The sequence below is a fragment of the Lepisma saccharinum genome, chromosome 1 (genome assembly GCF_977018435.1).
Source record: "Lepisma saccharinum chromosome 1, izLepSacc3.1, whole genome shotgun sequence".
NCBI classification, from domain to species: Eukaryota; Metazoa; Arthropoda; class Insecta; order Zygentoma; family Lepismatidae; genus Lepisma; species Lepisma saccharinum.
The window spans coordinates 98,297,445-98,562,159 of NC_139229.1; the positions used below are offsets into that span (position 1 = coordinate 98,297,445).

The 264,715-nt window shown below is 38.5% G+C and overlaps 2 protein-coding genes and 1 long non-coding RNA gene across 3 annotated transcripts in view; all 3 read right to left on the minus strand.

Moving 5' to 3' along the window:
* LOC145984499 (ionotropic receptor 25a-like) overlaps nt 1-6,338 on the minus strand; it is a 148,762-nt gene extending 142,424 nt beyond the window's left edge. Inside the window, exon 1 of the mRNA XM_083118157.1 lies at nt 6,138-6,338. Coding sequence (XP_082974283.1) covers nt 6,138-6,171 — 34 coding nt within the window. The 5' untranslated portion in view covers nt 6,172-6,338. The remainder of the gene's footprint in view (nt 1-6,137) is intronic.
* Nucleotides 6,339-24,744: 18,406 nt separating this feature from the next.
* LOC145998506 (ionotropic receptor 25a-like) lies at nt 24,745-236,298 on the minus strand. Its single transcript, XM_083134932.1, has 18 exons — nt 236,183-236,298; nt 209,204-209,305; nt 207,610-207,765; nt 206,307-206,466; nt 202,918-203,060; nt 201,412-201,632; nt 198,408-198,592; nt 193,842-193,959; nt 137,706-137,936; nt 81,463-81,651; nt 78,845-79,044; nt 77,661-77,799; nt 66,105-66,355; nt 59,910-60,109; nt 36,267-36,399; nt 33,159-33,286; nt 29,364-29,556; nt 24,745-27,447 (listed from the first exon to the last, which is right to left on the minus strand). The coding sequence occupies exons 2-18, from the start codon at nt 209,280-209,282 to the stop codon at nt 27,405-27,407; spliced, it is 2,769 nt and encodes a 922-aa protein (XP_082991058.1). The 5' UTR covers nt 209,283-209,305; nt 236,183-236,298; the 3' UTR covers nt 24,745-27,404.
* Nucleotides 94,788-99,195, minus strand: LOC145998558 (uncharacterized). The gene is made up of 3 exons (XR_014443328.1): nt 99,134-99,195; nt 97,878-97,923; nt 94,788-95,454 (listed from the first exon to the last, which is right to left on the minus strand). It is a non-coding gene; the product is annotated as an uncharacterized LOC145998558 (long non-coding RNA).
* Nucleotides 236,299-264,715: the final 28,417 nt, after the last annotated feature.

The following is a 264,715-nucleotide window of genomic DNA, read 5'->3' on the forward strand; positions in this document are numbered from 1 at the left end:
TTATATTGAGCAGAATATCATTGCTAGGCATTTAGTACAGCGCCAAAAAATATGACTCCCTTTAATGTTCTTGCAGAAAGATTTTTCCTTAAATAATGATGATATTGTAACGTATACAAATGATTCTCGATATTCTTTGGACAGTTCGTAAGTCTAGACCGCATAATATCATAAACATTAGCTGCGATTGGGTGCCAAAACTGGGGGGAGGACCAGGACAGTTTACCTTTTCTTGGTAAACAAGACTTAGCCTTAAGAAGCCATATTGGAGGGCCTCCCTCTAATAGCCGGGTCTAGGACATTTTGGTTCCTGGATACTTTTCTCGTTATTTTTTCTTCCACTTATGTATAAGAAAAATAAAGATGAACAGACTGTTTGATAATCGATTTATTTGTGTTCTCTCACGTTATTGTATACCAATCTTCGCTTTTTGTTTCAAATACTCATCTGTGCAACAAGTTGAACATATTATTTGTGTTGAAAATCGTTGGTTAACCAGTTAATACAGGATGGTAGGTACTGTTAAGCCAACCTTATCACAGTGGGGCATTTATTTTAAAATATTATATTACTAGTAATATTACCCTCCTGTTACCTGTTCAATGAAGAGCTGAATAATGTATACTCTAAAAGGGCAGACGCCTGTTGTGCTCAGCATAATAAATAAATAAAATTCTTCGCAAGGCGTCAGGAGAAATGCATCGAAGCCACGAAATATCATGACAAGCTTTTCATTATGCAGATGCATTCTCTTATGCACAATCGCCGTCCCCCGTGGCGGAGTGGTTAGCACATCGCGCTACGACGCTAGGGGTTCCGGGTTCGAATCCCGGCCTGGGCATAGATATTTGTGAGTGTCCATTCATCAATTTCATCATGTCATCACTCATCCCCATCTTCGCAAATTAGGCAAAAGTGGCACAAAAAGCAATGCAAAATAAAGCAAATCAATCATTCTTATGCACAATCAGCAGTGAACGCACTTACATGTAACAAAAGAGTCTTAGATATGGAATTAAATATGGACTTACAATTGTGAAAAATGGCAATTTTCATCAAGAAAACTGCTCGCCTAAATAACATGCATTTGGCTTACATGATACTAATTGTAATACAAAATGTGTTTTTTTTTTGTTACCAAAATAATGCATTACCAAACTTTGTTTTAAGTGCTAATACGTGAGTGCCCTCCCCTTGTCCCTAAACACAGATTTATGACTGAGAATTACGTTGAATATCGCATTAAGTAATGGGAGTATACATAAAATAAATATTCAATGGATTTCACCGCAAAAGCTTAAGCTTCCATTCTCTAGTGTTGACAAAAATATTAGAGTAACAGATGCATTGTCTGTTGTGAAGTTTTAAAATAAACAGAAAGTACAAAACGAACGAAATACATATAAACGGGAAACCTTTTGAACACAAGAAGGATACATGTGGTAATACCTGCATGTCGAAAAAGATTTGAAATGATGAAAATTATATGTAAAAATAACCAAAAAATATGTTAAAGGATAAAAATATGGATAATAAAAATAGCATTACCTCGATTCGAAAAGATGGGGGAAAAATTGATTTTAGCATCCCATGAAGATCTGTATTTACATATAAGGCCGTTCCCTGATAATCAGTTTTATCTCCGAAATATCAACCAATGCTGTGCTACGCCTAATACCAACGAAACTCCTATTACATTTTGCATACGCGTAAATTTAACATGTCCAGGTTGTGGTCCGATTGTCAATGGTTGTGACGACAATACATTTCTCACATGCGCCTGGTTTGACAGCAGGTATTATGTTCAGTACTTATTCAATGGTTACGTCATCTCCGGCATATGCACCAGTAGTGTCTCGATTACCCGACATTCCGGAAATTCGTGGGTGGTCGCACGAGAGAAAATGGACTTGATATCAACTTACAAACACATTTTACCATTCATGTATTATGATCACAATATTTAGAAACAAATACGTTCAGCTCATCCTGCTCCTTTCATTCTTCTCTTGTAGGCAGCTTTATTTTTATCATCCATCTGAATCTTACCCGGATCAGTTTTCTGAAGGAAATGCCTATTTGCGGCGACTGGAGCATACCATATAGCGAGGGATAGGTTTCGGGGGGAAGGGGGGGAATTCTGAAACACTGCACAGAGTGCGCCATTCGAAGCTTTGCTTTTTTAAACCGCAAACTCAGAATATGTGACAGAGATATTACACTTGGCAGGAGTACTATATGGTAACACTGCTGGAATTTTCTGTTTCCCGAAGTACTAGTAATAGTATTTTTTAAATATGTTCTTCAGACACTAACACATATCTGAAATATTCTTCAATATGCTAAACGTTTTTGAAATTAGAGATTCAAACTTCGAATCTTTAAATATAACCTATACTCGTATTATTTGTAATAAGTTTTTCTTTGCTTCCTCATTTCACAATTTGTAGGATTAAAATATCACAAACCATGGTACTCGTATAAGAAGAAAATATCTGAAGTAGTAAGAGTTCTTTTTTTTAGTACGTATAAACATGCCGAAAGAAGGAGTTTCAAATTTGAAATTGTAATCATGTGCAATCATGATCTGTAAGGAATGTAATTTTTCTTTCATTTATATTGATTGAGTCGGTGTTTTAAGTCCACTTTATGCACAGTAAGGCTAATTGGTACTGGACCTACAGTTTAAAGTGGGACCCGAACCACTATGTGCCTACACCGGGAATCGAACCAGGGAGCCCTTGATTACAAAGCGACGACGATACCACTGCGCCATCGGGGAGGCTCTTTCATTTATAAAACTGTAGTGTAAACAAGAGTGTGTAGAAGAATTCAGAACTGCAAAATTTAAATTTATTACATGCTAAATCGTGTGATCTGAAAAAAAGAATAAATGTCTGCTTACATCTAGAGTTTTTGCAGTAACTGAAAGAAACTAAAGTTCATATTTATTTGCATATTTTGCATCTTTTTAGTGCATAATTTAATTTGTTTTATTTTACTTCGCGGATTGTGCCTCTTGGCTAATTTGCAAAGATGGGGATGAGTGATGAAATGATGAAATTGATGAATGGACATTTACAAGCAACCGTGTCCGAGCGGGATTCGAATCCGGTACCACTGGCGTCGCAGCGCGATGTTTTAACCAGTCAGCCACGGGGTCCGGGAAATATATACGTATGAACCCGGGAATTTAACCCAGTCAAGTCAACCACTTAACGCCCTCGGCCACTGAGCCGGAGTGTAACCAATCAAAATAAATTGTTATTCGTGTTATTAGAAGATAGGATTTTTTCTACATAAAATCGAACTTAATTCTTTTAGAATCTTATATATATTTACTATTTTGATGCTGTACCTTCCTTTATTACATTCCTCCATTTTCCTGCTTCTTGTCCAAACATTTTTCGTTTTGTCTCTTTCCAGACATCTATTTCCATCCTTCCTTTAACTCCTGTCTCATTTCCTTTTTTTCTTATTTCGTTTTACTTCATTCCTTTCCCCCACTGTTCCTTTTCTTCGGTCTTTAATTTTTACTATTTGGCATACATATTTGAGAACTAGAGCGTCTAAAACGTAATGGGGCAGTAAGAGCTACCATCATTCCAAAATGGCCACTGCAGATACTTCTCCTTTTATATGAGGTGATTTTAGCACCAAAGAATTTAAACAAAGATTAATGTTACATTAAAACGCAGTTAGCTTTCTGACCTGCAACGAGGAACCCTCGTGTTATCAGTGTAGCCACAACATGCTCGATAAGACCACCAAATATTCACATGCCAGGGTCCTATATCGTAGGAATTCCAGTTTTCTCTGTTATTTTTTTTTCTTTCTTTTCGAAACAGGTTGGGCTATCAACGAGTTTCATATTTGCACATTCGTAGATAATATATCTTGAGTTTACCTGCAGCTATCTACTTAGTTCTTACACTTCTAGCATCTTAATTGTGAACGACACATGCTCGCTTGATACAAGTGCCAACTGTTACCAGAAATATATTGTTGTGAAATTTTGATCGTTCTATCTTACAACTTCTTTCCTTTGTGGGAGTGAAATTCAATACCTTTCTTCTGAGATAGCGACAAGAGGTTCTACGGAGGTAGTTAGCCTACGTACGCAAGTGTTAAGAAATCTTCATTTCTAGAGTTCAAGGGCTGTCGAAAAAAAAGTGACAAGACTATTTTTCTGCAGCGGAAGCAGTTAGCGGAGTGTCTTCCCAAACTTTAAGGAAATGATTTTTTTTTCATCGTTAGCAGAAATCATTTTAAGTGTGGATACTTCACTGTTAAAACTATCACTATGACATTTCTGCACAATAAAACTAAATGCAACCCAGCTCACCGTTCGTATGCACTAGAGGTAGCGTCGTCGCCTTGTAATCAATTGGTCCTAGGTTCGATACCCAGTGGAAGCACATAGTGATTCGGATTCCACTTTAAACTGTAGATCCAGTCCTGATTAGCTTTTCTGTGCATAAAGTGGACTTAAAACAAAACAACACTTCAATCAATCAATCGTATGCACATAGCACAGTTTACTTTTTCTACCTGAACACATACCTTTCGCAAATACTGTATTTATGCAATGTTGTAATTAGAAGAAAATGACAAATTAGATTTATTTAATCGAGAGAGTATCAAACCTATAGTGAAGCCAATATTAGAATCTGACTATATTTTATAAAATATACATAAATTTGTTCCTTTGTATTCTTAGTAGTCTTTGAATAACCAATAGACGTATTATTATTATTATTTCGACTGTTGAATCTAAAACATTTACAAAGTGTGATTATTCTGCTAACGAGATCGTACGACCTTCAAAGTTATACAACTCAGTAGATTTACTTGTTTCTAAATAAGAAATCGAAAGTTAGAAATACCAATTGTTAAGTTTTTGAACTTCTACATATAGACGGATCGATACGTGTTATCGATTTGCGTTGAACTTATGATCATTTCCCTAAATATGTTTACAAGTTCGTCAATTCTTGCCATACAGTCTCATCTAAATTATTGTCGGATAAGGAAGATCTGTATCTAAGATTATAACATGATTACTTATTAATTCTTTCAGAATTCCTTAGATGCAGGGTCAGATCCACAAGCAGACAGAGAACATGGTAAGTTTCTCCTCTTCTCTTGATTTGATTCATACTCTGATATTGTCACATTGCACAATGTAAGGTCTATATTAACTGTGCTACACATAACATTACTTATTGAGATTATAGGGAAAAATCTCAGCCAGGGATGTATTTCTTAATAGAGAGTAGACAAGACTTTGAAAGAGTGAAAAATGTTTACAGGCTAGAGCAAATACGTTGCTTAAATCAAGCTTTATTTTTTATGTACTTACATCAATTTTGGAAATAAGTAATTGTTTCATATGTCTCATTTTCTTTTTCATTATTTAACGTTGCTTTTACTAAATCTTTAGGCAAATTGACGACGAAGATGAATTAGACGAAAGAACAATCAATGAAATCTCATCATCATCCCGGGGCTCCAATCCAGAGCTTTCTAATGTAAGATCATGAAACACTCACTTCGCCACCGAGAAGTTATTAACAAATGAACGATTAAGAGGGGAATTAGACAAAGCAGACTTAAGAGTTATGTATCTTAATTCAAAGGAGTCTGGCGGTATTATTAAAATTACTTCAGAATAGGGTTGTTGAAGTCTAGGAACCCATAAATTTTAATTTGGGTTCTATTTTGGTTTTAGAAACGCTTTTTCCTCGCACTATTTAAATATGGTCTCATTTAGAACGCAAATTCATGTCGCACCAGCTACAGAAGAAAATCAATTCGCAACCCGTGTAAAACCAGACCAGGATAATTTTTCCGGTACCGAAACTGGACAGTTTTTAAATTATCCTGGTCTGGTTTTACACGGGTTGCGAATTGATTTTCTTCTGTAGCTGGTGCGACATGAATTTGCGTTCTAAATAGGTCCGAGAGTACTTTTTGTATGGGAATTGCACACACCGCGGTTTTACAAAGACGTAATGCAGGGAAGCAATGGCAACGCTGTTGTTCTCTCATGAGCAAGAAGGCTAGAGAGTTGAGCCACCCTTGGTGAGGTGTTAACGCACTGACCAATGTTGAAATGTGCAAAATGGGTGCTTACCTGAAGTACAGAATGGCAGCCACGAAGTAAGCATTTCCTCTTGCTGAAGTCTTACTCAAAATAATTCCGTACGAAATCCAAAGGTCTTAGACTTCGTTTCGCCGCTGGTTCCCGTCTTGTTGGAGCGAGTTTATAGACGAAGCAGGATCAGCGATGAGAGGAGAAATGGGGCAGCTAATACGGCATGCCCGAGTAAGGCGAACTTCCACTGGCAGTGGATAACCTTTATCTACTCACGCACGCATCCATCAATCCCTGCGCGGGTTGCCAACTCCGGTCTCAGAAACTAGAAAAGAGCAGCGAAGGAACTAGAAGCGTTGTCCACGCTTCACCCAGTGAAAAGCTGCTTGGCAATGCCTCTAAAGTCATGGAGTTGGTTTAATTTTAGTGTTGCCAACTGTCGTATTATTCGTGGTTGAAGGCAAGTCTCCGCGAAATCTTCAGTAACTCAGTGGTCGAACAATTCTGTGCCACCAAACGGCTGTTCGTATACAGTGAGTAAGTTCGGATTCAAATAACGGTTGACTAGAGTTAACATTTTTAAAAAAATATTTTAACGATTGCTCACACGTCGCTGTTTTATAATATCAATTTCAAGTCAGGTTAGGGCCTGTGTCTCTTCAGCAAGCCGTTGGACATGATGTTTGTGAGTGTCTATTCATGAATTTCAGAGTATCATCGCTCATCCTCATCTTCGAAAACTAGCCAAAAGTGGCAAAAAAAGCGAAGTAAAAATAAAGCAAATCAGCAAGCAGTTGGATCAGAGGTGGCAACTTCATATAAATATTCGGGAGGGAGGGGCACTAGACTCATCTCACCCAACAGGTCGGTAGGTGCCGAGCTTGCCCGAGTTGATACCTTCCTGGAATTGAAGCCTGCTCGGAAGGGTTGTACTGTATAAGGGCAATATGGACAACAATAATTTTCTTTATGTATAATGCATATATTTCTTCATGAATTTGGGGGGGGGCAGAAAGTTTCTTGCCCCCTAAAGTCGACGCCTATAAGCTGGATTAATCTCTAATGCTCACGAATATTTTTTTCAGGCCCGTAATGATATTCAATATGTGGTGAACTCAAAATGTCCAAATCAAGCTTTTCATGAGACGAGGCTACCACAGCCTTCGAATGGACTGGACCGGAATTGATTTTTTTACATGCATCGCAACAATATCTCTTTCCAATATTATGGTACAGCAGAGAATCAACACCGCTTTAGAATATTCTTAAGAAGCCATGCATTCAAAACTAAACACCTTAAATGTAAATGATACTTAATAATGTTATAATGCCACCATACACTGAAATAGAAATATAATTTTATAAAAGTGCTGCTTTCTGGGTTTCAAGCAGCCTTGTGGCATTTCAAATACAAACAAAAAGTTATAGCTTTTTCTCATAGCCACAGTACTGAATGGTACTTAGTAAATTTTTGTTCAGTGGTGATATTATGCTTCTAAAATTTCAGCATTTTTTCCCTCGCAGAAATCGGTTTTGCAGGCTGCCACTGGGTGACGATCACAGCAGCGCCGCCACGAGTCTTGACGGTGAGAGTAGGAAGCAGCGTAGAGTTAGAGTGCCAAGGAAGCGGGAGTCCACCGCCAAGCATCACGTGGCTACGCGATGGAGGAGTTCTCGAACTGGTACGTCACAAATTAGAATTCAATCTGCGGAAGATAAGGGTGAATATCGTCTCGTGAGAACCAGAGGGTTATAACTCCAATTTATGAAATTTACAGGAGAGAGGAAAGAACGTATTCTTAGCAAAGACCAGGGCCGGCGCTAGTCATTTTGCCGTTCTGGGCGGTGGCGGCAGATGCAGCCATTTTTCGAACGCCCCCCCCCCGCCCCCTCTCATTACGCAGCAACAGGAAATTGAAAATCAATATATTCCTAAGTAAAACATCAAACTTTAAAATAAATAATGAGAATTGTTACGCTATTTCAATACTATGAAACACAAAAGGATATCTCGCTACACCACAGTTAAACTTTAAAAAATGCGACTCTAATCAGTGGCGTACGCAAGGGGGGGTTACGGGGTTTAAACCCCCCCCCTTGAGCTTGTGAAATATTATGAAAAATGCTGTGGAAAAAAAATTAAATGGCCAATTTACCACAGTCAAAGATCTGGGACAATACTATTACTATTACTACATCTACTACTACTACTACTACTACCACTAATAATAATAATAATAATTTGAATTATTATTTCCATGTAGCATGAAGAAAAGCACAGCATTCCAAGCACACGCGTCTTTCAGAGTGATGCCTTGAAAATAAGCACAAGTTCTTGAAAGTGAAATATGAGGGTAACTATGATTTAAAAGAGAAATAAAATGTTTTGTATTTCAATACTCTGGCGTACGCAGTTTGGGGGGGGGGGAGAGGGGCCGGAATAGTAAATGTGGATAACACATGGTTTCGTTTTGGAGGGCAGGATGCATAATAAAATATTTCGTATTTTTGGAGCTTTTCAGTCTATTAAAATTGTATTCAAAGACAAAAATGGTAATCGGGACTCACTTTAAAAGAGGTTTCGTATTTACACATTTTGATTTTTTAAAGTTCTTAACGGATTTTTATTTGAAAATTCTGATTTTCTCAAAATTTTGGTAGGGGCTGTAGCATCATCGGTAGAGGCATGTATATTTCGTTTTTGACAAAAAGAAAACGAAATTTGAAATAACACATTGCAATGTTAATTTTTAAGGTTTCTGAAAGGTGTGAGGTGCATTTTTCTACCCTGTTTTGTCACGAAATGATGCGAAATGAACTGCAAAATGCGAAATAGACTCTTAAACACGAAATTTACCGTTTATATACCGACGCGACACTTTCTGAAGTCTGAAGTATCCTGTGTGTTATGCAATTCACGGAAAATTGATTAATTTTGCTGTAAATATTTGAAAAGCAAAAATGGACTCCTCTATACAGGAATAAACTTAATATTCTGGTAATGATTTAATGTGCTATTAGAAGGGATATGTTTATTTTGTGTAATAGTGCAGTTTTCAAATCAATTGGGATTATTTTCACATTTTTAAAACCAAAATGTAATTTTATATACAGCTTTTTCATCGCTATAACAGCTTTTGAACCCGAAATTGACTCTGTTTTTATACTGATATTTTGCTTTTTTATTTACCAAAAGTATGTGCCTCTAACCATCGGCCATGCGCCAGTGTTCAACGAACATGTATTTTTTTGTGTGAACAATGAGAATTAACTAAAGAAAGTTCTTGGTTCGTTGTTAGATTCTAATGTATAGACAAAGGCTAGGCGGACAAGAATACAGTCACCAGTCTGCCTTCCCATTGTATTATTTACCGCAGCACGTTTGAATGTCTCTCTTTAAAATGTCTCACCTTGTTGACTAGACAATTATTCAAACGACAATAAGCTTAACTATTGGAAAATGTTTTGTTGGTAAGAACAGTGAGACAATCCAGATGTGAATTATCGGGGACATTTATGCGGGGAAGAAGCCGGAAAAATTCCAACCAATTTCGGGAATCGAATCCGGATCTCCCGCGTGATTGTCAGATTCTCTACCGACCAGACCACCGCAGCTTCTTGGATGAGTTCCATACTTTAATTATTTCAATTTATTTTAATATATTTTCTTGTTTTATGGATTTTCTTCACCCTTAAAATGTCTCACCTCGTTGACCAGACAAAAAACAAAAACAAAACCAAAAAAATGCTCCCAGGATTTGATAAAAATTGAATGATTAGAAAGTAATTTCTTTCTATTGTTTTCGTAAATGGTATATTTATGTAGATCTCTACTACATAATAGTAGTAGTGGTATTAGTAGTATTATTAGTAGTAATTCAGCTAATTAATTAATTATAAGTATTATTAATTAATTGTGATCATTATTATTTAATTAAAGTATAATAAATCAAAGGTAATGTGAATTTGGAGAAAGTTTTAGAAATAACCCCCCCTTGACGAAATCCTGCGTACGCTACTGACTCTAATTTTATATTATTATTATACTTTATGAAAACTCTCTCTCTCTCTTAAACGTATCTTAAATGTAACAAGTATTAGGAAAGAAAATAAGGCTTGACTTCATAAGTATACCGTTGTAGGTCTGTGATATATGATTGAATTTTTAAAATGTGTGTGATCTAAGGTCTGAATTCTTTCCTGCCTTATTCCTGAATAAAGCGGCTCTGGGGTTCACCCAGCCTCAAATTAATGGGTACCGGGGGCAACCCTGGTAGGTAAAGGCGGCCGGAGAGTGGTGCTGATCACATCACCTCTAAATTGGCCCGAGATCGAGAATATGTGTGGCCCTACCCCCACATTCCCTAAATGAACCTTCATGATATGGTGCTATATGCACAGGGAACTTTACCTTTACCTTTGCATGTAATATTCTTTTTAGTATAATGCTATCTTGCATAAAACGGAAACAAGAGTGTTGAATGTAATATCTTTATGCTTACTAATATCATAAAAGAAATTGAAAATTCACTATGATGTTTTAGGTGCTCAAATCTTCCTCTTAGAGCTAAAATAATCGTCTAGGACCTGGTAATAAAAATCAACTTTGTACCGCCTTAGTGAATCTTCACAAGTTTCGTCAAACTGAAACTGCTCTTTCTCTCGATTTCGGCCCTGTACAATGTTGCCTATCTTTGGATCATCGTGTATCTAAATTTGAAGCAAATTCTTCCTCATCAAACGGGACTTACAGGTCGCCGCCCCCCGACGCCTCAAAGAGTGGAGGAAAGGAGGTCCTGTCAGACTGCAAAGTGGCGTCTAAGAAACTATGAAATTTTTCATCACTCCTGCTTTTTTCAAAGCGCTGATATGTTAGCAAGAAATATAACAGAATCTAACACATCGTAGATTAATGTTTTGAAGACATTTCCTCATCACATTACGTGGAGTAAAAAGTCATACCAGATAACTAGTGAGCAAAGAAATGTAAAGCCACGCAACTGGTTTACAATACACTGATCCTCATGCGCGACCATTTGGACAGTTTTATTGTCGCCAATTATTTGAAGGAGCTCATCATAGACCTCTCCCATTTGATATCTCAACGGAGTTAAGACATCGAATCCGCTTTCCCTTGTGGCACTCAGTGGTTTTAAAGTGAGACCACTGATATGTTCCTTCAAAACGGTGGGTTGGCATATATTAACTTCCAAGTTATATAATATAATTTTATAACTTTCAAGTTTTCAATAGGCTTATTTGTTTTCTTCTCTTCAAATTTTGCCGCCCTGAAAATTTGCCGCTCTGGGCGGTGGCACGGTTCGCCCCCACCCTTTCCGCCGGCCCTCGCAACGACGTACTTAGGGAGAGGAACCAGGGGGTCCGGACCCCCGCCAAAAGACTTACCAAGTACTATAATTAAATTATGAAATTATACTTATTTAGTATTTGTTACATAATAATCAATGGATTATATTTCCGCTAAACTTGTTGGAAGCCAAGGATATTTGAGATTAATTTCCTTGAAAGGACAGTTGTTTTCATATAAATTTTGGTGATCTTCACTACACATAAGCTACATAATGAATATCTGCTGTCGTATTTCGATACTTACACCGTATATTTAACTATTTATATAATAATAACAATAAAATATTAATATATACATATATTTGAATTCATATTATTTTAATTTAATTTACAATATAATTATTGTTCCCTTCCTCAGAAATACATTTCTAGATACGCCCCTGATTCTTAGGAATACGTCTGACTCTTAAAGAGAGTGAGTAAATTGGCGATAGGTGGCTCCACCTTACTGTAAGGATTAGAAATGAAGATATGTCGATCTGACTTCAAAATTTGTTCTTCAGAGGAGATTATTACAGAAAAGAACCGAATTTTTAGAGTTAGGTTCCTCTGGTTCTCATACGACGAAATTATCACCTTAAAGAAAAATTCTGACATATTCGTTTTGCTTCTCCGACTACTTCTTTTGATGCAAGCAGCTGTTTATCATGTAATCCTCCTGCTCTTGCGTTGCCAAATTATGCAACGTTCTTCAACACATCGTGCCAAGTATTTTATCATCATGAAGGGAAAAATCGCACACGGTGAAATTAGAGACATAATATTTAACGTTCATATTTTTGACAGCGAAGCGAAGGGAGGAAGTTATGCATTTATCAATACGAGGAAACTCGGGCACAAGCGAAGGGGAAAGAAAACAATTGACAATCTATCGACTTAAGTTTGCGAGTTTTCCGGGTTCATCTTCGTTGATCTGTATACACGTGTATATCCCTGTCTTGAGATTGATTGATAGATTCATAGGCGTAACTTGGCGGTTATGATTGATTGATTTTGTTAATTTACTTCACTTTTCTGCCACTTTTGGCCAACCGCGAATATGGGGATGAGTGATGATATGATGAAATTGATGGAAAGAACACCGACAAACGCTCAAGCGCCGAGATTCGAACCCGAGACCCCTGCGTCGTAGCGCGCTGTGCTACCCATTTCGCCATGGAACCACCACTCCTTTCTCTAGAGGCGTAGCAGCTTCTCTTCATCCCTACATTCTTGTGAGGGGGAAGACTATCTGTGAAACTTTGAAGTTTCATGGAACCCCGAAAACATCGAGTGATCCACAAATTCCAACGGACGCATTGATAACAGGTGAATGGTAGGAATCTATTAGTTAATGTTAGTAACAAACGTTAATGACTTTCTGCTGAAGCGAAAAAGAATTTCTTCAATATGGCATTAAAATTATTAGGAAAAGTTTAATGTGTTACTTTCTGAAGAATTTCGAGAGGTTACTTTCGTTTTATACACAATATTATCACCAAGAACTAAAGAGTTAAGTTTTTAAGTCAACTTTATGCACATACAGGTTAATTGAGACTGCATCTACAGTTTACAGTGGAGCTCGAACTATTTTGCAATGTGCCTCCACTGTGTATCGAGGCCTCCCCGATGGGGCAGTGCGTCGTCGACTTGTAATCACTGTGTCCCGGGTTCGATACTCGGTGGAGGCACATAGTGGTTCGTATCCCACTTTAAATTGTATGTCCAGTCCCGATTAGCCTTTCTGTGCCTAAAGTGCACTTAAAACAACAACAAATCAATCAATCAATCAAATCCACCGTGTATCGAATCCGGGGCTCCTTCATTACAAGACGGCGACGTTACCACTACTCCATCGGGGAGGCGCCAGGAAGCGAAGAAGATAGGGTGGAATAATTTCACAAATTACATTCTTCTGCTCCATTTTATTAATGTGCTCTGTATGTCTTTCAGAAAAGTGGTTCAAGTCCGAACCTGAACAGGATAGACGATGTGATAAGGACGAATGGACTTGCCCACACTGTTTCTAGAATGTTTCCATGTTCGACCAGTTAATCTAAATAGTAAATAGTTCCATGAAAGTGTATCTCATATTTCGGAAGAATTTCATTTCAAAGGACGTGATAACACCAGACAAGAAAAGGAGTTGGACTTGGTAGACAGAAAGGAAAGGGGGTTCTGGGGTAGTCACATTCATATGCTATACAAAATTACAGTAAGGGAGGTGAACTAGTGGACCTGGAAGAAGTGGGGGGCGTCTTTACATAACATAAAATTTGAAACTGAAACATCTCTGTTGAGATGAGTATAGTTATAACGAAATATGAGATAATTGCTCGAAATCTGAAAATAATATAAGATATTCATTGTCTGGTGAATCTATTTGAAGGATCTCTTCAAGAATACAATGCGGTGTAATAACGATAGTTTTTAGTTTATATCACTAATTATTACTATTATGAATGATTATATTAATATTGTATCGAAGATCTAACCCCATCTACAAAAATCTATGGCGAAGGTTAACTCTCTAGGTCCATTGCAATATTACTCTTATGTTATAGGGATAATCTGAGTAGTCAGCGTGGGTGCTTCGAAGCCAGGTGTCCTAGTTAGAATCTTGGGTAAGACGTGAACGTTTTGGTATGTGCGTTTCCTCATATATTTCATCAATTAATCATTGATCCTAGAGGGAAGAAAAACCTCGTATGAATAAAAATAGTAGAATCGAATAGTTCTAGTCTTATTGGGGTTATTGGGGAGCGAACACCCTTTCAACCCTTCTCTGAAACTACTAATCGACAGGAATTACTGAAGGGTTCATTTAATTCCAAGTGACTTGAACTTCGGAACAATGTTTTCAACTTGCTCCCCAAAGAAGATGCGGGGAGTCCCCGCCGTGGTGACGCAGTGGACGAAGACCTACCTCGACCTCATGGGCAACAACGCTGTGCTCACCTGTAGGTCAAGTGGCGAACCCTAACCATTGACACTTTGGCTTGATCCTGAGAATAACGTAGTAACTACAGACCGTAAACACAAGGTAAGAAAAAAATCACGATCCCCTATCTCTCCCTTTGGTCTCTAACTTGAGCCATACACATCCAAAAGTGACCAAAATTACATTTTTGCCTAAATAAAACACTCATTTTGGTGCTGTACATAATACAAATATAAGTTAGAACCTTTAAATTAATTATACTACGGATCTAAACACTCATATGCTCTACAAAGATACACATTTTAGTAAAATCTAGATCCTAAAATACTCGCTTCCCTGTAAGGCGTTATATGTGTTTCCTAACTCTACGGCGTTGGATTTTATAGTAAATTTCCAGTGGCAACTTCTACCCCCGCCGTATAGTTAGGCAACACACGCAACGCCTTACAGGGAAGCGAGTATTTTAGGATCTAGATTTCCCGCTTTTATTGCTGCTGGGCGTCTTATAGGTGTCCTATTAAAGTTAGTGGCGTGCCCAGGATTTTCGAGAAACGAGGGGTACACATCCTTTTTTTAGTAGTCAGCCTTCATTTTGAAAGAAATAGTCAGTTATCACACCAGGTTTTCTAGGTTCGAACTCCTGCCTGGGTATGGGTGCTGTTCTTCTTGAGTGTCCCTTCATCAATTTCATCATATCATCACTCAACGTCATGATTAGCCAAAAGTGGAAGACACTACGATAGTCTAAATTTTGAAAAATTACATCTGCGTAGAATTCCTTCTGGAGCATTCAATTGGGTATTCGTGTGGTTTGCTTTCGATGTTTTCTAAGTTTACGTGCCACGAAATTCTCACAAATATCTAGTTAACTAACTCTCTAGAATTCTTAAACCCGAAGGTTTATGGCTGCAGCAACACAAGCCTTCCATCTGTCCCTATCCTGGGCAAGATCAATCTAATCTTTTCCCGATTTCCTTTAGGTCCATCTCAACGTTATCCCTCCATCTTCGTCTTGGCCTTCCTACAGGGCTTTTACCATCAGGTTTCCCAAAAAGAATCCCGTAAACTCACCTTTCCTCTCTCATTCGTGCCGCATGGCCTGCTCACCTAAGTCTTCTTGACCCAGACAACAATGAAGGCAAACCACACAAACATTCACTTGAATGCTCTCGAAGGATTTCTAAAAGGTAATTTTTCAGATTTGGGAATGCGGAAGCGATTTTTCGAAAGGATGGAAATTTCCTAAAAGAACCTTTGTTGAGACAATCCTAAGGTCCAACATATGCTGAACCTCTTCTGCTGAATAAAGATATTGTTATTGTTGTTATTAACGAAACTTTGGAAAACAGACTTCGCGGGTAGTTGATGCGCAGAAGACATATTTTGAATCTTAATCTTACAAAGTTATGTATTCCTATTCTTGTATTTTGATTATAATCATTGTTCACCCTGCATTGTAGGTGCTAAGCAACGGGGATCTGCTTATTACATCGTTGTCATGGAGCGACATGGGAGGCTACACATGCATCGCTGAAAATGCTTTCGGTCGAGACTCCGCCTCAACGTTCGTCTATCCGGTGAAGGTAAGTTCCTCTTCCTTGCTTCCTCTAACATATGTAAATTACTTTTCTAGTCCTAGGCTCAGTAGTAAGATATGGTGTCAGATCAGAACGGTAGTAGCCTACGTACTTCCCTTTCGCAGTGCACAGAAATGTTACAATTTCACAAAAGTGAGAGTTGTGTGTTCCTTCCCTTTTTTGGTTGTTAGGCTACATTTTATCATCTTTTTGTTTTTTAAGAGAGTTGGTCTAAGGGAGAGCATAACCTCCACAATCCCTCCAGAGACATCGCACATGCTAATATATTCTTTAACAATTACAAGTTCAATTCAGGGTGTTCGGGAAAAGGTACAATTTCCTGTTGCCTTCATTTAAGTCACGCTGAATCAATTAAATTAAATATTAAAAGTATAATTTTATATTGGCTATGTGTGAAGATTGAAACAGTGATGATCCAATATGTATATCATGTTTGTAATGTTTGCTATTAAAATAATATACATATATAACTGTCTGATGTAAAATTGCATTTTTTGACTTAAGTACTTTCTCCCGAACACCCTAGAAATGGTATCTCTTTTATGGGCCAGTTTGCATTGAAACAGGGTTGTTCAAGGTCCATAATTTTAAATAAATTCAATTCCAGTCCAGGAGAGAAAATCAGCAAGCGTAAATGGGTTCTGGACCGTAAAGAACTTTTAACCTGTAAAGTATTTCAGTTCAGTTCAGGAACATTCTTTCTGGCTCAATTTAAATACTATCCAGGAATCTTATGTTTCAATGAAACAAAACGCAATTTGGTTCTAATTTAAATTGTGCGAGAAAAAATGGTTTACGGAACCAAATAGAACCCACTAGAATGTATGGATTTCTGGATCCTTAATAATTCCAGGGTTGTTAATTTCCAGGATTTATAAATAAATTCAATATCCGTCCGGGAGAGAAAATCAGCAAGTGTAAATGGATTCTAGGCCGTAAAGAACCTTTTTATGTATAAACTATTCCAATACGATCCAAAAACCTTTTTTTCAAGATGAATTTAAATACGGTACAAGAACCCTTTTTCCGGATGGATTTAAATAATGTCCAGGAACCTTTCTTCCGGCTCAATTTAAATACGGTCCGGGAACATTTTTCTGGATCAATTTAAATTCGGTCCAGGAACCCTTTTGCAGCAAAACAATACGCAACTTGGACCGAATTTAAATTGTGCGAGAAAAAAGGTTCCAGTCCTGCAACGGAACTCAATAGAACCCATTAGAATTTATTGATCATCTCAAATATAATAGCAAATGCAATATATTGTAACGTGCCCACCGTTACATGGTGGTATGGTAAAGTGTGGTATGGTTTGGTAAAGTGATATATATATATATATTGAAAAACATTCTGCCGGCACACTTTCTATGGCTCACATTTTAGTTTTGTAAGAAAGACACTATTGATTTATGTTATTTCTCTTTCGGTCAAAGAATGTGTTCTTCCAATTGTTGTTGGTTTGTAACTGATAAAGAATTGTCTATTTTCTTCTGTATAGAATCGGTACAATGCAATGTTCTTTTTAAGTTACTTTTATGTTAGGGATTTTTACCGAGTAGGATTGAGAGAATTTTGAACGTACGGTTTGTATCTCTGTTTAAAGTGAGTTGGCAACGCGTACTCATAGTTAGGATTTTCGCCGCCCATGCGCCACTCCCAAACGTTATAAAAGCAGCGCAGACGGGCCGAGAGCTCAGTTGACTGCCAGATGCCAACTGCGGAAGGATCGGAATATCTGGTCCCCAAGACTTCGGTCTAGGATAAGTCCCCGGCCAGATCTTCCCTAACTGATGTTTCCCCCTTACTGATCCGGTTCCAGGTTCAAACCTCGGACAAGCCCCCGACCGGGTCTTTTCTTCAACAGTACCTTGGTTCCCAGGTGCAAACCCCGGGAAGGTCCCCGACCAAGGAACTGAAATGGATGAGTCCCTCACGAACCGGTTCCTAGGTGCAAACCCTGGACAGCCCCCGACCGGTTCTCCCCGTAGATCCTGGTTCCAGGTTCAAACCTCGGACGAGTCCCCGACCAGGTTCTCGCACACCGTCCGTCCTGATTCGTTGGGAGGTACCGACGCTTGTCACCTGGCTCACGCCCAAAAGGAGGTACCCGCGAACCCTGTGCATCCTGTTTCTCTAACTTCTATTTCTCTCCCCACCCCCCCAGTTGGCAATTTTGATAGAGGGCGTTTCTTTTGGTCACGTGTGGTTTTCTTTTATGTAATCACGTGAGACCCTTTTTACTGTTAATTGGTTTTTGTTAATTAGTCACGTGGCCCCGGATAATTATTAGTACATTACGGAACTCGCGTATTTGTATCAAGTGGGAAACCCTAACTGGGATAAAGTAGAGTAGTGTGTTGTTCCCATGTGGGCTAAGGTTTGTATTATTATTATTATTGGTGCCTAAGTTGAATAAAATTGTCACGTGGCATGAAAACAGGAGGTCCCTAACTGAAATAAACTTTGGCTATTTGGATCCAACTGGTACGGTAATTAACTGAAATCTATCAGGGATAAAATTGTATGCACCACCAGAGTAAATGTAAGGTAAATTATTTTGTCATGTAATAAGTTTGTTAACGGGTCAATGCTTTACCCGGGGGTCAAACCGATTATCTTTTAACACAATATTTTGTTGTAAAGATCTTGTATTCACTGCTTTGGGTAATATATAAATGATCATTGCTCACACTCAAATGTGATATTCATGTTTTTCATTTCGAGCTTCACTGTTATTCAAGTTACACCCAGCAAGCCCTGAGATATCAAGAATCTGTGTTCTCCGACTGGAAAGAAGTTAGCATTTATGGGTATACTTTTGCCTCGCCCCCCCTGCTTGTAAGGTACTGTGTAGCTCCTTGTGTAGGACTCTGCGTAGCCCCTGTGTGTAGTTTCTGCGCGGAGGGGGCAGTCTGTTGCAATATTTTTACAAACAGCATGTACAGTCGATACTCTCTGCATCAGTTTTCTAACCAAAAAATACCTACCTTTAGTTTAGTAGATGCAACGAAGAAAATAGTTTATTGGTATCCTGTTCTTAAACTCGAGCCTGTGCTCAAGGCCAATAGTGTATCAAGTAATATAATCTATTACACACACTTCTATTCCGATCCCATATGTTTCTAATATAAAATACATCTAAACGAAGTTATTCCGTTCATACGTTGTTCGCTTAGTAGCTTGTTGTTGACTTTGTTGAAACGTTAATGATCACTCGTTTACTCTTTGCAGTGAGAAGACAGCTAAGCTTGATAGCCAAGATGGATGAAACTGAAAGTTACGACTGCCAGCCGAATTTTTAATATAGGTACGTATTACCCTAATTATTACGTTAACTCCTTCTACAATTGTTAATCTTTACGTACGTCACGTCATGTCTGTTCTACTAAGACATAACTACTATTGTAACTAACTGTGAAGTTTATAGGACTAGTGTTTCTATTATAGTGCAGTTAGTTTTTCTTTTAAGTGTTAAAAGCAATGCTGCATATAAAGTTATCATCTTGCTCAATTATTTATTCATTAGTACTAATTTTATTGTGACAAGGGTTTGTTGTGTGGTTCTAATGAAGACTGACAATCTGTTTTCGCAAGGGTGATTACAGGGTGTATAGTTCCAGACAATCTTAATGTCCCTTCGTTGTTGTCAGTTCTTTTAAGGACACCCACGCCTTAATTTTCAAAAATGTCAAACTTTGAGTAGAATAAGATAAGGCCTGACACTTCTTAAGTTTGTCCGAAACTATAGACTCAAATCCTGTGTGAGGCATGTACATTTCATTGTGTTTGTTACTTAACGCATTCCATCAATTCACTCCTCACCCTCATCGTCGCGGAGAGGCAGAAAAGCTTTACTTTACCTCTTTTTCCCTTTTGTGCTGTTAGGCGTCGGGGTCCTTCAGTCATCTTCTAAACATTTTCCTATCTTCGGCCATTATCTTAACTTCCAATATGATCTTCCCACTATTATTTAACCATCTCTGACAGATCTTGTTACTATTCTATTCCAGGTCTTCCTCTTCGTCTTCTGCCTTCTGGTCTTGCTTCCAGTATTTGCTTTGATTTTTCCTGTTCTTCCATCCTAGTAACATGAGCATACCAATCTAATGTCTTTCTATTACCACTTCAGTTGTTTTTATTTGAAGCTGTTTCCTAATTTTATTATTTCTGACTCTATTTCGTCTAATTTATCCTATCACTCTTCTGAAGTAGTTCATCTCTGTTGCTGTTAATCTGTTTTTATCTTTATGTGAGTGATGGAGTCTTAGCTTTCTATCCCATAAATCAATATTGGTGTAAAGTTTTGTAAATCCTTAATTTGATGTTCTCCTGTATCTCCTTTCTTTCTACTATTACGTTGTATATTTGGTTTGCTTCTACAACTCTGTTATTTATTTCTTCTTATACTTTTAATACTCTCCATCTTCTACTACAAATCAATATATTTTATCTTCCAGCTCGTCCACTGTGTGCGAAGAAACACCTGAGATGCTTACAAGACTGCAAATGTGATACGCTTCGATACAAAGAAGAGGATGATAATTTTAAAAGAACTTCATGTTCCACTCACATCCGTTACTTTTTACTTAACATCCAGAATTCGTTAACTTGCACAGTGGACCATGGCTTCACTTTACAAAGTAGCTTTAATTGTATAGATTAGTGCGTGTACATAGTTCGTGAACAACACAACTTCAACAATAGTTCAACTTCTGTTCTCTATACATCAAGAATGTTTATGCACTACAAAGATAGGATAGATTGTATCTGTTTCGAAGCATATGTTGAACGTACAAAGGAAACTATTTCTATTTTGAATTTTGGTTTGATATTTGAGGAAACATCCAGTCAAACAAGTCAAAATTAAAGTAAGGTTAATAGGTTGAAAACTCAATGTATACCACAAAAAAGTTTTTATACACACGACTTTCATATTCTGGTACTTTCGTTGCGTTTTGGTCATAAAGAGTCGTTTTCGACTTTCATTAATACTGAATGCAAACTAAAAATGTTATTCTTGTACTAATCTAACAAATGGAATTCTCTAAATTGAAATTACTTCATGAAATATTATGCGTTGCATACAGTGAAGTGTGATGTTGCTAGTAGATTTCTGGTAGATGTGTCATATAGTTTCAATTTACCAGAAAAAAACTATAGTATGAAATTTGATATTCCATTTATACTCATATTCATAGTATAAGTTGTATATCTCAAATTCAATCTCATTCCACCTTATATTAAATATTTCTTATGAGTAACATGTATATTTCCATCTCTCATTTTTAAATAAAAACTATGAAATTCTTTTAACTGAAATAATAAACGTCTTTGATGAAATAAAAATAAAATTACGTACGTCATAAAATTTAGTTTCCTTCAAAAATGAAAACAGAGTACTAAAACAAAATTCCAGTAATAGAAACATGTCGAAATAATAATATCTATTAATTTCATCTGTAATTTTTAGTAATATCAGATAATATATATGTACAATGTGTGGAGATGATACAGTACAATGGGTTACAATTAAACGATTGTTAATAGTTCTCTCTGGAAATTAACGAGGACAACGAACGATTCATATTTTTACTATAGTAACACTTCGTTACCTTAGAAGTATTTCTGCCATTTTTAAAGTTAACTGGAATGAAAGGTAAAGAGCATAAGGAAATACAAACTAGATCAAATATATACAGTATTAACTAAAATGGTATAATGTTAATTATTGCCTTAATTATGTACTTAATATCAGTTTTTAAGTTAAACTATATCGCTTTCCTTCATACTATCAACAGAAGTGGAAAAAATAATTTTAAAGATACAAAGTGAAATTTTGATTCGTTAAAACTGGTTTTACATTATTTTTTTTTTTTTAAACTCTCCAAGTCTAATCGTTGTTGTGCATGTATATTAGTTGCTTAAAAATAGTTAACAAATCGACTAATTTATGATTTATATTAAGAAATTTGTGAATGATTGTAAAACTGGATGTACATATTAAAATATAGTATTCATCATAGTGTCGTTTCATTTCTCTTCCTGGTTGAAAAATGTATATATACTACGTATTACGGAATGTGTTAAGTTAATGTGAATGAAAAATGATAAATTCTGTGCTATACCAATTTACCAATTGACCTATTATGTACTCTAATTGTCAGTTTGTTCAAGTTCAAGATTCACTAACGAATGTTATATTGATTGGACATGTAGCCCTTGCACAGTCAAAGCAGCCCAACTTGTTCTTATCAGTGATCTTCTCGTAAGGTTTTGTTTTTTTCAAAGCAGTCCCAACTTGTTCTTATCAGTGATCTTCTCGTAAGGTTTTGTTTTCGTGCATACAAGATATAATGGGGGCTTGGGCATGGTGCCACGGACGGCGACAGGGGTGGGCACGGGTGGGCAAGCGCCCACCCAAAAATTCCTGTGCCCACCCGATTGCCCACCCAATCAAATTCAATAAGTACATATACTTGGAGACAGCTATATGAATGTTTCGATATTTTACTTGTGAATATTATCTATGCTAGAAATGTTCACATATTGTCAACCCATAAAAAGCCAATTTTGTCATTAGAAAATGAAAGCAACTACTAGAGCTATTGAAACAAAAACTGTGATCAAACGAATACTTCCATGATTAAAAGCAGCTAGTAGGCTTAGGAGGCTCAAACTTATGCAGGGTAAGATCAAGATTAGATCAGAATTTAGGTTGAACTTGAGGACTGCAGCTCCAGGCCTCCACATACGTATATAAATCCCAGCCTGGGTATGGTTAAAATAATCTCCAAGTAAACAAATAAAAACATCATCTTAGCGATACTTCCTCCGGCAACACTATTGTTTATTTCGACTTTTTAAATTATTATTATTAGAATAATTTAATCACGAAGACTTAGATTGGCAGGCCATGTGGCACGAATGGCAGAGGAAAGAATAGTTTACAGGATTCTTGTTGAGAAACCTGATGGTATGAGACCAGTGGGAAGGCCAAGACAAGGATGGAGAGATAACGTTGAGATGGACCTAAAAGAAATCGGCAAGGATGGGAAAGATTGGATTGATCTCGCCCCGAATAGGGACAGATTGAAGGCTTGTGTTGCTGCAGCCGTAAACCTTTGGGTTTAAGTATGCTAGAGAGTATAATATAGTTTTAATTAGCTCTGCATTGAAATTCCAGAAGTGTCCCTTTTCTTATTTTATTACAATTTTTATATACCTGTTATCTTCAAATATCAATATGCTATGGAAAATATCAACTTCATATTCATTCTACTAATAAGAAGGAATCACAATAATCACTACAATACTGAAGTGAATAAATTTTAATAAACCAGTTATGTATGGAAAAAGCTACAGAATTATTCAATTATCTACTAATGAGTGGCTTATCCTATTTAGAAATCCTCGCCCCACACATAAATTCGGCCACATTAATCAGCCGAAAATATCAACAGAATCTGTACACGCAGCTGAAGTAAAGAAAAAAAGTTATGTCACGAAGTATCCAGAAGACGATTTTGTTAGTTTGTTTTAAAGCCCACTTTTATGCTCAGATAGGCTAATCGGGACTAAACCTACAGTTTACCGTGTAGTCCGAACCAGTGTGCATTGTGCTTCCACCAGAGGAGGGGGGGGGGGGAGTCGAACACAGGACTTCTTCATTATAACGCGAGAGCGTTATGCCATTGGGGAAAAGTATATAGAAAGAACTCGCACCAAACGTGGCATTTTATCACCACAGAAGATGCGTCCATTATAAGAGGGTGTTTGCCTGAGACAAATATTTGAGACTTTCGGAAAACAACGTCATTGTTCACGAAATTAGCTGCCACTAATGAAACGCTGTGCAATTGAAACTACCACCTCAACTTTCTAAGAGCTATGGGCTAATGAAACTCCATTTTTGGAAGAGTAAGCTGTGGTTGATTTGTTTTATTTAAAGTCATTTTTCTGCTAATTTTGATAATGACGACGATAAGGTTCAATGGTGATTAGATGAAAGTAACGAAGGGGCGAAAACAAACACATGCTGACACTCAAAATACAAACCCTCATAAATTATTACTTTGACAGTGGTTCCAAGTGCTAGGGAATAAAAGAAGTTTCCAGGGTATGCTGCACAGGATAGAGGTTGACATTCTAGTGTGTTCGAAATGGTTACACCATACAACCCAAGTCATCTATGAAAAATAGATGAATTATTACTGATACGGTGATTAACTTCGATGAATTCCTTGTGTCCTAAATAATTTTGTCACCTCAAAAAATATGTTCATGTAACCATACGTGTATTGCTTCTCCCGCATTAGTAACATGACAGTTGATAAAACGAATAGCAACTTAGCTAATAATCTCTTCAATTCTGAACAAATTTTTCAATCTTACTTGTTTATTACTTATGAGTGATATTTTATCAAAATAGCCTTTCATTAGGCTAGGAATACTTCATAAGCAATGAACAAAGGAGGAGATCGCCGCTACTACAAACATTCAGATAGATTTGTCAGTTGTACAAACCTTGTAAGCTAAGAAAAGTGACCCCCAAGGAGTAAGAAAACTCTTTCAGTCAAAAACTCATACGATGAAAATACTATGCTCAGCAACATGCATTTAAATTACGAGAAACTTCACGATTGTCTACCATCGCACTTTCTATCTTTGTCGCCGAATACATAAAATCAAGTATGTGCCTTGTATTTGCAACACAAGCTTAAAATTAATTCACATTTATTTCACTGTATTAACATGCATGAAAGAATGTGACTGATTAGAATGTATGGCTGCGCATGGGTAAACACTTCCTTGAAATAATTGTGTCCATCAGAGACAAAGCGAAAGGAAATGGAATAAGATGCGACAATAGATTAGAAAAGATAAAGAGAAAAACAAGAAAAGGAAAGGGAAAATAAGTAAGAGGAAAATCGGGAGTGTAAGAGAGAGGGGGATACATACGTCTTACATACACATATACTATATATGGTCAAACATTTATACTGCCCACTCTAATCTATCAATAAGGAGCTTCTGCCCACCCGGTCGAAAATTTCTGGCGCCGCCCCTGCATGGTGCATACAGTATGGGTTCAGTGAGAGAAAAAACTTCATAGATTACAAAGAGGTTTCAACACAGAAAGAATAGCAGACAATTCGTCTTGTTTATTGCCGCTCTGTCTCTTTCAAACGGTTTGACTGTCCTCGTTTGTAGATTCTTAATTTCATTCCAAGAAAAGGACCTCGCTCACGCTTAGACAGAATGAAATAATCTGTACTGTTGTGTACGAACAAACATTTCGAAAACATGAATTCAGACGGCTGGTGGAATTACTGTGGATCAGTAGCGATGATTTAGTGCCACAACTAAGGGGCACGCTTTGTATAGTACAATTAATGCTATAAGTTTTACATCTAATACAATCTTTCTTTAATTTAACACTTTATTAAACTCTTCATCATGCAACATGAAGTACAGAAAAATATTTAAGTCTTACAGTATGTAACAATTGACATTTATAACTTATGCAGCTAATCTGTTCTTAAACATTTAAAAAAAATAGTAATTGATAAACTAAGAGAACAATAAATAATAAAACAATCACAAAAAACCTCTGGTTTGACTGACACTTGATTTTGTAATGTGAAAAATGAAACAAATTGCTTTACTATATTAACAATTAATCACATTTATATCTATATCATTTTCAACCATTTTAAAATTAGAGAATATTTAATCCTGACGTGCTATTTTAATGACTTGAAATTATGAAAATATTACTATTGTAAAATTTTAATTCAAATATGTTATTATTTTAGGAAAAAATCAATATTGTGATTCAAGATGAACTTGCATAATATTCCAAGTTATATCATTTAAACCTAAATTTCAAATAAATTAATGGCCTATGCCTATTTTGTTTTAATTAAATTATTAACTTGAATTTTTAGCAGATTCAGCTCGAAGAAACTCATGATGATATCTTTATACTACTTTTTTATAATCAGCAAACTAAAAGTAAATATAATGAGAAAGTAGTACAAAATCGCTAATGAGTGTTACAGTTACAGAACTTACAGCAAGAATTATTCCAAAATCACAGAAGAAACAGAATATAATTTCAGATAAGAGTGCAAAATGAAAATAATCCAGATATCCAGCAATCAAAAACATTTGTGTGGATGATCTGCAACAAATCCATTTTCGAGTACAATATCTACATCTTTGAACAGAATAACTCAACAACGAATCGTCAAAGTTGAATTCCTAAACTAATTACAGATTTCCCATTCGACAGGGAAAAATAATTGTAAACTTCCTTTATCAAATGAAATAAGGTTTTTGGTCTAAAAGTTTTAGACGAAATGTACAGTTTAAAAGTATATTACTTGAGATTTGTTGTAAAAGGAATATTCATCCAAGCACGTCATTTAACTTTATAATAAAATGTATAATATCACTCTTCGTTGTTTATTTTAACATAAAGGGTGACACAAAACACATACAATACTGGTGATGTTTCATGGACGTTTCATTGGTCTCCTGAGATCGAATGGGTTGAAAATAGTCTGCAAACAAATCACACTATACCATATTCGAGATGGCGGAGTGTAGATGTAGTGTTGTCACATCAGGTTTATAAAGGAGTCGAATGGGGTTAGCAAAAAAGGAGCTACATTGCTTTCAATAGAAAAATAGAAAAGCAATCTCAGTGCTTTAGTGCTGATCACAGCACTCTCCAAATTGACTATTGTTTGAATATTATGTGTGACCACATAGATGTCTGAGCAACAAACCAATATTTTCTAATAACCCTCACACTGTGACTGAGATATTCTCTTTAGTTCCTCACTTAAATACATGTGTTAGTGAAGGATCGGATAGTCATTCGACGAATATATGGTCTTTCTAAAGCATGGATGCTTTTGTCAATGATTTTTCATGAGATTTATGATTACGTACATTCAAAGTCGGTGCTTCAATTAACTTAAGTTGAAATACGATTTGCATTGAATTGACAGATTCCCCCCCCCCTTATTCTTATCACTTCAATAGATGTCCGAGAAAAGTCACCAAATTATCAACGTGTTTTATAGTGTGTCTGTTAATAATAATAACAATGTCTTGTCTTCCATTAGAAAGGACAGTACTTATCCTGAATGTACTCTTACAAAAATCGAAATATTACAATGCAAGTAACAAAAACTCACAGGTGCAATTTCTCGTGCAGTAACAAATGTACAAACAAATCAGGTACCTACTGGATAAAACTAATCATGTAACCTTATGTATTTAAAGCACTAGAAGGGCAAAAATTTATCACAATCAAGAACACCGCTCTTAACCTTTGTTGCAACCCTTTACTAAATGTGAATGCTGAAGCATGTAGGGCGCAGGCTTATTTTCCTCATATTCACATCACTACCATGGATTTGTCACACCAGCCATGTTTAGTCCCTGAGGCCTTTAAAGAAACACGTAGAAAAACAAGGTTAGATTTTTTGGGGGTGATGAAGTTTAGTTTAAGTAGTTTAGAAATACATGCAGACTTACAGTCAATTGTACGCACAATACTTGCGATAGACTTTGTGTTAATGTTGAATGATTTATTTTTGTTGCATTAATATATTGTGTGCAAATGAACAATTTAACGAAAAAGAAGTAAATAACAGTGTTGTATTTTCCGCTTTTATTTTAATGTGGGAAATATATTTTATAAGTAATTGAACGTAAATGCTTATATAAAAAGGGGTTTTGTATGTTTCTACTTTATACTGTGTTACGCAAAAACATTCCATAGTTAAAATTTAAGGTTTTAAAACGTTTTACACTATTTCTAAATTCAAATAATTCTCAAAAGTATCTGATAGATATTACTATAAACAGGACGTCTTTTTTAACTAAGCAAGTGAATTTTTCTTTTAACAATAATAAAACAGCAACAAGTATGTGAAAGTATATACAATATATAACATTGTTAATCGTACACATAGAATTCCCGAGGAAAGAATGTCATATCTAGTAGTAAATATAATCATTTTCATATATACCTGGAAATTAATGTTAATGAAGGTTTCACCAACAAATGTCAATAAAAATGTATGTTCAAAGTATATAAACAGAGCATATAATTTGTGTGAAAAGAGAAAAACACGCTGTTTCATGCAACATTGTTATTCGTACAGGCAAGAGTTTCAATCTTCCTCGCATACAGCGCCACCGCTATTCGGGCGATTTCGTGCAGTTTAAAACTTCGTAACAAGTTTGAACATGCAGCCGCGCTCCCCGTCAAGCGGAATGCTGGCGTACGTATTGGTGTAAGTCTACCGTCTATCTATCAGCGTGTTCGAAATGGGCAAGGTGAAGGAACTTAGTTCCGATCTGAAGGATGTTATTATAAATTTTGGCCTTAGAGATTATTCGTTAAGAAAAATTGGACAAACAGTCAATAAATCACTCCACAGTTCAATACATAGTAAACAAATTTAGAGACCAGCTCAAACTCCAGACAAATCCCATTGAGCATTTATGGGCAATTTTGAAGAGGCGAGTCCATAAAGCAGCCCTCAAGTCCAAACAAGAGTTGGAAACTGTTGTGCAAGCCGAGTGGAATAAAAAAAACTCTGAAACATGTCGGAAACTGGTTAAATCTATGAAGAACAGGTGTCAAGTTGTAATTAAAGCCAGAGGATAGGCATCAAAGTATTAGAACTGGCAGTCAATTTGCTCTGAATATACTTTTTTTCTTTTATATTATTAAGTGTACGAATAGAAAAGTTGTACAAAAAATGGCATGTTTCTCTTTCAGTTTAATTTATTATTGTCATTGGTTATACCGAATTTGGGTAAGATTTTATGTTCCTAATGATATTTGTTATTGAATTGTAAAGAAACAATTTCAAAAGAGTGTATTTTCCTTTCAGATATTAAAGCATTTTCTTTGACTAGTTTGAAAATTAAATTCACATGCGTATCGAATGTGAACTATCTCTACCAATATGCATATTTTTTATATAAAATGTTTATTGGTTGTGGACAATATCCATGCACCAGTTAACGATTTATCAATTGATATTATATACCTGTCTGCACATGATATTTCACACAAATATTCCATTTGTAATAAATAATTACACAATTTTATTACACATTTACAGCATTATAGACTCATTGAAATATTTGTAAGAATATTGATTACCGAGGATGAAGGAGAAGTCAGTAAACAAGGAAGTGTCAGTGGCGCTTGATGTCCACTCTTGTACGTACATAAAGCAATGCTTGTCGTATTGTGAGAGCTTCTGTAATGTAAATAGACAGATACGAAGGCAAATGAAAATTTTGAATTCTACAGAATTATCACAGTTATACCAATATGCTTACCTGAAGTCAGATTGGTAATTGTATCTAGGGTTGAATTGTAGCGTGTCCTTGTTCCCGGCCATCTGCTCTCTCACGTGAACAACAGTGGTATCTAGGACACGTGGATTCTTCTTGTACTTATACCACCAGTACTCAAAGGCCAGTGTGATGCAAGCCAATCCAATACCAACGAAGATCACGATGAACACACCACCTGAAACGAGAGGAAATTTAAAGATCATCAGTGCTCAAATTAAACATATTGCTTTCGGGGGGGGGGGGGGATCAAGGAATCCGCTCTACTTTTGGACTAGATAAGTGTACATTATTATTATTTGTAACGTACTGGTAAATTGTTACAAGAACCAGTGTATAAGATTCATTGTTGACCACAAGCGTTATTTCTATTTTCTTATTTTATGACTAAATTAATTGATTAATTAAATGGGGTTATTTTACTTTACTTTTCTGCCACTTGTGTCTAGTCGCGACCACATATGTGTATGATTGTCTAATCAATTTAATCTTGTCACCATTCATCCTCATATTCGTGTTCAGCCAAAAGAGACAGAAAAGGGAAGAAAAATAATACAAATCTCCTCCTCTTTCACTTTTCCACTTTCCTCTGCGTCCCCTCCCCTCCCTCACTAACAAACTCTCTAGCCTTCTTGAAACCGAAGGTTTGTGGCTGCAGCAACACAAGTCCATCTGTTCCTATCCTGGGCAAGATCAGTCTAATCCTTTCCATCCTTACCGATTTCCTTTAGATCCATCTGAACGTTATCCAGGGACGTCGTTAGGGGGGCACGCGGGGGCACTGGCACCGGCAAACGTCCACGTGGCCCCGGGAAACTGTTCTGTATTTTGCTGGAAATTTTACTTTCATGACAAATATTGCAAAATAATTCTTCAGTAAATTTTGCTTGCAGTTTGAAACACTTCTTCAATTTTCAGTAGCACGAACCCAAACAAGGCATTTCTTTCTTATTTCACTGTTTCTTGCTTGTTGAACACAAACAGATGTATTGGGAGGGGATGCAGTTAATGGTTTTGTCGTCCGCCCCGGTCATGGAAGTCTGAGACCTATTGAAAAGGCACTTTTCCTCCCTGCTGCACACCAGATCCAGGATCCCGCCAAAACCCGCACTTTCTCTTCTTCTGGCCCTGCACTGGCTCAATGGGCGCCGAAAGGACGACACAAACAGGAAGATTTAGCTACGGGTGGCTAGAACTTTTTGGGTTAATTATTTTATGGTTCAGAAAAGATATCCCCATGCGTTTCAAATTCCAAGAACAGAATTATATTGCTTGTCCCTTTTTCAGCGAGGGAATGGATGACATTGCGGTTCTTCTCACATGAACTCAACCCTCCTACTAATGACCTGCCCTGCAAAGAAGGGGAAAGGCCACTTTCTGAAAATTCGGAGAAACATCGAAGCAGTCGGTTCATCTGTTGATTTGGTGGACAGTTGATATCTGTCAGATAGTTTGAAGTAGGATTTGTGGTTTGAGCGGTGGTAAACTTTTGTAAACGCGAGAAGATAGCATCACGAAGTGTTTGTGATCTTGTTTTCCTACATCGCGAGTAAAATGTCGAATGAGAAGCTGCCAGATTGTCTTCCTCTGGAAACAATGGATCAGGATCGACTGATCGACCAAATATCCAACATATTGGCATTCTAAAAGAGAGTCTGACTACCACACAAGATCCTGGGTTCGACTCCAAGGGTGGTTGATCTCATGTATAATGAAGCATAAACCACGTTTCAATTAAGGAAGGAAACTAGGTATGTAGCAATTGTTTTTGCGGCCGTCTGCATACTCTATATGTATTATGTTACAAAATTTGTATATATTTCTGACTTTCTGTGATTTTTCTTCATTTAGCCTCCACCTGCAAATGCGGAAGCTGCTCCTGCTTAGGTTGGCTAGACATACAAATATAATTAATCCCTAGTCATACAGAGAATAATACTTATAATATAATCGTGAGTTATGGAGAAGCAAATAACTTATCAAGCATTTTCTGTTTCTATTTGTTGTGCAGTGATTAACAAGGTGGATTACGATGCCAGGGGTATTGGGTTCGAATCCCGTACAGGCCGTGTGTTTTCCTTATGATGGTCCTCTCATCAATTTCACATCACTCATTTTCATCTTCATCTTGACGATTAGCCAAAAAATGTCAGAAAAGCGAAGTACAGTAAAATGAACGAAATCAATCATTTATATATTTCTATATTACGCCGCTTTTCTACCTCTTGGATTAAATGCGACGATGAGGATGAATGATGAGCCGAAGAAATGGCGATGGGACAGACATGATACAACCATACTTGTAAAATATCCGAACCTTGGACCTCTGGTTTCGTATCGTGTTATACTCAGTGGAATTCTTAGGAAGAAAAACTGTAAAAGTAAGGTGAAAAGAAGCAAAGTTGTATGATGCATAAAAAGCTATGTTTAGTTCTTCTAAAACCTTCCAATTATCGAGTTCGTGTTTTAAGTCCACTGTATGCACAGTAAGGCTAATCGGGGATCCGAACCACTATGTGCCTCCACCGGGTATCGAACCCGGGATCCCTTGATTACAATGAGGCGACGCTACCACTGCGTCATCGAGGAGGAGGAGAAAAACTTACAATTAGTCAGTAAAATTAATATTGAGGGACAAGGCCTGCGAAGAGTTCTTTCATTCAGTTGCGCGTGGTCATCTCATCGAGTCCCATAGTTTCGAGAGCAGAATTTGCTTCCATATTGCTTTCAAGTACTTCCCAAATTGTCCTCACGATGTTGGAACAGCACAGAAATTTTGGAACTAATACAAGCAGGCACATTCCTAGGGAAGGGGCTCGGGAGTTGCAGTCCTTTCCCGAAATCTTACAAATATCTGATTTCAATAATGTATAGTAGTAATTCAATTTACTTCATTAATAGGATTAAACGTCTTGTATATGGTAAATTGCAATATACCAAGAAATTCATCTTCAGCGCATTTACTCCTTCCCCCAACCTTTTCGTCTTTAGATGGCGGCTGCCGATAAGGGATAAGCCCCTTCCGAAATCAAAATCTGGCTACCGGCCTGACCACCAGGGATAGAACCTTGAACCTTTCGATTGATTCATTAATTGAACTGGTGTATTAAGTCCACTTTATGCACAGAAAGGCTAATCGGGACTGGGCCTACAGTTTAAAGTGAGATCCGAACAACTATGTGCCTCCATCGGGAATCGATCCCGGGCAGGTTGTTGAACCTGCCGAACCAAAGACGGGAGCGTAATCATTTGAGCGTGTGGGAACTTTGTTTTATACAGTGACATCATATATTCAGTTCTCCACACACAAATAAGATTAATTTTAAGTAATTAGACGTGCCCATATAATTTCTTATCGTCATCATTTCCCAAGTGAACAATCAGATGCCATAGAAGACTCGGGCCCGCCCTACATATATAATGTATGTATACAGTATAGGCCTATATGGTGTATAAATAATTTGTTAATTTATAATACTTTGATAGAAAAAAAAAATTGCCCCCCCCCCAAACTGTTCAACCTAGCTCCCTGACGTTATCCCTCCATCTTCGTCTTGGCCTTCCTACAGGTCTCTTACCATCAGGTTTCCCAATAAGTATCCTGTAAACTCTTCTTTCCTCTTCCATTCGTGCCACATGGCCTGGCCACCTCCTAAGTCGTCTTCATTTAATTATTCTAATTATATCTGGACACGAATACAAATTGTGCACTTCTAAACTACGTCACCTCCCTCAAATTACTACCCCCTCCATCACAGACAGAGGCAAACATTTACTTACCGATGTTCTGGATACTAATTCCGTCAGACTGGTCATCCTCCTTCTCACATTTCTTCTTGTAGGGATTCTGGTTCCACCAATTCTCCTTCAGCTTCTCAAGCTTTCTCTTGTTCAACAGCTGCAGAATTCTGAAACAACAACAACGATACTTCTTGTTAATACTAATATTTATTCATTACTATATACTGAATATTATAATTTGTTAGAGAAACGTGTCTCTTGGAAAGAAGAAATATTAACGATTATAATTACATTTAGAAATTAATTAATGGAAAACTTGATGTACCATATTTATTATCTAAAATTACTCTAAAGACACGTCATTATGTATTCCGAGACAACTGCTCTGCAATTTCTGTCACTTCCTATTTTAGACATAATAGGTATTTTAATTTTCTTATATCCCAATACGGTCATAATCCAGTGGAGCCTAGTAACCATTTATTATGTTGATAACATGTTTAATTTTACTTTTAATGTGTCGTTTAACATATGTGATTATATTGCACTTTTTAAATTGTTTTTTTTCTTTATTTTAACGAAATTGATCTTCTCACTATATTTTTTCTTGTAGTACACATTTTTTTCTTTCTAATTGCAATATTGTGTACATGTCATATGCCATCAAAAACTGCTGTATTAGGTATGCTGTTTTTCAGCAGTAAAATCAAATCAAATAAATAAATTATTCATTACACGTATATAATACTCCATTCTTCTCCGATGGTACAGTGGTAGCGTCTTCGCCTTGAAATCAATTGGTCCTGGGTTCGATACCCGGTGGAGTGATTCGGATCCCACTTTAAACTGTAGGTCCAGTCCCCATTAGCTTTACTGTGCATAAAGTGGACTTAAATCACCAAGTCAACCAACGTATATACTTCATAATAAAATCGCGTACATCACAGACTAAAGCGAGAACTTATTCCAGAAACAAATAGACAGCCTGGAAGGTCCAAGACTGACGTTTGAAGATTGTTGGGTACCGTGCTGAGCTGTCATCAGTGAGATGTGGATTCGATCCAAAGGACGGATGGGAGTGTACACCCAAATGTCAATCTCACAACTTACACCTTGGACTGCATGTTGCAGACTAACAAGGATCTGGCGTCTGAACCTATGGCCAGTATAATCCTCTATGAGACTTCGTTGAGGGTTGTTCGTATCTGTTTTTGATTCTCATAATCTCTTTCATCTTACCACCACCACTGATTCTCATCTTAGCGATTAGCCAAAATTGGCAGAAAAGCGAAGTAAAATTAACTAAAACAATTAATCAATCACACTTAAGGACGGGCAAAAATTGTACTTCTTTCCTATTAGTGAAGTAGTAATGTCTAATATTGATTTCCAGGTGATTTTTATGAGGGGAAAGCACATCCATTTTGACCTTTTAACTTGTCCTATTCGTTTTCTTCCATCTCAGAAGATGATATACAGAATATAATCTAGAGTAGGGAAGAACATCTTCTCGATAGGTCACATGACTACGATTTTACCCTCCGCTGTCGGTTTTATTTTCTTTGTCTGTTCAAAACACCCGACGAAACATCATACAGAAATCTTAATTCTGAAATTAGCTGAAACACGGAATAAGAAAAAGGTAATAGTGAAGTTCCAGGATCGAATTCTGGCCTTTTGCGTAGAAGTTTATTTTGTGTATCCGTACATCAGCTTTATTTAAACATCATTCATCTTCACTGTCGCAATTAGGAGGTGCTACATGGGTACGTGGGTGAATCAAATATAAACGGGAATTTATTTCTTAATTGCAGGGAAAGTGTGGTGAAGTCCTGTGGCCTTGAGGTGATGATAGTGGGTGTATCTGGTGTCTGTTCCTTCCCTGGAGTCCTTGTCAACTTTTAACATCAGTCAGTAGCACGATGAGTGAGCAGGAGGTACACCCATCATTATCAAATTTCTTACAAACGAAGGGGTAAAACCAAGTGAAATTTTGACCGGACTTCGAGCAAAGTTTGGTGAATCCACCCTTTCAAAGACCCGTGTGTATGAATGGCACAACATGTTTTTGGGAGGACGGGAAACTGTGGAAAATGAAAGACATCAACGGCGGCCAATTAAAAGCATTACTCAAGAAAACATTCAGGCCGTGACTTGATTGAAGGTGACCGTCGCTTGGCAGTCAGTGAAATTTCATCTGCAGTTGGCATAAGTTATGGTAGTGCTCACACGATCATTCATGAGAACTTGGGCTACAGAAAAATCGGTTCGAGGTGGGTCCCAGGCCTCCTCACTGAGGAGCAGAAAAAGGTTCGACTGGAAATCTCTCAAAGGCTCCTGGTTCGTTATGAGAGAGAAGGGGATGAATTTTTGTACAATCTTGTCACCTGTGATGAAACTTGGGTCCACAACTACACACCAGAGTCAAAACAGGCCAGCAAGGAGTGGCGGAAAAAAGAAGAGGCTGGGCCAGTCAAGGCCAAAAGCCACGCATCAGCTGGGAAGATTCTTGCCACACTTTTTTTGGATTTCAGAGGTGTCATTTTTATTGATTATCTTCATGAAAGAAGAACAGTAAATGCTGCTTACTATTGTCAACTCCTGGAAAGTGTTAAGGCTGTTGATCGGACCAAACGACATGGTACACCCATCAGAAGTGTTCCGCTGCTTCATGACAACGCCAGACCTCACACAGCTGGTGCAACACGTGACAAACTGCACGAAATTCATTGGACACCACTTGAACATCCTTCATACAGTCCAGACTTATCCCCTTGTGATTATCACTTGTTTGGACGCCTGAAAGAAGCACTCGGAGGTAAGCGTTTTCAGGATGACGCAGAAGTGGAAGAGTTCGTGTGCAATTGGCTGCGCACACGACCGAGAACTTTCTGGGACAAAGGGATTGCCAAACTCCCTATCCGCTGGCAAAAGTGCATTTCAGTTCAAGGGAGCTATGTAGAAAAGTAATTACTTTGTTTTGTATTTGTATTTTGTTTCAATAAATTATGAAAAATAAATTCCCGTTTATATTTGATTCACCCTAGTATATCTGTATGATGTGATTATAGGCGCAGCTCTCTTCGTTCAAAACAAATTATCAATGTAATCAATTTGTTTTGAATTTAATAACAATATTCTACATACGCATTGTTGAACTGATCCTTGAGGGGAGATCCCTGCTGGACGGCAATTGCGTAGGGTTTCCTGGAGAACTCCTCTCCCACCATCTGGAGATCGCAATTGGTCAACACCTGGTACCGAATGTCTGTAGCGTCACCTGCAACGAAGATGGTAGAAATAATGAGCATCATCACCATCATAATATTGGCTTATTGGTCTTCCAGGTTTACACTTCGCTGGTTTTGAGGTACTGTTATGATTAAAATCCTGTACATGTGAAAAAGGATGAAATAATATATTCTACATTGAGAACCGATATAACTATCAAAATTTTCAATAACTATTTTTTCAAAATGTTTTGAAAACGACAAGTACAGGAATTACACGTCCGAAGTTGGTAATATGTGAAATATCTTCAGAAAAGCTACTTTATAACCTGCGAAAAAGGGCTTAAACCTTCGTATAAGAAATTTTACAGTCTACAGTAAGTTTGTTTTTGAACTTTTGTACGTCAGTTGCAGGCTTGGCAACTGAGTTATATACAGGGTGTCTCATAAGTAATAGTGCAAACTGAAACAGTTGAAAGTACACGATAATAGAAGCGAAAAAGTCTCAGTAAACATGGGTCTGCAAAAGAGCCGTTTTCGAGATAATTGCGAATGTGTGGTTACAAGCCGCCACTGATTTCATTCTTTGTAAACGTCGTCCTAGTTGGTAAAATGCTAATAATATGTGAGAATGTGCGGTTAGAAGCAGTCACTGATTGCATTTTGTAAGCACAGAGTGCTTTACTTCTTGCGCGTTCCGAGGTTTGCCCTTTCTTTACAAAACAGAACATTTCCGAGAGGTTGCGTTGTAATCAAACAGGATGGATACAGACAGTACAGATAATTGTACATGCTTGTGACCAATTCCGAAATGAACCGGGGGTGTTCGAAAGCTTTTTACCAACTAAGACGACGTTTAGAAACAATGAAGTCAGTGGAGGCTTGTAATCACACATTCGCGATTCTCTCGAAAACGGCCCATTTGCAGACCCATGTTTACTGAGGCTTTTTTTTTTTGCTTCTATTATCGTGTACTTTCACTTACTTTTGAGACACCCTGTATATATCGCTGTTGGGGGTGGGGGGGAGTGGTTAACCCGGTCAATAGAATGAAGATTTTCGGATTCGTTATTATGCGGTGAATGGTCACCTGAGAGGTACCTCGAAAATTTCAAATGGCAAAAGAGGAGGGGCCAAATGACATCCAGATGAGGAACAGCATGTGTTCAAAATATCACATATCGAATTGACCTATATGTCTATGTATAACTTTGTTATTCATTTCTAAAATGTTAACCTGCCTCGAAATTACATACTCGACCTGTATATTGGTGAACTACGTATAAAGAAATTACGATGTTAAATTAAAATAACAAAAATACAAATGCGACGAATTGATACTGATTATCTTCTCCATTTAGCCACATTCAACTATTTTTATATTGTATTGAACATTTCTAATGCAATTATTTATGCACACACCCCAACACACCCCGTAACGGGATCATGGTAATATTTTATATCTTACCCTTCACTCATAAAAGCTCGTATTATACCTTTTATTAATATTATTATAATATTATTATTGTTATTGATTTACAAATCACAAAATGGAAATTGAATTGAAAATACCGTGCAGTTGTATATAAGCCTAAAGTGTACTATTTAAATAGAAACTAAATTCGACTTGATTCCTTTCCAGAAATACGTATCACTTTGTTGAACAGACACAAACAAATAATTCACACCACCATATATTGTAAAATAATCAAAATGGAAAAAAATAAAGAATGCCTGAAAAACGGGGGAACCACAATTCCGAGGATACAGATGCCCTGGTTTTGATTTTAAAAGGCACCAACCAGGGCGTTAAGCAAATACCCCTGAATGTAGTATGTGGGTGGAGGTTGGACATCTTTTAGGTGTTCCCCTCTTTTTTGTTGATGAACAGTATTTTTTTCTTTCTCTCGATGCACACATCAGAGACCACTCAAGGAAAACTTAGCTAGTGAGCCTTTGCAATAAACCATAAAATAACAATTATTATACGCTTACTAAGCCGGCGATGTTCAGCACAATGCATAACGATGTTTATTTTGCGTCGCTTTTCTTCTAATTTCGGGTAATCGTGAAATGGACAAATTAAGCTGCTAAAAAGGATCGATTCTTTTTTTGAACAAAATTAGTGCATTCAGTTTTTAAGTTGCGTCATCAATATGTTCTCTTGTGGCTATTTGAGATACTAATCCCCTTTGTGAGTTGGTATAATTTGAAAATTAAAGCAAATATTCATTTTTGGCACAAAAACTATAATCTTCGCTTATTATGCGATTTCTTCCATGCATCCGATTAATTCAAATATCTGCGTGTCAAATTTTTATATTTATGTTCCTAACTCTATCTGTGGAGTAAAGCAGTAAGTTTTTGTTCATGTACGCTTTCTGCTAAAATTTAAATGATTTTCCTCTTTCAGTTCAATGGTATCTGTGCTACTAGCTCTGTCTTAGTAATAGTTTTCACATACTTGCTATGTCGGTAAAACCGATATGCAGATATGTGGGGAAAGACAGCAATAACATTTCTCTTCGTAATGTCTTTTCTCGACGGACAAGAGAAGGAGCACAGATTCAATGTTCCTTCCCTTGTTCATTGCGATAGGGAAGAGGGCCAGGACGGAAATAGTGGATGGAAAACCAAAAAAGGACAAGAAATTGAGATCGAGGAGTCTCAACCGACGCCGATCAGAACATGGCCTGATCAGCGGGGCAAAGTGATCAACGTTCAAATCTTAGAAAAGGTTAGGAAGAAGGATCGTGGGAAGAAGCTGAAGACTAACATGACCATGGAGGAATACGCCAGAAGCGAAATGATGAGGGAAGGCTACGAGAGTAGCAAAGACAGCAACATCACGGCAGAAATCAACAACAGTGGGTTGTCAGGGGTTCAGATGTGGTTCCAGACCTGATAAAGAGGAGGAAGGCGGTTCATAAAGAGAACGCTCAACCGTGTGACTATGGGAAGATTGCCAAGACTAAGGATGGCAGGGCGAATCAGGGAGTCGTAACGTAACGAAATGGAACGGTATTTTCAATTACGGTTTCCGTTACGTTACAACCAGAAACAGAATAACTTTTTTCGTGAACAGAAACGTTACCTCAGGTATATGAACATTACGTTACAGGTGTGCATAACGGTACCGAACCATAACTGATCTCTAAAGGAGTAGGTCTTCACGTGACACTTTAACGTTACATCCATTGCCGGCAACCAGTAACGTTACAGGGTAAGAAAGAGGTTCGTCACGTATTGACTAGTAACTTTAGTGTGTGTGGAAAGTGATAGTAACGTTACAATTAACCAGTAACTTAATTGAGGTCACGGCTGTAAAATTGTGCTCGTTACCCCCACACCCCCTATACGCCTTCATGGCGTGGTGCTATGCACAGGGGAACACTTTACCTTTTTACGGCTGTAAAAACGTTACACTCCTTTTTTCAAAGCAACAACGTTATTTATAGCTGGTATGATACAGACGTTCCGATGTGCAATACCGTGTCCGATGCCGTGTTCCGGAGAGAATAACATAGGTCTCTCGTATAATTGTGCTCGTTACTTTTGTAACGTTACAATTCTTTTCCTCCACAAAAGTCTGTTTCGAAAAAGTGATACACATATCCGTTACGAATAGCAAATACCGTTATCGAAGGCGTTTTCGAAGAAGCCTCATAATTATGATCGGCAGCATACTAACATTACAGTACTTTGACCCCTTGAAAGTCACTAAGTTATAATACGTATTTTCGTTTTGGATGTCAGTGAAAAAATTAAATTGTAAAACAAAACGTTTGAAAACATCCGTTAACAAGATTCGGCGTGACAAAAGTTCTGGTTATTGGAATTTACATATTAACTATGTATTTATCACAAATAGGTATATTTATTTTCTGCATACTTAATCGCTTTATGTGAATTTGTTCTAATTTGATTATTTATGCTAGATGAATTTTAACATGTACGTTCACTTGATACGATAGCAAAGCAAACGTTTGTTGAGGGAAAACGTTTATATCTATCTATCTATCTCTCTCTCTCTCTCTATGTTTACATGTATTACATCATTTTTTTTAAAAAAATACAGTTGTTTGGCGATGAGAATGATTCGTGCTTAGATTAAGTTGCTGAAGGACGAAACATAAAGGACCAACCATGGTCGAGCCAAAAAATCATCCGTGCCACGCGTTCGTCCACCTAAGCGAGAGGCAAGCTTTCTCCTATCGGAAGACGAAAAATAATTGCTTGTTGCGCGACCTTGAGAAGGCGAACCGAACTGATAGCAGCAGCACCATGCAAAATCTGAAAATCTTAATCCTGAAACTTTGTACACGTGACCTTCGATCACGAAGCATCCGAGTAGACAACGCCTTGGGGCTATATGAAAGGCACTTTTGGCAAGTAGAAAATGCGTAGAAACGAAATGTTAGATGGAATTGTTGTACGAAACAAACGAAACCGCGTTTGTGCAACTGGTCTGTAGCTAGACAGGGCCATTGGACTCTCAAGAAGGCAAGAATTGTATGGAAAGTGATTCTCAAAACTAAGCGAATAAAAGGACAGTATATTTTATCATTTACAAGGGCCCTCATCCGCTTACAATTTTGAAAATTACTTTCAGTCTTCTTGGACAGGAGGTGCATTAAACTTTTTGGTGTAGAAACAGACAGAACACCCGCCTACCTACCACGTTTGAAAGAAGGGCATAGACAGACAAGAAAGTAATTTTCAAGAACGCAAGAACAGCAGTCGACATGGACATTGAGCAACATGTGATTGAGAAATACAATCGGAACAAAGGACAAGATTATTCAAGAAACAGTAATTTTATAAAACTTCCTATCATTAACTCAAACTCAGTTCATCCTTTTATCCTCTTTTGTTTGTTATACTTTTGTATTATTCATGTTTTATATTGCTTTTCTGCCACTTGTAGATAATCGCGACGATGAAGATGAATGATGATCATATTAAATCTATGAAGGGATGTTTACAAAAAAAACAGCCATGCCCAGATGTCTACTCGAACTTGAAATGTTTGGTACCGAGTGTTTGAGTGGATCACTAAACGACTTCGGCCTTCGAGGCTACGGTTTCAGTTGCAACATGCAGTATAATTACGTTTCTACTACTCTGAATTGACCAAAACATGTGGTATGTATCCTTCATTTTACTTAAAAAGCCCCCTTGATACATGAGATACTACAAATAATTTCAGGCATACCCTCGAATTCTGATTGCCTGGTACTTTTTTTTAACTAAGTAATGAAGTGACGTTTATATTCATATTAGGCCTACGACTAGCTCGAACTAAAAACTCTTGTGAAATACTGTGTATATGTTATCCTCGTGAAGTGAGGAACTTCATATTTTGCTAAGAAAATATGTATGAAAAATTATATTTGTAGCTACTACTTGAAGAATTCAAATTATTATTATGATGGAATTTCAACTTACGTATACTCTGCATATAATGTGTTATCGGAGAGGAGTTTTTGTCTCGCAGTCAATTTATTTTTAGTTGAGGAACTCGAGAGTAAGTTGGAAATATATAATGACCCACGTTGCGGTGTGCTGTTCGATTAATCAGAATTGGAGTGAGAGAAATCTGTAGTTAACTTCATTCAACACGTCAATTTGTAACTGTGAATGCAAGTTTTCTTTGATTTAGCAGGAAATCAGTCTGCTATTGTTGTAAGTAATAAATGGAAATATATATATATTTTCTGCTCGAGTAGGAATCCGCAGCCGTTATCCAATCAATCAGTTTCTGTGTGTGAAACTTCTGTCTAGGAAAGCTACATACAATTTGCTTTTAATAACAGCAGCTTCAAAATAACCTATCCATTCTTGTCATGCCAAGTAATGTTTGATTTTGATTTGTTATATTTAACTTTGGTTTTATGCCACTTTTGGCTAATCGCGAAGACGAGGATGGGTGATGAAATGACAAAATTGATGAAAGGACATCACAAAGAAAATAATGCACAGGCTGTGATCCGAACTCGGAACCTGTGGCGTCGTATTGCACTGTGCTAACCACTCCGCCACGGAGCTCTGCAAAGTAATGTTTGACCATACATTGTTCATGAAATAAAAACATAACATATACAGTGACTCACATTAGTAATCAATACGTAGCATCTTGCGGCATTTCTTCACAATATTTGAAAATTAACAACATGTACATAAATATAAACGATGGTGAAATATTTATACGCATTTCTTAAAGTTATATGTAACTTTTTTTTTTTTTAATTTTGGGTGCGTCATCACTTAGGCTATTTTGCACCCGCCACGTTATACGGGGTGCAGCCCCTTACCATAACAAATAACATAACTGTAATGTCGCATAACTGAAATATTAAAATATTCTGACAGGTTAAAAGCTGAGGCTGTAAAGAGGCACTCATCGAATATGACAGAAAGCAGGAGAACACACAGAATTATACTGGCCATAGGGCCAGTCGTCAGAGTCTCGTTAGTCAGCAAAGAGCAGTCCAGGGTGTACTACGTGGAATGAAGTTGAGGATTGGATGTAATACGTGGAAGGTCACCCCTTACACCCCTGTTACGTTTTCAAATCTGAAAATAGTTATTTATGTTTGGGTGTGAAAAAGGATATCACTTTAATATTCAGACAAATCGTGAAAGCCTTCTGTTTCTGTTAAGCTACGTTTCCATTCTGACAAGTTCCAGACCCATGACGCGCAACATGTGCCGGCGCATGTTGCGCGTCATTCAGTGCACTGTTTCCAATTCAAAAAATACTTCTGCAAAATACGCCCGCAACAGCACCGGAGTGCAGGACTTGAGTGTAGCGTTGTTCCATTGTGCTTTAGAGTAGTCAGTGTTTCTTCTCTTGTATTGTAATAATTTGGTAGTGATTTAACTTGTGTAAAGATGAACAATACAACTATGGCGGGTTTTGTGGTTATGGCAGGCGCGTACCATGAACTTGTAAAAATAAGAGGCGAAAACGACCTAGATGGTGGATTAGAAGTTTTCTAGCGAAAATAAATTCGGAAGGAGCATATAACTCGTTGATGAGAGACTTACGTCTTCAAAGTGGATACGAAAACTTTGTAAGAATGACTGTAAGTGATTCTGCATTGTTATTAAATCTTGTTGGACCACAGATTGTAGTCGCGTCGTCTGTTTCTACTCTAGTGTGCATGCCCCAGGAACTTGCTGCAGGCTGTTTCCATTGTCCGCGGCGCATGTTGTGCGTCTTAATTGTTGGGGCAATTTTGTCCCCGGCACTTGCGCCGCGGCATGTTGCAGACAGTTTCCATTTCAACAAATGCTTGGCACATGCAGCGTCGCATGCCGCGCGTCATGTTGCACGGCAAATTTGTGGTAATAGAAACGAGGCTTTACATAGTTTTTTTACTAGTCAACTACAGTGCGGGGAAGGAACAATTGATGCTACTTCCTGACTACATTTGTTACCAGTAGCTGCATTGCTCCCTGACTGAAGTACGAGAAAAATGTTTAACAAAAACAAAAATACAACATTTGACGAATGGCAGCTATTTATTTTTACCGTACCTAACCAAAGGGTACAGGGAAATTAAAAATGTTAAGTAGTACATGTAAGCGTACCGTGGGTGATGCAATAAAACGTAATGAAAAGCAAAATGAGGTAGATTCCGTATCTCAGAAAATTCAACCAAGAGAAATAGGAGAACGAAATGAACGAGCTTCAGTATGAAAAATCAAGACCCTTTCCTCACCCCCACACCCTTTCCAAACCAAGGGCTCCGAAAGCAGCTGTGCAACTTGGAGCAGGCATTGGGACTGCTGTACGGTTCAGTAGCGTTTCGTCCGAAAGCGAAATTTCTAGAAAAATGCTACAGTTCGTCTGCGACGGTTTAATGAGTTGCGTTTCGTTCGAGCCTGGCTGATGATGAGTCACACCTTGACTAACCACTGGCAGCGATGGAATTGGTGACTAGTATACCTCAGTTTACAACTTTTAAAACTACATTGCATAGATAGCGAAGTGCAGACTCAAGACAAATTGTCGAGAGAGAGGTCCCGGGTTCGATACCCGGTGGACGCACAAGTGGTTCGGATCCCACTTTAAACTGTAGGTCCAATGCCTATTAGCCTTAATGTGCATAAAATGGACTTAAAACAACAAATCAAATCAAAACAAATCGTCGAGAGGAAGTGAACTTGGATCTAGAAACTTTAGTCATGGCAGATGGCAACACTTTCTTACTATCTGACAACTACGAAGGTGAGATTTGCAATTTCCAGAGGGAAAGAAATATTAAAACAAAAAAATATTTTCTTCGATGGAGCATTTAAGAGTGTTAGCAAGAGTTTGCTTCATTAAACACTATTAGGATGGTAGCCCTCGGACGAAACGCTACTTGGTCAGGTAACCGCAAGTTGCCTGTTCCTGGAATTCGGACGAGAAACGCTACGCCACGTGCTGTACACCTGGCGGTTCAGAAAGCGAAGATGAGCATGAGCGACGAATGCTGAAACAGATGAAGGGACACTCACAGAGAACACTCATGTGCAGGTCGGGATTCGAAACCGGGGACCTCTGGCGTCGTAGTGCGCTGTGCTAACCACTCTGCCACGTAATATTTTTTATTTACTCATTGTTAGCTACTTCCTTTTAAACTAACTAACTCTCTAGCTTTCTTAAACCCGAAGATTCATGGCTGCAGCAACACAGGCCTTCCATCTGTCCCTATATTGAGCAAGATCTATATAATCTTTTCCATCCCTACCGATTTCTTTTAGGTCCATCTCAACGTTGTCCCTCCATCTTGGTCTTGGCCTTCCTATAGGTCTCTTACCATCAGGTTTCCCAACAAGAATCCTATAAACTCCTCTTTCCTCTCCCATTCGTGCCATATGGCCTGCCCACCTAAGTCTTCTTGATTTAATTATTCTAATAATATCTGGACATGAATACAAATTATGTAACCTTCTCCACTCACCTGTCTCCTCATCCCTTTTAGGTCCAAAGATTTTCCTAAGAACCTTATTTTCAAATACTCTCAATTTATGTTCCTCTTTCCATGTAAGGGACCAAGTTTCACACCCATATAATACGAGCAGTACAGACAAAATTACTGTTTTGTATATTTTAACTTTTAGTTTCTTAGTTATTAAACTAGAAGACAAAAGTTTATGAAGAGAGAAGTAACATGCATTCCCTGAATTAAGCCTACTTTTTATTTCCTCTTTAATATAATTTTCATTGGTTAATATTACTGCTAAGTATTTGAATTTGGAAACTGGTTCAAACGAGTTGTTGTCAATAATTAGATTTTGATTATTACCTAACCCTTGGTTTCGGCCTGTAAGCATATATTTAGTTTTCTCTTTGTTAACTTCCAAACCTATGTCTTTAGCAGTTTTGAAAAGTATTTTAGCATTATTCTTAATTGTATTTATATCATCCCCTAATAAGTCTACATCATCTGCATATGCTAACAACTGAGTCACACCATTTAATTGTCCTTCGTTAGTTTCTGTTACCTTCCTAACAGCATATTCTAAGGCAAAATTAAAGAGCAATGGATATAATGCATCTCCATGTTTTAACCCATCATGAATTGTAAATTTGTCAGACACATAAATACCCACACGAATTTTACTTTTCCTTTCACTGGTGCATACTTTTATCATATTAACAAGCTTCTTAGGTATTCCAAATTCGACTAAAATATTATATAATTTATCTCTTTTGACCGAATCATATGCTTTTTTGAAATCAATGAATACCTAATGGACATTTTGATTATATTCCCACTTTATTCAAGTGAATTCCTTTTACCTACGCTAAAAAAAGAAATTTAAAAAATGAATATTAGTCTTTTTTTCAACATGTCCATTGAGAATGTAAATGATCTGTCCATTTTTTATTTTGTCAGGAAACCTTTAAAGTTTGACATTATAGTTATTGGACCTTTGTCGCCATTGCACTGAAAGTTTACATCATTGCAAAGGTTGATATATCTATCTACCAGATAGAAAACTGGAATTGAATGAGATTAGGTAGTTGTTCTGTAATGGAGATAACACAATTCCATTATAACTTTGTCATTCGGTAAAATAATCGATTACTTTGATTTCACTATTATTCAAAATGTATCTATCTGTTAAAAGCAAAAGTAAGAACCGAAGTCCACCATGCCAGCAACACTACTACTTCTAAGCAGCTCCCACAATTGACTGAGGTTAGAATGAAAGTTTGTCTTGTTTTAAGTTCACTTGTATGCACAGATAGGCTAATTGGGAGTGGATCTACAGTTTAAAGTGGGAAATGAACCACTGTGCCTCCACCAGGAATCGAACCCGGTTAGAATGCAAGTGGTTTCTCATACTCAGATGGCAATTGTAGTTGATTGAGGGAAATTGTAGGCTGCAATTGTTTCATCTCTTATCGTCTGATGTCTACATACAAGCAATTTGGTATATTGAGTGTGTTTTTCGTTCATCTACGCAATATGGCAGCAGCCACGAGAATGCAAACTCAAGACAGGCACACAAATTTGGAAGTAGTAAATACTGTATAGATGAATGACAGGGCAAAATTTAAATTAACACACAAGTATTGCTTTCGAAAATCTTAGCATGCTGTGGAGCAAATTGTGGTATTGCATTAAAGGGAAGACACGCGAATACCACTACTCACTCGTGCATGCAGTGATCAAAGTGGTAGTTTGTAGCTAGGGTGAAACGAGCCTTGGAAATCGGTCGGGAAGTTGTTTGTAGGTAGTCACACGTAGTCTAAGAAACAGAAAAGTCACACATACAAGAACCTTGCTTGCTACGGATAATAATCCTGGGGAAGTGGCGCTACCAGCTCCTATTTTCCAAAATTTGGCACGTTAGGTATTACACCAGATGTGTCATTTGGGTATGATACATTTTTATTATATTCCTGTGGAGATTCGAACAGTGTTCTCGGCTTGCGAGCCAACTTAAATCGGCGTTAGCGTCCAATGTTTCGAGCGCATACATTGCTCCCATCCTGCTTAGAGCAATGTATGCACTCCATTAGTTTGAGAAAATCTAAAATAAGAGGAATTCCTATCCCTGTTCTCGTGTTGATATTTCCTGGCAAATAAGAGGCTGTCGCGGTCTATTGCCGTGCTATACATTGAAGAAACAATGCTTTCTAACGACCGCCATGTTGGGCAGATTTCAGTTGTATATTGGCATTTATCTTATTCGTATATTTTCAAGTTAAGAACTTGGATTAAATTATTTATAGTTACTTGTTTTTATAATTCATGTATATATTACGTTTCTTTATATTTTATAATATTATTCACGTATTTTTTTACTTCCTTTTTCGCGTATTTTTGCAACATTTATTCAGAATTTATAGGATCCCAAATAATAAATGCAACGTTTTCATTGTTTTTGAAGCACAAGTTAAATACATTTCTTAATATCGATTTTTGTTCAACAATGTACAAGATTGAAGTAATTTGTCTTCCTTATAAACTAAATCTTTATTTAATCATTTTTTTATGTACAAGGGCAAATATGATTTATTTGATAAAATCAGTTTAGTTATTTCTATATAGTTTAATATTGTAATATTATAGCAAAGTATTTCTCCCTCGTTTTCAATAAAATATCGTATTCCTATTGGCTGTTTATGTTAGGAGTAGGGGAACCACGCTTCGTGTTCTTGGCGATGTAAAAACTTCCACGTTGGCATTTTTAATTGTTGCCGACCTTAACTTTAGCTTACTATCGCTAATTAACATTGATGTGTTATATAAATTATCAGTTTTTCTTGTGTTATTTTATGTTATGAGTTTGTATTGTAAGTTAGAACAATCTGTTATGCTGCGCCTCGCGCTTGAGGTAGCAGTTGAGGTCTTGCTATTAACTGTGAAGGCGGTGCGCGGACTCTCGTGTTAAATAAATTGCTTATGACTGCCTGCGATCGTGCATGACCCAATAAATTATAACTTTTAACTTGTGCAAATCAGTATGTACGCGCGCGATTCGTGATTAAAGATTTTGGACATTTTAATTATAAAATATTTGGAATTTTATTTACTGTCACGTGTCGCAATTCGGTGGTTTCCTTCCTGGAGGAATGTGGATCGTCTTAATCCCGATCCCTGAGTGAGAACTGGTGCTCCCAACTGACCAGCCGGAGCAAGGAGCGGTGTGTTGCCAATTCGGCATACCCTGGAGTTACGAGTGGTGGCACGTTGCAGCTTTATACTCCGAAGTCGATACCAAAAGTTCATGGACGTCTGCAGGATTTTTTTTTTCCAGGGAGGGGCAATCAAGGTAGTTTTTTTTCCAGGGGGGGGGGGCAAACAAGGTGCATGTTCCCCCATAACAGTGTTGTCTCCTCAAAAACCATTGCTTTAATTTGAAGTTATCATCTCATGCAATAATTAACATATATTATTATAGCTAAAATGCAATTGCGCGATATATATAATTTTTGGTTGACTTTCCTTTTCCAGGTGGGTCGTGCCCTTGCCTCTTTTTCGGACATTCATGCAAAGGTTCTATTTTTATTTCGCGTCTACCACTTTCGGTTAATCGCGATGATAAACTATGTGATAGGTGATGGAAGTGGTATAAAGACAAATGACCCATCCATATTTTCTAATCCGACATTAGACTTCGCAGTGTATTACGCTAACTAATTTGCCACGGGATCGGCTTCTTCGTGTTTGTCTGCTCATCAAATGATTGATTAGTTATTCAAATTATATAGGTAGCAAAGCTATATAAAATAACGAAACAGAAAAAAAATCCACTTGACGTCTTGTAGTACTATCATCAACCTACAATTTCATGCTCTCAAATCCACACAGAAAACTTCTTGTGGCATTAGTTTTACGGAATGGCCTTCGGGAATAAAGATCGCCCATTTCCTGGTTCAGCTCGAAACAATTCAGGTGCCTTATCGAAGCTGCTCTTGAGCACGCAGGGTTTCTAACCTACTTCGCCGTAATTCAGTTGTTGTAGCTTGTTTAATATGATGTATTGTAGAGCCAATCGCAGATTAAATAGGAGGAAAAAGAATTTTTCCGACGGAAAATAAGTTGGCAATGCTGCGAACACCGAGGCATTCTTGATAAGACGCTTGAGGAGGGTCGAGAAAACTTTCCTGAAAAAGCGCAACCCCAGTATCGAAGGTCATGCTACACGTGGATTGGCAACTTTCGGGAGCATGCTGTCTGTCTACACAATTCTACCAAAATACCTGTTTGAAAATGAATCTTCTGCTCGCATTTTATTTTTCAAATGTAGTTCTGAGATTCTAGTCATTTTGCAATTATTTTTATTTGTTCTTATTTTGCTTTGCTTTTATGTCACTTTTATAATTAATCGAAACTATGAAGATGGATGATAAATAGATGAAATTGATGAAAAGACACCTAAAAAAGATATTTACAGACCAGGACTCGAACCCGAAACCTAAAGCGGATAGGTTGGGGGGATCACGAACTGGCTTATAATTTTTGTAATTTCTCAGGAGTATTTTTTGTTCTGTTCATGAATAATGCCTGCTTTCGGAAACTTAATTTATAAGTGACACACTTCGTTCGGTGGGGACAAGCCACGAATTGTTTGAGAGGAGGGACAAATCTCGTTCATATACTAGATACAATCATGGACTATACTTGAAATGGCCTCCCCGATGGCGCAGTGGTTGCGTCGTCGCCTAGTAATCAAGGGGTCCCGGGTTCGATATCCGGTGGAGGCACAAGTGGTTCGGATTCCACTTCAAACTGAAGGTCCAGTCCCGATTAGCCTTACTGTGCATAAAGTGGACTCAAACACCAAATCAATCAATCATATACTTGAAATGTGACGTGCTAAAGACTACTTTCGGAGATCAGATGGACATGGCAATTTTGATATACAAGTTGCACTTTTTCTACTTAGATTATTTATGTCCAAATTTTATCCTAATAGATAATCTCGCAACAACGCAAAATGTTTAAATTGGCTCGAATTCACAATGGCTCATATACATATACATGAACGGTGCGGCTTCAAAAAATTTATTTTTTTACAAACAACCATATTTTTCACGGCTATTTCACATTAATCCCATACGATATACTGAGTTATTTTTCGCAATGTTTCAATGAAAGGTAAGAGATTTTGGCTATTCCTTTTTCTTCCTTGATGTTAAATAGATTATATTCGTCACGCGCCTATAACGTTACTAGCTAACATTTGTGAATTGTTCTTTCCTTGTAACGTTAACATCTACCACAATGAATTTATTTACGTTCCTTATGCAGATGGTATGTACCCAACTGCATTTTGTTCCGTTCCGCTACAGTGGTTTACATTTTGCTACATTCCTATGTAACGTTAGTTAACCATATTGCCTTTCACTTCATTCCGTTACGGAGGATTGCATTCATTAATTTCCTATGTACCGTTATTTACTACCATGTTGCATTTCGTTACGTTTTTGTAGCGCTAGTATATACCATATTGCATTTCGTTACTACGTTCCTTGTAACGGTAGTATATACCATATTGCATATTACGTTATGTTCCAACGTGCTCATTTCGTTACGTTCCTTTATAACGTTAATATCTACCATAATACATTTTGTTACGTTCCTTGTAACGTCAATCTATAAGATATTGCATTTCGTTACGTTACATGGGTACCAGCAGTTGAACCATACTCTTCCTCCTACAAAATGGAACGTACCGTGTAACGCAAATTGGGTACGTTACGACTCCCTGGGGCGAATATCTTCTTCAGAAACTCTGTTAGTCAACAACGATGTCCGAAGGAACCCCGTCTGAACAACAAGAAGAGAAGAACTCTGAGGATGGACTCAGAAGTTGGAATGAGGAGAGAGCAGTGTAAAGATAAGTTCCAGAAACTCGAGATGAGTACTCATACATCCAAAGAGAAAGATGCACGTGCTTTAAGAGAAGTAAATGAAGGTGATGAAATAAGCAAGTGTAAAGATCAAGATCAAGGACTGAGCAACAATAAAGCAGCTCGTGGGAAGGGTATCAGCAAGAAATCCGTGTAATTGTCAAGGCATCAAGAAGAAGAGATAAGCCTGAAGACATAGCAGCCTACGTAGATCGACAGAATCTAAAAAGAAAGAAGATGAAACTCTTGTTGAATCTTCACTAATTAACGTGAAAGGAATCCGCGTTCACAAACACCCAGGACGATTGACATCTGCAATGAAGGGAGGAACAAGAAGAAAACCGAAAGTAATGAAACAAAAGAAGCACAAGCATGAGCGAAATAACAACGCAACAGGAAAACCGGAAGAAAGAAGTAAATGACAAGTGACCCCGGAAAACCAAGATTTGGTGAGAAAAGCTATGAGAGACCAGGACCATGCAAAAAGAAACAACAGGAATGACTTATAACAGTCTCAACTGGCACTTTAAAGCCAACTAAGTGGCCAGTTGGTTGTAACCTTTTAAGATCACACCAAAAAACCTGAGAAGATAGAAGAGTGGGAACAATCTGCACCTCCTTAAGGAAACCTAGGGCAGGGTTTAAGGTTTCGAGTAACGTGCAGAGACGAAAGACAGGTCGTGAATCGTATACGCACCACAAAACAGGGAGAAGGCTAGTGGAGAACTAAAGGGAAGAAGATAGCTGAATGATGAAAACGATAATGTGATCAGTCCTGTAGCAGAATGTCTTGAAAGGCAAGTAGTTGTAACCTAAACAAAAATAAAATGTTCTCTGATTAATGGAAATCAGAATAATTGTTGGGAGTTGTTCGTGCCTTGATCACTTTTCACCTTGTCTATTTTCATGGAAGCAGTAGCGGCTTCTGCCTATTCCCACATTCGCACGTGCACACCCAAATAAATCTGTAATGCAAATCATTATTATTATACTTATTTATTGAACTCTATCTCCTTCGAAACATCAAGTGTTTCCACGCCGATTCACCAAGAGAGATGGTGGAAAGCCTGCGATCAGTGATAACAACCCGCATAGACCGAGCCGTGCTCGGGGCTTGAACACAATCTTAGTTTCGCTCCCTATGACGCTGTTGCAGCAGTCGCGTAGAGGACGCTGATTGGGTGTTTTGGCTTGAGCGCCGTGTGAGGGGAGGTTGCATCATTTAGGAAAGTCGTGAATGCAGCGATCGGTGTGCTAGCAAATGTAGTGTTGCAAACCCACTCCATTAGAGGACGTGTGACAGAGTTGGGGCAACCCATATGAAGGGCCAGGGGGAAAAACGATGAATGTCGATTTTTCGCCCATTTTGAGATCGCAACGCCATCTGATAGTTCAGAAGCTGTACTATAAGAATGAGAACGGCCTTGGTTGGGAAACGATGAGAAGTGCCTGAAAAACGCATTATTATTTTGGCATATATTAACGTTCTTATGGAAAGAAATACTTTGTTTTCATTTCCTGGCAAATTGTCTCGAATGAACATTCATCGTTTTTCCCCCTGGCCCTTCATATATCATTGCAAATTGAGGGATTTTCTTTTTAGAAAAGGGAAATTTCGATAGTATATTGTCCCTCCGATTCTGTCCCGAACATGACAGGGGAAGAATAGGGGGAAGGTGTGGAGGACAATTGAAAGCGAGACGGGTGTTTTAAACATGCCTGATATTGCCCTTGCTTAGTGTATCTTGGCCAAAATAAACGGTCTCTGTGGCGCAGTAGCCGAATTATCAAATTGTTTAGCACTCTCCTGTTCAGTGCAAACTGTTTGATTTCATGGTGAATAGGGAAACTGTACATAGCGAAAGCAGTTGTTGAAATTTTGGAGGGAAGTTAGCTACAAAACCTGTAGCTACTGCAGCAATATATGGATACGGCGGAAGGGAAGGAAAAATTCTGAAGTACGAAGCAGGGCATTGTGGACTTAGTGAGTACTGTAATTTTCTTTAACATTTATTATTCTCTTGATTTCGATTCATTTGCTTGGTTCGATCAGTCTGTCATTAGAAATAAACAACGGCTAGATAGATTACAATTGATTTCCTTCATGTCGTAGTTGGATCGACTTCTTTGGTGTTCGCCAATGTTATTATTCTCCTTGTTCATTAATATCAGCGGAGCGAAGGAGGACGTTTTTATGAAATATTTTGCAAATCGACAATAGTATTGATATTGAAGATCAGAATTTTTATGTCTTGAGTGATTTTGTCAGATTATCGATGCTGAATTACATGTTGCACAATAACATCGCTCTTCTCGTGATTGGCTGGATAATTTACGAAATATTTGAAATTTGTAAAAATTCAGTGTTAAAAGAATCATGAAATATAACTCTGTCATAGCCTAATTTTCAGTGAAAGGTGATCAAAACTTGGGTTCCAAATATATTAAGCATCATTATGTACGCAAAAACGGGTGAAAGAGCCAGACCACGAGCCACCACTGCATGGGAGAGACGCCTTATTCTCTGGGGAACATTGCTGATCTTTGCTGAAAATCCTTAGGGATTTCCTTCATTACTTAAAGTATAATCTCTTCCATTCGGACTCTTCCCCGGACAATTAGCAGAAGAATCATCGGGTCTAGCTTTTCAATCAATTTCGTGCAAGTGCATAGCAAACCATTCGTCAACTTCTTTACAAACAACATTTACATTTGTAACGGCTAACAGTTGACAAAATTGAAACTCAATAAAAAATAAAACACCTTTGTCTTCTTTTGATCAACGTGTAAATATAAAAATTGAAAAGGATATTTGTGGAGATGATGTGAGAAGCACCACGCTCCGGCCGCCTTTGCCCCCAGGTATCCGTTTATCTAAGGCTGAGCGAATCAACGAGCAGTTCCATGCAGAGCCATTAATTGAAAAATTCCCACATCAAATCACACCCTACGGGAATCGAACCCGAGTCTTCCGCCTGGCAGTCAGACGCCTTGCAGACTTTTTAGAAAAGTATTTTCACATATTATTCATGGTCTTATCTATCATATTCTCAATATTCATCATGTCAGACAAATATAAACATCCATGTCTCATCCGGGATTCGAATCCGGAATCCTTGGCATCGTAGCAAAGTGCACAAACTACTCTGTCAAAGAGGTTGGCAAACACTGCACCTCTATGCAATATTACCAATGAATAATATCAAACTTGACAGTGAAGAGAGCTCAAATATGCATGATCCCTTTGTCGCACATAGACACAAGACCAAACGTGACACTTTTAAGTGACAGTATCTACGCTGTTATGTTTTCCTAGTTCTTGCTGGGTTGCTTTTCTGCACCTTTACGTTAATCGAGACAATGAAGATGCTTGACTATCACATGATATTGATAAACTGAGACACGTGACCAGGCCAGGACTCGAACCCGAAACTTACAATGTCTAAATCGTGAGTCGACCCTCAAGTCGGTTTACCACCAAGGCGACGAAGTAATGTTTCCGCATGTATAATATTGGCCATATATGAAGTGTTTAATGTATCATTGATAAATTCTAAGAACTACAACAATAATTGTTTACTATTATTATATTGAAAAATAATATTATTATCAAAGATAATGAATGAATATGAAAGCACAACAACAATAGTATACCCTTACTTATTTTTTTTTAAAAAAAATCTGTTATTTGTTGATTTCAATAAACACTCCGTCACAAATTACTAACTATAACAAATATATAATATTTTTTTAATTCGAATTTTTATTACTCCATATAAACCATATACATTAGTATTTGGAGGGTTCAGTACAGTTCAGATAAAAAAAATATAATTATGAAATGTCTATAATTGACAATCTATATCTTCACTAACGCTATTCCTGATTAACTAATAGTTTCTATAATTTGTTTTTGAAACTTTTCATACTTTCTGCTTTTATATCATTTGGTAAATGGTTGAATATTTTAATTGCCATGTGTTCAGGTCCTTGTTGAACTAATGTTAGTCTGGTGAAGAATGGCTTTAGGAGCTGTTTATTTCGGGTGTTATATGGATGTTCTATTGAACTACGTAGCGTAATATATTTTTTCTCGCATATACGCGTATGCCATTTCATATACCGTATGTAAGTTTACAGTGAAGGGAAGGTTAATACTTTTTATTTCTTAAACAACGTCTTGCACAATTCCCTAGTTTTTATTCCTGCCATAATCCTAACGCCTTGCTTTTGTTTTCCAAATGCTTCTAAACTTGCCGGTGAGTTCCCCCAAAATTCTATTGCATAATTTATTAGTGAATGAAACATTGCAGAATACGTATACCTGAATTAGTGAATTTGTTTTAAGTGTTTGTTTTAATATTCTCAAGTGCAAATAATAAGAACACAACAAATTATCGGGTGGACTGGTGCCCCACGGTCCCATATAAGTTGGCGTCACTGAACGAAAATAATATTCATGCAAATATCCTTGCCAGCCTAGCTGAGAAACCACAGTTTTAGATATTTCTCATTCGAAATATATTGTCAGATTAATAGTTCACGACAGGGCTCTAGTACCTGCTGTTGTTGTTTCAAGTAATTTCAACGAAGTTAACAACGTGGTGATCAATATTTCCAGACAATAAAGCGGGAGAGTATACATACAGATAAACAGAAAAAGAAGTGACATCTCAGGAGATTTACGCATCCCACCATTCCATTCCCATTGTATTAATTAATATCATTCGACAATTTCGTCTGGCATACATCATGTGTTTACATTATTCGCAATTTGATTAAATTGTTGTGTGAAATTTGCTTTGATAAACAGAGAAAAAATGAATTATGTTTCTTGCCGGTTCTCGTATACTTCACAATTGTGTACATACAATGTTCCATTGAATTAGCAGTCCCTGCGATAATTTAATGTTATGTTTTAGCAAGTGTGGGAGGATACGATCCCAAATGTAAAACCGCAAAGTGGAGTGGGTTTACAGCAAGTGACAGCAAGGCTTATCGAAAATCAGACTTGACAGGGATACTTTTTTTCCTGTTTAATCTACAAGAAAATGAGCAAGATAGAATGTAATATAGGAATTAGAAGGTAAAGTTCTCCGTGCATATAGCACCGTGCCATGTAAGCACACTTAGGGGATGTGAAGTGAAAGTAAGGCCTCACACATTGTCGATCTCTGCTAATTTGGAGGTGACGTGATCAGCACCACTCTCCGGCCACCTTTACCCCACAGAGTTGCCCCAGGTACCCATTGATTTGTTGCTAGGTGAGCCCCAGAGCCGCTTTATGCAGGGACAAGGACCTTAGATCACCCACCCTGGGAATCGAACCCGGATCACCCGGATCACCCGCGTCAGACGCCCTGCCGACTAGACCACCGCGACTCTTGATAGTAAGATAATATATTCAAAATTATACTTACGAAATGAACCTAATAATAGATAGACCGTCTAATAACACAGGGCCGCAAATTAAATTCAATATAATGTTGTTTTTTTGTTTAATAGGTGAACTTAATTATTTGTGCCATGCTGATCACGAATATGAAATTCGTTTTTCTCTATCATTCAAGGTTTTCTTACAAATCAAATTTCAAAATTTGGGCTTTGTCCAATATTGCATATTGTTTTATTATAATTTTTCTTTTCTTCAATCTGAATAACTAGCTTATCACACTAAACGCATCAACATGTTTATTTTAAAATGAATATAGACAGACACAAAGGACCCATATAATATAGAAAACGATATATAGCAGTATATAATATACACACAAGAAAATCATTACACAATACATATTTTTCAGTTCTGTTTAGCACGCTTTCTTCTGTAAGCTTTCCTAACTTTCATGTGATTTTCGTCTGGCGTTTCTCTGTACAATGCCCAACAGTAGTCAGCGATCATGCTAACACTCCAATGTCCTTGATACCTTTTCTCCATATCCCTCATGTCCTGATGGAACCGTTCGCCTTGTTCCTCACTTAATTCACTGAGATTTTGTGGTGTGAATGCCAAAAATGTAATTTGAGATTCATGTTACAACCCAGCTCTTGAAATTTAAGTAACATATTCTAAACAACTTCTCTGTAATCAGGACTTTTGTGGTTCCCCAAGAAGTTCAACACTACACTTTTAAATGCTATCCAAACATCTCTTTCAGCTACAGTAATTGTTTCTTCGAAGTCTTTATAATTCATTAATTTCCTAATGTATAGTCCAACAAAACACCTTCTTTCACTTTGCTGTACGACAGGGATGGAAATTTGTTGCATATGAACTGGAAACATTGTCCTTCCTTGTTAAGTGCCTTCACAAATTGTTTAATCAGCCCTAATTTGATATGAAGAGGGGGAAGTACAACTTTCTCAGGACTGACTAAATGTTGTTGTACGATGTTCTTTGAACCCGGGTTCAACGTTTTCCGTATTGGCCATTCTTTTCTTTCCCAGTGGTAATTTCGTGCCCTACTATCCCACTCACCGATGTAACATGCCATTTTCGTATATCCACATTGTAGTCTAAGTAAAATGCTCAAAACTTTAAGATCACCACACACCAACCAACCATGTTCCTCATATTTAATTTTATTAAGAACAAGTTGCATATTACTATAGGTTTCTTTTAGTGACACAGAATGAGCAATAGGAACTGAGGGGAACTTATTTCCATTATGTAACAGAATACATTTTAAACTTGTTTTATTCGAGTCAATGAATAGCCTCCAATCAGTTGAAAGACAAGGAAAATTTAACTTAGTCAGCAAACCGGACACATCACAACAAAACACGAGAGAATCTTGTTTCGAGAAATAAGGCACAAAATCTTTTTCTCGGTGTCTGTACCAAGAAAATGATGTTCCACAAGCCAGTAAGTTCTTTTCGTTAAGTCTGGAACCAAGAAGCTCAGCTGATCCTTTAGATAAATGTAGGTCTCTAACTAAATTATTGAGTTCGCTTTGAGTGAACAATTTAGGATCACGAGATCCGTGAGGGGGTTCATAAATGCCATCTTCCATTTCACTTCCTTCCACTGAATCACTTAGTGAACCAGGATCACTTACACACTCAAGACTTGATGGAGGTGTCGGTACAGGCAAGTCTGGACCGTGCAACACAGGTCTCATTGCAGAGGGAATATTGGGATACACTATCCTCTTCTTGTTTCTAATATTTCGACCTACAATTTCAAAGGAACAGAAGTAACAATCATTGCTGTGATCCTGATGCTCCCTCCACACCATGGGTATTGCAAAATAGATGGCTGCTTTCCCGTGCTCCAGTTTCGTAAAGATTCCACACATGATCTACATACCTTGTGTGAGGCCCACGATTTATCTTGATCTCCTAGTTTCATTTTAAAGTATGCGTAATATGCTCTTCTTACAAAATCTGTAATTTCCTGTCTCTGTACCCGGGGAACAAATTCACCGCAGATGTAGCAAAACACATCTGGGCTATTCAGACAACCACGAGATGCCATGGCCACACCACAGTAATGTACCACAGTGAACAACCAAATGTTAATGTGGAGATCAACGTACCTTGGAAGCAAATTAGGACTTTTGACAGTTACATATAAAATCAATTTCAAATGATATATCAATGTTTTACATAGTATTATTTTCATCATTTAGGCAAGAAACATATTAATTAATTTAAATAAAACAAAACTTCTCTGTATTTAAAGCTTGTTCATCTTTATTACTTGTTGAATAATTTTGAAACGTACCAATGACATCTAGTGACAATCACTTCAATTGCACTGAAACGTGCATACCACAACCCACATATATAAATCGTGAATTGTAAAAAATTCTTGCGTGATGTGAGAAAACTAATGCCAGTTTCAGCATCAGCAAGTTCAAATACATGTAAAAACACCCAGAATTATAAAAACAACAGAACCCATGCAGCCCTGTGTAATCATCTAATTACATACAGAGAGAGAGAGAGAGAGAGAGAGAGAGCGAGATTGATTGAGTTGGTGTTTTAAGTCCACTTTATGCACAGTAAGGCTAATCGGGACTGGACCTAAAGCTTACAGTTGGATCCAAACCACTACGTGCCTCCACCGGGTATCGAAAGATAGAGACGGGGAGAGTATAGCATCATGCCATGAAGCAGTAGTTCCCAAAGTGTGCGCAGTGACTGACTTACAGGAGAGCAGCGTAATGTTCCAATATTTTCACTGAAATTCAATCAATTATATGATTGTTCCAAACATGTGCTTATTTAGTACTTTTTACATATAAAATGTTACTGAATTTAAAACATATGATTATTTTCTAACTTAAGTAAACCACTCACCTAACAGAGTTGCAAGTTTTAGATAGGTCTATATCCTGACTTGAGCGCTTGAAACACTAAGGGCACCATGAAACGAAAACGTTTTGGAACCCCTGCCATAAAGACACAGAATCACTGAAAGTATGACCCCACAGATTCTCTATCTGTAAAATAATTGATGTGAAGTAACCAGCACCACTCTCCGGTCACCTTTACCTCCCCCTCCATCCCGAAACTTGTCACCAAACACGAATTGAATAGAAGCTTGATCTAGACATATATCACGTGAGATTTATGGACCACCTTTCATTTAAAGGAAATCTTTGTGTGTTCTCGGACACAACAAGTAACAGTAATGAATTCGCAAACAGAACCAGTTTGTGGACATTGCAAAAGCTTAACCGTACTCACCTAGAAAAGCGAATCCTTCGCTTGAAGTCCTCGATTCCCTGACTCTCTTCAGAGCGGCTTCGAAGTTCTCGGGTAGGTTAGCCTCCTTCATGGCCTGCCATATCTTGGTGTACTTGTCGCTCACGGGGTAGTCCCACACGGCCAGTTTCGCCCTCTCCACATCACTCAGACTGTCGTTCAGACTCATGTCCTTCCATATCCTAAGGAAAGAGAACGAACAGATCATGTCCCTTATCAAGTGTTATGCTTCTAGAAGAGTCAGCAATGACGCAATCTGTAATGTAATCATTAGTGAAAGGATTTTAAGGTGCAAAATTATGGTCGGGAGAAGTAAAAAGAAAAGGTTATGAAAATGTTTAAAAGAAAGGTGCCAAAAAAGGTGCTGATAAAATGCCTTTATTCAATGCTCTGCGCCATCTGTATATAATGCGCGCGGACCGCACAGAAAACTGCGATTCTGCCGATTAGGTTTTGGTGAAGTTTGTGTTTTCTCTCGCGGGTTTTGCTACATTATCTTGGGAATTATTGGGGCTGAAATGATTATATTATACCATTTTATAGCTCTCGTTCTGCTCTAGAAAATGTGACTATATGATTTTATGTAGCTGCTCAAGAAGAGTGAAAATAGTTTATTTTTACGTCCATTTTTTTCTAACAAAACATAAAACAACAGGAAGGAAAAAGGTGTTGAAGCATCAAATGGGGGTGGGAGTAAAGAGAGGATAAATGTGCTAATCTCATGAAAAGATGCAAAAAGATGCAACAAAGTGTGTTCGTTTTACTTGATTCCATGTCCTAAAATACATATATCAAAAGATCGGTATGAAAACAGCTAACTCTTTAAAAAGGTGTTACACCTTAAAATCAGTTTCCTAGTAATTATAATAATATATTGAACGGACAAGGTTCCTCATATGATCTCAAAGTCAACCCTTTTCAGGATAAAATTATGCATATTTACGTGAACACTGTTATATTTTAGTGGACGTTAAGTTATGAAGCCATGGGCTGAAACAGCCATATATTTCACATAATATATATAGTGTTGTTATGGTTACTTGTTGATTTTATATACATATGTTATGGAGTTTATATAAAAATTTTCGAACCCAAGTGTTTCACTGAATATTATCCAAATTGTGTTACTAACACACAATAGTAATATATTTAAAATGCTAACGATACATGTCGAATCAAAACATGATAAGTGGCGACGACGGATTGGATACATTTGTAAGTTTAACAATTAATAAGTTTTGTAGTTGAATAGAAGATTGAAATCTTAGAAGTTCGAAAATGAATGCATTGCCATTCATCGAGTCCTATGAGGTAGGAAGTACAGTAGAGCGTCGATTATCCGAAGTAATTGGGGGACATGGGTGTTCGGAAAACTGGTTTGTTCGGATAATCGAACTGTACATGTTTATTTGCCAAAAAGAAGTACTGTACAGTAAATTTATTCATAAAAACAGGCATCTCTTTAAGTATGTATTACAAAGTAACGTACAAAGGCAACTTTAGTAGGAATATATAGTATGTGGTACAGTTTATTAAACAAAAATATGTACATATTACATACGCATGCCTACACGCTTACGAGCAGCTAAGTCACGTACTTTTTTCATTACAGATATCTGAAAGTGAGCGAGTACACAGTTCGGTTAAGCGGTCGTTCGGTTGACCGACGTTCGGATAATCGACGCTCTACTGTAATATTAAATATGTACGAAGATTTGATTCATTTCTAAAAGCACAAGAAGTTAAAGAAGATAAAAAGGTTCATTTATTGTTATCAGTGATTGGAAATAATGCGTATGAGGCATTGTATATTAAATTAGCTCCTAATGATCCTAGTAGTTTTCCTGTCGAGGTTTTGCTGACGGAACTCGTTGATATTTACGAACCTAAAACAAAAAAGTTTGCTAGAGGTATATAAATTTAAAAATGCTAAACTAAGAGCATGGCGAATCAATGCATGATTATATATCACGAATTAAAAAGTTGTCATTAACATGTGGGTTTAAGCCAGAAGATTTTGATGAAGGATTAAAGCAGCAAACCATTTTTGGAATTGAGGAAGGTACATTAAAAAGGAAGTTAATTATGAAGACTCCAAAGACGTACAAAGATGTTTGTGACTACATTAGGAATCATGAAGTACTAGACAGATTTGGTAGCCATATTCAGCAAGATTCAAACATCCACAAAGTTAACACGTACACTCCAAGAAATATGTACAACTGGATTTGCTATAGATGTGGTTCGAAAAAAACACGGAGCTGAAGGTTGTCCAGCTATGGGGAAACCTTGCAGATTTTGTGGCAACTTAAATCATTTTTCTAATGTTTGTAGATACAAGAACGAAATAAAGGATGTAGATAAAAGATCATCTGGGAAGAAGGTAGATTTCATGCATCAAAGACAACCTAACTACACCTCAACGGCTGTGCAATATTTAAATAAGACTACATCAAATGTAAGATCTTCTTCTACAACCTCTGAGGAGGAAGATGAGATAAGCAAAACCAGAAAACCAGAGGCAAAAAAATTGATTACTGTGGAGGTCAGCACAATATATTTAGTATCTATAAATGTTATAAATACTCAGCATAAAAGTGAAGAAAGTAGCAAGGATGTTGAGAAGTTATGCAATGAGACTCAACCCTTACATGTTCAGCTATGAATCTGCAATGAACCAGTTAAATTCATAGTGGATACAGGAAGTTATGCTAACATTCTACATAAAAGTAGTGTATGGAAAAGCAGCGACGTTTCACGATTGAATACACTCAAAAATGGGTATGGTACTATATCACAGGAGAAAAGTTGAAGTTTGAGGGTCAAATTTCCTTACCTGTAAAGTATAACTTACTGAGTTATGAAATGCCGTTTATAGTAGGAGATTTAAATGATTTAAAACCTATACTTGGTCGAGCAGGAGTGCGTATTCTCTTTGGCGATTGGAGAAGAAGTTTGGTAATTGATACCAATCTTTTTCTTCTATTTGCCCTTGTAACTGTACAAGGGCAAATAGAAGAAAAATATTGGAATGGCATTACAAGGAGCTTGTACACAGACACATCAAATGAGGAATCAGCGAAGTTGAAATCAGATATTTTAGTAACATTTAAAATTTTGTTCAATAATGACATTACAGAACCCATAAGAAATATTAATGTTAGAATTCCCTTGAAGCCTGGATTTGTACCTGTGAAAAAGAAATGTTACAATCTACCTTACTTTATGTAATATTTGTAACAGAGCAGAGAGAGACGGATATGCATGTCGTCAGAAGTGCAAAATGCGTTAAAATGTAACTTTCACAGCAAATTTTATCTACGTTTTAAAAAAAAATGGAGGAAACAGGATAATAAACAGAACTACAGGGTGTCCGTAATGGGACTGACGGTTTTTAAAAGTGTGTGGTTTTAATATGGGCAGAGATAGGGAATAAAGAAAACATACATTTTGAAGGAAAACTCAAAAAGTTTTGTTCAGCAAATTTTCATAGTTGTACGACTACCGCTGACGACGCTAGTATCGCCGAAACGAAAAATGACGTCGGTACTCGAAAAGGAGCAATGCGTGTGGTGGTTTGCAGAGACAAAAAGTGTTGTTCAAGTGCAACGAAACTTCCGACGTGTTTACCACAAGGATCCTCCATCACGCAACAGCATCCACGCGAGGAAGGAACAATCCTTATCGACAGGGAGTGTAGTGAAACCTCACAGTGGTGGTAAATCGCTTGTGTCAGACGAACGGGTGGAGTCAATAAGACAGTGTTTCACACGTAGCCCGAGGAAGCCAATTCGCCCAGGGAGCAGGCAGCTGGGAATTCCAAGGTCAACTGTGCACGATGTGGTACATAAACGATTACTTTTACGCGCGTATAAGTTGCAATTGTTGCAAGAAATTAAGCCTAACAAGCCAAAAAGATTAGAATTTGCCAATGAAATTCTACACAAGATCGATAATTACCATAATTTACTATCGAACATTGTTTTCTCAGATGAAGCAACTTTTCACTTGTCTGGCTGTGTTGACAGACAGAATGTTAGGATATGGGGATCTGAGAATCCGCATACGTATGTGGAACATTCCCGAGACAGTCCAAAATTGAATGTTTGGTGCGCTTAAGCACTTAAAGAAGTTATAGGCCCCTTCTTTTTCATTGAGCAAACCATAACAGGAAATGTGTTCCTAGACATGCTTCAAAACTTCGCAGTTCCCCAATTACATTTGGAACCTCAAGTGATTTTCCAATTGGATGGTGCCCCGCCACATTGGAGCCTACAAGTGAGGGAGTATCTTTATACGGAATTTCCGGAACGTTGGATAGGCCGTGATGGGCCAATTAGGTGGCTACCACGCTCTCCTGATGTAACCCCTCTGGACTTTTTCCTGTGGGGGTATGTGAAAGACATTGTGTATTCCGGTGAAAAGGTTCGTAACCTTGATGAACTGATGACCCGTATTCGGAATGCGATTGCTTGTCACACCTCAGATGTTACAGAATACGTGGAGAGAGATTGAATTCAGGCTGGATATTCTCCGAGTCACAAATGGAGCTCACGTGGAGTTATACTAAGTTACAATGACTTGTAAGTAATACTAATAAAACTTTTTGAGTTTTCCTTCAAAATGCATGTTTTCTTTCTTCCCTATCTCTAACCATATTAAAACCACACACTTTTAAAAACCGTCAGTCACATTCCGGGCACGTAGATTAGATTCCAGTCAAGCAGAAGAAGAAAAGCCCGAAGAGAAGGAAAGAAAAAGAATCACTTTGAAACTTCTGCAAAATGTCACACAATGATAAAAGTGGTCAGAAGGCAGGTGACTGGATTCAATGAAAGGGATGTAGGTTGTGGTAACACGAATATTGTGTTAATGTATTTGGACGTAAACAGTTTGTATGCTGAGTATGTGTGTGTAAATAATAAAGTATCTGTGAGACTCGATTTACCCAAGCACTGATCCGATTTACCCCATATCACTGTCATAACAGACTTTCTTCAACATGTGCTATAATGGGCTAAAAAAATATTTAAATTCCTGTGTTACATGTTGTTTGGATGCTTGAAAGTCTGCTTTTTGTATTGACTTTATAGTTGTACAAGGAAATATAATTTCCACCAAGATAAGCCATTGTTTTGAAAAAGTGACCTGATTTCCCCCAGTCTATAATAATAATAATAATAATAATAAAAGGGCATTTATAAGTAGAAAAATTTCTTGCGACACACATGTATGTAGTAAGACTGAAATGGAGCAAATTTACAATACCGGACCCCTCTCCGATTTTTGTAATATTTCGCATACTCGCTAATTGAGGCCTCCTAATCACGAATTTGAAGTTAAAATTTGGGGGTCACGCGTAGAAATTACAAAATAAGGGGGTCCGTGATCGCAACCGACAATGCACAATTGCTCATTATTTATCGCAAGATTTTGAGTTTTGAATACTTAAGGAACGAAATATATATTCCTGACATTACTACGACCCCAAATTTTAACTATGCTTACCTAACCTAACCTTACTGTGAATGGTTCGTAGGGCTATCCGTCAATGGTTCGTGGGGCTAACCGTGCATGGTTTTACGACCCCAAATTTTAACTGTTTGCTTAACCTACGATCGTTGCATTGTTGCCAAACTTACCTGTAATCAAATCAGTCCACATTCCACATGCTCTTCTACATCGTGATTGTCACTGTCACTGTCGTCGTTTGGCAAAATACCGAAATCCATAAGTTTGTTGATTAGCCCACGGCCATCCGCCTGCACACTCCACGTAACAATCTGTACAACATTAACATTTTTTTTACTGTTCTCTTCCGCCATTCTTACACGATCCATGCTCTCCAAGTATGAAATCAACAGTGTGGCAACGCTGTAGACAGCGTAACTAATTGCAAACGTCAATTGTTCATATCAACAAATATGGTTTCCATATTTGTATACGGAGAATCATTGCGAGAATAGAAAAGCTTATATTACAACTTCTACACGTTAATGAACAATTTCTACACCTCACCCCAACATATTAACCTCAGATAAATCATCGCGACTAATTATTTCTTGAGTATAAGCAATAGCATAGAAATTACAGAAGGGTCCGGTATTGTAAATTCTTGCCGAATGAAATTATATTCAAGGACTAAAAACGTTATTTGGCTGAAAAGGAGATACTTACTCGTAGAACCTGTGTTCGATGTCCGACATCCTCTGGAAGTAGGTTGCGGCAGAGCTCCCGTTGATCGGCGCGTACTGGATCTTGTACTGCTTGGCCAGGTCATCCAGAGACTCGATGGGCGTGTCCAGCCTGGACACCGTGAGGAAGGCAGCCAAGTTGGCGGTGTAGGAGGCGATAATGATGAAGCCGAACAGCCACCAGGTGGCAGCCACCAGACGTCCTGACAAGTTCTTAGGTGCCTCACCACCTCCCTATTTGGTGGGAAATGAAAGATACAGATGCTTTAGTGGTTGAGGTAGAAATTTTCGTGATATTGTTTCTAATTATAATTTAGTTTAATAGAATTCATTTAATGTAATAAATTGTAGCTCTCTTTAAATTTAAGTTATGTACATATACAGGGTTATTACAAATAATCTTCCCTATTTCAGACACATGTAATTCACGTTCAATGAAACTCAGATACAAAAAGTTATATCACTGTAAAGAGGTACTCCTAAAGTTTTATTTTATATCATTTCAGAAATTCATATACTGTTGGTAATACTGCTGCTGTTGCATACTTTGGAACTTTCTGTAATATGTTCTTTTGTGGAGAGCGAAAGAGGTTTCCGAGCAGCTGATAGATGCTGTAGAAGCGTAAGGTCATGGAAAACAGAGCAACAACCTGGAAATTACTTTCCACCAAGAGTTTCTTCATTAAGTGAAAGACAAATATCCTGCAGGAGGCTTCGGAATAGCAATGAAGACGAATGCTAATTCTCCTTTAAATGGTACCAAGGCAGCACGTGTCACCGGTAGCTCAAGGCCTGACAAATGGCAGTACACACACGCACGCACAAATCCCACAAACCCTCTCAAGCCTCCTGACACATCAAAATCATCTTAATAGGGGCATTCCACGAAAAGTAGTCCTATTCCATATGAATAACAAAATGAGTTAATATGGAAAATTATCATCGTTTTTAATTGCATTATGATTTAGATGTTTGTGAATGTGTATAATTTGCACATCTCTCCAATAAAAGTTACCAACATCTGCAGTCTGCTTGCTTCACAGACAAATGAGGTCAAAATTTGATACATCATTAAAGCGTCACACTATTAACTCACTCTTGTTAATGCTTTTCATGCATTCAGCCTATGCCATCATACTCAAGGTTTTTTATTTGTTAGCAGACACCACGAAGTACTTCGTAATTATGAATCAGTTCATTATGAATATTTTAATCATATCTATATAGAACCATAAATTTTGTGTGCGAAATATCACGCACGTTACGCTGGAATGCCCCAGTAATGATTTGATTTTAATATGATTTTTTCTTATTTAGTGTTACTTTTCCTCCGATTTTGGCTAATCGCGAGGATGAGTTAATGATGCTGTGAAATTGATGGACACAAAAGAAAACACCCATGCGTAGGCCGGGATTCGACAGCATTGTAATGGAAGATACGAAGGACGGATTTTTTCGAAAAGTCTTAGGGAGAAATCCCACCGAAGCAGCAACAGGCGACACGTGTCACTTAAGGATTTCACCAATCGAACGCAGGCTTGTGTGAAACGTTGCTGCTGGTTGGCTCGTTCACAAGCGGCATTTGTCGCGTGCTGCTTCGGTCTGAAATCTCCCTTATTTCTTAAGAATAACATTTAAAAAAATCTATATGAAGTTTGGAAGAGAAAGACAGCAACTGTAGTAAGCCGTCCGGAATGGCACGGGACGTTCCCCGTGCATTGTGACCAACTAAAATGTCCAATCTAGTTCTCTGCACTTTTTGACTCTCTTTGCACCGAAGCGTCTAGTTGGTTACACGGTGCAACACCGACTCGTCTAGTTCGTTGATTTCGAGTCAAGTAGGGTATTTGGTATCTGCACCGTTTGCACTACGTTCTGGGTCGGTGTATGTGTGGTATATGATCACGTGGTGAGTGCTAACTAATCAAATGAACGTTATATATATATATATATATATATATATAAGGTTGGTAGCTGCAGTATACTGTGAAAAGGCAGGTCAGGTCGAAACAATGGTTACTGAGAGTACTGAAAATAACATACCGAACGAAGTTGCCTAATATGGAGAGGTGTCGGGTGTGTAATATGGAGAGCCCCAAATTGGGAGCTGCAACTGGACGTTTGATACTGAAGGTGACATTTCATCTTTTCAGATGGCCAAACGGAAGCAATAGGAGGTGTTTCTTCCAGATGTGGAAGATGATCTCGTGAACTATTGTGTTACGATGGAAAAATGTTTCTTCGGGTTGTCTATGAGTGGTGTAAGACGGTTAGCCTACCAGTTGGCAGTTCGCAATGGTATACTTAACACATTTATTTTCAAAGGCAAGTGAAAAGGCAGGGAAGAAATGGTTGAGGCTGTTTCTACAACGTCATCCACAACTAGCAGTTAGAACACCTGAAGGACTGTCTTAACACTCGAGCCATGTCATTCACTCGTGAAGCAGTAGATCATTTCTTTAATTTATTCGAACCGGCTATGGATAAAATCATGCATTCCCCACTACGGCTCTTCAACTGTGATGAGACGGGTATTTCCATTGTTCAAAGTAAACACAGCAAAGTCAGTGCTTTGAAAGGGCAGCGAAAGGTTTCTACCCTCCAGTCAGCTGAAAGAGGAACCTTGAGAACTGTAGTAACATGCATGAGTGCAGCAGGTAATTATGTTCCGCCTCTCCTAATTTTTCCCAGAAAATATATGAAAATGGAACTCATGAATGGGACACCTCCAGGGTCTATTCGTGCGTGTCATCCGTCAGGCTGGATTAGAAGTGAAATATTTACAGACTGGTTCAGACATTTCGTGAACTATGTTAAACCCAGAGCAGAGCACCCTGTTGTTCTGATTTTGGACAGACATTATTCATTGTGAGAAATATAGATGTCATAAATGTAGGAAGAGAAAACCATGTGACCATAATATCCTTACCACCACACGCAACTCACAAAATGCAACCCCTAGACTTGTCGTTCATTGGGTCTTTCAGCTATTATTCTCAAGAAATAGAACGGTGGTTGCGTAAAAATGCAGGTCGTGTTGTCACAATTTATCAGGTTGGGAAATTGTTCGGGAATGCATACATGAGAGCAGCAACAGCTGAAAATGCTGCCAGCGGATTTAAGAAAGCAGGATTATATCCATGCAATAGAGACATCTTCCGAGATCATAATTTTCCAACCGAAACAGTGCCTGCAGACGAAAGCCCAGCTACAGCTCTAAACCTGCCATCCACTTCAGCAGGACATTCAATTGCGTCCACGGACATTTCTCCTACACCAAGTACACCGCATGTTACACGTTCTACTGTGAAGGCAAGTGACATTTCTCCTCCCCCTGTTGGACGCCTCCTTAGGCCTACAACAAAACGTAAAGGATCTGCTAATGCCATAACCAGCTCACCTTACAAAAATAGTTTGTTGGTTGGAGGTGCTGCACAGGACCTAGGAGATAGTATTTATCATTCATCCCTTTATTTGGAACCTAACAGCTTTTATGCCGTTTTTTGTCCATAACAATACACACACAATTGTTTTACAATAAAATTATCAGTCCATGCCCCCTATTTTACACATATTAGATTTTTTTAAAGAACATTTTGCTTTTTACAATTGTATGTTACACTTCCTTAAAAATGATAACAAACTATAACCAATTCTCACATCTGGATTAACAACTAAACTTAACAAATTTGTTGGAAACCGAACCTTTAGATTATTTAAAGTTTTATACAAGATATTTCTCTCTCTATTATATTTTGAGTATTCCAGTATCATATGTTGTGCATCTGCACTTTCCCAGCCACATTCACATTTCTTATTGTTCGTTATTCCAATTTTGGATAAATGTTGCCTAGTACACAAATGGCCCGTTCTCAGTCTATTAATTAATACAATTACATTTCTTGTAGCACTTACATGATGAAACCATGTTTTTTGTGTTTTGAATTCAGCAAATGGTCTGTATGATTCTCCAACTGTTGTAAGTTCATTTCGACACCAATCAAACCATTCATTCAGAATTTTCTTCTTTACTCTAGGGAGAAGATCCGTATAGTATAATGATAAGTTCGTAATATTTGGAAGGCGCACTGCTTTCTTTGCACATTCATCTACATGAGAATTACCTGTAATATTGCTATGAGCTTTAACCCAAGAAAACTCAATGGTTTTTCCAGATTTTTGTATTGTTTGAACTAATTGTATGCAATTTATAATATAAGGAGATAATTTGTAAAGACTCTTGTAAGACGATTTAAGAGCCTGTAATACACTTTGCGAGTCAGTAAGTATTAGGAACTTTCGTAAATTTAATTTTTGGACATATATTAAAGCTTGGTAAATTGCGTAAGATTCTGCTGTAAATATTGAACAGTCTTGTGGAAGCCGAAATAATAGATCTGTTTTATGTCGTGGATCGTACACTGCACATCCAACTCCTGACTCACTTTTAGATCCATCTGTGTATATGAAATAAAAACTTGGCCATTGAGTAAAATATTCCGATATGTGCGAATAACGAGGGAAATGAATATTATCTAGAGACTGTTGAGGATAATCTAATGAAAAAACAGGCCGTGAACGCATCTGTAGAACATCCTGATATTCTTGACAAAACGAATTATACAATTCTATCCACATAGCAGATTTTCTGTTTGTTACTTTTCCTGTTTCATGTAAGTGTATCATATTTGTTAGTACATTGTTGAAAGGATGCTCACGATATGATTTCACTTTGAAGAGCATATTTGCTGCTAACATCTTCTGTCTACATGAAATGGAACATTCACCCGCTTCCATGTATACTACTACGTTTGGAGTGCTGTTCATAACGCCTAAACATCTTCTCAAGAATTTCCTCTGTATGACATCAATGGAATTCAATTTTCCTTCTGTCAAGTTACACATTAACAATAGAGAATAATCTATCATAGGCCGAAAATAATTCTTGTAAAATAAAAGCATAACTCGAGGATGACATCCCCACTGAGTATTTGCTATTGCTTTGAACAAATTAAACATTTTTTCTGATTTGACTTGTATTGCTTTAATTTGGTCCTTCCAAGTTAGTTTTTCATCCAAGATGACACCTAAATATTTTACTCTGGATGTAATGGGAATTCTTGTTTTTCGGCTCATTGAGTGAACTATTGGAGGTGTTCCCTTTTTACTAAAAATTGTAATATTAGATTTTTCCATTGAAATGGAGAGTTTTTTACTTTCAAGCCACTTTTGCACTTCCAATATTTGTTCCTCTAAAACAGGAAAATCAGTATGAATTTGTGTCGTGGACATATATTGGGTTGGTGCGAATGAAATGTCCGGCCCAGGTGCGTCATTGCCAAAGGCCAAAAAAATCAAAACTACAATACCTGGTTAATTAAAATAGTCGCCGTCTGCAGCCACACACTTTTGTCATCGCTCAGCCAACAATTGGATTCCATGGCGAAAGAAGTCTGGAGTCTGCGACGCAAAGATCTCCTCAACGGCATGTTGCACCGCCCGATCATCAGCGAAGGTCTTCCCTGCTAGGAAGTGATCGAGATGCGGGAAGTGATGGTAGTCAATGGAAGAGAGGTCGGGAGAATATGCTGGATGAGGAAGGGTTTCATATTGCAACTCATGGAGAGCCTGCACCGTCCTTTGCGCGACATGTGGGCGAGCATTGTCGTGCAACACGAGGACACCATGTCTGTGGACCATTGCTGGATGCTTGTGGAGAAGTTTGTGGTGCATTTCATGGAGTTCAGCACTGTAACAATTTGCATTGATGGTTTCACCTCGTCTGAGAAAGACATGATGGATCACACCCACCATAGACCACCATACCAGCAACAACACCTTCCGTGGGTAGAGAGGTGGTTTCGGAAACCGTCCTGGACGTTGATCACGATCCAACCGTTCTCCTGATCGTTTATGATTGTCATAGCAGATCCATTTTTCATCTGAAGTGACAATCCGATGCAGGAAACCATCCAGGTTATTCCTTACACTCAGATAACTGCACACCTCCAGACGGCGAGTCTTGTTGACCGGTGTCAAATCATGTGGTACCCATGAGTCCAACTTTTTCATTTTACTGATCGCAGGGAGCCGCCAAACGACAGTGGTATGGTGTATGCCTAACTCGTCTGCAATGGCACGAACACTTTTCCGAGGGTCCGCTTCCACGGGGTTCCTGAGGAGCTCATCCGAACATGATGTTGGTCGATGGCCACTGGGTTCATTTTGCAATGCTGTGTCACCGGAACGAAATTTGACAAACCAGCGGCGAATGGTGCGTTCATTTACCATTCCTGGCCCAAATGCACTGTTAGTGTCTTTGGCGGCTTGCTGAGCAGAATGTCCAAGTTTGAATTCGTAGAGACAAATCACTCGCAATTGTGTGTTCTCCATGGTGCACTTTCAGATGACCCTGTTCAGCAACACACTGCCTCCTGACTGTTTGGGTGCTCCAGCCTGTTTGCTGGACGTATACAGAGTTTATGACGTTAGACCTGTGACCTCAGTCAATCCCTGTGTTGTGTGGTTGAGCTGAGTTTCCGACCAGACGTCAAAGTGGACATTTCATTCGCACCAACCCAATAGATACAGATATCATCTGCATATTGAAGATAATTGACTGTTGGAATTAATTTCCTTTTCATCCCGATCATATATATGTTGAATAACAAAGGACTTAAAGGACTTCCTTGAGGTAACCCTTTGCAGGCTGAATACGGTCCTCTACTTTCACTGAAAAAGTGGAAATATACAGATCTTTTACTGAGTAACTTCCATAATATCAAAACATAGTTGTGAGGTATTTTTAGCTGTTGTATTGTTTGTATTAGGATATTAATATCTACATTATCATAAGCTGCGCTTACATCTAAGAATGCAGCTAATACAAGTCTGTTTCTTTTCAGTGAGTCGAAAATATACGAGGAAAGAGTGATTAATCCGTCTTGGCATCCTACCCTTTCGAAATCCTATTTGTTCGAACTGAAATATATTTTGGCTTTCTAAAAACCATTCTATTCTTTTTGTATCAGTTTCTCAAATATCTTTCCTATAACTGACGTCAAAGCTATAGGTCTATATGATTTACCTACTTGAGGGTCCTTGCCTGTTTTTAAAATTGGAATAATCAACTGTTTGGACCAATCTTCTGGTACTTTTCCATTATTTAAGAATTTATTAAAAATTGTGCACATCGCCGTTAACGCTACATCTGGAAGGTGATTAATCATAGAATAAGTAATTCCATCCATCCCTGGAGCAGATTCTTTACTGTTGCCGATGATTTCATAGATTTCCTCTTTTGAAATTGGAGTTGCAAAACCTTTCGCCGAACGTAGTTTTGATGTGTAACTACATAATTCATTTGGTGTTTCAATTACTCCGTCTGACACTGTAGGTATGAGTTTCTGAATAAATTCAGTCTTCCAATTTGATTTCAAAGGGACCACATTTGCTGTACGAGGATTTTTGAGCGACCTAAACTTATTCCACACATATCCTAATTTCATGCTTGGGTGTAAATTTTCACAAAATAATTTCCATGATTTTCTTTTTGCTTTTATGCATAATCTCTTTGATTTGGCCACAGAGCGTCTGAATGCTATCCAGTTCTCCGGATTTGGTTGACGTGAGTATATTCTTGCTAATTCGACTCTATGTAGTTTTGCTTCAGCACACTCTTCTGTCCATCAGTATATCTTTGGGAAGTGTTGTTGACTACTTTTTATCACCCTGGGACAGCTCAAGTCCATCACAGCCGAAATGATTTTTACAATCCTCGTATGTAATATTATCAGGTTTTAATCCATCATCCTCTGAGAAATAAATATTTAAAAGTTTAGTATAATTAGACCAATTAGCTTTGAGTACTTTCCATTTACGAATAGTTAATATTCTTTCGTTTGTTGCATGGCAATAAGCCAGATAAAAATAACATGGATAATGATCGCTTGTTCTCAAGTCCACATCGGCTTCCCATGTAAAGTCTGCACAATACTTTTCTGAAATTAATGTTAAGTCTATAGATGATGGATTACTTCCATTTCTATGCATATGAGTAGGTGAACCATCATTTAGTATAGTTAACTGTTCCGCCTCCATCCATTCAACAAGAGTTCGACCCAACTTATCTGCTGCCTGTCGACCCCACAATGGGTGGTGGCAATTGAAATCTCCAGTTATGATTAATGGAGTCTTGAATGAACTAATCATAGACCTTAAATGTTTCACTGCAATTTTTTGCGATGTATAGGAAGATGGTATATAGATCGAGATAACAGTAAATATTTTATTCAAAATTTGCACTTGTATTCCCACTACTTCCACCTGATATTCTCGAAGAATCACTAAATTGGGATTAAATGATATGGGTTGGAATGCCAGACTTTCATGTACAAATATACCCACTCCTTTTCCGCCTTTTTGATTAATTACTGCGTGATGATTTTTTTATTTCAATTGAAACTCTCCCATCCCCCCATACTTCACACACACATATAATGAGAGGATGATGCTCTTCTATCAGTTTCATGAGTTCAAGTTTTCTTGAAGGAAACGAGCATAAATTCCATTGCACAAACAAAAACATATTTTGCATGTGATAACTTACTGATTATTATATTTAATGTTGAGCATCTTCATATGATTCAAGCTCTTCAATAATTTTCAATAACTGTGAAGTAATATTTGCACAATCGACTAGAATATTTTTAATTCTCCGAAGATTATCATCCACAGTTATGTTCGACGTTAGTTTTGCCATAACTTGTAACAAACTAATCATTATTTGCTTTTGAGAGTCATATTGTGGGATGCTAGTTCTTAATTTTCGTTTTTCCGTTGTTGTCACTGACGTTGGACTGCTTTGGGAATTTAGTAATACATAATCTGGTATTTCTTGTTCGTTTTGGGTTTGAGGATTGTCACACGACTTTAGATTTTGCATACCTTTATTTTTCATAACTTCTTTACTTTTAAATATCTTCCCAATTCTTCGATCAGCATAACTATTGTTCATGTTGTAAAGATGAGGTTGAGAAGATTTCCACGAATATAAGTTTCTTGATGTCCCTGATTCCTCATCTCTTAGAGTGGCCAGCACCTCATATCTGTTACCTGTTGTAATTGCTGAACTTGGAGCTTGTACAAAGGAAGACTCTGCGTTAGTTGTTTTTAACTCTGGGAAATCTTGTAGTATGTTTGCATAAGAATAATCGTCTCTTTCGGTCATAAATGAACTACTAGAACTAACTTTTCTCTTTGCTTCTTGATATGAACAGCCCTCATATGCTATCACCTTCTGAATTTCTCTTTCCTCTTCCCACTTACTGCACGACCTCTCAGTTGCAAGATGATTTCCTGAGCAATTTATGCATTTAGGTACTGCAGCACATATATCATCATGTTCATAATCACCGCACCTTGGACATATCGCTTTGGACTTACAAACATCCTTTGTGTGAGAGAAACGGAAACAATTCCTGCATTGCATCACAGATTTTATTTTAGGTTGTACCTGAAATATGTTACTGAGTAGCTTTACATGCGAGGGCAACCTTTGTGATTGAAACGTTACGCTGATCAATTTGGTCGGTTTGAACACAAATTCCCCATTTTCTTGATAAATCTTCTTCTTAATTCTTTCCATTTTGATTATTGGAATATTTCTCTCAGCCTCTGCTTCATCTTTTACTTCTTCTAAATTTATATGTAACGGTAACCCATATATTAGTCCCATTCTGTGTAAAAGACTCTTCGGGATCTTGACATTTACTTTATACTTCTTCTGAAACTCTTTGTTCAAGTAAAAGTCATTTGCATCATTGGATGTTAAAAAGTAAACCTTTGCACGATTAGGACCCGATGCCTTAACATAATTCACCTTAATTCTAGCTTCTCTTAAGTGACTACCTAACATAATAGCACTAAAACTACCAACGTTGTGTTCCGCTCCTTCAACAAGCACAATATATGGGCCATCGTGCCCAGGATAGAATAAGTCATTTTTATTCACATTGTCCTTTGATTGCATTGTACGCTCTAATACGTTTGCTTTGAAAATTTTTGGAGCATTTATAGATTCCTCCTTTCCACTAACTTTTGCTCGATTTCGTTTTGTGTTCTGACTTTTTGGTTGCTTAGCAACCAATTCAACATCCATATTTTCTCCGTCTTTATTTGAAGACGTGTCCTTTTTTACTTCCACTACTTCATTCGTCTCCATTTGGACGTCCTCTCTGCTTTGATTAATAATTTCCTCGCTAGACATTTTCCCTCACTTGAATGAAATTTGTTGAATTTCTTACAAGCAGGAAACTTTATCTGGATGGCCCAGAGCCTTCCATGCTATCTAGATTTAACACTGATTTATCTTCTAAATCACAAGATTATTTAATATTAACTTACGTTTCAATAAATGTACTGTCTTGTAATAACACAGAACACTTTTACAATAAAAACGATGATTAAATCCACAATTTAAGCTTGAATTTGTCTGTAAGTATATATTACGCAACTAGCTAATATTTCACCACAGACTATCCTTCCTAGGAGATAGTAGCGTGAACAGAACTGATTCTCAACCCACAGACTCATCCAGAGAACGACAGATGTGTAAGAAGAGTGCGCGTTCTGCTGTATGTGGTAAACAAAAAAGTTCAATAGGAGGCTCCGCTTGTAAGAAACTGAAACTTGTTCCCAATGTAATAGACTCAGGTTTCCATAATTCAGAGTCTACTGCATCAGATGACTGTGCTACGGCTGACACTGAGTGCTTATATTGCAGTGGACTTTTTCCAGATGATCATCAAGGGGAAGAATGGGTGCGATGTGTAGTGTGTTTGTTACATGTGGGCTCATACTCTGTGTACCGGTGTAAGATTGTCTCCGTTTCTCTGGATTTTTCTGTACTCTACATAGTACCAATAATTTCAATAAAGGGGCAGACATGACATGTCAGATCCATGTTGTTCTTTTCCACGTTTCTTAGATGTGCAATAAATAGTAATATGACGCATGCCAGTTACAATTCTTAGATTTTCTCTTTGCAGTATTCTTATTCCATAAGGCAATCTCACATCCCCATATTAGGAAAACGGTTTCGTAATATGGTGAAAAAATAGTACTGTCAGATTCTTATTTTTCACTTTATGCATTCTACATGGTTGTCGATTTTGATGACTGCAATAGATCCACGGGGAATACACCTATCACTTGCTTGTACTCATTTTTCCAGGATCACCATTATACAAAAACCTCCCCATATTTGGCAACTTTCCCTACACCGAGTGTCAAAAAGTGCAGCGAACTAGACGGGGCTAATATCAGGACATTGCAATTAATACACTTTATCCACACACGCACACACTAGGAACACTACGATGCCAATTTTACGCGATTTCAACACCCGTTTACAACTATGTTGCAGATATCGTGTTGGAATCAATAACCAACCCACCTATTATCCATGACGTAGCATGTATATGAAGATAGTCTGCACTGGCCTTGATATAAGAAGATACTGGCAGGCCCTTCTACGTACCTGAGGAGTTAGCGACGTCATGCAGAACCAGAGGCATTCCTTCAGGTTGAACTCTCTCTTCTCCTCATCGTCCTTGTACTTCTCCCTGTTGTTCTGGTAACTGTAAGGACTCCAACGGTCGAACACCCACATCAATAAGCTGAAAATAATAATAATAATAAATCGCTTTCATTAGAGCGAATATGTTTCGGTCACGAGGACCGATTGTCCAGAAGACCCTTGTCAATCCTTGTGGGTGTTGGGCCTGGGACAGACAGTATTCACGGAGTCTATGACAGAAATTTTTCAGAAATATATTTTTTAGGAGTCTTAAGAAATCATATTTTTGTTCCTTAGTCTGAAGTCCTATATTTATTTATGTAGCTCTTATTTTTATAAGGCTTAAGGCTTGTCTTACACACAGCAATGATAATATGTAATAAGTTCCATAATATTATGTCTAGGTATGTTGATAATAAAGGTAAAGTTTCCCGTGCATATAGCACCATGCCATGAAGGCCCATTTAGGGGATGTGGAGGTAGGGCCACACAGACATTCTCGATATCGGCCATTTTGGAGATCAGCACCACACTCCGGCCGCCCTTGCTCTCCATCGTTGCACCCAAGTACCCATTGATTTGAAACTGGGTGAGCCCCAGAGACGCTTTATGCGGGGACAAGGCCGGAAAAATTCCGACCTTACATCACCCACACTGGGAATCGAGCCCGGGTCTCCAGCGTGGCAGTCAGACGCCCTACCGACTATACCACGGCTGCTCTTTAATAATAATAATAATAATAAATCGCATGATTTTTTATTATATTCAAATATAATCATTATTACATTTTAATTACATATTTCGTATTATTATCTAAGAGCAATACGTAGAATATGTTGAAGGTTAAAACAGAATTATGGGAGGCTAAGAAAAGTTTCTAAATTAGTTTTTCTTTTCATTTCCGATATGACTCTGGTGCGATGTTAATTATATTTAATTACAAAACCTGGAGTGTTCAATATCAAACTATTAATTGTTAAAAGACACAAAGAAAACCTCACTTGATTCATTCTTTTCATTTTCAATGATATTTAACTGCACTATTTTCCTTCATTTAAAATATACAACAAAAAATACTAGCAAGTTGCTTGCATGCTTCAACAAATTACAAAAATAATCTGTTTGTTAAAATTAAAATTACTTACCTAGTGAAGAAGTAGGCAGCCAAGATACACAGCCACACGTCTGTCTCCAACACTGTGAGGAACTTGAACAGAGATGTCTGAGCTTTGGGTTTCTTCATCATGATTGTGATTCCCACCAAATCATAGTAAGGCACAGTGAAGTCCACCACGTTCTCACGCTCCGCCATTACAGAGAGTGAGCCCAAAGCTATATCTGCATCCTGAATTTAAAACAAAATGCAATTAGCAATATAATATTTATTTGTGGCGGTTCATTATTATCGCAATGGAACACGAGGGGCATGAAATGCATGCATGGCCATCTGTTCTTCGTCTCAACATTATTTCATTTCCTCCTTTCCGAATATCCCCACCGACATGGGTTCTCATGGGACTTGGTTGTTTCGTGTGCTCATATCATGGCGGACGATCAGTCGGAAGATCTCTTTCGCCTCTCTATACATATATTCTAACTCGTTGGTCGCAGTTCGTTTTGTGCCTCAACAAACACATTTGCTTCATGCATTTATCAATACTTTTTCTTTATAAAGTGGCTCAGCCGTAAAACATAGATAAAATAAATATTGAAAATACCCAGCAGGGTGCAAAATCCTGGGGGCGAGAGGGGAGGTTTCCACTACCAACAATCTTGTCTTAAAAATTCCCCCAGTACAAATTTCCGGGGGGATAGGTTTTGTTACAACAACATAGATAAGCAATTGGTTTTGACTTTACTAAGGATAATAGGTGTTCCAAAGAACGAAAGGTAATGTATCTTTCTGTGTGTGTGAGTGTTGCTTGCTTTCTTCCCCCGGTTCATCTCTATTTATCTTTCTTTCTTTCAAGAGACCGTTAACAGATCTACACCAATAACAATATATACTGATAAAAAAAGAATGCAAAATAAACATAAGTATGAAATCTATTTAATTTATACGATTTATACCTCGTAATAACAGAAAGCAAATCTAAACAAAAACTTACATATTCACCGCGAAACACACTGAATATCCATAACACTTTATCTAATAAGTACGGAACGGATTTTAAGGAGGAGCACCTTTTTAAAAATATAGCTGTTTTCATGAAAAAATATAAATATGCTGACCAAGGCAGTAATTTATTTTATTAAATAAATTATAAAATAATCCTATTTCTCTCGTGTGTTTAAATATCGCATTTCTCTCTCTCTTAAGTCGTACATCATCTCTATGTTGTTTCAACCTATCTTTCAGTCTCTTTTTTGTTTCTCCTATGTACACACTCTGACATTCTTTACATTTTACTTCGTAGATAATCCCTTCCTCTTCCTCTTCCTCTTTTTTCCTTTTTCTTGTTTGCATTCTTCGCTATTCATAAGATGCTTCCTAATACGACTTAAGAGAGAGAGAAATGCGATATTTAAACACACGAGAGAAACAGGACATGACATAGAGTGGGATGAGGCTAAGCAGATAGGAAGGGAGAAGAGAATGCTAGGGAGAAAATGGAAGGAAGCCAAGGAAATAGAGAAGAAAGGTGAAGAAGACACAATGAACTGGAATGGGGGACTGAAGTTAAACAAAGAATGGAAGAAGGTGTTAGAAAGAGTGGAAAGGACAAGAGAGAAAAAGGAGAGGAGAAGGAAGGAAATGAAGGAAAAAGAGCGTGAGATATAAAGCCCAACCACATTTTATATGGAAGTATATATTTTTAGCCTTTTAGGTGAAAGTACAGTTCACTAGTGAAAGTCACCTGCTAGAAAATTCCAAAACAACTTTCTAATAGTCTGGAGGGAGTAATGTTTTGTGTATATATAATGCCCTGTTTTTGGTATCTTGTTACTTTTGTACTTGATGCAGAGTCTGATGAAGACCTTGCTAGAAGGTTGAAACGTTACGTTTAGTTTATGTTTTTAATAAAATAAATTACTGCCTTGGTCAGCATATTTATATTTTTTCATAATCATGGAAACAAGGCTTAATGGTGTTATAGCTGTTTTCATACCGATCGCTTGAGACATGTATCTTTGGACATGAAATCAAGTAAAATGAACACACTTTGTTGCATCTTTTAGCACCTTTTCGTGAGATTAGCACATTTATCCTCTTTTTACTCTTTCTATGATGCTTGAGCACCATTTCCTTCCTTTTCGTTCATTTTTTGTTAAAAAATTGGACAGAGAAATAAATGATTTTCACTCTTCTTGAGCAGCTACATAAAATCCTATAGTTCATTTTGTAGAGCAGAACGAGAGCTATAAAATTGCAAATACAATCATTGCAGTCGCAATAGTTCCCAAGATATTGTAGCAAAACCCGCGAGAGATACAAACTTCAACAAAACCTATTCGGCAGAACCTCAGTTCTCTATGTAGTCCATGCATATTGTATACAGAAGGTGCAGAAAAATATAGCAAATACCAGTAACCAGTAATTTACCAGTAAATACAAGAAAGTAATCGTAAATGCAGTTATACGGTTATTTCATTATTTTGCTTCTTGCCTCTCTATACAAATTGCTACGATGAGAACGAATAATGATTAGACGAAATTGAAGACACTCCCACATATCCGCAGTCAACCCAGAACCTTCGAAAGCGAGTTCGTTGAGATGATATTATTATTATTATTAGCAAGAAGTAGAAGACAGATTCTTACCTTCTTGACAAGCTTTTCAATCATGCCATTCCAGTTTCCATTCTCATCCATATTGCCAAAATGGTCGACATGATCGAGTTCATAGTCGAAGCCCAAGAGTTCCTTTATGTCATCCAACAGATCAATGCAGTACCCTTTGTACTCTGGTTTCTTGTCCCCTTCCTTTACTACGTACACAAATGGAGGTTGCTGCAAGAGAAAAGAAGGTCCACTTATGCTCAAATATGTTAATCGAGATATTAGGGTCTACAGTTTAAAGTGAGATATGAAACACCGTAAAATGTGCCGCCACCAGGGATCGAACCTAAGACCCTCGATTACAAGGAGACAGCGTTTTTATACTATACCATCGGGGAGGCCAGCAAGACCGAGGCGAGAGTCAGATAGGACCAGAATAATTCCTCTGCAAAGTTTCAGAAATTCGTTCGAGAAATGAAGTTTTATTGGTCTATACCAACCGAATAGTGGGTTTTGGGGAATTGAATTGATTGGGGCGTTTTTGATATGTATGAGGCATGTATCTGAAATAAAGCAAAATGGCATTCTGGCTGTATGTGAAAAGATGGTAAACGTTTATTATTTTATCGAGTGTTCCTACGTTTATAATCATTATGATTAGTTACAAAAATAAATATGTGAAAGTGTATACTAAAAAGTACATAAAAACATTAAATTTTCATGTAATTTCCAGAGTTATTGAAAAAAAAAGTAAAAACCTTACTCAAACTATTGCGTGCTCGCGTATACATTAACTTCACACAATCTAACAATGCGCGCGCAAGTTTGGTAGGTAGAAGGTACCGCCTGTATTATTGCATCATGTTTAAAAACTTCAACAATATACCCAGTCGTACTCGTGACGTTTTTACACTTTAACAAATGTTTGTGGGTTTTTGAGTTGAAGAATTAAATGGGTAAAGATTTCGAACGAATATTTTATTTATAAACATATGAAACAAAGATAAGAGCGTCAGTGACAAAATTAGCCTTATTTTCCTGTCGGATGTTAAAGCTATGAAGTCTGAAACAATGAAGTCTGCTCTACACACCTGAAGCACAAATGTCGTCGTGTGCGTATTCTCGACATATCTCTACCGAACTGATTGCGTACCCCTTCAAATCATTCATGTAGTCCTGGGGGCACGCGTACACAGTTTGAGAACACTGGTCTACATAATGTTGGCTGATACTGATATTGAAAATAATCCTCACCACACATACATCAACCACTAGCGCGCCCAGTATTTTCGAAAGATGGGGTTACGTATACTTTTTCATAGTTGTCAGTCCACAGTTTGCCATCTTTTCTTGCCTTAGAAATACTGGGCCAAAGGGGGGTATGACCCCAACACCCCCTTGGGCACGGTACTGACAACAACCTACTTATCGTGCAACTTACCAGTTGAGAAATAACCTCAATTTTGTTTCATCCATAGCAAGGAATATTTTAAGGTGATGAACACAAATTTCCCATGGAGAAGGCGAATGGATGATATTCAACTTGGCGTCATCACGTTGAAATCGGGCAAACAGATTGGTATTTGTTAAGAAAAGCGTATGAGAATTTTCTTACAGCGTAAAAGTTGCATTTAACCACTTTACATACTTTTCACAGTTTCTGTATGGCTTCTGAAAAGGTAAGAAGTACGCATTCCTCATATGATCACGATAATTATGCCCTTAATCACTTCGGCAAAAACCACATGCACAATGCTTACCCGAGGGACCGGTATGTTTTCAACATAGGATCTGATCTGTTGTGCCAGAAATATGGCGCAATGGATTGTGGGGGAAATTGTTCCCTGAATATCATCCATTAGACTGACATAGTCACACACTATAATAGACTGACTGCTTGCTGATGGTCTGAAATGCTGATAGATTCAGAAATGTTTGTGTAAGTGCACTTCAGTGTCGTATGCGTGTGTATAGGCTGATATATACCATATATGGACACATGAACTCAGTTAAAACACTGCCGAAATATTTCCTAGCCAATCTCCCGACATGTATTAATCCGCGCGACAACAGGGCTTCAGAATCTTTCCTGCCAGTTTTGCCTCAACCGCCGAGCTGTTCATGTCGCAGACAATGAGAAAATCCGCAGTATTGCCAACCGCTAAACAGATCAAAACCCGTACGTACAGTCGGAGAAAGAATTACCTGGGCCACGGTACCTAGAATTTCGTAACGTCTTAAAGCCTGTTGTTTATGCAACCCAAATAACAAATTATTCGCTTAAGTTTGTCTGGTGGATCTGAGTTCTCGGGAACGATTGAGCATTGATAGCATGAGTCACATGACTCATGCCCCAGCAACAACAAACAACAGCTGGGTGCTACGTGGCCTCAAGAAGAACATTTCAGCAACTGGTTTCTTAACAAGATCTACTCGTAAGAAAATATATTTTTCGAGTGATACTAGTCATTGTCAAGAAGGTTCACTGAAATTATGGTTCTCATCACAGGCCACATGCCACACGCTAATGGTTTAAGTCCAGTTTATGCACTGGACCTACAGATTAAAGTGGGATCCGAACCAAATGTTCCTCTATCTGGTATTGAATTCGGAAGCCTTTGATTACATGTCGAAGACGTTACCACTACGCCATCGGAGAGGCAATGGAACGCCTTGAGAAAGAGACGAGTGAAACCATATTTGGCGTAAATTTTAAAAATAAGACAATATTTTGTGGTCACAGTTTCGAACCGTGGGAGAGGCATATATATTTTTTTGTCCCATCGTCCATTTCACGAGTTTATAATTCTTCCTCACCGACACGATTAACGCCAGTGGGAGAAGAAAAGCGAAGTAAAATAACTGAAACAGAAATAAAAGGGAAAAGCGAAACAAATTTTATCCATAATATTCTGCGGTCACTTCAGTTGTATTCAAGGAATCCTACATTTAAAGAGAGCCGTGGTATCTAACTTGTCTTTTCCACTTCCTTTGTGCTCTCGATTCCCTCGGTCACGATTGGTCTAAAACTAATTAATGCGACGTTAATTAAACAATCCAAACAACGAAACAATGCACAATCAACTGCACAAAACAACATTCCATTTGTTTTCGAACCGGAAAACAATTGACATGCTGTAAAATGAAGCAAGAAGCAGTAATAAACTGGGAATTTGGTACGGTATAGAATTAAATCGGTGAAGATGTTCCATTTGATTGGATTTTTGTTATTTAGTGACGCTATTCTTTCACTTTTGGCAAATAGCGACGATGAAGATGATATGATGACATTGATTCACGGACACTCACCAAGAACACCCATGGCCAAGCCGAGATTCGAACCAGGGGCCCATGCTGTCGTAGCGCGCTGTGCTAACCACTACGCCACGGAGTTTGGTTAGGAGTGGACATTATACCATATTTTGTGTACGCAATTGGGATCAATCAATCGAATGACTAGGCATATTATATTATTAATATATTCATATCATAATATCACGTCATATTATTCGGCACGAAGTAACATCATAGACATTCAATCTTGCATGATTGCCTTTCAACTATTTCTTCGACTTCAGGTTAATAACATCAATAAGATAAATTATGAAACAAATGATAATGAATGTGGGATATTGACAGTTATTTCGAATTACCTGACACAAGCAACATTAAGCAGACTCGGTGGGCAAGCTCATTAAGTGGTCAACCTTCGATCTCGTCACCAAAGTTCCCGGATTTGTTCCCTTGTCACAGGTGTTTGAGTATTTCGTCATTAATTTCATGTAATGGTCACTCGTCCGCGACTAGGAAGAAAAGTGATGTTACGTAACAAAACTTATAAAAATAAACATGATCGAAGAGTACTTATTTCATCTCTCACGAAATCTCCTATAAAACCGGGATATATGAAATATATGTATCTTCACATACTATTTCGATTTCTATATTTAACTAGCCGAGACCGAGAACGGGAGAGCAATTTTCAGTTCGAGAAACCGAGAGACGGAGACACTGTAAAGCCTTGTTTCTTTCTTGACATCTGCCTCTGTTCGTTATTGGCTTTGTATTGGCAATTATTGTCATTATTCCTCCCCTGGAAGTAAACCATAACGACGATTTATGATTAAATACATTAGAGCAGATAAAAGGGCAAGAACAAGAGAGTCATGCCTGCCCTGGACTTCAACCCAGAACCTTACGTAACGAGATTTGAAATTCTGGAGAAGGCATCTGTGTTTCGCTTGGCTTTCTCTTTCCTCAACTTCTGTTATTTTATCATGCACGTATAATTAAAATGGATCTCAGAAAATACGTTGCGATCCATAATTGTGTTGGTTAGATGCTATAAATGTGAACTCCAACATGGAATAAATTATTCCCTTTTGTATGTGGTTGAACATGAAATTTTCTTACACTGTGACAATTTCTTTTTTTAGTTTTTCTGCACAGATAAGCTAATCTGGACTGGACCTTCAGTTTAAAATGACATACGAACTAATACGTGCATCCACCGTGTATCGAACCCGGGATCCCTTGATTATAAGGTGACGACGTTCTCATTACGCCATCGAGGAGGCCCCGTGAGAAAATATTATTCACTCGATCTATGCAATAATTTATTTAAACATTTACATTTTCGTTTTCTTCTTTCTTTTTTATTAACTACTCTTCTAGGACTCTTTTTTGTCTTGAAATTTCTTCTTGTTTCAGGAAAAAAAATAATACATGCAGGCTGTATACCCCCAACCCCCATACAAATAGATAGAAAGAACTAATTTATAAATAACGTAACCATTAGGAAACAATTCGAACGTTAACTGATATAACTGCAGATGAAACAATACTTACAGACGCTAACGAAATATATATTCCTGTATAAGCTCACAGGCAACAGGTATCTGGTGAGTTATTCACTCTTGCTAACTACGAGCGAAGGTCACGGAACCAAAGGGTGGCGAACAGACATCTGCTCTACGAAACTAGGGTTTGCAGACGAGGCCGTGTTCCTGTTATCAATGACGTACAAAATAAGGAGGAACACAGCTTTCATATCAAACTAGACCCGTGTTTTGGTCCCGTCATTGCATGTAAAACACTTTTTCGTCGTGGCCTTGAAGCCCTACCTAAAGGCTTCTCTGCAAGAAAGAAATCTTACCATTGAGGGGAGGAAAAGTGTGTGTGTCTATCGAGGTCTTTCAACTTACGTATTCTTCTTCATTTTAGAACGCGTGCTGTATCGTCGTTTGTGTTGGGTAATTTCACATTGTCTTCCTGCTTATGTTATTCGCGACGAAGCTTCTGGTTTCGATAATCTGGACGATAACGGGATTCTGAAGGTTGGTTGATTTGGTGTCTTAAGTCCACTTTATGCACAGTAAGACTAATCGGGAATGCACCTACAGTTTAAAGTGGTATCCGAACCACTATGTGCCTACACATTACTTTGCTGCTAGATATTTGCATGCTAAGATGTAGGAAATGCTACATTTTCAGTGTGTGGAATTGAGAGTTATTTCGGATACGAAGAATTGGAGAATGGAGTAGTGAGAAAAGTATCACCTCACATGTTTGAATTATAGCCCCCCCCCCCCATACACACACACACAGGATATAGGCCGTGGTTTTTATAACGAAATATAACATGAATGAATTGTGTCAAGAAAAACTGGAGCCTATTCACATCCCTACGAAGCTTGGAAGAAAGTCCACATAGAAATTAGAAAGTTCTGTTCCGACAAAATCAAGACGTATAGTAAATGAAAGAGCAAAGTGCTACCTTTGCACCAAGCCATGAAGGCGTGTAGGGGGTGCGGAGTTAGGGTTGCACACTTTCTTGTTACGGCCGAAGGTGGGGATAATGTGATCATCACCACGCCCCTGGCCGCCTTTACCCCCCCACAAGTTTCCTAGAGGTACCCACTTTATACGACGCTGGGTGGGCGCCGGAGCCACTTGAACAGGTGGACAAAATTCCAATCCTCCCCAGTCGGAGATCGAACTCAGAGCTCTCGCATGGTAATCAAACTCCCTAACGACCGAGCTACCGCGGCACATATAGTATAGTAGCCTTTGTAATTAAGGCAAGAATTATTTTAGCGTTTCGTTCAACGGTTTTAGGGGAATCATTTTCGAACATAGGCTATAACTCTTGTCGGTTCTGCGACCTGGCTTGAGAAAAGGCGATTTTATGACGAACAACATTCCACCTGATGTCACGTGACTTTCCTACATTTCCTGCGTCTGTTGGCTATTGCATAAAAGACGAGTTGGTCCTTGAGACAGACAGAATCACCCGATCACCTAAAGGTGCAATGTGTGTTGTCTACCTTTCCGGCATTATTTACTGCCATTAAAGTCTTATGGGGAATAACTTTTTTCCACCACTGTACATGTATGTCAAGCGAAATGTATTTTTGCTTCTTTTTGTTTCCTGAACCATACAATTTTGAAAGGACCTTCTGTGCATAAATTATGTAATAATTGTGTCATTGCTTAATATAAATCGCGAAATATCTTCGAAACACGAGGGTGTGTGTGTATGTGTCGAGCACGTAAAAAAACGAAAAGAAGTAAAAGTAAACGACAGGCCTCTCTTGAATATAATGGTGAGTTATTGTTTTTGGTTTAGAAATAAATACATTTGTGAAAAAACTTGGTTGCTTCGTTCGAAATACACCCGTTCCTATAAGACACATGCACTTCAAGTTTACACACAAAAAGAATGATTTGTAATTGGTGATATTAGACAATGTAGTGTATTGTCTGCTACTAATACTCTGTTTAGTTTCAATTCATGACTCACTTCGCTAAAACAGGATTCAAATCTTGAGCTGTCCATTTCTTGGTAATAATCCACCCTTCCCTTTCTTTGCACACAGAACAGCAAACATGCGTTGTCAACAAAGCTTTCATTACTGAATGTGTGAAACAATAAGCTTCCCCCTCCACCTTTCCCGTCGGTCAACCCAATTCTCAGCTCTTCACACAGTAGTAAGACCAGTGCCGGATCTACAAATCTTGCCCCCCCCCGCAAAATATTACCAAATGCCCTCCTCTGCCTACCTACCCACCTTCACACACACACATTATATATATACACATACAGGGTGTCCATAATGTCTCACTCCACCCTGGGTATTGTGAGAACGACTGTAAATAGGAAGAAATGGCGAAACATGTATTCCATGATGTTCAGAGGGAAACGTTTTGAGGCCAACCATTCCCTACCCGGGCCCCCCACAAAGGGGTAGGCTGGGGTCGACTCAATTTTTTCAAATAGTAAGGGGGGGTCGAAGAATATGTTGTTTGAAAGGTCTTATCATAACAACAATAATACAGCAAATCTGGGGTCTCTACGTAGCTCCAATTGACAATGGCGTGAAATCAAATGTAGAACATGACCAGGACTCCAACTCCTACAGTAGTAATCCTAGATAACAGTGGGAGCTGGAAAAATGTTCCTACACTGTAGCATGATTCGGAAATATCCTAGCAGTGTCTACAAATACGTACAACCCCCCCCCCCCCCACGCCCAAGATAGCAAGCGTCCCCACACAAAACCGCATATCATCGCGCCCCCTGAGATTGCTACCAGGAGGACACGGACGGACATGCACAATCGCAACTCAAGGCAAATGGTGAAGGAGGCACGTAGTTACATGCACAATGTCAACTGAAGGCAAATGGGGGGGGGGGGGTTACAAGTTGTTACAATACGTACACCACTAAAAGTCAAATTGAGCTTACCTACTATTTACAGATGATGTTCGAAATGAGCCCCATTCACTTCTTTGAAGGATAATACCGACGGAGTATCGAACCAGACCAAGTAATCAGTGTTACTACCGCGATGAAGATTCAACAGGACCATTCTGCTTGTGTTCTCGTAAGCAAACAGACCGGACCGCAAAAGTTGGAAGTGATTTTGAAATACTGGACGTAGAAGAGTTGTAGTGTCGTACACACTGTGTTCTACTAACGTGTTTTCTGTATCTTCCGTTACCGTGGTTCTGTTTGTTTGTGTGTGTGTGTATTGGTGGTTAAAGTGGTTGCAACGACGAGAAAAATGAATAGTGCCGTAAGCGCGCGTTCTGGCGCAGACAAAGTGGAAATTATCTTTCTTTTCGGTGAATGTGGCAGAAACTACCGTGCCACTGCTAGACGATTTAACGAATTGTATCCCCAACGTCCTAGTATTGACCATAAGTATGTTTCAGACTTTGTGAAAAAAATCCGTGAAACGCAAAGCGTCAATGACAGACGACAACCAGGACGACCTCACATCGATGAGGCAACGGTGTTGGAAATTATAGGACGCGTGACTGTAAACCCTGAAACGTCTTTCAGACAAATAGAAGAAGCAAGTAACATTCCACGGAGTTCTATCAGTAAGGTGTTAAATTTACACAAATTTCACTTACAAAATGCAGATAAAGCAAGAACTAGGAGTTCATGATTTCGATAGACGAATTGAGTTTTGCGAAATTATGTGCGACAGGATTGCTAACAACGAGAAATTCTTACACAACATCTGTTTCAGTGACGATAGTTCTTTATTTCCTAAATGGCTGTGTTAATAATCACAAAATTCGAGTATGGGCAGATGTTAATCCCCATGTTGTGACGGAAGGCCATACGCAAAGACCTGAGAAGGTTAATTTGTGAGCAGATACGTTATCCCAATAGGTGGATAGGCCGTCGTGGTACCCTCGAATGGCCTGCGAGATCGCCTGATTTATCTCAGAAAGATTTTTTCCTTTGGGGTCACCTTAAATCTGTTGCGTACAAAACAGAACCTAGTAGTCTTGCTGATCTGCAACAAAGAATAATAGCAGCCTGTAGAGACATTTCAGCAGACACGTTCAGCAAAGTGCGACGTGCATTTCATACTCGTCTGTTCTACTGCCAAGAAGTGAATGGGGCTCATTTCGAACATCTTCTGGAAATAGTTGGTAAGCTCAATTTGACTTTTAGTGGTGTACTCGGTCCGTGTCCTCCTGGGCGCGATGATATGCGGTTTTGTGTATGGACGTTTGCCATCTCTTGGGTGGGGGGGGGGTGTACGTATTTGTAGACACTGCTAGGATATTTCCGAATCATGCTACATTTTTCCAGCTCCCACTGTTGTCTAGGATTACTACTGTAGGAGTTGGAGTCCTGTCCAATGCTGATCATGTTCCACATTTGATTTCACGCCATTGTCAATTGGAGCTACGTAGAGACCCCAGATTTGCTGTATTATTGTTGTTATGATAAGACCTTTCAAACAACATATTCCTCGACCCCCTTACTATTTGAAAAAATTGAGTCGACCCCAGCCTACCCCTTTGTGGGGGGCCCGGGTAGGGAATGGTTGGCCTCAAAACGTTTCCCTCTGAACATCATGGAATACATGTTTCGCCATTTCTTCCTATTTACAGTCGTTCTCACAAACCCAGGGTGGGGTGAGACTTTATGGACATCCAGTATATATTACACATATATATTATATGTGTGTATGTGTGTGTAATTCTTGATCTCATGTTGACAAAGTCACGGGCCTAGAGGGTGATTCAAGAGACCCCGAACATCCTACAAAAAGTAAAGGAGTTAGGCTGGGTACAGTTGGTCATGATAGAAACAGGTTGGACTTAGGGGAACTAACTACATTGGGGTGTTCCAAGCGGACGTCCGCCACATTGGTGGTCGTTTTATTGAGTTCAACTGAAAATTTTTAAATGGTAAGTGGGTGATGTGCATAGGCGCCGATTTCTTCAAAGATGGGTGGTGGGTTGGGGCAATGCCAAGTAAAGCATTAAAATCTGATTTATTTATGTTTGAGGGAGGCGGGGTTTAAGTTGGGACCTAATACACTTGAGTTAACCTTTGAAGAATTGTAATAACTATCTTTGACAACAAAACATATATATATCAGGACCCATCGAACTTTATTAGCTGGACAAGAATTTCACCGTACTACTGTGATATTTACATAAAAAAGAAAGCCCAAGATAAAATTTTCATCCAGGCTAGGTCGATTTTTGGCACCCCAATTGTCTACTCTATCGCCGCCGCCCCCCCAATTTATATATATATATATGTCATTGAGAGGTAACTTCAATCAATTTTTCTCTACACAAATCCAACTCTTTATAAAACAAATATCCACATTTATGTAATCAGAAATAAGGATTTGGCTCTACTAAATCGGGACTCCGCGGTCTGGCGCCTTCGAGTGTTTTTAACGTTCATTAAGCATTGGTATAAATATGTAACACTGCAACTTTCAGCCACATCAATGCAGTATGAAGTAGCACACATATGTTTACAGGTACATGTAAAAAAAAAAACGTACTAACCTGGAAATATTCTGTTTTTCAATATTCCACTGTTTTATATAATCAGGGTTACCCTGATTATATAAAACAGTGGAATATTAAAAAAACAGAATATTTTCAACTTCTGTTTGACTTTTCCGAAGGGAAGCAAAGGTGCCTATTTTTCAATGAACCTGGCTCATTCAATAGCATGAAGATAACAGTATTCCCATGCTTCTTCCTCTATTCTCGCACATATTCATTCATAATATACCATGCGTTTTTCTTAATTCATTGTTGTTTTGGAAAAGGAAATACTGAAATAGTAAACGCACAAGCACAAGAAAGACACTCAAACTGAGTGATGGTCGCACATTATTGATTCTGCCCATTTCAGAGCAGAATACTGCGTAATTTCCCACCTGTTGTGTGCGAAGTTTCTGTGTGCAAAAGTTATGTAATATGTTGAAAGTTATACATTAGGCCCCCTATAAACGGGAGGGGGTAGGACAAACGAGAACTGGGGGCCCTGGTTTCGTCACACCTGGAAAATGATAAATTTGTTACAATCATGCAGTCATAACTTTTACCTGATTAAAGATAGGTTGAAGAAACCTTCACCACTGCATTTCTCGTAAAATTCTAGCTTGATTTGATTTAAGGTTGGAGTTTTTCCTGCTTTGTCCCCTCATAAAGCTATTCCTGGGCCTACCCAGCCTCAAATCAAATGATACCCAGTCTGGGTAAAAGCAGGTGGAGCGTGGTGCTGATCACATCACCTCCAAGATGTCCGACATCGAAAATATGTAGGGCCCTACCCCACATACCCTTAATGTGCTTCACAGCACTGTGGTATGTGCTTTACCTGTATATATATTTTATACGTTTATTTCTTTACATACGCATATATGGACCCTGTACTATGTCAGAGGCTGAGGGCCCCATAAAGGCTTACTTGTCTCCGGGCCCCTCGCACTGCAGGGTTTTGCGGCTTGTAGATCCGGCACTGAGTAGACCACAAACAGGTAACAGCTGATATTCAAGAAATAAGCTTTGAAGAACATTTTAATGTAAAGGGTTTGAAGGCTGTAAAGAAATCTCCAGGAATGTTATTCTTTAAAGTCACTCCCGGTTAATATATTATTTTAGAGTTCCTTTATAATTGTCCAAACATTCCAGAGTTAGAAAAATCTGCAATTGTTGAGCTGTATGAAATGAACATGTTGGTAAAACAATAGCGATTGTTGACGCGCTCGAAGCTTCGCAAAGATCGAACTGATAAAAGAAATGAAACAATGGAAGTAGACAGAAATTCAACAGCACAATTAAAAACGTTAACGGTAAATATACTTTATAATTGAATGAATGTCAATGAGTAACTAGAATCCCACAAAAGAAATGTGTTTGTTTCCTAGACTGTGTGAATTATCGAGACATTTTACATTGATTACATTTTCAGACAGTGGCGGCGCCACTCAATGGTTAGAATAAGCAAGACTTGATACCCCTTGCTTGTTACCAAGCTAGAGCAGAGAAAATCAGACCGGTAGGCGATATGGCTGCTACAGTTACGCTTACAGACCTCCCGCCCGAGCTTCATCTAAAAATCTTTAATTTCATAATGGAAGGTGAACCATATGGATATATTACCAGAATAATTGACATTGCTAGGCTATCACCAGCCTTCGACACTGCAGGTTCATTGTTGATAAAAGATCATTTTCTACGTTTGACGGGAAAGCAGTTGAAGAACGTGGAGGAACTGAATAGTGAAGCTACGAAGATTGACCGTGAAATCGATAGAATGGTGGAGGAATGCAGGATGTTGCGCCAATTTAGTAATTACCGATGTCGCCTGGAGGAGAAAAAGTCTAATCTGTTGTGGAAGGTGATGGACTTAGTGATTATGCATTCATATTGTAAAGAAAAAGGAATGGAGGCATTCTAAAGTAAACAGTGCAAATCAAATGCGACGAACACGAAGTGGGTTCAGTAATTATTTTTGGAAACTCCTAAATAGTTATTGTATAAGACATTTGTTAATGAAAATTATATCCTTATTACTGCAAACATGTTCCCGAAAACTAAAATTATGTACATTAATGTAAATGTATGATGTAATACAATAAACTTGTTGTTAATCATAAGTAATATGTAGTATTTGTATTCTTAAAGGTGATGTAAGTACAATAAAATAGTGTATTTTAAAATATGTGATGTAAAAATGTAATAAATACTCTTTTGCAAATATTATCAATCGAGATAAATAGATCTCGCTTTGATTGATTGAATGAGTATGGGGTCGGCAGCACTGAGGTTATTTGCACATACCCCTAATACGGGGACATAAACCCCTTAACAACAAATGGTGTTCTTACTATTTTACGTTGTTTTCCTGTCACTTCTGGCAAGAAAAATGAATTGGTTCCTCGGGAACTTTGGTGGCGAGATCGGAAATCGGCTAATATCTTACTACAGAATATGTTAATCTGCAAGTTTTAAAAAGAGAGATATATATATTTTTTGAAAAGATACATTTGTATGGTGTTGTGTTGTGTACGAACTGTAAAGAACATACTGAGAAGCCGAGTGTTGCGTCACTAAAAATACTCAATAAAGCAAAGTATAATTACTACGAGTGGGTAAGTTCCGCCAAAATACAAGACAAATTAAGAGAGACAAATGACGTCACATCCTCAAAGCAATTAAAGAGTTTTGGCATGGAAATTACAAACAAATAGGCTATATATGTTTTAACACTAAAATTTTATCAAATTTTAAATGCAAATATCCTTGCCAACACCCTCCAATTGTTTTCTGGGCACGACCGTTAGGACACAACTGTTACAGGTACTGAAAACTATTCTAGAATTTTCCTCTAAAATTTGAGGGAATTTCCGGGACAGGATTTGAACATCTGAAACCCTGCTCCGGGCACGCCCTTGGGTTGTAGTGTTATCATACATCTGGATTTTAGTGGGTAGGCGACAAACTATTGACATGCAATCCTACCGTACAATAGCTTGAAACTTCTGTAAACTTCATTGCTTTCTTTTTAAAATATTCCGGAACAAAACATGCTTGATTGATTGAGTTAAATTTGGGATGCTTTGGGGGAAATCATATTCTGTAGTGTCCGATGATAACGTATTTATTCAGATCCCAATTTGCCCTAAACTGGAAATATATTGAAAAATTAAACACATTCACGGCTTCGCAAAATGAATTTTACAACAGTAAATTTTCTGATAGATTTATTTTGCTGCTTCGCCACTTGATGCAGATATTATTTTGTTCATTGAAAAAATCAGTAATTTACAAACAATATAGAGGAAAACAAAACGTGCCGAAGCTCAAGCGATGGCTATCTCCAGACTGAAGACTGGCTTTGAAGAGTGCAACAATCGTGTCATTCCAAACGCAGTTCACAGTGCTCTTCCTTTTATCCACTTTTCTATTTTGATTGATTAAACGTGAGAGTAAAACAGGCTCTTTTGCTGGAATTTAGTCGGAGCTAATTCTTCTACTTTCCAGGCTTCACCCCAATGTCCCCCTGGGACTTGGCGAGCTGAGCCTCCACCATTTCAAGCCTCTTCTTCTGGGCAGCGAACACCTGCTGCTGCAAGTTGTCCAGGGCTTCCAGCTCTGTCCTTATGTTGCTCACCGTCCCCAGGAGGGAGTTGATGACCGACTCGGTTCGCTGGCATATTGGAAACTTCCTGGGTGAGTCTCCAGAAGCTGAAACGAGATGATCCACAATTAGGAAACCATACAGGGGCAATTCCATTTTGACATGTGTGACATTCAGACAAATTTACATTCATTTTTTAAATATTTTCTCAGAACCAATTTCATTTTTCCTTGATGAAAGATATTTAATTTCAGAATATTCCTCTCTCATCTCAATTTTCATCTACAGAAAATACATTTTTTTGTAATTGTGATGGGTGTGACACTTCTAAGACATGACTTGAGTATATTCCTCAGTATTTCAGAAAACTCTGTGAAATATATGGGTTTACTGAAACTATTTTATTTTATTTTCACAAAGCAAACTTTACTCGACATTTATATGCTTTCAGTTTCAAAAAATATTACTACATACTTTTTCTTTAAACATTTCTTGCCTGTCACGGGTGTAACAAATTTTGTGATGGGTATAATAACATGCACATTATTTACTTTGTAGGATTATGGAACAATGCACAGGCTATCAAAAGTATCATAAATACTAAATAGATTCTTGAAACTAAGGTTTGTTTCAGAAATGAAACTTCATAGCTTAAGATATAGAAATAATAAGTGAGATTATTAGAATGAAATTAGAATTAAATTAGTTTTCTTATGGTATAATACTATATCATAATGAATCTAAATTAAGTGGAAACACCACACCACACCACCACACATAAAATCCACTTCACATCTACTACAAAAGTAATTGGTTTGAGACAACAGGTTATTGCACCATACAATGACGACGCAGAGATTGAATGATTGATTGATTTAGTTTCTTTTACATCGCTTTTCTGACACTTTTGGCTAACTTCGACTAGAAGATACAGAAAGGATGAGCGCCAAAACATTCTCGACCTCATCCATGATGTAGGTGATGTCATCATCAACACGTTCAGACCGCTTTTAATCCATAAAAATTGCCCCCCAGGTTCCTGAATATTGGGAACCCCACAGACGTCCTACCGACTGAACTATTGTGACTCACATCATCAACAACAACAATAGCCAAATTAGTCGGTGGTCTCAAGCCAAAGGCCATATAATTTGCCACCACTGAATAGATATATAAGCGATTTTCCAAAACTCAAAAAAAGCGAAGTAAAATAATTAAATGAATCAACCATGTATTGAGATGTAATTTAATTTTTTACTTATTATTTATCGTCACTTTTCTGCCACTTTTGGCTAATCGCGACGATGAGAATGAAATGATAAAATTGATGAAGGCGCATTTACAAAGAAAACCCATGTCCAGGTCTGAATTCGAACCCGGGGTCTCTGGACTCGTAGCGCACTGTGCTAACCACTCGGCCACGGTGGTCGGATAAATGTTGTTGGAATATTACACACCTCAAATAAAGTTTGGAATATTTTTATATATGGTGATAGGCAAGATCTTGGAATTCAACAACACATGGCATCTGTCTGCTGGACGTTCTCTTCCTTTCGCCTACATATGCCACCCTGGCTATTATCAATCGCCCAATCGTCGTAGCCTTGTAATGAAGGAGTCCCGAATTCGATTCCAGGTGGAGGCACATAGTGGTTCGGATCCCACTTTAAACTGCAGGTTCAGTCCCGATTAGCTTTACTGTGCATCATCTAGACTTAAAACACCAATGAATCAAAACCTATCGCCTAACACAACAATATTCCAAACTTTTGTGCTTAATATAACAATATGCCAGAGGAGTGTATTATGGTAGAATTGCAGCTAAACCTAAACGTACAATTGTAGAGTTGCAATATTATGGTCCAAAGTAACGGGTTGGAATCGCGGTCTGGGAATGGGCGTTCTATGTCTGTAAGCGACTGTGTTGCTGAGTGCCCGGTCGAGAGGGGGAGGGAATATTGGTCTGTTGAAGGAAATATTTTGATAACTTCGTTCTTGTATTGGATGGAGACTAGAGAGATACAAAATTTTAAAAAAATGAAAAAAAAATACAGATGGTACAGATGGTATAGCTAGTACTTATTTCTGACAACTCCGAAGTGTCCACGTGACATTAAATAAACAAGTAGTTCGCTTGGGAAGCAACCAAAGCAACACCCTCCCCCGCCAAAATAAAAATGATCTTCTTTTTACTTGATTTTGAATGTTAATATTTAGCGTCGCTTTTCTGCAAATTTTGGTTAATCGTGACGATGAGGAGGAGTCAACGTAGAATAATGTTATATTTTACTGTTTCGGCTATTACAGACATGTGTACTTTTTGTTATTATTTTACTCAACTTTTCTACTTCTCTGGGCCAATCGCAGCGATGCGGATGAATCATAAATGGATGAAGTAGGTGAACGCCAAGAACACCAGGACACCTGAAATCGCGTAATGCATTCACTTACCACTTTGGTGAGAAAACTAACTATTATTAACATTCCGAATAAACAAATAAATAGAAGTGAATGTAATATAAATACTTACACTCTTCTGATTCTGTGAGGTCTGTTTCAGTCTCCATTTTGTCCTCCTGTAAAAGAAGAAGAGAAAGAAAATCGGTATAGTTCCTAAATAATTCCAACTTTATTCATACTATAGCCTAACGTTAATTGTAAAGAACTTCGTATGTCACATACCATTGAAACTACATATTCACAATTAAAAATATATTTAACACAAGTTTTATTCACGAAGTGTATTTTTCTCAACCTATTCCGAAATTAACAGCCCACTTGGTATTACATCCAAAAGTCAACTGTGTCCTCGGGAATTTCAAAAGGGGGATTTGACTTTAAAAGAGGCTATAGCTTAAAAAAATATTAATGGTTCCGTCTGGATCTTACAGTCGCTTTTCTTATTTCACGTCAGTTTTCTGCCACATTCAAGTAGTCACGTAATCTTTCGGAGGATGATCTCAACGCGACTTTTCCGTTTCCGTACAACAACGTGTCTTATGAGTTTTAAGTGCACCTAATGCACAGATAGGCTTAATCGGATGATCCTGTAGGGTAAAGTGAGATCCGAACTACCATGTGCCTCATGGCGGTTCCATGGTGTCCACAATCCATAATGTTCTTCAGCACCCCTTCTTCAAAACCTATTTACAACCAAATACGCCAATAACTTTAGTGCCTTATTAGTCTATGCTATTTGACCTACAATGAGCGCAGATTGTTAAGAATTAAAGCGAGACCGCTGGCAGTTGCAACAAAAATCACCGGTGGTTCGTTATCTTTCGTTAGCATTGTTCTTAAGAATTGTTTCTTGATTTGTTTATTCAAGTTTGTGATTTTAGATATTTCATACAGCCCAGTGTGATTTACTTTAGTTTATTTATTTATTTTAGCATTGCTGGTAAGAAACGCCTACTTGTTCTTTCTCTTTTCTTCAAGTCTCAATACAACCATAATTTCATTTGCTTTCAATATCATCAGATTTTGCCGTGCTCGGGAATTACTTAACATGAGTTCTATCGTAACGGGCAGCACGCCCTAATTTACATTCCGCACCTATTTTTAAAAAGGAACATCCCACAGCTAGCATCAAAGCTCGAGAAGACATCCCCCATTTAAATATATCCACTTCGAGCACTGCCTCCACCAGTGGTATTGCCATAGAAGCCAGTACGCTCCTGCTTTTGCCCATCCAAACAAAACACATTGCTTAAAAATTATACCTCATCGCTACCATTGCCATGCCAGCAAGTGGAATTAAAAGAAATTCATCTTGCTGCATCTTACCTCTTCAGAAACGATATTTGCACTTGTGTGCTACAGTACGAGCAACGAGCTTTCCATATTCATCGTTTGCATGGAATCGGATCATATTGTTGTGTCCGCCAATACTACATAAAGTAAATGCGTTATTGATTTGTACACAGTATTGAACTCGAACAGGGGCATTCCAGAAAGTGTCCGTGAATCTATATTTTTAAAGATAAATGCAATGATGTAATTTTATTTCTGAGTTAACAATCTAAAATTGTCATTTCGATAGAAATTCAAGTATTAGGGCCTATGCATAATTCAGTTAATAGTAGAAGATATTTTACATATTGTTTGTTTATTCTAACTTTTCTATTTACTTTTGTTTTGTATTCTGTCGCACCCGTGACACCAAAACACAGTTATTTCTCCTTTAACTATTACATTTTCCCTTCCAATATCACTACAATATTGAAAGATCAATTACTTCCTCTATTTGTTTTAAATAATTTAGTTTTCATCATTTGATTTGATTTTTGATTTGATTTATTTTATTTTACTTTGCGTTTTGTGCCTCTTGGCTAATTTGCGAAGATGGGTATGAGTGATGAAATGATGAAATTGATGAATGGACATTCACAAACAACCATGCCCGAGCGGGATTCGAACCCGCTACCCTTGGCGTCGCGATGTGCTAACCACTCAGTCACAGGGTCCGGCTTTTCATCCTTTGAAAATTCACACAATTTAAAATATAGTTCTTGTTAAGAAGTGTTTTATCTGTCGCAACCATGACAAAATAATTATTCACTGTAGCTATAAATATGGGAAAGTATTCTAAGGGTATTTATGTTTAATCAACAGTATTTAGTTTCATTATCCATTGCACAGAAATTGTAGGGAAAAATGTTGCTTAACAACTAATAGAATAGTTACTTTCAAGTGAAAAATGTAGTCTGTACAATAAAATAGCCTAAAACAGTCTTAGAAGAGTGTGCATGTTATTTTGGAGTCATTTAGACTTGCGGCTAACTACTGGAAGTTAACAGAGAAGGTTCATAGAAAGTAAGTGGTGCCAGGTGCGTGATTTAGTGGTGACCCATTTCACTTCTATATACAGCATTTTTTGTCCAATCTTAAATTCGACCGACATTGTTCGATTGATTTTTTTAATAGAATTTTCTATTAATATTATAATAAAAATAACAACCCCCCCCCCGACTGTCAGCCTCACTCACTTCCACAAACATCAGCAGAGATGGGCTATCATCCAGTTAGGGAGTGACGTGTTCGTCAGAACGGCCAACCGCCAGATGTTGTTGAAGGTTTTTCTATGACCGGATTATGCTACTTATTCGTAGCCCCCCAATTTCCTCACGATGGTGGGTGGCTACCGGTCACATACATTGATCGAAATCTCAGAAGAAAAGTTGTTACCCTTTCCCCAGGAGACTGGAATCAGGGCGCGTCCCGTAGCGGTCAGGGGCGTGATGCTGATCACATCACCCCTACTCACGACCGGATCAAGAAAGTGTGGGGCGTTACCCCCACACCCCTATGCGCATTCATGGCGTGGTGCTAAGCACAGGGGAGCACTTTACTTTACCTTTATATATTTTAGAGAAGCAGTAAAAATAATAAGTCGGAAGACTCGTATATTTGTGCGAAATAAGCCAAGCGACAGCATGAAACAGCTCGAAATACGCAAGAGATTCGCTAATCTTAGCGCATCGAAATGAGGCCCCAGTACTACCTCTCGCGCCGAACCCTCCCGCCAAGTTTCCTATTGAAGGCAATGATGTTCGTCGGCCCAGCTCATCGCAGAATGGTGCGAATGTCTCTGCCGGTGCCGAGAACAACCGAACGCTTCCGAATATGCAGACAGGTCCAACGACCTGTACTTTCCCCCACTCTTGAAGGTCTGGGTCATAACATAACAGGCCCTTCATTCAGACCCATCCCCATGTTTACAGCCACAGCAGGGTTTGTCTGGAGTCATCAAGATTCTTCCGAGTGTCCAGTGGCGTGCTCAAGGAAGGGTGGTGAAGATCATAATTCTGCTTATGCTCTCAATATTCTTTAAAAAAGATAAGAATGTAAAGGCAGGAAAAGATGACAAAATGAGGACTTGAGGAATGACTACTAAAAAGTACACGTAACCGCCCCCCCCCCCCCTTCGAAAATCCTGGGGACACCACTCGAATGTCTGCTATTTCCACTTGTTAAGAGGAAAAGCACACAATGTACGATATTAATATCCTTTTCATTTCATTATCAAAACAACTGACGGCGAACCACAAAGGTTCTTCTTACCTTTAACCGCGACAATTGAGGTGTTTGCATTTCAGTTTCAATCATATTTAATAATTCTCATCGTATGGGATAGAATTATGTCTTTTGTAGTCGTAAGATCTGTGGTATTAGTGTTTACATTAAATTGGCAGTGACCTTAGCGTTTATCGCAGAGAAATATTTTGCCCTCCCTCCGTTGAAAGATCGACCCTGACATTTAGCAAATCTTGCGATAACTACGTAAGAATGTCACGCTTCGCCACTGGCCCAAGAACGTACTGTACTGGCCCTCGTCCTGAGTAAAGCGGCCCATACACAGCCGTAAGATTAGGTCGAAGTCATTAAATCTTACACGCAACGTAGAAATCCGACAGTATTTGTGGAGCTGCGGATGGTACGCACCGTAATTTTCGTACGCACCCAAAAGTTTAAGGCGCGCATACACAACCGTGCAAATACGCAACGTATTTACTCAAGTACGTTACGCGACCTCTTCGGCCCGTACACAACGACATACACTTTAATCCGCACGCTCTTCTCTTCCTTTCAAGCGGACTCTGGTGGTCGTGCCAAGAACCAAAAGCAGCAGTGGAGTGGGTTCTGTGGATGGAGAATAACTGAAAAAAATAAGTGTTATTTCCCTTTAAAATAATTGCAAATAGAGCATGGTCAAAATTTCGAAATGTATATAGGAATTTCGTTTCCTCTCTCTGATAAGTGTTTCCGTCTGGAAGATAGTTTTGTTTTGTTTAACCCCTTCACTGGAAAAAGTCTATGTATACTCAAGTCAGCGTAAATATGTATGGGCTCCAACGTCCACCAGTTGAAAAGATTCTAAAGTTCAAAATCGTATCGCCACTTCATATAGGTATTTTAAAAGAACGTGTCGAATAACAATAACTACTCAGCTCCGGAATCCAAGTCCGGTCGTGTCTCGAAGGAAGAGAAAGAAAGAGTGGGGAATTTCTGTGCCTTGTACTTGTATTTCTGGCTAATATATAAATAAAATAGGCAGCAAGTAATGACCAGCAATTATCTACTTTGTTCACATTGTTTGATGTCAAAGAATAATGCCGTCCACATTAAAGAGTGTTAAATGTAGCAACGCTACAAGGAGAGCCAACATAGCTAGACGTAAAGGCACGCGGACCGCTCGCCATGAAAAACTGGAAAACTGTGTATGCACATGTTATTGCTCTAAAGGTGCCCGCGTAGCGAACGCGAAAGTCCGGCGTCAGCGACGCAGGATGCACGATTCTGCACACACTACCTTTCGCAGCAATGGGGCAGCTTCGTCGTCCTCTCGCGAGGATGCACCCATACAGCGGAACCACCAGCACAGGGCTACTGCTGAAGCAAGGAGGGGCCACGGTCTGGAACAACATTTTAGGAGTTGCTCTTCGTCAAATCTCCTCGTTCTGTCTCCATATTATCCTTACAGAAATAAAAAAGGAAATTTTGGGAAAATACGACGTTAACTGAGGCGTTTTTCCAATATTAAACACCTGCTGTTATCTATGGAACCCGACAACGGAGGCTAAAGCAGATAAATGCATCACCACCACACCTGCCCGTAACCAGCGGGAGCAACTCATAGTGTTTTACTGAACGAAAATATTCCAAGTCCCAAAGTGCCTCAGTTAGAGCAGACAGAAAAATAACTTTACTTTACATAGTGTTTTACTGGGTGAAAATATTAAAAGTCCCAGAGTCTCTTAATTAGATGAGACAGACAACTAGGTACAAGAGAGCAAAGCCTCGTTGGAAGGTATTACTAGAAGACTAGCTTTAAATTCATCTGTTAATATACAACACAATACACATTGTGCTTTTCTGGGTGAAAATATTAAGTCCCAGAGTCTATTAGAGGAGACAGAAAACAACGTAGAAATAAGCAAAGTCTCATTAGAAGGAATTACTAGAAGAATAGCTTTTAAATGCTACCTGTTAATATACAATACAACACTCGTAGGGTTTTACTGGGTGAAAATATTCCAAGTTCATGAGAGTCTTAGTTAGAGGAGACAGAAAACTAGGTAGAAAAGCGCAAATTCCCGTTGAAAGGTATTACTAGAAGACTAGCTTTTAAAATATATCCAATAATGTACAACACAACACACATAGTGTTTTACTGGACGAAAATATTACAGTCCAGAGTCTCTCAATTAGAGGAGACAGAAAACAAGGTATAAATAAACAAAGTCCCGCTGGAAGGTATTACTAGTAGACTAGCTTTTAAAATGTATCTGTAAATATAAAAAAAAAAACACTCGTAGTGTTCTACTGGGTGAAAATATTACAAAGCCCCGAGTCTCTCAGTTAGAGGTGACAGAAAAGTAACAACACTCATAGTGTTTTACTGGGTGAAAATATGCAAAGTCCCAGAGTCTCTCAGTTAGAGGCGACAGAAAAATAAAAACATTTATAGTGTTTAACTGGGTGAAAATATTGTTAGATGTGACAGAAAACTAGGTAGAAAAGTGCAAAGTCCCACTGGAAGTTACTACTACATGACTTGGTTTAAAATTTAACTGTTAATATACAACACAACACACCACAGAGTCTTTTACTGGGTGACAATATTACAAAGACCAAGAGTCTGTCAGTTAGAGGAGACAGAAAACATTGTAGAAATAAGAAAGTCTCGTTGGAAGGTATTACTAGAAGTCTAGCTTTTAAAATGTATTTGTTAATATACAATACAACACTCGTAGTGTTTTACTAGGTAAAAATATTACAAAGCCCCGAGTCTCTCAGTTAGAGGTGACAGAAAAGTAACAACACTCATAGTGTTTTACTGGGTGAAAATATGCAAAGTCCTCGAGTCTCCTAGTTAGAGGAGACAGAGAACTAGGTAGAAGAGAGCAAAGTCCCGTTGGAAGGAATTCCTATAAGACTAGCTTTTCAAAATTTATATGTTAATATATAAAGCAACACTCGTGGTATTTCACAGGGTGAAAATATTACGAAGTCCCAGAGTCTCTCAGTTATGTGAGACATAAAATTTGGTAGAAAAGAGCAAATGCCCGTTGGAAGGTATTACCAAAAGACTAGCTTTTAAAATGTATCTGTTAATATACAACACAAGACAGAGTGTTTTACTAGGTGAAATAATACAAAGTCCCAGAGTCACTCAGTTAGAGGAGACAGGAAACAAGGTAGAATTAAGCAAAGTTTCGCTGGAAGGTATAACTAGTAGACTAGTTTTTAAAATGTATCTGTAAATATACAAAAGAACACTCATTGTGTTATACTGGGTGAAAAAATTACAAAGTCCCAGAGTCTGTCATTTAGAGGAAACAGAAAACATTGTATAAATAAGCAAAGTCTCGTTGGAAGGTATTACTAGAAGTCTAGCTTTTAAAATGTATTTGTTAATATACAATACAACACTCGTAGTGTTTTACTGGGTAAAAATATTACAAAGCCCCGAGTCTCTCAGTTAGAGGTGACAGAAAAGTAACAACACTCATAGTGTTTTACTGGGTGAAAATATGCAAAGTCCTCGAGTCTCTTAGTTAGAGGAGACAGAGAACTAGGTAGAAAAGAGCAAAGTCCCGTTGGAAGGACTTACTAGAATACTATATTATAATATTTATCTTTCAATATACAACACAACACACATAGTGTTTTACTGTGTGAAATATTACGAAGTCCCGGAGTCTCTCAGTTAGAGGAAACAGACAACATTGTATAAATAAGCAAAGTCTTGTTGGAAGGTATTACTAGAAGTCTAGCTTTCAAAATTTATCTGTTAATATACAATACAACACACGTAGTGTTTTACTGGGTAAAAATATTACAAAGTTCCAGAGTCTCTCAGTTAGAGGTGACAGAAATGTAACAACATTTATAGTGTTTAACTGGGTGAAAATTTTGAAAGTCCCTGAGTCTCTTAGCTAGATATGACAGAAAACTAGGTAGAAAAGTGCCAAGTCCCGTTGGAAGGTTCTACTACAAGACTTGCTTTTAAAATTTAACTGTTAATATACAACACAACACAAAGAGTCTTTTACTGAGTGAAAATATTACAAAGACCCAGAGTCTCTCAGAGTTTACAGAAAACAAGTTGGAAATAAGCAAAGTCTCGTCGGAAGGTATTACAAGAAGTATAGATTTTGAAATGTATTTGTCAATATTCAACGTAACACTCGTAGTATATTACTGGGCAAAAATATTCTAAGTCCCAGAGTCTCTTAGTTACGAGATACAGAAAAATAACTACGTTCATAGTGTTTTACTGGATGAAAATATTCAAAGTCCCAGAGAGTCTTATTTAGAGGAAACAGAAAAATCGGTAGAAATAACCAAAGTTTCGTTCGATGGTATTACTAGAAGACTAGCTTTTAAAATTTAACTGTTAATATACAATACAACACTCGCAGTGTTTTACTGGGTAAAAATATTTAAAGTTTCAGAGTCTCTCAATTAGAGGAGACAGAAAAATAACAACACTCTTAGTGTTTTACTGGCTGAAAACATTCAATTTCCCAGAGTCTCTTAGTTAGAGGAGACAAAAAACTAGGTAGAAAATAGCAAAGTACAGAAGGACGTTATTACTAGAAGACTAGCTTTTAAAATTTAATTGTTAATATACAACACACATAGTGAAAATATTACAATCCCAGAGCCTCTCAGTTAAAGGAGACAGAAAACAATGTACAAATAAGCAAAGTCTCGTTGGAAGGTATTACAAGAAGATTAGGTTTTGAAATGTATTTGTTAATATTCAACGTAACACTCGGAGTATTTTACTGGGTGACAATATTACAAAGACCCAGAGTCTCTCAGTTAGAAGAGACAGAAAAATAACTACATTCATAGTGTTTTACTGGGTGAAAATATTGAAAGTCCCAGAGTCCCTCAGAGAAGACAGTTAAATAAAAATTTATAGTGTTTAATTGGGTGAAAATATTGAAAGTCCCTGAGTCTCTTACTTAGAGGAGACAGAGAACTAGGTAGTAAAGAGCAAAGTCCCGTTGGAATGAATTACTAGAACACTATATTAAAAAATTTATCTTCTAATATAAAACACAACACACATAATGTTTTACTGTGTGCAATATTACAAAGTCCCGGAGTCTCTCAGTTAGAGGAGACAGAAAACAAAGTAGAAATAAGCAACGTCTCGATGGAAGGTATTATTAGAAGACTAGCTTTTAAAATGTATCTTTTAATATTAAATACAACACCCGTAATGTCTTACTGGGTGAAAATATTCAAAGTCTCAGAGACTCTTCGTTAGAGGAGACAGAAAGGTAACAACACTCATAGTGTCTAATTGGGTTTAAATATTCAAAATCCAAGAGGTTCTTTGTTAGAGGAGACAGAAAACTAGGTAGAAAAGGGCAACGACCCGTTAGAAGATATTACTACAAGACTAGCTTTTAAAATTTAACTGTTAATATACAACACAACACACAGTGTTTTACTGGGTGAAAATATTACAGTCCCAGAGTCTCTCAGTTAAAAGAGACAGAAACAATGTAGAAACAAGCAAAGCCTCGTTCGAGGGTATTACTAGAAGACTAGCTTTTGAAATTTATCTGTTAATATACAATACAACACTCGAAGTGTTTTACTGTGTAAAAATATCCAAAGTCTCAGAGTCTCTCAGTTACAGCAGACAGAAAACCAGGTAGAAAAGAGCAAAGTCCCGTTCGAGGGTAATACTGAAGATTAGCTTTTAAAATTTATCTGTTAATACAATACAACACTCGTAGTGTTTAACTGTATAAAATATTCAAAGTCCCAGAGTCTCTCAGTTAGAGGCGACAGAAAAATAAAAACATTTATAGTGTTTAACTGGGTGAAAATATTGTTAGATGTGACAGAAAACTAGGTAGAAAAGTGCAAAGTCCCACTGGAAGTTACTACTACATGAGTTGGTTTAAAATTTAACTGTTAATATACAACACAACACACCACAGAGTCTTTTACTGGGTGACAATATTACAAAGACCCAGAGTCTCTCAGCTAGAAGAGACAGAAAAATAACTACGTTCATAGTGTTTTACTGGGCGAAAATATTCAAAGTCCCAGAGTCCCTCAGAGGTGACAGAAAAATAACAAAATTTATAGTGTTTAATTGGGTGAAAATATTGAAAGTCCCTGAGTCTCTTAGTTAGATGTGACAGAAAACTAGGTAGAAAAGTGCAAAATCCCGTTGGAATGTACTCCTACAAGACTAGCTTTTAAAATTTAACTGTTAATATACAAAACAACACACAGAGTATTTTACTGGGTGACAATATTACAAAGACCCAAAGTCTCTCAGTTAGAAGAGACAGAAACAAGTTGGAAATAAGCAAAGTCTCATCGGAAGGTATTACTAAAAGACTAGCTTTTAAAATATTCTGCTAATATTCAACAAAACTCTCGTAGTGTTTAACTGTGTAAAAATATTCAAAGTCCCAGAGCCTCTCAGTTATAGGAGGCAGAAAAAAAGCAACATTCTTAGTGTTTAAATGTTCAAAGTTCCAGAGAGTCTTACTTAGAAGGGACAGAAAAATAGGTAGAAATAAGCAAAGTCCCATTGGAAGGTATTAATAGAAAACTAGCTTTTAAAATTTACGTGTTAATATAAAACACAGCACTCGTAGTGTGTTACTAATTATGTGAAATATTACGTCTCTAAGTTAGAGGAGACAGAAAACAAGGTAGAAATAAGCAAAGTATTGATAGAAGGTATTACTAGAAGACTAGCTTTTAAAATGTATCTATTTATATACAATACAACACTCGTAGTGTCTTACTGGGTGAAAATATTCAAAGTCTCAGAGGCTCCTCGTCAGAGGAGACAGAAAAATAACAACACTCATAGTGTTTACTGGGTGCAAATATTCAAAATCCAAGAGGTTCTTTGTTAGAGGAGACAGAAAACTAAGTAGAAAAGGGCAAAGTCTCGTTGGAAGGTATTACTACAAGACCACCTTATAAAATTTAAATGTTAATATACAACACAACACACATAGTGTCTTACTGGGTGAAAATATTACAATCCCAAAGCCTCTCAGTTAAAGGAGACAGAAAACAATGTAGAAACAAGCAAAGTCTCGTTCGAGGGTATTACTAAAGATTAGCTTTTAAAATATATCTGATAATATTCAACATAACACTCGTAGTGTTTAACTGCGTAAAAATATTCAAAGTTTCAGAGAGTCTTAGTTAGAGGGGACAGATAAATAGGTAGAAATAAGCAATGTCTCGATCGAAGGAATTACTATAAGACTAGATTTTAAATGTATGTCCTAATATTCACACAACATTCGTAGTGTTTTACTGTGTCAAAATATTCAAAGTCCCAGAGACCCTCAGAGGAGACAGAAAAATAACAGCATTTGTAGTGTTTGACTGGGTGAAAATATTGAAAGTCGCTGAGTCTCTTAGTTAGATATAACAGAAAACTAGGTAGAAAAGTGCAAAGTCCTGTTGAAAGATACTACTACAAGAATAGCTTTTAAAATTTAACTGTTAATATACAACACAACACATAGTGTGTTTTACTGGGTGAAAATATTACTGTCCCAGATTCTCTCTGTTAAAAGAGACAGCACGCATAATAGAAACAAACAAGGTCTCGTTCGAAGCTACTACCAGAAGACTAGCTCTTAAAATGTATCTGTTAATATACTACACAACAAACAATGTTCTTCTGGGTGGAAAAATTACAGTCCCAGAGTCTATTAATTAGATTAGACAGAAAACAAGGTAGAAGTAGGCAAAGTCTCGATGGAAGGTATTACTAGAAGACTAGCTTTTATAATTTATCTATTAATATACAACTCAACAGTCGTAGTGTTTTACTTGGTGAAAATATTCAAAGTCCCAGATACTCTCAGTTAGAGGAGACAGAAAAATAATAACACTCATTGTGTTTTACTGGTTGATAAAAAACATTCAAAATCCTAGAACCTCTAAATACGAAGAGACAGAAAACTAAGTCGAAAAGTGCAAAGTCCCGTTGGAAGGTACTACTACAAGGCTGGATATTAAAATTTAACTGTTAATATACAACACAACACATAGAGTGTTTTACTGTGTGAAAATTTAACAGTCCCAGAGTCTCTCTGTTAAAGGAGACAGAAAGATAACAACATTCATAGTGTTTATCTGGCTAAAAATATTCAAAGTCCCAGAGAGTCTTAGTTTTAGGGGACAGAAAAATAGGTAGAGATAAGCAAAGTCTCACTCGAAGTTATTACTAGAAGACTACATTTTAAATTTATCTCCTAATATTCAACACAACACTCGTAGTGTTTTACTGGGTAAAAATATTCAAAGTCCCAGAGTCTCTCAGAGGAGACAGAAAAATAACAACATTTATAGTGCTTAACTGGGTGAAAATATTGAAAGTCCCCGAGTCTCTTAGTTGACAGGTAGAGGAAGGCAAACTCCCGTTGTAAGATATTACTACAAGTATAGCTTTTAAAATTTAACTGTTAATATTCAACACAACACACATAGTGTTTCACTGGGTGAAAATATTACAGTCCCAGATCTCTCCGTTAGACGAGACAGAAAAATAACTTCGGTCATAGTGTTTTACTGGGTGAAAACATTCAAAGTCCCAGAATCTCTCTGTCAGAGGAGACAGAAAACTAGAGAGAAAAGAGCACAGTCCAGTTGGAAGGTATTACTAGAAGACCAGCTTTTTAAATTTATCTGTTAATACACAACACAAAACACACATAGTGTTTTCCTGGGTGAAAATATTACAAAGTCGCAGAGTTTCTCAGTAAGAATAGACAGAAAACTAGACAGAAATAAGCAAACCCCGTTGCATAGTATTACTAGAAGACTAGCTTTTAAAATGTATCTCTTAATATAAAAAACCAATACATATAGTGTTTTACTGAGTAAAAATATTCAAAGTCCCAGAGTCTCTCAGTTCGAGGAGATAGAAAACAAGGTAGAAATGAGCACGGTTCGTTGGAAGGTATTAATAGAAGACTAGCTTTCAAAATGTATCTGTTAATATACAACACAATACACATAGTGTTTTACTGGGTAAAAATATTCAAAGTTCCAGAGTCTCTCAGTTAGAGGAGACAGAAAAATATGTAGAAATAAGCAAAGTCTCGTTCAAAAGTATTAAAAAAAGAGTATTTTTTAAAAAATTTATCTCCTAATATTCAACACAACACTCGTAGTGTTTTACTGGGTAAAGATATTCAAAGTACCAGAGTCTCTCAGAGGAGACAGAAAAATAACAACATTTATAGTGTTTAACTGGGTGAAAATATTCAAAGTCCCAGAGAATCTTAGTTTTAGGGGACAGAAAAATAGGTAGAAATAAGCAAAGTCTCATTCGAAGGTATTAAGGTATTAAAATATTACAGTCCCAGATCTCTCCGTTAGAGGAGACTGAAAACTAGAGAGAAAATAGCAAAGTCCAGTTGGAAGGTATTACTAGAAGACCAGCTTTTAAAATTTATCTGTTAATATACAACACAACACACCTAGTGTTTACTGGGTGAAAATATTACAAAGTCGCAGAGACTCTCAATTAGAATAGACAGGAAACTAGACAGAAATAAGCAAACCCTCGTTGCATAGTATTACTAGAAAACTAGCTTTTAAAATGTATCTGTTAATATACAACACAATACACATAGTGTTTTACTGGGTAAAAATATTCAAAGTTCCAGAGTCTCTCAGTTAGAGGAGACAGAAAAATAACAACATTCATAGTGTTTAACTGTTTAAAAATATTGAAAGTCCCCGAGTCTCTTAGTTAGAGGTGACAGAAAACTAGGTAGAAATGGGCAAAGTCTCGTTGGATAGTATTACTAGAAGATTAGATTTAAAAATTTATCTGTTAATATACAACACAACACACATAGTGTTTTACTGCGTGAAAATATTACCGTCCCAGAGTCTCCCAGTTAAAGGAGACAGAAATCATTGTAGAAATAAGCAAAGTGTCGTTGGAAGGTATTACAAGAAGACTAGCTTTGAAAATGTATCTATTTATATACAACTCAACACTCATAGTGTTTTATTGGGTGAAAACTTTCCAAGTCCCAGAGTTTCTTAGTTAGAAGTGGTAGAAAACTGGGTATAAAGAGCAAAGTCTCGTTGGAAGGTATTACTAGAAGACTAGGTTTGAAAACATTTCTGTTTATATACAGGGTCTGGTGGAATGAATAGCCAGATGTGAGTCACGTAGTACGGCGTCGCTGTTGCGCCTGCGCAACGACGTGTGTGCGCGCTGCTTTTAGGAAGAGCTGCCATTTGTAAGTATGGAGTTAGGAACATCGAGCATTCGCCGTTGAGGCGTATTTAAACAATAACGAATTTCCAATCACCGTGCAGCGACTCTTTCGTCGCCATTCCCAGTTGGGTCTACATCAGAACGTCCCGGATCATAGGACGATTGTACTTGGGCGCAACAATTCAGGACTACTGCATCGTGTGCAAAAAAGTAAAGCTCGGGGCGACCAAATCCACAACGGACCCAGGAGCGAGTGGAGGAGGCCCGTCAAGCACTGATCCGAAGTCCTCGGCGTTCTGCTGCCAGACATGCCTTGGCGCTAGGAATGTCAGATCGTTCCCTGCGGCGCATCATCCATGATGACCTTCACTTCCACCCCTCCAAAATGCAGGTCGCACAGAAATTAACCGAACAAGATAAACATGCCCGACGAACCTTTGCGTTGGGTTGCTTGGAATTTTTAGCAGCCAAGCCGCAGACGCGAAACAACATACTGATGTCGGATGAGGCTCATTTTGATCTACACGGTGGTGTCAATAAACAGAATTACAGGTACTGGGCACCATTTAATCCTCGTTGGCTGCATGAGCAACCCCTGCAGTGAACGTGTGACGGTGTGGTGCGGTGTGGCATCGTTTGGCATCATCGGTCCATATTTTTTGAGGATCTTCATGGACGTGCGGTAACGGTTAATAGCGATCGCTATATCCATATGTTACATGACTTCCTGCTTCCAAGGGTGAACAACGACATATGGTTCCAACAGGACGGGGCAACAGCCCACACGGCCCGCCGGTCCATGACTGTCTTGCGGCGTCATTTTCCTCGTCGATTGATTTCCCGATTTGGGGACATTCATTGGCCATCACGGTCGCCCAATTTGTATGCACCTGACTTCTTCTTGTGGGGCTACCTGAAATGTCAAGTGTACGCTACACGTCCTCATACCGTGGCTGAACTGAAGGCAAGGATACGTACAGCTGTGGAGGCGATCCCATTGGACATGCTGGAGCGGGTGATGCGAGCTTTCGTTCGCCGCCTGGAAGAATGCGCTGTACGTGATGGGGACCATCTGTCGGGCGTTATCTTCAAAACCAAGTAAAATGGCATATATGGTATGTAATGGCATCTATTATTCTTTGTTTTCAATGTGTGTTTCAATAAATTATTCGATTTGTTTCGACGTTCTGTCCTTTTTATATCCTACCATCCATTCTGCCAGACCCTGTACAACACAACACTCGCAGTGTTTTACTGAATAAAAATATTCAAAGTCCCAGAGTCTCTCAGTTAGAGGAGACAGAAAAATAACTACGTTCATAGTGTTTTATTGGGTGAAAATATTCAAAGTCCCAGAGAGTCTTAGTTATAGGAGAAAGAAAAATAGGTAGAAAAGGGCAAAGTCCCGTCCGAAGGTATTACTAGAAGCCTAGCTTTTTTAATTTATCTCTTAATAATCAACACAACACTTGTAGTGTTTTACTGGATAAAAATATTCAAAGTCGCGGAGTCTCTCAGTTAGAGGCGACAGATAAATAAAAACATTTATAGTGTTTAACTGGGTGAAAATATTGAAAGTCCCCGAGTCTCTTAGTTAGACGAGACAGAAAACTAGGTAGAAAAGTGCAAAGTCCCTTTGGAAGGCATTGCTACAAGACTAGCTTTTAAAGTTTAACTGTTAATATTCAATACTTCACTCGTAGTGTTTTACTGTGTAAAAATATTCAAAGTCCCAGAATCTGTTAGTTTCGAGGAGACAGAAAAATAAGAACACTCATAGTGTTTTACTGGATGAAATTACTACAAAGTCCCAGAGTCGCTCAGTTAAAGGAGACAGAAAAATAACAACACTCATAGTGCTTTACTGGGTGAAAATATTAAAAGTCCCAGATAGTATTAGTTAGAGGAGACAGAAAACTAAGTTGAAAAGAGCGAAGTCCGTTGTAAGGTGTTACTAGAAGACTAGCTTTTAAAATTTATTTGTTAATATACAACACAACTCACATAGTGTCTTACTGGGTGAAAATATTACAGTCCCAGAGTCTCTCAGTTAGTGGAAAAGCAGAAGGAAATTTCTCCCTACGCCTTGCAAATTGTAGTACCATGTCTGCAAAAACAATTTGAACATTCTCAAATTTTCTTTCGTTGTTTATTAGTACGATACTGATGTTCGTGTTCGTGTCTTGTACTCTTAGGTGTCAGTTTTTATATATATATAAAATAGGCAACAGGTAATCGACTTCTATCCACATCGTTCCCATTGTTTGATGTCAAAGAAAAATGCCGTCCACATCGAGGAATGTTAATTGCCGTAAATCTAGCAAGGCTACAAGCAGAGCAAACCTACTTAGACGTAAAGACACGCGCACCGCCCGCGATGATAAACTGACCAACTGTGCAGCGAATGCGAAAGTACGCCGGGCGCTGTACCGTCAGCGTCGCAGGATGAATGATCCTACACCCTCTATCACTCGCAGCAAGGCGGCAGCATCGCCGTCCTCTCGCGAGGAAGCACCCATACACCGGAACAGCTGGACCAACTTTCTAGGAGTTGCGTTTCGTCACATCTTCTGGTTCTGCCTCGATATTATCCTTAGTGAAATAAAGAGCGAAATAGTGGGAGCAATACGAAGTTATCTGAGACGCTAAACCATCGAACAACACCTGCTGTTATCGGCAGAACACTACAACATTGGCGATGAAAGATAAATGCATCAACACCACATATGGCCGTATCCAGCGGGGGCAAGAACAATTGTATTTGGTTTATTGTCCGCTCCACGCTGGAAAGCAAAATAAGTGTTATTTGCCTTTAAAATTATTCCAAATAAAGCACTGTCAAAATTTCCGAATGTATAATATGGCTTTCGTTTCCTCTCTCTGAGAAGTGTTGTTTCCCTCTGGAAGATAGTTTTCTTTTGTTCAACCCCTTCACTGGAAAAAGTACATGAAAACTCCTGTAACCGTACCTATGTGGGGGCTCCAACGTTCAAAATCGTATCGCTACTTGATGTAGGTATTATTAAAGAACATGTCGAATAATAATAACTACTTAGCTTCGGAACCCAAGTCCGGTCGTGTCTCGATGGGAGAGAGAAGAGTCCCTATGTGAAGAATTTTTCAATCTTCTGATTGTGATTTTCTGGATAAGTTCAACGTCGCATCTTCACTTCATGATTTTTTTTTCAAGTCCAAATAACACAAGACTGCTGATACCTCGCAAAGCGTTCATGATATAGCAGGGGAGAAAGTTAATTTCTTTCTTGGACCGTATGGACGCAAACGTTTCTCATCATTGTAGACCTATATACCAAGTTTACTGGGCCTAGGTCCGTGGAATGTTTAAATGTGAAAACTTTCGAAAACCCTGGAATCCCAAATTTCGGAACGGAAAGTTACTCAGCCTCCACACTATGGCCTCTCAATTCTAAGCCTTATGTACGAAGAGGAAGTAAATTGTCTTGCCGCCTTTCACTCAGTGTAGGCACCCAATCGCCGCTACTGACTACCTTAATTCTGTGATTACACCAATGTAGAACACACGTGTAGAAAATCAAAAACACTATTACCCCTTTCCTCTTACTGCAATTACTAGAAATCAACATACACGACTACGGTTTATATTTAATTCTTAGAAAATGCGAAGGTGTGCGGGGTAATGGCTCCACACAGTCTAGTGGGAAAAACCTAGTGGTAGTGGTGAAACTGGAAGAAATGGGGTAAAGGGAGGGAGTAGGTCTCTAGACTGACTGACGGCATGGCTGCGATTAGACAAAAATGGCAGAAGAGCAAGATAAAGTGAAGAGAATGTTGGATTCTAGGACACCCAAACGCTTGATCTTTGTAACAAATTTCCTCCCTCTCTCTTTCTTTGTTTAATCCCATCCTAAGGAAAAGTGGGAAATAAGGAAAACGGCGAAAAAATTTGCAAAATATCCCTCTTTCTATTCGATCCAATTAATGCTCAGATCGAAGAAACTTTACATCTATCCATGTTGCGTGTCCCATTGGACTCGAACAATGGTCGTTCTCGACTAGTTTTCACTTATTGGAGTTTTCTGCGAAAACCAAATGGAGAACACTATACGGCGGTATGGATAAGATGTAAACGAAGGATATTTTAGCAATATCGGCGCCGTAAAGTAGACGTCTTCAGCTCATGAGGTACCTCGTCTTTGCATACTGTCAACTTTTATTGCTGAGAAGGTAATCAAAATCTTCGGGTAAAGAAAAATGTGCCGCAGAACCGGTGGCGCCATCTAGTTTACTTTCTATTCAATACATTATTGGCAAATATGCTCACAGATGGCGTTAGCGTGCGGTCTGGCAGCTTGAGATTGGAAATCAATGTCCTCAGCGCGGCGGCGTCTTGTTGTGTGACATCCCACTCTAACCCCCCTCACATTTCTTCTCTCTTCTTTTCGCTGAGTTCAACACAGAGGCAAAGGGCGGAAATTCCAGTGAGAGAAAAGGGTAGTAATAGTTGTTTTCTGTTCGACGTGTGTGTTCTGGCACTTTACAATCCCAGTGTTAAGCTCGTCGTACTCTTAGGAGAAAGGAGTGAGCGTGGGGATGGCGTGAGAGAGAGGGGCGCGAGCGTTATTGCCAGTGCCATTTCAATGGGCAACACTTCGGGAAAATGACCTTGTCTCATCTCCATCTACCCCTTATGATGGAGCAAAAATCAACATTCACAACCCCTCTTTATATTTCATTTTAAGAAAAAGTAAATGTGTGTAGGGGAATTAATAGCAACGCTCGCTTCAGTCCTTAGCGCCCACGCAAGGGTAAATCAATAATTAATTATTTCCTCGGCTTTCATCGGCCAGAATTGTTACCTCGTGTCCAAAAAATGACCATATTTAAGCCTGGGTTTTAGATGTAGCGATTGAAAATAGCCCATGCGGAGGGCGGGGTAATGACAGGGATGTGCCAAAAATCGAGCACAAATGATGTTAAGTGTAGGGCTATCACATGGTGCTCGAACTTTCAGCATTCGCTTTGTCTTGATGTACGTACACTACAATCCCATAGCTATTTCTTTGGTGCTTCTAAGTTAAAATTTTTCCAAGTCTAAAGAGCAATCCAGTAGAGGTAACTGTAGGCTGGTATATAGATAGCTACATAGGTATTCTGAGAGACCACATCTAATAACAATACATAGTTCGCGAATAAAAGTCGTCTGTCGAAGGGGAAAAATGGAGCCCCTATGTGGATATTTTTTCTCTTGTGCCTGTGGGAAATTATCTACGTTCTCATTTACTGCGTGTTAAGTGAGCAGCCGTAGCTGTATTGATCCCATGTTGGACAGTTCGCGCTAATGATTTTGTGTCGTGTTTTTATTTACCAGTTTTTATATAAATAAAATAGGTAGCAACTAGCAAGTAATCACCAGCTCCTATCTACTTTGTTCCCGTTGTTTATGTCAAACAAAAATGCCATCAACATCAAAGAGTGTTAAAAGTCGTAAATCTAGCCAGGCTAAGAACAGAGCTAATATAGCTAGACGTATACACACGAGAACCGCTCGCCAAGATAAACTGGCCAACTGTGCATGCACATGCAATTGCACTAAAGATCTCCTCGCAGCGAACGCGAAAGTCCGCCGTCGGCGTCGCCGGAAGAATGATCCTGCACCCTCTACCTCTCGTAGCCAGGGGGCAGCACCGTCTACCTCTCGCGAGGAAGTGCCCATACAGCGGAACCGCCAGCGCAGGGCTTCTGCTGTAGCAAGGAGGAGGACACAACGCTGGACCAACTATTTAGGTGCAGTGTTTGATCGCACCTTTCCATCCGGCCTATATGGTTTCCTTAGTGAAACAAAAGGGAAAATATTGCGAGCTTTACGAAGATATCTGTCGCCTCTTTCCATTAAACTACACTTGACACTGTCGGTGAAATATGATAAGAGAGGCGATCAATGATAAATGGATCATATAAGAAAACTAGTATACACAACAAATATCCACGATGGTTTACAGTAGAAATTATTAATAAATTAAAACTAAAAGAATACCATAGAAAACGAATGAAATAATGTGTAAATAGCGAGGTAGAATATAAAAAGCTTAGAGAAATAACTAAAATATTAATAGAAAAAACATACAAAATATACATCAAAGAAATAGGACAAAATATACATCAAAGAAATAGGACAAACTATACAAAAAGATTCCAAAGGATTCTGGAAATTTGTGCAAAGTAAAAGGGTCAAAAGTACTAATTATAATCCTACATTGTTCTTTGGAAATAAATTACTTGACACGAGTGAAAATATTGTTAATGGCTTTGCGTCCTATTTTGAATCAGTGTATGTAGATAACACTGGTGTTTTTAATCCATCAGAATATTCTAAAATGAAAATCCCTTATGAACTATCAATTAGTACAATAACATATAAGGAATATTGTGAAGCGATAACAAAAATAAAACCAAAAAAATCAACTGAGCCGGATGGAATCCCTCCTTATGTATTGAAAGCATGTGCATAAATATTAGAAAAGCCTTTGTGTTCAATATTTAATTTAATGCTAAAAATCAATACTTCCCTAATCTATGGAAATTAACGCAAGTCTGCCCTATTTTTAAAATAGGAGATTCTAGAAAAATAGAACACTATAGACCTATTGCAATTTTATGTGCACCAGCAAAAGTGTTTGAAAATATTATATAGAGTCACTCGGGAGATATGTCCATCGGTGTTAAATGTCCGCCCCCTCAGCCTCGTATCTCGCGCAACGTTAATGTTATGACAATTCTCCGACTCTTGTTTGAAAGTGCCCTCCGTGGTGACACGAGGCAGCAGGTTTGGAGCTTGTGAGAAGAATCTGAAGCCATTTAGGGTTAATTTCATGAGGTAAGAAGACAATTTTTGAGGTAATAATTTTTTGGACGTTGCTGTAATAACAGTGTGCAATAATATTCCCAACAGAGAAAGAAACTGAATTATATTTGGTGTAAAGATCAAGAGTCAGGGAAACACATCTGCAGAGTGAAACTGCAACATGGTGCTCAGAGTTGCCAACCCAGTGATTCAATTTTCTACTTGTAGCTGTGGGGTGTTATGCCTACAGAAATAAAGTACAATATGCCCATGGGCATTATTATGAGAAGAAAGGACCACTATGTGACTGGATCCAGTGTATTCGTTGTAGTATGTGGATGCATGAAATATGTACCAAATTCACGTCCATGTGTTCAAAGTGCAATGCAATTTCTCACAAATGTAAATAGTAAAAGAGGCTATGGTAAATTCAAAATAAATGTTGTTAGAAACGCTATGCTTGTCTGTACAAATGATGTTCTGTTTACGAGACAAACGTTAATAATCTTCCAGTTAATGATGTGTATTATTTTCCTTTAAATATGTCATGTCAAGTATTACGACAATTGTTTCTTGTATTGGGCATTTTACCCCTAATGGGTGGGCATTTTACCCTGAACACGGGGTGATTTGCCCAAATTGACGTTCATCTGTTTATTTTTCTATAGTTCTTTTGCTATAAGACTTACAGTAATAAAACTTATAGGTAACAATAACAAAATATGTAGCTTTCATTTGACATCCTTTTCATTGCGACACTCCTTCATTTAGCGAAGCTATAAACCGTAAAAAAAACAAGAGTTGGGCGTATTCCTCCTAGTGACTCTATATGCGAATATATAATCATGCAAGGAGTTATATAAGTGAAAGTCAACATGGATTTCTTACCGGTAGGTCGACAACAACGAATCTAATTAATTTTGTCCAACATGCACACAGTACATTGCATGATCGTTCAAGTATGCATGTAATTTACACTGATTTCTCCAAAGCATTTGATAAAATTAATCATGTTAAATAAACTTTCAAGCTTTGGGTTGACACATAATTTTTTGCCTCTTCTTGACTCGTACTTGAATAATAGGAAACAGTGTGTAACATATAAAAATGTCTAGTCACATATGTATACTGCACAGTCAGGGGTATCTCAAGGATCCTTGGGACCATTGTTTTTCTCATCGTCACTTTGTAGCCAGCCCAAGTTTATGCACACAGTTTTCTCATCGCGCCGAATTTACCGTAGTTTGAAACTTTAATATCTCGTACTCAGTGGCGATATATCTGGGTGTGTAAGTCGTGTGTCAACGCCCAAAGGAAAAGGGAATAAAAAAGAAAGTATCTGTACTTTTATAAATTACGATTTTGAGCGTTTCTCTTTAATTGTCAGTTTCGAACGCCCCGTAGTTTTCAAAAGCGGGACAGCGCGCAATGGTTGTCGGACAGGCAGATCGGTCCGGGACGGGCAGCACGTTGTCGAGGAAATCCAACGTCTTACCACTGCCAAAACATAGGATGACCGCGCATGCGCACCCTGCCACCCTCCAGCATAGTTAATTTCTCAAGGCGTTGTATTTGTTCCCAACGATTTGGCTTTTATTCACCCCGCTTTCCGCTTTGTTTTGCTCGTGATTGTCGTACATTATTTTTTAAACGTGTGGTGTGAAGTGATGTGATTATTTTAAAATGGAAAATAGTGAAAGTGTTGTGCAAAAGTATTTAAATAATTCCTTTTCTTCGCTTTATTATTCAGAGAAGAAACAAGTGATTGACAATGGTCGACCATGTCCGAATCTCACGATGTCAACATGTGTTAAAGGAAAAGGTTTTGAGAGATATTTTCGAAATGAACTCTATGAAATTTCAGACTGGCTTTGCGGGTGTGATGTGGTGAATAAATTTTACTGTTGGAAATGTTTATTATTGTCGACTAAAAAAAGTGTTTGGAATTATCAAGGGTAAGCGGACATGATACTGCAGTGATACTGCAGTGAAATTGCATCTTTCTAGTTTCTTTAAATTTAGTAGTTTTGTTGCAACCCCAACTAGAATGTACGTTCTTTTGGATACTCAACGAAATGCTGAAATAGAGCTACACAAAAAAAAAAGGAAAAAAGGACAAGGAAATATTAAAGAGGTTTAACGCCGTCTCCTATTTAGCAAAGCAAGAACTGCCATCCCGAGGCCATGAGGAAAATTCAGCATCTCTAAATAAGGGTAATTACATGGAATTCCTTATTGCAAGTGCCGAGTTTGATTCCTCATTAAAAGAAAATTTATTAAATTCTACAGTTTTTCGCGGTAGTTCGGCAGGCATTCAAAATGATTTAATAAATTCAGTTTCGGGTCTTCTGAGAGATGAAATCTACAATGAAATTCAAACCACAGACTTTGTGGCTATCATGCTCGATGAAACATCAGACATTAGCAATAAATTTCAGGTGTCATCTGTGTTACTTTTTTTCGGCCTCGCAGAAAAAAAGTCATTGAAAGATTTCTTGGATTCATGACATGAGCGCCGATAAAACTGCAGGAGCTCTTTTTAGTCACGTGACTGAAATAATGGATAAAGTGTGGGGATAAATTAATTGCCCAGACATACGATGGATCTTCGGTAATGAGTGGCCATTTGAATGGCCTTATAAGCAAAGTTGTGAACGAGTATCCGAAAGCTTTTTTTATGCATTGTTATGTTCATGTCATGAACTTGGTGCTGCAACAATTATTAGAATGTAACAAAGATCTGAAGGTGTTCTTTTGTGGTCTTAAATCACTTATACGTTTTTCTCTCATTCTCCAAAGAGGTTACATGAACTTTCTGCTTTCATGTCCAGAAAGCTCCCGTCATTAGCTCCTACCAGATGGAATTTTAGCTCTAGGCTAGTGTGGACAATCAATGACAACAGAGAAGCACTGCTTATGTTTCTTGAACATGTTAGTGAAAGTGGAGACTTGGATCATTTGACTGCAATGACTTCAAGAGAATTTTCTAGCTTCCTGAAGGATTTCGAAAATATATTTTTAATGAAGGCTTTATCCAACTTGCTTGCCTTTTCAGACGTACTGTATTATTCAGTATATTGCAGTCTAAAATCGTTGATATTTTGTATTGCAGTAATAAAATAACTGAATTTTAACAACAGCTGCAAAAGGAAAGGGAGAATTTCGAAACATTATGGAATTCTATAACTGGTGCAGTACAAGAGGAAATGAAAAGGAGGCGACTGAACAACGAATCACACAAAGACCACTGCCTGAGCCTTCTTTCACTTTGAAATCATTGATAATATTATCAACCAGATAACAATTAGATTCGCATAATTTGAAAAATTGCAATATTTTGTTTTACTAAATCCCACAAAACTTCAAGAAAAGAGAAAACTTTCCTCACCATCTCTTACATAAATTGCAGGAAATTTATGGCAGTCTGTTTAATTTAACCAAACTACAGAATGAACTTTATGTTTGGTATGCTTCCACTGAAGAATCAGAGAAAACACCAATTGTAAATTATCTACTGGACACGAATCTAGTGGGTGGGTTTACGGAAATATATAAATTAGCAGTGTTGATCGCAACAATTCCGCCACGACGTCATCTGTCGAGAGATCGTTCTCATCACTGAAGAGGATCCACACATTCTGCCGCTCTACTCAAAACTCAGAACCGGATGACGAATTTAAGTCTTATCTCCATCGAGAAAGAATTACTTTCTAAGCTGCGAGAAGGGGATAAATCCAAATTTTATGAGGCGGTGATCAGCGCATTTCTCTCTAAAGAAAGAAGAATAGAGCTGGAATTCAAGTAACTAAGTAATGAGCAGTTGATTTTTCAAAATTTACTTTTTGGATGGGTAAATGATGGATGGGTAAGGGGAAAAACCGGGAATGTGCATGTGCATTTTAGCGATTTTGCAATGAACGGGTCATTCTTATGTCCAGGGTGTTTTTTGTAGTGGGTGATGGGAGTTCCACCAACACCTCTGGTTGCAAACTTTTAGCCAAAGTGGGTTGTTAAATATATAATATATACAATATTCCAAGTTACTAGAATTTCTCCCCCACTGGAATTAGAAATGTCCACATACTTTAAGATCATTGAAACTAGTACTTTAAAAATTAGTTATATGGCGAAGTATTGAACATTAATTTTCTCTTTTAAACTGTTCTCTGGCAGTCCCTTGCTTCTCCTTACCCTTCAAATATATTAATATTTTAAATGAAGTATTTACTTCATTTAAAATAATTTATGTAATTTAATGTTTTTCTAAATATTTCTAAATTTACACCAAAAATGTTCGGAGATAATTTGTAATATTTGTTCATAGAAATGAGAGGGGAAGGGGTTAAAATTCCTTCTTTGCCAACGCCTCAAGTTCAGGGTCAGGAGACGCCACTGCTCGTACTACGAGCTATCAAATTGCTTTCTCAAATATTGGGAAGTTAGCAGCAATAGGAACGGCTCAAAGCTCACCTATGGCTATATGCGTTTGTTTGGCTACGGCGAAAGAAACAGTAGGTGAATTGTCAACCACAATTTTCATTCGGTCTGAATTTGCCTACCATTATCTTTGCAGTTCACTGTACGTGCTAATACACAGTGAAGTTGTGGTTAATTCACGTTACTTAATCAGATTGTCGCTTATTTAAAATTACACCTAGCATCATTATTGCAACACGTTGCAAGACACAATCGAAAACAGCACGATCATATTTCCATATCCTGACAGAGTTGTGAGGTTCGGCAACCTCCATCCACTGTATGTAGCACCATGTAATCATAAAGGCCATCTTCACAACCGCCTAGTCTACCATGATAACCGTGCTGCTATATTCTCCCGGTGGCTCTATCCTTCTCTTGAAAAGAGGCCGATACTCATTCAAGTTTGAATGCAGAGTAAATATGTGGTACATTTCAGGCTGATCCAGATTCACATGGGACATGCCCTGAAATTAAAATAGACTAGGTGGGTGAGAAAACCGCATGTATCTGCGCTTTGTAATTCGGAAGATGTAATTTGTTTTAACATAAAACTTAGAAATCTGAATGTCAGAAGTGGTTTCCGCATAACAGCCACGAGACTCGTACAACATTTCAAATCACACGTTAAAATTGACTGCAGTGAATACCGCATGTCTCTTCGCGTTGGAAACTTCGGAATAATGGGATTGTTTGCGCTTTATTGTAAAACAGAAGTGTTTTTGCAGACGTCGAATATGGTTTCCTAATAACAGCCTAAAAATTGTACTACATTTCCAAGCACACATTATGAATTAGAACAGTGTAAGCCGCATGTGTCTGCGTTGTCTGCTTCGAAAGATAGGATTCTGGAGCATAGCCTTAAGGTGAAAGACTGTGCAGGTAACAATATTTCAGACTCAATGTTGAAGCCCTTTGTTTGGCTTACAATGAAATATAGGAAGTACATCCGTCTGCCAGCAACGGTAGCGAAAGCAGGTTAGGGCACAATGTTCACGCCCTGTTAAATTCACATTTGTGTCATCACCTGTAATTTCACCTGAGCAACAAGGCGCTTTACAGATGGCACGGATTGCGTTCAAATTATTCTACAATCTCTACCACTTGCAGCCAGGCAGCAGCACCGTCGGCCTTTCACGAGGAAGCACCCACACAGCGGAACCGCAAGCGCAGGGCTTCTGCTGTAGCAAGGAGACCACCATGCTGGGCCAATTTTTTAGGCGCAGTATTTGACCGCATCTTCTCGCCCGGCTTTAATAGTTTCCTTGGTGAAATTAAAGGGGAAATACTGAGATAAACGCGAAGATATCTATCGCACTATTCCATTAAACCACACCTGCTACTATCTGTGGAATATAAGAACAGAGACGATGAAAGATGAATGCATCATCACCGCACATTGAAGCATCCAGCGGCTGGCAAGTGGAGCATTTGCCACTCCCCTGGAAAAGGAGTGGTGAAAAATTGGATTTATTTCATTGCTGGAAAGCAAAATAATTTCCCTTTCAAATCGTTCAAAATAAAGCATTGCCACAATTTCAAAATGTATAAAATACTTGCCATCCCTCTTCTTGGAAATTATTGTTTCACCCCCTTGAAGGTAGTTTTGTTCTGCTAACTTCCCTCCACTGAAAAAAAAAAAAGTATATGCACTCCCAAATATCCGCACCTGTGTAGAGGTTTTGCATAACAATGACAATGCGGGATAGATATCATTATTGAAGATGTATACGAAAAGTTCTTAACAAAGTACGAAAACTTTCAATGTAGACGACCCAGGTGGAGTTTACACTTTGCGCTGCTTTAAATATTTGAATTAAGGATACGAGGAAACTCCAAGCTCTCGTATCCAGTTGCTTTCTCAGATATTGGTAAGTTCGAGCAGCATTACGAGCGAGACAAAGCTTAGGCACTGGCTAGCCATGTGTTTGGCTACGATAGAAATTGCAACATGTACGTGCTCATACACAGTCAAGTTGTGGTTGATTCACGTTATGTGATCAAGTTGTCGCTTATATAAAATGACACCGAGCATCATTATTGCCTTATACGGAATTAGGATTCTTTTTCTCACGCCAGATCACCGGACATCTCACCAGAACTGATCTGTATCGTCGAGTTAACAACTTTCCGAATACGTAACACATTGCAACACAAATCATACGCACAATCATATTGCCATCTCCTGACACAGGTGTTACGGGCTTCGTCAAATTCCGTGCACTGTAATTAGCAGCCTGTGACACAAACACGATTTTCACTGCCGCTTACCATGTTGCCAACGAATATAGCCTGATATTCGGTAAAGTATAAAGACAGAGTAAGATATGTGGTACATTACAGGGACGTACCATGAAGTAAACATAGACTGGGTGGGTGAGGAATTTCCATGCTTTAATGTAAAACTTGGAATTTTTTCTAAATTACCATTTTCTTCGTAGAGCCCATAAAAAAAACATGTAACATTTCAAATCACATGTTACGAATGCCAGCATCATGATGGGGCGCTCACAAAAACACCTCTATCCAGGCTGTGAGTTAGAACCTCGGACTCCTGGCGTCGTGGCATCATGTTGTGCTGATCGTTCCGCCATGGAGGTCTACTGGTTTTAAATCATCAGAGGTGATTTCCTTATAAGAAAGAAACAAATCACACTACATTTCATATCAGAAATGACAGACCCGCCTGTATCTGGTAGTTGCGAAAGAAATAACGTAGAAATATTTCTGAATTCTCAAAGCTGGTTTCGTCATAGCAAACATCAAGACTCATTCCACAACACAAAGCACACCTTGAGAATGACTGCAGTAAAAACCGCATGTCTCTGCGCGTTGCAGTTCGGACGACGGGAAATATTTGTGCTTTACCGTAAAACTAGGAACAGCGTGTCAATTTCGAAAACTTGTCTCCTCATAACAGCCATCAAAACTCATAAAACATTCCTAAACACACGTTGGGAATGACTACAGTGAAAACCGCATTTCTCTACGCGTTGTAGTTTGCAAGATGGGAATTATTTGTGTTTTAACGTAAAACTTGGAAATGCGTTTCAATTGTGAAAACTACTTTCCTCATAACAGACATCCCCTGTGGAGGTACAAGTGGTTCGGATCCCACTTTAAACTGTAGGTCCAGTTCGATTAGCCTTACTGTGCATCAAGGAGACTTAAAACACCAAATCAATCCAATCAATCCAATCCAATCATAACAGACATCAAAACTCATAATACATTACTAAACACACTTTGGGAATGACTGCAGTGAAAACCGCATGTCTCTAGCCGTTGTAGTTCGAAGGGCGGGAAATATTTGTGCTTTAACGTAAAACTTGAAACTGCTTCTCAATAGCGAAAACTGGATTCCTCATAACAGACATCAAACATCATAAAACATTACTAAACACACATTGAGAATTACTGGAGTGAAAAACGCAGGTTTCTACGCGTTGTAGTTCGGAGGACAGGAATTATTTGTGTTTTAACGTAAAACTTGGAACTGCGTCTTAATTGCGAGAACTGGTCTCCTCAAATGAACCACCAAAACTCATAATACATTATTAAAAGAATGTTGAGAATGCCTGTAGTGAAAACCGTATGTCTCTACGCGTTGCAGTTTGGAAGATGGAAAATATTTGTGCTTTAACGTAAAACTTGGAACTGCTTCTCAATTATGAAAACTGGATTCCTCATAACAGACATCAAAACTCATAATACATTACTAAACACATGTTGGGAATACTTGCAGTGAAAACAGCAGGTCAGAATTATTTGTGTTTTAATGTAATAATTGGAACTGCGTCTTAATTGTGAAAACTCGTCTCCTCATATGAACCAACAAAACTCATAATACATTACTAAAAACACGTTGGGAATGACTGCAGTGAAAATCGCATGTCTCTACGTGTTGTAATTCGGAAAATGGGAATTATTAGTGTTTTAACATAAAACCTAGAACTGATTCTCAATTGTGGAAACTGATTTCCTCATGTGTGTGTGTGTGTGTGTGTGTGTATATATATAATGTCAATTATTAAAAAAACAAATTATAAAATATACAACTGTCCTTCATTCAAAATTCAATTACATATTGATTATTTTATTAATGCTGTGAATGAACAGTGATTTGCGTGACTGGGGGGGGGGGGCAAGAGATTAATAGACCTCAAGAAGGTAATAGTTTCCGATATAAAATTCACATCTAAATGCTATTACGTGTTTCTATATTTATATACTTTGCGGTAGCTGACGAAAGGCGATGAGAAACTGAGTAGAAATCACATGTCGGACTAATTTCTGTGTTCTGGGGATTGATGGATTGAGTCTTCAGTGACCTTAGGGATGAGGCTCTTTCTTGTTCGTTCTTTGTGGGTGTTCTCGTTATTATTCCAGTAAAGTACACTGCTCCACAAAACTTAAGCAACTCTGTACAACGTGGGATAGGTGAGATGTGGTGCCCATTCATCACTTGTATGAGACATGTACAAACATAAAGAAGCACAGGCAGTGCAAGTGCCCTCTATAATGCGTGAGCAGCACCTTATCAACCAAGGTTAACAGCTTGTACCTGCCAACGCAAACCACAGCCTAGTATTGTCCCAGTCCTCAAGCAGTGAAGTGGTGGTTCGTGAGTGGGATATTAAGTGTAGACACCTTGAAATGAATCGTAGATATCATTTGAGGGACGTTGACTGAGGTCGAATAAGTGGACGACTGGAAATGGGTCGGTCCCAAGTGGAAGTGGCACGTGAATTCAATGTGAATAAAAGTTAGGTTGTGGCTTTGCTTCCAAAATGGTCCTACTCTCAGTTGACGTCATGAAGGAGGCCATCCGAGGACGACATCAGCAGCTGATGACAGATTTCTCACAATCACTGCCAGACGTAACCTCAAAGAGTCCTGCTCTCAACTGGCAAATGACTTGTTTCAAGCTACGGGACGACGTGTTAGTCGTGAAACTGTTCGTAGGCGGCTGAATAAAGCAGGACTGTATGCCAGGAGGCCTGTGCTGTGTGTGCCATTGCAACGGGAGCACAAACGTGTGCAATACACATGGTGTCAGGAACATGTCAAATGGAGAGAAGACCAGTGGGCACGACTAATGTTCTCTGATGAGTCTCGATACAGCCTATCGTCTGATTCTGGTCCGATATTCGTGTGGAGAGAACCAGGAACACGATATCACCCTAAGTTCATTGTTGAAAGGCCGTCCTTTGGAGGTGGTTCCATCATGTTGTGGGGTGGTATCATGCTGGATAGGAAAACTGACCTCCATATTGTGGAACATGGAACTTTGACGGCACAACGTTATCGGGATGAAATTTCCCACACACGTGTTCGCAACATCCATGGAGCATTTGGTCCGAACTTACTTTTTATGGATGACAATGCACGCCCACACCGTGCATATATTGTGTCCGATTATCTGGAGACAGAAAACATTGCCCGTATTGAATGTCCTGCATACTCGCTGGACCTTAATCCAATCGAGTATGTGTGGGATGTTCTTGGGCGAAGAATAGTGCAGTGCAATCCACCACCAAAACAATTCCTGAATTGCAGACAGCCCTCTTAGAGGAATGGCCCCGTCTTCCTCAAGACTTGATAACCACTCTGATCCACGGAATGGAGGCCAGATGTCATGCCTGTGTGTGTGTTCGAGGTGGTTACACACCGTATTGACAGCCTGTGCCCTCTCAGATGCAAGGTTTTCAAGTAGGGTTATAGTGGTGTTGAACTTTCTGGCCACCCTGTACACCATATCTGCATTGTTGGTGTTCATTTGTGTTGCATTGTGCATCTGTACCTTCCTTATGTTCATTTAACTTGGTGAATTGACATTTTCTTTTCATTTAGTCCTACTTCGTTCGAGTTGCTTAAGTTTTGTGGAGCAGTGTATATTCGACCTCAAAAATAATTGATTGTCTTTGTTGTTAGAACAAAACCTCTCCCTCATAAGAGTTTGGTGGGGGGAGATTTTAGGACAAGATAGTTAGTGAGGGGAATTCCCCCCCTTCCCAAGGATTTCGCACCCGTCTGCCAACAATGGTTATGAGAGTTGCGAGGAACAGTGCCCATACTGTCATACCGTGTTCATGAGTGCATGATTCCACATGAACGACACGGCGCTCTACAGATCGCACGAAATACTAGATTCACAATGCGGTGGAAATATTTCATTGGCAAGGAAATTATATACACGAGAGCTTTATCCGAAATGTTTGATGCAAAACGACAATGCCGTCAACCAAGAGGACTGTTAGGCCTACATGTCGCAACTGTAGCAAGGCTACAACCAGGCGTAAAGTCACGCGCACCGCACGCCGAGATAAATTGGCCAACTGTGCATGCAACCATTGCACTAAAGATGTCCGCGTAGCTAAAGCTGCAGTCAGGCGTCAGCGACGCCGGAAGAATGTTTCTGCACCCTCTACTTCACGCATCGAGGTGGCAGCACCCATACAACGGAAGCGAAAACGCAAGGTTTCTGCTGTTGGAAGGAGTGGACCAGGACGCAGGACAAACTTTTTATGTGCAGTGTTTGATCGCATCTTCCCGTCCGACCTTAATACTTTCCTTAGTCAAACAAGTGGGAAAGTATTGCGAGCTTTACGAAGATATCTGAGGCACTATTCCATTGAACTATCGGTAAACCTATCGGTGAAAAGATGAGAACAGGAACGATGAAAGATAAATGAAACTGCGATTTTTCTGTTGCTTTCATAGAAGAAAATGTTTCCAGTATAATTTTACATTGGTCGTGTGTAGAAATGCTAAACAGTTATGATCCAACATCTATATCATGTCTGTAATATTTGCTATTAAAATAATAAACATAAGAAACTGCTGTAACATTACTTTTTTGACTTTTTTTTTTAGAAGAGCCCAGAACTGAAAGTAAAAGGGATGTTTGACACACATTTAACTTAAAAGCAGGGTTTCATGTTAGAACTGTAAATCTCAATTGCATTGACCACACTATGTGGTACACCCAACGGCGAAAGAAACAGTAGGCGAATTGTCCACCACCATTTTCATTCGACCTGAATTACACAATGTGATGACAATGAATTGAAATAAAAACGTCAATAAGCAGAGAACAATGTCTGCTTCGAACCAACATAGTTTCATCATGGCCGTAGGCAGGAAAAATTTACGGGGGGGGGGGTTTCACTCACTCACACCTAGGTTTGAACTTTTATAAAGGGGGAATTTAAAAATTGGAACGGGAATTTTGGGACAATCACAAGGGCATTTTCAGTCTGATCCAGGAACAGCACTGGAAAGAGGACAGCAGAAGTGAGAATGAAGGGGTCGCGGGTGGGCTGTGATTCTGCAAATTATATCAGTTTCGCTCAAATTTGAGAATTCAAAATGTTTGAAAATTCTAGCTCGATCATTCCAGGATTGTCTCCCTGTTGTATTTAAGTGAACCTGCGAATATGTGATACAAATTTGGTTTTTGATCTTCCATTAATCCAACATATCCAACATGCCAGAAGTTTCGGAGGGGTTTGAACCCTTAAAACCCCCCTCTAAATACGGCCAAGAGTTTCATTCCTTAAAACAACACTGGATGTAGAATAAATAAAACTAGTGGAAATAGTGGTGGACAATTTGCCTACAATTATCTTTGCCGTTGACTGTACCTGACTTCCATAATGTTTGCTTAATCGACTTTGAATTCAGCTTCAGTGAACGGCAAAGATGATAGAAGGCAAACTGTTCATCGCTTTTTATCCATTATGGAAAACAGACAATAAAATGATGGAGAGTTCTTCTATTATTACTTTTTCTGTTGGGTGTACTAAGAATGAACTTCCATTCAACATTTCAGTTAAATGCCTTTCAGAGTTCAATCACCCATGATGTGGGTTCGACTATAATAATCATGTGTATCATCAGTTCAACATGTGATTTTATAATGTATGAAATGAGACTCTGCCACTAACTTGTAGTGGCGTGAACCCTGAGTAGTTACCTTACTTGCACAAATGAATCAGTGTACTACATGTGCCTGGAACTTCTCTTGTAATAATATGTGGGGGTCTGTCCCCCTATACCCCCAGATGATAAGCAAGAAAGAGTGAAATCGAATGAAACAGGTAATAGTAAAGAAAGTGGTTTATTATAACTTACCGTAACAATGGACTGCTCAGTTTAATTCAATTCAAATGTTTGTAATTTCCATATAAACACCGTCCTTCTCTGCTCATAGATAATACGTCACCAAATTCGGGGATTCATTTCTGCAACATTTGTGGTGCGATGCTACCAAAAGCAGTAAAGCATCATCCAGTTGCTCCTTAGTTTCATGTCTATTCTGATTCACTTCCTGCTTCACTATGCCTCAGAGTGCCTTTATCACAAGTTGTAAAACCTGGACCTCGAGGTCGCCAAGGGAGTGGCGTGGAAACTGCTGCTGAGGCAAGACAAATGAACAATATGAACAAATGCAGTGTGTATGGGTACAATTTAGTTTGTTTCATTCCTCTCTGCTTATTATCAGAGCTAGGAATTTTAGGTGCTGCACCTTAAATTTTTTTGTGTGAAAATGGGTAAAAAAGTGACTCATCCCCAAAATAAGCACTTATTGAACTTTACTCATGGTGTTTCGGTTGCACCTTTTCCACCTTTTTCACAATCTCAGAACCTTTTGCACCTTTTCGCCCTTTTTGCATCTTTTCATTTTTTAAAATACAACTCGCACGCTGTTTAACCCCACCCACATTCGAGGCACGGCTTCTTAGCACGCGATTCTTGTTTACCGCACAACAATGAATCGGCTTTCTTCAGTTCTTGGACGTTAATGTAGTAAGCGCGCGGACTTTAAACAGTGCCAATAATGACGAGTTACAATTGCTAGAAGTTGTGCTCTTTTTTTCCTATGCTGTATTGTTTATGAATTATTGTATGAAAGCTGTTTTGTTTTCGTTTCCTTCTCCCGTCTCAGTGAGCAAGGTAACTGCAATATGTGATCGACTGATCGATGCATCGGATTTGCTTGTTCACCATGCCAAAACTTAAAGTAAATGTTGGGAAACTGCAGGACATTGTTTAGCAGTGACGGCATTCAGAGTGATGGATCTGTTCTGAGGTGTGATGTGTGTGATATTTCTATTGCTGTTGATGACAAACACCAACGCACTCGGGTTGTGCAGCATCTACAAAGTGGGAAGCACATCAGGAATAAATAACTATGAGATGGTAAAGGTGGGAAGCGACAGCAATTCATTGGTGAGGCGCTTGCATCTTCGAGTTCCAAAAATAAAAGTGAATTTTTCAGTGAGACAGCAAGGACATTTATAGTGTGTGGAATACCTCTTTCGAAACTTAACAATCCTGTCATGAAATCATATTTGCAAAATAGACTGGGAAGTCAGTTCCAGATGAGACCACCTTAAGGAAATCTTAACTTCAACCTCTTTATGAACGTAAAATCTCGCAGATCAGGCAAGTAGTAGCTGACCATCCAGTCTATTTCATACTAGATGAAACCACAGATAAGCAAAACAGGTACGTTTTGAACATTTTAGTAGCACCTCTCAATGGACATCAAGTGAAAACCATGCTTTTAAAAACTTATTTTCTCGGCAAAACAGATAATGCAAGTGTAATGCAAAGTTTCAATGATGCAAGTTTTGTATTGTGGCCGGAGGGCGTAAAATATAATAGAGTGTGGTTAGTTCTTACAGACCAAGCATCATACATGTTAGCTGCATTTTCTAATCTGAAGAATATATATATCCTAACTTAAAACATATGACCTGCATTGTTCATGCTTTGCATCGAGTTTGTGAAGCTCTTAAAGATGAATATACATATATGAACGAATTTGTTTCTAGCATTAAGAAAATACTGAAAAGGGCTCCTTCTAGAATACAGAAGTACGTAGAAATTACGAAACGTCCACTACCACCCTCTCCCATCCTCACTAGATGGGGTACATGGTTAAAAGCTGCAGTGTTTATTTGCAATGATTTCCATACAATATCGAAATTTTTAGATGCTTTGCCTAGAAATTCCTCAGCTGTAGAAAAAGCCAAAAAACTTGCACATAAACAGGAATTGCAAGATGAACTCTATATTGTACATGGCTTCTCTTTCCTTACTACTACAATCACAAAACTGGAGGAGCAGTGTCCTGAAAAGGAAGCACAGTGGGCTGTTTTGATGGATGTGCAACGAGAGCTGCAAGGGGTCGGGAAAGAGAAGTTAGAACAAAGTTTAGCCAAAACCCCTGATGTTCAAGAAGTCGCAACCAACAAGGATGTGGATTACCGGTTGAAAACAAAATACGCACCACTTGTGTCTCTTGACGTTGAACGTTCTTTTTCAACTTACAAGTATCTGCTTAGTGACCGCATATGTAGCCTTACTCAGAAGAACATAGAAATTTTGAATGTAATCTATTTTAACAGTTTTCTAGATGACTAATTCTAAGCAAGTAAGAAGCATGTTTTCCTTTATGTCGCTTTCTAATGTATCAGAGAATTTTCTTTGCTTAGTTATATTAAACGATTTAAAACCAGAGAATACTCTATGTGTTTATCCAGGCAAGTTGAATCATATATGTATGCACTTCTCACAATAAATTTTACATCTGAAAATTAGCACCTATTTTAGCACCTTTTTTGTACAAAAATTGGCACCTTTTTTTGCACCTTTATTGGCAAATTTTTGCACCTAAAATTCCTAGCTCTACTTATTATCTAGGGATATAAGGTCTCATGGCAGGCTATGACCAATCACTACTTCCATTGTGTGTGTCACACACATATATTGAAATGAACTTGAATATGAATAGACTGTGAATGGTAGTTTCACATATAGCCTATACTAATATTTGCACTACGTTAGTTTACTAAGTATTTGCACTTACCTCAAAGTTATTAAATCTTCTATCAAACTTGAATTTTAACAACAAGATCTTCTTCGTTCTTCCTCCTCTTCTAGTCTCAGCCACAAATGTTACTTTCCAATCATATAAATTGATGCTAAACCAGCAATCTCGTTACATTTCATATGTTCATGATTATGAACATGCGTATGAACATAATTGAAATGCCCATAATTTTCTTCGTACTTAATATTAATTGTAGTAAACAAGTGTAAAAAATTGTAATTACATTACTATATTAACAGTGTTTATTTCGCCTGATCAAGATTTACTCTTGCTGACACTAAATTTGATTTCTGCATTTAAATTTACTACATTCAGGTCAATAACTGAATATTAGGTCAATAAATTCCGACCTTCCTACCACCGTCGCAATTAAACAGTAGAAAAAATAAGAAATAAAGTATGTGCACCCAACTATTCTCCAACAACATTTTAAAAACTTAATTTTAGCGAGTGACGAAGCTTCAATTTGCCTTCACGAGGCAAGGACATTCTCTCGTCTTTATATTCGATCTCAGTGAGCACAGTATGTGATATCACTGATTCCTGCGAAAGTGAATGAGTAGTAGAGATGTGCCGGTATGGGACAAAATCCTGAAGAGCAATCCAGAAGAAATAACTCTAGAATGAGGTATTGCTTTGTAGGTATTATTAGAGAGCATGTCTAATAATTGTAACCAAGTTTGAGAATTCAAGTCCAGTCATGTATCAAAAAAAAAAAGTCCCAATATGGAGAATTTCTCTGAGTCACAATAACCTTTTTCATGTCGGATACAAGCATGATGATGTGTTCGTACATCACAAAAGTGCAAAAGTACTTTCAATCCTATTTGTACGTATTATATAACAAGGAAAAATTAAAGTGCATTTTAGACTCTGCCATGTATCATTGATTGAATTGCTGAAAAATATATTTTCGTGAACAGCAATTGTTGGAGATTTATCTCTAAAAAACTAACCACGATATATCTTTTTTACTATATGTATTTTTATGTTCGCATATAACAGAACTTTCTGTTGCTCATTTTGCTATTCATTTGATTTTGTATAACTTCAGTTGTTTATGTTGTGTATATCTAATGCTTTAAGAAACCTGCACTCCCATTGGTCAGTTCATATTGGGTAAGGTGCCTAGTTGCCGCCATCTTTGCGAGGTATCTTACTTCCGCGAGTGTTCGTGGAGAAGTCACTCCGGCAGCAGCCGAAAATCACCGCGTGGCGGACATTCATCAAAGAACGTAAGCCTAACGTGGCTACTTTTCATTCGTGTCATTTCAGTGAAGTGCAGTGATATGTAGTTCATTGTCACATGAGCATTACAGTGCTGATATCATTCATTCTACAACCTTGGTGACAATGAAGTTCGACCAGAAAGGAATACGTGATTAAATGCACAGAGGCATAGGCGGTGGAATGGGTGACCCGCAGAAGTGACGCATGTGTCTAAGAGAAGGCGTATGAGCAGGCAAGAATTGTGATCCCAGCATGTTGCACCCAAGGTCACGTAAAGAACGAAAACGGGGAACATACGCGTGACATTGAACTTCGACCAGGCACCAGACCCATACGGTATATTCCAGATAGTGGCGCATTCGACGGAAGCATGACGTCACGGACACGATAAGGGAGTCCACCGTATATAAGCGCGTGCTGTGCACCGAGGAACCGCAGTGCATCATCACCATGGCCAGGGGCAAACTTATTGACAACACCGTGAGGAGAAGAGTGGTGGAGTTGCAACGGGATGGACTCAGTGAACGGGAAATAGGGCGCCAACTGAACTTACCCAAGTCAACCGTCCACTGCATCATCAAACACCACCAAAATACGGGTACTACAGAGCCAGGTAAGGTCCCCGGTCGAAAACGCCTGCTGAGCGTGCGTGACCTACGGATATTTAGGCGCTATATCCAGACCAACAATCATGTTTCTGTGGCCGAATTACGACTGTGGACTCGAGAACGCTTTCACATTGAAGTGTCAACCAGAACCATTCGCCGTTACCTACAGCGATGCGGTTACCGAGTGTACAAGGCGAAACGTAAACCCTTCCTTTCCATGTTGAACAAAGGCAATCCACTACGGTGGGCACGAATGTACCGGGGATGGACATTTCGGCAGTGGAACAGGGTTTTGTGGACGGACGAATCCATTTTCAATGTTGTGTACGGGAAAATACGGAAAACAGTCATTTGTCGGAAAGGGGAACAGAATGAAGCAAAATGTTATGCATGTCGGGTACAGAAACCTGCGTCAGTGATGGTATGGGAATGCATGACGGCATCTGGGGTTGGCCCACTACACGTCTGGAGTGGCATCTTTCCACAGTGCGAAGGCACCTGTTCCACAGGCGGCGTCTCATCTTTCAACACGACAATGCCAGGCCTCATGCAGCGCGGCTGACAAGAGAATGGTTGACTCGCCATCACGTGCGAACTCTACCATGGCCACCATCGAGTCCCGACCTCTCGTCCATTGAGAATGTGTGGCGTGTTCTTAAGCGACGTGTGCAACAGAGGGGACCCACGACAGTGGCTGCTCTTATGGCCTGCCTGCAGGAGGAATGGCACCGCATCGATGTGGAATACCTTGAACGACTTGTCCGCAGCATGCCCCGACGCATTGCCACAGTTATTCGCCGACGGGGCGGCGTCACACCATGGTAAAGAGGATCCCCTCTAACAGTGGTCGAACTTCAATGTCACGTGTAGATGGACGAAAATGTTATATTTTGTGTGGACACCATACATTGCTGCGTTGCAGCGCAAATTGATGTTTTCCTTTGTTCCATGTATCCTGCTGAATAAAATATGTTCAGCATATGCTTGTGTTCTCCTTCTTTCACAAGGCACTCCTATATTTGTGACTCGTCGAACTTCATTGTCACTAAGGTTGTAGAACTAGTGGCGTGTTATTGTAACATCGTGTTCCAACTTCATATACACAGTTTATCTAGGCAGGACAGTGTAATTACTTAAGAAGATCGCGGTGAACTCAGCTCTATGGTGATACAATCCATTCCAGAGAGCAGGGTCCTACCGGGCAGGAAACGATTTCATCTTTGGTCCTCTACGGTCCGGAACGCAAACAGAAATATTAATTTGTTTATGGCATCAGTGTGTATATTGTTCTACAATGTGAAATATGACTTTATAACCACCAAGCATAGTTTGAAGCTACTCCAGAAACTAAAGACCACAAGTGTGTTCATGGAACGTATTTGGCGTGCATAAATGAGCGGTTTAATTCAGAATATAGAAAAGAGATTTCTCTCCAATTTGTATTCCAGATTTAAAATTGCTTTTTTTTTCTTACTCTTGAACAAACTTAAACTTTAACCATTTATTTTTAAAAAATCACGAATTGTATGCAAAACTTTCAGAAGGTGATTATTTTGTCCCTGGGTGGTTATACAAATATGCGAATTACACCTTATCCTGTAAGAACCTACAATGTTTCAATAACAACTTAGAGAATATAATAATATTGCAAAGGTATCTTTATTGCCAATCATTATAACAGTTTTTCCTGTTCCTGAAGAAGGCATTGTATTTTAATATACCTTTCATTAACTTTTGTACTCTTTTTATGTACTCTCTTGTCAACAGTGGTGGCGATTATGGGGGTCGAGGGGGGCAGTTTCCCCCCACTTTTCGCCACTTTTGCCGTGGCACTATGGTAAACTTTATCTACAAAGGGAAATATATTGTCTTTGCCCCCCAGTTTTGGCACCTTGTCCCACCGGTTTTGGTACCCAATCACCGCCACTGCTTGTCAACTATGCATTTTGAGTTTGTAACATGTACATTCTTGTGTGAACAGCTGTCTTGAGGCTCTCTAGTTGTTCTTCAGTAGGACAACATAAGTATAAATTAATCAATTAATATACAAATCAACTTACGTGCACCGTTATCACTCGATAGACAGTCACTGCACTGAAGTTCCTCATCTGCTCGAAGTCCTTGATGGTAATTGGTCCTTCGACTGCTGCTTGCCACTTTGCCAGCTCTTTCTCTTTGGAATTTTGGCCGTTGACGAACCTCGTCTTCCACAGATCCATGCTAAATTCCATGAAACTGTGTCCGTTTCTGTCTATAACGAACGATCCGTAAGAAGGCGCTGGATCGTTTACCTGAAAATGCATCATAAATCACCAGCACAAATGAACTGTTGAAAAATCTATCACCTATTTATCCTAGCTTGCTTATTGTAGAGACGTTTTAAACATATTTGTCTCTGAAACATCCCACTTTTATATCTTGAATTCTTTGCAATCTTTGTCTTGTTGGATAGGTTATAAAATAATACACACATCGCAGTACTATTCATAAATGTTGATTTGTTGTGGGTAAATTAAATCAATGAACACTGGTGTACACAGGATTTTGCTTTTGGAGGGTGTTGGAATTGTAGCTAAAGTTGGATATTACATACTGCGTCCTGAGGGCGAGGATACACTACAACATACAGTATATCGTAATTATCACTATTAACCCTAGTTTTAAAAGTTGTTCAAAGATTAACTAACTCTCTAGCCTTCTTAAACCCCGAAGGTTTATGGCTGCAGCAAGACAAGCCATCCATCTGCCCTATCCTGGGCAAGATCAATCCAATCTTTTCCATCCTTACCAATTTCCTTTAGGTCCATCTTCTTGTTCAAAGAAAAAATGATAATCCGGGGTCATTTTTAGGGGCGTTTTCAGTTATCACTTGGTTTCCCCATAGTTCTTTACGACTTTCACTTGAAAATTTTGATTTTCTCAACACTTCGGCGGGGCTGTAGCCCCATCAGCTCCCCCCATGCTTATGCCAGCGTGGGTAAATTAAGTTGGACGAGTCCATTGTGCATACTTTTACCTAACAATAAGCTGTGTTAAAAAAAAAAAAGTCTCATTTGGTACAAGCATTCCATCAGCAGGTTCCTACTTTTGTCAAAAAATGACATTGGTTTTGAAATAAAATTGCAAAATATAAAAAATATTCCGTTGTCCAACTAAATTTACCCAGAATTTAAGTTGAAAGCACTTCTGTTTGTAATAAAATGCACGAGAAGTGAGGACGAAGTGTCCCCTCCCCATTTTTCCGCAATTTGGCACGCTGATTTTTGAATAACAGTCTAAATCTCAGCTGTTGAGATTTAGAGAATAGTGAGTTTCTTATTTACATTTTTAAACAGCTATAAATGTAATATAGACATTGCATCGAAGGGGGGGGTGTCTTTGTTCGCTCCCCCGTTTGAATGGGAATTAATTTTAATCGAAACATTGTTTATTGTTACCTATTTTGCAGACAATACTTTGGCGTGATGATCCTTGACGGAAACATATATTTTCGTGCCGTGGTTCAACCACATCATACAAAAAACTTGCAACATGTTCCCAAATAGATTTCTTTACGGCGTGTGATCAGGTGTTGGTTGTGGACGAACAATCCAAACGAATGACTTTTGCTCTTTGGAAGTTGTACTTCATCGGAGAAGATCTGATCGATTTTCGTAAAGACTTAGATCTTGTTATGTCAAGCCATAGATATTTCTACAAGGCATGGCATTCTAGGACAAATGTCTGAGCGTTCATATTAGTTTGAAGAACTAGTTTTAGAATAGAGAGGCTTGGATCTTATGATTCCGAGCGCATATTTCGTAATCCAGTGGTGACATCTCCACCCCACCCCCCTCAAAGAGAATTTTATACTCATACACAAAAACATTCTAGTGGCGATATTTATTCTTTTCCCAAAAATGTATACAGACATATATAAAACATTCTATTTGTGACATGTCGTTACCTACAATTTGTGGCAAGTGCAAAAAATATGTATCAACAAAAAATATTGGGCGAGATACGTTCTTGAGTGCAATGAAAACAAAATTACATTACCGATTGCAAAGTCATGTTCTACAGGCTGAACTAAAATTAACATACTATACTTAAAAAAAAACGAAAGAAAATGTTCCTGCCAGTTAAAAATTAAATTAGATCCATTACCCAGTACATCGTCTGAAAAACCGAAAACTATTGCTCAACAAAAGCTCTTTTAAATGTTCAGAATGACATGTTCAAATGATAAATGTGACAACCGTGTGGCTTTGCTCATTATATTCTGAGGGGAAGAGGAAGTGAAAAGTTACCGCGGCAACAATGGCATTTCTGGAATGACGTCGATCATTGAAAGGTAGAACCGGAAGTTCTACTAACACAGTTCTTCTAAAACAACAGGAGGACGCTTTTTAAAAAAGTAAAGTGCTCCCCTGTACTCTGCACCATGCCATGAAGGCGTATAGAGGGTGTGCGGTTAGGGCCCCACACTTTCTTGATCTCGGCCGAGCTGGGGGTGATGTGATCAGCACCACGCCCCTCGCCGCCTTTACCCCCCAGAGTTTCCTCCAGGTACTCACTTTACACGACGCTGGGTGGGCGCCGGAGCCGCTTGAACAGGTTGAAAAAGTTCCGGTTCTCCCCCGCCGGTGATCGAACCCGGGTCTCTCGCATGGTAATCAGACGCCCTAACGACTGAGCTACCGCGGCTTTTATTGACACGAAATGTTTGAGCACAATGTACAGCTCTCCGCTAACGAGAAGATCCCCAAACGAGGGGCGACGGGGAGTGGGTGTGCATTTTGGCATGGTTCAGATTAGGGATGGCCAAACGGATCCAAAAGTTACGGATCTGGATCCGGATCCGAAAATTCCGGATCCGGGTCTGAAAGTTTCGGATCTGGATCCGGATCCGAAAATCCGGATAAGGATCCGAGAGTTTCGTATCTCAATCCCATTATAATATTACCACTAGTGTTGCTCACGGGACGGGACAAGCCTTTTGAAATTCGAGACGGGACGAGACGGAATGCCTTTCTCGTCTCGTTTTCGAGACGAGACACGAGACGGGACGGGACGGCTTTTGAAAAGTCTCGTCTCGTCTCGAATGTCTCGAAAAAATAAAAGCAAAATATTTAATCAGTTGCAAATACTTGTTTGCTTGGAAAAAGGTATTTCAATTAGAAACGTTGATAAGCGCGTGTTAAGTCAAAAGAAGACTATTCTAGAGAGAGGAATGAATGAATGAATACCTAAACTTATTTTCTATACTCTTTCGAAACACAGAGTTACTCCCCATTTTTATTTTTCAATCCATTCCAGGTTAATAATTTTATGTTACGATAGTACTCCAGATACTAATACAATTCTGAATAACATCAAGTAAAAGGGCAGGTAGAGAAGGTGGAAGGAGGGGCCAAAAGATCGTGGAGTATCTGAGTCCGAGATTTATCTTGTAAACATAGTCTCAGCTCTATAGGTTGGAAAGATAAACGGACCGACGGATAGGGTTTATTATTATTATTTAATTTTTACATCAAAGGGTGTACAGAAGTGAATGTTATTAGGAAGTAGGAAAAACATTGTGGGAAACATGGCAGTACAAATTGATAAGGAGTTGTTGGTAAAGTTATTAAGGAGTCCAAGATATTAGCAAGACTAAGAGAAAGAGATAATTGGGGACAAATAATCTTGCATTATCCCACTCCAAACAGCTGAGAGCTAAAGAGGAGGAGACAATATGGGTATTATGGAAATAAGTAATTTGGTGATTTTAGTGTTTACAGGGAACCATGACAAGATTTTACCACGTGATTATTTGCACGGGTTGCGAAATTTTTAGAATGTTATGGAAATTTCGGAAATGTCTTTGTTGAGAAAATTCTTGTTGTTTCCCTCAGGCATTCTACAGGTGGTTGGATTCGATTTTTTTAAGTCCGTTTGAAGATTATTTCCAATGCTTTTTTTATTTTTTTATTTCTTATTTAAGGAAAATACTATTCCTTGGATTGTAATAACGAAATACTGAGCCTGATATAGAATAGATTTCAAATGAAGGAAGTACACTAAGTTCTGTATAATCGTCGTAGAAGGAAACGTTGTTCTATGGGGACTCCCCGATGGTACAGTGGTACCGTCGCCACCTTGTAATCAAGGGGTGCCGGGTTCGATACCCGGTGAAGGAACATAGTGATTTGAATCCCACTTTAAAGTGTGGGTCCAGTCCCGGTTAGCCTTTCTGTAAATCAGATGAAAGAATGTTGTAGCTGTTCTTTTTTTTCTGTGAATTTAGCCTTTAAGTGTATGAGCAAAATACATGTAGTATCTACTGTCTACATTTTCAATCGTTACTAAACAAATTTCACAAAGTAGTTTTATCAAACTTCAGAGAGAAGCTGACACCAATGTCAGGGTGGCGGGAGCCTGTTTACGGCCAGGGTGTATTCCGAGACTATTTTTCGCCGTTCCTCACTGACAGAGGTTTCGCTTTGAAGAATGGACATCGTTGCTTCAGGGGGTAAACACCAAACATAGGGGCGAGGTTGACCTGCAGTAGCGGGTAAGTACCATAAATCCAGGCCTAAAGTAGGAATGAAGGTTGATGCAAGGGAGGGGCAATAAAAATTCTGTAATTTGCTTTGCTTGCTGACAGGAAGTTTTGCAGGAAAAGCTGAAAAGTAAAACGGCAGACTTTGAATTAAAGAGGGACAGTGAACACAACTGCTTTGAATTATTCGCCGACACACAAGCTTCCATTTCGAAGGTGAGGCTATCAGCAGCGACGTTATTAGAGGGTTGGAAGCAGTGACGACGCCAGAGGAGGCAGGGGGATGCCCCATGTCAGACACTTCGCCACCACCCCCCCCCCCTTCGGGCCCTCCAACTGAAGTTAATTAAATATCGAATAATAAGAGAGTTCATTTATAAGAGTATGACGATTTTCACCTTTTCAAAGTGGTGTATTCTGCATGATATCACTTTCCTGCTTATAATACCAACTTGATTAACAAATATTAATTTGTTTAGTATATATATAGTTATGTGTATGTGACTTTCGTTCAAGATTCGAGCGCCGACCTGGGAATAGGTGATTTCTCATTCATTTATGTCCTGTAATAGCCGAGATTAACATAAGTTTAAACCAGTCTTAAGAAATGGGAAAAAGTGTTGAATGTGGATGGTTTTAAAACATCGCGAATATTTTCAGGACCACAAGACATCATCTGTAGTACGGGCAAATTATTCTAATCGTGGTCGTTAGTGACAACGCTAATTATTAAAAGACATTCAAAGTTGATTCAAGATTTGGTTGGTTGGTTGTTTGATGTTTTAAGTCCACTTGATGCACAGAAAAGCCAATCGGGATTGGACTAATAGTTTAAAGTGCCTCCACTGGGTATCGAACCCAGGACCAAAGGTGATCGAAGAAAACCCGTCACTACATGTCAGTTGTTGTGGATTCGTCGCGGTTTCTTACTATTCACGGACTTGAATTTCGAGATGATGAGTCTGAGGAAACCGTAACAAAGGGAATTTATTCGATACTCTTGAAGTTAATGAGGGGATATTATTTGGAAATGTATTGAACGTGAACCTTAAAATGCAAATTACACTTAAAATTCGATTCAAAACATATCGCGGGCAGGTAAAAGAATGCTTATTAGGATTTGCCACTCTTCAATCATTGGATGCAGGTTCGCTCTTTCTCGTACATATCAAAATCGAAGAACTTCTTCCCATGAAACCCATAGGTGCCTGTAATTGTGTAGCACAGACATACGTTGGAGTGGTAGAGTACGAGTAAGTAACGCCAGGGTCAGAATATTTCTTGAATTATGAGATAACTGTAACCTTTGTCTGATTTTTTTATCCTGTGATAACATTTCCCTGAAAGGTGAAACACAAATTTTGCCCAAAACTCTTCAGCATTACGAAGATGGTTGTCCTTAAAATCTTTGAAAAGGCTTGCTCGAAACAGGATGCTGGATGCAAACTGCCTCATTTGGCTGTTCTTGCCATTGAGAAGAAATGTCAAATCCTGGACGTACCAAAGGTGGGCAATGTGTTCTCCAAAGCACATAGAGCAGAATTCTCCTACAGGAGAAGTGCCTCACATTGTTTCTAATACTTAAGAAGATTCATTTCTTCCAACGTCACGTTTATTTTGCAAGAAAATTAAACTCTTCGAAGCATTTTTTCGTCATTTATATTATTATCTTATAACTAAAATATTTATATCCGTAGTTTCATCTCAAGAAAGACGATGAATTATAAAATTATGAATGTCTTCCAATACTGAAATAGGCCACTGGAGACAACGCAACTTATCAATAAAAAAGAATTAATGTCTTTATTAAAACGAATCATGTGGAGATAAACTCGTAATCAAGAAGTAAATTTAGGCAGTAAACGTCCACTCTAAATAAAAGACAAACACAAAACACCATACATGAATATAATAATAATAATTATTATTATTATTATTATTATTATTATAAGTATTATTATATATGTATATATATGTGTAGTGTTTTCGGGCGTTTTAATGTGACTGCCCCCTTACAATATTTTGTTGCCAGCCTTCCGCCCCCCCCAGTCACATTTCCCTGGTGCCGTCAATAGTTGGAAGTAAATTTATTAGGACGAGGAAAGTAACATTAGCTGTTGACAGTGTTGCACCAAAGGACGTGATGTGTGCTACTGTTTGTATAAATTATAGGAAATTTAAGCAAAAATTTATAATTGTTGAGACTTGAGAGTTGTTTCCTTCATTTGATCGTAGGAAGAGCCTTACTCTTAAAAAAAGAAATAACGCAGTACAGGGAAAGAATAACTCTTCACATTTCTCGCACCTGGTGGGATGCAACCCACATGCACAAGAGTATTGCAGGAAGTCTATGAACGAGGATGAAGAGGGATATGTGAAATTTGACTTACCTGCGGGTGAATTAGTGGATTCTATATTGGGTTTTAAGTCCACTTGATTCACAAATAGGCTAAATCGCGAACCGACCTACAGTTTAAAGTGCGATCCGATCCACTTTGTGCCTCCATTGGGTATCGAACGCGGGGACCCTTGATTACAAGACCTCGACGTTATTACTACGTAATCGGGGAGGCACCCAATTTACACAAATATGTTGATTCCAATAACACGTTATATGTATAATCTGATAATGATGCACTTTTGGTGCATCTAAACATATTTTTTTCAACTATAGCATGTCTAAAAGAATCATTGAAGTTGGGATTTTTATAACTTCAGGAGGCACGGCTCTGTAAATGTGCAATATAAAATATATGCAGGTTTGCCTTCAATACGTGGTGGTTTTGTCACGTTTCTTCGCTTCGTACAACATACTCTTTTGCAGGAAAGGCTTCTTGCATCCTCCTGGGGCCTTGCTCTAGCTAAACAAAAATATATTTCTTTAGCATAATCGAGCGTTACTTTTTTATGCCGAACAAGGATTTTATTGCGATCATACGGCTTTGAATGACAGTATCAATGAAGATTTATGTACACTACTACTTATAATAATGAGAATAAAATATTAATCAGGAATTTTATTTTTCGTCAAGTGGACTTAACATCCTTTTTTGTTATTTAGCAAATATTCAATTCATCACCTTTTTTTTGACATTAAACTTCTTGCCAGGACAGTTGTTTTTATGCAAATTTAGGCGATCTTAACTACACGTAAGCTAGATATTAGCTAATATTCGTGCTGTTATATTACTATTCTTCTACAATCTTTGTAACATTTCATGTAATAACAATAATAGAATTGATTAATTTACATATTCAAGTGAATAGACCTATGAATTATATTAATGTATTAATTTAAACATTTGCTTAATTGTTGTCGTTAATGTTATTATTATATTTTTTTCTGAAACACTTGGCTCGGACACCCTCCCCCGACATATATTTCTAGATGCGTGCCTGCCGAAGGATAAATTAGATCAAGCGGTGGTGGTATCTGACTTAGAGGCTAAAGAGAAAACAAAGTATGTGCGTCATAAGCTGAGCATAAGAAACAGCACAATATCACAAAGAAACACTTTTTGAAACTTATGTGATAGAAGATGTTTAACAATATTAAGAACAATAAATGCTTTCTATTTGTAATATACTAAGTATTGAAATTTTAAATAGTCTTTTGTGTTCGTACTACACATTTAAAAACTTTTTTGTTGCTCCCGAGCGCCAAGCTTAGAATTTAAAGAAGAAATATACATTTTCATAGTGCACGGAAGTTCGACATTCAGAAAGAAAGAAGGTCTAGTGGAAAACATTTCAAAACTTCCAAAAGGTATAGCAGTAATGAAAAGAGCACTCTTGTATGGAAGCCAGAAAAACCACAAGGTACATTTCATAAGATATCTAGCAATCAGTAACCAACAAACTGCATTTTTAATATTAATGTCCTCATGATTAACGAACCTTATTTATTCTCACCACGCAATGGGTAAAATATTTGGAGCTTTATCCCACTTTCCGGAAAAATATTTCGTGTTTCTGCTACTTTTGACTTTTGTTGGCATGATATCCCGGATCACTTTTACAAGACGAGACGAGACGAGACGGGACGAGACGAGACGGGACAGAACCCTTCGAGACGGGACAAACGAATATTTTCGAGACGAGACACGAGACGAGACAGCATTTTCACGAGACGGGACGGGACAGACCAAAGTCTCGTCTCGTCTCGTTTCGTGGGCAACACTTAATTACCACACCTTAAAAGGTATTATGATCTTCGATTACAAAGAATTTTTTCATTAGTTAGTCCTACAAGAATCTTTTTCAAGTGTTGTTCCTAAAATACTTTGCTACGCATCGGCTAACACACTCGTGCACAAAAATAATCTTACTTGTTTAACATAAAATGTCAGAGGTGATTTTGAAAATGCCATTGAAACGAATATGTATTCATTCGAATGTATTGGAAATGAAAACACACATAAATGTGACATTCCATTCCAGGATGAAACCTTTAACACATATAACAAGATAGAAATATTTTACAAAAATTATACAATTGTTCTAGTTACAGTTTTACAAATTAAAATAAAACATTATAATATATGCAGTGTTATATAATTACAAAGTGTAAGACTAACAAGGGAGGTTATCTAAGTGTCCCCCTCCGATTTCCATGAAACTTGGCAGGCGTATAGTGGGGCCCAAAGGAAGAAATACGTGTTTTTTTGTTTCAGCTAAAAAAATTGTTTTAGGGGGCAAAACCCCCTCAAAAGTCAAGATGAGGACAAATTGAAGTGAGGATCTGACCCCTGTGTCCCCCTCCGATTTCCATGATACTTGGCAGGTGTGTGTATAAACGGGCCCAAAGGAAGAAATACGTGTTTTTTTTGTTTCAGCTAAAAAACTGTTTTAGAGGGCAATCCCCCTCAAATGTCAATATGAAGACAAATTTAAGTGGGCATTTCACCAATGTGTCCCCCTCCGATTTCCATGAAACTTGGCAGGTGTATAGTGGGGCCCAAAGGAAGAAATACGTGTTTTTTTGTTTCGGCTAAAAATCTGTTCTAGGGGGCAACCTCCCCTCAAATGTCAAGATAAGGACAAATTGACGTGGGGATCATCTGACCCCTGTGTTCCCCTCCGATTTACATGAAATTTGACAGGTGTATAGAGAGGCCCTATGCCCCCTGTTTCTTCCTATGCCATATTTACGTGGTTTCGGGGTCAGATCCCCACTTCAATTTCTCCTCATCCTGACATTTGAGGGGGAGGGCCTCTATACACCTGCCAAGTTTCATGGAAATCGGAGGGGGAGACTTAGACCTCCCTTGTAAGTATATTAATTAATTACAAATCGCGCACGCGCGCACACACACTATATATATATGTGTGTGTATGGATGTATATTATATATATATATGTATATTAGCAGGTAACAATATGTTATAAACACATTCTTACTTTCCAAAGAAGCGCATGTGGGATGGCAAAACGGATCCGGATCCGAAAGTACCGGATCCGGATCCGGATCTGAAAATTCCGGATCCGCGGATCCGGATCCGAATAATTTTAGGATCCGGAACCAACCGGATCCGGATTTCGGATCCGCCAGGATCCGGATCTGGCCATCCCTAGTTCAGATCACTGATCGACAGAACTTCACTTCTCCACTGCCATGTAACAACTAAGAGTACGGCAGTTAAAAAATAGTGTTTAGTGTTTATTTCTGAATTCTGTCATGAAACTCAAATCAAAGTAAGCCGCGGCGAATTGCATATTCTTACCTATTGTCAGAAACTTGCTGCTCACCAAGAGTGGCAGTAGATGTCACAAATGCTTTGGAATCAAAACCTCACGCTGCGCGGCGGTTACAAGAAAAGAGGCGCAAAGGTCTAACAATTTTTCTTTCTTTTGCAAGAAAAGTTTATTTTATTTGCGCTTGCAACTGAGAGTGTTGTATTTCTTTACTTTGAAATTGTAAACAGAAACAATATTAACAATTGTTACATTTTGTTACTAATCTTGAAGTTACCCAAAAAATAGGATATTTCCAAATTTTTCTAAAAACCCGCCCGGAGCATTTTTAGTACCCGAAAAACAGGATTTGTCCGGGCAAAAGAGAACTTCTGGTAACCCTAAACGACTTGCGTCGGTTACAGCAAGCCCACATGTGTTTTTCACTCAGGGTGCACACCCCCGACCCTAATAGTGGAGTCGCCTGCTGCTACGTCACTTCACTTCCCGTCAGGGATCTTCTTTTTTTTTTTTTTTTTGTAGCGGGGCCTTCACCAGTGATGTGCCGTAGACTATAAGTTTACGTCTACATACGTTGTCTACACGTAATTTATGCGTAGATTACATTCGCTTTAATTTACATAGACTACCTAGACAATATAAACTACACTAAAAATAGGGTGGCCAGATATTTGTTGACCAAAAAGAGTATAGTCTATAGGTTGAAGGTGCGCTTCCACAAAACATAAAAATAAAACGAAAATACGGGTGGTTATTTGTTATTGCTTCTATTATAGCCCCTATAAAATAGGTCTACACTCTACAGATTCAAATTACTTATGGGTCTAATGTAATTAGCTAACTACAAATACTTCCTCACCAATGGCACCATCGTTCATACTTCTGGGATGATTTTGCTTTCTTGAGTATGTTTAATTCGTCCTTTATTGCCAGTCCAAACTCTTCACAGGTCATGTCCACATTGGATTTCACTTTCATTACTTGTTCGAGTGTTGACACCAAGAGTGTATTTATCCTCTTGCCAATAAGTTTTAATAACACTGAAGAGTCTTTCACAATCAACATTTGTACCAGGCAGTGCAAACAAGAATTTTATAAGAGGCACAATCACTTTTAAATTTCACCCAGCCTGTACTGACCTCCATTTACCCATCATTGTTTCTTTTCTTTCTGTGGATTTTAACGCATTTTTACGCGTAAAATAATGAATGAAATTAAATAGCAAGGAAAAGAGTATATTTGGGGATTTTTGCAAATTGAAAAGAGTATAGAGTATATGAACCTCTAAAAGAGTATAATACTCTAAAAAAGAGTATGTCTGGTCACCCTACTAAAAATTAATTATCAAGGCTTTTGTGAAAGGATAGTGACATTTGCAATTATATTTGTTCCTACCGAGCTGACAAGAATCCTATTTACAACAATAAAAAAACATTCTCATTCTCTATGATCAACTATAGGGAAAAGCTAAAATGTATTCAAACAACAGATGGCAGTCGTGAGGCAAAAGTAATGTGTTCCACATAAAACACTATAATATTTCCCATGTTGCAATTTTTCTTCCTTGAGAAATTGTTTGTAATTGTAGAGAAGAGTAAATAAATTACTTCTCACATTTCAACAACTGATATACTGTATAATTCTGTTTCACTTCCACAGGACCCTTAATTAAGCTTACGCTTTCCGCCATGTTGTTTACATAGATTACGTTATGTAGTGTATAAAATAGTCTACGTGTAGAATGTAGAGTATCGTTGTTTACGCGTAGACGCACATCGCACATCGCTGGAGCATCACCATGAAAATATTACTGAGGAAATTATCATTGCAACAACCAGTGTGCGAATTAACGGGGAGGATACCGGGGATTCCCCCTCCCAATTTTTTTTTTATCCCGGCATAATAATTTATTTTTAATGTCCGCCAGGAATGTTTTTATCCCCTTCAAAGAAAATGGAACTGCAAGCATACAGTATATAACAATATGGAACAAACCACTTAAAAATCATTCGGGGACAGTTATTTAAAACAAATGTACTATCTACTTCTCGCCTGAGGTTCTATTTTTAAATGTCCCATTGTTCATATTGTCGTCGGGTGCTAAGTTTTTAGAAATACTGTATCTCCCAAACTAGCGCCTTTACTGTGTCCATTGCTAAATAAACTATGAAAACCTGAAGCAACAGGGGTGCAGGGCGGGAGCAAACGTTGATGGCCAAGGGCACTTTCAGGGGGGCCCAGAGGAGCAATTGCCCCACTCGATTTCAAATTTTTTGCAAATAAAAATACATTTCGTAAAATGTTCTTGCTCGCTTCGCTCGCGTTACCTACTTTTCTCAGTCTCGTCAAGTTCATAGCCGTAGCTAGGAGTCGGCAATGGACGCCGAGCGATCTAAATGAAAATAATTGTAGAAGAGAAAATGCCATTGTGTGTAATTATTTGCGCCCTATTAAATCAATTTTGCTTTCAGTTGCAAAAATTAGATTTAAAAATTTTCTTGCTCGCTTCGCTACAATTACTATTATTTTCTGTAACGTATTTAAGTAACATGTGTTGCATATATGTATTGCATAAACTTTGAATACGTACATAATTTAGTGTTACCATGTTGCATATGTATTTTCTTATTTTATGTCGTTCCATGTTGCATAAGTGCAAAACATATCTTGTATATGAAAATTATTGATGTTATGTACAAAAATAATTATCTTCGGAATGCATTTATCATTCATTTTCTGCCATTCAAATATACAGTTTGTGTGCTTGTTTTTCATTATTAGCTTATGTGAAATTGAACGCGTTGAAAAAATATTTCAAATCGTGTGTTCCAAACAAATGCTTTAGCACCGACTTCTACCCCCTTTTTGTGTAATTTATGAGGATAATCACGTCTTTGATGCTACTACTAGTGATGATGATGATAATAATAATAATAATAATAATAATACGTAATAATAATAATAATGGCATTAGGCTATTGTTATTATCATTATCAGTATTGGTACGTTTGCCTGGTAATTGACTCCCCCCAAACAAAAATTCGTAGTTGCACTTCTGCGAAGCAAGGGCATGCAGAGTTAATTTCCTGACCTTTATTCGTTGGAGGTACAGTCATGGAAAATAGTTCTTGGGCCACGAGACCTACGATATCGTAACATCTTAAAGCCTGTTGTCTATGCAACCCAAATAACAAAATTGTCGCTTGGGTTTGCCTGGTGGACCTGGATTCTCGGGAATGATTGAGTATTGACAGCAGCGTGAGTCATACCCCCAAGCCCAGCCATAACAAACGACAGCTGGGTGCCGTGAGACTACCAGAAAAAGTTTCAGGAATTGGTTTCTTAACAACAGCTATTCGTAAGAAAATGTTCTCTTTACTGATATTAGAGTCATTGTCAAGAAAGTTCGCTGAAATGGTGGTTTTCGTCGAATCATCATCGCGCAACACACATGCTGTCAACCCAGAAGTCCTTGAAAAAGATTGGAGTTAAAAACAACTACTTGACAAATGATAAGACGAATCGATATTCATTAGTCCCAACTTAGAATTTTGTGCAAGACTTGGATCATCATGTCCTATCATCCATTTCATAACTTCATTAATCATCCTCATCGCCTTTGTTGACGCCAAGTGCTAGAAAAGCAATATAAAATAAGCAAAATTAAGAAATTAATAAATGACATTTTCAGCGATTTCACGCAGCGACTCAGTTGCATGTAGACAAAGTTTCATTAATCGGGAACCAAGGGCCCCCTCGTTGTGCTTCATTGTCATTTTCCCTCCACTTTGCCTGCCGCGATTAACCTGATGTTGGGTAATGCACAATCCACAAAGTGCACCAAAGCGGCGCATATTATGAATAGGTAAACTATGTGATATTATGCTAATTTACAATTTAGTAATAAAATGTGAATTTTGGGGGCTTCAGTTAAGTGGGTGCACATCCATTACGTAATCGCGATATCATCAAATTGTACGAAGCGTGTCTACACCTACGTAAAGTGTCAGTCCCCGTCATAGGCGTGCGCAGACCCTCTGATTATAGGGGGATAGCCTTGATTATATTTCAGGCCGGAAAAGAATAACGTAATTTCATCTCACTTGTTTAAATTTTATTGCATTGATGGGTGTGTTTATATATACACACCCCTCCCCCCGCCCCACACACACATATAAATACATATATATATATATATATATATATATATATATATATATATATATATATATATGTATATATATATATATATATACAACACACACACACACACACACACACACATATATATATATATATACCAACAGTAAAAATCATATAAATTGTCTCTCAAATCTGCGCGTTCCTTTTCCTCCAAACAATTGTTCATGCACTTAAGAGAAAACCTTTTAGCAGCAGTACTTCTCTCCTCGGTAATATAAAATGCATTACTGAAAACAAATTGCGAGCAAAGCGACCAATAAATTTTCAGATCTAAATTTTTGCAAAATGAAAACAATGTCGATTTAATATGGGAAAAAAATTCATGGAGCGCCATATTATTCTCTTTTACAATTTTTTTCATTTAGATCGTTTGGCGTCCAGGGTTAACTCCCGCCGACCCCTAGCTACGGCTCTGAACTTGACTAGACTGTAAGAAAAGCAGACATTGCGAACGAAGCAAGCAAGAACATTTTACAAAAGGTATTTATATTTGTATAAAATTTGAAATCAAGGGGGCAATTGCAGCTCTGTCCCTCCCCCCCCCCCCCCGCAGGTGCTCTTGGCAGTCAGGAAGAAATAATGCAAGAAAGGCGTGAAAACAAAATCCATCTTGAGTATCCTTTTGTCCTGCTACTCTTAGATTCTGCTACTCTTGCTTTCCTTTACTTCCATGTTTGCCCCCTAAAATTGATTTCCGTTCAAGGTTGTGGGGGGCTGTAGTTTCGCCACTGCACCCCCTTCCCCCGTAGTTGCCTTTAGTGTTGCCCACGAGACGAGACTTTGGCCTGTCTCGTCTCGTGGAAATGCTGTGAAATGCTGTCTCGTCTCGAAAATATTCGTTTGTCAAAGGGACACATGATCAATCTCGTCTCGTCTCGAATTTTTAAAAGCCTGTCCCGTTTCGTCCCGTGGGCAACACTAGTTGCCTTGAACTTTCATCGGCTTGAAAATACTTAATTTTCTTTAAGAGTATAATATAGTTTAATAACGGCGATAGGATTCATCTATCCTAAATTTATAGGTGAAAATATAATAATATAGGGGCATGGATGTCTGAAAGGGAGGCAAGGATTGCCACATCTTCCCCTTAGAAAACGAATGTCAACCAAAAAGTACGTTTTCACATGTATAATTTGATTTCAGTCATAGTAATTTACATTAATTATTATAATGAGGATGCAGGAATGCGATAATGCAACACTATTATCGGGGTAATATGCCCCATGGAAAAATACCTTGCTTGTCTCTTCGTGGAAAAAATCTGCAGACGTCCATGATTAGGGGTGCATTTGCCCTCCCCCTGGCCCCATGGGCGCACGCCTATGATCCCCGTGATGGAATATGTAGCGCAAAGCCAGGGCTTTAAGATCAAATTTGTTTTGTTATTGTTTTTATTAGTAATTACCTCAGTTTTCTTCCTCTGAAGTTAAATTATTCATGACGACGATTTATGATTACATTAAAGACATGAATGAACATACGCAATGAATCCATTTTGGTCGGAACTCGAACTCGGAACCTTGTTCGGCAAGAAATAAAAATATCCATAAGGCATGAGTGTTTCATTGGAGATGTTCCTCTACTTCCGTCATTTTATCACTAATATATTTCTTTAATATACAATAATAAGTCACAACTACCTAAAAATAAATATTATTTTGCATTTTCACATGCATATGTTTTTTTACGGTTAGAGTGTGAACTGGCATCTGTTTATTTAAATTGTTCATTATGTTTCGTGTGTAGTTAAAGATAGGAAATATGCTTGAGGAACAATTAAGAAGAATTCCGTCCGTGTCGGAGTGGTTAGCACAGTGCGCTACGATGTCTGATGTCCTGGGTTCGAATCCCGTCGTGCGTATGGGTGTTCTTTGTGAGTGCCCCCTTCATCAATTTCATCATATCACTCATCCTCGTCGTCGCGATTAGCAAGAGGTGAAAGGAAAACGACGCTAAATAAGAAAATAAAAAGACTTATAAGAATCAATCTTATTTCCGGACGTGTCCTACATTTTATAGTTGTGTCTGGCCTCCGGAAGGAATTTGAAAGAAATCTCAAATGTCTTATACGTATTTTGAGCATCACGTAACTTCAAATTAGATGGAGAAACAGAAAAACTGAGGGAAGTCTAAGATAACGTGGTTCCTTGGAGAAGTATGCTTAAATCAAAGAGTATGCATGGTTGCTACTGGATGTTCGGAAAAACAATTACAATTCAGCTCAGAAATTACTTCACGATTTTCTAGATCCGAAAAAGTCCGGATATATGTATAAAAATGCTTACTTTGTGAAGTTTTATCGATATAAGTGTCGGTAATTTGTTCGAAGTAACAAGTAATTTTTCTCGTTATTGGAGAAATAAGGCACACAATTCTGTTTTTTCCCAGTGTATAGTAGTTTTTTTTACATATTAATAAACAAGAACTTCCAGACTTTGTTTACGAAATTGTGAATTTTTTCCTTCCCGAATTCATAGATTGTTTTCTCTTCCTGGCCCCACATCGTCGAACAACGTTCTGTCTTACATACACAAGTTGAAATCACATACAGCCGTGCTATTAATTAGCAGTTGTGGAATTTTGAACTCAACCGTTCACTTCAACATTAATTTTTCAGCTGAAGATGTGTCATATTCTCGTTATATGCTAAGATGTCCTAGTAACCTATTATAGTTACTGCAAATACGATCGTGTAAAACATTTTGAGACAGTTTGTCCTACTTTCCGCTGACGAGTGATCTGATAGCCCTATGTGTGATGAGAACTGTTTTTACTCAATTTCTGATATAATTTATTCCAGCATTTCCTTTAACTTCTATTACCTTGTTATTACCTCCAATGCTTACACAACTTTTCCTTCGTGCTCGACCTTTGGGTTCAGAAATGTTTACAACACCCCCATCTCTCGCGTGTAAATAGCAGGCAACAACAGTCTGGAAGACCATAATGTATACAACTTGTTTACTACATATTTTACGAAAATATTAGAATGTTAGCTTGATATAACTGTGGATTGGAACGAACGAAATAAAATACCTGTTTTATACGCACACTGGGACGAGCGCAGGCCTGCTGTGAGTCACTCTGGCAGTGAAGGTCACTGATCGAAGCAGTTGGTGCTTGCTTACTACAAGCAGGCGTCTTATCTTTCCTCAAGGAAACACGGAAATCTTAGTTACTTTCTTTCGTCAGACTAATGGTGAACATTTACAGGAACGTAAGGAGTAGTATCGTATTCTATTGGAATTAGATTTCGTGGTGTTTAAAATATACGAGGCGCATCCAGAAAGTAAGTTTCCCTATTTTTTCCCCGTGAAAGTAAACATAATGAGCCGTGTAAATTTCGCATGCGCAGGAGAGCTAAGACATATCAATTATATGCCAGGCGGACAGATCCCGCCCGGTGCCAGTAGCGAGGCAGCAGTGGTCCGAAGTGGAAGCTCGTATTCCTTCTCCCGCCGCATGCCAGTAGCGAGGCAGCAGTGGTCCGAAATGGAAGCTCGTATTCCTTCTCCCGCCGCATGCGAGGTTCGGTCGGTGATAAAGTTCCTGAATGCACAAAGCATTGCGCCAATTGACATTCATCGTCAGCTCTGTGAGGTCTATGGGCCGAACATTATGAGTAAGCAGATGGTGCGTCGCTGGTGTCGGCAGTTTTCGGAAGGTCGTCAAAGTGTCCATGATGAAGAGCGCAGTGGGCGTCCGTCCCTCATCACTGATGAGCTGGTGCGGCAGCGCATCGTAGAGAACCGTCGCTTCACGATTAGGGAGTTGAGTAGCCTTTTTCCGCAGATATCGCGATCCGTGTTGCATGAGATTGTCACGCAGCGCCTGCTGTTCAAAAAATTGTGTGCAAGGTGGGTGCCGAAAAACCTGACACCCGAACACAAAATGAAACGTTCAGGAGCAGCACTGACATTCTTGCAACGGTACCATGATGACGGCGATGATTTCCTCGACAGGATCGTCACGGGCGATGAGACGTGGATTTCGCACTTCACCCCGGAAACCAAGCAGCAGTCAATGCATTGGCGGCATAGTGGATCTCCGGTCAAGAAGAAATTCAAACAGACGCTGTCGGTACAGAAAGTGAGGGGACCGTGTTTTGGGACAGGAAGGGCATTTTGCTCATTGACTTCCTCCCCAGAGGTGAAACGGTGAACGCTGACCATTACTGTGAAACACTAAGGAAATTGCGACGTGCCATTCAAAACAAGAGGCGTGGCATGCTTACTGCAGGTGTTGTGCTCCTCCATGACAATACTCGTCCACATACGGCTCGGCGCACAGCAGCTGTTTTGACGGAATTTGGCTGGGAGTTGTTTGATCATCCACCATACAGTCCTGATCTGGCTCCCAGCGATTTTTACATTTTCTTGCACCTCAAGAAATTCCTGTCCTCCGGTGAGCGTTTTGGCAACGACGAAGAGCTGAAGACGTCTGTCACACTCTGGTTCCATTCACAGGCGGCAGAGTTCTACGACAGTGAGATCCAAAAGTTGATACCACGATACGACAAGTGTCTCAATTCGGGTGGTTGCTATGTTGAAAAATTGCTGAACCTTTGCTGTACCTGTTGCCAATAAATGGTTTCCTGAAACTGTGTTGTTGTTTTTTTCAAAAAAATAGGGAAACTTACTTTCTGGATGCCCCTCGTATCATAACAATATGTAAATCTCTTTTGTGACCTACACTGAACTTATTTTAAAGTTTCATTGACATGTTAAAGCGGAAATTTAGAGATCCTTCTTCCTTACGATTTCTAAACAACCGAAGAGTGTGGTGAACGTGAAACTACTTATTGTTCGCATCAACGATATGCATTATACAAATGGTCCTTAATCAAAAACCCTATTACATCACAGGAAGTGATATTTAAAACAATTCTACCACGTATCCAACGTAACCAATATTCAGATTGATTCCAAGCTTCTGTTTGGGTTATTTTGTGTCGCATTTTTACCTCTTGCGATAATCGCGACGACGAAGATGATGGGTAATGATACGAATGCAATGCTACATCTAAGCCTCAACAGGTTTCAAAAATGGATCCTCTGGCTTTGTAGAGAGTTACGGTGATTTTGATTTTTATTTTCATTTGGTATTTTAAGTCCACTTTATGCACACAAAGGCTAATCGAGACTGCATCTACAGTTTAAAGTGGGATCCTAACCACTGTGTCTCCACCGGGTATCGAACAGGGGACTCCTTGATTACAATGCGACTCCTCTACTACAGCGCCATCGGGAAGGATGAGAGAGAGAGAGAGTTACGGTGACTACGATAATGAAGAATTGAAAGTAGCAGAACGCCTAAGCTATTCTTTTGTCAATATTGGAATCGTTAATGAATGTTATGAATGTCAGTTCAAATTGAAAAAAATAAACTACTTGTAAAAGATTTCCAGAGTGCCGTTACAAATAGTTATTTTTTTCTCTTTCCACACATTACTTTGCTACTATGTATATATTTGCATGCTAAGATGTAGAAAGTGCTGCATTTTCAGTGTTTGGAATTGAGATTTATTTCTGAGAATGGAGTGAGTAGTGGGAAAAGGATCACCTCACATGTATGGATTATACCTCCCCGCCAAAAAAAAGACAAAATATATATCGGCTGTTGTTCTTATAAGGAAATATAACATGTATGAATTGTCTCAAGAAATATTGGAGCCTATTCACATCCCTACGGAACTTGGAAGAAAGCCCACGTAGAGATTGGGAAGTTTTGTTACGACAAAATTGGGATGTATAGTAAATTAAAATGCAAAGTCCTACCTTGTGCTTTGCACCAAGCCATGAAGGCGTATAGGGGGTGTGGAGTTAGGGCCCCACCATCAGGCGGAAGGTGGGAATGATGTGATCAGCACTACGCCCCCCCCCCCCTTCCCCAGAGTTTCCTCCAGGTACCGGCTTCATACGACGCTGGGTGGGCACCGAAGCAGCTTGAACAGGTGGACAAAATCTCGATTATCCCCCGTCGAGGATCGAACCCAGATCTCTCGCATGGTAATAAAACGCCCTAATGACTGTGCTACTGCGGCACATACAGTAATTAAGGCAAGAATTGTTTTAGCGTTTCGTTCAACGTTTTTAGGGGAATCATTTTCGGAGATATAACTGGTAGCTCTTGTCGGTTCTGTGACCTGGGTTTCTGACGAACAACATTCCACCTGACAAGTCACGTGACTTTCCTACATTTCCTGTGCCTATTGGCTTTTGCATGAAAGACGAGTTGCTCTTGAGACAGACAGAATCACCCGATCACCTAATGGTGCAATGTGTATTGCCTACCCTTCCGGCATTATTTACTGCCATTAAAGTCTTATGGGGAAGAACTTTTTTCTACCACTGTACATCATATATCTGCCGCACACAGCCTTTGAGTTGAACATATAACCGACTTGTGGTGATTTCTTCCGGAACGAATGAGGATGAAAGAGACTTTACTTCACTCCCCTCTTGAAAAGTAGACTGCTCTCAAGGGCGCAGCCAGGGAGCCCGTGTACCCCAGTTCTTGTTTGGGCCCCCCCCCCCCCATTAGTGGCCCAATGTATAACATTCAACACGATTTCATTTTGTAACAAAATATTATTTGTGTGATGGAAAGTTCAAAGATTATTTAAGGACTCTGACAAATTACGCAGGATTCTGCTCTGAAATGAGAGTTTTCCTAAATCTCAGTATTTCCTTTTCCAAATACACCGTTAATTAAGGAAAACACGTGGTATATTATGATTATACTTATGTGAGAATGGAGGAAGAAATATGGGATTCCTGTTAGGCACGTATCTAGAAATATGTTTCGCGGGGTGTCCGAACCAAGTGTCTCAGGAATAATAATAATAATTGTCACGTGCCAGTTCCGACGACACAATGAAAAATGCAAGGAAGAACTGTTTTCCGAGAGCAACGATAGATGGCAGCACGCCATATAAAGAAGAGCAGAGTTCATTGTAGAAACTAGGAGCGGAGAAGAGCGATTATATATATTATAGTAAATGCAAAATACATAAAGGAAGAGTATAAAAATTATAGAAGGAGTTAATAAAATGTTGTAAATAGCCAATTAAGATAATTAAGAATATGCTCGTATATGAAACAATTAGGAAAGTTAATAAGTGAGCAAATGAATTCAGAAATGTAATCTCCTTTTTGATCCTAGTGATCAAAATTTGATTTAATACCTCTGACGTGGAGAACATCGTCAGCTTTTGTATTTGTCCGTCCCTCGGTGGCGCTGTGTTCAATTAGACGCCCCGAAGCACTTACGGTTGCGCTTCTTATTAGACGCACTGGGCCATAGGCAGTGCTTGCTGTTAGCGATCCTGGGCTATTCCCCTTTTGGTCGTTACAATGTGATGGGTCATGGCAGTTCCTTTTCGGGAAGCAGTTCACCGGAGCTCGCTCACCGAAAGGAAGCGTTCAAAGGAACTACGAGGCCATGGAGCATGCTCTCGGACGAGGCAGTTCCTTTTAGAAAGGCAGTTCACTGGAACTTGCTCGTTGAAGGAGTCGTTCACAGGAGGAGCTACCATACCAACACAGCTCGAAGTTTGTTTCGTTGGGCGGAGGAGGGGATGTGGGAGACTGCTTCTGGAGTGGGTGAAAAGAATTAGAGGGGAGGAATCCACCTTCGCGCAAGAATGGAAGAGCATATAAACAGCTAAAAGAAACAATGTACTTACTGACCGACCGAGAGCTGCTTTCAGGGTGTGGGTGAGGGGGGGGGGTGAATGAAAATATATTTTAATGGATAATTGAACCTTAGCGGACAAAAAGTCCTCATCAGAAAGTCGAAGGCAAGCCTGAACAAAGCGGTGCCGTTAATAAAGGAAAAGTTGGACAAGTTATATTCTCCCGTCCCGTCTTCCTTTCCAGAAATTAATTCCTACCCATTGTTGTCGCAGTGCAGCGCCTGGCGATAAGAGGGGGGCGGGGGATCATTGTAAATATTTACAGCGAGAGGGCTCGTCATGACTCGCGTTGCATTCGTTACGTTATTACAGAAGGAGAGGAGTAGTTTGGATTTGTAGTGAAAGTATACGACCTTCCACAAAATTAAGTTGTGTGTTTTGTAGCTTGAACATTTCTGCGTGTAAGCACATCTTCGTAGCTGATTTTGATCCAGTAATGGCTACAAAATCTAAACCGCGGAAAAGTGAAATATGGTGTTTTTTTGCCGAACAAGCTAACAGTTCAGCAAAATGTAACTTCTGTGCGAAGAACATCTCTTTCAAAGGAGGAAATACATTTAATCTGACCCGGCATTTAAGAAGAGTGCACCCAACAGTTTCTCTATCCATTGAACGTTTGAGACAGAACCCCCTGGATAGTGAAATTAATGACGCTGATACTGAAGATTTACCAATGGCTAGCAGAGATGAAGCCGCTACACAATGTAATAAAGCTGCTGCAGTGCCTCCAGAAAGGAAGAAAAGTGTCCCCCCATCTAGTCAGTGCACCGTGTCATCATACTTCCGTGCGCCTATGTCTGATAGAAAGAAACACGAAATTGATTTCTTGCTAGTCGAAACTATTGTTAAAAATTACTTGCCTTTTCAGATTGTTGCGAGTCCTCATTTTCAAAAATTTGTACAAAAACTAAATAATACTTACACATTCCCAACTCGTAAAACATTATCCAATGTGCTCTTATCCCAATTACACACCATGTCGAAGGAGAAAGTGAAAAATGAACTGGAAGCTGCAGAGACGGTAACCATTACGAAAGACGGTTGGATTTCTACTGCTAATGAAAGTTATTTGTCTGTCACAGTCCACTATATAAATAGTTCGATGGAACTGAAATCTGCTCTCCTGGAATGTTTTAAGTATGAAAAGAGCCACACTGCTGTAAATTTAGCTGAAGAACTTAAACGAGTTACTCGCGAGTGGGGTATTGAAGGGAAGGTTGTGGCTGTTGTTAGTGACAATGCAGCTAATATTGTTGCTGCAGTAAGACTGACAGAATGAAACATGTACCATGTTTTGCGCACAATCTAAACCTCATCGTTCAACATGGCTTACAAAGCATTAAAGAACTTCAAACGAAAGTCAAGAATGTGGTTGAGTTTTTTAGAAGAAGTCCCCAGGCCAGTAACAAACTAAAGGCATTGCAGGAGCAATTAGGAGAGCCAGTTCTCACCCTAAAGCAAGACGTGATTACAAGATGGAACTCGACTTACGATATGCTACAACGCATCCTGGAAATCAAGAACTCGGTGATGTCAACTATAGCGATAAACTATCCTAATCTACAAAATTTCACAAATGAGGACATTGCCGTGATAAGCCAGGTGTGCGAACTATTGAAGGTTTTCAAAGATTGCACCCAAGAAGTCAGGAGTGAAAAACAAGTTAGTGCTTCAAAAATCATACTTTTAAGTCAGGCATTGAAAAAGTGGTGTTCTAGATTTATTAATCAGCCTGACGTGCTAACCCTAGTGAAAGACATGGCAACCAATCTGCTGGATGCTTTAAATAAGCGCTTCAGGTCCATTGAAGAAAACAAAGTATTTTCAGAAGCAACACTGCTTGACCCCAGATTTAAACGCCATGGTTTTACAGACCAGCAGAATTTCGAAAGAGCTAAGCAGTCCATAATTTCCCAAGTGCGTGAGAAATATAAGCAAGCTGAAGATGTGGCGCTAGTACCTGTAGTTTCTTCCTCACAAGAACAAAATTCAAGCATCTGGGAAGACTTCGACAAAAGCGTAATTTCGCTAGTGAGAAACCCAAACCTAACAGCAGCTGGTATCGTAGAAGTACAAAAATTCCTCGAGAAACCACTACTTCCGAGGGCAGGGAATCCTCTCACTTGGTGGTTGGAAAGGCGTGAAGTGTATCCAACGCTTTTCCAATTGGCGAAAAGAAAACTGTGTGTTGTTGGGTCTTCCGTCCCTTGTGAGAGGGTATTTTCGAAAGCTGGACAAGTGCTGACAGAGAGACGAAACCGCCTTGTAGGAAAAAAAAAGTATCCCAAATTTTATTTCTTAAGGAAAATTTGTGAGAAGTGAATGCTGCTGTGTAATACTACTGATTACTGATAGATGTTATCTTAATAAGGAAAATCAATAGGTTCTATCTTAAAGGGTTTAGTTCTGGATAGTTTTCATATTTGAGGTGCATTAGTAAAGTGATACTTGCATAAATGAACAGTTCTTTATTTTGCATAAGTTTGCAGTGATATATAATTATGTTTATTAGGTAAGAATTTCTTGTATAAAATTTATGATGTCAATAAAATATAAATGTACATTTAAATGTATTTGTTTGGTGTGTGTGTTACAAAGGTTTTCCAAATTCTTCGCCTTTTGTTGGATTGGTTGGTTATTTTACGTTGCGTTTTTGTACTGCTAGGTTAACTGTGACGGTAAGATTAAACATGGACGTCCGCTGTATTTTTTTGTAGGGAAGGGCAAACAAAGTATTTTTCCAAGGTGTCAAACGAGGCATATTTTCTCCCCAAATAGTATTTTCTCTTAAAAAACTTCAGTTTGAAGTAAGCATGCACCTGTAACGCCCTTCTATTAATTAACATAAATTGAGATTGAAATGAAATTATATGTGTAAAATATACAAATTATAGGTTGAAATGTATTTTCTAGGGTGGCAGTCGGCCCTCCCCACCTTTCCAAACGTTCATGCAATTATGTGGATATGCGGTCAAACAAACACCCATAAGAGAATGGAAGAAAGGACGCTAACTTTGGACTACGAAAAATAGCATTAATTGTATTTTTCAAGCTCTCTCCGCCTCCCGTACCCCACTTTTACTTTACGTTAATGGAAGAGCACGGAAACGGAACGTTGTCGTAAGCTTGATATGACGATGTTCTATCTGTCTTCCTTCTACAGTTCCTTGCAATGCGAGTTGCGAAAACATGCCACAAAAAAGGTTAAAGGTGAATTACTTGCCCATCCCTCCCTCATTGTTGAGCTTCTGCAGCATTGCTGTAAACAGAGTTGTATACATAGCTACGCGGAAAACCGCCCCTCCAATATCAACATTCAGAAACAAAAAAACAGTGTTGCCAACAGCACGAGAGAAAAAAGGGCTAAATCGCACCCAAAATGGAGCTAAAAATCACATCCAAGGGGCTAGATTTACAAATCTTGGGTGTTTTGGTGCAAAATTTCTGAAACTCAAGAACCAAAACTAATCAACTGTCAAGATGAGGGGCATACGCTCAAGTAAATTAAATTTTCTTACCTTAAATAATTCATTTCCCCCGTAAATTGTGGTGCAGTAAATTACACAAAAGCATTACACATTTTCGGCATATTCCTCCTTCATATATATGCACACGCATACTCAGACACACACACACGGCCGCACACACGAACTAGTCTCTGGTCGAGCCTCACTGTTACGAACGATTCGTCGATTCCGCATCGCATTTCTGTGAACTTTCAAGGACCAGATGCAATACAACTGAACAAAGATTCGCATTTTCTGGAATCGACGCTATCCGTAATTTGCCTCGGGCTACACAGCATATCAAAACCAGAAACAAGGAAATAAAGTGACAATGTGCACTTGCTACCTGCTCACCAAGAGGGGTCGGAGGACGAGCTTGTAGGTGCAGAGGAGGATCGGTTAAGTTAATTCTTCTTTGCAGTTTACTTTACTGAAAATACCATAAAACATTTCATTACTGAAAGGGCTAGATTTGTAGCAAGATTTATCTCTGTAGGGCTAAAAAGCCCCTTGGGGCTTTTTCTGAATTTTGGGGCTGAGTACGTACTCAAAAGGGCCAGTTCTGGCCCCAAAAGGGCTAACTTGGCAACACTGCAAAAGACGGGACCTCGCTCTCTCTCTCTCTCTCTCTCTCGAAGTGAGTCATCGACTGGAAGCGTTTTCAACATACAAGCAAAGCTCACGACTCCTGAGGAACTGCCACGGATCATGGCACTTCCTTTTCGGGAAGCACTTCACCGGAGCTCGCTCACTCAACCATTCGTTCCAAGGAACGACCAACTCCTCCTGATGTTGGGTTCGTGCAGCTGAAGTGAAGGGGGTGGGGGAAGATTGCGGGAGTTAGCTTGAGTGAAAAGGATTAGGGGAGAGGGAACTGCGCTTACTACTCGACTTCCGACAAGAAAACCAGAGAACATTCACAGCAGTAACAAAACAAAACAAAACAAAACACGGTCGCTCTCCCTCGCAATGAGTCATCGACGAAGCTGGAAGAACGAGGAACTGCTCGTTCACTCCGAAGGAACGAGCAGTTCACAGTTCCCGAGAGGGAGTAGTTCAAAAGGAACGGTTCGTTCACGAACGACCCATCACTACGTTACATACGAGGTGGCGCTATTGTCAGTTTAGTCGACTCTAATATTTCTATAAGTATAGCTTGTGTCGTTTGTATAATGCAAAAGAAGCGGGGAAAACGAGCACATGCATGTAATAAATGGGATTACGCTTTAAAGGCAAAGACAATAAATTAGAAGAAAGAAAAGAAGAATAAGCCTTTTCCAAAAATAGAAAGAAGAAGAAGCCTTTTACCAAAATAGAAGGAAGAAAAGAAGATTTCCTTTCAATTATACATATATTTATAAGAAGAATATAACCGTCGTAAATTTGAAATCAGCATATATATATATATATATATATATATATATATATATATATATATATATATTCAATGTATATACAAGCTTCGCTATATATATTTTATAGATCCGCATTTAACTATATCCTCTTGGCTATAAAACGCTTTCTTATTTGGAATTCTCGAATAATACATCAATTAATATTATATTATTATTACCCGAATAGGTAAAAAGGCTGTATAAGAATATAGAAATAACAGCGCATATTCATTACGTAGCTTACCTGTAGTTAAGGTCGGAATAATTTACATAAAAACAAGTGCCCTGGCAATGAATTAATGTCAAATAGATGAATAATTGAATATTTAGTTACATCTAGTTGGAGAAAAGTAAGTTTCTGATTAATATCTTATGCATATTATTTTGAGTAGTAGTGCACATAAATTTTCTTTGTAATGTTATTCAAAGCCGTATGATCCAAATATAATCATTGCCTTCTAAAAAGTTCTGAGGAAATAATAACCATCGATTATGCAACAAATGCTAATATTTTCATTACTTAATTTTGTAAATCTCTCGGGGGTCCGGAGTCCTGAACCACCCTAATGCGTCCTTCCTGTCCTTCAAAGCCGTTGATCCCAATATATTCCTTGTCTTCCTATAAGTTTAGAGGAAATTATACAACAAATGCTAATCGAGTATATTTTCATTAATTTTCATTTTTAACAAGTCTTTCGGGTGGGGAGGAGGGGGGGCCGGACTCGCTAAATACGTCCTTTCCGTTCTTCAAAGCCGTATGATCCCAATATAATTCTTGTCTTCCAATAAGTTCAGAGGAAATTATACAACAAATGCTAAACGAGTACAGTTTCATTATTTAATTTTTGTACCTAATAAGTCTTTCGGTTAGGGGGGGGGAGTCCGGACCCCCAAAATACGTCCTTCGTGTCCTTCAAAGCCGTATGATCCCAATATAATCCTTGTCTTACAATAAGTTCAGAGGAAATAATATAACAACGGCTAAACGAATAAATTTTTCATTATTTAATTTTAATACTTGATAAATCTTTCGGGGGGGGTCCGGACCCCCTGTACCCTCCTCTAAATACGTCCTTGATTCCTGTAGTCCTCGTGTTCTTGAGTGAGTCAGTCCATCGAAAAATAGATAGGTGCCTTTGTTTTCCACACAAAGTAAGCTACTTTTAACTTCCATTGTCGGCGTCTGTTGTTGATGTAGCTATCGGTTACCTCAACTTATGCACTTCTGAGGCGCCAAATTTGGAATGTTTTGACTAACACTTGCATTCCAAAGAGTCAAAAGAAAGGAATCGTCTTTGTTCAGTAATCAGTACATAGCAGTGAATTGTGGTCCGTTGATGTTGTTGAGCACAGGGTTGAGAAAGGAGAATACTATTTCAAGAAGAGATCCAAAAATGTAAGTCGTAACTTGGCTTACGAACTCTTATACGAGGGTCATTTAGATTGAAGTGGCAACACTGCAGTGAATCGCGTGTTGTTTGTCCGGGAGACAAGTGAAGAGCGTAGTCAGGGGGTGCTCGTTCGGCGGCGCAGATCGTATGCGCAGTTGTCCGTGGATGCATAACGTCATCGTCGAGAAGCTCGGCACGGAAAAAGCTGGTTATTTATGCAAATATTGAGATATTTGACAACGAATATTTTCTAAAATATAGTAGCAGGGGAAAAGTTACACCTTTTACTGTTAAGATTCATCCTTTCTAATCAATTTATCACAAAGTTGATTCAAATGTGTAAAATGGTTTTCAAGAAATCGTGTTACGAAGGAACCCCTGTTTTGTTCTCTCCAGGCTTCCAATGTACCTAGGTAAGGGAGTTTTACTTAAGAGCCCGTATCAGCGTCACTCGAAAAAAGCACCGGACAGATGTCATTTATTCTTCCTAGTCTTACCAATATTGATTCCATTTCCCCCTTCGAACGCAAATCCATTGCATGGGAGACCTATACGCTGGTCAAGTCGTCTGCTGGGCCCGCGCATGGGTGCGGCCATATTGGCATTAAACAACCGGTTGCTACGTTGGTTGCTAAGATCGGTAACATGGCGTTGGCTATAGAGCGTCGCTGAGGTTTTGGAAAGATGAGCCGAAAACAATGAAGGAGGGAGTGTTAGCATGTAAGGAGAACCACTCTCGTAGTTTCAGATGCATAATACAAGAAGGCGTCGTTGAAGGAAGGGTGATAGCAAGCATGAAGGAAAGAGTATGATGTTAAGGAAAGCGATACTTAGATGTCGCACGTGTTGTGACTAGGGATGGCCAGATCCGGATCCTGGCGGTTCCGAAATCCGGATCATAAAATTTTTCGGATCCGGATCCAAAACCTTTCGGATCCGGATCCGTTCTTGCCATCCCACATGCACTTCTTTCGAAAGTAAGAATGTGTTTATAACATATTGTTACCTGCTAATATACATATATATATAATATACATACATACACACATATACCGCGTGAGGCACCTAAAAGTACCACCTGAAATAGCGAAGAAACCAGAAACAGTAGCGATGTGAGGTTTGCGGGAAACAATAATATCAAATGGGGCTCGTAAATCGGAGGTATGGGTGGGTCGAAAAATATCGACAAATGGGGCATCTGAAGCAAAGTCATATTTTTTTAAATGGAACGATATACAATAACATGCATAATATAAAAGAGCACACGCAGAGAAACACAACGCCGTTGGTCTCATGCATCTACTGCACATAGGAACGAAGATATGGCCATGTGAAAATATGTAAACAAACTAACAAGTGGCCCACTTGACCGTCAGTAGCACGGCATGTACAAGTATGAGATGTCGGAAGCCATTAGACAAGATGAAGACAGAACGTGTTAAAGGAAGAAAAAATACAGTAGACATCGTCAGCACCATGTATTTGACAGTGTTACAGCATAATGAAAATGACCATGACAGTATGTCGAAGAACCACTGCGTAAGAAGCGAAAACCTGTCAAAGTGTGTGTTCAAAGTGGTGGCCGTCAGCTGCGATACAGGCAACGAGGCGCCCACGCAAAGATCGTTGCACAGAATGTAGCATCTCGTAGGGAATGTCCCTACAGGCCGCAGTAATGCGGTGTTGCATATCCTCTGGAGTTGTTGGCACATCCCGGTAGACAATGTTCTTCAGCTTTCCCCACAGGAAAAAGTCTAACGGTGGCAAATCTGGGGAACGAGCCGGCCATTTGACAGGCCCTCCACGTCCAATCCAACGATTTGGAAATGTATTTTCCACACATGCTGTAGCGCGTCTTGCACTGTGAGCTGGGCACCCGTCATGTTGGTACCACATGTCCCTCCTTGTCTGAAGTGGTATGTCCTCCAATAGTACAGGCAGTTCATGTTGTAAAAACTGTATGTATCGGTCAGCATTCAGTGTCCCTTGTATAAAAAAAAGGGTCAATGAGATGTTCACCCACTATACCACACCACACGTTCACACTCCATGGGCGTTGGCGTTCCACTTGGCGAAGCCAATGTGGATTTGTCACCGACCAATAGTGCATGTTCCTTAGGTTGACATTTCCATGATTGGTAAAAGTTGCCTCGTCAGTGAAGATGATACGTGACAAATCGGGTGTGTCGTGTCGTAACAACCATGTGCAAAACCGAACACGGTCCACAAAATCATTCCCGTGAAGTTCGTGATGGAGGGAGATATGATATGGGTGAAACTTGGATTGTGTGCAAAATGCGCAATACACTTCGCTGACTCATCCCAGCATCCCTGGAAATTTCACGGGAGCTAACGTGCGGATTCACAGCAACAGCGGCGAGAACATTTGTTGCACCTGCCTCACCTGTAGTTGGCTTGTTCCGCACACGTGCTCGTGGTGTTACACTTCCGGTGTCTCTTAATTTAATAAATAACTTACCAAACAGACGTCGAGATGGCTGTCGTCTGTCCGGATATCTCTCTGCGTACACACGGTAGGCTTCTGAGGCATTCTTTCGGCATTCCCCATAAATCAGGATCATGTCCGCTTTTTCTATGTTTGTGAACACCATAATCTTCGCTCTTACCACTACGACTGCTTGCTACGAACTAACACGATCTCGTGGACCTGCTATCAAAACTTGCTCTGCGTAAAGGCAGTTCTGTCAGGCACCTGAGAAGTCTTACATGCCGTGGTACTGACGGTCAAGTGGGCCACTTGTTAGTTTGTTTACATATTTTCACATGGCCATATCTTCGTTCCTATGTGCAGTAGATGCATGAGACCAACGGCGTTGTGTTTCTCTGCGTGTGCTCTTTTATATTATGCATGTTACTGTATATCGTTCCATTTAAAATAATATGACTTTGCTCCAGATGTCCCATTTGTCGATATTTTTCGACCCACCCCATACCTCCGATTTACGAGCCCCATTTGATATTATTGTTTCCCGCAAACCTCACATCGCTACTGTTTCTGGTTTCTTCGCTATTTCAGGTGGTACTTTTAGGTGCCTCACGCGGTATATAGTGTGTGTGCGCACGTGCGCGATTTGTAATTAATTAATACACTTACAAGGGAGGTCTAAGTCTCCCCCTCCGATTTCCATGAAACTTGGCAGGTGTATGGAGGGGCCCAAAGGAAGAAATACGTGTTTTTGTGTTTCAGCTAAAAAAAAGAAAAAACTGTTTTAGGGGGCAACCTCCCCTCAAATGTCAAGATGACGACAAATTGACGCGGGGATCTGACCCCTGTGTGCCACTCCGATTTCCATGAAATTTGGCAGGTGTATGGAGGGACCCAAAGGAAGAAGTACGTGTTTTTGTGTTTCATCTAAAAAACTGTTTTAGGGGGCAACCTCCCCTCAAATGTCAAGATGACGACAAATTGATGCGGGGATCTGACCCCTGTGTGCCACTCCGATTTCCATGAAATTTGGCAGGTGTATGGAGGGACCCAAAGGAAGAAGTACGTGTTTTTGTGTTTCATCTAAAAAACTGTTTTAGGGGGAACCCCCCCCCCTTAAATGTCAAGATGAGGAGAAATTGAAGTGGGGATCGTTCCCCGAAACCACGTAAATATGGCATAGGAAGAAACAGGGGGCATAGGGCCTCTCTATACACCTGCCAAATTTCATGGAAATCGGAGGGGAACACAGGGGTCAGATGATCCCCACGTCAATTTGTCCTCATATTGACATTTGAGGCGGGGTTTGACCTTTAAAACATTTTTTTAGCCGAAACAAAAAAAATACGTATTTCTTCCTTTGGGCCCCTCTATACACCTGCCACGTTTCATGGAAATCGGAGGGGAACACAGGGGTCAGATCCCCACTTCAATTTGTCCTCATCTTGACATTTGAGGGGAGGTTGCCCCCTAGAACGAATTTTTTGCCGAAACAAAAAAACACGTATTTCTTCCTTTGGGCCTCACTATACACCTGCCAAGTTTCATGGAAATCGGAGGGGCACACAGATGTCAAATGCCCACTTAAATTTGTCCTCATATTGACATTTGAGGGGGGTTGCCCCCTAAAACAGTTTTTTAGCCGAAACAAAAAAACACGTATTTCTTCCTTTGGGCCCGTTTATACACACATCTGTCAAGTATCATGGAAATCGGAGAGGGAAACAGGGGTCAGATCCTCACTTCAATTTGTCCTCATCTTGACATTTGAGGGGGTTTTGCCCCCTAAAACCGTTTTTTAGCTGAAACAAAAAAACACGTATTTCTTCCATTGGGTCCTGTGCATTACATCTAAAACAGAGTTTGGGTTGCCCTTCATACGTGGTCCAATAACGTTCTTCATTTAACATAATGTAAGATGGCACCGGTTTTTGTAGGATTATGCGTACTATCTTCCTGCCCGTTCTGACTGGGTAGGGGAGAGAGGTGGAATAAACTTCATCTCGTACTGTTTGTACTATTCCGTATTTGGACATTTCAGTTGTTATGGCACTGTCTGGTAATTCCATGGGCACTAGATGAATACGAACGATTGTGACAGGTTTGTCTGCTCTATGTACTGGTATATCATATTCTCCCGTGTCGTCTGTGAATACGAAAGTTCCTTTACTACGTGCTAGTATTTCCGTGCAAAATTGTTAGGTGCTTACTTTAACAAACACTAGGTGTTTTACGAAGTCTACTTCGATACTCAAAACGTCCGCTACGCGCAATTTCACTACATCTCTCATCCATACATGAATGGCGAGCGTGGTCGGTCTTTGCTGCACATGGGCGAAGGAAAATTGCAAAGTGTTTAACCTTTTGACCGTCATGTCTGAGAGTTTCATACGTTCACTTAACGTCACTGATACTGAGCTGCTCGCTCTGCTGTTAATATAATATTCACCTGTCTGTAGAACTAATTCCGCGTGTTGATTCAACTCTACTTGACGAATGTTCGGGAGCTCTCGCTAGACACGTCTGCTCCCTACCTCGCCTCGTCGCGGAGTGACTCCGCCACGGGGAGCAGCTTTTCTGATTGTAGTATCTCATTCAAGTATTTGCAATGAACATAATTTTCAGCGATGTTTTCTCAATCCTTTCATCGTTACATCTATTTTTGTTATTGAAAAACATCCGAGAGGCAAAAATACGACATTAAGGAATTAAAAGACTACAGAAACTACCTAACTCTTAAATGTTAAGAATTAGAAAGATTATAAGTGAACCTCCCCGCCTCGGTTAACGGTAATAATGATGCTTTGTAATCGAGGGGTCACTAGTTCGATCCACGGTTAGGCTCATTTAATTAAGTGGCTCGAATTTTGTCCCGATTAGCCTTTGTGAAACTAAACATTGCAATTCAGTGCAAAAATCAGCAAGCTTGGGCAGTGTTATTTCTTGTAAGCCTAGGTGTACATGTTAATAAATTATTATTTATGACGTTGGAAAATAATTTATGCCGAGTTGCCAATTACTATTCCATGGAGAAGAATCAAATGTGAAACACATGTAAAACTATTGTTGGTTATTTTCACTACTAATCACATCTGCCCAATGCGAGAGCTGCAACTGTATCCATTGATTTATGTCAATGATATTGATAGTCAATGCTTTTGTCTCATAGTGTAGGTGAATTTGCAGTGAAAACATGTTTGTTCTCTCAGTGTTACCTTCTCAATAGAATTGGTAACATCCTCCAACTTATAAAAAATAATTTTTCACACTCGTTCCAAAAATAGTGACACGATTTACATAGGATAATAATAGTTAACATTTAGCTTCGTAGGCATCGTATTATCATCATCGTTTGACCCTCCAACAACCAAACAGCAATCCCACAGCCACTGAACACATCCACCTACCAGATAGGCAGCAGAGTATCTGCAATTTTTTTGGCAAGTTTGGAGACTTGTGATTTAACAATCACTTAGTACGTATTAAATAATCAATGTCCGTTGTTGATCCATGCAGATCTGCAGCTGCCACCTCCAACCACGATTTTACGTACAGCACGTTGTAATAATCTTGCGATCTTATAAAAGCTGCAAATGTACTTGAACATTGCAATGGCCTTGCCCTAAGGGAAGTTTTATAATGGAAAATATTACGTAAGATAGCTTCTAGTTATTTTATTTTCGATCGAAATGCGTCTACCGTACTATACAAATCTGGGGGCTACAGGGAGTTTAGATCTGTTGTGGCGGTTTCATCCCCCCCCCCCCCCCGCCGTTCCTGGCTCTATGTATTTTGTCCAATGAGTAGAAGCTAGCAAAATTTTGAATTTCAACAAGTTTGTAGACAATTCTGCAGCTGTTCATAAAAACAGACTTATTTCATTAGTTTCTTGCTGTGGTTCATTTTCCATTTTCAGCAAAAAAGTATTCACACTCTTTGCATACGATGCGTAAATGAGGGGGGAGGAAGAAGTTGCCCATTAATAGTCTCACTTAGAAATTTAGTGAAGAGGAATCTTATAACCGTTTTTAAACAACATTATGCTTTTATAGAATAAAAGTAAATACTATTTTCAAACCGACGAAAGTTCCAAGTAACTACGTAGGGGAAGGGTAGTGTATTACTTCCTATGTAATTGGACTCTCCCACTAGCAAATTTCTTATTAATACCCCCACATACTTTTATTATTTAGTTGTATTATCTGTATGTGTCTGCAGAATAAATTGTCCATATATTGCACATGAATAAATTACGTGTAGTTGTTTTGAATTATCGGTACTAAACCACGTTTATACGTAAATTAGTCTTTGAACGACAGAGATGGAAAATAAAGCGCCAGCAGAGAACAATGGTGCCACTGAAGTTGAAATTCATCTGATAAAGTGATTTTAGGTGGGTCGGGAAATTACCCTGTTTTGTGCCCATCAATGTAATAAAAAGAGTGAGATGGAATGAGAGCTTTATTTCGTCAGCTAAACTTTTACCAAAGCCCTTGCTCCCCATAATCGGAGGATCTGAGCACACCTAAAATTAATTATACAGAAATAGTGTTACATTACATAGCGTTATTTGTCGTATATCTAGAAAGTTGTTTGATTGATTGATTTGCTTTATTTTACTTCGCTTTTTGTGCCACTTTGCGAAGATGGGGATGAGTGATGATATGATGAAATTTATGAATGGACACTCAGACATCCGCGGCCAAGCCGGAATTCGAACCCAGGAGCCCTGGAGTCGTAGCGCGATGTGCTAACAACTCCCCCACGGCGGCCGGCCCAGAAAGTTGAAAGTGAATGAAATTATTATGGTGTGTTTTGTATGGTCATTATCAATAGTAAGTCTGTCATATTATTCCACTAAATAATGTCTTTGGAAAAAAAAAGCAACATATAATTAATGTATTTCATTTTACATAAGACCTATGCCTAAAAGTACTTTTGCATATGATGACACAGAACTATCTTATGTTGTGATTTATCTTTGGGTCTGACTGTAATATATGTATGTAATTGGTGAAAAAATAACGCAGTAAAGTATTAAATAAATATATTTTATCCCCCTACTTACAAATCATGAAAGGAGTCAAATTCGAAATCAAATTGAACGGACGTTCAAAATGTTTAAAAATAGCACTATTTCCATAACAGATCAAGTATTTTTTACCATTGACCCTCAGAAATATCTCAAACTGTCAATGAACGTTCATTTAACTTATTTATGATCGACAGCTAAAAAGTCATTCATTTGCGTGACTGGTTGATAATCCACCACCAGATAGAATTTACACAATATTTACCTAAAAACTTTGTGTAAAGTCACCATCCCCCTAAAAAAAATCCCTTGGTAATGGACTTTCGTGTTCTCACAAAAAAGTTATAATTTGGCACAATTTTTCTTTCGCGGGCAAACCTTTTGTAAAGGTGTAGTTCAGTCTATGCAATCAGCCCTTCCTATTTGTGAACAATATACTGGGGAAATCCACCGTCATTCACTGTTGTCATTGCACTACAACCCCATCGTGATTTAGTATCAGGATATCGCGTAATGAAGAACTGTTTACAAGCATCGCCCAAACCATTGATTCTCCCCCAAAACCTTTCCCTGCCTTCTTTATTCTTTTCCTAGCTCTCAGCATGCGGTTTTCTTGCCACTTGGGGGAGGGAAGACTGGCCGATTGTGAAAGAAAAAAGGGACGGCGGAGGAGTGAGGGGGGGGGGGGTTCATGAGGGGCGCGAGCGGTACAGAGTGGGAAACGGCTAGCGCGACCAGCTTAGAAAAGTCGAAGTTAAAATTTACATACATTGCTCTGTACGTCGAAAAGCTACAGACATTCTAAAGAAAATTCTGTAAGATCAGTTTCATTTCTTTGCTGTAGAAGAATAGTTGAAGGTTTCTTGTGCTTTAAAATGTTGATTTAAGTTACTTGTATTTCATACAATTGGCGAGCAAGTGAATTTTACGAAATTGAGATAAGGAAAACTACGTAATAAATAATGTATTTACAAAAAGGCTTCGCGACATAACTAATTTTATATTTGATCTTTCACTCAGTAAAATTTAAATGCCACACACTTTACTGTTCGAGCACAGAAGGTCGACGCAATAACCTATTTTTTAGGTATCGTCACCAGCGGTGATACGGGCTCTTAAGAGCGTTGGATTTCTTTTTGCTGTATGTTTTAAAATAAGATTATTTTGTTCTTGTCAACTGAATTCATGCCTAAATGCTATGGAAAGCTGTGAAAACTATTATCAGAAAACTAACGGAAGAAATCTAAAATATCACAGCCTTTCCAGTCGGTAATTGCGTAAGTAAACGAAACGACAAGATTGTTATAAAAAATGCGGGATTGCCCATTTTTTGTGAAAAAGGCATTGTGCCAGATCTAAAAGCAGAACATTTTAATATTGTATGTAAATGTAAGGGTGTAATAAACGTGACTGCTTCCCGTAAATTATCACTGCACTCTGAACGTTTCTCTTCTGTCTTTTCTTTGGCGCCGTCAATAGCTTCAATATATATTTGTCACATATTTGTTTTAATTAGTATTCTGCTCGTTCCGCCACCTAAACGCAGCAGCTAGGGCTCAAAGGGCAGTGCAGTTACACCGGAAGAAGACTCGGAAATGGCAGGATTCAGAAGTTAAGTCATTCAAATTAAATTACACAGGTATGTGCTCTCTTTAAATTTAAATCATAGTTCACAAATAATTTGATTAAAAGTTTTAAAAGTATCTCTTTTATTTAATAACGTATTAATTGGTGCATTCTTCTCCAGCATAGCTATAGGCAGTGACCACACTACAGGGGAAGGGGGGTAGGACAATTTATTTATCTCTCTTATCTGCCCCCAGTATAACGACAAAAATAAATAAATGAATGAATGCTCTTTTAGCCAAAAGATGCATTTTTGTGTCGTATGTAACGGAATAATAAACATGATTGCCCCGGGATAATATGATTTACCCCTCCATCTTTTCTATTGCGCCGTCACTAGCTTCAACATATTTTTATTTCTATTGTTCCCACATATTTATTTTAATTTTAGTATTGTGAATCATATTCCACTGTGTTACCTCACGTAGCCGCCACCCCCCCCCCCCCAAACACACACAATTGTACGATTTCAGTTGTAAGTTTTAGACTAAGCTTGTCAAATGTCCACTTATATCTTTGTATTCTTGAACCATTGTAACGAACCTGAGAGTTTAAGATTTTATATTTATAAGAAGTTAAGATTTTTAAAATGTTTGTTATTTCAAATAATGTGCAAGTTGTCACAGATAATTATAGTTAGACTGATACAGTTGTAGTTGGAACTTTTATATATGTTTATAAATACGTCAAAATCTGTTCGTGTTGACGTCACTTTCTAATCTCAGCCGAGGAAGTGAACTAACCTGAATGTTTCTCACCTGACGACAGACTGAGTTTGAAAAACAATGGAAGGTGAGGAATAATAAGAACTTGGAAACGGGGAGAATTGAAGTATAGTTTTTGGTTTTCCGAGTTTTCTTCTTGCCGATAAGTTGAAAGTAAACAATTAATTATGTTCTTTGACTTTCGCTTTATGTGAAGGAATATACCAACGTTAGTAGTGAATGTTCTAGTGTTGTACTGGTAAGTGATTATGAAATATACGCGTTTATAAAACTGCGTTTTAACTTTGAAAACAGTGTTGTGTTTCTTTTCTACCCAGCAAGCCCTGTTGATTTGCAGATTCTCATGTTCCCGACTAAAGGAGTAGCGGACTAACTTTGTGATGACTGGTGTCCAACCGGGGGACGTTGCATAGTTATTTTGGCACACCAACGCGGGGCTCGAGTGCATAGTTATTTTGGTACAATCGTGGGGCTTGAGTGCAAAGTTATTTCAGCAATTAAAACGTAATACCCGATTTAGTGAATACTGAAAGTGCTCGTGCATAGAATTCACGAAGGTGATAGTGAAAGTCCTTGGAATTCACGAAGGTAAAAGTGTGATAGTGAAGTGAAGGTATTAACTGGTAAGAGCCATAGACGGTGTAGTAGAATGGAGAAAGACGCGACAGGAATGAATCTGCGAAGCAGAGGAAGAACGACAATGGATGCAGAAACCAAGTTTGGATGCTGTGATGATCTTACCAATGACAGGGAATTCTTCCAGTGTTGCCAATGTTTGCAGAGGTTCCATAGTAGTTGTGATGGGCAGGAAGTAACGTTGGCATCAAATAAAGAGATGCGATGCACATCATGCTTGTCAGCACCAGAACCAGAACTGAGCGTTCCTACCAAACCCTCATCAGATCACTGGCTACTTGATTGGTTGATGAAAGATAAAGCAGAGCGAAAACAGAAAGAAAAGGAGGATGAAGAGCGTAGACAGAAGGATGAGGAGCGTAGACAGAAGGATGAGGAGCGGAGACAGAAGGAAAGAATAGAGGAGGAGAAACAGCGTAAGAAAGAGATGGCTCAGATAGAGAAAGTTCGAAAGAAGGAGATGATGGATTTTAAACTCATGGTTGAGTCTATAGAAGAAAAGAGAAGGAAAGAGAAAGAAGAGGAAGAGGAAAGGAGAAAGAAGGAAAAAGAAGAGGAAGAAGAAAAGAGAAGGAAAGAGAAACAGGATTTAGAAGAAAAGAGAAGGAAAGAGAAAAAGGAGGAAGAGGAAAGGAGAAAGAAGGAAAAAGAAGAGGAAGAAGAAAAGAGAAGGAAAGAGAAAGAAGAGGAAGAGGAAAGGAGAAAGAAGGAAAAAGAAGAGGAAGAAGAAAAGAGAAGGAAAGAGAAAGAGGAGGAAGAGGAAAGGAGAAAAAAGGAAAAAGAAGAGGAAGAAGTAAAGAGAAGGAAAGAGAAAGAGGAGGAAGAGAGAAAGAGAAAAGAAGACTTAGATATTTTCCGTGCATTGATTGAAAACCAGGAAGAAAGGAGGATACAGGAAGATATAAAACTAAGGTCAGAGCTACAGGCTCTATTCTCTCAACATAAACTTGAACAGGTAGAGAGCGTCAGAGGAGAGATAGAAAAGCTTAGTGTTAAAGTCACTGAAAAGGTGGACGAAAGGGTAAAGGAAATTGTGGAAGAGCAGCTAGAGTTCTTAACAGTTCGGCAAGGACGGATAGAGAAGGAACAGGAGCAATTGAAGAAGAATATGGAAACCTGCCTTGAAATTGTCCAGTCTGGAAGAGAATCTGAATGTGACCCTCCAGAGAGAGTTCAAGAATTAAAGAGTTCTGTAGAGTCTATTAATGTAGCACTAAAAACCTTTGGTGAACGAACAGAACTCATAGAAAATATAGTGCAAGAACAGAAAGTTGAAATAAAAGAAGCTGGAGAAAAGGTTAATTTTCTCCATGAGAAGGCTAAAAAGATGGAAGTATCTCTTCGCCAAGAAATTCAGGAACAGACAGTTACAATTATAAGTAGGGTCAGTGAACTGCAGGAAAAGATCCATAATTTACAGATTCGACCAGAAACCTCTTCCGATATACTGCCTGATCCAATCCGAGGACTGAACCCAGAAGCTACTGCCTATGAACCTCCAGTTGTACTTCCAAACCCTTTCTTCCCCGGTAATACCACAACTTCTGATAGATGCAAGAGGCCTAGAGAAAAGGATAGTAATGACAGTTTTTCTCCTCGACGAAGAACAGAGTTTAAGATGCCCAGAATGGCTGATATCGCGAACATTCCTAAGTTTAAAGGCGATATCGAAGCTCAATCTGCCGAAAGATATCTGCGTGAATTAAATGTCAGTTTCGACTTAATGCAAGTGCCAGAGCACTATAGATTGGAATTATTACCTCGGGTTTTCACCGGCAAGGCTGAGCATTGGTTAGCTGGTAATATGCACAACTTTGTGAATTATGCTGATTTCTGCGCACGCTTTAAGGATGAATTTGCATCAGAAAAGGCAAAACAAAGACAACTAGCGGCTGTGAGGAACCGAAGGTATTCTCGCCTGGTCCACGACAACTTAGAGAGTTTTGCCTGGAGTGTCTACGCTGCGTACAGAAACCTAGCTGACAATTTTAATGAGAGCGAAGTTCTTAATTTGATCATTGGACAGTTGCCGTATCGCATTCGGAATCTTTGTCTGGCGCACGCTCCACGAAGTGTGGATGAATTGACACATTTCTTGAAGGACTTCGATATTTATGATGACCCTGATGCCTGGAAGAATAAGGAAGACTCTAAGAATAAAGAAGCTGCAGGCAATAAAAGTTTTAAGATCCGGAATATCCAGACGGATTCAGAGAGTCGAGGAGGAAATTTCTCACGACCTCGAAGATTCAACAGAGGATTAGGCAGGAGAGGTTTCAACCAAGATCAAAACCAAAGACAGAGCAATTTCTACAGGCCTCGTCCAGAACAAGAGCAGAATTCTCCAGACAGATGGCGTTACGAAGAACGACGTAGCCGTAGTCCGCTCAGACGGTACTCTCCACGACGTAGAGGTGACAATTGTGGTTCTTTCTCACCAAGACATGATGCTGCCTCAGAGCAGGAAGAAGCAGTGGAGACTACTAGAGAGTTTCTGCACAACCAGCGATCCCAATCATGTCAAACAAACGTCGACCTTTTCTAAGTGTCTCCTCTTCGTTTAGGCAAGTGAACTCGACGGGACGTAAAATACAAGGATAATATGTAAATTCTTTTTGCTGACCGAAAATGTAGCTTGAGACAGTCAAGTGAAAAAAAAATCCATATGTGAAACTGGTGTACCTATTTTCCAGAAGACTCAAGAAGAGAGTGTTAGATGGTAGACAAGTAGAACTGGAAATCGGTGGTCTGAATTTTAGCACCAAAGGATTCATTTAAGAAGGTTTTGGTTCTGACTTCCTCTGGCGAATGCTTTTTATAAAAACTGCACCAGACAGAAATAAGTATTAAGAAAAAGGCAGTTGATGTGTTGTTTGTTACCACTCCTGTTCAAATGAAGGAGGATTTTCCAGATATATATTTAGTGCGGTACATCCGAAAGGTCCAAGATGAGGATAGAATCGGGATGTATAAATCCGTAGACCTCTGAAAGAAGGTCCATATAGTAAATATTTGGATTGATTCCTATAAGCAGGAGTTATTATATTGCTGGTGTGGAATTTAAAGGCATTATTCTAGAAGCACAGAAGCAAGAAGAGTGTTGAGTTTGAAGTGCTATGGAAAAGTACTGATTCAGTTCATTGCTTATCGAAACCTATACAGTTTTCTACAATGTCTTTCTGGAGAAGAAAATAAATATATGGAATCAATCATTGCCTGAATTCACTGCTTATTGGCTGATTAACTATCCTGGATTACATTCTGTTTTGGATACTGTAAACTACGTCCCTTCTGAGCTCTTGTCAAATGAAGAGAAGCCAAGAATGAGTCATTCAATTGTCAATATAAACTATAATTCAATGTTCTTTATGTACTCAAAATTTTTTCAGAACTTGTAAATTACAATTTCTTCAAAAATTTTCCCCAGACGAGGGGCAATTGTAACGAACCTGAGAGTTTAAGATTTTATATTTATAAGAAGTTAAGATTTTTAAAATGTTTGTTATTTCAAATAATGTGCAAGTTGTCACAGATAATTATAGTTAGACTGATACAGTTGTAGTTGGAACTTTTATATATGTTTATAAATACGTCAAAATCTGTTCGTGTTGACGTCACTTTCTAATCTCAGCCGAGGAAGTGAACTAACCTGAATGTTTCTCACCTGACGACAGACTGAGTTTGAAAAACAATGGAAGGTGAGGAATAATAAGAACTTGGAAACGGGGAGAATTGAAGTATAGTTTTTGGTTTTCCGAGTTTTCTTCTTGCCGATAAGTTGAAAGTAAACAATTAATTATGTTCTTTGACTTTCGCTTTATGTGAAGGAATATACCAACGTTAGTAGTGAATGTTCTAGTGTTGTACTGGTAAGTGATTATGAAATATACGCGTTTATAAAACTGCGTTTTAACTTTGAAAACAGTGTTGTGTTTCTTTTCTACCCAGCAAGCCCTGTTGATTTGCAGATTCTCATGTTCCCGACTAAAGGAGTAGCGGACTAACTTTGTGATGACTGGTGTCCAACCGGGGGACGTTGCATAGTTATTTTGGCACACCAACGCGGGGCTCGAGTGCATAGTTATTTTGGTACAATCGTGGGGCTTGAGTGCAAAGTTATTTCAGCAATTAAAACGTAATACCCGATTTAGTGAATACTGAAAGTGCTCGTGCATAGAATTCACGAAGGTGATAGTGAAAGTCCTTGGAATTCACGAAGGTAAAAGTGTGATAGTGAAGTGAAGGTATTAACTGGTAAGAGCCATAGACGGTGTAGTAGAATGGAGAAAGACGCGACAGGAATGAATCTGCGAAGCAGAGGAAGAACGACAATGGATGCAGAAACCAAGTTTGGATGCTGTGATGATCTTACCAATGACAGGGAATTCTTCCAGTGTTGCCAATGTTTGCAGAGGTTCCATAGTAGTTGTGATGGGCAGGAAGTAACGTTGGCATCAAATAAAGAGATGCGATGCACATCATGCTTGTCAGCACCAGAACCAGAACTGAGCGTTCCTACCAAACCCTCATCAGATCACTGGCTACTTGATTGGTTGATGAAAGATAAAGCAGAGCGAAAACAGAAAGAAAAGGAGGATGAAGAGCGTAGACAGAAGGATGAGGAGCGTAGACAGAAGGATGAGGAGCGGAGACAGAAGGAAAGAATAGAGGAGGAGAAACAGCGTAAGAAAGAGATGGCTCAGATAGAGAAAGTTCGAAAGAAGGAGATGATGGATTTTAAACTCATGGTTGAGTCTATAGAAGAAAAGAGAAGGAAAGAGAAAGAAGAGGAAGAGGAAAGGAGAAAGAAGGAAAAAGAAGAGGAAGAAGAAAAGAGAAGGAAAGAGAAACAGGATTTAGAAGAAAAGAGAAGGAAAGAGAAAAAGGAGGAAGAGGAAAGGAGAAAGAAGGAAAAAGAAGAGGAAGAAGAAAAGAGAAGGAAAGAGAAAGAAGAGGAAGAGGAAAGGAGAAAGAAGGAAAAAGAAGAGGAAGAAGAAAAGAGAAGGAAAGAGAAAGAGGAGGAAGAGGAAAGGAGAAAAAAGGAAAAAGAAGAGGAAGAAGTAAAGAGAAGGAAAGAGAAAGAGGAGGAAGAGAGAAAGAGAAAAGAAGACTTAGATATTTTCCGTGCATTGATTGAAAACCAGGAAGAAAGGAGGATACAGGAAGATATAAAACTAAGGTCAGAGCTACAGGCTCTATTCTCTCAACATAAACTTGAACAGGTAGAGAGCGTCAGAGGAGAGATAGAAAAGCTTAGTGTTAAAGTCACTGAAAAGGTGGACGAAAGGGTAAAGGAAATTGTGGAAGAGCAGCTAGAGTTCTTAACAGTTCGGCAAGGACGGATAGAGAAGGAACAGGAGCAATTGAAGAAGAATATGGAAACCTGCCTTGAAATTGTCCAGTCTGGAAGAGAATCTGAATGTGACCCTCCAGAGAGAGTTCAAGAATTAAAGAGTTCTGTAGAGTCTATTAATGTAGCACTAAAAACCTTTGGTGAACGAACAGAACTCATAGAAAATATAGTGCAAGAACAGAAAGTTGAAATAAAAGAAGCTGGAGAAAAGGTTAATTTTCTCCATGAGAAGGCTAAAAAGATGGAAGTATCTCTTCGCCAAGAAATTCAGGAACAGACAGTTACAATTATAAGTAGGGTCAGTGAACTGCAGGAAAAGATCCATAATTTACAGATTCGACCAGAAACCTCTTCCGATATACTGCCTGATCCAATCCGAGGACTGAACCCAGAAGCTACTGCCTATGAACCTCCAGTTGTACTTCCAAACCCTTTCTTCCCCGGTAATACCACAACTTCTGATAGATGCAAGAGGCCTAGAGAAAAGGATAGTAATGACAGTTTTTCTCCTCGACGAAGAACAGAGTTTAAGATGCCCAGAATGGCTGATATCGCGAACATTCCTAAGTTTAAAGGCGATATCGAAGCTCAATCTGCCGAAAGATATCTGCGTGAATTAAATGTCAGTTTCGACTTAATGCAAGTGCCAGAGCACTATAGATTGGAATTATTACCTCGGGTTTTCACCGGCAAGGCTGAGCATTGGTTAGCTGGTAATATGCACAACTTTGTGAATTATGCTGATTTCTGCGCACGCTTTAAGGATGAATTTGCATCAGAAAAGGCAAAACAAAGACAACTAGCGGCTGTGAGGAACCGAAGGTATTCTCGCCTGGTCCACGACAACTTAGAGAGTTTTGCCTGGAGTGTCTACGCTGCGTACAGAAACCTAGCTGACAATTTTAATGAGAGCGAAGTTCTTAATTTGATCATTGGACAGTTGCCGTATCGCATTCGGAATCTTTGTCTGGCGCACGCTCCACGAAGTGTGGATGAATTGACACATTTCTTGAAGGACTTCGATATTTATGATGACCCTGATGCCTGGAAGAATAAGGAAGACTCTAAGAATAAAGAAGCTGCAGGCAATAAAAGTTTTAAGATCCGGAATATCCAGACGGATTCAGAGAGTCGAGGAGGAAATTTCTCACGACCTCGAAGATTCAACAGAGGATTAGGCAGGAGAGGTTTCAACCAAGATCAAAACCAAAGACAGAGCAATTTCTACAGGCCTCGTCCAGAACAAGAGCAGAATTCTCCAGACAGATGGCGTTACGAAGAACGACGTAGCCGTAGTCCGCTCAGACGGTACTCTCCACGACGTAGAGGTGACAATTGTGGTTCTTTCTCACCAAGACATGATGCTGCCTCAGAGCAGGAAGAAGCAGTGGAGACTACTAGAGAGTTTCTGCACAACCAGCGATCCCAATCATGTCAAACAAACGTCGACCTTTTCTAAGTGTCTCCTCTTCGTTTAGGCAAGTGAACTCGACGGGACGTAAAATACAAGGATAATATGTAAATTCTTTTTGCTGACCGAAAATGTAGCTTGAGACAGTCAAGTGAAAAAAAAATCCATATGTGAAACTGGTGTACCTATTTTCCAGAAGACTCAAGAAGAGAGTGTTAGATGGTAGACAAGTAGAACTGGAAATCGGTGGTCTGAATTTTAGCACCAAAGGATTCATTTAAGAAGGTTTTGGTTCTGACTTCCTCTGGCGAATGCTTTTTATAAAAACTGCACCAGACAGAAATAAGTATTAAGAAAAAGGCAGTTGATGTGTTGTTTGTTACCACTCCTGTTCAAATGAAGGAGGATTTTCCAGATATATATTTAGTGCGGTACATCCGAAAGGTCCAAGATGAGGATAGAATCGGGATGTATAAATCCGTAGACCTCTGAAAGAAGGTCCATATAGTAAATATTTGGATTGATTCCTATAAGCAGGAGTTATTATATTGCTGGTGTGGAATTTAAAGGCATTATTCTAGAAGCACAGAAGCAAGAAGAGTGTTGAGTTTGAAGTGCTATGGAAAAGTACTGATTCAGTTCATTGCTTATCGAAACCTATACAGTTTTCTACAATGTCTTTCTGGAGAAGAAAATAAATATATGGAATCAATCATTGCCTGAATTCACTGCTTATTGGCTGATTAACTATCCTGGATTACATTCTGTTTTGGATACTGTAAACTACGTCCCTTCTGAGCTCTTGTCAAATGAAGAGAAGCCAAGAATGAGTCATTCAATTGTCAATATAAACTATAATTCAATGTTCTTTATGTACTCAAAATTTTTTCAGAACTTGTAAATTACAATTTCTTCAAAAATTTTCCCCAGACGAGGGGCAATTGTAACGAACCTGAGAGTTTAAGATTTTATATTTATAAGAAGTTAAGATTTTTAAAATGTTTGTTATTTCAAATAATGTGCAAGTTGTCACAGATAATTATAGTTAGACTGATACAGTTGTAGTTGGAACTTTTATATATGTTTATAAATACGTCAAAATCTGTTCGTGTTGACGTCACTTTCTAATCTCAGCCGAGGAAGTGAACTAACCTGAATGTTTCTCACCTGACGACAGACTGAGTTTGAAAAACAATGGAAGGTGAGGAATAATAAGAACTTGGAAACGGGGAGAATTGAAGTATAGTTTTTGGTTTTCCGAGTTTTCTTCTTGCCGATAAGTTGAAAGTAAACAATTAATTATGTTCTTTGACTTTCGCTTTATGTGAAGGAATATACCAACGTTAGTAGTGAATGTTCTAGTGTTGTACTGGTAAGTGATTATGAAATATACGCGTTTATAAAACTGCGTTTTAACTTTGAAAACAGTGTTGTGTTTCTTTTCTACCCAGCAAGCCCTGTTGATTTGCAGATTCTCATGTTCCCGACTAAAGGAGTAGCGGACTAACTTTGTGATGACTGGTGTCCAACCGGGGGACGTTGCATAGTTATTTTGGCACACCAACGCGGGGCTCGAGTGCATAGTTATTTTGGTACAATCGTGGGGCTTGAGTGCAAAGTTATTTCAGCAATTAAAACGTAATACCCGATTTAGTGAATACTGAAAGTGCTCGTGCATAGAATTCACGAAGGTGATAGTGAAAGTCCTTGGAATTCACGAAGGTAAAAGTGTGATAGTGAAGTGAAGGTATTAACTGGTAAGAGCCATAGACGGTGTAGTAGAATGGAGAAAGACGCGACAGGAATGAATCTGCGAAGCAGAGGAAGAACGACAATGGATGCAGAAACCAAGTTTGGATGCTGTGATGATCTTACCAATGACAGGGAATTCTTCCAGTGTTGCCAATGTTTGCAGAGGTTCCATAGTAGTTGTGATGGGCAGGAAGTAACGTTGGCATCAAATAAAGAGATGCGATGCACATCATGCTTGTCAGCACCAGAACCAGAACTGAGCGTTCCTACCAAACCCTCATCAGATCACTGGCTACTTGATTGGTTGATGAAAGATAAAGCAGAGCGAAAACAGAAAGAAAAGGAGGATGAAGAGCGTAGACAGAAGGATGAGGAGCGTAGACAGAAGGATGAGGAGCGGAGACAGAAGGAAAGAATAGAGGAGGAGAAACAGCGTAAGAAAGAGATGGCTCAGATAGAGAAAGTTCGAAAGAAGGAGATGATGGATTTTAAACTCATGGTTGAGTCTATAGAAGAAAAGAGAAGGAAAGAGAAAGAAGAGGAAGAGGAAAGGAGAAAGAAGGAAAAAGAAGAGGAAGAAGAAAAGAGAAGGAAAGAGAAACAGGATTTAGAAGAAAAGAGAAGGAAAGAGAAAAAGGAGGAAGAGGAAAGGAGAAAGAAGGAAAAAGAAGAGGAAGAAGAAAAGAGAAGGAAAGAGAAAGAAGAGGAAGAGGAAAGGAGAAAGAAGGAAAAAGAAGAGGAAGAAGAAAAGAGAAGGAAAGAGAAAGAGGAGGAAGAGGAAAGGAGAAAAAAGGAAAAAGAAGAGGAAGAAGTAAAGAGAAGGAAAGAGAAAGAGGAGGAAGAGAGAAAGAGAAAAGAAGACTTAGATATTTTCCGTGCATTGATTGAAAACCAGGAAGAAAGGAGGATACAGGAAGATATAAAACTAAGGTCAGAGCTACAGGCTCTATTCTCTCAACATAAACTTGAACAGGTAGAGAGCGTCAGAGGAGAGATAGAAAAGCTTAGTGTTAAAGTCACTGAAAAGGTGGACGAAAGGGTAAAGGAAATTGTGGAAGAGCAGCTAGAGTTCTTAACAGTTCGGCAAGGACGGATAGAGAAGGAACAGGAGCAATTGAAGAAGAATATGGAAACCTGCCTTGAAATTGTCCAGTCTGGAAGAGAATCTGAATGTGACCCTCCAGAGAGAGTTCAAGAATTAAAGAGTTCTGTAGAGTCTATTAATGTAGCACTAAAAACCTTTGGTGAACGAACAGAACTCATAGAAAATATAGTGCAAGAACAGAAAGTTGAAATAAAAGAAGCTGGAGAAAAGGTTAATTTTCTCCATGAGAAGGCTAAAAAGATGGAAGTATCTCTTCGCCAAGAAATTCAGGAACAGACAGTTACAATTATAAGTAGGGTCAGTGAACTGCAGGAAAAGATCCATAATTTACAGATTCGACCAGAAACCTCTTCCGATATACTGCCTGATCCAATCCGAGGACTGAACCCAGAAGCTACTGCCTATGAACCTCCAGTTGTACTTCCAAACCCTTTCTTCCCCGGTAATACCACAACTTCTGATAGATGCAAGAGGCCTAGAGAAAAGGATAGTAATGACAGTTTTTCTCCTCGACGAAGAACAGAGTTTAAGATGCCCAGAATGGCTGATATCGCGAACATTCCTAAGTTTAAAGGCGATATCGAAGCTCAATCTGCCGAAAGATATCTGCGTGAATTAAATGTCAGTTTCGACTTAATGCAAGTGCCAGAGCACTATAGATTGGAATTATTACCTCGGGTTTTCACCGGCAAGGCTGAGCATTGGTTAGCTGGTAATATGCACAACTTTGTGAATTATGCTGATTTCTGCGCACGCTTTAAGGATGAATTTGCATCAGAAAAGGCAAAACAAAGACAACTAGCGGCTGTGAGGAACCGAAGGTATTCTCGCCTGGTCCACGACAACTTAGAGAGTTTTGCCTGGAGTGTCTACGCTGCGTACAGAAACCTAGCTGACAATTTTAATGAGAGCGAAGTTCTTAATTTGATCATTGGACAGTTGCCGTATCGCATTCGGAATCTTTGTCTGGCGCACGCTCCACGAAGTGTGGATGAATTGACACATTTCTTGAAGGACTTCGATATTTATGATGACCCTGATGCCTGGAAGAATAAGGAAGACTCTAAGAATAAAGAAGCTGCAGGCAATAAAAGTTTTAAGATCCGGAATATCCAGACGGATTCAGAGAGTCGAGGAGGAAATTTCTCACGACCTCGAAGATTCAACAGAGGATTAGGCAGGAGAGGTTTCAACCAAGATCAAAACCAAAGACAGAGCAATTTCTACAGGCCTCGTCCAGAACAAGAGCAGAATTCTCCAGACAGATGGCGTTACGAAGAACGACGTAGCCGTAGTCCGCTCAGACGGTACTCTCCACGACGTAGAGGTGACAATTGTGGTTCTTTCTCACCAAGACATGATGCTGCCTCAGAGCAGGAAGAAGCAGTGGAGACTACTAGAGAGTTTCTGCACAACCAGCGATCCCAATCATGTCAAACAAACGTCGACCTTTTCTAAGTGTCTCCTCTTCGTTTAGGCAAGTGAACTCGACGGGACGTAAAATACAAGGATAATATGTAAATTCTTTTTGCTGACCGAAAATGTAGCTTGAGACAGTCAAGTGAAAAAAAAATCCATATGTGAAACTGGTGTACCTATTTTCCAGAAGACTCAAGAAGAGAGTGTTAGATGGTAGACAAGTAGAACTGGAAATCGGTGGTCTGAATTTTAGCACCAAAGGATTCATTTAAGAAGGTTTTGGTTCTGACTTCCTCTGGCGAATGCTTTTTATAAAAACTGCACCAGACAGAAATAAGTATTAAGAAAAAGGCAGTTGATGTGTTGTTTGTTACCACTCCTGTTCAAATGAAGGAGGATTTTCCAGATATATATTTAGTGCGGTACATCCGAAAGGTCCAAGATGAGGATAGAATCGGGATGTATAAATCCGTAGACCTCTGAAAGAAGGTCCATATAGTAAATATTTGGATTGATTCCTATAAGCAGGAGTTATTATATTGCTGGTGTGGAATTTAAAGGCATTATTCTAGAAGCACAGAAGCAAGAAGAGTGTTGAGTTTGAAGTGCTATGGAAAAGTACTGATTCAGTTCATTGCTTATCGAAACCTATACAGTTTTCTACAATGTCTTTCTGGAGAAGAAAATAAATATATGGAATCAATCATTGCCTGAATTCACTGCTTATTGGCTGATTAACTATCCTGGATTACATTCTGTTTTGGATACTGTAAACTACGTCCCTTCTGAGCTCTTGTCAAATGAAGAGAAGCCAAGAATGAGTCATTCAATTGTCAATATAAACTATAATTCAATGTTCTTTATGTACTCAAAATTTTTTCAGAACTTGTAAATTACAATTTCTTCAAAAATTTTCCCCAGACGAGGGGCAATTGTAACGAACCTGAGAGTTTAAGATTTTATATTTATAAGAAGTTAAGATTTTTAAAATGTTTGTTATTTCAAATAATGTGCAAGTTGTCACAGATAATTATAGTTAGACTGATACAGTTGTAGTTGGAACTTTTATATATGTTTATAAATACGTCAAAATCTGTTCGTGTTGACGTCACTTTCTAATCTCAGCCGAGGAAGTGAACTAACCTGAATGTTTCTCACCTGACGACAGACTGAGTTTGAAAAACAATGGAAGGTGAGGAATAATAAGAACTTGGAAACGGGGAGAATTGAAGTATAGTTTTTGGTTTTCCGAGTTTTCTTCTTGCCGATAAGTTGAAAGTAAACAATTAATTATGTTCTTTGACTTTCGCTTTATGTGAAGGAATATACCAACGTTAGTAGTGAATGTTCTAGTGTTGTACTGGTAAGTGATTATGAAATATACGCGTTTATAAAACTGCGTTTTAACTTTGAAAACAGTGTTGTGTTTCTTTTCTACCCAGCAAGCCCTGTTGATTTGCAGATTCTCATGTTCCCGACTAAAGGAGTAGCGGACTAACTTTGTGATGACTGGTGTCCAACCGGGGGACGTTGCACCATTTAAAAAGAATCATTTCGCCCCTTCTTCTGGACGATGTTTTCCCACTGGAAGCCCCTTTGCAGATCGAGATCCGGGGCTATAGCCTTCCCAAGCCACCGTCCCCTCCAAATACTGTCCTGGCCTCATGAAAGAAAAATATATGTATTTATACGAAATATTAATTTGACTTGGCAGTTTCTCTTTTCGAACAGGAATGAGTTTTAAATTTTAATAGCTTATAAATTTACACTAGCAATTTTGAGTAAAGGTTTTGCGTAACCCTAAAAGTACATTTAGAGACTGCAAGTTCAACTCTCGATATTTCAGATATATTAATAATTTTCATCACAACGTCTAGTAATAATTATTTGTTACTTCAATAACCTCCTCGCAAATGTTTCTCGCATATTAAAACATAGATGCCATATGATTGTCATTTTCTGTTTATTTCCTTGTAATGCTGACCTCCGTGGCGAAGTGGTTAGCACAACGCTTTACGATGCCTAGGGCCCCCAGGTTCGAATCCCCTTCTGGGCATAGGTCTACTTTCCATTCATCAATTTCATCATATCATCACGCATCCTCATCTTTGCGATCAGCTATATGTGACAGATAAGCGAAGTAAAGTAAACTAAGTCTATTAATCAATAATTTTTAAAACTCTTTAATTCTTCTTTAGCATGCCACGTTTTTGTTAAAATTATATTACGATTTGTAAAATGACGAAATTCTAAAGGAGAACACTCAACTTCCTTTGTAGCGCATCGGCCAGAAAGTTTCAGAAATATGGATTTTCAAAATACATTTTTTCACATGTACTTTGCCCCCTTTTAAAAGTAGCGCCTTTTCAATTATGTTACTAATCATTAAAAGGATGCCTCAATACCATCTTGGATGATGACAATTAATATTTTACCCCTCCTAAAAGTAATAATATACTTTCGCTCTCTGAATCTCCCATATAAATGCTAGGGGCCGTCTGCTTCAGCCGAGCTCACTGCCTCTCCGGTGACGTCACGCGTTCGTGCAAGGTCGGCAATCTTCGGATGGCTTTACCTAATCTCTATGTACCTTGCCTTGGAGCGTAGTGTGTTCCTGGGCAGTGTAGTGATCGGATCGACGTGTTCGTGCTCCCGTATTACGGTATTAAATTGAGGTGTGTGTGTGACATAGCGCCCTAAACAATGTTTACCCGTGCAGAACAGCGTGTGTTCATCAAGTTACAGGTGGCACGTGATCGACCACGAAGGCATTATCCTCTCACATCAAGTACCACAAAGGGTTACCGTAAATGCTGCGTACTAAGCCTCGTACCTGAGTCATCATTTGCGGCCAGCTTGGCGACGCAAACGACCTCATCTTCTGCAGTCTGGACCAATTCTGCTTCACGAAAACGCCACATGTCATACTGCCCATGTGGCACGGATTCTCTTACGACGATGGGGTTGGGAGGTACTTGAACACCCGCCATATTCCCCAGATATGAGCCCCTACGATTTTGATTTGTTCCTAAACATGAAACAACCACTTCGGGGACAACGTTTCTGCGCGGGTAAACATTGTTTAGGGAGCTATGTCATACATACCTCATATTAACACCGTCCACTGACCACACACACCGTAATACGTGAGCACGAACACGTCGATCCGATCGCTACACTGCCCAGGAACACACTACGCTCGTCATTTGTCTCCCGGACAAACAACATGCGATTCACAGCAGTGTTGCCACTTCAATCTAAATGACCCTAGTATAAAATGTAATTGGCTTATTAGATACACTGATTATCTCAACCTCTTAATTAAGCTTTATTATTATCATCATTATTATAACATGTAAAACACTTGGCTTGGATCCGAAATATAGTTCTATCTTGGTACGTGGGCCTCCCCGATGGCGTAGTGGTAACATCGTCGCCTTGTAAGCAAGGGTTCCCGGGTTCGATACCCTGTGGAGGCACATAGTGGTTTGGATCCCACTTTAAACTGTAGGTCCATTCTCGATTAGCCTATCTGTGCATAAAGTGGACTTTAAACTACAAATCAATCAATCAATCTTGGTACGTGCCTGGAATGGGAACTATAACTGCAATAAAAAAGAAGCACTCCTTGTTCCGAGTGACAACGAGCATGGTTTTGTGCCTGCAAACGTCATTAAAGTGGCCTAATCCTATCCCCTATCTCAGGAAACTAAAAGTACTTTCTTCGAAATACCAACAAGATAACAATTTGGTGAAACATTAATTATCTAAATTGAACTAGGACTATAAAATGAATAACGAAACATATATAAGTTTTTAATTTATTATATTATCCTCATTAGTAGTCTAAGTTCGTAAAATATCTATACACGATATGTTATAAATATGATGTTCCGATCAGCACCCATGGTGTATAGTACAACTATTGACACTAAAGCGACCATGAAATACGTATTCCATTGAATGTTGCTTCCCTTCGAAAAAGTCGAGTGAAACTTTAAAATACTGTGTTTTGCAATATGCTACTATTTTATTTCATGGGAATTAATATTTTCTTCTACTTATACCTGCAAACACATGTGTCTACTTTATACTGCATTACTGTGACTATAAAAACTTATATTCATGTAATGGGGCTTTTATCAGTCACATAGTTACACATATTATTTTGTATCTTCTGATCCCATTGCAGTCCCAGAATGATTTCTTGATATGTTTTAGAATACGGCATGAGGGACCAAATATATTTTCTCCACGATTTCTGGTGATGACGTGTTTTGATATATTTAAGGCCAAAGGTCAAGGTCACGTGGCAAAATTATATTTTTTATCCAAAGGTAGGCATCCAAAAATCAAAATCTAATTATTGATAACAACTCGTTTGAAACAGTTTCCAAATTCAAATACTTAGGAGTAATATTAACAAATGAAAATTATATTAAAGAGGAAATAAAAAGTAGGCTTAATTCAGGAAATGCATGTTACTTCTCTCTTCATAAACTTTTGTCTTCTCGTTTAATATCTAAGAATCTAAAAGTTAAAATATACAAAACCGTAATTTTGCCTGTAGTATTATATGGGTGTGAAACTTGGTCCCTTACATTGAAAGAGGAACATAAATTGAGAGTATTTGAAAATAGGATCCTTAGGAAAATATTTGGACCTAAAAGGGATGAGGAGACAGGTGAGTGGAGAAGGTTACATAATTTAGAACTACATAATTTGAATTCATGTCCAGACATTATTAGAATAATTAAATCAAGAAGACTGAGGTGGGCAGGCCATGTGGCACGAATGGGAGAGGAAAGAGGAGTTTTCAGGATTCTTGTTGGGAAACCTGATGGTAAGAGACCAGTAGGAAGGCCAAGACGAAGATGGAGGGACAACGTCGAGATGGACCTAAGGGAAATCGGTAGGGATGGAAAAGAGTATATAGATCTTGCTCAAGATAGGGACAGATGGAAGGCCTGTGTTGCTGCAGCCATGAACCTTCGGGTTTAAGAAGGCTAGAGAGTTAGTTAGTTAGTGAGTTAGTTAGGCATCACTGGAAAGCGTGTTCAATTCCCTGTACAATAAGCTATATTTGAGTTTCCTAGGTGAAATAGGGGAGGAGTTACAGCACATTTAGTATAGCTAAGCGGGCTAAAAAAGGGCAATTTATGCGAACTTTGACCTTGAATAATTTAACAATTACAAGACGCAGGAGACTCAAAATTTTCATAGTTACTAAGTTCCATGCATAGTTTCAACTCCTCAAATTTCATGAAAATCGGAGTTGCTCAGGTTGTGGGCTGTGTTGATATGGATATGTTCGTGTGGAATGACTCATAAATGCTATAATATGTGCTATTGTAGAGTATGAACAATTTAGTTCCAGGTTCCAGATATCCACGAACCAGAACGCAATTAGGGTCCGGTCCATTTCGAGCCCTGCTTAAACTACAGTTGCTGCGTAATTCTGTTTTATACGTAAATTACTGTGGTAAACCTTGTTTGTACGTAATATATTTATACGTAATTCTGTGTTATACGTACTAATTTTCATAAAATACAGTTGATTTCTACGTAACTAAGCTACAACAATGTCACAGACATGAGAGTTTTCAGTTGCTACTGGTCGGCCATGGACAACAGAAAGAGCAAAGTTTACACACTTCACCAGAAAGTAAAATTTACACAAGAAGTAGATGCTGATCCACATAAAATTAAGACTGGAGTAGCTGAATATTTAGGCATCGCATTATATCACATTTTATCATCATTCGTAAAAGATTAGCATGGTATCTAAATCCGATATTAAGTAATTCTCAGTTACACGCAGTGGCGGCGATTAGGTGGGGCTAGGGGGGTGGCAGTACCCCTCCCACTGTTCCCTACTTTTGCCCCCGCACTATGCTAAATCTTATCTACAAAGGGAAATATACTGTATTTGCCCCCACCCCGTTTTGGAACCCAAATGCCGCCACTGGTTACACGTATTATTTTCTCTTTGACATACGTATAACTCAGGTTCAACTTGGTCTCCTTTCCCCCTTCTAACTGAAGAGAGAAAAGGAGAATGGGGGAGGAAGCCAGTCTGAAAATGGGGGGGAGGGTTTAGAGAGAGAAACCCTTCCTCAATCTCCCTCGCATCTCTCTCCTGTAGTAACTACTTATGAATGTCGTACGTCCATGCCGTGTTCGATATGATGTGTTTATAATCTCCTCATTATTCGGAAAATAAGTTCTAACTTCTGACAAGAAGGCACGAGCCATAATTCACACCAACACTTTCAAAACCTTACCTCTTTCAAAGCTTTCTGTAAGTCTAAGTTGGTCCTTGTGGGGGCATTGTTGTCGTCATATTCGTCACAAGTCACATACTTCATGTCAGTAGGCCATTCTCCACGTTCTTTAATCGTTCTGTAAAAGAAAGAAAGTACATTCAAGAACGTAGTTTGTCCTCCTTATCTTTACAACTGGGTAAATCCAGATATTATATTTGTCCAAGTGCTTAGACATAATAGCACTAATGCTGTCTATCGTTACGCCATAATCTATTTTTATGTAAAATTTCATATTGAAAGGTATTTACGAGTAAAATTATTAGGATTGGGGTACAGCTTTTTTTTAAAAAAAACTAATTTACCGGACCGCGGGCAGCGAAGGTTGAGAACCACTGATCTAGAGCGTTCAAATGTTGGTGTATCGTTGTGTAACACTGACGCTCGATTCACACTGTTTCGAACTGTTTCAAAGTAGAAGCCACTACTTTTTACGTTCGATAATTTTATTTGTATCTAGACTAAACTATGGTGGAAAATAGGTCAGCGGTAAAGCTCTTGTCTCAGAGGCCAAGTGTTCTAACTGTGAATCCAGATCAAGTAATCAATTTAGACTTCAACCTTATTACAACATTTATTACCCTCTAGATACACCCATTATTTGAAAACAATCTCCATTTTTCATCTCCAGTATCTATTACTTACTTACTCGAGGGGCGACCCAGGGTAAGGTGAAGTGAACATAAACCTCTCCCTTGCCAAGACCGCAGTGCGTGTTCGATGAACACATCCTTCTCGAGGTGACCCTGATTTCGCTAAACACTGTGGATCTAGACTGGAAAGTCGATAAAAATCCCTGACGAGGGGCAGCAGCCTCTTTCAGTACTGGCCTAGAGTCGATGAGGACATCAGTCCAAAAGAGTCTAGAACCAGACAGTCACAGGCGGAGTTGGGAGCAACAGAATGGCTGTGACACTGCGAGGGAGTAAACCCTCCAAATTGGCAGGCCGGAAAGCCATAAGAAGGCAGCCCCTTCATTCGGCTAGACTCACCGTAGGGCTAATAACCCACGTGGCGTTGAAATTCATTTTATTCAGAGAAGCCATACGGTAGATGCCGGACAGATGAAATGGAAACGACAAGGCAAGAAAAGGAAAATGATTATTGTAACATGGAATATAACCTCTCTGACAGGAAAAGAATGTGAGATAAAAGAAGAAATGGAAAAATACAAGATTAAAATCTTAGGCATAAGCGAGACCAAAAGGAAAGGATCAGGAGAGATGCTGATGAATAAGGGATATACCTTAATATTCTCAGGAGTAGATAGGAAAGCAAGAGCAAAAGAAGGTGTATGTATAATATTTGAAGAAGAATGTACAAAGAAAATAGTAAATTGGGAACCAATTACATCAAAAATATTAACAGTAGATATGGAAATGGAGGAGAAGATATCATTTATTCAGATCTATGCACCTACAGAGGATGCAAATGAATGTGAAAAAGATATTTTCTATGTCAACCTACAGGATACTATAAATAAGGCTAAGGACTTTGCTAGACATGTGACCATCATGGGAGACTGGAATGCCAGAATTGGAAATGGATCAGAGAAGGAGAACGAGTGTATGGGAAAACATACAGCAGAAACAGTGAAAAATAGCAATGGAGAGAGAATGATTGAATATTGTATAGACAATAATTTACTTATAGGAAATACATTTTTTCCACATAAAATAACATTTGTAGTAGAAAGGAGAAGAGCAAGAAGTGCAATAGATTATTTCACTTACACATAAAATACAATGTATGCAATACAAGATGTCAGAGTGTACAGAAGTGCAGAACTAAGCACCGAGCATAAATTATTAATAATGAAAACAAGATTTCAGGAACCTAAACAAATACAAAAAGTAAAGTACACAAAAATTAAAATAGGAGAACTAAGGACAGAATGTAAGCAAAAGGAATTTAAAAGGCAAGTGAAGGAAGAGTTGAACAAAAGAGAGAGAGAGCTAAGTATCCAGAACAAAGACGAAGAAGAATTAGAAGAAAGATGGAAAATTCTAAAAAGAGTATTGATTAAAACAGCTACAGAAGTTTGTGGCTTAACAACTGTAGGATATCAAAAGAAAAGATCAAGATGGTGGAATAACTTGGTTAAAGAAATCGTTAAAAGGAAGAAACAAGCATGGAAGAGGTATATGGAAAATAAAACAGAGGAGAAATGGAATGAGTATGTTCAGAGGAGAAATGAAGCAAAAGAGGCAGTTCGACAAGCAAAGAAAGAATCATGGGAAGAGTTTGGGTTAGAAATAGAGAAAAACTATCAAGGGAATAGTCGAAAGTTCTGGCAGACAGTAAAAGCAATGAAAGGAAAATATGGGAAGAGAATAAGAAACATAGAAGATGAATCAGGAAAGATCCAAACAGAAACTGAAGATATATTGAAGACATGGAGTAAGTATTACGAAAACACATTTAGAGATGATAATGGGAAGATGAATAAAGAAGATGCAACAGAGAGTGCAAATGTAGAAGAGGATGGAAGAGATGAAATAAAAATGCAAGAAGTGGAGGATGCAATAAAGAGAGTGAAATTAGGAAAAGCAGCAGGAGCAGACGGAGTATACCCAGAACTAATAAAGATGGGAGGAAAGAAAGTTGTACAATGGTTGTGGAAGATTTGTAATGAAGCATGGAAGAGAATTAAAATACCCAAAGATTGGGAAAGAAATATGATCATACCAATCCACAAAAAGTGTAGCACTGTAAAATGTGAAAACTATAGAACAATCTGTCTATCTTCAGTAGCTCTAAAAATATATACACAAGAATCTTAGAAAGAAGGCAAAGAGATGAAGTAGAGGAGGAGTTAGAAGAAGAACAAGCAGCTTTCAGAAGAGGAAGACAAACGCAAGATCACATTTTCACGCTACGACAAGCCATAGATAAATTTCTTAGCAGAGAAAAAGAACTGTCTGTAGCCTTTCTGGATTTAAAGGCAGCCTTTGATACAGTACCACGACAGCAACTATGGTCAGCGTTACAGAAAATAGGAGCCTCAGAAAACTTTGGGCCAGCTCAAAGATAGAGAAATGATAGTGAACCCAAAGGAGAGTAAAGTAATGCATATATCAAAGCATGGAAATGAAGAGAGATTGGAAATAAAATGGCAAGGAGAACAGCTAGAACAAGTGAATATATATGAATATTTGGGAACAATAATAACAGCCGATGGAAAAGTATAAGAAATAAATAGCAGGGTTCAAAAAACAAATAAAATATATTACCAAATAAGTAATACAATAGTCTGGAAAAAGGAGGTACAAGAAAATACTAAATTAAGGATTTACAAAACCATAATTATACCAACAATGCTCTATGGCATAGAAAGCTTAACGCTCCAAAATAAACATAAAAGTAGATTAAGAGCAACAGAGATGAAATGCCTCAGAAGAGTCGTAGGAAAAACCAGACGAGATAGAATCAGGAACACTAAAATCAGGGAACAGCTACAAGTAGAATCAATTGAAGAAATAATAGAGAGCAGAACACTAGGCTGGTATGGCCATGTCATGAGAATTGGAGAAGAAAGAAAACCGAAACAAGTAATGGAGGCGAGACCAGAAGGAAGGAGAGGAAGAGGAAGACCTCGGATAGAATGGGAGCAATACCTGTCAGAGATGGTTACTAAAATAGGAAAGGCACTAATGGAAGTTAAGAGAATGGCACAAGATAGGAAGAGTTTAGCAGATGGCTGAAGGACCCCGACGCCTAACAGCACGAAGGGGAAGAAGAAGTAAGTAAGTAAGTATCTATTATTGTTATAATAATAGTATTGGTAAAAAAGTTGATGCACAATGACGCATGTATCACTGGAATGTGAAGTAAAGAAACGACAGTGTTGCAATATGCAGATATTAAATTACAGAACAAGAACAATGAGTAAGGATATATAAATACCACTGAAAAATATTCGCGTACTTTTGGGGTTTATATTGTAAAATATTGAAATAAAAAATATCATATTACTCATATTTCATGTTGTGTATAATAAATATCAATCAGTATTTCCAATTTACAAGCCAGAAACTGTAAGTTAGATATTGCAGAGAGCAAATGACACCAGGAAATCCTCATTTGCGTACTCTATTTCCTTTGTTCAGTTGTCTGACTTTTATTTTCTATCTGCAAAGTCCAACACTACCTCACAAATTTCGTATTCGTTTCATGGATACATTCACCTTCTGCCGTCATAACGTCATCACAAGGAAACTATCTATCTACTGAACTTCTATAATTCTTATCACCTTGTTCTAGATTGCAATAAATGAATGAAAGTGTGGTTTGCATTAATAACTCAAAAGGCTTGAGAATAGATAATCTAATGTGTCCCCGTAGTAAATTGCAGTTAGATTAACAAATTACGTATGCAATTTATATTATTCACATTGAAACCCGTCTACTGTTATCATTATCAATCTTCAACCACAAGAAATGTAGCAACGGCTAAAATTAAATTTATGAAAAAAAAAAAATTTAATAACAAAAACTGATAAATAAGAACTACAATTAAATCCTTACTTGACAGCTATTAACGCCCTGACTGTAACATCAAAGTAGAACGCAGCGTCAATGCTAGGTTTCATGTCCAACTTAAATTCCGATTTCAAGCGTTCCAGATGGTTTCTGTAGTCTGCGTTAATGGCGGGTTTCAGAACTCCCACTGTCGCATTCTTACAGTCCTTGCACTCAAGCTGAAGCTCATCCTAAAATTCAAAGTAAACAGAAACGACAATAAATTTAATAATTGTGGAAATGAAGTCAAATAAATTCAAGAAAACTAGACTAAAAAAATCTCACATTAACCAAGTGATGTGGTAAATATTGAATTATTTGATTTAAACTGTGACAGTAACTTATAATTACTGTATTCTCAATATTGGCCTAATAACCACAGATTATTAAGGATTGATTTATGTAACACAATATAATTAGTGTTGGGACTTGTGTCTATCAGTGGCGTATGCTAAGTCTAAGACCTGGGCTATCTCACTATGACACCTGGTCCTAGGCTATGGAGGAAGGGACAAGACTAGACTCCTCAAGGAACCCACGTTGCCATTGCTCCGTCCCGTGTAGCGGTGCACTTCACAAGTACACTTACCTTATAAGCTCAGAAGAGCATGCTGGATAATCCCAGGGTTCGGGTTGAGATACTGCGTTCCTTCCCCTTGGATCCACAGGTGAAGTTCAATGACAACCTACGAGGTTGTCGTCCTGATGCAGGTATCCATAACTACGAAATACACTTTCGAAATAAAGAAAACCCGCAATATGTTCAACTTTACGTTTATTATAGACACGCAAGTATATCATGTAAGACTAAAATTACAATTAAAATATTTCGAACAGTACAGCACGAGATGCGCAAGCCTATCTTTCCCGTAACGCGAATCACCTCTTGCTACTTCAAATCTCTCTGCGCAACTCCTAACTGTTTTTCTGGAAGGTGATAACACCTCCCCAGTTACACAGTGTTACCAGACACAATAACCTTTTAATACTAGGAAGTTGATAAAAGCAAACAGTAATATATTAGAAATGTACAGTAATCTGGCACAGAGAATTTAGGTATGTGGTGGCAACAATGCAATGAAAAGCGCGTGATCTTCTCAAACCACAAGAGTTTAAATAAATCAACAATGGCTTTCAAAATATAAGAGAAACGAACGGCGTTTGCCAGAAACATGAAACAACAAATAGATATAAAGAATTTAACTCAGAAATTATTAACTTAGGCTTCACTAACTTGATTAAAATGAAACTTACAACAATCTTTAGAACATTTAAAGGCAAATCAAACTATTAATTTTGAATCTATATAAATTGTTTAAATTTGCCGCTATTCATACTTGTAGATATATCAGTGTATAATGTTAACGATTATAAAGGCGGCCATATTGGAAAATTGGCTGAAGGCATTAATATATTTATGAATATATATATGAATTATTAACTGTAAAATACGTTCAACTATAATAATCATGAAATAATAATATAAGATATAATAATAATAATATAAAACCACGAAGTAATGGCAAACTCGGGGTCATTACACCATCCCAACGGTAGTCGTATTTCAAACTTATAAAAATTCAGGTTGCCAAACCCAAAGAATTCAGGTAGCCAACTCCTAAGAATTCAAGTTGCCAACTCCTAAGTATTCAGGATGCCAATTTCAGAATCGTCATTATCTTCTTTTTCAAATCAGCTTAATTCACTCAGTTTCTAAGAGATTTCTCTTCAGTATTTTACTTTCTAGGCTTCAGGCTTCGCAGATAGCCTAGCTAGCCTGGAATATACGCTCCTTGTGTCTATTGACTAAATTATATAAATATTTTCTTCTTTCTCTGTAATTCTGACATGATCACTTTATGTAACTTATGATTAATCATCATGTATATAAGTTAAATAAATGTTGATTGCGCAACAACAAAAGCCGCTGTCATTAACACGGTCCATAGTTGTAGTCGCATTTTATGCTAAACAAGATAATCGGGATTGGATTTATGAGTTCAAAGAAAGGTGATCCGAACCACTGTGCTCTCCCACCTGGAATCGAACACCAGATGACATGATCGCAAGGTAATAATGCTAACTACTACGCTATTGGCGAGGTTCAATGATAGAGATTATAAAGTAAACTTCCATTCAATTTGTTTGTTAGGTATTTCTACTTAAAAGTAAATGTGACTGTAACTGAAATATTGATTGATTTGGTGTTTTAAGTCCACTTTATGCACATTAAGGCTAATCGGGACTGGACCTACAGTTTTAAGTGGGATCCGAACCACTTTGTACCTTCACCGGGTATCGAACCCAGGACCCCTTGATTACAAGGCGATGACGCTACCACTGCGCCATCGGGGAGGCCTGTGTAACTGAAATAGAATGATGCAGAGCAAATTGATTGTTTATTAAATATCACACTAGTATTATTACTCTATACGACATTAGTGTTTAATACTGAGATGTTTGTATGCGACAATTGTTCGTTACAGGCCCGTGTACATTATTTCTTCCAGTAAGAGCACATAGGATTAATTTAATCTAACAGAGTACTGTTACTTTGCTGTCATTATGCAGGTATTAAATAAACACATACAGGTCCGACCCTGGTAGTGTTGCATTCCTATTGGTTAATAAGATGGGTACATGTTACCCGTTGATCCTTGAACAAAACACTCAAACGTCATGAAGAAAATGTTAAGTCTGCTCACAGAGCGAAAGTTTTGCTCGGTGGGCATCGCTTTGATACCTGAAATACCCCTGAAGTGCTGCCTATATTTAGCGAAGCGCTTCTATTACTATATCTGCACCATTCTCGTTTCAGACGAAAACCGTCCTTCCCAACTATAGATGCATCCACCGTCGCAGCATAAAGAAAGTCGGTGGCGTGATTGGCTCTTGCAGTGACGTTCCGCACACTTCAGACCAGACGCACGCAACAGCCAATCAGACTAAAATATCCTTCAAATGTTCCCGTGCTGTTATACTATTGGTCACCAATCGTATAATTAATTACCTTCGTTATGGCGTACCAGGCGAACTTTCTGTCAAAGAAGTTCCTGTAAGCGGCTGCTTCGAGTACGTTCTTGATGCTTGCCTGTGTCCCCACCACGAAGAAGTTGACGATGTCCACGTCTCGCAGTCGAGACAGCTGCTTCTTCGGGTCTTTGTCAATCATCGTTATCACGTGACGTGTCGGCATGTTTACAAGGAGAGACTTGTATTTGTGATCCATTACTGCAAGAATGATTATTTATTAAATATCACTATGATGAAACAAACAAATCAATTATTGTCCACGGTAATCATATAATTTTTTGAAAACCTCCGAACTCAACTTTGCGATATCTTTAAGTGTTAATGAATGAAATTTCCAATACAGCAAAAGCAATTTTAAACCGGAAAGAAATAATAATAAAACAACAGACTCGTGTTAAAAAACAAAACCACACAGAACCAAGATTAAACAGAGCCCCATTTTACAATATTATTATTTATGTACATTTTTCGTTCGTTCGTGATAAAAGACGAATAATAGCTGATTGAAGTTAATTCAAGATGCTTTATTATATTGACTACAGCAGTAATCACGTATTATTTGTAGCATACTTGTATTTTTAAAAAGCTGCAGTGCACTTAGGAAGAACAAAAGATTGTAGCAATTTGAATGGCAAATTAGAAATTTGATAGAACTTATATAATCAGAGGAGTGGTCTGGATTGGAAACTTATTTAGAAACTTAGATTCTGGGGGAGAAAATTAAGAATGGGAGCCATTACCTACAGCTGTTTATCCAGAATTTTCGAGATGGACGTTTAAGGGTGGTTTTAGATGGGTGAATTAATTTAGCGCCAAAAGAAGTATAAATTGTGCTCTCGTGAAATATTTTTGAGGATTCTGGTAAACATTCGGGGTGTGTGGATAAAATATCACAAATAGTAATTAGTCTTGGCTGTAAGAACATTGCCGGCCTTATTAAATGTGACAAATACAATTTGATAAATTACTTCCTTAATCCTGAGAGGTTCAGAATTGTAATGTGTTAATAGGGATTAAGGTATATAAAAGTTATTTAAGACGAGTCAAATTGTATTAGTGCCAACGAAATTGAGATAAGGTAGAAAGAATAGGAGAGACAAGGTAAAAAATAAAGAAAGAAGAGAGAAAGAATAATAGAGAGAGGAAGAGACCGGAATAAAAAGACATGCAGAGAATAGGAGGAAATAGAAGGAATTAATAGAGAGATATAAAGAAAGGAAGAGAATTAGAAAAATGAAGAGAAATAGATGTGGAATGTACGTGACAGAAATAAAGGAAGGCAATAGGAGAAAGTGAAATAATGAGAATAGATAGAGATAGAAAGAATAAGAGATAAAGTGAGAGGATGAAATAGAGAAACCTCAGTGACCACAGTGAACCAGAGCCCACTTGTAAATATTTCGTTCACCATCGAACATCGCGAACGAAATTCTCTATCGATGCCATTGCAAGGTTAGGTAGCTTACAGCTGCTTGTGACTTACCAAACGTATCGTCGAACAGAATTGCCGCGTTGCTGATGTTTTGAGTCTGGACGATGCTTCGGATCACTTGAGGCATCAGATCTCCTGGCGGCATTATCTGGAGGAGATACTTCTGCTTTTCGGCGTCTATGTCTCGCCACTGCCTGTAGAAATGATTTTGTAAGTAAACATGGATTATGAGATGTTTTCAATTGGGAGTAGGAGAAATGGCCTAATTGTGAGAGGCATTGTTTCTTTAATTGTAAATTGCTGAAATATAGTAAGTAACTAAGAAGTAAACATGTGCTACGGAAAGACTACAGAAAAATAGTCTAACCTCGGCTGATGATGGCAATTTTAATATTGGACACCTAGTTCAGCGAATTTACGCTTCAATTTTGACAAAAATTATCAAACAAACCTTTTGTATTCCTTAAAATATCTTGGAGAAAATTTCAAAAAGTTTCCCTATCAAAGAAAAAAAATCTCAAATTGAAAAACTCAGCTCTGTTGATTGCCCATCTGATTTGATGAAGATCTCAATCTAAAGTGTTAATGGTAGCTGCGTGGATTTAGTTTAGTTAATTAATTTTTATAAAAATCAACAATGTCCAACTCCTACCAGTCTGGCGAAGCTGGGTGATCAGCAGCAGCCTCACCTCTGGATGCTGACTTGGGCAGCTTCTAATGCGATCACACACTCTTAGTCGTGAAACTAGGGTATTGTGAGTCTTAAATATGCCCTTCCAGTCACCTTCTGAGTGACTTTACCCATTTTTATTTCGTTTTGCACTCAGATGTGGTCAGAAAAAAGTTGTGGAAACCTGATTGCCAGAAGTTGGGAACCGACGTAAGTCCTCTTTATATGAAGTCGGCGTAGAGTCGACAATAACGAGAATCCGAGAATAGCAACGCCTCAAGTGGTTCATGACCAACACTCAAGGTAACTTCGGTAAAACCACAGTTTTCCCCGTTGCCTGACGTTATGTTGCAACAGGGATGCACATATAGGTATTTGTCTTTATGTGGTGAAATACTTAAAGTCAATATTGAATACTTGTAATATAATTCTTCGTCTGAGCAAGACCCTGATACAGGGTTGAAACGTTACATGTTAAGTGATTTTATATCTTAATAAACTGCCTTGGTCAGCATCTTAGTGTTTCTATTGAATTGACGCAGTCGAGTGTTCAAAATTGACAACCTATGGTCGTCTGTATCCTTCCACTACCACATGTCACGAGCCGGAAATAAAATACTGTGTAATAAAAAACGCCATCAGTGCCCGGTGCCTCCACCATGTTACGTTTAGGCCGTTCGCCGGCTTAAACTGCTTGGCTGCAAGAGGATGTGTGTATGAAGAATGGAATAAATTACGCTCATTGCTCTTTACCAGTATTTAATAGAATCGCACAAGTGGGGGGGGGGAGATCAGGCACGAGCCAGCAAGATATCTAAACACTGACCATGATAAAACCTAAAGTGTCACCACTGTACTTGATTTCCTTCGCGGTTTCTCGGCTGAGTCACGACGTGGCGCTCTATCGGTCCATCGAAGGTGTCCTCAGTGGGTTCGCCCAAACCTTTTTAACTGTCACTCGCCACACACTTCGCGCTTCGCTCCCTCGATCCAGACTCCTCTTGGGGACCTCTCGTCACCCGGGGACTGATGGCGTTTTTGATTACACAGCATTTTATTTCCGGATCGTGACATTATCAAAGCATTGCCATGGTATTGCCCAGGCCCGGATTAACCTTCGGGCAACTGGGGCAATTGCCCCGGGGCCCCCACCAAATGGAAGCTGTGAAGGGCCTTCACCAAAAAAAACTCTTTTAACCAGCTGGCTATGCTTGTAAAAAAAATTACGTAAGTTGTATTTTAAAAATAAAAAATAAAAACTTCAACATTGTCGCATGTCTATACTCTTCTGGATCCAATTGTAGCACAGCTCTCAGTCGATCTGTTTGTAGATATCTGAAGCTCAGTATACTTTATACCATGGATTGATTTGGCTGTGGTGTGGAAATAAGCCACACTTATTCAAACAATCAATTCTCAGATAAGATTAAGATAATAAATAATCCTACGAAGTACATCTTACGTTAATAACATCGTATTAAAACTGTGAGTTTTTCTAGGAAAAAATTGTGGAGTTACTAGCGCTCTCTCTCGGTGCAACAGTGAACTACGGGACACCTAACTTTAAGCAGAGCTTTTGTGAACCGCGCTAACTTAAGCTAACGGACGGCGGAATGAGTTGATTGTTTTCTTTCGGTTTCGGCCATTGACTACTTTTCTCAACAGTGTGTGACTTACGTGTTATTGTTGAGTACTGACGTGTTCCTAACTAGACGGCTTACTTCACCTAGTTTTGAGGGTATGTTATTTCCTTGTTTAATGTTTTTTACTAACATATTAGGCTAAAATGGGGGGCCCACAAAACATTTTGCCCAGGGGCGTCCATAAACCTTGACACGGCCCTGGTATTACCACAGACAAAACCTAACCTAACCTATTACACTTGTCTGTGGTATTACTCCACAAAAAGTAGTCTCGCCTAACTCACTATTGGTTGCATGAAAAACTGTTAGTCACAGAACAGTCTGCATCTTTTATCTACTTCACACGTTTCACAAATGCGTAAATGCGATACTGTAAGTGGAGGAGAATGATGAATCGGGTACAATTAATTGATTCGGTCACACGAACAATGTTGTATTCAACGAAAACTAAATGCCTCACAAACAGCAAAACAATCGGACCTGTTGCATTCTCTTATGCGTTTCTCCTCAAGTAGGAAGTTCTATAATGCAGAGAAATCTTCCATTTGTTCATAAAACGTGTCACTGCTATATTCCCAAAACCAAAAACACTACTTTCTTTCAACTTAAAGTCTCTGTCGTCTCTGCCGGCAAGAATGTTAGTTATAACGTTGTTCGTGTGATTGATTCAATTCGAGAAACCTAACTCCAAAATTAGGGTTGTTTTTTTTTTTTTTAATAATCTCCTCTGAAGAACTCTATTTGGACTCAGATCGAGAAATCTTTCTAATCCTTAGCAGTAAGGTGAAGTCACGTATCTCCAATTTACTGACTCTTTTTAAGAGTCAAACATGTTCCTAAGAATACATTATTTCCACTCCTGTAAATTTCATAAATTGGAGTAAGGTTCCCTCTGATTCTCACACGAAAAATTGAACATCATTCCGAAGCGGGTATTCGAATATGAGTAAATAGCAGGTGAATTTTGAGTCAATTTTGACTACGCCATTTTTAACAGTGTAGCGAATTTGCATTCTTCCGCCGATGAACTTCACCCAGATTATATTAGTAACTGCCAATTCATTAATTTGAAATGTGAAATTAATACGTTACAATATAGACTCAAAGTAATATTAATCTTTAGGTACCTGAGATCCCCTTCCTGACCATAGGACGTGCTGACCGTTGGCAACGCTAAGGCATTGGTGAACGACTTCACGGTCTCGGATGTTATTCCAGTCATTGTAGCGTCCAGTACAATATCAGGCGGTTTCTGCTCCTTTATTGAATTATTGTAGTGAAAGCAGACTGGAACAGAAATATTGCCTCTTAGTTACCGTGGAGAAGCGAGAAATACATAATGTATCTTGTGTTCAATTTCAACATATAGTTCTGGACAAACTTTTTAAAAAGTCAGGTTTTGCCTTCTTCACAATCGAGTCGTGTGGTCAATTCTTGTAAGGGCACCAACATTGACGTGTTGTCGGTGGTCACACCACTCTTCACACCTAGTCAAGAGTTTGATTCATTTGCTTTATTTTACTTCGCTTTTTGTGCCACTTTTGGCTAATTTGCGAAGATGAGGATGAGTGATGATATGATGAAATTGATGAATGGACACTCACAAACATCCATGCCCAGGCCGAGATTCGAACCCGGGACCCCTGGCGTCGTAGCGCGATGTGCTAACCACTCCGCCACGGGGGCCGGCTCAAGATTTTGAGAAAGGTTAGGTGCGACTGTTTAAATTTGTCCAGAACTGTATTTTTATTTTGATGGTTGTCCACTCGTTGCTCTATTAATGTGTTACAGAATCATCCTAGATTTATTTTCCTGAACACCATCTGTTTCAATAATAGAATTTTCAGTGTGGACCCTTTTCTACTACATGGTAGAGAGTTTGCATTATTTGAATAAAAACGCAATCATTTTTCCAACAATAAGTATTATCAAATACAGAGCTTTTTTGTAAGAAATCTGGAAGTTCTTTGTCATATTTGACTAGTTGATCATTAAAAAAACATTTGTAAGTTAATATCAATAATATACTATCAAGTGAATGATACTGGCAAGAAGGACTAAGAATTGGCACCGTTCCTTAATGTGGCGGTAAAAAACTTGAATTTTTTCCCATTGGTTTGCACATCCTTGCATGATGATGATTCAAGAGAGGATGTGTTAGAGAAGCTCCTAATGATTTTATTAATTGTGTTGTTTGCTATTCTCAGGGTATGGGTGTTCATACGAATAACTACCCTCGTTATTCACTTATATAAGTGTGTATTTGTGACAATCATAAAATTATTTTATGAACCTTCCGTAAGTGCATCAAATATTTCAAAATTTTATGAAACTCACGGTTTTGCTCGTACGAGAGTTGGTGCATAACAACAGATGTTATTAACTTTGTAACAAGCTCTCTATATTATTGTATAAGTTAGCAGTAATTACTTTTGTCGAGAAGGCCTCTTGCATCTGAGCTGTTTGTAACAACCACCTCTTGGACGTCATTGACAGTAACTTTATATTTGTCTGATTTCTCCAGAAAAGTCAAGACCACGTCGAAAGCCTGTTTCGCAATCGTATTCTTCTCATCATATACAAATACTGAAATGAAAGAAAATAGGGAATATTATAGGAAATAAATTCTTCACTTGTATTTCTATCAATACGTTGATCAATTTCAATAATTACGACAAGAATAAAAATAAATTGAAAGATTTTCAGTTGTCTCCTTTGTTTTTTCTCTCTTTTTCCTTGAAGTGAAGATTGAAGAGATTTAAAGCAGTGCTCAAATTATACTAGTTCTCTCGATTTTTCTGTTTGAGAATTACATGTGTTTTTATCTGTGAGCCGGTCTATTATATATCTAAATTTAAATAACTAGCTTGATAGAAGAGTTGTAATAAATTTTTATCTTGGCCGGCCACTAATAGGCAACCCATGAGTAAATGTGGATGTGAAGTTGTCAAGCAACAGTGTCACAACATGCAGATGTTAAACGCGTATAATGAAAAAATGTGTCCACTTGTGATATTTTCGGTATCTACATAGTTCAATACTATCACATAGATTTATGTATCAGTTTTCGTGAATAAGTTACTGTACGCCAAAATTACGGCACGAGAACAAAACATGAAATTGGCCCAACTTCTGCACTTCTAATAAGCTTGATAATTCGTATTAATTATGAAAACTCATCTGTGCTTTGAATTTGTTTTGTGTATTTAATGTTTACTGTTAAATATTTAAAGTAAAAGCTTCTTCCATTGTACAATTAAACTTGGCATCACAGTGGACGAAGGGGACAGGAAAAACTAATTTTTATTTACCAATGAATGTCATTGCATAAAACAATTTCGACAGTTATTGCGAATGTGCCGATAGCACTCAGAGTATTTACAGCCGTAGAAATGAGAAATCAATGATATTTCGTTTTCGTATGAGTTCCATTACATGATATACCCCCGTGATATACATGGCTGAGCAATTAGCAGCTTCACCTATGATAGTGGCGAAGCAGTACACGCTGCTGCGAAGGCTGGTAGGTAATAGCAGTCGCTTTGCCCCCTCCACGTAGTCCCGTTCCCCCTCAGGATTTTTTCTCAGGGAGGCAGAGTAAGATTTCATATCTTACCCTTCAGTCAGAGAAATATATATTTTACTTGTTGTTGTCGTCGTTGTTATCATTATTATTTTATAAATCATAAAATTGAATTTGACTTGAGAATACTTTGGCGTTGTTGATAAGTTCAAACTTGAGTCCACTATTGGAATCGAAACGGAATTCGCCTTGCTTCCTTTCCATAAACATCTATCCTTTTATTTTGTTGGACATTACAGTTAATTGATGTAACTTACAGTCTGTAAATCACAGAAAAAATATTACTTGTAATAAAATGTCGCTACAATTTCTCCATTCGAATTACATGATTTTTTTCCAGATATCTCAGGGGGGAGGGAGCAAATGCCCCGGCCAACGTCTTCGCTGCCTATGTTTATTCTGGTAAGTGGATATTACAGATGTAGTGGATATAATACTTACGGACATTAATATTCTGTTGACTTCTGACCCACGCCACGTGGGGCAGCACAAACGCTAAGGGTAGCAGAATCGACCACATGATGTGGCCGTGTTGTATAGGCTCTGAAAGGAAAAATATTAGTGTTCAAAGGCACATACTTTTTTCCATAATTCTTACTTAACCCTTGAGTGGTACACTTAAAATAAGTTACATGACTGGTACACTTGGGTCCTAGGGACCCGTATTATTAAAAATTGGAAATTTTGACCTTAACCATTTTCTTTATTGCTCAAAAGTTTTCAGGTACAATATAGATGCTTTCATGAGTTGCTACAAAAGATATTAAAGTTTTCTGAACAGTGTGAGCATAATGTGCAGCTGCATTCTTTACAGATTGGTAATTTTCAACGGTGGCAGTAGTTGTTTGTTTTCCTGTCCTTTTTGCTGGGGCACAATCCGCAACTTTTACGTTTGGATTTTTCAGTAGTTACTACAACAGCTGGTGGTTCTTCTTGATCTGCTTCTCCAAGAATAGGGAGCACTATACCACGGATATCCGTCTGCAGAGTTGGCACCGATTTCCTCTGTTCCAGCAATGGTGTTATCAGATGATATCTCACTTTCACTGTCATGGTCACTCTGTTCGTAATTAGCGTCATCCTCAGAATCTTCTTCCCTATTCAGGATGTCTGCTATTTCATCATCGGTTAAATGACTTTCTCCCGCCATAATGTTTGGAACAGAAGGAAATATAACAAATTATCAATAATCCCTCATCCAGAAAAGAAGTTACATAAATGGTAAACTTGGGTCCTGGGAACCCACGCCCCTGTAATACACAAGCTTCCAAGCATTTTACGGAAAACCTTTTTCAGCACAACATTCACCACTGCCAGTCGATAGACTACTGTGGAGATCAAAGTAATCAGACCTGCCATCTGTGAGTAAACACGTCAACAAAATTCCATTGGGTCCTGAGGACCCATGTGTACCACTCACGAGTTAAGAAAGATAAATTTAGAGGTAATCAGCTGATACAAGCAGGGCCGGATTAAGGTAAGTGCTATTGATGCTGCAGCATTAGGCCCATTCCTGATGAAAACAGACGAGAATTTTCCGAAAGTTAACAGTTTTCCTTTGCTATATTAACCTGAAAATAAATCTTAGAATGAAATTTGGAGCCCCAATTTCGGACGCCTAGACACAGGTAGTAAATTTTTCACCTTGAAAGTTAGTTGTGCAAAAAAAATCGATGGTATGCAGCATCAGGCCCAATTTCGTCTTAATCCGGCCCTGGATACAAGAACATTGGCATCGCAACGAGGAGGGGGGTCAAACTGATCCGTCGACCACCCTTGGAAATTAGCATGGTTCATTCAAGTTAAAACAAGCAGAAAGCTTGACCCATTTTGTGTGTTGTTGCTGTTGTTTTAAGTCCAGGCTATGCACAGATAGGCTAATCGGGACTGGATCTACAGTGTCTCCACCGGGACGCCTTGTTTACAAGGTACTTGTTCAGTTGAATTAGCATTGAAATCAGAATAACCAAAGTAAAGAATGCCTTGGATCGAAAAGTTGAGTTGAGTTGAGTTGAGTTGGTGTTTTAAGTCCACTGTATGCACAGTAAGGCTAATCGGGACTGGACCTACAGTTTAAAGTGGGATCCGAACCACTTGTGCCTCCACCAGGTATCGAACCCGGGACCCCTTGATTACAAGGCGACGACGCTACCACTGCGCCATCGGGAAGGCCCTTGGATCGAAAAGAAATTAGTGTAAAATACAAGAGCCAGTTTATGTTTTCATATTCTCCCATTTAAACCAAAGAATAATTGGTTTCACAGCTTTCAACATTCCTAAAATGAGAATTTTGAGTGAGGAGTTACGCAACATAAATTTTGAGTACAATTTATCCCTAACTTTTAAAGCAACTTTTGTTCTCCCTAACTTTTAAACTATTTCTTTGGCAGGTAAAAGTTAATAACAAAATAGGATAGCATTATAGCACTAACTGTATGAAATGTAAAAAGAATTAAAATCAATAGTGTTTCATATTCGCTCATCTGGTGGATCGAGTAGGAAAGTCTCCCAATGATATAATAATAATAATAATAATAATAATAATAATAATAATAATAATAATTGTTTCAATGTTTGCTTTAAGACCACTTTGTACACAGATAAGCTAATTGGGACTCGGCCTACAGTTTTAGTGGGATCCCAACCACTGTGAAGTGTGCATAATAATAATAATTTTGGACTAAAATTGCTTTATTTTATTAGTTTAAAGTAGTTATTATTATTATTATTATAATAATCATAAATATTATCTCCACTAATAAAATTTTGTCAATGGCTTTACCCCCCTTCTGGCGAAGCCTATTATAATTATAAGAAGACATGCCGCTAAGTACTTTCATTAAACTAAATGTACTTCTATAATTCAGAACAGAAATGTCTTTTGTAAGAGCAATCAGATAGCAAGTACGCTGGTGGAAACAGAAAACTTTTAGTTTAGTTCCATAGTTAGCAATGGAATTGAGACAGATTGCAAAACAAAACGTCTGTATCTTCGAGGTGAATCTTGCCTTATTCGAGACCTATACATTAAACTGTAATACAAAAATTTCACGGAAATGAATGGTATCCTCGTTAGTGTGATGGCAATGTTGTCGTCTGATAATCAAGGGGTATCGGGTAAAATCCCCGGCGGTAGTCGGTAGGTCTAGTCCCGATTAGCCTATTAAGTCCATACAGTGGACTTAAAATCAAGTATGATCAAGAAAATCAAAATTGATTTACTATGCATCTTATTAAGAATACAGAAAGGGTGGCTATGAGTATTTATAGATTACATGTACTATTTATGTAAAACTCTATGTTGTTATTTTATTTAACTAGTTTTAAACATTTTTTGTGAGTAGTGTATTATTTTGAGACCGAGACGAGAACAAGTCATGCATTTGTTACACGCGACGAGATTGAGCCAAGTCTCAACTAGGTGCTACCCTTACCAGATATCCAACTGAATTTTTTACATTGAATTTTGAATCAAGTGGAAAATTCGGATTGAATTATTTGAATAAGGAAAGATATTCAACGCATGAAAAGTTACAGCACATGTAGAATTCTACTGAGGTTATGTTTCCTCAAAAAATCGATTCGAAATTGTTGAGTTCCAAGTGTTGTATGCGAATGGAAATCAATTGATATTCTATGCGCTGGCACAGGAATTGGACGCGTCGATATCCCCCAGTTCCTTGAATCAAAGGTGGCCTTGATGATGCCATGGGAACAATGTAATATTGTCTCTCCTAACTCGTTCGTTCTGGTTTTTAATGTTTATTCGTGAGCGAGAATTTTTGTAGAAGATGAAGTGGTACACTTTGTGTTGTATGTTTAAGCACATGCATACAATCATCCCCAACAAATGTATTTATCCACTATCTACACATGTCGTGTAGTTTAATGAGTAATTTTTAACTAAATAACTTTCCCATTTTATCACTTCAGCCATCATACTATACATACACAGCTAAATACAGTTAAGTTTAAAATTCGGAGCACAAACTTCAGATAGTTCTCTTTGATAAGGGACACTTACAAAGAACGCACATGCCCTTGACGGGATTCGGACCCGAGACCCTTTCCCGCTTCAAGAACCGTGGTTCATAGGATCGAATATGAGTTAATTCTTCATGACACTTTACAAAGAATTTATCCGTTGTTGTTAGGTTAATCGTGTTAGGTTTGATGTTGATAGTTATAGCACGTTCATTTATAGTTACACGTCTTCGGTGTTGTTCCTAATTTTCCGTTTTTATTAAGTTAAGTTCGGTATTAGATGGTATTAGTAATTTGGCCATTCCATACGAAATAATGGTTCAGAAGTATAGGTCTGAGAACCACTTCTTTTACGCTTCTTCCTTTATGGTACATTTGGCAACCCACGTAGCTGTTAGACCGTTGAGTCATGCAAGAACCGAGATTCAACTTATTCTTGTCGTTAGGCATGCCCAAGACACTGTCGGATTATAAATTATAAATACTAGAGTTTGGACTAAAATTAAAAATTAATTAATGGCAACACTGCACACATTCCGTTTCGTTCCGTTGAACCGTGGAAACTGCGGACTGTCACTGCGAGTCAGTGAGTGCGGTGTTGCCACGTTCCAAGTAGATCTTTACTCCGTTGAATAAAAATCTGTGTAAAATCGGTTTCGCAATGTGAATTGACAACGATAATGGATTTTGAAAATAGATGCAAAGAGCTTCAAAACAAGACCAATATTATATTTGTAGGACTACCCAATACTAAGAAAAAGTTGTTTCGAAAAATTGATAACAACGGTTTTTTGACATTTTTTTTAAAATCTGAAAAATAAGAATTGTGTTTAAAAACCTTTCTGCCTGCATCGTAATAAAATTTCATCACGATCGGACCAACAGTTTTTTTATTTATAGCATTTCAAAGACAGCGATCGTTTGCAAAACTTTTAAAAAACTGCACTTTATTATGTTCTCACAACCATAAAAAATAGAAGGCGTACTCGAGAAAAAAATTAGCTAGCATAGATTAACGCAGAATTGAATAAGGAAAATTTCATGTAACTTGTTTGTAGGTAGGTCTACTGGTTAATATTTAATTGGGATCCAAACACGAGTATCTGTATTTTAATCCGACAGTAATCTGCTCACCAGGACACCGGGCAAAATCAAAATTTTATTAATTTTACTGTGAATTCCCATTACAATCAACATTTGTTTATATTCAAGAGAGCGCCTTATTGATGAAAACTACTACCGCTCTCTTGACGGTCACAGTCCGGCCATGGTTGCTATTCCCATGTGGGTTTCGTTAATATATCACAGGAATGGCCAGAGTTTCGGTCTGAACGTAATAAGCGGAAGTACAGGCTAAGTGCAAGCACCTAACACAACTTAACGTAATACTAACAAATGTATTATAAATATTTCTAGGATTTTCTGAATCTTCAGTTCCTTTATGAATGTTTACTATGTAGACAAGGTGAAGTCTGTGCGAAATAAAAGAATCCATTATGTACAAATGATGGCGGGACGTGTCAGCAAAGGAAGTCTGCTTTTGGCGCCCTTTGGCGGGAAAACAAAGAACCCAATTGCATGTCCATACAGAGGAGACATTCCAAATGTGCATGACCGAAAGGAAGACTTTGACGGAGTAGCCAGCTGTTGTTAAATCCACGCTAAACTATCTTGCACACAACTGAAGATTCTTTAGTAGCTCACAGACAAATTCAAATTTAATGCAGTTCTTGCTAGTCACGAACTGGGTCTCGGTTTTTGAGTTCGAGATCAGAGAAATATTGAATCACGGTAGTTCGTTAAAGAGGGCGAGGTTGCCGTTATTGCGTTGTTTAAAAAAATTGTAAAAGTATCGAGGCGTATGGTGAAGGGAAATCTTTGCTGATATTTTTGGAATTATATTTGGAACTAGGTTATCAAGATTTCTCAGAAACGGAAAAGAAAACGGTTCTGAAGACTGAGAAACTACATTTTTTTTTACTTTTTGAATACCGCCAACACAGTTGCAAACTGAAAAGTCGTATTCAAAACAGCCAATTTTTGGAAAACTATTTTCAGGAGTAGAAGTCGCTTTCAGCAGTATTGGTCACGAAAGGTAGATCTGGTAGTCCCAGAAACAGATGGTGTGACCCCAGAGCAACCCTTGGCTGAACCTCGTCCACTTAATAAAATTTATTATTATTATTATTATTATTATTATTATTATTATTAATTAAGTTTTCAAAGTTCTTTTTCCCCCACGTTGTGGTTTCTAAATCACCTCCAAGCCTTTAAGACGTCTAAACATATCATCACGCGTGTCTTAGACCGGTTTCCAATCTAGAATCCCAGCCTACGCAGTAAGTTACAGAAACTTTATTAGCCAGACCTTCCATTATTTTATCCAAAACTTTTGATCTCTCCACAGAAGTTCCTGGGTTCAAATCCCGACGTGGGCATGGGTGTTCTTTGTGAGTCCCTTTTAAGGAGAATTTCACACCGAAGCGACAAGGGAGCGTGACGTATGGCTTGAAATTTCTACAGAGGCAGATATTTGTAACTCGAAGCGAGAACAAGGGAGTTATTTGGAACTCTAAACGAATCCGGATACAATTTAATCGTTCAGAACGATTGTTGTTGCTCACGAGACGAGACGAGACGGGACTTTGGCCTGTCTCGTCTCGTGGAAATGCTGTCTCGTCCCATGTCTCGTCTCGAAAATATTCGTTTGTCTCGTCCCGTGTCTCGTCTCGAAGAGCTTTGTCCCGTCCCGTCTCGTTTTGTCTCGTCTCGAAGGGCTTTGTCCCGTCCCGTCTCGTTTTGTCTCGTCTCGTCTCGTAAAATTAATGTAGGATATCATGCCAACAAAAGTTAAGAGTGGGAAAAACATTATTCTCTAAAGTGGGTTAAACCTTTAAAACATTTTGTTCACTGTACAGTCAGAAAAAATAAGGTTTGTTAACTACAAAAACATTAATATTTAGTCTAAAATAAAGTTTGTTGATTACCAATAGCTAGATAGTTTATGGAATCCGCCTTGTATTTCTAATGTCCATCCACTCTTTCTCCATCGTACACTAAGGGAGCTTTCACACCGAAGAAACACGCGACAGGAGACAATTCGCACGGTGGGGTTGTAATCTTACAAAGTTACAAGCGACACGAACGAACCCCTTCCGTCTAGGCAAGTATTCACCGCATATGCACCAGCAACAGACCGAGGCGGCACACCGCACAATGTTAAGAAAACGACCGAGTTTCCTACACGTGCAGCTTGTCGCATTGCTTCGGTTCGGAAGGTTACATTTACTGAAGTTTCGTTTCCAAAAGCCTGTTGCTTTGGTCTGCAAGCTCCCTTAAAGTGAGAGTTCAGAGCGAAGTGACAAGCGACACGGTAGTTTCACACTGAAGTGACAAACGACACGGGCCTCTTCAGTTTATAAGCAACTTTCACCGCGCATGCAAAAACAACAGTCTGAGGGAACACGACACACGGTATTCATAAAATGGCCTAATCGGCGACAATCGACACGAGCAGTTTGTTGAGTCGCTTTGGTTCGAAAGATTTCATGTAAGGGAGATTTGACACCGAAGCGACAAGCGACACATACCGCTTGGGAACGAGCTTATTAACAGCAATATTGCACACCGTAGCGGCACGAGAGGCTGCACAAGCCTGCGTTCGATTGGTGGAATCCCCAAGCGACACGGGACTATTGCACCGAAACGACAAGCGACACAATCTCATTTAGTCTATCAACGGACATTCCCCGCGCATGCGCTACCAATAGGCAGAGGCGACACGATAGCTATTAGAAAAGGGCCAAATCTCAGCGACACGCAAGCGACAAGCGACACGTGCCGCTCGTCGTGTCGCTTCGCTACGGAAGGTTGCATTTATTACTGAGTGTTCATTTCGAAGCCGCAGACGCCGCTTGTTGCCTGTCTCGTGATTCTTCTTACTCCTTTGACTTCAAGCAAGATATGTTATTCACGTCAACGCACAGTGTCTAAAGCCCGAATCACATGGAACTGGAATTCCAGTAGGAATGTCCTAGTTGACACTGGACTGGCTACCCATTTGGTTGTTTTCGCCTCACACGATACTTGTTAGTTGATATCCAGTTCCGTGTGATTCGGCCTTAACTATTTGTCTATTACTAGATCCTCCCCGATGGCATGGTGGTACCGTCGTCGCCTTTTCAAGGAGTCACGGGTTCAATACCCGGTGGAGGCACCTAGTGGTTCGGATCCCACTTTAAAATGTAGGTCCAGTCCCGATTAGCCTTACTGTGCATAAAGTGGACTTAAAACACGAATTCAATCAACCAATCAGAGAGTCGATTTCTAGCTTCTTAGTGCGAAATATTTGAAATTTTTAATCAGTATACTTGAGGGGGCGAGGAGGGTGTTGATTTTGAGAAGAGGGGTCGTAATGAAAGAACTGTTTGTACGAGCAAGAATTTTATGACGATTGTCTCCAGCATGACTGGACGAAGATATACAGTAAACAATGGTAGTGACTACCTCCACATCGTTTTGCGCAAGGATTAATGGAAGGAAGCGCCTGGGGAAGCAAATGGTTCGCAGATTTAAGGTATTCGGAGGAAATTTCAGCAGGAAGATAGTGATCTTTGGAAGTAAAGATAGCTTTGACACGAGGTTAAAGTCGGGGCAGATTCGTTACGGACAACGTGTAACGAATTCGGATTTGCGAGGGGGAATCTTGCAGAATATAACTACCAAGAGCTTGCTAAAAAATCGAATATAGAGAAATGAGAGAATGCTTAACCGATGAAAGAAATTACATGAAAGTGAGATATTGATATCGACAGTCATATAAAAAACTGTTTCCAGCAACACGCAAGCAACATGCACCTTGTGTTTCTTCGGTTCGGAATGTGGCACCGAACGAATGTGTTCGTTTCTAAGCAAAATAGGTTGTTGCTTTGGTCTGGTTACTTCTTACTTCGGTCTGACCTACAGGCCCGTAGCTAGGGGGGGGGCAAGAAGGGCAACTGCCCGCCTGAGAGCCTGCTTTGCCCCCCTGTGAAAAATACAGAACACATTCCTACCTGGAATTCTCATTAATCTTTACAATTATATCCTGTATTACTCCAGCAACATAACAAAGACACTTATTGATTTTGTGATTTATGAAGGCGTGTGGGATTCCATATAATGTCGTATCAGGATTGGGGGGGGGGAAATCCCTTCCAGATTCAGACTTCGTTAAATGATTTTGCAATTTTCAGTACCTAGAACAGTTGTGACATTTTGAGTATCTTGTATTAAAGGTGCCTATTGTATTTGGATGTTTTACTTGGATGTGTTGCTATGAAGTTTGAACTGCATAAATTTTTGTTTCCCCTAGTCTACCTTTTGGTAATAGCGATTCATGTGATAGAGAGAGGGAGTGGATATTTGATTTTTGTTACTTAGCGTTGCTTTTCTGCCACATCTAGCTAATCCTGACAATGAATGATGACGTGAAATTTATGAAGAGGCACTCGCAAACAGTGCTGCAACCACAGAGGGCAGGGGCATTGTCCCCCCCGCAATGTTGGATGGAAGTCCAATCTAGGGGGGGGGCAAACATTTAAGTAAAGAAACATGACTAGCAGAATCTAAGAATAGCAGGACAAATTGATACTCAAGATGGAATTAGTTTTCAAGTGTTTCTTGCATTTTTCTTCCAGATGGCTAAGGGCACTTGCAGAGGGCACAGAGGGGCAATTGTCCTCTCGATTTCAAATTTTATACAAATAAAAGTACATTTCGTAAAATTTTCTTACTCGCTTCGCTCGCATGCACAAATAAAATAAGCAACATAGGCGTATGTTATGATATCCATTTTATAAAGGAAAAGTTAAGTCTTAACCCTGACTGTTTCCATGATATCGTTTCCATAGCATCTTATATATTGCTCTCAGAATTTTAAACGGCAGTAAAAATAAATGACATTTGCAACTGCGAAGCTATCAATGGGATTGCATACATTAAGGACAGAAGATGCCATATTTCGATTGTTTGTAACATCGAAAGAGGAATTAGACGAGCAAATAGTGACTGAGAAAAGTTGCTTGCCTTGATGTCCTGTACATGCTGTGCAAGTTGTTGGTGCTATCAGGTGGCACCCTATGAATATAGGTTCAAGAAAATGACAATACATTGTGCCTGTAGCAGATGTCTGTTAAAGTACCTCATGCACAACCTAATTTTTTGACAAATAATTATGTCAACTCTTCTGCTATGGAGTGGACTCTCCTAATTTTATTCATATATCTTAAGCCATTCTGTGACTGGCAGAAATCAGTATCAGCATTAAAAAAAAAACCTGATATTTGGGGTTTGTACGCTTTTGCTCAAAAAGTGGTTGCGATAAGCGGCCCAGAGACCTTGTGCCGCGAAAATGGGGTAAGGCGAAGGAGACCCTTATATCTTTCGGTTTCGTACCATTAGTCATTAAGTCGTAGTCATTAAGGAAGATATTTTTCATAATGTAAAGAGGATACAACATTTCCCTCCATAAAACTTATTATGAAATATTAATGATGACACTGTGATCCAAGAAGTCATTGATCAATCAAGGGATTCCTATTTGTTTTTTGGGTGTCAAACACACGTCTTTCAACAACACAATATTTTGCAAAATGGTTAACGTACAGTAGCGTACGCAGGATTTCATCAAGGGGGGGGGGGGGTTATTTCGAAAACTTTCTACAAAGTCACATTACCATTGTTTTATTATAATTTAATTAATTAATTAATTAATTAATTAATAATACTTATAATTAATTAATTAGTTTAATTATTACTAATAATACTACTAATGCAGCTGCTGTTACTACTTATATCACTACTATTATTAAGTAGTAGAGATCTACATAAATATATTTATGAAAGCAATATAACAAAATTACATTTTTTTTGTTTCTTTGTTACGAAATAATTGTCTAGTCAACGGTTATTTGTATATGATAGGTGAGACATTTCAAGTGTGAAGAAAATCCATAAAAACAAGCAAATATATTAAATTTATTGAAATAATCAAAATATGAAATTCATTCAAGGAGCCGCGGTGGTCTAGCCTGACAACCTCGTGGGAGATCCGGGTTCGATTCCCGAATTTGGTTGGAATTTATCTAGCCTTGTCTCCGCACCCAGCCTAATATCAATGGGTACCTGAGAGCAATCCTGGGGGATAAAGGCTGCAGGAGCATGGTGCTGATCACATCACCTGCAAAGTGGCCGGGATCGAGAATGTGTGGGGCCCACCACATCACTACGTGTGCCTTCATGGCACGGTGCTATATGCACGGGGAAATTTACATTTATGGAACTCACCCAGGATGATGATGAAGTGCGAGAATACGTGATGCTAAATTCCACTGAGTCTATGTTTTCGTTCAAAAGTAAGTTTATAGACATTCCAACATATTTGTCACTTCTAGGTGATTCACAAAGCACTTCTTCAACATTATTTAATGATGTGAATGTAGCCTCAGCATCACTTGAGAGTTCACAAGGGGATGTGAAATCAGTACCGGGAAGAACGTTTGCAATAAGGTTGGCACACTGCGACGAAGCAAGGAATTTTCACAATTCTCGCGAGAGTCGCTGCGCGACTTTTTGCAAAAAAAATTGCAAAATTGAACTTTACGGCCGCTTAGATTGTGTTTGGAATGTTTTGTTTTTCTCCATGATGCATGGGAATAATAATTCAAATTATTATTATTAGTAGTAGACTATTGTTATTATTATTATTACTGTCGCAGATCTTTGACTATAATAAATTAGCCATTTTTAATTTTTTCTACAGCCTTTTCCATAATATTTCAAAAGCTCAAGGGGAGGGTTTAAACCCGGTACCCCCCCTTGCGTACGCCACTGTTAACGTAACCAGTAGGCAAACATTGTCTGTAGGGATGCAAGAGTCTTTCATTTGAAGCAAATAGAATCCGTGGTGGAGTAAGGGACCCATATTTTAATGTTTTAGCAAGTAGGCCTACAAAAATGTATTACAAATATTTACACAATTCATCAAAGTGTAGATAATATGTAACCATTATTATTTATTTTTTCTTGCATAACACAACACAATGGTGTTGTTGGATTCTCGTTAGAAAATTTTCGGGACTGAAAATGTTCGAAATTTCCCGAAGCTCTGGAAATCTCGAATTCTACACGTCGTTTTCACCTTTAGTGATTGTTTTTGCATTTCTGAAATAAAACTAACATTTTCCGAGAAGTTCCAGACATTTACAATGCAGAAAACTTCGAGAATTAACGACTTTTTAAAATGACCATTCGGTATTTTCCGAGTGCTCGGGATCCCGAAAAGTCAGGAACTTCTAAATGGTCATTTTTAAAAGTGGTTAATTGTTGATGTTTTTTTGCGTTGTAAGTGTCTTGACACTTCTCAGAAATTGTTAGCTTTTATTTAAGAAATTTCAGATTAAAAGCTTAAGGGAAAATTACGTGTAAAATTCGTGATTTCCCCAGCATCGCGAAATTTTTAACATATCCCGTCCCGAAAATTTTCCGGCTTGGTCGGAAAATTGCGAAGGTCGGGATTTTAAAAAATTTCCCGTCCCAACAAAAAAATGTTCTGTCCCGCACACCCCTAGTCATTAGTACGTATTATTCCAACTTGTATGAGACTTGCGAAACACATGTAGTCTGAGCAGTTCTTTTTGATTGATTAGTATGGTTTATTTTAATTCACTTTTCTTCCACTTTTGGCTAATCGCAAAGATGAGGATGAGTGATGATATGATGATCTTGATGAAGGGATACTCACAAAGAACACACATGCCCAATCTGAGATTCGAACCCAGGACCTCTGGCGTTCTTGCTCGGTGTGCTAATCATTCCGTCACAGATGTCGGCCAGTTTAATTTCGAGTCATACATAGGCGATAGAGAAACGCGTAGTGAGAATTTTGACTATTAAATTTACTTTTATGAAATGAAGCGAAAGTGTAAATTCATGAATGATCTTGCAAGAAAATATCGAGTTTTTAAAGGATGGAAGAAACCAATATGAGGTAAATTGCAAAAGCGCTGGCACTTTCTCCTGCTGTTGAAAGAGTGATAGAAATGTTGGTGGCATTAAAATCATATTTCTTGACCCAATATAAACTACATAAACTTTAAATTCGGTTTTGGAAATAAGGTAAAGCAAAGGTTACTCTTACATTTGCTTTCACTTATGGGGATATCTAATATGCAAGAATTGGAAAAATATTAAAATGCTGTGCTTCAAAATATAGATATTCTTAGTTATGATTGTCATGTGTTAATTAGTAGATTAGGAGATTGCTTTCGTTGCTTAAAGGTAAGAAGAAATCATTGAAAAAATCATCAGAATTATATGTGAGCAAAGTGTTGGTAGTTTTTTTTACATTGATTACATTTTGAGTAATGGCAAAATGAGTTGCCATTTTCTTTGGTGTCCTCTTTTTTATGACTTTGTCCTCCTTTTTCACCATGCTCTGTCCTCTTTTTTGAATGTATATGTCTGGTCACCCTACTGCTATATCTGCCAATGCGACACAATATATTAAAAATTTGCCCCCTCTAGGATTGACTTTGCCCCCCCTACAAAGAATTCCTGGCTACGGGCCTGCTGACCTATGCGACAAGCAACAAGCAACAGCCGACAGGCGAAAAGAGAAATGCGAGAACTGTCGCTTGGAAACGAACCTACAGTAATGAATGCAATCTTTCGAACCGAAGCGACGCGATCACCCAGTGAAGTTATGCCACAAATCAGTCCCTTACTTTTAATTGATTATCTCTCTTCACTGGATTCAAGTGTTCTTTTACTCCATTTTTAGTTCCTGACCGTGAGGTGTGGGGGGGGATTACAAACAGCTAGGCAGATTACAGACCTTGCTTTTGGTAAGTTCCTTAGATGACACGATTTTATGTAAAATTTCTGCAATTCCTTACGTGGGAATATATCGTGTTGTAACGATAACAATTATCGTATGCCTGCCTTACTATAGCTTACGCGTTATAGCAGTAGTTTTTTTTTTACTTTGAAAGCGTTAAAAACATTCCAGCTGTTTTAAGGAAAAGCAAATAATTTCATTAATATGGAAAAGCAAACAAAGCACGCAATTTTCTTCGTAAGGTTTACAATATTTTCATAAATTTCTCACTCAAAGAAATTATCGAGAACAGTTCTCTTATCACAATATTTTTGCAAATAGATATCTGAATCGGTATTTTAGTAATGTACTTGAATCTGGAGTACTATTAAAACAAAATTATTAAGCTTGAATACATTGAAAAACTTTGATTTTGATTTGATTTGATTTATTTTACTTCGCGTTTTGTGCCTCTTGGCTAATTTGCGAAGATGGGGATGAGTGATGAAATGATGAAATTGATGAATGGACATTCACAAACAACCAAGCCCGACCGGGATTCGAACCCGGGACCCTTGGCGTCGCAGCGCGATGTGCTAACCACTCGGCCACAGGGTCGGGCCATTGAAAAACTGGAAGTAATGCTGGATTTCGAAATAGTGTTAAAAATATGTAGGATTGCCTTTTTTTGGGATGTAATACACAATGTAATACATAAAACAAAAATATTTTATTTCGAGTAAATAATTATTTGAAACTGATTAACGATTTTGTTTGTATTTTTTCGAGACTTCCGAGACGAGAGGAGACTCTTCATAAGCTGTCGTCCCGTCGCGTGTCTCGTCTACAGGACAGATGGTCAATCTCGTCTCGTCTCGAATTTTTAAAAGCCTGTCCTGTCTCGTGTCTCGTCTCAAAAACACTAAATTCGTTCGCGTAGATACTAGCTACGATTTTCCATTTTCTTATTCGGACGTCATGCATAGAAAAAAATGTGTTTCTTTTTCATATTAACCTGGATTACAGCAAAGGCATTTCATCCATTTTCAAGTTAAAGGGCCTCCTCGATGGCGCAGTGGCAGCGTCGTCGCCTTGTAATAAAGGTGGAGGCACATAGTGCTTCGGATCCCACTTTAAACTGTAGATCCAGTCCCGATTAGCCTTACTGTGCATAAAGTGTACTTAAAACACCAACTCAATCAATCAATAATTTTCAAGTTAACCTGCATTTACAACAATGGCTTTTCATCCATTTGAAAGTTATCCTTGATTTACAACAAAGGCTTCTCACTCATAGCACACTTCAAACTTTCACTAAATCCCGTCGTCCACTCAATAGATATTCTGCTAGAACACTTTACTCACCGGTCTGAAAATAATTCCTTTCAAAAATTTGTCGCTACCAACATAATTAAAATAATAAAAATCAAATAATTATTATTACAATAATCAAATATTATAGTCTATTTATTATTATTATTATTACTACTACTACTACTACTACTAGTGGCCGCGGTGGCTCAGTCGGTAACGCGTCTGACTACCATGCTAAAGGTCCCGGGTTCGATCCCCGGCCGGTTCAAGTCCGGGAACTTTTCTAACGGTGGAAGCGGCCCCGGCGCCTACCCAGCGTCGAATAACATGGGTACCCGGGGGAAACCCTGGGGGGTAAAGGCGGTTAGGGGCGTGATGCTGATCACATCACCCCCACTCACGACCGGATCAAGAAAGTGTGGGGCGTTACCCCCACACCCCCTATACGCCTTCATGGCGTGGTGCAATGCACAGGGGAACACTTTACCTTTTTTTCTTTACCTTTACTACTACTACTACTACTACTTGTAAAACTACCAGTCAAGTAGCAATGTAATTTCTCGCTAAGCAGACACAACATGTGTTCTAGCAGAAAATCTAGTTCAGTTGAACAAACAATGTTCCTCTCAAGGAAGTCTATAAGAATATACCACATTGATATAGAAAACTTGATCAATAGTAATACAGGAAACATAATAACAGAATGCAACGTACACACGCAAAATCGATACAGAAAAATTGAGCTGACGTGTCCCTAGGAAAGAAACAACAAATTGATTGAACGCAATAGGCCGACGCCTCCAATAGGTCAGCATGAAAACAGAGAAATAGGACGACAAAATTGAATACAGATGTCTCACATGGACTATTATCAAATTGTACCTTTCCTGCAACCATAACCATCTTTTAAAGAAGTAATTCAACCATTGTACTTAATGGTTGCAGGTAGAGAGCATAGCCAAACTCTTGACGTCGAACAAGGAAACGGAACAAGAGTAAACATCGCGACGCATTGTGAAAGTATTGCGTTCTAGTATTTGTTTGAACTGAAGTCCACTTTGTGCCCAGAAACATTAATCGGGACTCGACCTAACTAACTAACTCTCTAGCCTTCTCAAACCCGAAGGTTTATGGCTGCAGCAACACAAGCCTTCCATCTCTCCCTATCCTGGGATCGATCAATCCAATCTTTTCCATCCTTATCGATTTCCTTTAGGTACATCTCAACGTTATCTCTCCATCTTCTTCTTGGCCTTCCTACAGATTTCCTCCCACCAGGTTTCCCAACAAGAATCCTGAAAACTCTTCTTCCTCTCCCATTCGTACCACATGACCTGTCAACCTAAGTCTTCATTTATTTATTCTAATAATAGGTATCTCCACAGGAATACAAATTATGCAACGTTTAAAAGTGGAACCCAAACCACTGGGTATCGAAACCGAGACACCTTGATTACAAGGCGGCGTCGTTACCATTAGGTCCTCCGGGAGGCACTTGTGAAAGTGCTGGCGGCATATTCAATTCATGTTTTCGGTTTGCAACATACGATACAAACATTCTGTAAGCGTCATATGAAGTTTGTGCTAATCACTAAAAAAAGTGTTGCGCCTATGTACATGTACCGTGCGTCCATTTCGATCTGCAGCCGAGAGATCGGGAGAAGCGTGGCGGGCGGCGCTGACGGAGAAGCCGACATTTGCGGCCTGTAATGCCCGCTTATTTTTATAGACATATGCAGACATTTATATAAATATTGCAAAACGATCACTAACCTGTGTTATAACACGCAAAAGTTCTTCTGTAATTCATCCAAGTTCTGCTCTTATATACACAAATAATTACGCTATAGAAACGATGTTAAGAGCCACAGATAAAAAAGCATTTTAATCATGGTTTTGATCAGTAACGTCCTGCTTAAGTTTATATCCTTGAAAGAGTTTTGTGGCGATGGGAATCGTTTGGAGGTTTCGAATGTGCAACACTGTATCAGGATTACACTGCAGACGAAACCGATAAAAGTGAATGGTTTTCGTGAGCTTCCTCGCAATCCGAAATATCCGAGCTCGAGTTTTTTGTTCCTTCGCGACTAGATGAAAACAGAGTTGTAAATATAGTGGCGAGCAATGTAAACCAAGAGCGTGTTAATTTCGTACTGTGCGCAAGAGTGTTATTCTTGGTTACTTGCAGTTACTTGTTTGTGTTATTGTAGTGTGTATGTGTGACGTGTCAGTGAGACGATTGGAATGCCAGCCGCAAGATTCACGTTAGAACAAAGATTTTTTATGTATGACACGTACCTACGTGAAAACAAACTCGTGTAGAGACGTGTGTAGGTAATTTGTACAGAAATTCCCATGCGTTTCAACTCCACACAGAGATACGGTTAGATATCTTGTCCTTAAATTACGAGAAACTGTATCGTTAAATTTTAAAACACCTAAGCAAAAACGACGGATTCTAACCGAAGCAAAACTCGATGATATTGGTGCAGCGTTAGAACGTTCTCCAAACAAACCTCTACGCCGTGTTTCACAAGAGGTGGGCGTGTCAAAATCATCGGCACATACAGTCACTAAGCTACTAAAATTAAAACCATACTCTTATAACACAGGTTAGTGCTCGTTTTGCAATATTTATATAAATGTCTGCATATGTCCATAAAAATAAGCGGGCATTTCAGGCCGCAAATGTCGGCATCTCCGTCAGTGCCGCCCGCCACGCTTCTCCCGATCTCTCGGCTGCAGATCGAAATGGACGCACGGTATATGGTATACACAAGGGTGTTTGAATATCGGAAATCTGAAATATGTGTTGGGCGTTTTGATGAAACAATCAAGAAGTTATATACTATAGCAGCTTTACGAGTTATGAAAAGGAAAGCGCATGATTTCACCCACTAAGAAATGTATGAAACATTGAAAAAATATTGCAAACAAAGTACTATGACGGTGTACAGTAGCGGCGATTGGGGAGCTAAAACTAGGTGGGCGGGGCAAGGTCAGTTTACTTTCTCTTTATAGAAAAGGCTTAGCATTAAGAGGTCACAGTGCTGGTGGAAAGAATAAGGAGGTACGAAACGTGATGGAACCCCGGATAGGTAGGCAAACCCGTCCACGTGTACTTTTTCAAACACAATATGTATAGATTTGAAAAGTTACTTTTTTCGTTATTTTTTCTTCTACTTATGTATAAGAAAAATAAATATGAACAGACTGTTTGATAATTGATTTATTTGTGTTCTCTCACGTTATTGTATACCAATCTTCGCTTTTTTTTCTTTCAAATACTTATCTGTGCAACAAGTTGAACATGTTATTTGTGTTGAAGATCGTTGGTTAACCAGTTAATACAGGATGGTAGGTACTGTTAAACCAACCTTATCACAGTAGGGCATTTATTTTAAAATATTATATTACTAGTAATATTACCCTCCTGTTTCCTGTGCAATGAAGAGCTGTTATTTGCATACCTGAATAATGTATACTGTAAAAGGGCAGACACCTGTTGTGCTCAGCATAATAAATAAATAGAAATTCTTCGCAAGGCATCACGAGAAATGCATCGATGCCACGAAATATCATGAAAAGCTTTTCATTATGCAGATGCATTCTCTTATGCACAATCGCCGTCCCCCGTGGCGAAGTGGTTATCACATCGCGCTACGACGGGTTCCGGGTTCGAATCCCGGCCTGGGCATAGATATTTGTGAGTGTCCATTCATCAATTTCATCATGTCAACACTCATCCTCATCTTCGCAAATTAGGTAAAAGTGGCACAAAAATCGATGTAAAATAAAGCAAATCAATCAATCTTATGCACAATCAGCAGTGAACGCATTTACATGTAACAAAAGAGTCTTAGATATGGAATTAAATATGGACTTACAATTGTGAAAAATGGCAATTTTCATCAAGCAAACGGCTCGCCTAAATAAAATGCATTTGGCTTACATGATACTAATTGTAATACAAAATGTGGTTTTTTGTTACCAAAATAATGCATTACCAAACTTTATTTTAAGTGCTAAAACGTGAGTGCCCTCCCCTTGTCCCTAAACACAGATTTATGACTGAGAATTACGTTCAATATCGCATGAAGTAATGGGAGTATACTTGAAATAAATATGCAATGGATTTAACCGTGAAAGCTTAAGCTTCCATTCTCTCTTGTTGACAAAAATATTAGAGTAACAGATGCATTGTCTGTTGTGAAGTTTTAAAATAAACAGAGAGTACAAAACGAACAGAATACATATAAACGGGGAAACCTTTTGAACACAAGAAGGATACATGTGGTAATATCTGTATGTCGAAAAAGGTTTGAAATGATGAAAATAGTATGTACAAATAACCAAAATATGTGCTAAAAGATAAAAATATGGATAATAAAAATAGCATTACAGCGATTCGAAAAAATGGAAAAAAATAATATTAATTTTAGCATCCCATGAAGATCTGTATTTACATATAAGGCCGTCCCCTGATAATCAGTTTTTTCTCCGAAATATCAACCAATGCTGCGCTACGCCTAATACCAACGAAACTCCTATTACATTTTGCATACGCGTAAATTTAACATGTCCAGGTTGTGATCCGTGCACTCTATACAATCCCACCGTTGACTCTTTAATTGTAAAGGTTAAGACTCAGGACGAAGCTAATGCATACATTTTTGCCATCTATTTCCCCCCGATTCACCACCTAAAGTGTACGACATGATATTCAGCCACATAACTACACAATGTCGAAATGGGTGTCCTCTAATTTTAGTTGGCCATTTTAACATACCGGAAATCACGGGCACTAACTGTAATTTACTAAATTCCGGAAACCGTTGTTTAGAGCTCCAAAATTTTCTTGAACTTCATTCCTTAAGCAGCAATAACAAAGGTAACAAACACGCTAGGCAGAACACTAGTCTTAGTCGTAACTAATATGAGCCACGTGATCGTCGAAAAGAACGAAATGCCGCTAGTTCTCGAAGATAAGCATCACCCAGCTTTATCGGTGTGTGTGTGTGTGTGTGCCACCCACAACTGCACAGAATAAATTCAGAACCGACAAACAAAAGATATAATTTTAAAAAAGCCGATTTCCATAAACTGCACCAAGAACTCCAGACAACTAACTGGAACGAACTAATAAAAATATCGAAATGTAAATGATGCTACAGATAACTTCTATAAGATTCTAACTACTGTATTCGATAAATGTGCCCCCTTTACGATCTGCAACGCGCGTCAATTTCCTTGCTGGTTCACGAGCGAAATTAAAAAAGATATTGCTTCAAAAGCAACGCATCACCGAAAATGGAAACAGCAGAAAGGCGATGCGTCCTTTCACCAAACCAAGTTCAAAGAATTGCGAAAGAAACTCAAAAAATGCATTATTGAATCATATCATAAGTATTTATTGAACTGCGAACTAAATATACAACAGGATCCCCGACACTTCTGGTCTTTTGTTAAAAACAACAGGAAGAAAACACCACTTCACCCCACTACTTACTTAAATAAACCTCTCTTAAGCAATAATGAAATTGCCGAACCATTCGCACATTATTTCAATTCAACTTACAAACAAGCTAAATCTACCTACAAAACAACCTTCCTCGTAGACAACACCAACAAACTGCTGGATGCCCTACATATCAGTGAAATTCCTCTCAGGGTCGTTGATGAAACAATAAAATCGCTCAAACCTAAAAGAAAAATAGGTGCAGTCATGATTCCTCCATATGTAGGGCTGCTCAGAAAGCTTAAAATTGCCTATCCACTACACTTCTTATTTAACTTATCGCTTTCAACATGCACTTTCGCAGATAAGTAGAAGGTCTCTGAAATATGCCCCATCCCAAAGGCTTCCGACAAGATAGAAATCAACAATTACAGGCCGATATCTCTCATTTCCGCTGCTGCCAAAATATTCGAAAAAATCTTGTAGAAATATATATCTAGGCATCTTCACTCAGATCTTTCTCCTCATCAGCACGGCTCCGTTTCGAAAAGATCAGTGGTAACGAACTTGGTAGAAATTTCCGACTTTGTCTCCACCATGTTAGACAAGCAAGGACAGGTAGACGTAATTTATAGATTTTTCCAAAGCATTCGACCTTGTTGATCACGACATTCTTCTAAAAAGGCTCCACCACTGTAACCTCTCACTGCCTCTCCTAAAACTCATGTCATCTTATCTAAAAGGCCGCAAACAATACGTTAAGTACTGTAACAGCGCATCCTTGGAATTCCAAGCCTGCTCAGGTGTCCCGCAAGGCTCGAATCTAGGACCCCGACTGTTTTTGGTAATGATAAATGATCTCCCAGAAAAACTTCAACACTCTGAAACAATTTTGTACGCAGACGACTTAAAAATTTACAAAAGTATTACAAACAATAAGGACGCAACAGAACTACAAAATGATATCAATTGCCTCGCGAAATGGTGCGAAGAGACCAAATTAATGCTTAATCTTAACAAATGCAATATAATGACTCTTAGTCGCAAAAAACGTCCTTATTTATATCGTTACACAATCAATGACCACATTTTGGAGAAAGTAACTAACTATCAAGACTTGGGCGTCCAGTTCGAATATGATCGAAGTTTCCAAAAACACACGGACCGAATAATAACCGAAGCGCATCGAAATCTTGGTTTTATAATGAGAATGGGAAGAGAATTTAAAAAGAAAGAAACGTTCGAAATAATACACAACTATTATGTAAGGACAAAACTAGAATACGCATCTGTTGTCTGGTCTCCACAAATCCAAACCCATATAGACAAAATCGAAAGAGTGCAAAACAAGTTTCTTAGGTTCCTGACACTAAAAATATCCGGCGTCTATCCCAAATATATTCCAAGCGGAGCATTATGAAGTTTTCTCAATATAGATTCCCTTCACAGCCGAAGACAGATCCATGAATTACTTTTTCTGCACAAATTACTCACAAATAGAATAGACTCCGAACGTCTTTTCGAAAATTAATTTTTACGTACGGCACAGCAAAGTAAGGCCGTGTAAAGACCTATTCCAAATTTCCAGAGGCCAAACGAAATCTGCAGATGCAGCTCCAATTCGAAGAATGTGTAAATCATTTAACGAAGTTACAAAATCGAGGTACCCAGTAGACATCTTTCTAAGCACCCTAAAATTTAAATCCGAACTCCAGACCTACTTCAGAAAATCGCAAAATACTATGATGTAACAGTACACGTAATAGTTCCGTAATCACGAGTAGAACAAACAGGATACTCATACAATATGCATAATACCACAAACATTATTAACTATATAACATTATATATTTTTAAGTCAACCTTTTGTATTTTATCTTATTTTTATGTATTTACTACTATATTCATCTTCTCAATGTAATATGAAAGATGACGAGCAAATACGTTAATCACTGAATTGTTTACTGTCATTTTTATATCCATGCCTTAACATCGTTCAAAGTCTGTACCTTCTCTTAAATATTTTAAATACATTGTAAATCTGTGCAATCATCTTGTTGTTTAGGCAACATTATATATATATAGTATATATATATATATATATATAGTCATTATATAACTTAATAACAATGATACACATATATACGTATGTTTGTGTGGTGTGTGTATATATAACTTATAATTATGTAATCACAGAGTTATGTATCCATCTTATATACAATTTTATATATATTCATGTCATGAGAGAGTCATGTACGAATTATATGTTTATGTCAATTACTCGTAATTATGGTATGTAGAACACTATAAATGGGCATTTGCCTGTAGTGTGAAGTTTTTATAAATAAACAAATAAATATAAATAAATAAATAAATAAAAATATATGACTGCCTTTTATGTACTATTTTTCCTTAAATAATAATAATGCAAATAATTCTCAATATATGCGTGTGGTGTAATTAGTTCTTTGGACAGTTCGTAACTTCAATCTAGACCGCATAATGTCATAAACAGTAGCGGCGATTGGGCGCCAATACTGGGGGGGGGGGGGGGCAGGACAGTTTACCTTTTCTTGGTAAACAAGACTTAGCCTTAAGAAGCCATAGTGGAGGGCCTCCCTCTAATAGCCGGGTCTAGGACATTTTGGTGCCTGGGTATTTTAATACTTAACATTTGATACCTTTCTCCTGTCTCTTTTGCACAGCCCTTCACCTCTTGCCCACAATGTAAACGATAAAGTTGTGAAATTTGTAAACGAAGATACTCGTGTACCAGGCATTTGTGGATTAAACGCCAGATTACTGTAAAGAGAAAGTCCATTGCCAGCAAAACTCAACAAAGCAGTCAACACGAAGTCTGCTGAAGCTTAGGTGTCATCTTATGTGTATCTGCCACCTATTGAAACTATTTTTCAAAAAACTACGCGATTTTTTTGGGCTTTTTTCACAAAAGTGTCTCAAATCAATTTTCCCTCTTCCATGGTTTACGGTTATCTCCCTACTGTAAAATAGACACTCATTTCTAAATATAAAATACAATTTACAATATTAAAGTCGTAGCTAGACATAAACAGTGTTTTCAAGAATGCTGGCTTTTTGATTGGGCAGTTCTTTCCGAGTGTTATCTTCATATTTTGGTAGGCTTATTAAATATATCTATGGATTATGAACATATTCACATAACTAGAGTAGTTTTGTATGTGTTTTAATAGAAGCTAATAGTATGATATGATTTTCAATGTTTGAATTTGTTATACGAACATGTACATGAAGCAAAAAAGAAAATACTACTCTACCTTTGGAAAATCTTGTATCAGATCTCTTTACATTAAATTTTGTGTTCAGTAAAATATATATTTGTATTCTGGCTTTCCAGTACATAATGTAAAATTTGATTAAATGGCCACTAAACCTGGTCATGGAGCAACTAGTGATGTATTTTGGCTTCTTGGTGCAGTGGTTCTCAACCTTTGTGAAACCAAAGCCCAGTAATTTATTTCTTACAAGTCCATGCCCTGATCCAAACAATTTCACTCATAAATACATTTCTGATCTTTAAATTTTGTATGGAAATTAATATATCAAGCATGGCATAATTATAGTTCAATTATGTTTAGACTTGCTGTCAAATATAAAATTAGATTTAAAAAATTAGTAGTCAACCCCTGGGTGCAACGGCCTTTTTGCGTCCCGGCGGTTGAAAAATACTGGCACTAAAACTGAAGCAGAAGCAAATAAGACTGGCCGCAAATCTGGACTGGACCTACAGTTTGAAATGAGATCCGAAGCACTCTGCCTCCACTGAGCATTGAACCTCAGACTTCTTATTACAAGGCAACACTCCAGAGGGTCATTCATGATTATAAAAGGAATCTTCTATCAAAAAGCCGGCCTTTTTCCATCAACAGTACTTGCAATGGATTCTCTGTGATTTACAGGCTAAAATGAAATCTTAATGTCTGATGAAGCAGCTAACAAGCTTGTCAAGTATAGAGAACATTCAGACCGAAGCAACACATGACAGGGGGGGGGGGGGGGCACATTGAAGTGGCAAGTGACATGAACCTCTTCAGTCTGTAAGCAAGCATCCACCAAGCATGCACAAAGAAGACCGAGGTTGGATGATGCGCGCCAATGAGGGAGCTTTCAGACTGAAGTCACAGATGACAAGAGACGCAGCCTCCTTCAGTATAAAGCAAAACGTTTTCCGTGCATACAAGAACAACAGACCGAAGCGGCACTATGCACGCCATTGAGAAAACAGTGTAGTCCGAACAACATGCAAGTGACATGTTTAGCTCGTTGTCGCATTTCGGTTCAAAAGGTTGAATGCATTACTGAGGGTCTGCTTCCAAGTGACACATGTCACTTGTTGCTTCGGTCTGAAAGTTGACTGAGAAAACTGTACAGGCCAAGTGACGAGCGACACTTGCAGCTTATGTTGCTTCGGTTCGAAATGTTGCATTTACTTCTAAAGGTTTGTTTCCAAGAGCCACGTGTCGCTTCCATCTCAAAGCTCTGTTAAACAGAATATATACGCACATTCACGTAATACGTATGCTTCTGCATATGTGTTGTGAACAGTAAAGATTTTTAATTGTACCGAAACATCGAATATTTTGATATTAACATTTGTTTCATATTTTATGACACCAACATTTAAATTGAGACACAAACATGTAAAATATTGTTTTAAGTCCATTTCATGGTCAGATGTGCTCATCAGGACTATAAGTTTAATTTTAACCCTAGCTTACCCATGCCATACTAGAAACTTACGTACCGGAACTGCCCAAACATTATTTTATCACTAAAATTCAAGAAAACATTTTATTATCGATTCACTGCTTCCTTTTCTGATTATACAGGGTATACACAAATGAATGGTGCGGTTATAAATGACAATAAAAAAATTGTTTTTCAAGTTACGTGGTTGCAGAAAACACTGTTAGAGGCGGTGAGCTAGGGTTAAAATTGTATCTGAACAGTTATGCAATATGTGTCTACTGGGATTGGCTGCTACATCATGTAAATTTATTTTAGCTAGTTGTAAAATATGTCACTACAAACCTGTAAACTCATAACAGTAACTTCAAGTGATATAGGTTAGCTCTAATTGGTAAAAAGCCAAAAAAGCTTTTTATCGAAAAAAAACCGTCCATTCAAAAAAGCCGGCTTTTTTGCAACTCTAGATTTATGAAGACTTAGTGTATTTAGTATTAAACTTATGAATTACAATAGTCTGTATAGAAATGCGAGGGCAATACAGCTATGTGTTGTGTATACAGTATATTCCTTCACAAGTTACAGAGTTTCATCGTTTACAGTGTGGATTCGGACCTTGCACTGCTTCAGAGAGCACTGCCAGTTCACTTAGTCATTTTGGCCTTTTCTTTTAAGTACAAAAATCCATCAAGAATTAGTTTCTTCCCACCTTGAGGGGAATTCCCTAACGAAGCCATTTTCTATGTGATGAGCAGGCACGTATCTAGAAATATGTTTCAGGGGAGTCAAAATAAAGTTGATTGATTGATTGATTTGGTGTTTAAAGTTCACTTATGCACAGTAAGGCTAATCGAGACTGGACCTACAGTTTAAAGTGGGACCCGAACCACTATGTCCTCCACCGGGTATCGAACCCGGGACCCCTTGATTACAAGGCGACGACGCTACCACTGCGCCATCGGGGGGGCCCGGGTCCGAACCAAGTGTCTCAAAATATTATTATTATTGTTTAAACTGAAATAATTATGTTAAATTAATTAAAATAGTATTAATTAAAATATTCAAATTAAATAATATATTTTATTGCGTGAATGGGCAAAAGGACGGTATAAGAATAGTGATATAACAGCACATATTCATTATCTAGCTTACGTGTAGTTAAGATCGGAAAAAATGTAAACAACAACAACTGCCCTGGCAAGGACATTAATGTCAAATAGATAAAGAATTGAATATTTATTGACTATAGAAGAAGGATGTTAGATGATCCAGTTGACGAAAAGTAGAGTTCCTGGTGATATTTTATGCATGTTACGTTATAAGTAGTAATAAATCTTGCATAAATCTCTTTTGGTACCGTCATTCAAAGTCGCATGTTTACAACATAATCCTTGCCTTCCAATTAGTTTGGCGGAAATAAATAACCCTCGATTATACAACAAGTATATTATCTTTATTTAATATTAGTTATTTTATTATTTCATCATTTTCATTATTTAATTGTTGTACTTAGTAAGTCTTTCTGGTGGGTCCGAACCCCTGGACCCCCCCCCCCCCCGAAATACGTCTTTGGTGATGAGGAAGACATTCAGCATATGCACTCACCGAAAGTGAATCAGCGGTCAGGGGTGAAAGGGCGTGCAAAAGAGAAAACTGATAGAAAAATGTCTAGTACCAAAATGCCCCGGCACCAAAATGTCTGGAACCAAAATTACCTAGCACCAAAAAAGTCCTGGCACCAAAATGTGCGACTTACAGAAAATACTTCCCTAATCGCCGTCACTGGTCATGAGAGTATTACATTTTAGCTGTGGAGACTTTTCGATAATGACATATTCATGAGGGGGTAGGGGGGGTCCTTGGCCAACCTCTTCAATCTGCCCTTGGTTCCGAACCTTTATACCATGTGCCTCCTCCGGGGACCGAACTGGGGGCATCTTGATTACAACGGTGACACGCCACTGGGAGGTGTATTTTATTTTGGGGGCTACCAAGAAGGCCAGTGAATGTGGATTGTACCAGAGCCAACATCCCAGACGACAATCATACACGAAGTTAAAGTATCCACAAAAAGCCAACTCACCAATTGATCTGCAGATGTCCCTTCTAATCTACAAAGGCGAAAGCACCACCGACCGCCCTTTTTCTAATTCGACCTCCTCCTCCTCCGACAGCCACTGACGGAATAATTCCAGACGCAATTTGGTGCGTGTTTGTCCACCGTGTGTTGTTGCCACCGTGTTTGCTCTGGCTAAGGTTACCAAGGAGATGACCGATGGTTCTCCACCGTTCAATGATTCATATGTGGCGTGATGATGAAGAACGTAAAGAACATCGATTCTACAGTAACAAAACTGCTGGGCGGGGCCTGGCCACAGGTAATTTTTCCTTTTTATTCTTCTTGACGGTGGAACTGTCCAGAAGCCATTGGAAAGGCAGCTCGCAACGAATCAGTTGACGTCAATATCGATCTTGCAAGCCCAGTTATGGCAGAATGGTAGTAACTTTTAGTGCCAGAGACAATAGACGTGGACTGTAGGCACATATAATATTCCTACTATGTCTTTCTTTCAGAACTGCCATCTTTAAATTTGGCTGGAAAGCTATGCCCTTGAATGAAAGAACTTTGCCAATGGTGGGAACCGTTTTGATTGACTGATTGATTTGGTTTATTTTACTTCGCTTTTCTGCCACTTTTGGCTGATCGCGAAGATTCTGATGAGTGGTGATATGATGAAGGGAGACACTGAAAGAACAACCAGGCCTGGATTCGAACCCAGGACCACAGGCGTCTTAGCGCGCTGTACTAACTATTTCCACCACGGAGGTCTGCAAAAAGTGGGATCCCAACCAATGTGCCTCCACCAGAGATCAAACTCATGACCCTTTGAGTACAAGGAGACAGCTTCACCATTACACCATTCAACACTTTCATTGAAAAAAAACAGTGCAGCTCCGCAGTTTTTAATTTGATGACATGGGTCAGTGCACTTCCAATAATCCTGGGTTCGATACTCGGTGGAGGCATATAGTGGTTTTGATCCCACTTTAAACTGTAGGTCCATTCCCGATTAGCCTTACTGTGCATAAAGTGGACTTAAAAACACCAAATCAACCAATCAATCAATCACTTCCAATAAATTTCGATTTGATTTTTGTTATTTAGCGTCGCTTTTCTGACACTTTTGACGATTATCGACGATGAGGATGAGTAATGATACAATGAAAAAAAACATGAGTGTCCAGATCGGGATTCGAATCCGGGACACCTGGCTTTAACTTCGCCGCAGAGGTCGCCTCAATTAATTTCGAGAGTGCAGAATTAACAAAAACTATACACAGGGTATCGCCGTAAATCAGCGACAAACTTTCACATCCAGTTGAGAATATGTAAACAAATAACTTTTCTAATCAAATCACGTTTTACTCGTTAAGGTTTTGTTTTGAAGCTAAGGTTTCTCGAAGCACCGCATTTTCTATCCTGTATGTATGAAACCATGCTTTACAGGTCCACGGTTGCCACTGTCGTTTATTTTTCAGTCGAGATATCATACAAAAGGCGACAATATGGTACGGTGAAATCATCGTGTCGGCAGACATGCTCGCAGGGTGAAGTCGCTGGGCCTAACCTCTCCTTACGCCTCCTGTCTTAGGTTGCTCATTGCCTTGAATAGTCACAGTCCGTCAGCAGCGTAAGTTTTTGTAGTTTTTTGATAGACAAAATAAATTACAATGGCAACCATGCATCTGTGCCACATGTTCGTAGCTACGAAACCAAAGTCGACAGAGGGAACAAGAGACCTCGATATTATCGAATACCCTGTACAGTACATATTTACTTTTTTTTTTTTTAATATTGGATTATGTATCGAAGCGTGTCAGATGTACAGTGCTGCCACCTCTGATCAAGCGCAAAACTACTTCCAAGCGGTAAGCTGCTTTTGATTGGCTCTAACGTAACTGTAACGCCTTAAGTGTGAATGGCTGATACCTTTTCTTCAAAGTGGTGCCTGCGGGGGAGTAGGTAACCAACTCCGCTACTGCGACACGGATCGACAGATTGACAATTTTCAGTTTTCAATTTTTGTGCTTAAAACCTGTAGTGTCGCATTCTCCATGTTACCGCGTTTACGGCTGGTAAACCAACTATTTTCATGTGTTGTTTATACATTTAGCTTTAATATATGGGAAATCGCTCATTATATATTATGCAAACCGTTAAAGCAAGCTTCTAAACCAGAATTTAAGTAAATTATTTAGAACATAAAGTCTGGTTTGGTTTTCGAACGCCACTGATCGTTTCTACAGCTACAAAGAGCTTTGGCGGTAGAAAACTACTTGTTTCTTTCTGCTGCTGTGCCGCGCTTGGCAAAGGTAGTGTTGCTACACGAAGGGAAATTTCCCTTCCAGGTCTAATTTCGGTGAAAAGGGAATTTACAAAAAATATCGAAATTGCCGGAAAATTTTAAATTGTCAGACTCCTGTTTCTATTTTACTTGGTCTTTTATTTCTAATTATATAGAAATCATATAGACAGTTGTGTGTAATAAATAAATTTAGTAAATAAATTGTTGCGGTAAACCAGGTCGAATATTTAGGATACGCCACTGCAACAGTTCGAAACAAATGTTTTAGAATAACAGAACTTTCTGGTGGGAGCGAGTTCATTCATCCGTTCTTCCCAACGACTTATCGTATTTCAACGACAAAAAAAAAAACACCTACGATAGAGACACCTGTTGGACTGCTGCTAAACTACTAGACAGTTATGTACGATGCTTCCCTAGGCCGGTTGAGGCGTCTTGTTCTCCCACAGTCTATATACCAAACATAGCAAAGAAAAAGCTATTGGTACTAGTATCCTCCTCTCTTGTGGTAGATATTTATCCTCGGTTGATTTGTTTAGGAGTTCAAGTTCCTGGGAGTAATTTTCCAAAAGTTATATGGTGAGAGGGTGCATTCCTTTTTGTTATCTTTAAATTTTTATTTTCGGTATTTAGCGTCGCTTTTCTGCCACTTTTGACTAATCGCGACGATGAGGATGGGTGATGATGAAATTGATGAAGGGACACTCACAATGAAGATGTAGGAAAGTTTCTATATAAAGATATGTAACCCTGACTTCTGCTTATGAATAATGCACTGTCTATACAAGACTAGTCATTGAGAACCAAAGTTTCCTGTTAGAGAAAGAAAGATTCACATCGAAAAGAAAATGAAATCTCCCTCTCGGAAGTCAATGAAACTGCGGCCAAGCCAAGAACATCAAAGATTTTTACCTGACCCCAACTGGCCAAAGTTAGCTGTTCAAATATCAAGACCTTCTGCGAAATCTGTAACGTACAAACATTGGAAACTTTATAACTGAGGCCGTGCGTAGCTGCCACCTTGAGTTCTTTCCTCCAAACCAGATTCCATGTTTAATCCTCATTATTATTTAAATATTACTTGTCACTAGTCTTCAGTGATCAAATGCAATGAAAGATATCGCAGTTGTAAATTATTTTTGCCTTTCACGTTTTTCCCTCCTTTCGTGACAGTCATTTCTTACGTGAGCTATCATATACTCTCTACTTCCCACTTCTTACTTCTTTTTATCGCTTTGACTCTCCATATATACGTTTTCTTTGTTTCCTTTCGTAGTTACCTACTACAGTACTACAAAGCAGCGACTAGAGTATGTCTACCCAGAATCGACGGTTCAAGGTCAAATCAAATCTATCCACCCCGAGCTGTTTCTCTCCCTTCTTCATTACAGCGTTGCCAGTGCCGTAGTAACAATTATCACTGGATCCATCTGTTCGTTTTATGACCAATTTATCAATAAGTACAGTGGGATCCATGAGTATTACCGTGCAAATTGTCCATCGCCATGTTCGTGCACTTTATTTGACCCAATAAGAGCTTCAATAATTAAAAGAAAACTCAAATCAAGCTGTTGACAACTTCTGGACCAGCATACATAAAAATCCATTGCTTAAAAACACATAGGATGTAAGAGAAAATTAATGAAAACTGTCATGGACAATTTGCACGGTAATACTCATGGATCCTAATCCCACTGTACATGATTAATATTTCCTTTAATATACAATTATAATAACAATACAATAAGGACAAGAGTTTTGTTTTTGACAAATTCGCTCACTTCAGACATAATTGATATTATTGATGTTGGTGTGCGAACACTAGAAGAAGTGTAAAATAGGAGAGTAACACAATTCGAAAACAAAGGCAAATGTTCAAAAATTGTTTCTGGAAAGCTATTATAGTGTAATTCGGGTTTGAGACGAAAGTTTCGTAAAATTATATGTCTGCTTCATTCAATACCAAGCTCTCTTTCGCGTATGTGTCAACATTTGCTTCAATACGTCACGTCTAAAGCACTTTATGCCATAAGCGAAGAACACTGTTGACACGTATAACGTTCAAGTACCTGTGAAGTATTCTCCAGAGAACGAAATCGAATTCGAGAGCTAAGCGACGGCGTGTATGATATCTGCTATGTAGCTTCTTGGATTTGTTCAAATATCAACACTGTACAAGAGATACTGATAATGGAACAACTCTCTTTGTGCATAATCGATAAAGTTTTGCTCGGCGATATGCAAGTCTGCGCTTATTCAATCGATTAATCGATTAGAAACGATTACGACCTCGAGGTTGACGGTATACATACTTTGGGCTGTGATCACGAGCCAGTTGACAGTTTTAAGTTTATAAGTTAAAACCAGTGGCGGCGATTAGGGGGTTAACTGCCCCCAAACACACTTTTCGCCACTTTTGCCCCCGCACTATGGTAATCTACAAAGGGAAATATGGAAATATACTGTATTTGTCCACCTCCCCCGTTTTTTGGCACATTGCAGCCTGGTTTTGGAACCCAATCGCCGCCACTGGTTAAAACAATTTATTCAAAGCAGACATTGATCTAACTCCTTGTGCTGCGTCCAGTGATGTGCCGTAGACTATAAGTTTACGTCTACATGCGTTGTCTACGCGTAATCTACACGAAGATTACATTGGCTTATAGTTTACTTAGTCTACTGTAGACAATGCAAACAACAGGGAAGAAAGAAATCCCAGTGGTCTTTCAAAGAGAAAGTATTTGTTTCATCCGACGTAATCAAAGTTATCGAATTTTCACTAACGAGGGGAAAAGAGACTACCGGAAGAAAAACAAATGACAGCCATAGTGAAAACTGACATTATTTTTTACACTGACAAAAGGGAAGGCTAAACATTTTTTTTGTCTTATTACTACATAGGAAATTGCATGTATCTCTAAAGCAGATTTTTCCACGTGTGGAATGGTGGAAATAGTAGTAAAACAAATCTTGTCATTCTACGGACATCGCATTTTTCTCTTTTTTCTTTTTTTGGGTATGTCGCGGCAAATTCATTTTGCAGTTCAATTAATACCTAGTGAATTGGTTGAACGTAAATAAATACTTAAAACACTTATTTCTGGACAGTGTAATACTTCACGCTCTCTATGTCCACCGACTGATGCTGGTTGCTGCTTCTAGAACGATGCGCGTGCCTTGCACGGAGCGCCATGTTGTCTACGTTGATTACGTACATTACATAGTTTACATAGTCTACATTGTCTACACGTAGAATGTAGACAATCGTTGTTTACGCGTAGACGGACATCACTCGCTGCGACACAGGTCCCGGGTTCGAATCCCGGCCTGGGCATGGATGTTCTTTGTGAGTGTCGCTTCATCAATTTCATCATATCATCAATCATCCTCATCGTCCCGATTGGCCAAAAGTGACAGGAAAGCGACGCTAATTAACAAAAATCAGATCAAATCAAAGTATTGACATTGGATAAATACTTTAACTAAGAGAACTAACTATAGGGTGGGTCCAAAATAACGTACAGCAAATGCAAGCGCAGTTGTAACAGGCAAGTGCCTGTTGCAATAAATGCTAGAAATGGTACCCTCTTGCGTGTAAACATGGATCCACGTGGCTGAACATGTTCTCAAAGACATGTGACAGTTCGAACGGAGAAATGTTCCTGATAAATGAGGTGATGTCTTCCTGTAGTTCTCGAGGGGACGGAGATTGTTCTTGTAAACAAAGTTTTTCAGTTAACCTCACAAATTATAATTTGGAGGCGTTAGATAGGGGAATCGTGGTTGTGCATCTGATATATCTTACAGTTTGCCTTCCTTTGAATCCAAAAGTAAGTATATACTATATATATATATATATATACGCGCACACCAACAACGTTGTCGCAGGACAAGAAGTCCCAAGCATTTAGTGCTTCAGACTGCGACAGCCGTAACGAGATCGCTAGAAAGTTGTTCTCTACACCCATATCAACTGAATTAAACCTTATAGCAGCAGATATTTAGAATGTATTGCTTACTGTGTCAATAAATAATTTGATGTGAATACATTTTCTTCATTTGAGTATAATTTACTAATTACCTTTTTTGCTTTCACATTGCGCGAATACGCATTCAAGTAGTCCCAACCGACCCAACTAAACTAATCTCTCAAGGGGAGGAGATACAGTTACGCACCAACTGTACATTTATTTCAATATCGCCAGAATGGGTACTGCTACCAAAAGAAAATACTGGGTGTATCAAGAGTATGAATTTCTGTCCATGTTACAAGTGGAAGCATTTTCTTGTGTTGATTATTAAGCTGAACACGATATTTGAAAAATATGATCAATAAGAATTTTTGGAATCAAGTGTTTTCCTTATGGGGAATCAACTTCAACATCAAGTTACGGCTAATCAAATAGAAGTTTCGACTTTTCCGCTGGTAGAATGCATCTTCAAACTGCCCTCATACCGTTGACATATTTTTCTATTCCATCGGAAGTTTTATAATCCCAAGAGAACGAATCAAATCATACTCCCATATGATCAATGCTTTTCTCCTTGCCTCCTGGCAGTGTTACCAAACCTGATGCGCATAAAATAACTAAATTTCGCCTTAAATGGAGTTAAAACTGACTTTCAAGGAGCTAGATTTACAAAGGCTGGATAAAGTGCCTCCTAGGGCAATGTCGGTTGTCAAAGGGTTATCGTTAACTCTAATTTTATGACAATTTATTCTTAGTTTTCAACATCTAGATCCGGCGAAATCACCCATCTCAATAATCCGCCGATGGTCGTATGAAATAAAAAATAAAGAATTCCCTGATAACAATATTATGTCAATTTCACGTCAAACACGGCGCTATAAAGAAGTAGCTGGGGAGATAAGAGGGAATGGGGCGACGCAGCCAATATAACAATATCACGTCACGTGTAAAATGTATAATTATGACAAAAGTTGGTCTATGTGGACCTGAACCATTGATGGCATCATAGTGGGACACGGGAGTGGGTGTCCCAGTTCACAGCCGAACGAGTGCACCAAAGAGACAGATCTGGCTCCAAGAGAACTAAGTTGGCACACTGTCACGGACGGAAGTGCTTGGGAAGAGTCCCGTGGAGAATGTATCGCATGCCCTTAAGTATTTTGAATACAATAAAGATGAGTGTCGGCGGTTAGGAGGGGCCGAGGGGATGTTGCGCTCCCTCACCCACTTTTGTCCCCGCACCATGCTAAACTTTATATACCAAGGGAAAGTAAACTGTCCTTGCCCCCCCCCCCCCCCCCAGTTTTGGAACCCAATCGCCGCCACTGAGAGGAAGCATTACAGCATTTCGGTTTTAAAAGTTGGCCAATTGATTTCTGCACGAGCTGCGCAGTGCAGAAAATGTTGACAGAAAAGAAAAACATGAACAATAAACGAATCGAAGCAATCAATACGGAACAACAAACGTTATAGAAGTTCACTTTGTAGTTGTAACACCTCACACAAGCAATAAAACGTCCACACAAAGTTTGTCATGTTATCATTGGATCTTGGGTAACACACATTCGTGATACAGGAGGGCGCATAATGCAAGAAAAATCGATTTTGGCTGACAGAAAAAAAATACACTCTATCCGTATAGTGAGCAATGGATTATATATATAATATATTGACAACAAGCCTTATTTACGTAATGTCCTAGAAACATCAACATGACATAGATCTTGACCTTGCGAGTTCATTATAAATAGAAGTTACGAGTTATATATAATATAATAGAAGTTGGTGACGTAAAAAGTCTTAAACAAATTACCAATAGAATGACATTAAAATTATTAAAAATGACTTAAAATGAGTAATTTTTTTATAAATTACGAGAGAGTAGTTGAATAATTCGATAAAACCCGTTGATTGGTGGTGTAAACTGCCTCTTTATTTTTACTTCATGAAAATCAACACACGTTATTTCTGGATGTCATTCACCTCCTTTAATACTGGACCTTGCACGATACAATATTCAGTCACCATCTGAAAATTCACTTGCATTTCGCTTGCATCAGAAAGGCTTCATTCAAACTCATTTAAGTTTGCTGGAGGAAAAACAAATTTACCACAATTAATTATTTGATCCATTGCAAAATATTTCAGTTAAAATAATATTGTGAGTATAGAAAACTATATTTTTGGTTAATGGCGTACTCGCTAAAAAGCCCATGGTAGGAAATTTGAATTTGTTAAAGTTATGCTAGCAAATGGATTTACAATTAGGAAACTACAGGGAAGGAGCAAAAATAAACCTCAAAATGATTTTAAAAGGCAACAAAAACGGCAAAAAAGTACTGAAAAATGACGTAAAAAAAAGACCTGAAAATTAAAAATAAAAACAATGGTTCCTGGTTGTAACTTAATGAAATTGGGCTACTATCGAGTTTAGCAATGTCTTCAAGATCCAGAAAAAAATGATATTTCACAAACTTGCTGGTCCTAATTATAAAGTACAGTCGGAGAAAGAATTACCTGGGCCACGGGACCTAGAATTTCGTAACGTCTCATAGCCTGTTGTTTATGCAACCCAAATAACAAAATATTCGCTTAAGTTTGTCTGGTGGATCTGAGTTCTCGGGGAGGATTGAGCATTGATAGCATGAGTCACATGACTCATGCACCAGCAACAACAAACAACAGCTGGGTGCTACGTGGCCTCAAGAACATTTCAGCAACTGTTTTCTTAACAAGATCTGCCACACGCTAATTGTTTAAGTCCAGTTTATGCACTGGACATACAGATTAAAGTGGGATCCGAACCAAATGTTCCTCTATCTGGTATTGAATTCGGAAGCCTTTGATTACATGCCGAAAACATTACCACTACGCCATCGGAGAGGCAATGGAACGCCTTGAGAAAGACACGAGTGAAACCATATTTGGCGTAAATTTTAAAAATAAGACAATATTTTGTGGTCACAGTGTCGAACCGTGGGAGAGGCATAGATTTTTTTATGTCCCATCGTCCATTTCACGAGTTTATAATTCTTCCTCAGCAACACGATTAATACGAGTGGTAGAAGATAAGCGAAGTAAAATAACTGAAACAGAAATAAAAGGAAAAAGCGAAACAAATTTTATCCATAATATTCTGCAGTCACTTCAGTCGTGTTCAAGGAATGCTACCTTTAAAGAGAGCCGTGGTCTCTAACTTGTATTTTCCCCTTCCTTTGTGCTCTCGATTCCCTCTGTCACGATTGGTCTAAAACTAATTAATGCGACGTTAATTGAACAATCCAAACAACGAAACAATGCACAATCAACTGCTCAACATTCCATTTTTTTTCGAATCGGAAAACAATTGAGATGCTGTAAAATGAAGCAAGATGCAGTAATAAAGTGGGAATTTGGTACGGTATAGAATTAAATCGGTGAAGATGTTCCATTTGATTGGATTTTTGTTATTTTGTGTCGCTATTCTTTCACTTTTTGCAAATAGCGACGATGAAGATGAGTAATGAGTGATGATATGATGACATTGCTTAACGGACACTCACCAAGAACACCCATGGCCAGGCCGAGATTCGAACCAGGGGCCTATGCTGTCGTAGCGCGCTGTGCTAACCACTCCGCCACGGAGGTCGGTTAGGAGTGGACATTATACCATATTTTGTGTGCGCAATTGGGATCAATCAATGGAATGACTAGACATATTATATTATTAATATATTCATATCGTAACATCACGTCATATTATTCGGCACGAAGTAACATCAGAGACATTCCATCTTGCATTATTGCCTTTCAACTATTTCTTCGACTTCAGGTTAATAACATCAATAAGATAAATTATGAAACAAATGATAATGAATGTGGAATATTGACAGTTATTTCGAATTACCTGACACAAGCAACATTAAGCAGACTCGGTGGGCAAGCTCATTAAGTGGTCAACCTTCGATCTCGTCACCAAAGTTCCCGGATTTGAGTACCGTCCTTGTCACAGGTGTTTGAGTATTTCGTCATTAATTTCATGTAATGGTCACTCGTCCGCGACTAGGAAGAAAAGTGATGTTACGTAACAAAACTAATAAAAATAAACATGATCGAAGAGTACTTATTTCATCTCTCACGAAATCTCCTATAAAACCGGGATATATGAAATATATGTATCTTCACATACTTTTTCGATTTATATATTTAACTAGCCGAGACCGAGAACGGGAGAGCAATTTTCAATTCGAGAAACCGAGAGACGGAGACACTGTAAAGTCTTGTTTCTTTCTTGACATCTCCCTAATTGAGTTGTTGTTCTGTTCGTTATTGACTTTGTATTGGTTTGGTTTGGTTTGAGTTGCTGTTTTAAGTCCACTTTATGCACAGTAAGGCTAACCGGGACTGGACTGGACCTACAGTTTAAAGTGGGATCCGAACCACTTGTGCCTCCACCGGGTATCGAACCCGGGACCCCTTGATTACAAGGCAATGACGCTACCACTGCGCCATGGGGGAGGCACCTGACTTTGTATTGGCTTTGTATTGGCAATTATCATTATTCTTCCCCTGTAGGTAAACCATAACGACGATTTATGATGAAATAAAGCAGATAAAACGGCAAGAACAAGAAAGTCATGCCTGCCCGGGACGAACTACTACGTGCATCCACCGTGTATCGAACCCGGGATCCCTTGATTATAAGGTGACGACGTTATCATTACGCCATCGAGGAGGTCCCGTGAGAAAATATTATTCACTCGATCTATACAATAATTTATTTAAACATTTACATTTTCTTCTTTCTTTTTTGTTAACTACTCTTCTACGACTCTTTTTTTGTCTTGGAATTTCTTCTTGTTTCAGGAAAAAAATAATACATGCAGCCTGTAAACCCCCCCCCCTCCGTGCAAATAGATAGAAAGCTCACTCTCGAGAACTAATTTATAAATGACGTAACCATTAGGAAACAATTCGAACGTTAACTGATATAACTGCAGATGAAACAATACTTACAGACGCTAACGAAATATCTATTCTTATATAAGCTCACAGGCAACAGGTATCTGGTGAGTTCATTCACTCTTGCTAACTACGAGCGAAGGTCACTGAACCAAAGGTTGGCAAACAGGCGTCTGCTCTACGAAACTAGGGTTAGCAAACGAGGCCCGTGTTCCTGTTATTAATGACGTACGAAATAAGGAAGAACACAGCTTTCATATCAAACTAGACGTGTTTTGGTTCCTTCATTGCAAGTAGAACACTTTCACTTTCTCGTCGTGGCCTTGAAGACCTATGTAAAGGCTTCTCTGCAAGAAAGATATCTTACCATTGATTGGAGGAAAAGTGTGTGTGTGTACCGAGGTCCTTCAACTTTCGTAGTCTTCTTCATTTCAGAACGCGTGCTGTATCGTCGATTTAATCCAATCTAGCCGTTCTAGGTTTTAGGTTCTGTTTCTGTTCGGTAATTTCACATTGTCTTCCTGCTTATGTTATTCGCGACGAAGCTTCTGGTTTCGATAATCTGGACAATAACAGGATTGTGTTGGTTGGTTGATTTGGTGTCTAAGTCCACTTTATGCACAGTAAGACTAATCGCGAATGCACCTACAGTTTAAAGAGTGGTATCCGAACCACTATGTGCCTACACATTACTTTGCTGCTAGATATTTGCATGCTAAGATGTAGGAAGTGCTACATTTTCAGTGTGTGAAATTAAGATTTATTTCTGATACGAAGAATCGGAGAATGGAGTAGTGAGAAAAGTATCACCTCACATGTTTGAATTATAGCGCCCCCCTCCCCCCCCCACACACACACACAGGATATCGGCCGTGCTTTTTTATAACGAAATATAACATGGATGAATTGTGTCAAGAAAAACTGGAGGCTATTCACATCCCTACGGAACTTGGAAGAAAGTCCACGTAGAAATTAGAAAGTTCTGTTCCGACAAAATCGGGACGTATAGTAAATGAAAAAGCAACGTGCTACCTTGTGCTTTGCACGAAGCCATGAAGGCGTGTAGGGGGTGCGGAGTTAGGGTCTCACACTTTCTTGTTACGGCCGAAGGTGGGGATAATGTGATCAGCACCACGCCCCTAGCCGCCTTTACCTCCCCCCTCCCCCAAGATTCCTACAGGTACCCACTTTATACGACGCTGGGTGGGCCCCGGAGCCACTTGAACAGGTGGACAAAATTCCGATTCTCCCCAGTCGGGGATCGAACTCAGATCTCTCGCATGGTAATCAAACTCCCTAACGACCGAGCTACTGCGGCACATATACGTAGTATAGTAGCCTTTGTAATTAAGGCAAGAATTATTTTAGCGTTTCGTTCAATGGTATTAGGGGAATCATTTTCGGACATAGGCTATAACTCTTGTCGGTTCTGCGACCTGGCTTGAGAAAAGGCGATTTTATGACGAACAACATTCCACCTGACAAGTCACGTGACTTTCCTACATTTCCTATGTCTGTTGGCTATTGCATGAAAGACGAGTTGCTCCTTGAGACAGACAGAATCACCCGATCACCTAAAGGTGCAATGTGTGTTGCCTACTTTTCCGGCATTATTTACTGCCATTAAAGTCTCATGGGGAAGAACTTTTTTCCACCACTGTACATGTAGGGTATCTTCCTTTTATTTCTCTCTCTCTCTCTCTCTCTCTCTCTCTCTTTTTCTTCATCCCTCTTCTGTTTCTTCTTTTCTCGTTCATCCACCTCCGGAGTTTAGGGTAAAATGTCCCGATTTTCAATGAAAAATTGAAGAATAGTAAGAAAAGGAAAGTAAATTTGGTACCAGTTTCATACATCGGAGACACATTAAAATCGGATATTTTGTGTTTCGCATGGTTCGTACTTACCAATTCTGTAATGTGGAACATAGTTCAAGGTGCCATTATGCTTTTTACACGAAAACAAACACAATTTTTCACATAGAGAGTATTTTTTTTATTCCTATTTTTGCTTCCGGGTAACAGTTCGTTATATCGGAGACACATTTCTTAATTTTTACAGAAGAAACTACCTAGGTACTTACGAAAATGAGTTTCTCTAAGGTTTCCAACGTTCGTCGAGGTATTTTCTTTCATCGTGGAATCTATTTCACTGGGAAATCATGTATTTTTCAAGAGATATATCTCACCGACGCACAAGTGCCATTGCTTTCGCTACGTGAACCGGATGCTGCATACGTTTGATGACCTAACCCCTGTCAGTGTTTCCAACCCCTTTTTTAACTATGCTTGCCTAACCTAACCAAACCTAACCTTATCGGAAATGGTTCGTGGGGCTATCCGTCAGCTACCCGTGCATAATGTATGCACCCGTGACGAACACGATAGTAGGTATTTTTCGGTGAAGAAGGTTGGAAACACTGCATACCTACAACCCTAGTCAACCTCTGCCCGCCATATTGTGTGATAAGGAAGCGAAAAAAGGAATAACAAAAACTACTCGCTATGTGAAAAACTGTGTTTGTTCCCGTGTAAAAAGCATAATGGCACCTTGAACTATGTTCCACATTACAGAATTGGTAAGTACGAACCATGCGAAACACAAAATATCCGATTTTAATGTTTCTCCGATATAACGAACTGTTACCCGCTTCCGTAACACACAATATGGCAGCCACAACTTGACTACCGTTGTGGGTATGCAGTGTTTCCGACCTTCTTCACCGAAAAATACCTACTATCGTGTTCATCACGTGTGCAAATTGTACATTATGCACGGGTAGCTGACGGATAGCCCCACGAACCATTTCCGATAAGGTTAGGTTAGGTTTGGTTAGGTTAGGCAAGCATAGTTTAAAAAAAGGGGGTTGGAAACACTGACAGGGGGTTACGTCATCAAACATACGCAGCATCAGTTTCACGTAGGGAAAGCAAATGAAAGCAATAGCAATTGTGCGTCAATGAGATATTTCTCTTGAAAAATACATGATTTCACGGTCAAATACATTCCATGATGAAAGAAAATAGAAAATACCTCGACGAACGTTGGAAACCTTAGAGAAACTCATATCCGTAAGTAGTTTCTTCTGTAAAAATGAAGAAATGTGTCTACGATATACGAAACTGTTACCGTAAATTTTACTACAAAGTGAGAATGAAAATAATTATCAAATATGTTCACCGTGGAATTCAATTTACAAATCGAGGAAGGTACACTGTGGACCATCCATCTCCACCCATCCCCCTTCTTTTTAGCTTTGTAGGGAGTTGGCGACGATGAAAATGGTGTAAGAAAATAGTACACTACTCTCTCTAAAACTCCAACAAACATAACAGACTCTGTAGACATGAATTCCGTAATATTGCTAGTCCCATGGCTCACATCTACCTGTTCGTTTTACGTCTGTCAAGTCACCAAGGGAGGATTGGTAATGTGGGTTAAAAACTTCGATATTTACTCTCTTCACTGAGATGCTCTTATCCCCGTGGGCGAGTTGGCCTCTGAGCAATAGACTTCCCACATCCCGTAGGTAATTATGAATCTCCCTGTATAACCAGTGCTTGAAGTGGTAATTGCTATCTGATTGATCGAGCCTTTGGGCTAGCTGGGGAATGCTCTTATGCTTTAACCTGTGATATAACACTGTCAGGCCAAACGCACATGGACCTCGAAGAGTCTGTGTTGATAATAAGGGCAATGTCTTTAATGAACTTACCTTAAAGTTCCAGTGAGGAATCTGTAGGCATTCCAGTAAAATATCTACACAGTCTCTACGGTGAACACACCTTAAGCCCTGCATGACGAAAGTTTGGATGAAACTGTCAAAATTTGTTACAAATGCGCGACGTTCCACTTGTCCAGTCTTGAATAGAATTGGTATCGAATGCTCTCTGAGGCGGTTCACATGTTACACTGTTTCGCTTTGAAACCACTTGTAGAGCTACACATTTTGACAGTAACGAAGTTGCAGCACGGCCCTGTTTTCGATCACTCGCGTTGAAGCGCAAGCACTAACAATAGTGATTCATTCTATACCACCGGGGCACGCCAGAAAAGACCTAGCACACAAACCGGACCAAATACACAGCTTGTGCCCTCAACTTCCTGTTGAGTTTCGAAGGCCGTTTGAACTTGGCGCAAACAACCTGGGTGGAGTACGATACATACGATGTTCTCTAAAGATCCGAAAGGAAAGGAAATGTGTAGAGTTTGATTGATTTGGTTTATTTGGTACTTTAGTATTATACGGACTACCTCATTCCATTGCTGAAGTGATTTATTGCTTTGTGTAATTGTGTAATCGACATTCATTATGATAAGTACCTAACCTAACCTAATCAAATACAGTGTTCTTATTATATCCATAAATGTTTATTTTGCTTCCCCAGAAAACAGGTAGTCCGTATAATACTAAAGTACCGTTTATTATAGTTCGCTTTTCTGCTACTTTTGGTGATAAAATTGATGAAGAGACATTCACAAAGAACACCCATGCTCAGGCCGGGATTCGAACCCGGGACTCCTGGCGTCATAATGCGGTGTGCTAACCACCCCGCCACGCAGGTCGGTCGGTGTGTGTGGAGCTGATTTAATGTTCCTTCCCCCAGGGTGAGAAATTATTGAAGACTGGTGGGGAGGAGAAAGATCATAATTTACACACACACAAAAAATAAATGGTAGAAAATAAATAAATCTATCCTCCTGTGCCTTGTAAAGTGTTTTATTATTATTATTATTATTATTATTATTATTATTATTTTAAGTTTGCCAGCGTTTGTTTGAAGTCAATTCTATTCACAGAGGCGCTAATCGGGACTGGACATAAGATGGAATCTAACCACTATTTACCTCCACCGGGTATCGAATCCGCAACCACTTGATTCCAAGGAGATTGCATTAACACTACACCATCGGGGTAAGGCAGCAAGGAAGACCATTTTATTTTCTGATAGCCTAATCGAGATTGAGCGTACAGTGGAATCAGAACCACTGTACAGTCGTGAACGCTTGAAACGATCCCACTTAATATCAATAAGGTCGTTACAACTCAGAAGTGCCTTGACTGTACGATGCGCCTCTACCGGGAACGGAACCCGAGACCCCTGGTCTTTACAAAGTGTTAGCCAGCTATCGAGGAGATGGGTTTAAAGATCATTGCTTTGGAGTGGGAAAAAAGAAAAAAAAGAGTGTGAGAGAGGCCTACATGTATTGCATGATTTTTGCATCGATTTCCTGTCATTTGTGGTGGAGACACATAGCGCTTCGGTTCGGATCCCACTTTAAACTGTAGGCTCAGTCCCGATTAGCCTATCTGTAAATAAAGTGGACTTAAATCAAAACTCAAATTACTACCACTTTCTGCTAACCACGATGAGGATGAATAGATGAGATTGTTAAAGATACACTCACAAAATAATATCTATGCTCAGGCCTGGGCTCGTACCCTGAACCTACGATTGCGAGGAACAAGAGAAACAAGAGAAACAATTCCACCGTGCGACAAAGTTATCTGAATACAGAGAGTTGAGAGTTAGATTGATTGATTGATTGATTGATTTTACTTCGCTTTTTGCGACACTTTAGCTAATTTATGTATATATATATATATATATATATATATATATATATATATATATATATATATATATATATATATAAGTATTCATAGAACTGTACATTCGGGTTTAGTAATTGTGCGGCAGTGGCCAAGTCCGCCCTGGTATCCAGAACAGGTTCTGTTCATTTTATTTTTTCCCCCTTAACTGTGTTCATGAACTGTATGTGAGAATTATATTATTTTGATGGTATGTACTGTTGTAAGGTAATAGTATAAGAAACAGGGACACTTGATTATTAATACACTACAACCAAAATAAAAATATACATCTAAATATTATAGTACAAAATAGATAATGGCAATGTTAGGGGTATGTTATGTAGTTTTCTATTTATTATTATCATTTATTTATTTATTTTAAGGATTCCAATATTATCTAAGTTTGAGTCTCCTGTGAGACTACTGGTGTCCAGCAGAGTACTGGTCTAGCGACATCATATATATATATATATATATATATATATACGTATCTATGCCATATATACTGTATTTTGGCAGTGCCTCATCCCCATTCTCAATAGGTGAACCCATTCTCTCGTCACTCAGCCGGCCTCCGTGGCGGAGTGGTTAGAACAGCGCGCTATGACGCCAGGGGTTCCGGGTTCGAATCCCGGCCTGGGCATGGATGTACTTTGTGAGTGTTCCTTCATCATAAACCCGTAACTCTACAGCCCGTAAGGGCCTTGGCTTATCTCCCTTCATCAATTTAATCATATTATCACTCATTCTAATCTTCGCGATTAGCCAAAAGTGGCAGAAAAGCGAAGTTAAAATAACCAAAGCAATCAATCAATTAATCTCCCGTCACTCATTATTAACATTTATAAGTATTTGTATTTTCTCTCAGGTTAATTGGTACGAACAGGATGATTGGATGCAACTAATGAAAAGAACAGGGAATACCCATGTCCAATCCGGGACTCGAACTCTGAACCTTACATGCTTAGTCTTGAGTCTAAAACTGTATCGGCCACTCAAGCAAATACTGCACATATTAATTTCCAGTGTCTTAATAACTTGTCACCATAGCAACCAAGGCTTGTAAACAAAGAGTGCTAAACTTATCATTAAACTAATGGTTATAATTTATAACCGTTCTACTTCCTCTGCAGAAAACATGGCTTCAAAGTTGCCAAGTCAATAAAGCAAACAATTCACCTTATTGCTTTCATAAAGAACTTCAATTCCATTTTCTGCATTACAAGAACTCTGCCCTTTGACAGCCCCTAAATGTGGGGCAATACCTTTGAAATAGGTGCGTGTCGGACAGCTAATATAAGTAACGCATACAACCACGCTGGCCTTTCATCATCGTAAGTGAAGTCTAATGGATATTTATTGTTGGCTCCCGTCACGCGACTTCACGTCATAGCTCTGAGGCAAAAAATGGACCAATGAAGTTCGAATCCCGGAAACAATTTCATTATACCATAATTCATCCTCAACTTCGCGATTAGTCGAAAGTGGCAAAAAAGTGAAGTAAAATAACCAAATCAATAAATCAATGTGTTCTCAAACTGTAATGTAATTTAACAGTTTTTTTAAAAAAATATATGGAAATTATGCCTTTCAGTCGATGAATAGGTTCACAACTCTTAGGCCAGCCGCACACCGGATCTGACACGACGAATCACTTTGCTTCCGTTCCGACAAAACGAAAAAAATATTGTTATATTATTGTTATCAGTGTTATCAGTTATGAGTGGGTTTTTTCTTCTGGAAAGAAAGTTTTAAGTACAAGTTGGTTTGTTGTTATAAATATGGATGCCTCCACTGGTAACCTAAACATTTTTGATATATTTCTTTCAGTATCATAATGAGCTGCCCCTTCTCCACTTTCAGTTTTAGACCCATCTGCATATATGCGATAAAAGTCTTCCCAAGATTCTCTAAACTTAACAGAATGATTATATGTAGAGAAATAATATATATTTTGAATTGGTTGTGTTGGAAATTCTAACGAGTACACTGGCAATGTTCTTGCTATGAGTACTTGACTACATTCATGGTGATATTTACTAAATAGTTGTACCCAAAGCGTAGCTAATTTATCATTGGTTATTCCTGAATCATGCAGCTCTAAAAGATTTAATAAAACATCATTGAAAGGATGCCATGGAGAATATTGAATTTTAAATAACATTTTTATTGCGATTAACTTTATCCTGACAGAAACCAAACATTCTACTGACTCCATATATACCACTACATTACCACCCAAACATCTTTTTAGAATTTCCCGTTGCTTGACTTCTAGTGGAGAAAGTTTTGTTACTGGAAGATTACACAAGACCATTAATCCATAATCTAATACTGCTCGATAATAATTCTTATAAAACATAAGCATGCTGGTAGGATGTGCTCCCCATTTGGTATTCGCCATAGCTTTAAATAAATGAAATATTTTATCGGATCTATTTTTCATCATATTTATTTGATACTGCCATGATAATGAATCATCAAAGTATACACCTAGATATTTTACTTGTAAAACAATTGGTATTTGTAATCTCCTAGGGATAATGTTGAAACTATTTTGAAGACCCTTATGCTTAAATACTACTATTTTGGACTTTTCTAAAGATATTGAAATTTTTTTCTGCTTTAACCATTCGTTAAATTCTATTAATTTATATTCAAACATTGAAAAATCTTTTAAGTGATTGTTTGAGTCTAAATCTATACATACGTCATCAGCATATTGTAGAAACTGAAATGGGGAATCTAATTATTGTTTTAATATATGATAAATAAACATTAAATAATAATGGGCTCAGGGAACTTCCCTGTGGTAGTCCTTGTCCAATATATTTTGAACCTACCATTTCTGAAAGAAAATGAAAATAAAGTTGTCTTTTAGATAACAATTTTCATTTCAATATGAGTATACAATGTGGCACTTTTAGTAATTGTAGTTGTTTCAATAGAATAGTAATACAGTATGTAACATTGTTATTCGTACACATAGAATTTCCGAGGAAAGAATGTCATATCTACTAGTAAATATAATCATTTTCATATGTGCCTGGAAATTAATGTTAATGAAGGTTTCACCAACAAATGTCAATAAAAATGTACTACACGTATGGAAGAATATTTTAACTTTTTCTATTGTAAACACCGTGCACTCACCATAGACGGTGTAACTCGACGTGCCTTTCGTGCTGTATGTATTATACATTGTAATTGCTTCAGCTAACCGAAATGTTCCATGAAAAGCTTTGGTGTAAAACTGTAAAGTACTATGTGGTATAAGATTTTTGGAAGCATTTACGTAGCATTTATGCTGGCAAAAATGTTAATGGAAATGCTTTCGTCTAAAGCGGGCTTAAAGGTGGACGAGCAATTTGAAGAATGTTGTAGGAGAATTACTGCTTTGTGCTTTTATTAAAAAAGGAAAAGTATGGACTAGAGATTGGCTCAAAAAAAAAAATATGGTAACCAACGTGTACAGAACAAGCTTTTTAACTCGGGTTTGCATTATTCATACATGAGATTCGCAGGATTCATTCACAAAAATAAAAAAGTCAAACGTTTATTAATACACTTGTAATAATAAGGATTTTCATTTTCAGCTAATCATATTTGTCACGTACACATCTCATCGCTTTGCATAAATACCTAAATATTAATGAACTGAACATGAATGCACTGCATTTTACACTCTTTACTTTTTCTTATAGAGAAACGAACTATAAACAGCCAGCATTCGGAAACCACAGACAAAAGAACGCTCCTTTGCAAACTCACAGATTATCTTCACATGGCCAAACTTTGCTCTGATTGGCTGTTCCACAGAATCTAGTCGAGGAAAGCTAGTAGCAATTAGAAGATGTTCTATTCCTCAAAACCAGTCAAGCAGTCAGCCAGGCGGCCATGATTTCTACCTAGAAAGTCAGTTACTAGGGCATTCCTACACCTACTAGAAATCCAGTTCCGTGTGATAGGGGCTTAAGCGAACTCACAACGCACACAACCTCAATTCTCATAATATGTGCTCTCAAACAATACAGTGATGAGTCAGTCGCATGAAGGTGGTGTGCTGAGAAGGATTCGCACATGCGCAGAGCGATTTGTCGCATCGTGCTCCTCGGGTCTGCCTTGTTTCACTTCACTTCTGCAACCTTGTGTTCTGACGTCAGACGAAGAATGCCTACGAGGTTAGGCTCCATTAGCATAAATTCAATAAAAAATATTATTTAGGCTAAGATAACTAAACCTAGCTAGCCTAACCTAACAACGTAGGCATTTATCCTAAAATTAAAAAGCTTTCTCCCGTGACGTCAGAACACAAGGTTGCTCAAGTGAGACCCGCGTTCCTACGAGACCAAATTCCCGGGACCTTCACAGTTTTGTCGCAAACTGTGTCAACGTGACTCGAGTCTAGTTTCGTCCGGTGTGCGGCTGGCCTTACAGGTTGTCATTAAAATAACGCCGTAAACAGAATGTGTCAGTGCTGCAAGACACGCATATTTTGCGACAAATGTCAAAACAGCCAACCACATCGTGTTGTAAAACATAGCGAGGAACGAGACCAGCAACACAACGATACGAAAAACTGTGGGGGAAAAACGTATTCAAAAGGTAGTGGTAGAGGCAGAAAGGTAAGAAACGACCCCGTCCCTCAAGCTTGTTCAAAGGCGGAACCAGAAAGTGTTGTCAGGGGCTGGGTCGACATCCGCGTGAGCCAGTAACTCTTTTGGTGGCTTAGCATTGTTTCTTGCACAGCTAAACTGTTATGTTGATTCCGTCACTTAACCTAAATTTCATTTATTTGCAAATAACTTTCCCTTTTACTTAGGTCGTCACTGCGCCAGAAATGAGGGAACGTCCCTCCCCCTCTCCATCAGCCAATTCGCTCCCCTTTCCCAGTCAACAAAATAAGTAGATAAATACTCTTTCAGTCTGAATATACATTTATTTATGGATATAGTAAATGCGACTACTGTCCGAAAAAGTATTCCCGGCTGAGCCGGAACACATCGGATCTCTGTTCCGGCAAATCAGTTTGGTGCCGGAACTGTTCCTGTTGTGGCGTTGGACATCATTTTACTTATTTAATACACTACACAAAACTCCCTGTTACATTCACTGTTGTAAATAATAAAGAGGCAAAGAGAAAAGTCTTGTACTAAATTTATATCCTATCAGATTAAGAAATTAAGAAAAAATAATGTATTTCTGTCAGTGTTATTTGTTTAGGATGTCAATGAGGATATAATACCCTGAAATGACATATATATTGTATTTATATATTTACTTTGGACCAGTGTTTGAAGTGGAAAATGTTACCTGAGAGATGTTTGGACAACCTTTGAGGTTACAAGCTGGCCACTCTAGGACCAGGATAAAATTCAAGTATAATTCCCGATTTTCAAGGCGAACTTTCCAAAAATTCAAGAGTACAAGTATATTTTTTTTTCTAATTCAACCTTACGCCTCTCACTACCCACACACATACTCACACCAATATATAAACAACAATACAAAGGGTCTGTATGATTCCAATGTATCCAAAAATTCTAATTCAATTCAATTAAATGGTATATAGTACTATTTAAAATACTCACTGTAAGGTGCGGAGTTTACATTTGCCATTTCACGTACTCAGACTCGAAATATATATAAAAATACAAATCACAAATATAAGGGGTATACTGATCTACTCTAATTCTACGATATTTCTGGGTTGTTGTTCTTTTCGCTCAACTTCCTTTATTTTCTTTGATAAAAATAAAAGCTAAACTGTGAAAAACTTGCTTCGGGGCATTTGTAAATGTGTGAATTCATTTGGATTAATAAAACTTGCAATTTTTCACGTCTACGGAGAGAAATTCACGTATAATTCCCGGCGAGTAGCCATCCTGGGTTAGCTGGGGGATGTTCCTATGGTTTTACATGGTGACAATGAGAAAAGTGGGGGGGGGGGGTTTACGAAAATCTTGCTAGTAGGGGAGATACCAACCTCTTGCATCCGCCCTCACAGAGCACTGCTTTGGATGGATACGTTAGTAGTAATGATGTGCTTAAGAGGATCTAATGTATTATTTTGCTTCTCTTGTAAAGTTTACTCTGAATTGTGCCACATGAACTTAACTTTAAATACACATTTGAAATGTTCTATACCATCAATTTGGGGGTCTGAGACCGCTAAACCATCAACTTTGAGGGGGGGACTATGACCAGAGACAGCAAAACACATGACTTATTACTAGGGCTTGGAAGTTGAAGACCTATAAATTGCCAAAAAAAGACCTATAAAAAGATCTAAAAATATCAAAAAAGGACCTAAAAACGAAAAAAAAGGACGTATAAATTAATTAATAACTTCAGTTCTAATTACATATTTAATGAATATGCGCGGCACTTCCTTATCTGACTTGAGATCTTTTCAGGCGCGTGCTGTCTGGTCGTATACACCGTGCTGAAAGCTTCAAAACAAGATAAAGTTGCCACTTACAGCGCGACCTACCAGACAAGTTATGGTTAAAGGACCTTGTACACTGGCGAACTTTAAAAAAAGGTCTCCCTCGTCTCAGTTAGATTGGAAGCAACAAACAAAAACCGATATTGAATTGGAAACACTCCAGCGTCAATGCCGAAACTCTATACAAGATAAGAAAGAGCTGCACAGTTGTCAGTCGTGAACACCACACAGAAGAGCAATGTTAACCATGAGTCATCAAGGAATTAGCACAGCGTTTCTTTCTGTGGTCATTCGGCCTCGGAAGAAATATTTGTTGTCCATTTTGAGCTTTCAAGAAATCAGGTTCTGACCTGGCGATTTATTTCCTTCATGAATGAAAATAGGTTGTTCATTTTTTCGTTTCTTTTCTCTCTTTTGTCATTAGCTCTAAAACAAATATAAAAAGAAAACGAGCAAAGAAGGTCGTTTCTTTCGGCACGTAACAGGCATATGTGGTAACTTTGCTACTTTTACGACCATATTATATCCCTCTTGTTTACTTTTAACGATAAGGACGAATGGTGGAGTGACCAGAAAAAATGAACGAACATAATAAGCTCTTAAATATTACTCACACTTCGAAAATAGATTCCGGCCCCAGTGGCAGAGTGGTTATCACATCACGCTACGACGCCAGGCGTCCCGCATTCGAATCCTGTCCTGGGCATGGATTTGTGAGTGTCCATTCATCATTTTCATCATATCGTCACTAATCCCCATATTTGATTGAGTTTGATTGATTGAGTTTATGTTTGAAGTCCACTTTATGCACAGTAAGGTTAATCGGGACTGGACCTACAGTTTAAAGTGGGATCCGAACCACTATGTGCCTCCACCGGGTATCGAAACCGGGAACCCTTGTTCATAAGGCGACGATGCTATCACTGCGCCATCGGGGAGACCTCCCCCATATTTGCAACTTAGCCAAAAGTGGCACAAGAAGCGAAGTAAAATAAAGCAAATTAATCAATCGAACATAGGGTCTCCGGTTTCATAGAGCAGTATGCAAAGTCCTCGGTCATGAAGACCCTCAAAATTGAAATAATAAGTGGAACAAAAAACTTGATATTAGAGTATTTTAAGAGTTTAGGCAAATTAACAGTTCACGTCAACCTACAACAATTTCACCTGTATTGTGTGATATATGGTTCTGCCCTAATATAATTGAACGTGCTCTTGCGATAATAGTTACACATTTCCGTCGTGCAACACACAACCTCGACTCGGCACGATATGTGCATTTCCTTGCCCCTTTCTGTATTTTTTTTCTATTTAAGATATATTACGTTGCCTTGTTGCCTCTTGTTTAATCCGTAGCGATGAGAATGATTGACCAATTGATAACATGGATGTGATGGGGCAAACATGCCTTAATCATGGTTCGAACTTAAGACCTCTGTCTTCAAAGCACGTTACAATCTGCCACGTGTGTCTTTTCATCTCCAGTCACCATTAATTTCAAGAGGTAGAAAACGACGTTACTCAAATAAATTGTATAAATAATTTCCATGACCATAAACATTTGTTGCACTTGTTGAGAGAAATCCATACCCTCGTAATGTTATAAGTAAACGTCGACCTAGTTGATGTCCCAGGAACCCTTCCTTGCACGAAAATAACACTGTGTCCACAGGATTTACGACTGAATGCTTACTAAAGTAATAGAAATGTGCATCCCCATTTCCATTAATCGTTCACTCTTCGTATATTTTCAGGTCAGCTAATTCGAACATACAACCCTAAGACAGCTACGCACTGCCAAAAAAACTGCAGTGTCAACAAAGTAATTACTGTATATTTATATATTTTATTTTTGGTAATGAAATATTTTTCCCTTCAGATTCTTATTTATGTTTGATTTGGTTTATTTTAATTCGCTTTTCTGCCACTTTCGGCTAAACGCGACGATGAGGATGAGCGATGAAATGATGAAATTGATGAAGGGACAGTCACAATGAACACCGAACGAACACAATGCCAAGGCGGTGTTTAAACAAGCTGTGTTAACCACTCTACCACGGAGGCCGGAATCCTTTTTAGTTAGGAGAAATCGTTCCTTGACAGTGAACTAAGAACAGTTAATATGGGTCACGTCAGAGTTATAATATTTTAAATTTCTAACATTCAATTTGGAATTACTCTTAACCATTTTTTTGCCTACATAACAACTTCCACACAGTTAAGATAGTTTATACTAAGGACAAGAGCGTTACAGTCTATGCTTTAAGGAATGATTAAGCACACTACGATGACGGAAAATAATAATTCACATGACTATATTGATGCATTAAATCGGTGAAACATTAATTTTCGTTCAGGAAGAAATATTGAAAAACGCAGGGACACAATGACCAATTGATTTATTTATCTTACTTCGCTTTTCTTCCACTTTTGAGTAATCACATAGATAAGGATGAAAGGTGTGTTAAGACGAAATTTGTGATAGGCAATCACAAACGTAGGACACAGCCCAAACTTCACAGACCATTATACTGGCCTTGTGTCTAGACGCCAGATCCTCGTTAGTCTGCAAAATATACTCCGTTGTCACAATGACGTAAGCATTCGTAGAATAAATTTGTATATCATTCTCACCCCCCTCCCCCCAAGAAACGTGAGCTAAACTAGTGCGCATTCTGTGATATGTTCATTACTTCTCAGGAACCACTCGTGGCCTTCAACTAGTTTACCCTGAAAAAACTGCGGGTTAGGATGTTAACAGATATTTCAGGGACTATATCCAAAGAATACTGTCACATACGCAGAATGCAAAACATTTCTATTTTCTCATTTCTACTACAACCCTGCCGAAAAAAAGGCGGCTGGAGCGTGGTGCTGATCGTATCACCTCCAAAATGGCCGAGCTCGAGAATATGCGGTGCCCTACTACCACACCCCCTAAATGTGCCTTCATGGTACGTTGTTATAGGCACGAGGAACTTTACCTAACCTCTACTACTACTAACTACTCATGCCAGGAATTTTGGTATTTTTTATACTTTTTTATTTGCCCATTGCTAACCTGGTTCATTCCCAGCCATAACAGCAATTAGTCGATGCAATAAAAATACGCCAAACTTAAAAAGAACCGGGTGTCGGCGTGCGCGCGCACGCACACACACATACACAGAGAGGGGGGAGGGTAGGAACACAAAATTCTTCCACAAACTGCCAAGATCATGCCTGATAAGACTCAAACAGAAAGCTTTCCGGAAACAAGTTTACGTGCGCATAGGGTAGTGATGGCCTTGTCTGCAGCTGCCTTCCCCCACTTTCTTATCCAATACAGGAGTAATGAAGTGTTTCCAACTACCTTCCAATCTAACTATGAGGAGGGAGACCTTTTCTTAAAGTTCGCCAATGTACCGTACCTGCTTCAGTACAAAAATGTTTTTCTCTCGTTTCAGGGGTGGTTCAAATATATTTATTTCTCTTTTTTTATTATTTCTTTACTACAGAAAGAATGTTTAAGAGGTGATGAACTGATGATGATTCGAATTGAGAATGGTCAGTAAAAACCTAGTTGAAAGAAGGTGAAGTTGCAAAAAAAAGCCGTTAAGACCTAAAAAAAATGCTAAAAAAGGACCCATAAGCCAAAAAACGCCGAAAAAGGCAAAAAAGGACAAATAAAACCCACCTTTTTCTGGCCTACAATGACCCAAAATGAACATATATTGTGTTGGACCTCGTCTTTGGACGCTAGGGGAAAAAAATATTTTTCCTCAACTTCCGAGCCCTACTTATTACTATATACTAAGTATATAATTAACATTTTTACTAAAAGTAGTTTCAAAAGACGATGTGCATGTACTAGGGGAGTGGATGGGAGTTCGTTGATATATTAGGGAGATCTGTGTTGCGCTCCGTGGTAGCAGATATTAAAACTTTGGAATATTTTGCTATTATGGTTGACGAAACTCGTGACATATCCATCCGTGAACAATTGACATTCTGTATTCGAACTGTGAATGAAAATTTTGATATTTTTGAGGAATTCATTGGCTTTTACGAGATTCCGAACAGCGAGGCCAAAACTTAAAAAAGGGAGGGAGTGAGTCATTCATTAATTTATTTCAGTGATCAGCCCCCCCCCCCCAATGGGCGGTACGCAACATTTCCATAAAGATTAAAACCAAAACATTTTATTTTAACGAAAGAAATGTGTTTATTTGTACACACGTGCACGTTAGTACATGGATACATGTTCACTTATCATAGCACAATATTTATAGTAGGTCATCTGATGAACACAATAACGAATAACAACAAAAAAAACCAACTTGAAAAGTACCAAAACCTTTCTTCTCAGAAGCAATAATAATAATAATAATAAATAGTCATTTTAATATGCATTGTGATAGTAGTAGGAATTGTGTCTATTCATTTGTGGTTCGAGCCAGCCACCGTGGTGGAGTCAATCTGTGATGCCATGTGTCCCAGGTTCGAATCTAGCCTGGGCATGGATGTTTGAGTGTGTCCATTCACCAGTTTCATCACTAATCTCCATCTTTGCAAATTAGCCAAAAGTAGCACAAAAAGCGAAGTAAAATAAAGCAAATCAATCATTTGTGGTTGGCATTCTAGCTATTACCTGAAAGGACTTTAAGGACCGATGCCTCCTCACTCATGTCTTTTTTATATACTGCTAGCCACCCTACTAGTTACTGATCAGAAATACAAAACTAGAAATACTATTAGATTATACCTTATTTCTAGATAGGGAGGAAAAAAGTTTTCAAGTGGGCGAGCATGTAACAATTGAGAAACTCTGGTTGCAAATTTAGTCCTTGGGCAGGGGGGGGGGGGAGTTGCATACAATGTTCCCAATGCCTTGAAAGAAGTCACTGGAAATTCCACCCCCTTTGGAAGCTTTTAAAATACTGTATTGGATATTTGGTACTAAATAATAAAAATAGGACTATATCTAACATATTACATGCTTTCCACATTATCAACATTATTGTTTCTGCTAATGGTTGTTCAGGCTAAGCATACGCACATTAAACCTCCAAATCAGTGACAACTGAAAGTTAAATGGCAGAGTAGCAGTTAAGTCTCCGGCATGTTCTGAAATTGTACGCATCTTGGCAGGGGTTTCACATTTTAACAGCATGTTGCTACGGTTCTCGTAGCGCTGCACTTCACTGGTACGTACATTGTCCACCTGTGAAGTCCGTTGAGGTTCACTTGGTTGTTCTCCCGCGATTCTGGTATTCCACAAGTATTAAAACTTATAAAATGAAAAAAAAAAAATCAA

Excerpts from the sequence above, each read along its gene's own strand:
- LOC145998506 (XM_083134932.1), bottom strand. The coding sequence starts at position 209,282 with ATGTGGTCGATTCTGCTACCCTTAGCGTTTGTGCTGCCCCACGTGGCG. Across the intron at positions 207,766-209,203 it reads TCAACAGAATATTAATGTCC|TATTTGTATATGATGAGAAG; the intron begins GTAAGTATTATA and ends CTTTCATTTCAG. Across the intron at positions 201,633-202,917 it reads TCTGTTCGACGATACGTTTG|TAATGGATCACAAATACAAG; the intron begins GTAAGTCACAAG and ends TCATTCTTGCAG.